Source organism: Uloborus diversus, chromosome 2 (assembly GCF_026930045.1).
Source record: "Uloborus diversus isolate 005 chromosome 2, Udiv.v.3.1, whole genome shotgun sequence".
In the NCBI taxonomy this organism is placed as follows: Eukaryota; Metazoa; Arthropoda; class Arachnida; order Araneae; family Uloboridae; genus Uloborus; species Uloborus diversus.
The window spans coordinates 52,831,176-53,119,533 of NC_072732.1; the positions used below are offsets into that span (position 1 = coordinate 52,831,176).

The following is a 288,358-nucleotide window of genomic DNA, read 5'->3' on the forward strand; positions in this document are numbered from 1 at the left end:
ATTAACTAACTTAATAGCTGCGTACATCGTCTAAAAAAGCAAGGGCAGTCCAAAATGCAACGGCGTAAAATTAGTTTCGACAAATTTTACTACTCTCTAGACATGAAATAACAAGCAATCCAATGCTAAACAGTTGCTGACTGCAGCAACCATAGATAAGAAAAAAAGAAGTTCTCGTTATTTCCGACTCATTGGCGCCTGTGTTGGAAGGATGAAATAGGTTTCGAAGCGTTGCGTCATCACTTCCGCTTCTAGTTTTCTTGAAATAACAAAAAGCTTTCTGAATATTGAGGAGTTCGCTATTGGATGAAGGATTCCTACTATTTCGGAAACGTTTCCGATATATCCAGAAACGTTTCCGAAATTTGTTACAGTGTAGTGCTGTCCACGAAACTACCGGATATGCCCCATCTCAGATGCTCTTCGGACGAGAGCTTCGGCTACCTTGTAATCTCGTCTTCGGTCGTCCTCCGGATGCGCCTGCATCGCCTGAGGAGTACATCCAGGATCTCCAGGCCCGGTTGGAAGACGTTCATAACTTCGCACGAGAGCGAATCAACATCGCGGCGGAGAAGATGAAGACCCGATACGACACAAGGTCTACTGGACATGAATTCAACGAAGGCGACAAGGTTTGGTTATGGAATCCCATCCGACGGAAAGGTCTGTCACCCAAATTGCAGTCGCATTGGGATGGACCCTACAAAGTCCTTAACCGACTAAATGACGTGGTAGTGAGGATCCAAAAATCACCTAATGCAAAACCTAGGGTTGTACATTATGATCGGTTAGCCCCCTACTATGGCCATAGTTCATGAGTATTACGTAAACAACCATGGTTGATAACATAAAAGTTGTAGATAATTTTTTTTTGCTTTAAATGTTTAGTAATATTTCTTGTTATTATTGTGTCTCCTATGCATTATTGGTTATTATTTAATGTGTGTAATTGTGAACTTGTGATAGACTTGTGTTTGCACCCTTTCTGGGGATTGTACTGCCCGGGACGTGCAGTCCTTGGGAAGGGGGCAATGTTACAAATTCTGTAAATAGTAATTATTGTAGCAACGTAACCTGTAAATAGTTTCCCGTAATGAATATACAACCCCTTTTCACTCGGCTAAAGTATACGACCCCCCCCCCCCCTATTTCTTTTTTGTTCATTGATAAAATTCGATAACGGTCTACTATTTTCTAGAAGCGTGTGGAATATTTGAGAGATTTCTTTCGATGTTTATAAAAGGGTCCCGCGTGATAAGTAGAGTTTCGCTTGAGCTTTCGAACGGAGAGCGTATTTGCTCTGTTTATAGCGAGGCATTTCGCTGTGTTGTTTTCGTATTTGGAAGTAAATACGTGTGTAACCGTTGAGTTTACGGTGTTGTGTGATAATTGCTTAATTGCTGATGAATAATTTAGCAGTTGTTAACGATTTCTCCTGTACATAGTGTAAATAAAGCTCCTGTGTTTTTATCAAGAACTGTGTCTTCATTTCAAGAAAGTGGAAGTCGCACCGAATCCGTTGCAATATGTAGCCTAATTTTTTCAGTTCAATGTATTTTTTAACCTTCCTCCTCATACGTATGAAGTTTGGGGGAGGGGGTTCGAGCACCCTCTTTCAATTGAAATTCAGGAAGCTTAAATTCTTCCAGTATCTTACTATCCGCAAGTCTAAAAATATTGAGGGGTGACCCGTTATATAGTAGAAACTTTTTTTTTTAAATGTATGTTTGAACCACCGTAGTCTGCAATCTACATCATACATTATTGTTTTGTAATTTGATACTTCTTGTTCAATACTATCATGCTACAAGGCAATTTAGTACAAATACCTCCCTCTGTAGAAAACCGCTGCCAAAAACTGATTTTATTTCAAAATCATATTAGTCCATAGTAAAAAAGTAAGAAAAAACAACATCGAAAAGCGAAACTTATTTTTTCTGCATTGACATTGAAATCAGCTCACATTTTTTATTTAACTGACCTATACATAGTAGAGTCGGACACCGATTTAACGAACCTCTATTTAATGAATTTCGCGATTTAACGTATTTTTCTTTTTCCCCGACTAAAATGAAGGCAAAAACCCGATACTACGAACAATAAACTCCGAACTAACAGATTATTTTAACAGCCGAAATTGTTTTTTTGAGCAATCACGATTGCTTATTACTTTCATTTGACTGTTTTGATGTCCTATCATTTTATTTTCTCGCCAACGCGCTCTGCAGCATCACCTTCGACCGGCTCCTCACGATGCTGCTCCTATAGCGAAAACCGTCTCCAAGTTGCGTCAATATGCTACACACACGCGCATACATACACAACTACACACGCACACACAAATACATACACCTACACACATACACAAAAACAAACACATACACACACTCAAACACATACATACACACACGCATACATACAGACAATTACACATACACACACCTGCACACAACTACCCACACACTCATCACACTCATGCCTACACACAACTACCCACACACTCATCACACTCATGCCTGCACACAGACACAAACACATATGCCTACACACACATACACATTCCCACCACAGCAAACTCATACACACAACTACCCACACACTCATACCTACACACAGACACAAACACACATGCCTTCACACACATACACATACCCCCACACACATAAACACACATGCCTACACACACACACACACACTCGTGATTGCGAAAAACATAATTTGAATTCAAGAGGTCAAAATTCAATTTTTTTTTTTTTTTTTGAGAAAGGAAGTATTGGATTGTTTTCCAAATGTTATATCCATATTGTCCGAAACAGAAAAAGAGTTTTCTTTTAATCAATCAGCAATTTTTGATGGGCGAGAGGGCAACCATCGATTATTGATTTTGATGCAGAAAGCGATAATGAAACTACCATTAAAACTTTCTTTTTTAAGAGCTTTACATTGCCTGGAAACTATAAAAACATATCTCATTAAAGCAGGCTTCAAATGATACTTTACTTTCTTCTCTCCACAAAGTCGAAAGAGAACTATTTCGAGTCAAGTCTTAAGGAAATTGTCAAACATCTATTACTCAGTAGTTTTAAATTTCAAATTAACAAGTGTGTAATAAGTCGTGAAATGCTGAATAAAAAGTTTCTAATTCAGTTTCACTCTCTAATTATGGATATATTTGCGTAGTTGCTTGTTAGGAGTTTTATATAAGGTAAGTCTATTTTTTTAAATTTTTTATCTCACCCCGATATAACGAATAACCGAGATTTAAAGTATAAAAGTCTCAATCCCGATGAATTGGTTAAATCGGGTCCAACTGTATAAAATTAAGATATCACAAAATTTTAATCGAAATTTTAATTGATAAAAAAGGTCGATTTATTTCAAAACATGCTCAATCCAATTTTTTTCTGAAAATACTTAAACAATATAGATAAATTTAAAAAGAAAAACAAAACTGTAGTTGTTTATTCTAGGTTATTCAAACGAAAATTAATTCATTTGTAAAAATTAAGTAGACAAAGCGAGAAATGTTATTTTGTTTTTGTCTTTATCGTAAAATTCCCTCTCTTAACGACGAATTGAGCTGTTTTTAAAACTATACCCCTCATATATTTACTAGAATGATCACACTTTCTTAAACATGACATTTTTAATCACTTTTCTCTTTTATTTACACAGAGAATGAAAATTGGAAATACACTTTGACTTTCATAAAGTATGGAAAAACATTTCTCCAATCTGAATTTACAGTAAACCACTCACAGATAGCAAGTATACCGTGTCAAGAAAATCTGGGACGAAAAATCAGCTTTGCATTTTTCGAGAATTCAAATAAAAAATCCAAATAAGATTTCCCATTTCTCTAACTCAAATCAAATCGATCTATAAAAATATTCAATTTGGGTCAGGATATACTTACTATTCCACGCTGTTTATATTTCTCAAAAAAAAAAAAAAAAAGCTTTAGAAAATCAAAATCTTGATAAATTCTTTTGCATTCATAATGTTTCTTGAAAACTATCTTTACATATTTTTTCATTTTAAAAAATAAATTGGATGATAAATTTTAAAATAATTGTTACTCTATATTTTGTGAACTCATTAGTAAAAGTTTAAACTACTTCAAAATGTGCATCAGAAGTATATTTTTCCTTAAGTAATTATGTTAATAGTTCATAACTTTATACAGTTCTACAGGATCAAGTGAATTGCTATTTTTACGTGACGAGTTTATTTATCTGCCCTTTATTTTTAAGCATAAAATTTTGAAATAATTTTATTTAGGATTCAACTTTCTGCACAAGCAACGTCATTGCAAAATAAATGCGATCAATCTTATTTCATCTTGCTCGTTACGAACTCACTTCGAATTGATTTGAATAAGAGATAACTTTTTCATGCAAAAGATTTCAATGAATTATTTAAGCATCAAATTACAGCATTAGTTTGATTTATCGTTTTTCTGTATAAAATTTCTCTTCTTACGATAACAGGTAAAAAGATCATTCTTTCGCTCATCTCATTATTTATTCAGAGAAAAGTAAAGAAAATACCTCAAAATATGGTTTCAAATTCTTGTAAATTCTTATGTATTTGGAAACTCTTCCTTTCTCTTTGTAACAAAAAGTAAAATAACCGCTTCGTATTATTTCAGTTTTCGCATTAAAATAATTGATTAAAAATCAAAAAACGAGCACTGAAATCGTTTCTACTTGCATACAAGCATCGATAAAATTAAAAATTTTTAAATCCTCCGATTGAGTCGCAATTTTAGAATCAAGAAGGAAAATTGAGAATCCTTTTAAAGGCCTTATATTATTAAAAATCAATGTCAAGTATTTTAATTGCTATTAAATAGAAACTGGCAACAGATAAAAATTTTTAATCATTGCTTTTAACCATAGACTAATATTAAGAGTAGACCGAGCTATGGCAACCCTTTTGCTGCTCATAAACCAAACCATGTGACTGGTGGATATCCTAGCAACAGCGGGCGTTGATCGTAGCAGACGATCAACGCGCTGAAAAATGGATAAGCGAGAAATAAAATAAATAGAATTGATGGAACACGGAAGAATAATCTTTTATGGAGTCCGATTTGTAAATTTGTTATTCTAAGTTGTAAATATTTTTTAATATAGTGAGTTTTTCGTTTAGATAGTATTGTTCATTTTCTTTAGTCAATTTCAACAACTCTCTAAGCAATTAAAGATGCAAGCGTCCAAAGAGAATCAACAAACGGTAAGATTTTACCTACAATTTCAATTTAAGATACCGATTAGTACATTTTTGCGTTAACGCAAAACGTTTACGCCATTACGTTCACGCCAACGCTGACGTAGCAGTTCCAAATGAAGTAAAAGTTACTGAAAACTGTGATCAAAAACTAATTACAAATGTCAAAATAATGCAGAACTAAAAGAAAAACAGTTCAATCTCTGCACCTGGGGGGGGGGGGGGGAATTATAATGAAAACACATTACGTCTTAAAATACATGTCCAGTGCCAAAATATAGATAATGTTGCCATCTAGCAACCATGCTGCCAAAGTTTTCGCCAAGCCTTCCACCAGTCACATGATGTATCCATGAACCAATTTTTTCATCAGCAAGTCTGAGAAAGCTCGGTCTACTCTTATTATTAGTCTATGCTTTTAACCGACTTCCTTGACGGCCAGCAATGAATTTGGTTATCAATCGCGTGAACAAAGGCTTAGCCGTTACTAAAATCTGCTTTGAAAAAACGTTATAATTCGAAATCTATGAAACATGGAAGTTTCAAACGAATTCTATCAGACGCGGAAAATTTTTTCTTTATTTTGGTATTAAATTTTAAAATTTTTAACTATGTTTTCACTGCAAAAACGCAAAAAAACTTTTAGAGGTTTTTAATTAATATCTTCGTTAATTATAATGTCATTCAAAGATTCAATCTCGCTTAAGAACACTCTTAATCAACTCTCCTTTCGAACATTTTTTTTTTTTTTTCAAAATCGGTCGATCCGTTTAGGCGCTATAGTGCCACGGACAGATACACATACACGTTAATCTTATAACACCCTTCCTTTGTGTATCAGGGGTTAAAAAAAGATTTCCATTTAAAGCTAACTCAAGTTGAGCAGCAATTTCTGAGCAAGTTTAGTTCAACTATATCATAACAATTTACTTCTCATTACATAAAAAACATTGCTATCTTTTTCGCAATTATATAGTTTTATTATCTAACATTTTGAATTAATTTATAATATTTCTATATTTTCCATATTTATTTAGTGCGTGTGCAAATATACAACAGTTAAAGTATACACTGAATGTATTTAGGATGTTAGTTGCACATAAAGTATTTAAAATTCTTGTTATACTACCAAATTAATGTATTAACTATAAATCAATGTATAATACTATCTTATATAATTAAAAACTGAGCGTATCTATGTATGGTCCAAGCTTCTTCTCCCGAACGACAGTGAACTGACCACCGAACCAGGTATCGATGGATTCGTAATCTTTCCGTCTTCATGTTTGGCTATTTAACATAATCCTCCGATAATAATTAGCGGGGAGATCAATCAAAAACTATCAATTAGGACACTTAAATTTCGACATAAAATCCCTATTTTTCGAAGGCTTTCCTCCATTTAAATTATTTTTCAGTGCTTCACCTCAACTTTCCGCAACAATGCTTTTATTAAAATTTATAGCGGTAAAGAAAATCATTGAGACGAAAAATATGTTGCCATTTTCTTTCTCGAATACGAAGAAGTAAAATTCTTGACTTTGTTTTAAAGGCTTTTCCTGTAATCGAGGGATTTAAAATGTTTACTTTTTGGGTTTTTTTTCTGCAAACTGCCACAAAACTTTGTTGATTTTTTTTTTCTTTTATCTTCGTTCAAGTCTGAGGGTTGAACAAGCGTCACTTGACATAACTTTTATTTTCGAGGTAGTCCGTGCAAAGCCGGGCGACGAAGCTAGTAATAACAATAAAATATGAGCAAAAAAGCTGCTAACTCCAGTTTTTATAATGATGGATGATATTTTAACCATTTTATTCCATTATTTATTTCTTAGCTAAATTTTCCATTCCCGTTTCGTGCTTGAAGTAGGGAGTTTTCATAAAACCTAATAATTTGGAGATCATACAAAATTTCGTATTTACAGCAGTTTCCTCAGGAGTTATTCCAAAATAGGCATGGTTTTACTTGCCTCATGTATGTCTTATACAATACTAGCATTCCCGTACCCGGTATTGCTCGGGTAATGGGGCTCGGGTAAGCAGGGGTTAACAGTGCTTGGTGCACCTAGTTTCGAAAATCCCCTATAATACACAGTCCAGTCACATTAATGTGACCATCTGTCAAAAGCCAGAATAACCACCTTTCGCAGAGCGGACTGCTGCGAGACGTGCAGGAAGAGAGTCACTTAGGTCTCTGAAGGTGTTCTCTGGGATGTTGAGCCATGGCGACTCTAATGCCGTGGCCAGCTGCGCTAGATTACGCGGTTGAGGACCCATGGCGCGAACAACTCGATCGAGATGGTCCCACAGATGCTCGATTGGGATTAAGTCAGGTGAGTTTGCTGGCCAGGGGAGGACGGTAAACTCATCCTGGTGCTCTTCGATCCATGCACGTTCACTGGAAGCTGTATGGCACCTCGCATTGTCCTGCTGGAAGATGCCATCATCCTGAGGAAAAACAATGCGCATGTAGGGGTGGACATGGTCCGCAAGGACAGATGCGTACTTGTATTGATCCATCGTGCCTTCCAAGTGAGTCAAGTAAGTCAGGTGAGTTTGCTGGCCAGGGGAGGACGGTAAACTCATCCTGGTGCTCTTCGATCCGCGCACGTACACTGGCAGCAGTATGGCACCTCGCATTGTCCTGCTGGAAGATGCCATCATCCTGAGGAAAAACAATGCGCATGTAGGGGTGGACATGGTCCGCAAGGACAGATGCGTACTTGTATTGATCCATCGCCTTCCACAATGATCAGTGAAACCAGAGAATGCCAGGAAAACATTCCCCAGACCATAATGCTCCCGCCTCCAGCTTGGACCGTTCCGGCAATGGTTGCAGGGTAGTTCCTTTCAGAGGTTTCACGCCTTATACGCCAACGTCCATCTGTCCGATGGAGCATAAAACGCGATTCATCTGAGAACGCTACCTGTCGCCACTCAGTGGACGTCCAGCTGCTGTACTGTGTGCAAATTCTAGCCTTCGTCGTCAATGAACAGCAGTCACCATAGGTGCACGAACCAGGCGTCTGCTTCGGAGGTCCAGACGCAGCAATGTTCGCTGAATAGTAGTTTGGGAGACACTTTTGGTAGCCCCTGGGTTCATTTTGGTGGTCAGTTGCTCAACGGTAGCCCGTCTATCTGCCCGAACGCATCTCCGCAACCGTGGTTCGCCTCTGTCATCTATGGCCCGTGGTGCACCACATTTGCCACGTCGCTGATTGTGGACAGTCCCATTTTGCCATGCACGGTACACTTTTACCACGGCGGCACGCGAACAGTTCACAAACTCGGCCGTTTCGGAAATGCTTCCACCCTTGGCCCAAAAGCCAATGATGATGCCCTTTTGGACGTCGGATAAATCGCTTCGTTTCTGCATCACGCCAACGATTGAAATGTTTTCCGAAACCTTCACACACCCTTTATATACGCTCAACTGCACTGTGCTGCCACCTGCCTTCTGTGATTGGTTATTTAACTCTGACGTGGAAAGTACGTGGTGGTCACATTAATGTGACTGGACTGTGTAATTACTTATTACCTATAACTTTTTCTAATTTGGTAAGGATCCCGGGGCCCCCGGACTCTTTACATATATACCCTTGTCCTTTTAACCGATCTTTAACTGTTATTAACGATCCTTTTAAAGTACTGATTATCTTTGCAAACACAGGCCATCCACATTTTATTGATATAATACCTATGTTTAAGCAAAAACTTCTTTGTTTACAACATTTTTAGTTTTTTTTCTGGTGCTAAAATTATTAAGCTGCTTGATGAACTGACTTTGGAGCAAGCTACATAACATTGGCCGTGTGAAAAAAAAAGTCTTCTCTTAAATGGATCCCTACTTCTTTTAATGTCTGTCCTTGTGACTTATTAATGGTTATTGCAAAGCAAACTTTAACAGGAAACTGCACTCTTCTAAATTCAAAATGATAGTCCGCCTATGATGATGTTCTTAAAAACTTCGTTTTTAGTTTTGAAAAAATGAAAGCAATAGACAGAAACATTATGATTCGACTTGAGAAAAGCCTTGAAGAATCACGTGAGAAACAAAAACAATATCAAATTTATAGTTTGCTATCGACCAAAAGTTGAGATGAAGTATTGAATAATGATTTGAATGGAGGAAAGCCTTCGAAAATAAGGGATTTGAATTTCAATGACAGGTTTTAATTTCGCAGAAATTAATGGGTTTTAATTAATTTCTCCCGAACTAATTGAGATTTCGAAAAATCCTTTCTTAGTGGTTACTTTCGTAATCATGCGGACATGCTTGCCAAATTTCAAGTCTGAAGCTTCAGTGGTTTTGGCTGTGCGTTGATATATATATATATATATATATATATATATATATATATATATATATATATATATATATATATATATATATATATATATATATATATATATATATATATATATATATATATATATATATATATATGTATATGTATATATATATATATATATATATATATATATATATATATATATATATATGTATATATATATGTTATCTCAGGACATTGATTTTTATATATTAAGATTTTTTGGTTTACACGGCAGATGTACTTATGTAGTACTCTTTTAAAAAGGAACTCGCATAAATATGTACTCATTTAAAAAGTCACTCATTTAAACTGTAGGCACTGATTTAAAAAGATGCACCTGTAGGCACTCATTTAAAATGTAGGAACTCATTTGAAAAGATAAACCTGTTGGCACTCAGTTAAATTTAGGCACTCATTTTAAAGTATTCATCTGTTGGCACGGATTTAAAATGTAGGTTCTCATTTAAAAAGATACAACTGCTTTTACAGTAGTTTTTTAATTCAATGCCAAAGGCTTACTTGATTTATTAATGTTTGTATTATGTACTAGCAGTACTCGCACAGGGATGCCCGTGCTAAAAATTTCATGGAAGTCCATTGAATTAAAAAAAAATTGACGCCCCCTCCCCCTCTAATGTGAAATAATCTTTTTTTTCTATAAAATGTGTACACAACTCTTCAAAAAAAAACTATTAAAGTTTCTTTGGAATTTAAAACTTTTTGTCAAATCATCAAATTAGATTTACAGTTGCTTTAAAACTCTATTTAGCGAGTAAAGCGGTTTTTACTGCAATTTAAAATATTTCGCCAAATAAACCAAAAAAGACATCAAATAATATCTTTCAAATGTAAAAATAGTTCCGCAACTCTATTGTTTATCGCCAAACTCGCCCAGCAACCACGCTATCATAATCCATCCGTCCAACGAAAAAAAAAAAAGTGGAACATTCAAAAATCATCATCAGAAAAAATGTCGTACATTTCACTCGGATAAAAACAAATCAAAACTTTCTTTTCTTTCAAAACAAATCGCCAAAACAATGAATTAAATTTACGGTTGCTTTAAAACAATAACTGTTCAGCGCCTAACGCGCCAAGCGACCATGCTACCGGAACGCGGAACCCAGCCCTTTTGCGAGTGAAGCGGGTGTTTTTTCTTTGGCAATAATCAATGTTTCGCCAAACAAACAAAAAAGTATAAAATCACATTACCAGCAGCTTTCAAATCTTTATATATTAGGAGCTGCGTTGCCCGGCGTTGCCCGGTCTACCTTGAGAATTAAAATTGTGTCAAGTGACATATATTCAACGATTAGGCTTAAATAAAAGAAAAAAAAACACCATGCAAAATTACCCTTCTAAACAATGAGGACAGATATTAAAATACTTTTAATAAATTAAAATGCGAAAGATGGATTTTAAAAGTGTAACCATGGAAGCACGAAATAAAATAAGTTTAAGAAATTAAATTCAAAATAAGGAAAGAAACAATGGATTCAAAAAGTTTAACGGTGGAAACGCGAAAATAAAATGGTTGACAACCTGAATGAAAATGACGAAATTTGAAATTTTCGAATTTGATTTAAAAACGCTTGTGATTTTTTTTCCTTTGAGGATAGAAGCTAAGTTTTTCGACAATAGGTCGAGAAAGATCTGGAGGTAAAAATGTCGCTTTTTCCAATGGTGTCAAAAGAAAACTGTGGGACAATTCCTTCAGTTTTTATTGATAGATTTAATGAAGAAAGTAGTACCTAAATTTATTCTAAGCCTAAAAAAAATCGAGCTAAAAACGCAAATTACTCCCACCGCAATTAAATTAGAGCATTGAAACAAATTGTTTATAACGCGGAAAATTCTACCTTTTTCAACGATATATAATATTGATATGTGCAAGTAATTTTTCACTCCCATATTCGGGAATTAATGTGAAATTTGGACCTAAATTGGAATTTAAAAAAAAGAACTATTTATCGAATTTTTTCGAATTATAGCCTATGTCACTCAGTAAGAAAGCACCTTTTATATATGGAAGGAATTTTTCAAATAGGTGCAGTGGTGTCAGAGATTACCTCGAACATATAAATACACAAAAGTCCGCCCTCTCTCTCTTTATAATATTAGTATAGATTTCATTTTACCGTTATACTTTTTCCCCTTTTTATTTTGTTTATACATTTGTTTATTTCTCACAGTTTTTACAAAATATAAATTAATAATGCTCTCTGACATATCTAAACAATATCAGTGTTTAAAATTTTATTTTGCTTACACGATCAATACGCAGTAACTGGACCCACTAATCACTTTGCTGGATCGTACTCATCACTTTCTTTGATCTACTAATTACTTAAGCAATTACTTTGAACTACTTTTCACAATGGTAAAGCTTTTGAGCTACCTTTTACGTTCTGAAGACATTCATCTTTTAACTATTCTTTTCTCTCCTGTGTTTTAAATAACTCCTAAATATTTGGAGATTTTATGCAGCAGGTTACTACAACAAATATTTTAATATCGCTTTAGAAGAAACATGAACATTCTAAAAGGTTCATTGTCTCCTTGAAATTTATTATTCATGCTTATAATGTTTTGCAGGGAAGAATACGAGAAAAAGAAATGATGTAAGATTTGTGATTGTTTTATAGTAAATAAGCAAGGGTGCCGAGGTGGGAGATCACTGTGGCCTCCAAAATATTTCCTTATTGGGCAATTTTTGTCTGGGGATTCAGCAAATTTGGAGATATGTTGCCGTTTTACAATTTTTAAATGACCAAATTTCCCTTTCTATTAAATTTACTAATGCGTACCCATATTTTATTGTTTGACATAATCTGAAGTTCCATAACAAATTGGGAAATTTCTTTCCTCCGAAAAGTTTTGCTTTGGGGTACACCCGTAATCAAGTTTGCACGAAATCAGCCACAGCATTCAACAAAAGGCACAAAAGCATTTAAAGGACTATTGTAGTGAACAGTTAATTACACTTCCAAAGTAGTTTTTTCATAACAAACAAATCATACAGTTCTGAAGTTAAATCAGTAAAACTGCTGACATAATTCGAAATCTATAAACGGTTGTTACTATTTGCATAAAAAAATGTAAGAAATTTACCAAAATTTAAAATTGACAGTATTTTATAACTACTGACTTAGACGAAACTTTACAAAATTTAGTGTCTGAGGATTAGTCATTTTTACTTGATGATATAGTGTCCTCTTCAGACCCGAAGAAAAACAATTGTTAAAAAACAATCACTTCTCTGCTGTATATAGTCGTTTTGCTTCTCTAATAACATATAAGAGCCATTTTGGACAAATATTTCATTTTTTGGCTGTAAAAAATAGTGTATCGTAACTTGAACTTCAAAACAGATCACTAAAGTAGAAAACTCTAGATGAAATCCTTTTAGATTACGCTTTCCAAGCTTGAGATACTTACTTAACAAAATAAAATTTATCTGATATTTCTGATTGAGCATATCCTTTCAGAAAATGAAACTTATGCTGCCATTTATATGCTGATAGGGAAGTTAGAATTATCTACTCGAATTTAAAACTATAAAAGCACTTTCAACCTCAAAAAAATATTCGTTCTTATTGTATATAAAAAAAACTTTAAGAAAAAGTCGTAGAAATTATGCTAATTTTTCTTAGAAATGATTTCTTTGAAAGGAAAATCTAAGAATTTAAAACTCGGTAAAATTTAAAATGGGTAAAGCTTGCAATTTTTTTCAGTCCTTTTTTTGTAAGTGGGAATAAAATACCCAATTCAATTTTTTATGTTCCGTAAAAACCCTCTTAATCAGATCAATTATTCTTAATTAAAGGAAGTATCCATTACGCTTTCACTCGGCACACACACAAACGGATTGCATTTCTATTTCCTCTACTCTGAATCTGTAATTAATTCATGTAACTATAGGGCTTTTCATGTATTTTCATTTCCTTATGTTCGTAGATTAGTTTCTATTTGTTTCTGACAAATGTTTAAAAGCTCAAAGAGCAAAAGAGAATAGCGAATCTCGAATAGAGAATCTAAAGTTCTTTTTTACCAATTAAAACTCTTTGCTTCGTTGTTTTGAAACAGTCATTTGTTTTAAACACTGACTAAAGCTCTTATACTTGACCCTCAATATTTATGAGATTGACTTTTGAATTTTAAAAACTAGTAGAATCATTTAGAGACCACTGATTTCTAACTCAATCTAAATTTTATTGTATTTTTTATTTCCGTTTCGTCCAAGAAACACTTTTGAAAACTTTTGCAAAAAAAAAAAAAAAAACACAAGTCATTCAGAGAAAGTATAAGACATTTTTTACCAAAAATGTAACCGTAATATTCGCGATATAAAATGGTTTTTAATAAAAAGGATAATATTAAGATCTGAGGAAATCTATAATGAATTTCTCTTTTTTTAAAATAACCTTTTCGGAACTTATAAAAATTTCAGTATTTTTTTCTATGTTAGAAGAAATTGACTCCCAAAAAGTGGTTGAGAAAAATGTAAAGAAACTTTAGGCACTTAGCTCTGTATGACAAACTTGATTCCTAGTTCCATCGCCACCCCTGAATAGGCATGTTTTCAACAGATGGTAGAAATGCTTTCATCATAAATTTCGATGAGTTCTCGTTTTTAATTTGGAAAACCTTCGACGTGGTGGATTGCGCATTTATCGTTTAACGTTTAACGTCATTCGACTCGAAGATGGGCCACTCAGTAAAATATCGAATAAATTGCTCTTTGAACTTGTAAATTAGAAAGAAATTCTGTGTTCACACTCAGACAACAGAGAAGTTTAGCGGTAAAGTGTTACCGTCTTATGCCCAAAGGCGCAGATTCGCACCTGATTCCCGTCGGTGAATTTTCAAGGCGTAGAAAATCGACAGCGACCATTTCGTATGATTATACAGAATGCATAATCATACGAGCTCTTGTTTGGTTTTTAGTACTGATGGAAAAATAATATTCCTATTGCAGTTTCGCGTCGAAGAGAGTCCAGGTGTCCCCATCTGGTGCGGAAACAGTCGAAATCCCGTGTCAATGGCATTCGCCGATAATGGTACCGAATGAAAGAATGGATGCTTTATTGGGGGACCGCACTAGGTCGCCTTAAGGCTGTCAGTTTTGTAGCCTTGCTCCGCGTGCTCCCCCCCCCCTTCCCCCAAAAAAGGAAAAATAAAGAGTAAATAAAAGGGAGGAAAGAAAAGAAAAGGGAAAAAGGGGAGGGGACAAAAAATAAAAACTGTTTACTAGAAAACAATAAACTTTATTTTAAGTGACACAATAGTAAGTACTAAAAGAGAAAATTTTGCTTAATCTTTACATTTTCTCTTATTCGGAGTTTTCCCCCCCCATTTTCTTTCTTCCTTTCTTTTTTTTTCTTTGTTTTTTTCTTTCTTTTTTCTTTCTTTATTTTCTTCTTTCTTTCTTTTCCTTCTTTCTTTTTTTTGCGTCAGTGTCGCCCCCCCCTCCCCCAAGACTCGGACCCCTAGTTTCCGACTAGGCTGACATGGCCTCTCGTCGGGCCTGCCTAAAAGTAAAGTCTTTAATGCAGCCCCATTTTTAAAAAAAAAAGCTCTCATTTATTCCGTAGAATCTTCTTAATGTTTCGAATTAGCAAACATTTTAAAGGGAAGGAAAATCATGATAGCTGCATCCTTCTTTTTTATAAAACCGAAAGAGTTGCATATAAATTAACGTACTTTGCATTCAAAACGTATCTTGCGCGTTTTGAAAACTTTCCCCCTTAATTATAATTTTAAGCGATAAAATAGGCAAGTATATTCACAAGGTAGATAAGTCGGTTAGTCTAGTGTCACTTCTTGATTAACTCATCACTTATTTTCGTATTCATGTTTTTATTTTTTGCGAAAAATGTTCCTAAAATCATACTAGTTTCAAAATCAAACCACAATTTTGTGGATTTCAAGCACCACAACGTGTGCCCGTAGGATGTTCCTGTGATACATAAGTTTGGTTTAAAAAAAAAAAAACCTACGAGAAGTAACATAAACTTATACTAATACATTAGTAAAACCAGCTTCCCATAGCTTTCTGTCCCTTTTGATTACATTAGAAAATGATTGGTACTGTCTGTTTTCGAACTCCTCGACTGGCAGCTGCGAACGGTTCCAATTGAAAAAGGGGTGATGGTTTAAGGAAGCGCACTTTCCGATGCATTCAGTTTTTGCTTGCTCGTTACTTCCTTCTAGCTATCACCCCTGTTTTGATGAAATCAGAAGAAACGTGACGCATGCGCAAATTCGAGTAAGGTTTCGCGTTAAAATATCGGACATTGTAGGCCTACATTATTTTTTTTTTTTTTTTTTTTTTCAATGAGAGTGTTCAGGGAAATGTTTAAAATTTACTTCTATGAATGTATAATCAAATAAATCTCTTAAATTGCATGTCTGTTTCTCCCCGTTCCTTTTCCTTCATATTATTTTAGTTTAAGGTGTGACATATAAAACCTGAGTTCTTCAGCTCCAGCAAACTTAAGTTCACAAGCGGTTTATTCTCGGGCACTCGATGTAAAGAGGTTTTTGTAAGAATTCTTTATCTTAGTCAATATAAGTCATAAGAACCATTTTGAAGCAAAAAAGATGGTACTTTTGCAGCATAAATCTCATTTATTCGTTTACAAATAAAACATTTTAGTATCATCCTTAACAAAATATCTAAGTTTTTCATTCTATTGAGACTGCATAAAATAAAATCTAAATTAATAAATTTCATCAAAAATGTTAAAACTAGAATTAGTTTCCACTCCTTCAAAAAAATTATTTTGCTTTTAAATGTAATTCAATTCTTAAAATAGTATTTTGTGAATGTATTATACAAGTGCACTTCAATATTTTGTTCAAGTAAAATTCTATCTAATTTGATAATCTTTATCAGAATAATACTTCATATGTTTCGAGTTAGATTATTAACTACGTAACAAGTTTCGAAAAGAGTTGAACTAATAATGCACTTTTCTAAATACAAGCAATATTCACAGGAAAACTCTACACATTTAATCAATATTTCAACTGATTAATTTTATGTTCCGTTACTTATTTCTGTTTCATATAAACTCAAAAGTATTCGAATAAATAATGAAAGAACAAGAAGGTGCTTCTGAATCTAATGTAGAACGTAATACACATTTTCTAATTTTAGTCAGTGCTAATACAAATTGTTGGAACAAACGAAGAAATTAAAATTCATTCGATTTCAAACTGAAATACTTTATGAAATAGGTTGAACAAGCCAAAGAAAATGTTTGTGTGTTTTTTCACTTATTTTAAAAAATCCACTCTACTGGTTCAATTTCGAAATGTCGTACAACTTTTAAAAAATCTTTCGAATGATTATTGTAAACGGTATTTTCACTAAACTACTTGTAAGCCATTGCTTAAAGCAAAGATATGCAAGAGAAATATATTTTCCTGTCGGCTTTGAAGCTCAAAACTTAGTACTGCTTAAAAAAGAGATATATCACACTTGATTAGAACACTGCAACTATTGAAAAAAACAGTATCTTAGATAATAGATACAAAAAGCAACGTGAAGTTTTTAGGCAAAGGCATTGAGAAATGGTGAAAAGTTTTACTCTGTTTGCGGTGTCATCTCATGGAAATAATTATGTTATTTTCAAAATTTAATACTGATGTTGTAATAATTTGAAATACATCAAAAACAATTTTTGTTATTTTTAAATGATAAACTTTATGTTAGCATTTTACGTATTAGGCATCTTTTAGGCTAACATTTGCAGTGCGATTTGCCAAGTGCATGCGGGCACATTTATTCATTCATTCATTCATTCTCTCATTTATTCATTCACACATTCATTAACGCAGTCATTCACTAATTTTTTCGCACATTTTTTAAATCATCCTGGAGGTCAATTATTTCATTTTAGTTTATGCATTATTTTTTTTCATTTATTTGTTCGTTCATTCATTTTTTTTATTCATTCAAAAAAAAAAATTTTAATAAAATCGAAAATATTTCATGAAAAATTGAAATAAAAATGTTTTTCATTAACCATGTCTTTAAAACGGACTAAAAAGGAGAAACTAATTTTTCAAAGTTATAGTCAATTGTGGTTTTAAAGCCCCATACACAGTCAGAACTTCTTACAGGTTGTTTGAAAATTCATGATTGTGATTTTTCAATAGCCATCAAAATACATGTAAAAACTTAAAAAGAAAATTGAGGCGCACACTTCAGATAATTGTTTAGTTAATAATTTAACTAAAAATTTTATTGTTTTGCAAATTACGTAAATTTATGTGTAAGTACTTTGATGGATAACTAATCCTCACTTTTCTAACGGTTATGTAGTACTTGCGCCCTATGTTTTTCCTTTTAAACTCTACACGTGTTTTGATAGCTTGTAAAAATTCACAATCACGAATTTTCCAAACAGTCTGCAAGAAGTTTGAATCTACTCGCATATGAGACTTTAAATCTACACGAGGCTTTAATATATTTTTTCTACTTTTTAGCTCGTTTTAAAAACATGGTTACTTGAAAATATGTTGTATTTCAATAATTAGTTTTCTGTTTTTTAGCATTATAATTCGAACCTTTTGCACTTGATACTTATCTGTGATCTAATTATTGCTACGATCTGTTATTATATCTGATAGTATTAGCATTGCATACATATTTGTCCTTATTCTATGGCGTCAAAAAACCGGGCGACAATTGGGAAAGTCGCCAAAACACTTAGTTCTGGAAATCTTCTCTGTTCCAACATTTACGTTGAAAATTGACCAATATGCAATATTGTACATACTAATTTTAAATTTTTTTTTAAATGCTTTTTGCCTTGTTTTGGAATTTTTATTTTCAGCATAAGTTTATGAGCATGAGCATGATTTGGTACTTATCTTGTAAAGTTCTAACCATGCCAGGCTCGCCAAGAGAGACTTACAGCACCATATGAATTGAAAACAAAACAGTTTTATTAACTTTAAATCTGTACCTCAGAGCCAGACTGACGTAAATCCAAAGAATGCGACTTTCCGTTTATTAGTACATTATATGTAGGAGTCTATTCCGCATCGAGAGTAGTGAACGTAATTCTTTTTCAAAAAATCCTTTTAAATTTTTTACCAGGGTTGAAAGAGCGCGCGTTCCATCCTTTGCCTGTGCTAGAAAAAAAGTTTTTTCCCCTCTCCTGTAAAGTTACCTTAGTGTGACGTCCTACGTCCTTCTGGCTCTGAGGTACACAAATAGTTGGTGCTTTTTTTGTTACATTAAAAATTCACTATTGACGACAATTATTCAATACAACTAAAGGTGTTCCTACAATTTTGCGACGTGAAATTTTCGTCTCCCCAGTTTTTCAGTTTCAATCTTACCTTTTGATATATGTAAGGGGGGGGTGAGATTTTTTAATGTCGGCGGAACTGGGGGTAAACCGAATTAATTGTATTGGATAAAGTACATCCTTTAAATAATTTCGTTTAGAGTTTTTTAAAAACAATTATTCCAAGTGCTCACACATTGCTCGAACAAACATTGTCTGGGGTAATTTTTTACGGGATTGCTAAACGATAAAATATTTCTTTTGCATAAAAAAGAGCTTTTTTTATGAAGGTTTTTTGACTTTTAAATTAAATTTCGAACAATTTGGAGCATTTGAAATTTATTTTATTGCAATGTCATGCGAATCTGAACCATTTTAAAAAATTCAAGTATCTACCTCATAGAGAAGTTAGCTAAAAATACATCTTAAGATTTAGCCAGAACAGACACACAGCAAACTTAGAATAAAAACACGGTCATAATAAAATACCGTGTTCTTCCATTCTGTACTGTAATTTTTTTAATAAATTTCCACTTGTTCATTTTGGAAAATGATTTATCCTAACTATTTCACTCCGCCTCACGTTCAAAATAAATACTGATTTTACTAAACTTATATTCTACTAGCAAAAATACCCGGCGTTGCCTGGGTCAGAAATAAATGTAAGAAACAATCGCTACTTCTTTTCGTTTTCTGTTTTAACTGAAAGAACTCAAAACATATCACTTTGACGTGATTAAAAATCGAGCTTCTTCCTTACCCATTAAAGTAAAATAGCAATAAGTATAAAGAACGAACGAATATTCATTTAGAAACGAAAGCACGAATTTAAGCATATAAAAATTTGAAGAATTTCCAAAATATGAATTAACAAAAACAAAGAGCACTGAAAAAACCGTGCGCTTTATTTAATTAAATAGTACACACTAAAAAGAAAAAAAAAATGCTCTCTACTATGTTTCTTTAAGGATGCAAAAAGTAGAGTTTCCAAATGTTTAAACGACTTTAAACTCATGTCTGCTCCTGAGAAGCCTTGATTCAAAAATTTCATTATGATTACTTTTATTATTGCTGTTGTTAGTAAACGAATTTTTGTAACAATGGGTTTTATATTCGCAACTTCAAAGCTCGAATACGCTACCTTGCGGTGATTACCAATACTAAAGAAAAAGGTAAAACATTCCATTCCACGAGTTTTCTTTGGGGTAAATTTCCGGCTTCAAGCAGTTTGTGGTGTAATGTAATTTCAGAAAAATAAAAAAGAAAGCCTCGCACAAATACGATGAAAAAGTACTGTCATTCACTAAACGTCAAAGCAAGTTATAAGTTATGGCATTTGTTTGTTTCACCTTTTTTCATCCGCCATTAGACAGTCATAACTTATTGGAGTTACGAATTTAATTATTTAATGGGGAAATGATATGAAATTTACTGTTTTCCACCATAACTTTTTACAACTAAGTTTTTAAGGAATAAATTACAGCCTAAGTTGCTCCCTCATAATGTATCTATCTATGGTGAAAAAATGGTTAAAATCCGTCCAGTAGTTTTGAAGTTTACCCTGGACATCCGGAGAGATTAGCCCTTTATGTATAAAGATGAGGATGCAATTCCTAAGAAAGCAATGTCATGCTTGCTCTAGAGAGGCCTTGTTTCAAAATTTACATTATGATTACTTTTAATATTGCTGTTGTTAGGCAACGAATTTTCGAAACAATGGGTTTAATCTTTTATCATTTGATGTGGAAATTACATGACATTTACTGTTTTCGATCACGACGTTCTTAAACTAATTTTTTAGCGATAAATTATAGCCTAAGTTGTTCCATGATTATGTAGCTATCTATGGTGAAAAAATGGTTGAAATCCCTCCAGTAGTTTTGAAGTTTACCTCGGACATCCGGACAGAGATTAGCCCTTTATGTATAAAGATTAGTGTGATAGCAAAGAATGAAGAAATTCAGAATTTGAAGAGGAGAAAGTCTCACTTATCTGTGCACAGAAATTCTGATCGTAAATTTTATGCTGTCGGTAGGGTGGTATTAAGCTTTTGAAACAGTGATAAATAGCATACAGTGAAGTGTTGCCAGAAGTTATTATCAACAAAATAAATTCATCTTGTAATCCTAAGCCGCAGAGACATTTTGAATTAACTGTACGTCATGAAAATAACCCAAAGGGAGATATATACCGAAAGGTTACAATAACAAACCTACTAAAATGTAAAAGTTTAACTGCTTTAAAAGAACGGATATTTGTTCTCTGAGGAGTTTTTAAGGGAATAAATCTGTCATATTTATCATTTTTGTCTTTGGAAATAATAAACAAGAAAATTGTATTCTAAAAACCTTCGAAAGTCTATTTATGAGACAAAATTAATTTATGTTTTCTAACAAATTTGATATTTCAAACATTAAAAAGCTTAGCAAAGAATATAAAACTGATTTATATTTGAATTTTATTGCATATCTTTGTTTTATTTGTTACTCAAGAAACTATTCAAGTGAGTCTATCTGTACCATGAGCTTGCTTATAGTCATGAAATATTTACTTATTGTTCAAGTGCTATAATCTTTCAAGTTGAAACCCGTATACTTTGAGCATTTGTTTTTTAATGAGATAACTTTTGCTGAACTATTTCATAGCTTTATATTGATTCAATTAATTAAATAACTTAGAAAAACAAAGCATTTTATTTATTGCATTTATGTGTAAAATCTAGTTAAAAAACTGACGGCAACGGTGCAAATTCTAACTTTATCATGGCTCTCTTCGAATTTACATGAGTCGATTTAGGTTTTTACTATTTTGTTTTTCATTTGTTTAGACTTTCCCAGAATCAAATGCGTTCAATAAAAAATCATGCCAAGGCCGGATACAAGATAGGGGTATTAGTGGCGAACGCCCCTCCCACGAGGGACCCCGTATTTGCATGTTTTCCAAATTGAGGTCCTGAAGCGCAAGTATGGAGACCATCTTTGATGACGTTAAGGAGAAGAATAGGGTTCGAATCTCTCCCCCGGAAACTTTTAGGAATTGAACTTTCAAAAACGCAACTTTAGACAATATTTGGCGATTTTGAGAGAAGGAGTCTGGACACCACATTTTGCATAATGTAAGTCTTAAAAGAAAAAGTCCCCTGGGCAGCTGATAGGTGTGTTAGTAAATAATTTATCGCTCCCACGTTCATCAAGGGTTGAGAATTAAGTAGAGTTGCCGTGTTTTGTGATTTGAGCAAAACCTAAAAGCCACGAAGATAATCCACTATATATTTATTTATAACTAAATGTCGTTTCAGAAATGTACATCATAAAATGAAAATGGTAAAGACAAAAGACGTGTAAATTCCGTAGGAAAATTCTTAGGTAGCACTAGTTTGCAAAATGATATGTGTGTTTAATATTTGATGCTATTTTGGTTTTTATATGTACCCCCCCCCCCCTCAAACATTGTTATCACCATTTTAATTTTAATTCATTACAACGACTGAAGAGATCACCTTTAAGAATAATAACTTTAATAATCTCTCAAAGATATCTATTGAATGCATTCAATTTATTCAAGCGTGTGTTTAATAAACGTGTGTATGGTTTAGAAAACAAAATACCATTTTTAAATTAAAATCGAGGGTAACTTACACAGTAGATAAATCTATTATGAGTATAATGTACTCGATACTTCTCTAAACGATAGAAAAACGTTTTACGTTTAATGTCAAATATAATTTCACAGTAATTTTTCTTTTAATAACTTTTCCAATTCAACTTTCAATAAGGATAATATCAATGCATTAGTGTCAGCAACTTTCGAAGACTGAATAATATATTACAATATTTATGAAACATAACTTCAATTTACCGACTCAAAGCATATGGGGAACATCTGTGGAAAATGCTATTAAGTTCTCTAATGATTATGTGAGCTTCACAATAACTGCATATTACCATTCTTTGGCTTACATTATCATAAATTACTCGAAGTACTGAAATCGTGAGTAAAAGTTTATGAAAAATAATCCTTTGAAGAAGTTCAAAGATTGTTGTGGAAACACGCATCACAAAGAAAAAAGGAATTGCATAATCGAGCACGAACCTCGCACAGATTAAATCTTGAAAAAATATAAGTGATACAGGAAAAGATGTTTCGTGTGTGTGTGCGCGCAAGCCTACAACTGTGCCCACTGAATTAATTTTATTGAGAGAGCTAAGTTTGAAAGGATAATGGGTGTGGCCATAGTCCATATATTTATCATTTCGTTTTTCTCTTGCATTTTTTTCCGTTTTTGTTCCGTGCTAAATTGACATCCAAGCCCAATTTCATTTTCAAACATTTATAACAATGTGAAACGCTTTGGCATTTGACCCATGACGGGAAAAAACATTTTAATTGATGTACATAATTAATTTTTAGAACTTGAAAGAGCATTTTAGGTTCTGCATCGCTTCTTTCCCCCCCCCCCCTTTTTTTCAAAGAGGGGGCAGGAAGTGAAAAAGAAGTTACAGCAACTTGGGTGAACTTGTAATTTTGATAAATGTTCAATAATCTATCACAGTCACCAATTTTAGTGGTGACTATGTATAATAACTGTGAATTATGCATAATCATCGGATTATTCATATATTTACTGTAACACTCATAATTTTATAACTATCAAATGTTTAACATTGAAATCTGAAGATCTAACGCAATTTCTTCTTACGCAATCTAACTTCTTCGATTGCATGCGATGAAGGAAAGGAAAAAATATATCTGATTATCTGTATCGTCACCACTTTCTAAGTGACACGAAATGTTTGCGTGACTACATAAGATGGATTCAATGATAGCCTAAGAGCAGGAATTAGTAATGGGAGGGAACAAATCTAATACTTCGGTAATTAGGACAAATACCTAAAGTCTCGTGATTCGTAACGAATTCGTCGACAACGTATAGTTGACACGCTTTGAGGAACTCCGTGTGCGGAACCTAAACCTAACACGGGAAACTAACAAAATAAACTTGTTTGCATCTAGTACTGCATTTTGCACGATATCACGTGACTTGGGATAGTATCTTCAAATATCATCCTCCCCCTTATACCTTTTTTCCTTTCTTACAGTCCTGAAGAAATATATCCAAGCAATAACTGATTAATGACCACAAAAAAGGAGGAAACAGCTCGTTTTAAACCCTTTATTGCAACCAAAAATGAAAGAGCCCAACTATGCGCTGTATATGTTCTAAAATTAACTATCTATAATAAACCGATTTTGAGTTATGCAAGATAAATACACAATCATATGTGCGTGCATAAAGAACTACAACCTTAAAAGGAGATGGACCACTCTCAAAAATTGTTATAATTCGAAAATTCGATACTTGAAATATATACATACAGTGAACTTCCCATTATCCGCGGAATTGGGGGAGCACAAGTACCACGATTAATAAAAATCGCGGATAGACCGCAAAAATCCTAAAATGAGGGGCAAACAAGGTAAAAATTGACCTTCCTCAAAAACTTAGCTGTATTGATGCTAAATACTTTTTTCAAACAGTGAAAATATACACAGTATGTATTTTTGCACAACGGAACTTAATATCAATAAAGAACAAGTGTATATACGATGGAAGAAAGCACAATAAATGAATAAATAAATAAAACACATGCAACTGAATTGGATAAATTGGATTCAATTTTCAATTCAACATGCAACTGAGTTTATTTACACTTTTTCGACAAAAAAGAACAGCCATTCGTATTTGCTTTTTACTGCGAAAATTCATGTTCCTGATTGTTAAAGGATTTGCTTATAATCCGGTGCTTGCTGTTTCTTATTTTCTACAACTTCCTATTATGTTTAGCAAAATAACTGTTAAAGTGAAAAACCAACGTAAATAAAGCGCGAATTTTGAAGAAAATACAGCATATAGCTAATTCAAGGCTACAATGGAGCCTCTTTATCAGTGCAAAAAGCTCACCAACGCAACCGAAAGTCGCGAAAGGACTGACTTTTTTGCACTGATGAAGAGGAGGCTCCATTGTAGCCTTGAAATAGCTATGTGCTGTATTTTCTTCAAAATTTGTGCTTTATTTACGTTGGTTTTTCAATTTAATCATACAGCAGCACAAAGCTTATATAATTATTTTAGGGGATATTTCGATATTTGGGAATCTGACGATCTTTCTTCATTGGCGTCAATTTTCGGATCCAGCGCCAGCGCGAGAGGTATTTTTCTTTGCAAATCAAAAAAAGAGATCTGAAACATCTATTCACATAGGGTTACTATATACAGCAATGTTACCAAAATAAAAATTTTTACGCCAAAAATGAGACGACAGCTCCAGATTCCCAATTATCGAAATATTCCCTTATTTTTCATTTAAAGTAACTGTTCTTCTAAAATCTTACATAGCTTTAAAGTGATAAATGACTAAATTTAATTAATTGCTTATAAAAAGGAGAAAAATGCTCAATCCGTTACCACTGGTCAATTTTTGCAAGTGTGTCTGTATATATCCTCTAAAATACCATCATCTATGTTATCATTGTGCTTTGTCGTTGTCAGTTAATAGATTTCTCCCTGATTCAATCAAAACAGCAGCGAAACACTCTCGTTGCCGTAGGATCTCATTGTTTATCTTACTATTCAGTTTTCTCAGTCTAGCTTAAAATCAACAGAGAAGAGTCGAAAATGTAAATGTTGATGGATGCGAAATGGAATTCCTTTCATTTCCTACGACGGCAGAGGTACAATGTTAAAAGACTTTTTATAGTTCATTCCAACGAGGTGTTGTTATTCAGTACTTTTTAAATGGTTTTGCATCAAATTTAGTCTCGGTTAATCTCGAAATTTTTTAACTGGTTTGTTTTATAACCTCCGCCGAACTTAACATCAAATGAATAACGATATTTTCAATTCCGGATAAAATTAAATTCTCCCCACTGCCTGCATTTCTTATTTTGATCAGAAATGTTAAACTTGGATTTTCTCCCCTTCTTAGGAATATTGGAAGGGAAGAAAAATATTGGAAAGTGGTATTTCATTTTTGGAAAGTCGTTAACAAAACAGAAAAAGTGAAAATTATCTTCGATAAACTCGATAAGAAATAATATTGTGCATCAGTGTTTATCAGTTGTTTATCAGTGTCGATATATCAGGTTATCAGATGCACACTAAAAAAGCATACTAATAGGAAATAATAGAAATTACTTTCCGTACATTCGCATATAAGTTGATTATTTTATTTTTGAAGAAAACATTGCGGAAAACCTGAAACCCGAGTTTAAATCAATCCCTTTTTTTTTTTTTTTGTAGAAAACAAAATCGGGACCGTTTTGAAACATAAAACTTTTTCTTTTCTTTTTTTTTATTTTCTTTTCCAAATAAACTCTTAATAAAGACAGATAATGAAACATTTTAAACAAGTTTATGATGAACTTGTAATTTGTGCAAGAAAATGTTTTGTTTTCACGGTTGCATTTTTTTGTAAAGGGATTGTTTGCACATGGAATAAAATTATAAATGCATTGCACGATTTTTCTTCAGGAGTCCTTGAAGAGGATGGGTAATTTCTAAAAGTATCATACCACATAAACGCTAGTTCAACAAAATTGTTTTAAACTTTATAAAAACAAAAAAAAATTCTCGTTTTGTTGCACTTTTTGTTATTAAACTTAGGTTGTCAACGAGAACTTCTGATATCTTCTTGTTTGATATAATTATGCATATTAAAAGAAAACACTAAGTAAATTAAAAAGGAAAACAACATTTTAATTTGGAGAGATTCACAACCAGACCACACTCGGAATCTACTTACAAAATTTTAACCTTCTACGGCATATCATGTTTAAGTTATGCGAGATACATACGCACATACGCATGTACATACAGACGTCACGAGAAAGCTCGTGATAATTAACTCGGGTATCGTTAAAATTATCATTTCGATTGTGTTAGGTTAAGTTCGATAGGTTCTTAGATACATATGCAAGTGCAATCGTGCCGAGAAAACCACTCAAAATTCATTCGGGGGTGAGCAAAATGGAAATTTAGGCCGATAACTGAGGGAAAATAATTTCGCGAATACAATACTTCCTTCACTTATGTAGTGAGAAATAATCTATACATATAATAAAATAAGATGTTTGTGTGTGTGTGTGTGGCGCGCATCCCGGGAAAACGGTAAGGCCTAGGAGGATGAAATTTGGTATACAGGTGTAGTTTTTGCTGAAGTTGTGCACCTCGGGCTTCGATTTTTGATATTTTAATTAGAAAAAAAGTTATTTAATGTTTTATGTGATTTTTAGCACTTTTTAGTACTTTTAACCTCACAGACCCCGAACCAATCGCGCCAGACAAATATTTTTGGTACTATAGTGTCGGAAATTTAATTTTAAATATGATGAACAAAAAAATTTTGAAGATAGAGCAATTTTTGTATTTTTTATGAATTTTTGAAAAAAACCTTTAATTTGCATGTTTTTCTGGGTTTTATTTTTTTTCTAATATCATCCTGCGAGAAGTATCAAAGCCTCATTTCTGAAATTTAAGTTGGTAATAGTAAAAACATTTCGCCCTCATCAGAAGAAAAAAGTTCTTAAAAATACGCAATAGGTTTTTTTTTACAATTTTTTTAATGCTGAACACATCATGTCCTTTCACGCATCAGTCGAAAAAAGCGTTCTTCAATCTTTTATGCCTGTGACGTCACTACTTAGGTTTCGATTCGATATTTACGATGGAATCTTAATCGCAAGCAATGTTAATATTTTTTTTTTACTATATAGCTTACTTCTACATTTTCTGACGTGATGACCACGTGTTTTTTCGGCAGCGCTTGCTTTTTTTCTTTCCCTTTTTTTTTGCTTTATTTAGGGATTGCATTTATTTCTTTTTCCATCCCCTCCCCCCAAGCTGGACCTTCCGCTGTATCTATATTACGTTACATTTCATAGTTGTGCGCATTAATTCAATAAAAAGAGCGAGATTTTTTTTATCTTTGTCAAACGCTACTTTTTGCACAATACGGGGAATTTGAGCTTTTTTTTTTTTTTTTGCTCTACTTAAATAAAAAAGCGGTTTTTTTTTTGAGTGTTCTTTGTTTTTATTAGGAAATGGGTGAGGAGGTCAAAATAAATAGAGATGGATAAGAAATTGTAGAGATAGATTGTAAAGGTAGATAGCCGCCGAAGGCGGCAATCTTGGCGTAAAAATGTGAATGGCACAAAAAATGATAGAGATGGATTGATTAATACTGCTGCCAAATTTATTGAAATAACCGCCGAAGGCGGCAAACTTGAAGTAAAAAGGTAAATGAAAAGTTAGCCAAACAGCCGCCGTAGGTGGCTGCTTGCACATTGGATGTCAATGCTCCCCTCCCTCCCCCACATACACCATGACTTTGAAAAAACAATGCTTTCACATAAAAGTGGAAGTGCATTTTGTTATTTTTCGACCAAATTTGCATGAAGAGTACGTCGTTTGTGTCTCCCCTCCCCCTCCTTTAAAAATATTCCAAACGATGAAACTGGAGACAGATCTAGAAAATATTTTATTCAAATTATTAATGATATAGATAGATATAGATTGATTGACACCGCCACGAAATTTATTTAAGCAGCCGCCGAAGGCGGCACCCCTGGCGTAAAAAGGCGAATGGCGTAAAAAGGCGGACCAGCTGGTCGCCGCAGGCGGCTAGTAAGTAAATAACTAAAAATATATTTTGTTGGAGAAGCATGTAAAAATCTATGTCCTTATAATTTCGCAATAAATTAGTACATAATTTTTCACATCATAATGCAGAACTTCTGTTTATACAACATAATTTATGAATTCCTTAAGAGAAATGAATTGTTCAATAGTCATAAATGAATAACTTGAGTATTCTTTAAAAACTAACATATACAATGAATATAATGTAATATTTGCGGAGGAAAAAACCTCAAGGCGTAAAAAGATACTAAGTTACAAGAAATGATGGATCACGAAATTGCCGTCCTTCTAACGCAAATTGCAAAATAACATTGATAAACTCAACGTAAATGACATCCCATAAATTTGGAATCTTTAATAGTACACCGTAACAAAATTTAATACGCCTCATTAACTATATCGTCTAATACAGTATCTCGTTAGTCTGAAACATTAATGTAAACTCGATATTTGTTTATTTTAAAGTGTTTTTCTTCCTGTAAACTCGATATTTGTTTATTTTAAAGTGTTTTTCTTCCTGTAAACTCGATATTTGTTTATTTTAAAGTGTTTTTCTTCGTGTGTGTGTCTTTGTTTGAAATTTTATTAGTTTCATAGTATTTTCTTACACAGCTACTTTATAATTAAAGAATGTTCTAGAAGTAAATCGGTTTTAATATTTTAATTTCACTCTTTTTCGTTATGTCAGGTTTAGCTGCTTTCTTAGAAAATTTTCTTATTAGAATAATTCTTCAAGAACAATTTTATTCTTCGTCATGCGATTAGGTGGTACTAACATTAAATTTAAAGAAAATGAGTTTTATCATCTGTGACTTCTTATTTGACGTTACGGATTTTTGAACCTCTGCTTTATTGCAGCCCCTGATAAAATGCAAAACATAATAAAGAAAGATTGCGAAGGCTAGCTGCGAACGTTTTCTTCATTGTCGGTTCCTCATTTCGGCTTGACATAGCATTTAAAACCCGTGAAGAGACGGGAAGTTCAACCAGCAATTCAAGATCTAAAGCATGACGGTCATTTGTCTAAGTTATTTCAAAGTCACATACATTGTTACGTATGCAACGTTAAACTAAATGTTTGAACCATTAGATGTTGAGCACTTTTGTTTTCAGTCGAGACAGAATATAGCTGTAAAACAGTAATGCCCTGCCTTTCTTTACCCGAGGAGTGATCCTTGTAATAAAATAAATCGCGCGGGTCATAATCCATTTAAAAGTTAAATGTATTTAAATGTTTTCTATATGACATTGGAAAACATGGAAGAGGAAAGAGAACTACAAACCAAAGTCTATTCTGCCGTGGGCAGAAAAAAGCAAAAAGGGCTTTTTTTTGAGCAATCTTATTGCTTATTGTTCTCATTTGACTGTTTTGAATTCCTACGATTTTATTTCCCCTCCCCCCCCCCCCCCGCCTCCCTCTGCAGCACTACCGTCGACCGGCCTCACGATGCGCTCCTCTAGCGAAAAGCGTCCATATCCTACACACGCACACATACATACACACCTACACACACATACACACACACATACACACACCTACACCTACCTACACACACATACACACACATACACCCCCCCACACACACACATACACACACATATATACATACCCACACACTCGTGATTGAGAAAAACAAAATTTGAATTTAAGAAACCGAAAAATTCTTTTTTTTTTTTTTTTTTTTTTTTTTTGTCATCTATTGTACGTTGGTTTTATTGTGCAAGATTGTTTCTTCGGTTTACGATGAAAAAAAAGCCAGAAAAAAACTTTTAATTCCAACGTTTTCCTATTATTAATAGTGAATATAAAACGCGTTTCTTCAAACATCTTGAAAACACATATCTGTAGATATTGCCGTTCACCTGCCCACGGCAGCATTGCTATTATATCTTGTTGCCAATTTTAATAACACGAAATTTCCATGTGTTTTCCAAACACCAATTTCTGAATATGTGCCTAGGACGTTTTCGTGTTTGCTGTGGGCGACTCTAAAATGTAGTTTTCATTTCATAATGTTAAACATAACAACGGGCCACACAAGTCAACTTCGCGGACCGTAGGTTGAGTTTTACTGTTTTAAAATATAGGAAATAAAACGCAGATACAGTAGAAAATCAGCTGCAACAAATATTGTGATCAACTAAATCAAGCAGAAACAAAAAACAGTTGACAGGCTTTTGCATTCAATTTTATATTATAAACGAAATATTTTCAGATGTAGATCTCTTGTACAGGTGTATCAAGAGAACTCACTGAACAAACACAAAACAGCAACTATTCAAATTAAATTGTTACATTCACAATGGAGTCAATTCCAAAATTTAAAAATTTTTTTTTTTTGAAAGAGCATGCTTAAAAACATAGGATCTAACCATTTTTTAAATAATTTATTTAAATTTAATATTTTAAAAAAATTACTTAAATCGGTGTGCTTTCATTGTTTACACTTCTGTCGTGTGACATCACAAATGATGAAATGCCATTCAATGTTGCCATTCACAGAACAAAATATTTAGTTCGCATCTTTACTCACGTGTATTGGCAGCAATATGGTTGATAGCAAGCGTAGAGCGCAATTTTAATTCGCTGCTTGATTATCATAACATGGAAACGTAGTAGAAAGATGCGCCAAATTGCATCATTTGTGACGTAAAAAGACCACGCCTTGTTTGAAAAATCGGACATTTTAAAACATTAATTGAAAAAAAAACTGTTAGGAAAATAAAAGTATTTTCTGGGTCCATGTATTTTTTTTTTTTTTTTTTTTTTTTTTTGCTCATTCTATCCATTTCAATGACTAAAAGTAGTACTTTTGAGTGAAGGAAACCACCCCATTCACTATACATCAACACTCTAGTTTTGATTTTTCTCACTTCTACTTAAATACCACACAGACAAAATATTTATTAATTTCAAGAATTTCATTTTTAGAGATGCGAATTTAAGAATTAAATTCTCATCTGTCATTAATGTTTAAATAAGAAGTTTTGGTGTAGAAAAAATATTTATACGAGACTAAATAAACTATGACAGTTCGAACAGCAGTCAACGTTCTTAAAAAAATTTCCCGTCAAAGCAAAAATGACTTCTAGATGTGACAAAGTAGAACTAAAATAAAAATAATATTTATTTTTATGTCTGTTGAAGCTTTAAAGTTTTGCAATATGCTGCGATTTCGAACTTGATTTCTGTTTGCAGCTTGCGAAGGGAAGAGTTCGGCAAATAAAAGGAAATGCAACTTTCCCTGGTTTTGAATTAAATCTTTCACGTTTATTTTCAGCAACATTTTAAAGTTTTTATTTCTGACGGTTTAACTCACTGAAATACGATAACTGCCGCTGAACGGCTTATACAAACAATATTTGGGGAACTTTTGCTGAAGTTTTTTTATTGGATTAATACGATCGATTTTTTTCCCTTCTCAAAATATTTAACTGGACTTCGTCGGCATTGTCGTGACGTCATTTATAAATAACTAGCAAAAATACCCCGCGTTGCCTGAGTCAGTAATAATTGTGAAAACAAACGCTATTTTTATTCGTTTTCTCTTTTAGCTGAAAGAATTCGAAACACAACGCTTTATCGTAATTGATTCGAGCTTCTTCCTTACCCATAATAGTAAAATAGCAATAAGTATGAAGAACAAAATAACATTCTTTTAGAAACGAAAAAACGGCATTTAAGCATATAAAAATTTGAAGAATTTCCAAAATATGAACTAACAAGAACAAAGATCACTGAAAAAACCGTGCGCTTTACTTAATTAATTAGTACACAAAAAAAAGCTCTCTACAATGTTTCCCTAAGTGTGCAAAAAGTAGAGTTTCCAAATGTTTAAATGACTTTAAATTCATGTTTGCTCCGGAAAAGCCTTGATTCAATTATGATTACTATTAATATTGCAGCTGTAATGCAACAAATTTTTGTACCAATGGGTTTTATATTTAATCATTTACGGGGAAATTACATGAAATTTACTGTTTTCCATCATAACTTTTTTTAACTAAGTTTTTAGTAATAAATTATAGCCTATGTTGCTTCCTGATAATGTAGCTATCTGTGGTGAAAAAATGGTTAAAATCGGTCCAGTAGTTTTAAAGTTTACCCCGGACATACTTGCATACAGAAGTAGCCATTTATGTATACTGCTTGACAGTTGCTAAGGAACAATTACGTTTTTTGGAATTAATTAAGAATAGGTAATGATTAAAGAAGCAGAACGAAGTGTATAGTTAGCACTGATGATGTGCCTTTATTATAAGTACAAAATAATACAGATATTACTGCATCAATGAAGTAAAAATTTAAAAATAAAAAAATAATCCTACTTAGATGATTTTCAAACAACCACAAAAAAATGATCTAGGTCAGAATGATGGAGACATGAGTACCTTAATATGATGTATGATTACGAGGGACACTAATGTACATTTTATATCTGTTTTCCATACTCCCCACTAATCATTGAGAAGAGCTTGGAGGATGTTTTCTCACTCCTCTCTCAAGGCAGATTTGAGTTCTTGTACTGTTCTGGGAGGGACGGTTCTTCACGCAACACGTCTGCCAAGAGCCTCACAGGCAAATTCAATTGGATTTTTAAGTCGGGAAAGTAAGCAGGCTATTGCATACGGAGAATGTTTTAACTTTGCAGTGTGTGTCTGACACTTCAATGCTCCTGAGTGGCCATGTATTGTTGTCCGTAAAGAGAATGGACCTACAGTCCCCCTAAAAAGACGAACATGGTCCAGCATAACTTCTCTGCAATACATTTGCGGCGTAACGCTTTCTTGTTCAAAAATGTGAAGCGGTGTTCTGCCATTGTGCATGATGCCTGCCCACACCATCACGCCTAGGCCTTACCGATCACGTTCACAAACAAATTTTGGTGCATAACGTGTTCTACGCTCTCTCCACAGTAGTTGGTGACCAGAATCACTTGTCACACTGAAACGAGATTCGTCAGAGAACATCACTCTAGACCGATTTTGACGATCCCAACGAACATGTTCCTTACATTAGCGTAATCTCGATCGACGACGGCGTGGTTGAGCTTGGATGCAACGTACGGGCTTCCGTGCATACAAACCAACATTATTTACTCACCGTGAGATGGTTCTTGCAGAAACATGCGTAACGGTAGCGGTTGTAAGATTTGCAGCTATCTGTCCAAGAGCGAAATTTCTGTTCCTTTTTACCACAAGGGCTTCATAGCGATCCTCTGAAGGTGTGATGTTCCTACCACGACCCCCGGCATGCTTTTGCAAAGCATTTTTATCTTCAGTGGCCTTCTTTAATCCGGAGATGGCACTTTTTGATTCACCCATTGCAACAGCCACAGTGGTGACACTTTGATCTGCTTCCAGTCGTCCAACCGCTCGTCCACGATCGTAGGTACTCAAATGGTGTCTTGCTGACATTTTACTCTTAAATATTTTAAAAACCAAACAGAATTTGAGAGAAAAACCTTTTTTTAACATCCAGCACTATTTTTGTTAAAAACCAAATAGCGTGAATTTTCGTACGAATCTTGAGCGTGTATGCACTGTCTTTTATACAGAAAACGAGTCTTGATCTACCACGCCATCTGAACTTGAATTTGTTTCCATTCGCCAGCTGGTTGAGGTACAAATTTTCATAAATCACTTGTTCCTTAGCAATTGACAAGCAGTGTATATAGATATCTCGCATTGTGTTAACAGTGTCACTGCCAGATTTTGTTAAAAATGTGTTAAAATCTGTTTAAATATCTCTAGATTCTAAGTTGTTAGTGTAAGAAGTGCCAAGGTCCAGTTCAAATTAGTAAGTTAGATGTGAGACTTTTTTTTTTGCTGAAAATTATAAAGGAGTAAATGCTTTATCTCTCTTTTCAACTTACACAATATTAGAAACATTAACAACTAGAAAAACGCCCGTCAAGGTATGACGGGTGAAAAATTGCTTCTACATTTGAACACAGCATTTGCCTGTTTGGTGATATTTTGAAAGTTGAAATTTTAATCCTCCATAAACTCCAGTGGAATAACCTTAAACTCCAGTAGATAGTGTTCATTGTTGCCCATCTTTACTTTTCTTCATTATCTTAAAATGATAGTATTACCAGTAAAACAGTCAGGTTACCGTATCCAGTTCAGCCCTATCAAAATGAAGCATTTCTCTGTATGTCAAATATTACCAAAAAATATTATCGAATAATCTTGCCGTGGCGCGAGTTTCATTGTTGAGGACGTCAGCGTTACTCGATCATTCCCTATTATATATATGAGGATCTTCTATTGCCAAGCCGTAGATACATTTCACGATCTCAACAACGGAAAGATTGCGGCAATAAGTTCCTTGGAGAATCGTCTAAAATTAATGTGAAATAATTGTTTGAAACTTTTATACCACATGGTCAATATGAATAATGTTCTTAAATGATCAAGAAACTGGTGTTAAGATTGTAATAGCAAATGTAACCAGAATGTGTGTATGGTAGTGAGAATATATGTATGTATGGTGTGAGAGCACAAGAAATACTGCCATTTAACACTAAAGGCAAAGTTTTTTTTTTTTTTTTTTTTGTAAAAATTGTCAAAAAATATCCATGTTTTTTTTTTTTTTTTTTTTTTTTTTTTTTTTAAATGGAAAATAAGTAAATAGATGCAGAGTAAATTATGTTTTACAATTTCAGTAACGGAGTGAGAGTAACGAGTGACTTTGGAACGGGTGGGAGGTTAAAGTTAGTTTAAAAGGTTACTATACACAAAGTGTAAACGATTTGATTACATGCGTTTTTTGTTTTTGTTTTTTACTTCAAAATATTTCAATCAAATTGTCCTACTTTACAAGCATAAGAATGGCTAAAAGTTTTTAAAAAATGAAGTATTACCTCAATAAGCAACTGTTTTAGAACAAGAATTCTAAACAAGCTTATGGCATGGGCAAATTTTCAGGTAGTACTCGTCTGTGTCAGACACGGGAAAATGCGTTTAGTGATTTTAGACTATTTAGTAAACGCCGTGCTTATTGTTATCTTTCGAAATCACAAATAAAAATTTCAGGAAAGATTGGAATTTCTCAGCTTAACAGAATATGCGTCACCTGTTAATATTGGATCTTGAATAAAAATCCTCCTCTTCAGCGAACTTTCTAGTAAAAGTTTTTGAAAAGGGGGAAAGAGATGAAAGATGGTTTACTATATTTCATAGATATCGATAAAAACTGTCACAAGTAAATTGAATAATTATTTAACTTAAATTTAAATCTAGTATTTAGTTCCATTAATTTGTTACGTTTTTGAAAAGTACTTTTCAAGTCCTCAGTCTCTTTTAAGAAAAAATTCTGGCTAAGCCAGAATGTCATGAAATTTTCAGCGTGAAATGTTTTTACTTTCTATCCAATATATAGAAGAAAGTATTGGATTCGTGCAAATTTTCGGATTTCGAATTTTGACGGATTCGAACGTTTTGAGGTGTGCTGAGTCCATTTCGACCATTTTTGGAAAATGTCCGTCTGTGTGTGTGTGTGTCTGTAAGTCATTCCAGTGTTTTGTGGCCGCTCTACAGCAAAAACTACCGCATGAAATCGATCGAAATTTGGTACACATATGTGCCCCTATGTGAACTTGTGCCTGTTGATTTTTGGCGCGAATTCCTCCAAGGGGGGGGGAGTAAGGGGATGTTTTTTGAGTTATGCGTGCCTGCTATTCCAAAGGAAGTAACTCGCGGAATCAAACAAAATTTGATCCATACTACCTACACAGGTGCTGATTCAATTTGCTGTCAATAGCTCAAACAGGGGTTAAGCTATAGAACGTTTTTTTTTTTTTTTTTTTTTTTTTAATTTGTCCTCAATTGTGATTGCTGTATCTCAAGAAATAATGAATGGAATCAAACAAAAATCTATCGACAAGTAGCTCTTAGAGGGTATAAGAGCTGATTCTATTTTGGTGTCAACAGCTGAAAAGGGGGTGGCGCGATTGAACGTTCTTTTTTTTTTCATCGTGAGTGCCATATCTCAAGAAGTGATGCTACGTTCTGGAATAAATGTGAATCCATATGTAAACAGGCGTTGGTTTATTTTTAGCGCCAATGGCTCCAAGCGGTGATAATTTTTTTTGAGCAATCACGATTGCTTATTGTTCTCATTTGACGGTCCTTGGCGTTCCGGTTCTTTTTTCAGCTTGGACCAGGGGCCTCTGCAGCACCACCGCCCACCGGCCTCTACAGGTGCGACTGTCCCCCGGTAGCCGCTTTTCCTGGTCGGTGGCATCCATATCCTACATACCACGCACGCTCACACACAAACACATTGTTACGCACATACACATTCCCACACACAAGTCGTTACAGACATACACACACGCCTAAGTGCATACACACAGGTCTACGCACACACACAAGCCTACACATGAACACACGTGCGGCTGCACACACATAGCCAAATATACACAGGTAACCCCCAGAAGGAAGTGCAGGCTTGGGGGGACAGGAGTCGTTTCTGGTAGCAATAAGTCCAATGAGTAAGGTCCTGTCGTGATTGCGAAAAACATAATTTGAATTCAAAATTTCAGAATTCAAATTAATTTCTTTCTTTTTTTTGCGAATGAAAATAGCTTTATTAATGCAACAAACAGAAAGATATATCATAATAGACTGTCGTCTGCGTATTTCTCGTGATTTTAATTGAATGGAAATGATCGGGAATATTATCTCAATGATTTTAAATTTTTAACTGTTGCCATCTTATGTTTGCTAACAAATAAAATATTTGTAATTAGTTCATGCAAAGCTTCTAAAATAACTTTTAATTTTCGCTCTTTGCTTTGATTTTGCGATAATTCAGACATTGGGATGGTCGTCAAGTTTTTGCTTGTGTAATTTTGTTTTTGTTGGGAATATTGCTACCTCGTCAAGCATGGGGAGGGATCAGAATATAAGAAAGATATAGAAAAAATTTTGTGATGGCCACAACATACTAGGTAAATTTCGTCCTCATAATTTCACAAGATAATTATAAACAGCAGTTTCATCTTTATCTTCGTTAACACCTGTCATCCTTTTGTAAAATATGCTTCAAATTATACTTGTTACGATAAAAAGAAGACAGTTTGAAATTCAGTAAGTACTTTTTGTTAATTTTTCTTTTTCACACATTGTTAGAATTATAATCCATAAAAGGTCTTGGTCAAAAAGTAGTCCGAAGTAGTTAAGTTAATCGGCTAAGCTGTGAAAATTACGTGCCTTTTTAAATATAGGCTTATGTTCATTAATGTTAAGTAAAAATCTTTGCTCATTTTCGGATTATGTAGAGCCTTGTCATCGGCTAAAAACTGCTCGAGATGTTATTGGCAAGTGAAGAAAATAGTCATGTCGTTATCTACTTTAGCATCACAACAGCCTCTTTCTTTCCGTTGTTAAAAGTAATCCTCAATAATCCGAAATGAAACAGTAGAATCCTTTTCATGCTATTTTCAGCAGAAAACATATATTGAATCATATTAGAAGAAAAACAACAAAAAAAAACATATATGTAAAACTCGTATCTAGTTCAAGCCGTTGTCAAATATCTAAGCAAAAAATATGCAAAATGTGAAACAAAACCTTATATCAAAGAAGACGGTATAAATGTCACAAACCCTAAGATGAAAACTGAGAGAAATAAAAATGACGCTTTCCGAACGCTTGGTGTGTTTTTGATTCGTGGTCACATTTGCTTTTTTTTTTTTTTTTTTTTTTCTTAATTTTTTCTGTATTTGGATTTCTACCGTTTTATGTAAAATTGATGCTGTCATTTTAGACTGGTAACAAGCTTTGTGCTTATTTTATTGTTCGTAACCATTTTTTTGTCTTGTTCGTTCTGTTTATTGTTTGTCCCCTGGCATTCTAAACTGCCAATGTTCTTAATTAACATCATTTTACCCCAATGATTCATATAATCCTATCATAGAGTTAAATGGGTCAAAACATTTTTAGCTGTTTTTTGCTTATTTAAAATTTAAAACTTTAATAAAATGACGTATGTTCAAGATGAATCCAGTATAGACATGTAATTAAAACTAACTGCATAAGTTGACTAGGTTCGCCAACTTCAGCACGTCTAGCAGCCTGTGGCACTTCACACAGCGGAGCTTCACATTGTAATGGCGTCATCAAGGTCACGGGACACCCAACAACCAATCAGAAGCGGCCTTTAGTCGGACATACATACATACATTCATAGATACGGTCGGATTTCAATGGTGTAGATTAAACTGCAAAACAGCAATTTTGTTGCTATAAAATTAAGGTTAAAAATATGACCCATTTTACCGCACCCTACCCTATTCAAAACCGTCATATTTCTACACTTACGTGAAAGTATTGATTAACACTGACATAAATAATGTGTATGTATTTCAAATTGGTTGAAAACAGTAATTTGTTTAAATTTCCAAATTATTTCATTACTTTGTGATACTTAATGATTTTAATATAAGGTTGACCTCACTTTTGTCTATCTTAAATACTAAGTTTAGAAATAAATAACTTTAAGTTTACTTAATTGAAATCTGGGTTGCGTATATTCCCATTATGTACTGTAATACGATTATACTTTTAAGCATTCAAAAATGTTTTAACTTAACTAAGAATAACAAAACCCATTCCTTCAAAATAAAATAAGAAATAATATTTACAAGAACACTAAATTAAAGACATTAAAATAAGCATGTAAATATAAGCTTACTTGAAAGTCAATACGTAAAAATCCTAACCTTTTGATATTCTAAGGAGTATCTGCATTTGCGGGAGACATTGCTTAACGATGCATTAGTTTTATGACAGAAATATTAATGGAGCGTGAAAAAAATCAACAAAACTGTCCTGTAGTTGAACAACATTGTGTCGTGACGTACTATTTCCTTTATTCACAGTGCTTTAAAAATGAAGCAAATATGATGTTTTCTTCCGTTATTTACTTCCTTCTCACTTTTGAGAAATATGTCTTGACAAAAGAATATGCTTCGAAGGAAGTATTTGAGGAAAGAAGATTCAATGTATTTCTTCAAGACGTATTTTGTGCGTAGCAATGAATTCAAAATGTATAAATTTCCCTGCTTGGGATAAAGTTTGAATCAGAAGCTCTAAACTTGAAGCTTTTCCATTTGCACCAGAAAGTTATTTTTCTGTTTCAAAAATAAACACAACTGTTCGAAGTTTAGTGTAGTAGAATATCTATAAACACGTAAAAGTCCTAGGTTTTTTCATTTTTTGGAAAGTTTTTTTCTGAATGACATATTTAAACACTTAAAGCGAAAATTTAAAATTTTACATTTTTAGAATTGAAGAGTTCTATAAATGATGACATTTACACAATTCGTCTGGGAAATATTAAATTTATTTACATTTCTATGATTTTAAAAACTCAGTTTGTATATTCGATTAGTTTAAAACTCAACTTATAAATCACTACCAGCCTTTCTTATTTCAGGAGCAGATCATCTGCATTTGTGAAACATTTTCCTATAGATACCCGGATATATATTTTGTTTTCTTTTTTTTTTTTTTTTTGTAAGCAATCGACGAATTGCTTATTGCTCTCACTTGACCGAAGTTGATGTTCCTTTGATTGTTTGACCCGTGCCTCAGTGAATACCACCGTCTGCCGGCCCCTTCCAGGTGCTGCTCCTCTGGTCCTGGGCCTCCACCAGCCATTGGAATCCGATCCTACAGGGCGGTGACGTTCATTTACTACACACATACACATACAGGCCTACGCACACACACATACACGCCTATACACATGGCACCGCTCTGGAGGAAACATGCTCGAGGGTCAGAGGACATGGATGCCACCTACCAGAAGAAGGCTCATGCTTGTGGACGTTTCTTGTGTGTGCTGGATTCTGTTTTTGTCTGAAGTGGATTGTGTATAGTCAAGAGGGTCGGGTTTAAATAATGTCGATTCCGGGCTGCAGAAACCGTTTTGCAGAAAGAATGAACCCAATGAGTAGTGTCCGATCGCAACTCGTGATTGCAAAAAAAAACATGATTTGAATTCAAAATGTCAAATGCCAAAGCTATTTTTTTTTTTTTTTGCAATTACGATTGTCTATTGTCTTTACTTTACCTTTGAATAGCGTCCTATCCTTTTTGAAGTCCGATGACCACCGCGCGAGGGTGATCCTCTCGGGCAGTGGCGTGCTCTTCCAACTAACTCCTCGTCCATGTCCCCCCCCAGGACTTTATTTATACCCAACCCACTCAAGTTTACGCAATCCTCTTTCGAAAAAAACAGCATCCAGCATACAACATCTAGCATCCAGTACACAACATCTAGCATCCAGTACGCAACATCTGGCATACAGCACTCAACATCTAACATCCAGCATTCAGCCCTTTGCAATCATTTGAATTTTTATCTATTGAATTCAATTTATGTTTTTCGAAATTATGATTGCAATAGGACTCATTTGTAGATGTAAGAAACCCAACGATTAGACTCTCGCAATCCGTGATTGCTAAAAACATAATTTGGACTCAAGATGTCAAAATTCAAATTAATGCCAGGGTCTGGGTATTAGATATTTTGTGCTGAACGTTTTTATTTATTTATGTTTCATTTTTTATCTTTTAGGGTGTGTGTGTTGAGGAGCACAAATATGGATATTTCTTCCTTCTTATTTAAAGATATAAGAACTATAATCAGTTTTTTTAAGGGTCGTTGGAAGTTTTTTTTTTTTTTTTTTTCTTTTGTGGAAGGTGACAGCTTTTTATTGGTATTTGTATTCCATTGGCACACAATAGAGTGTATATTTCTTTCATTTATGTTTCATACTTAGACACTATTATTCTTTGAATGAGAAATATCATTCGATATAAGTATTTTCTAATTTTATTTTCAATAATCAGAAATCTTTATTGCTTTGGAAGATATTCAAAGGTATACTTTTTTTTTCTTGTGGGAGATACCAACCTGCATTAATTTCTCCTTAACGAGTACAAATTTATTTCTTTCATTGAGCATCAGTTTAACGCATAACAAAGAATCAATGTTCGATTTGGAATGTTATTCTAAACGCACCCCTAAAAATTGTATCTTGAATTTTTCTAGAGAGTGCACTAATCTTTACAGTAAAAATAAAGCCTCTTAACTTATCTATTCTAACGTGACATAAAGACATAAATCCAGAAATGAAAAGAAACATTAGCAAATAATATAAACGTGAAAAGAATAAAAAAAATTCATCTTCATGAAATAGCAATGACAAAGATTAAAAAGAATCCTTTCTCAAAAAAAATCTTTTTTTTTCTCCTAGCATTTCCAGTCAGTTACCTTTATACGTTCTTCAAATACTTATCTTCTAATAAGGAATTTGGCTTTAATGCTTCTTAGCTTTCTAGAGAACTAAAACTTTTGAAATCTTAAAAAACAAAAACAAAAAAATGCTTCACTATTTAGCTGTATATTTTCTTTCTTTCACCTTTAAAAAAAACGCACAACAAAACTTCGAAGCTCTAAAAAAAAAAAGAAAAAATGACTAAGAACATTTAAAAAAGTAAATCTGTTCATCTAATTTTTCTATTTGCATTCATTCTATGTTGCTTTGTTTTATGTTCTTAACGAGAAATAATTCCTTCCACCGGATAAAAAACTTTTATCTTGTTTTCTTACTTTTTTCGTAGCAGGTTGTAAAATCTAAATTCTACTTTTTATTCCTGTTTTTGCTCTTGTTCATGACAACGAAATTATTTTCACATAAACTAACTCTTGCTGCTTGTTAAATCAATTTTAATTTTTAGTGCCATGATCGTGTAGCATTAAGGTGTAGACTTCGTTACAGAGAGCTAATTTTTATTAGAGCTAAATAAGGGCGCAGCGGGCTTGGGTTGTTGGCCTTCCTCAGAACATTGATTTTAGCACTAGAGAAAAAGGTGAAAATATGGGCACCCTCTTTTGTTTTTGATTTGAAGTTGCTTTGATTTTGAAAAACTCGTTAAGAACTTTCATTAACAGCTACAGAATGTATCCTATATGCGATAAGGCATACCAATGGTTAATACCAAGGATTTCGATTCAAAAACGATGATTTAAGAAAAGCTATAAAAACAGCACCAGAAAAAATGGGGAGTAAATGCGGGCGCCCTTCAAAAAAGTGACCTAAACAGGATAAAACTATTCAAAATTGTAGAGAACTTATTTGTTACACGGGAAAAAAATGTGTACTGAAATCGCAAACATAACCGGTTTCTTCAGCTAAGTCACAGTCTAAGTGTGCCCATATTTGGCACACTCAGATTACGCCGGATGTTAGGCACACATTTTACCCATATCTCTTCCCGAATGTTTTCAAAGAACTTTCCATCCCGAAAGATGTGAGAAATGGTTTTTGTTGTTTCAAAAAATGATGTGGTATACTTATAAGCTGTTTTTAAATGGGGCCTATATTTACACTAACTACCTCTAAGAAAGTTGACCACTCTCACATTGAACATAAAAGCGTGTGTGACTAAAGGCGTGCTTCAAAACGTAGCTTCAGATCTCCGCTTTCCGGATGTCACTGTGAAGAACATGAGAAGAACACGATTTCGTGTGAAATCGTCTGAAAAATTTGCAATCTAAAAAATACCAATTTGCATAATAACTCATGCTGCATACACAACACTTGAAATAATGTTTCCAACTGCCCTCTGCTATCCTAAATTAGTAAATGGCACCATATGCAGTCCTCACCGCCAGTCTTCAATACCCCCCTTAGCTACTAGGGAGGGGTGCCCCTATTTACACCTGGGCCCATTTTTTTACACCTTTCCTCTGTTACCAATACAAATATGGTAATTCATACACATGAAAGGACTACCATTGTTTATCACAATATTAAAAAATGACAAAAATGCAGAAAAAAAAGGATCGCTTTTGATGATTTTTTATTTCAAAGGGGAATACCGCCCACGAGTCTCCCTCTTAGCTGCAAATGTTCATGCTTTTGAACGTTTCACCTCTCTATCCCTGAGAAGCATGTTAACGGTTAATACATAATGCTCCCTTCCCTTTCAATTAATATAATGACTATGAAACTGAAAAACTTTTTTAAAAAAAATGGAGGAGATACGCTATCTCGAAAACGGGACGAGTCCTAGGAAACCTGGTGGTCATATTTGGATTCAGAAGGTCATTTTACACAACCAGCAAGAGTGTTGACTAAAGGCTTTTTTTTTTTTTTTTTTTGCCGTTCAGTGTAAGTGACGCAATGTAGTTTAAATAGTTACAATGCGACGTACCAACGTTATTTGCTGTTTTCATTACTTTTGCAAAATATAAATTTCTTTGTTTCTCATTCACAAAGATTTAAAATCTAACTTTTAGGTACTGATGATCGATACAATGATCTTGTACCTAAAGCTATTTGATTTTTTTTTTTTTTTTTTTAACTTTCCCTTTGATATAAGTAAGCATTTTCAGTTTTAGTACTAATTTAATAGAATTAGGATTAGTTTAACAATGCGTGTGCATGTTAAAAATATGTTAGCGGCTCTATTTTTGTGCAATGCAAAAATTGCAATTCAAGATGCAAAGGTCTCCCAGATTTTTTTTTCCTATTTTCGCTGCGTAGCTTTGTTTCTGAGCGGCACAAAAAGAGTTCCTTGTAACGCTCAAGACCAATCTAGGTTAAGAAATAAATACCTTTGTGCAGAGAAATAACTGAAAATATACACTAAGTGTCCAAAAAAAAGTTGCGGTCGAATTTTAAACGTTCCAGTTTTGGAAGAAGGAGATTTGATGAGTATTACAGATATTTGCATAAATCTTCGCTCGATGCAAGCTTAAAATGCGGGCGTTGCACTAGAAGACTGTTTAGTTCGAAGTAAGCATGGCTGAAATCGGTAGTTGTGTTCGAGGAAGTGATGTAACAGAGTTCAAAAAGGGGCAAATTGTTGGCCTGTACCAAAGTGGGACAAAATGCAAAGACATAGTTGAAATTAGTGGTATAGGATTGCGAACTGTTCAATGCATATTAAAAGGTGGAAAGATGGCGGAGAAGCTACCTGTTCGCGATATCTTTGTGGTCGTAAATCCATTCTGGATGAACGTGACTGGCGTTCTCTGAAGCGATTAGTGAAGAAAAATCGCAAGAAACCGACCATTCAACTCACAGCACTCTTCAACGAGAGAAGTAAAACAATTTCCCAGCGCACAATGCGACGAGAACTTCAAAAATCGGGACTAAGAAGCTGTGTTGCAATAAGGAAGCCACGCGTAAGTGCCATTAATCGAAGAAAGAGGCTGCATTTGCAAAAGATCATAAAAATTGAACTGTTAATGATTGGGGAAAGGTCATGTAGTCCGATGAGTCAAGATTTTCGCTCTTTCAAAATGACGGACGCGTCAGGGTTCGAAGAGAACCACACGAAGCAATGGACGCTACATGTCTCGTTCTCACTATGCACTCTTTCGGAGGCAGTGCAATGATCTGGGGTTGTTTCTGTTCATCTGGACTAGGCACCAACCAAATGAAATCTGCACAGCACCTAAACATCTTGGATGATCATGTTGTGCCATCTATGGACTTTTATTCTCCTGACGGTAGTGGTGTATTACAAGGCGATAACGCCAGAGTACACCGGGCTACAATTGTTAAATCTTGGTTCGATGAGCACGATGCATCATTTCAACACATGATTTGGCTACCACAAGTCCAGACCTCAATCCAATCGAAGATCTGTGGGACGTACTCGAAAAGGGGTTCAAGATCACACACCAGACTTCTTTCATCTATCGAACGTTTAGGAGACCTCTTGATGGAATTGTGGACAAGAAAAAACCCGGATACTCTACAAAATCTCATTAAAGCAATGCCAGCGTATGAAGGCTGTAATACGTGCAAAAGGTGGTCCAACCAAATATTAAGGCATGCGCCTTTTTTTTTTTTTGGACACGTAGTGTATGTATAAATAGCGTTTCTTAGCACAATTAAACAATTACTTAATACACATGTTTCGAGGTTTTGAAAGAACCTGTTTATGGGTCCACAACTTTGAATTTAAACACGGGTTCCTGGAAACTCCGAAACATGTGTATTCAGTAATTGCTTTTCGTGCTTGAAAAACGGGTTCTTGGAAACCCCGAAACGCGTGTATTCAGTAATATGTTTGTTCTTGTTGTCTTGTACCAGCTAGACTGGTCTTTCATTTGGAGTGCGCTGCTTCACTTTTCCAAATGTGCCGTAATTTGGTGTGAAGTCCGACTTCTACAGAACGCACATGCCATAAGGACCCGTTTATAGGATAGGCAACCTTTCACAGCACAATACATTCACACAAAGAAAGGCCAAAGACAGGAGAGAGAAAGTACATAGAGAAAATACGAGCGGGATTCGAACCAGGGACCTCCCCAGAGCAGTCAGACTTCTCTGACCACTAAACAAGGCGGCCGGAGGTTATTATCATATTAAATTTGTGCCACTCCCCCCCCCCCTTTTTTTATTGAAAAATGTAAAAATAAAATTAAAGGAGAAAAAATGAAATAAAGAACACATAAAGAATTTTCTCGTTAACCATCTGCATAAACTTTATACATTATGTTTCATGCGTTTACTTTGTGTTCCGTGGGTTATTTTTCTCTCATCTTTATTCGCCATAAATTTGCTTCATTCTTTTAGGAAAGCGGAAAACAAAATTATCTTTAAAGAGCACAAGGAGGTAGTTATCGCGTCATTTTCATAAATGGATATCGTTATCTTGAGATAATGATCCCTTCCTAATGTTCAGAATTCGCAAAGTGGGTATTCAACATTTACTCAAAGGTGAGAAATGAGTTTTCATGACTGTGCTCAGAAAACTCTCTCGGAAAAGATTAAAGTTTTGAAACATTGTCAGAGTTTTAACATAAAAAGCCTTTTATCCTTTTTTTTAAATGCGAGCCAGTATTGCTTTGTCAATATGTTTTCCGTTAATGTTTTTTTGCGTTGAATAAAAAATGCTGTTTATGTTGGGTGATTATTTAAAAAACACGACTCGCCATTTGCGATACTTACTTTGTAAAAGTAGTGAGTAGCAATGAGAAAATTTTAATAATTTCCTCTTGAAACTTTTCTTTTCATATCGAATTATCCTAATTTCTTTTTTCCGACTGGTACTCTGTCACAATTGAAGCAGCTAATAGATGATGCGAGTGCCAAATTTAAAAACTTCAAGATAACTAATAAAACTGGTAGCAGAAACTCTCATCTGTTTTGGTGCAAGAAGTGGTAATAGTTGCTCTGGTAGGTACTGCCATATAATAGATTTTAGAAAAAAATCAATAAAAGCCTATTTGCGATTGTAAGCGTTTAACAATTTAACATTGTAAGCGTTTAATTCAAAACTTAAAACTGTCCAATTACATATTTTACTTCTTATACCACAAATTTTTTTTTCTACGAGCCAGATTTAAAATTTAAAGAGAGAAAGCACCTTTAGCAAATGTTGGTTGAACCTTTTGCTAATGTAGTTAAACCAGAAACTTGTAAAAATGTAAAGGATTGCTTGTATAGCATTTTTCGAAGAATAGATTTCTGGTTACACTCTTAAAACTACTTAACTCTACCTCGTAACATTTACTCTTGCTGAATTTTAACCTTTATGAGCAACTCGTGCTGAATACCTTATAATGAAGTACATGCATCATGTCTGCATTTTCGAATTCATGTTAAAATATATCTAAGAATTCTTAAAGCGAGCGGGGATTTGAAGGCTAGAGAACCGATTGATTGCTTCAAAAACTGACCAGTTGTAGTGGGTTTGCCTTGTAGTGGGTTCCGTCTCACTGTGGGATAGAAGGAAACGAGATAAGAGAGTTTTCTAAATATGATGATCCTCAGCGTTTTTGGCACTCACAAGTAACCCTACCCAAGTGTGGACCCATTGGAATACAACTTTGCACATCGATAGCAAACACTTTTAAAAGGATGAAATTTACCTCAAAATAATGGGTAATTAGGATATGTAGAAGTTAGAGCGTATAATATATTCTTTTATTTTAAATTTTAATGACAAAAATTCAAATATTGACTGAAAATTTGAAACAACTAAACAAACTAAAGTTGGTGTGTTTCAGTATTTTTCTGAAAATACTGTTCATAGGGGTAAACCATCCCTCGCAATCTAGTTGCCGATTAGCAATTCCATGTCAGATAAATCACCTTCTTAACCTCAACATTTCCGATTTTAATAAAACTTGGCATGAAGGACGCATATGATAAGACTCCAGTCTATTTTTAGATTTCTATTCTGAAAATTGTTCGAAATACAGGCCTGTAAAAAACTCAAAATGCGCTAAAAAAATGAAAAGTGTGTTTTTAAAAATGACTGTAACCTTTCTCTTAATTATAGTAGAATGGAAATTCAAAACAAATTGTCAAGCTAAAAAATAGAGCTTTTTTATTGATATATCGACTTTCTTACGATAGGGTTGATTTTCGGGGTTATTCACCGTGACGGGGTAATATTGCAAAGAATAGTTTACCCCTATAAACAGTATTTTCAGAAAAATCCTTAAACACGTCAACTTTAGTTTGCTTAGTTTCTCCAAACTTTCAATCATTATTTGAATTTTTGGAATTAAAATTTTAAACAAAATAATATATTGTACCCTGTAATATCCCAATTATCCATTACTTAGGGGTAAATTTCGCCCCGTTAAAAGTGTTTGTTGCCAATTTTTTAAAAATGCGTGTTCAGAATTTTTTAATTGTTCTATTGATGTGCAAAGTCTTATTCAAATCAGTGATTCACTCTTGCGTAGGGTTACTTGTAAGTGGAAGAGTCAAAAGAATGAAATTGGTAGGTAACGGGGTATGCAGTGGACGTGATAAGCAGATCAATTCTTCCACAATGTGTTAATTATTGAAGAGTTTCGAAATGAAATTTATGTTTGTTTTGAACAAATAGTGACGCTTTACGAAAAACACCATTGTTTCGCAAATGCTTAGTTCTAGAAACCTTCACTTATTCCTCCGGTTTTGAAGTGTGCTCATTCAAGTACCAATCCGACGATTCTGAGGTCAACTGTACCACCATTCTTCAAAAATAAAATCTTTAATAACCTTTCATACAGGTCATTCCATGTCAAATTAAAAAAAGCCACTCAACCTGATCATCTTAGACCTTAAGAAACTTTCGGTAATCATTCTCTTTGTGATCGCAAATTTATGTACAATTTTCATCGTTCACAATTGAGGAGAAATTAAATTTAAGTCTGTTACTAGAACTTATTCACTGCTGAAAATGATTCTGTACAGTTTTCATAAAATCCATGTTACATTTCATTACGTAAAAAGTTTTAAAGTTTTAAAACAAATACAAAGTGCAACTTTTAGCGCAAAGCAGCAAATTACGCAAAAGAGTTACTCGTTATAGTTTTCCAGTTTTCATTGAGTGAGAAACTACAGAACTGTTAAAAAATAGTTTTTGCGAAAATGCAAAAGAAAATCAATCTCAAACAGCAATAAAAGTATTTTGACCAAAAAGGTAGAAAACGGCCTTAACGTAACTGATGATTGATGATTCCGTCATTTTTACTTCACATTTAAATATTTAAAGAAAGACACAAAGATTGGTTCGAAGTTTTAGAGAAAAATTTTCCGGAGCTAAAAATTTTGACATGGGATCATTAGTATTAGTATCTGTCAAATCCTTCCCATCGATGACAGTAAATAATGATCCTAAAGCTAGTTTAAATTTTAAAGTAAGGTTTCTAAATGAAAAAGCACTCAAAAATAGATCCAAATCAAATCAGTAAATCATGCATAGAAGGTTTAAGTCTTTTAACATGACAGTACCTCCTAATATGGATAAGAGCCATATTATGAGGTGATCAAATGTATGAAGGCCAAATGAACATTTTATTGAAGTAACAATTCTAGTTCCGCTAATGATTCCTCTCAGTGAAAAATCACCAGATATTTTACCAGAAAGAACAACCACGCAATCCAATCCAGGATGGCTATCTTCACTTGTGACGTCTCACAGTGAAACATCTTTTTGATTTTTCTATTCGTATCCTTTGTGCACTGGATAATATCAGAACTATTTTGTCTTCGAGTTGATGTTTTACGTTGTTACTGGAAACAGTGGTACGAACAGCAGTTATGGAAGTGAAGTTGTAGGTATTTTCCTGTTTAATTGGGTTGTTTCCCATTTTTCAATTTTGTTTCTGAAAGAACATGGTCAAAAATATGGGGTGAGTTATTCTTTATCTTCTTCAAAAAAATAATAATTTTAAAAGACGTTCAGTCGCCGTTTTCTTTTTCGCTGCTGACGTCTCAAGTGAAAAAGTTGTTAGGATTACAAGAACAAAGTTTCAGGACATTGCCAAACTTCGCCAAATGAATATTCTATTTAACTAGCAATTCTCGTTCCGTAGATAATTCCTCGCAGTGAAAAATCACCCCATATCTTGCGAGAAAGAACAACCACGTGACATGATCCAAGATACTATCTTCACTTGTGACGTCACACGTTGAAACATCTTGTTTTAGAAATCTAACATTTTAAAAACGGCTGAAGAAGTCATATTACCTATTTTATTTCATACTATTTAAATCAACCTTACAGAAATAAAAATAGCCTTTAGAATTTAAAAAAAAAAAAAAAAAAAACTTTTTTTTTTTAAATTATTTCATTAATGTACTAGTTACAATAACTATTTCCCGTAATAAGCGTTGCCGATTAAATGTGCATTTGTGTGCATACTCTAGTTTAAAACATTGTGCACGATTGAAGTTTTCTATCTTTGCACTACGAATAAAGAAGTTTTTAGCCTACTTTCCCAGTAAAAGTCAGAAAAAGAAGAAAAAAAAAATAATTTGAATTTTTGGCATCTTGAATTCAAATTATGTTTTTCGCAATCACGAGCGTGTGTGTGTATGTATGCGCGTGTGTGTTTGTGTAGGCGCATGTGTGTGGGTGCGTGTGTATGTAAGCATGTGTGTGCATGTTGTGTACGCAGTGCTGTGTGTGTAGGCGTTCGTGTGTGTGTATGTATGCATGTGTGTGCATGTTGTGTATTCAGTGCTGTGTGTGTATGTGTGTGTAGGAGTGTGTGTGTAAGTGGGGTGAGTTTGTATGCCTATGTGTGTATGCGTGTGTGTGTAGGATATGGGCGCAACCTGGAGACGGTTTTCGCTATAGGAGCAGCATCGTGAGGAGCCGGTCGACGATGGTGCTGGCAGAGGATGCTGGTGGAAAAATAAAATGATAGCACGCCAAAACAGTCAAATGAGAACAATAAGCAATCGTGATTGCTCAAAAAGCATGAAAGAAGGCTTAATGCATCTTAAACGAATATCGCGAAAAACCAATAAACGTCAAAAATAAATAAAATAATTAAATAAATATCGAAAAATTAAAAATTGGAAAGTGGGATATTGAGATGGGAAAAAATGTCTGTCGGTCCGTCGGTCTGTCTGCCTGTCCCCCTCCCCCCCCCCCCCCCAATAACTTTTGAATGAATAGTCCGATTCCAACAAACTTTATTTTGTTCGAAAGATCTCGGCATTCTCATTCCCATATTTCACTTTTTGATTTGAACTACTGTTTGTTCAATTTTGAACAGTTCAAAAAAACTTAACATTAACGCCTACGGGGAAATTCAAGGCAATTCCGAACTGTGAGGTGAATTTGCTTCAAACAAACTTTGTAGGAAAAAGCGTTTGATGAAAAACTTGTCTATAAAATATCTTTTTGATTTGAGCAATTTTCCGTTCAATTTTGAACAGTTCAAATCCCTTAACATTAGTGCCTACGGGGAAACTGAAAGTCAATGTAGATTCCGTACTTGAAGGCGGATTTATTTCAAACAAATGTTGTTGGAAATAGCCCTTGACGCCAAACTCCAGACTCCGATTCCGAGAATTTAGGGGCACCTGACTCCGAATCCGACTTCTGTGCCCGACAATTAATCGAACTCCGACTCCCCGACTTTGACTCTGACTTTGTAACTTTGGCAAAAATTTATACACGGAGGACAAATGACTGACTCCGATTCTTGGATATTCGTCTCCGACACCTTTATCCTAAAACGAGATTGGCTCCGACTCCGCAGCTATGGTTTTAACTGTGAATAATTTTTGTTGCTATGACTTGCTTTTATTTTCACGCTAAAGTTTTAATTTAGGTATTCAGATTACGGAGGATAAACTCGAAGTCATTTATGTTTCTACATAAAAATATGAGCAGACATTTTTTTTTTTTTTTTTTTGAGCAATCATGATTGCTTATTGTTCTCATTTGACCGTTTTTGATGTTCCGTGCCTTTTTCAGCTTAGACGAGAAGCTCTGCAGTACCACCGCCCACTGTTCTCTGCAGGCGGAGCGGCGCGGCTGCTCCGATCCTGTTATCCGCTTCTCCTGGTCGGAGGCGTCCATGTCCTACACACACGCACTCTCACACACTCGCACACATACACACCTACGTGCATACACACAGGTCTGCGCACACACACAAGCCTACACACTTACACACACAACTATGCACACGTAACCGCCCAGGAGGAGAGGCAGGCTGGGGGGGGGACAGGAGCTAAAAACAATAACTCCAATGAACCCCAATGAGTAGGGTCCTGTCTCAGTTCGTGATTGCGAAAAAAATAATTTGAATTCAAAATTTCAGAATTTTTTTTTTTTTTTTTTTTTTTTTTTTTTTTTTTTTTGACAATGAAAAGTATTTTTTTAAGTTGACATTTTATTGTTTTTATTTATTTTGGTAAGTGCATTAATTCATTTAAAAAATTATTTTTGGCAACAGGGGAAAAAGAAACTTTTTTTTTGATGTGATGTATTTATTTTAATAAGCTTATTAATTTTAATTATTATTTTTTCGTTTTGAAAGCTGTTGAAAAAAAAAATTTAATGGAAAAAAGTGTATTAGCTGCTTTGTTTAAAAGGTCCTGCATTTTTTTTATGCATCTAATTTTTTTAGATGAGTGAGGAATTTTTTAATCCTAGAAATTAGCTTAAAATATTTTAAAAAGTATGTTTGAAAAAATTTGCGATTTTAGCTATTTTTGAGGATATTGATCAGGTACTAAGAAAGCAGTATGGGTATACGGGAAAGTAGGCTCGTATAGTTCTAGACGGAACTTCTTGTTGAGCTTAGAAATTACCTAATTGAAGAAAATGTCACAATGCCTGATAAATAAATAAAATATATTTTTAAATATTATAAATTTCTACAAATGTAGCATCGTTTCCCGAATTAATTCCTACAATTTAACCTAACACCAACTTAAATCGTTTGACATTAAAATAAATTTGCGTTTTACGGAAACTGAAATGAAGATGCTGAAAATTAATCTTTCGTGTGCTTAAGAAGACATGAAAGTGAATTGTTACTGTGTTGAAATTCTAATTTCCCATGAGTTATTCAAAGTCTGTCTTATAATTCAAACGCTCATTTCTGTTGATTAAACTGTAGCAAATGATTTATTAATCTTTTAATAGTAAAAATGCAAGAGGGAATAAATTAATGTTTTTTTATACTGCTTATTTTTACTTATCTTTCACTTTCAGTTCACCAAAAAAAAAAGTCCAATTTGTTTGCTACAAACTAATTTACTGCAATAACTTGTCTTGTTTTAAAAGCATTATATTACTTAGTATATTTGTCGCTGAACTTATAGATACTACATTAAAAATACTCTTTTGAAAAGATTGATCTATGTTGGGGAATGTGGGACAAAGTAAATGGTAAAATATTTACTCTGCTTCTAGCGGCCCCTACCTGGTAATACTTTTAACTATGTATTAAAACGTATCGACTATTCCAGTCAAAAAAAGTTTCTTCTGAAAATCATAGCATATGATAACACAAGGAATCTTCAAAAATTGATACTTGTATTGTAATATTTTTTTGTATGTCAAAAATTATTTTGTTGTTATTAAATGATAAAATTGTTGTTATTAACATTTTAAATAATAATTGATAATTAGTTGTAAAATAATAATTTTACTACTAATATTAGGTGCAGTATTAATTTGATTAATATTTAGCGTATTTGTATTTTAAATGCTTTGCACAGTTAGCAAAATATATGGTGGGCAAAGTGGGTGGCGTAAAGTGAAATAGCTCAGTTCATTTACGTATTTAATCCTCTATCAAATCACTTACGTATTCACTTATTAATTATTTCATATACATTATTTCATTCAACCCCTCATATATTTATTCATTCATTTTTTTTTTCAAACTTTAAATATGCTTTAATTTGGACAACAAAAAGAAATCAGCAAATATTATACTACTAGCTGCGTGCCCGGCGTTGCACGGGCTACCTAAAAAATGTAAGAGCAGTCCAGTTGATGCTTTTGTAGTACACTGACACAAGTTTCTAACGCGTTAAGGAATAAATAAATGCGCGTAAAGCAAGGTTTGCAAAACACCAGTAAAACATATTTTTGCCAAAACACCTCATCAACGTTATTGTAATTGAATTATGTTTAAGTATGATAGCTGCGTCGCCCGGCTTTGCACGGTCCACCTCGAAAATAAAAGTTATATCAAGTGACGCGAGTTCAACACTCAGGCTTGAACCAAAAAAAAAAAAAAAGTCACTGAAATTTTGCGGCAGATTGCGGAAAACCCCAAAAAGTAAACATTTTAAATCCCCTGATTACAGGAAAAGCCTCAAAATAAAAACAAGAATTTTACCTGTTCATATTCGAGAAAAAAAATGGCAACAGATCTTTCATCTCAATGATTTTGTTCACCCGCTATACATTTTAATAAAAGCATTGTTATGGAAAGTTGAGATGAAGCACTGAATAATAATTTGAATGGAGGAAAGCCTTCGAAAAATAGGGATTTGATTTTGAAATCTAAGAGTCATAATTAATAGTTTTTAATTGATATCTCCGCTAATTATTATCGGAGGATTATGTTAAATAGCCAAACATGAAGACGGGAAGATGACGAATCCATCGATACCTGGTTCGATGGTCAGTTCACTGTCGTTCGGGAGAAGAAGCTTGGACATAGATAGATAGATAGATACTCAGATTTTATATGTATAAGATGATTGTTTTGCATGTATTGTAATATTTCATATTTACATAGGAGTTTTATTCAGTTCAACACTTCAACTCTGCATGTCAACGGACAAAGGTCGATGTTCCGACATGGAACGGAACACTTCCTTCCGTTGACCAGCTGTGATGGTGCTGACGCGACTTTACAATTCAATTCAATTCATTTTATTTCAATCAGGGAAATATTTTTTTTTTACAAATATGCATTTCACATATAAAATACCAGAAAAAATAAATTACAAACAGAAATATATTTCACCCTGTCTATTTGAAAATCCCTGACTGAGTAGATAACAATAGCTGACTCCCACTGACATTCACTTATTTTCTTATTTAATTGCTATTTTATTCACTCATTTATGTTTTCTCATATATTATTTTACGTCCGTTTATTCGTTCGTGGTTTCATTTTTTTATTTATTCATTCATTCTTTTATTTACTAATTCATTTCATCAAAAATCTCTTTAATAATCGGATGAAAATATTTTAATATTAAATTAATTTTCTTTCCACTTCGCCCCATGAAAAACAATTTTCCACCTTCATTTGGAGGTTCAGCCAAAAATGAAAAATTAAGTTTCAGTGCAAGTTTTACTATAAAATATGTTGTTCTTTCTTTATGTCTAGTAATTTTTCAGATCAAATTTCCAGTTTGTTTATTTTGAAAAAAGGAAGTTATCTTAACTATTTCACTTTGCCACACATTCCCGTACGTAAAGATAAACGTTGATTGATCATGTTTTCCTAAATTGTTATAACAAATCAAAACTGCCGTGCTAAGCGCAGAAGCTGTATCTGCAACCGAGTTGAAAATGAGATATTGCCGTTCAAAGTTATGAGCCTCCGTGTATTTGATTCAGATACAATTTTTTCAGAATGTTTTTAAAAATACTTCCTATTGACAAACGACCACAAAACATTGTGTTTAGGTGATATGTGTGACAAAGAACCACCTAGTGACTGTAACTCCATTTCGATTTTTAAAAAAAAGTGAAGATACGACTTGTGTGCTTAGCACGGCAGAATAAATATTATATTTTTCTCTTAAGAAGTGCAGTAATTAGGCATTTTGATTTGTATAAATGATTTAAAATATACAGGGCGTCTGAAAAGTCTTTGATGCATTTAAAATAATCATAGAAAAGCAGCAAATGGGGTTGTTTCCTTCAGTCAATAGTATTACTTTTCGTCACTGAATTTGATAGAATAAGCAAAATAATAATAATAATAATAATAATAACAATATGGAGCGAGAAAAAACTTTTATTTTCCCAACGCTTAATTTGTAATTAATGTTTTAAACAGTCCGCATTTGAAAACAAATCGTGGTTTTTATGATGTCACAAATGATGAACTTTGGCGCATCTGTCTACCGCGCTTCCACGTTATGATAATTACGTAGCGATTTAAATATTGCACTCTACGCTTGCTATCAACCGTATCCTTGCCACTACATATGAGTAAATAAGTGAATTGAATATTGCATTCTGCGTTAATGGCAACAGTGAATGGCAGTTCGTCATTTGTGATGCCATGCGCAGAAGCGTAAACAATGAAGGTGCACCGTTTAAAATAATTGTTAGAAAATATTAAACTTTGTTAAATTATTTAAAAAATAGTTAAATCCTATGTTTTTAACGTTAAATCCTTTCAGAAGAGAATACTTTTTAAAATTTCGGAAACGACCCGCGGTTTTCACAAGAATACTTAACATAGATTTACGAATTTGTTATGACATCGTGATAAAAAACATTAAAAAACTTACAAAATGAGCTTAAATGTAGTGCTGTACCGTCACAGTAAGAAAGGAAAGCGTAATGTGAGGAGTTTAATCATTTTGTTGAATGAAAAACAATACCATGCATCGCTAGAGTTGAATATTTGAAGTTTGCCGCTCAAAACACATCCAAACAGTACTCAAGTTCATCCCACGTTTCATCCAGCATGGACTACGGACGCAGATAAGCCTACTTAGTTCATTCACATTTTCAGATCTTTATTCACAGCAATGCAACACAATTTGACGCAAATGTTCACAAAAAAAAATCGAAATCATGTGAAGTTTTACGGCGCACACCGAATATTTATACGACAATTTGTTGTTTTCCTATGAAGTTTTAAAATGCGTCAAGGACTTTTCGGACACCCTGTATTACAAACAGCTGAACTTTGAACTTCTTGAACGTAGGAGTTTATGAAATTTAAATATAAAACATATCATAACATTGGTGATTGTTTAAATCGTTTTGCCGCATGCGACCTACGCATTTATTTTTGTTTGACATAACCCTTTTTCAAATCGTTTACCATTCTTACTGCTAGAAGTAATGCTACTTAAGGTTTCGTTGAAGCAGAATCTTACAATCTTTATTACTCCCGTAGCGGACATTAATGTAATTAGAGTGAACATAAATGCACTGGTATCAGGAAAGCAATTCATTTTTCTTGGCTGTAAAACTAACTGGTTTTAAACAGCAACATTAAACTTCTTTTAATATAAATTTCAACAAAGGTTTTTAAGTGAATTATGGAATTCTTTCTTTTTCTGACATATCGTCGACATCCTATACTAAAGTATGATTGGCTTTTGAGTAACTAAAGGTTGGGGTGCCCTGGTTTAGATAGCACAGGAAACATCTTAAATGGAAAAAAATAATTTTGATTTTATAGACGCATGAAACAGTTGAGATACTTCTTTTTTCGACCCATTTGAACGGTAGTGCGTACACCGTATAAAAAACTATAGGACACTATGGTAAGTAATAAATTATGTCAAATCAACAAAGGCTTTTATAAAGTAGAAAAAATGGCATTGAAATTTTAATCTTATACATATAAAATCTGAGTATCTATCTATCTATCTATGTCCAAGCTTCTTCTCCCGAACGACAGTGAACTGACCATCGAACCAGGTATCGATGGATTCGTCATCTTCCCGTCTTCATGTTTGGCTATTTAACATAATCCTCCGATAATAATTAGCGGAGATATCAATTAAAAACTATTAATTATGACTCTTAGATTTCAAAATCAAATCCCTATTTTTCGAAGGCTTTCCTCCATTCAAATTATTATTCAGTGCTTCATCTCAACTTTCCATAACAATGCTTTTATTAAAATGTATAGCGGGTGAAGAAAATCATTGAGATGAAAGATCTGTTGCCATTTTTTTTTTCTCGAATATGAACAGGTAAAATTCTTGTTTCTGTTTTGAGGCTTTTCCTGTAATCACAGGGGATTTAAAATGTTTACTTTTTGGGAGTTTTCCGCAATCTGCCGCAAAATTTCGCTGGCCCTTTTTTTTTTTTGGTTCAAGTCTGAGTATTGAACTCGCGTCACTTGACATAACTTACATTTTTTAGGTAGCCCGTGCAACGCCGGGCACGCAGCTAGTCTTATACATATAAAATCTGAGTATCTATCTATCTATCTATCTATGTCCAAGCTTCTTCTCCCAAATGACAGTGAACTGACCATCGAACCAGGTATCGATGGATTCGTCATCTTCCCGTCTTCATGTTTGGCTATTTAACATAATCCTCCGATAATAATTAGCGGAGATATCAATTAAAAATTATTAATTATGACTCTTAGATTTCAAAATAAAATCCATATTTTTCGAAGGCTTTCCTCCATTCAAATTATTATTCAGTGCTTCAACTCAACTTTCCGGATGAACGCTTTTATTAAAATTTACAGCGTGAAGAAAATCATTGAAAAGAAACATCTGTTGCAATTTTTTTTCTCGAATATAAAGAAATAAAATTAGGCTTTTGTTTTAAGGCTTTTCCTGTAATCAGGGTGTTTAAGTTGTTTACTTTTCGATTATTTTGCCGTAATCTGCAGCAAAATTTTGCTTTTTTTTTTTTTTTTTTTTTGTTCAAGCCTGATTGTTAAATACGCGTCACATGACATAACTTTCATTTTCGAGGAGGACCGTGCACGTCGTAAAGTAAATGAGTGATTTACAAGTTATTTGAGTTCTTTGAGGGTTTGTACCTGGAAAACGGATTGATGTAATTCTTGTACGACCATGTGGATAGAATCCATCCAAATAATTATCTGAGTGGTATGTTTCATTAATAAACACCCGGGCAACGCCGGGTAGTAGACTATTTTATGTAAAAAGCGGATTGTTATTGTGCATAAATATCTCTGACATAGTCTATCAGATGTAATTCAGTTTAACGTGAGTAAAGATTATAGTTGATAATGCATATATTTTCCCCTTTTGTGCTGACTGAAAATGTACTCATAACTTGTATCATTGATAACGATTATTAACGTTGATGAGGTGTTTTGGCAAAAATATGTTTTACTGGTGTTTTGCAAACCTTGCTTTACGCGCATTTATTTATTCCTTAACGCGTTAGAAACTAGTGTCAGTGTACTACAAAAGCATCAACTGGACTGCTCTTACATTTTTTAGGTAGCCCGTGCAACGCCGGGCACGCAGCTAGTCTTATACATATAAAATCTGAGTATCTATCTATCTATCTATCTATGTCCAAGCTTCTTCTCCCGAACGACAGTGATCTGACCATCGAACCAGGTATCGATGGATTCGTCATCTTCCCGTCTTCATGTTTGGCTATATAACATAATCCTCCGATAATAATTAGCGGAGATATCAATTAAAAATTATTAATTATGACTCTTAGATTTCAAAATAAAATCCATATTTTTCGAAGGCTTTCCTCCATTCAAATTATTATTCAGTGCTTCAACTCAACTTTCCGGATGAACGCTTTTATTAAAATTTACAGCGTGAAGAAAATCATTGAGATGAAAGATCTGTTGCCATTTCTTTTTCTCGAATATGAACAGGTAAAATTCTTGTTTTTGTTTTGAGGCTTTTCCTGTAATCAGGGTGTTTAAGTTGTTTACTTTTCGATTATTTTGCCGTAATCTGCAGCAAAATTTTGCTGGTTTTTTTTTTTTTTTTTTGTTCAAGCCTGATTGTTAAATACGCGTCACATGACATAACTTTCATTTTCGAGGAGGACCGTGCACGTCGTAAAGTAAATGAGTGATTTACAAGTTATTTGAGTTCTTTGAGGGTTTGTACCTGGAAAACGGATTGATGTAATTCTTGTACGACCATGTGGATAGAATCCATCCAAATATTTATCTGAGTGGTATGTTGCATTAATAAACACCCGGGCAACGGCGGGTAGTAGACTATTTTATGTAAAAAGCGGATTGTTATTGTGCATAAATATTTCCGATATAGTCTATCAGATGTAATTCAGTTTAACGTGAGTAAAGATTATAGTTGATAATGCATATATTTTCCCCTTTTGTGCTGACTGAAAATGTACTCATAACTTGTATCATTGATAACGATTATTAACGTTGATGAGGTGTTTTGGCAAAAATATGTTTTACTGGTGTTTTGCAAACCTTGCTTTACGCGCATTTATTTATTCCTTAACGCGTTAGAAACTAGTGTCAGTGTACTACAAAAGCATCAACTGGACTGCTCTTACATTTTTTAGGTAGCCCGTGCAACGCCGGGCACGCAGCTAGTATGTTGATAAAGTCTGACCGCGAAGAGTTGACCCTTGGCTCCGCTTTTTTCAGAATTGTCATTTTCGAGTAGGGGCGATATGGAGAGGAAAATTTTAACTGAACTTGCAACTGTGTCATTGGTTTTAGAATTTCAATACGTCATATTGGAATTTAATAAATTACCCAGAGGTGAAACATTTTAATTTTGTGCAGTCAATGAAGATGTCTCAATGGACAGGTCACATCCTACGTGGGTGGGTGGGTCTTGGGTTTACTTCTTTCAGCAGCGATTGGTCAGAGATAACAACGCTTCCTGTAATTAATTTCTATTTAAACTTGGCGTGAGTAGGGTTGCAACGAAGAATGCATAGCTTGTCATTTTTATTTTTTCGCCAACTCAATGCAGTTACTGCTGCAACTTAAACCTTTCAGGTCTAGATAATAGCGTAACAGAAACACAGTAACAGTACTTTTTTTTTCATATAGCCAAAATGTTGCAATAACCAAAAGTCCAAGATATGGAACGCTTCCTTTCTTCCTTCTCTACGACTCGTTTTCTCAAATGATTGACAAGAGTCATTCGTTCGCGGTCGAACTATATTTTTCAAATTAAACCATTCGGTCATAAATCAAAATAAAGTACCATAACGTTACCGTTTTCACATATTTGAATTAATTTTATTTCTGACTATGTGTGCAATATCCAAGTGAGTTTTTTAAAGCTTTTTCACCTTTTTAATTTAATAACAAACACATGCTATCAAGTATTCTACAATCATTATTATACGAACAAATTATGAAAACTGTTAAAATATTGAAATTAAAACCATGATAAGCAATGTCAAGTCATACGATCTTCGATCTTCAAGGTTTTAGAATTACCTACTTAGCTTGACTTAGCTGATATTATTAAAAGTAGATTTACTTGAAAAAGTGGTTACAAAAATCTTAAGTAAGTAGTTTTTAAGGTGTCAACCGTTTATTCAGAAGATGCCATCATAAAACGATGGTAGTTGCTGCAAATTCTGTAAAAATATATAGTTTAGGGAATTAAAATATCTATGCAGTAGATAAAAATTTCATACCGATAGTAAGAGATACTCCTGCTTTAGAAACTAAAATTTACTGTACAATATTTTATTGATAGTATTTCCTTCATAAGAGTGTTATCGGAATTAGCAGATATACTAAGCAATTCATTATGTTTAGGGTAAATGAGTAGTTATAGACACTCAATCAGTAATGGGTAGGTTTGTCTTGTATTGTAAATATCAATTATGTAATCGATGTTGCAGGAAAGTCATCAGTGGGTTCTCAAAAACGAATCTTTTCTTTCTTAATGAACAAACATTGCTGTTTTTTTTCCCCTGCAATCATGTTGATTGGTAGTTAAACAAAGCTGTTGGAATCATATTTGTACGTGAGAAAGTGGTGATTTTGCAAGTGTGTTCAAATGTGTTCCCAATCTGCTCTCAAAAGTGTTAACTAGTTTAATTTAAAAAAAATACCCTGAGCGGAACACATTCGGAACCGATTTAGAACAACCGAAACACGTCTTAGTGCACATTCAGGCAATTGGAACACTTTTCTTGAATTAAAGTGTCCAAACGTGTTTCCAATAGAAATTTACAGCGTAATAGAATGAAAATTTAAAACACATATATAAAATCGATGAATTACATCAAATGAAATGTTAAAAGAAATTATCTAAACGAATACTTAATAAAAATTCCTCAAGAGAAAAACTACACAATATCACCCTGTTTGTTAGACATAAGAACAAATCGAGAAACCTGACAGACTTTTTTCTAACTGTCAGCAAAATGAACATTGATTATTTCCAATATGCATATGCGTAGGGAACAACAATCACTGACATGATAACAAAATAGCTTTGACGAAAATATTAAAATAGTTTGATCCGAAAGAATAACTTCATGAAAAAAACAAAACAATAAGTAGAGGGAAATTCTGATTTGAATTTTTGGACTTTATGAAGAACAAAGCAGAAAAAAATTAAGTAAAATAAAAAAGTCATCAGAAACTGGAGAAAAATTAATGTTTTATTTTATTTAATTTTTTTTAATGTCAGTGTAATATCGTTACACGTTCACACATACACAATAACAGATTTCACAATTTTAATTTTTTTTCTGTGGAAAGCACTCAAAATTCGTAGTTTAGGCAAATTAAAAAATTTGAGCTGGTTTAGATGCTTTGATAATCGGAGGTCAAAAATGGCTAAATAAATATAAATTACTAAAACCGAAGCAGTTGTATGGAAAGATCGCGCCCAAGCAATTTGTTCTCGTGTTAGAAGAAAGACGCTATCCTAAGCTTAATGATTTCATATAGTTAACACTTATTTCTCCTTCAGAAAAGTCTTGTTCTTATAGTGTAATGCACAAGCAGAGCGCACAACAAAAAGAAATGACGTCAGCAAAAACTCGCATTAGGAGATGACGTTCCGAAAGAGACATTAATTCAAAAGCTGTGCAGTTTTCACTAGAAGCAAAAAGACTGTATCCTCAATATGCACCACTGAAAAGCATAAAATGATACTTTCCCCCCAACTAGTCAAAGTTGAAGAAATTTTAAAAAAAATCAAATTTCCGTTAAAATAATTCTTAATAATGTTGTTCTTTAGCTTCAAATGCTGTGATAAATTGCTTGTCACGTTTCGAGTGGGAGGCGTTTCGATAATATGTGACTATAGGAGGAAGGTGGTAACAATAAGAGTAATATCTTATATTTTTTATAAGAATATGTTTGTGTAAAATAACTCAAAGGGCTGAAGGGGTTGAGATGAATTTAACATGTTGTGACAATGAGAGGATAGGGGTCAAAAACGTTGAAAAAGGGTGTGACATCATTTATGGAAAAACCCCTCATCAGTCCCTCCAGAAAACCTTCTCTTTTTCTGCCATATGTTTCAATCTTGCTCAAACAGCAATTAAAACAACAAAACAAAACAAAACAAAAACATCAAGTAAACACTATGCGCTTCGTGTGGGCGAAAAATATGACAACTGCCCTTACAGTTCTTGTAAATGACCTGTAAGAAATTTTCAAAAGATCTATGTGATAGCTTTATAAATTTTTAATCCCACAGTTCCTGATTTTAGTTTCTAAATACTCCAGTTGATGGCGCTGCAGATATTCAGCCTGTAAAACGAAAAAAAGGAACTGAAAACAGCATCACAATTTTTTGAAATATTTAATAAAAAAAATTCACATATTTCCAAAATGTGCACCGCATCTCTATGCCAACTTTTTAAGAATATATACATCTCTTGTAATTTTCAGCTTAAATTTTTCTAATATTTACTTTATTTTTTCTAAAACAATATAGAAATTCCTAAAAAGTTTTTTTTTTCCAAAAACGACGCAGTGAATTCTTAACAAATATGCTATTTTTCTTCATTTTTTTTAAGTAAATAGCACTTTCCCCTCCCCAGATTTTAAATAGAAACCTTAATTAATATTAATTAGAATATTTAAATTAAAAAATTAAGGGTTCCTCGAAATTTTAAATATTCAATATTAAGAAGAATAATAAATATTCAATATTCTTCTTAATATTGAATATTTAAAAGAAATATAAACTACACTATTTTTACCTAACACATTGGACAGTATATTGCATATCAGATATTTTAATGTATTTTATAACATTAAATTACAAGTAATCCTTAATGGTTCGGAGAAGGAAAAGTTAAGAAAACTGTTACGAAAAAAGCACTTAGTGAAAGAATACATCTGTGCTCTTACATTATGTCTTTAATCTAGAATCAAATAGACTGAACTCTATCCGGGATTACCGCGAAACTTTCTTGTGCAAGCCTAAGATCTGACTTCTTTCCAGTGTGTGTTTGTGTGTGTGCGTATGTGCTTGTTTGCCTTTTTGTTTTTGTTTTTTTCGATCTAAAGAACAAGTAAGAATCAAAAATAAGAATAAAACATATTTCCTTTGGAAACATTTGTCAAAAGCGAAGTACGTTAACTGCTTCGAGTGTCGGTTCAAAACAAAATATACTAAGAGCTTTCCTTAATCTGAAAATTAAAATATATTCAAAAATGCTCATACGAGTATAAGTTTTTTATTCTTAGTTTTTTATGAAGAGGCGAGATAGTATTTATTCAAATAAAAGTAACAGCAACTTAACGTATGGTTGAATTCCAACCTGTAAGGAAGACAAAACAGAGCCGAAAAGTGTGTTTAGAATAAAAATTGAACAAGTAACCGCTTGTATCGTCAACTCTTGAATTAGATTAAAGTATTTGCTGTATGCAACTTTTCAGTGAAAAGAAGAGTGATTTGTTATTTCTTCTGCAGGCAGACATTTCGTAAACATCACCTAATGCATCGCATGTTGTGAAAATATCGTATGACCTTCTCGTTCACCTGACCTAACCCTAAAAGACTTTTTCTTTTTGAGAGCAAATGAACATTTAAAGAGTCGATTAAAGAGCTGTCGTTCATTGGCTTTCTCAAAGTTCAAGTATAAGTTCATATAAGAATACTCATCTTTTTTTCCGCATCCCACAGTAGAATGCGACTCTATGGTAATCATTGTCCGCCTTAGTGGGTTCATCACATTTCGTAAATTCACCCGTCTTATTTCATAAAATGAATTTTGACTTCCACAATGACATACACCCTGTTAATAGAATGTTTCGGAGATGAACTTCATTGCAAATAGCGGATAGTTCTTTTAATAAATTGATAGACGAGTGAGGTAGACGCCTAATCATCCGAACCCCTACTAACCGCATCCGACGAGGTAATAGAAAAATGGACGCCTTCTAAAAACTGACTGACTTCTGAGGACACATTCTTCTAAAATCTAATTAAATCACTTAAAGTTTCTGTTCTGATTTCTCACTTTTGAAAACTGAATGTAGATACACCTAGATTTTAAGGAAAATATAAAGTTCTGTGGAAAATAAAGCAGGTTGCGTAAGTTTGATATTAGTACAGTAAAATTAGGCCAAAAAATGGCCAAACCCAAACATCCAAAAAAAAAAGTGAAACCTGTTGCAAATTACTTCTTACCCTTCCAGCAAGAAGGGGTAAAAAGTCCCAGCACTTTGCGCGTCGGGTTTTGGGGGGAAGGGGGGGGGACGAAATAATCCTCTATTTAAATAAAAATAATTTCTATTACTTAAAAATAATTCTCAAACCTCGCAGAAACCACTCTATAATAGTAAAATAATAAACTCTTACAGAAAAAAATTCCAATTAACAGTGGTGCACAGGCGGGGGGTGGGAAATGGGGGAGGGGTTATGGAGTAGCTTTGCGTCATTGGAATTTTTAAGGCAGTTTTTTCAAGGTCTATTTCCTTCTTTTTTGAGGGTTTTTATTCTGGGTGGATACTCCGTCACACTTAAGGGGTGCGCCATCGCTTGGGGGGGGTGACCCTGAATTTACATTCTAAAATCAACTGATGCAGTGAAGTTCGCGAAAAAAATTTCCCTGATTTAAACTTTTCCGAAGTACAAAATGCCACACAATGATATGGTAGTGTCAGAATGATAATTCTAAAAGATCTAAGCGAGCTCAGTAACCACATTATTTGTCTTTGAAGTTATTAAACTGTTTAGAGCGCTGGAAAACAAAATTCCTCTGCAGCATAAAAAAAGTCCAAACTGACCAAAGTTTCCCTATTTCTTCTTGATTAACTTACTTCAACTTTTCTAAAATCTTTTGCCATCATCGTAAGGGGGGACAAACCAAAATTGCCAACAGTGAGACGGGCAATGCTGCAATTCTGCATCCTCTAAGTCGGTGGGGGTTCTCATTTGCAAACACCGAGCTACCTCTCTTTTACGCAGCTGGTTATGTGAATTATGCTAAATATGCAGACATATACTTGCAACACTATCTCAAACTTTTGAGTATATTATGCAATAAAAAAAATTGATCATATCAAACATCAGCTAAAATATCAGCTATCCAACGATGCAACGCAGTGACAAATTCAGGTGGTCTAGAACCTGTAGTGATTCAACGATAGAACAAGTCTTGATGAGAGCAATGAGCAATACAACAATAGAATGCTAAATATTTACAGCTTTTAGTCTCCCAGTTTGGAAATCACAATCCGTTTCTAAAGCCCCCAGAAGTTTCCTACCTCTCAAGTTGGTAGTGGTATTGGTCGCTGATTATAAGGTGAGTTGCGATGAGAACTTTAACGTTCGGGTAGTAGCATCAAAGGATATTGAAGGCAAACAATTTTGTGGCATTTCTTTGTAAAGGAGGTAAGCAGTTATGTCTTTAGCTTCTGTTACGAGAGTAGTTACTATCTGTAAAGATGGAATAACAAATTGTTAAAAACTTCTGGTGCGAGTTATGCGCTGATCCTCCATCAGTATTCGATGAATCTGGTTTCAGAAGGGAAGAAATCTTGTATCGTTAAAGTGCTATTATCTGAAGCAAAAGGTTCATCCACCATCACAGAACGAACAGCTGGTGTCATGTATGAGGCAGTGAGAAGCAAAGGGATGTAAGTGGACATTTTCAAGTTTTGAATAAAACGCGTTTAAAGATAAAATCCTAGATAGGCTTTCATTGATTTTCTTTTCTAAATCATGCTGTATAGAAGCAACTACCAGGTCTACTAGAAACATCTCTTGCCCCAAGATAGAGGAGGGGTTCACCAACCATTTAATACTGTTTATCTCCAAATTTTTAATTTGTCACTTACATCCCTTTTGCTTCTCACTGCCTCATATGTAATAGATAGGAGATACCTGCTTGATCATTTTTTTGGTAATAATCTGTAAGCTTCAAGGAAATATGCCAGCAATGCAGGGTTAGGTAACTTGTAAGTATGGTAAGCTAATGTCATTTTTGATGGATGCAAAGAAAGCACCACAGAAATATAATGTGCGTCCTATTACAACAGCCAAGCCTTCTGCTCTAGAAGACTTTCTGCGTCTCAAATCTTGTGCTTGCACTGAGAGGTACATTGGATATAGTGAATGTTTGAAAAGTCTGAAAGTGCACTGAAGTGCTCAATTATATGCACAAACTGTGTTAGACATATCTGCAACAATAACGATTTTGCTGAGGATCTAGATTCCAAAAAACATTTTGATAACGAAGACTTTTTGTTACAAGCTTAGAAGAAGTCATTTGAAAGTAAAACACAGTTCAGCGTAATTTTTCTGGCCATTTAGTTAAATGTGCACCATCAGAGGGGGCGGGGGGGGGAGGGATAGTATTTTAGTATATAATTTCGTTTTGGGAGGTGAGCTACTGTTCTTATGAGGTGAACAGTCCTGATTTAATGCATTTTAGATTTGATTGAAATAATACTTCTAATTGAAATAAAAGGGGGGGTGAGGATTTATTTTATTTTGCGGAGGGGGGATGCTGTAGCTTTGAGAGGAGGTGCACCATCGATCTTGGAGGATGGACACACTCGATTTCTAACTTTAACTTAGCATAACATAAAGTTTCCATATGAAATTTATGGAGGGGGTTTCGGGGGTACTGCTTCGTTTTACCGGGATAGGGGGGCTCTGTAGCATTGGCGAGTTATATCATCCCTCTTGGGGGTCAAACACCTTTAATTTCATGCTTTTAAATTTAGTATAACATATTATTCCCACTTTAAATTTGCTCTAAAAATTCTGGAAAAATACCCAAAACGGCAATTTTTAGATGCCCCCCATTCCAAAACCCGACGCCTAATGGGGTGGGACTTTTTACCTGTTCTTATTGGGAGGGTAATAAACAATTTGCACCAGGTTTAGCTTTTTTTTTTTTTTTTTTGGATGTTTGGGTCCGACCCCTATTTTTACTGTACTAATACGCAGCTTTACGAAATACTGTTTTTGCTTTAAAAAAGCACACAAAGAACTAAAAAAATGCAATGTCTCAAGCAAAGAAAGAATATTAAAATATAGTCCAATGTTTAGTCAAAAAGATAAGCATAAGAGTACGGCTTACGAAATTTTTCAAGTGAAAATGGGAATAATTTATTTTAAAAAATCTTGACGTTGATCCAATTGCAAAAAGATTTGATTTCTCAAGGGTATATTATTAAAAACTTCTTCGCTTTTATGCAAGTGCAGCTTGTACGAAAAACGACAAGACGGTTCGACGCTTTTTTTGTCTAAGAAAAAAGAAGTAACCAGACCATTTTGTTCAAAATGTTCCATCCGACTGAATACCAGTCATGTTTTATTCAATTATATGTGTGGAGAAAAATTTGAATTCTATTTTCATGGTTGAAATCCATGTTTCTTTCTCTTTTTTTTTTTTTCTTTTACTTTCCTCGACATGAGCAATAATTCTATTTAAAAGACTTCATCTTGAGTTTATATTTCTTCCTCATATCTTTTTAAGGTGGTTTTTTTTTTTTTTTTTTAAGACAAGCTTCTCAAATTATTCGATTCGTAAATTGTCGATTATTAATTCATGAACTTCGATCTGTTTCAGCATTTGTCCTGTTATAGTTGGAATTAAGACTGGGCGATATACCGATATATCGTCATATATCGATATATATCTATTACCGCGGTAACGATACTTAGATTTCTATCCGTCCGATATATCATTTGAAACGGAAATACGGGACATAATTACGGAGAAATTGAAATACTAACTCAAAAATATACAATCTGTGTGATGGGTGAGTGTTTGAAATTTCAAGAAATTAATTTGTATTCTTCAATCAGTAATTTAATATTTAATTATAGTAAAGGGGAAAATTAACAGGGCCGCCGAAGGTCAAGGCGATCAGTTTCAGTTTTAGCTTGCGGCAGGGACGGAGTACATCTTTTATAGCAGAGATTCTCAAACTTTAGACCTCCACGGACCCCTCCGGAAAAATTACGAACTTCGCGGACCCCCCCCCCCCCCCCTTCCCGCGCGAGCAAAAATAACTGATCTGACACACTTAAATTATTTTTTTCTAATACGTTTTTACGGTTTTTTCTTCCTTTAAATTTTCTTATTCATTGTTCTGTATATTTTTCAGAGCTCTTATCTGGTTTTCATTTCTTACATTATTATCTTGAGTTATCATGGAAATAAAATTCTATTTGAAATTCAATTAGGAAAGAAAAGGTTTTATTTGAAATATAATATCTCAGTTGTAAAAATGTGCCTCAATGTTTGCATTTTACTTAATATAGTTTTGTAACACGTAGTCATGTACACAAAATTAATTAATGTGTAGTGTGTTTACTCCAGAGAGTTTCCGGGAAATGGGGGAGGCTGCTGCTTTCTGCATGTACTTAAGCAATAACTCTTTTATTCCTCATAAATGTGCTTTCTTTTTGAATTGAAATATCGTTACTCGTTGTTCAATCTCAATTATATTTAACGTTTTAGCTGGATAGCACCACGGACCCCCTGGCATGAACTCGCGGACCCCTTGAGGTCCGCAGACCACAGTTTGGGAAACTCTCTTCTATAGAAAGCATGTACTTTGATCTATATCTTCCAAGAATTTCTTTCCCTTTAACTCAAAGAAGGTCCTTCCGGAGCGCATCAAGAAGAGAGCTTCAGGCGTTTAAAAAAGAGCATTTTATTCCTTTATACCCTTAGGAGTGTTCATCACGAAACATTACTTGAATGTTTAAAGAATTGGAAAGTAATTTGGGATTATTACTTCCGCGCAGTAGGTGAGTTAACCTATTATTTGTAGAACGAATTAAAATACTTTTTTAATTTTTCATATGTATTGTTTATTTACGAAAGATAACACTTTAAAACGCCACAATTTGATAGTTATTTGAATATTTTTTTTTAAGTAAATGAACCGAATGTTTTGAAATTACGGTGTTTTTTATTGCTCAGTTAATTTCGTGCAGTTACTTTTTAAACGAAAAAATGAACTAAATTCTGTTTTTGTCAATTTAAATGCCGTTGTCGCTGTCTTATGAAAGTGTTTAAAATCGAATGCAAAATTTCAAACACACAAATACTGCAAGGCAGAATATAATTGTAATAATTAGTTTTTGAAATCATCACGCTTTTGAAACGAACTAAAAATAATATTAAAAAAAACTCTAAGCCTTGTGTATAAAGCCCCATAGAAATTCAACATGCCTTACAGATTGCCTGAAAAGTTTGTGATTGCGAATTTTAATAGCAATCAAAATACTTGTAATATTTAAAAGGAAAAACATGGGGTGCATGCACTACATGACTATAAGAAGTATCTTTACTAATAATAAAGCTGAAAGTCTCTCTGTCTGGATATCTGGGTCTCTGCCTGGATATCTGGATCTTCGTGACGCGCATAGCGCCTAGACCGTTCGGGCAATTTTCTTGAAATTTGGCCAAAGTTAGTTTGTAGCTTAAGGTTGTGCACCTCGAAGCGATTTTTCGAAAATTTGATTTTGTTCTTTCTCTATTCCAATTTTAAGAACATTTTACCCAGCAAATTATCATAACGTGGAAGAGTAGAAAGCGAAGTTATCATAACGTGGAACCGTAGCATGGGCGAGCAAATGAACACAGCCAATTGGCGAGAAATTTATCATCCATTATTTGTAAATATACAGGCGAACCAAACGACCTCTTAATTTTCTACTACGGGCAAAGCCGTGCGGATACCACTAGTAAAGAATAAAACATGTATGTTTTCACGAAAAGTAAAGCTATCGGTGATTTCGCGTTTCGAATATTTTGTGAATTTATCATTAACAGAATCAAAATTTGATTATAATACAAAAAGTTGAAATATTTCGCGAGTCTTAAATTTTCCCTATTACTACGGGCTCGTGAAAATTAAAGCCTCGTCAAAATAATTGCTTTTCAGTATTAAAATTTACCTTGGATAAATCACTTAAGTGGAAGAGGGCGACAGATTTCAAATCTGCCTAGGGGCGGCTTGAAGGTAGATTCGGCCCTAGGTGTACCTGGTAGTACGGCAGAGTTAGAGATCAGTCTTGATGTTTGCAGCTACTTTGATAAATGATCAGTAACGGAACTCGTTGAGGGACTTTTTTGTTGCTAGAGCACCATACCATGAGAGACACATATGACTCCAGCAGCCTCAATGGATTCAGGGGAAGAAGAACTGTTGATATATCTTTGATACATGTTTTATAATTTTAGATTTCTGGTACATTTTGGCAGCAGAGTGTAGTGATCAGTGGGGGATTTGGCTATTAAGAGAACGACCAGAAGAACTTCCTCCCAAATGATAGCTACCGAAGAATTTTGCCATCTGATGATAGCCGTCTTCGCAATATCAACGTCAACATTACCTAAAGATCGGAGCGTATATATATTTGTCTCGTTTTCCAACAACTTCATTATTAGCGGATTTGTCAGCTAACTGTTATTATGAAAGTTGGACAAAAACCTTCTTGTTTGACCGTCGTTTCAATTTTCTAACTGACATTGATGTCCATATGGTTTATACAGTCGTCTCTTGCCTAACAGTCTTCTTCTGTATACTTCTATATACTTCTATATACTTCAGCTATTATTATTAGAATAAATTACTGAAATATTTATGGATCAAGATTAAGGACGATTTTTCTCTACTGCAGATCATGCAGCTAGGCGCGCCAATAAATCCAAGTGCGTTGCCCCCCCCCCCCCTTCAATTTTCCCAAACTCCCCCTCCCCCAAGAAAAACAAGATCCTCAAAAAAAAGGGCTAAATCCTTTGGAAATAACATCTCTGATTCTTTCAGTTACATAGCCTGTCTCATGCCCCCCCCCCCTCCCATGAGCATATCCCTGCTTTAACAATTATTATTTGGATAAAACTACTTTAATATTTAGCTTTCCTCTATTGCAGATCTCAATATACAAATAATATAGTTAGGGAAGCGCATTCCCCCAACTGCGACGACACCACTCACTTGTACTGGGCGTCAACAATAATCCCCCTCCCCTCCTCAAATTTATCACGCTTCCCCCAAAACGCGACCTTTTATTGAAAAGACTAAACTCCTTTTAAAATAACTTCTCTGATAATTTCAATTGTATACTAAGCATCAAGACCCCCCTCCCCCAATGGGCACGCCTGCTTTGTTATTATTCGAATAACTTGATGGAATATTTTCTTTTTCCAAGATGTCCAATGGCGTTTCTCTGTAGCATATCTTAATATGCAGATGATGTAACTAGAGGTGCCCATTCCCCTCGACTGCGATGGGCACTCCTCAATTTCACCAAGTCCCCTTTTCCCTCAAGAATTGCGACCCACTAATAAAAAGACTTAAATTCTTCTAAAGTAATTTCTCCAAACGTTTCTGTGGTATAATCTGTCTCATGATCCCCCCCCCCTTATCCTCTGATACAAACACATGAGAATCCTTCCTGTAGCAATATTATTAGAATAAATTGCTAAAATATTTATTCACTAAGATGACCTATAGCTTTTCTCTGTTGCAGATACTTAAGTAATAGGTTTTGCAGTCCCCCCCCCCCTCATAAAATGTTGAATTTAACGACCTAAATATATCGATACATCGAAAATATCGATATTTTGAGAGAGATATATCGCGGTATTAAAATTCTGATATCGCCCAGCCCTAAATGGAATAAATCTTTGAGCCCCTGCTGGATCTTCGCGCACATTTATAGAATAGATCTAACAGGGTGGTGCCAACGCTTGTTAATAATTGTCACATTTTACAAAGAACAGCGCGGGAAAAAACACGAACCAAAGTGAAATCTCGTAGCATTAGCTTAACAAAATTTTTTCCAAAAAGGTGCAAAAAATGAGGGGTTTAACTTGTTTTTAAATGCTTTGACGAGTCGACTACAGGATCAAAATATATCACTGAAAATCAAATTTCATTCTGTTACCGTACATAAATACTACTTTGAATTCCCCTATTTAGAAAGCATAAACTCCATGAACGAAGGAAATGTGAAAACTTCTGAGTTAAGAAATTAAGGATGTTTCGGAGATAACTTTACGAATTTTTGACCATTTGTTTCCTTTTCCAGTATTCTAATGAAGATGGAAGTTGATGATGATGCATATTTAATTAATGAAATATGAAATAACTAATGATGACCTTACAGTGGATTATCGTTTTGCTTTGTTTTTTTTTTTTAGTTACTAAATTTTCTCAAAAAAATATTTAAGTTCAATATGTACTAAATATTCTGAATCCCTAGAGCAGGGAATATTCAACCTTTTACTCTTTGGGAAGCATCCGTTGTGTACAGTTTTCTTAATGGATGGAACCTCTTGATCAAAAAACAGAAAATTAGGATAGCAAAGCTTGATGATACTGAAACTTACAAAATTGTTCTTTAAACTTGTATATTTTACCCAATAATATTATCTTAATTAAATAATGAATGATTTTTTTTTTTTTTTTTGCTGGTTTTCAAAAAAATATTACATCAATAATAAACAAAGGCAAAAAATAAAATATTCACTTAATTCATTTTTGCAAACATACCGTATTTAAGAATATGATCGTTTTCTTTTTTAAAAAAAAATAGAATTTTACCAAAAATTTGGTTTTTAGTTTAAGCAAATAGTGATTTTATGTGGATGTCCAAGTTCCAGGAAACCCAAGGATTCGACGGAACCCAAGCTGAAGACTTGTGCTTCAGAATGTATTTAACTCTCCCAGACACAGTTTGTTAAAGTCAAAAAAATTCCTCTAAGCTAAAATAATCAAATCTTATTTGTAGATGTCAAATTGCTAAGGGAAATTCACGGAGTCAGGAAAAAATTGTCAGAGACACATTTACATTAGGGGTACGTTTACATTTAACAGAATCGATCAATGTACAAAAGAAAGAAAACGAGAGTATAAATTATTACTTTATTTTTGTGTGAAAATAATTAAGATGGTCTCACTGTGTACCATACCAAGTACCCGGTCAGACCTATTTTTTAAATTAAAAAAGTATTATTTCAGTTTTAAACACAAACAATCTTTCACTACACAAAAGGTTTTGTGGAGCAATCATTTGTCAACCTTTTAAAAGCCACCGGACGTTGGTAAGGTCAAGCAGCTTTGCAAAACGGAAACATCTTGACAGTCGTTTTGCTTTTAATGGATATTGGCTGAGACAGAACCATGAAAAAATCTAATTTATTTCAGAAAAAAACAACACAATGGGGTTGTTTCCTTTAGTCAAAAGTAGTACTTTTTGTCACTGTAATCGATAGAATAAGCAAAAAAAAAATAACATGGACCCAGAAAATGCTTTTATTTTTTCCTAACAGTTAATTTTTAAATATTTTTTAAAATGTCTAATTTTTCAAACAAGGCGTGGTCTTGATGACGTCACAAATGATGCTCTTTGGCGCATCTTTCTTTCGCTTTTCCACGTTATGATAATCAAGAAGCGAATTAAAATTGCGCTCTACGCTTGCTATCAACCATATCGTTGCCAATACACGTGAGTAAAGATGCGAATTAAATATTTTGCTCTGTGAATGGCATTTCATCATTTGCGATGTCATAGACAGAAGCGTAAATACTGAAAGTGAAGCGATTTAAGTAGTTTTTTTAAAATATTAAACTTGAACAAATTATTTAAAAAATAGTCAGATCCTATGTTTTTAAACATGCTCTTTCAGAAAAAAAGTACTTTTAAAACTTTGGAAACGACCCCATTAACATTTGAAATTTACAATCGCATCTCATTGGAGTCTTATTATGTCATTTTTGCCCCTTTTTTAGAATAGAATATTCCATATTGTCTTGAGAAGTGTTTTGTCTCATTTCTTCTAAAATCGAATCTTCCGATTATTTGTTTGCTTTGCGATTGTAAAAGAACTATTAAATCTACAGACTTCATTTTTGGCTTAAATGAAAACCAATTAAATGTACTGTAACAGTACGTCCAGTTTTTTTCCCCCCAAGTATAGCGGGAATTCATGTCCATATTTGGCGTGGAATGTGATCGAAGCATTTTTTTTTCCGCTAAAAATGGCCAATGTTTGAAGTACGATATCTCCTAAACTATTGGTCGTTCAGAACGCGATTTGGGCTTAAATTGTTCAAAATTTAATGTGCTTTAAAACAGGTATGCACATTTAGTATCAAAAGTTGGATAGTTTAGGAGGTATAAATTACAAATTAAAAAAAGTCCGAAAATTTCGCAGTTTTTTGCGAATTACGCAGCGAGAACAGGGTTATGAAAACTGCAAATTTAGATTTTCACTACACTAACTCACCGAAACAACATATTAAACAATCAGAACTACATCGCGTTTTGCGAGTATAGACCCTTTTTTTGTATAATATGTACTATATGAGGCAGTGAGAAGCAGAGGAATGTAAGTGGCAAAATTAAAAATTTAGAGATAACCAGTACACATGGTAGGTGAACATCTCCTCTTTCTTGGGGCAAAAGATGGTACTAGTAGCCCTGGTAGGTGCTGCTATACAGCATGATTTTTAAAAAAATCAATGAAAGCCTACCTAGGACGTTATCTTTAAACGCGTTTTATTCAAAACTTGAAAATGTCCACTTACATCCCTTTGCTTCTCACTGCCTCATATATACAGGTATCAATAGGCGAGTCGTTTTCTTTCGGGACCGATTTCTCCTCTGTTTGTGAACCGATTTCCTTCATTCTTTCATTCAGTAGCTGTTGCCGAGTTTTAGTGTCAATAAAAATACTTGAAATCAAACGCTAATTAACGGAGATATTAATTTAAAACGCATTTTCGTCCTAAATGGCTCTTTCTACGCGAACGGATAATCGAATTTTTTCGAATTTGATATGGTTGGACTGCTCTTTTAAAAATACTCCTAACGAAGAAATTGTCAGGGCGCCCAAGGTCCAATAACCTAAATCCACTAGAAAAAGAAGTTATAAGCGTTTTTTAGTAAGCGAAACTCAAAAATGTTAATTTTATCTCCTTTCCATTATTGAAATTCATTGTGTGAAGCGTGAAACATCAAGTTTTAATTCATTTTTTAAACCGCTTTTTCTATACGAAAAATGCATTTTAGTGCTTCGAGCTTGGTATGATTGGAAAGCTCGTGAAATCAATTTCTAAAAACTTTGGCCCTCCGTTTTACAGATCAAAAACGGAAACCCACTAACATGACTAGAAAAGGAGCTAGAAGCATTTATAAGTTAGCGGTAATTCCTTTTTATTTGCATTTTCACGCGACATAGTTAGCGTGAAGAAATTGCTGGATAATATTATGTGTTCCCATTTCTCGCTTGAGCGTAAAGAAATGAAATTCTTGCATCTGTTTTTAGTATTGAGGCTTGTTGAGTAAGTACGGGTATTTATTTTATTTTATTTTATTTATTTATTTTTTTTATTATTATTATTTTTCGCGATTTTAATATTTAAATAAATCATTTTACGGAATGAGAGAGGACTTAGAAAAAAAAAACACAGCTCCCAATAATACCTGCATTTGCTATCACAACATTAATCAAGGGGAAACTTTTGATAAAATTGGCTTATTATTACCACGTCCAGTGCTTTCTCTTGGACAAATATATGTTGAAACGAGTAGAGTTCGTTCATTTGACTGTTGGAAATTTTATATTTCTAACAGCAAAGGTCATGCCTACTTTTACAAAGAATATTGTTTGTACAGAAGTTTTACATACTAAAGGAGTTTTGAAGTATCATTTCATTCAAAGCGACTTCCATAATTGTGAAATTGGCGAACTTTATCTATTGGAGTCAAATTTTTGGCACCATTGCCAAGGCGAGAAATATTTTTCTTATGCATTCGTACAAAAATTGAAGAGAAATGTCTATTTGCAAAGAGTTGACTACGAATGAAGTCTCTCTTTAAGGTGCGGTTCATTAAATAGTAACCGTTCGTGACAAGGGGGAGGAAATAAATGACAAGAGGAACATACAATGGGGAGAATGTGACATCAAGCCTTTTTTTGATGAGAACGTTAATGAAAACAGTGTGATATGTGGCAAAGGGAAGATAGGGTATTCTGAAGTGTGAAACTTTCTGACAAAGGTGAGAGGGATCAAAAAATTTGAAAAGTACATTAGTCAGTTATCCCCTAAACCGTAAACAAATCACAAACACGATTTTTTGTTTTATAAAATTGCACGAGGTCCAGTGTTTTTGAATGGACAATTTTTAATGTAGCAAGTAGGATTCGTTCATTTGACTGTTTGAAATTTTATATTTCTAATCGCAGAGGTCAAGGCAACTTTCTCAATAATATTAAACTTTTTAGAAGAAATATTGTTCATGCAGAAGTTTTACGTATAATCTGAGTTTTGCAGCATCATTTCAGTCGGGAATATTTCAATAATTGGAGAATTAGCACTCTTCATCTATTGGCGTCATATTTTTGGCACCAATTGCAGCGCGAGATTTTTATTTTATTTTATTTTATTTTATTTTATTTTATTTGCATATTTAAACAAAGAGTAAGGAAGTATATATTTGCATACGGTTACCACAAAACAAGAGCAGCCCACGAATGAAGTCCCGCTTTAAGGTGGGGTTCACGAAATAGTTTCAGTTTGTGACAAGGGAGAGGAACGAAATGACAAGAGGGACATACAATGGGTAGTACGGTAGAATATTACAGCGAGCCTTTTTTAAACAGGAACGTTTATGAAAAACAGCGTGGCATGTGACAAAGGGAAGATGGGGTATGGTGAAGTGCGAAACTTTGTGACAAAGGGGAGAGAGGGTTGAAAATTTTGAAAAGTGTGACATCAGTTATGCACCGCCCTTAACCATAAACAAATCACAAATATAAAACACAAATAAAACACAACAATCATAATTTTTTTTAAATTATACTATCATTGCGACGTCCAGTGTTTTCGAATGGACAGTTATATGTTGCCACGAGTAGAGTTCGTTCATTTGATACTTGGAAATTTATGTTTCTAATGACGAAGAAGCAACTTACTCATTACTTAATAATAGTAGACGTTTTACAAGTAATATTGTTCACACAGAAGTTTTACGTATAAACTGAGTTTTGATGCTTCATTTCATACTGAAGATTTTGAAAATTGGATAATTGGCGATATTTATCCATTGGCGTCAATTTTTTTGTTTCCAATACCAGCGCGAAAAATGTTTTTACTTTGCATACGTAAACAAAGAGTGGGGAAATATCTATTTGCATGGGGAAGCAACATGGTATCCAAAACAAAATTATTCAAGCCAAGAATTTGACGACCGCACCAATTTCTCAATGGGATTGTTTTCTTCAGTCAAAAGTACTACTTTTATTCACTGAAATTGATAAAATAAGCAAGAAAAAAATATCGCGAAGCCAGAATTTTTTTTTATTTTCCCGATAGTTATTTTTTATTATTTTTTTTAAATGTTCGATTTTGGAAATGAAGCGTGTTCTTTATGACGTAACAAGTGATGTACTTTGGCGCGCTACTCCATTGCCGCACTAAATGTTTACGTTTTGCAGTCAACCGCGTTTCCAGGTTATGATATTTTGCGCTGTACGTGAATGGCATCAGTGAATAGCATTTCATCGCTTTTGATGCCATATGCAGAAGCGTAAAAAAGGAATTTCAATCTGCGCACCAACTAAAATAATTACCAAAAAAATTATTGTGTGTTTTTTTTTTTTTTTTTCAAATTATTTTTTAAAAAAATTTAAAACCTATTATTTTTAAGCATGCTCTTTCAAAAAAAAATACTTTTAAAATTTCGGAAACGACCCCATTACCGAAATATCCCCTTTCATCCATTTATTTTGAGATTAACAGACAAAAAGCAAAATTTAAAAAAAAATGTTGCTGTTTGTTATTGTGTGTACATATAAAAATTGTATGCTTCCAGGTATGCAGTAAACATGAGTAAGAGTCACATAAAAATTTTGGAAAAAGTTAAATTCATACACGTTTTCTCAAATATTCATTTATGAATGTGGTTGAATTTCGACCACTGGGCGATCACTAGTATATTATTAACATGTTAAACATATTCCCAGCCTATTTTATTTAATTTTAGCACAAATTGTTATTATCGGAGCCCGCCACATTTAGGAGCATTTTTACTTTACAGGGGGTTACCAGAGGGGCTAAGTTACTGAGTTATAATACAAATAAATGGAATATCTACCACAAACCGCACAGAATTAATTCATTCATTTAACTTTAAAATTCTTGAATCAATAGTCCTTAAAGCAAGTTTTTAGTTCTAGTGATGTATCCATTCCTTAAAACATGTTTTTAATGCTGTGTATTATTGATGCTAAAAACTATTTTGAGCCGACTCACAAACGTTTTTATCGGCAGCACGATAGTCCAGCTAGAAGGCTGTCTACCTCTTTTTCGAACATATATAATGTTTTTTGACTGGTCCTATACTATTTTGACCTGCTGATTCCAAATCCGTTGAGTGCCAGACGCTGAATCTTGAGCGTTTTTGTCAAAATGGCAAAATTCAATATGGCGGCTATAAAAGGTAAATAGCAAAAATATGAAACATAGGTGCGATGAAATACATTAGAAATTTAAAAATTATGGTAATTTTTAGCCAGGACAAAATATGTAGTAATCCCTCATTCATCAACCCCATAAAGATTATCAGAAACAGAAATAAACATTGTCAAGGTCAAACTTCCACCAATGAGAACCGCTCTATGTAATGGAATTTGATGCTCTCATATCCTGTATTTTAAAAGCTGGTGATATTATGGAAAACATAAGAGTAGTTGAAATACCAGTAAGTTTAAAATCATTCCGTTCTTTGATAAACTTAAATTCGTCACGCGGGCTTTTACTGTAAAATTTGTCCGAAAATTACAACAAATATTTTGAAGTAAGATGAAAAATGTGTGTGCAACATTAATATTTATTGTATATTAACCTCATATATATATAACCATTATAAATCTCCAACCCATTACTTTATTTACGTTACTTTTAATGTCAACTAAAAAGACAATCTCCAGTTTTTAGATGTACTATGGCTTTTAAGCTATGAAAGCCTTTATGGAAAAAACAAAACTCTTCCATTTTCTTTCCCGGAAATATTGTTTAGAACAATCTCATAAAAATATCTATCACCGATAAAAGAGATCTTTGATTTCTGGTAAACTTTGCGCAAATGCATCATAAACATGTTTTCCGAAAATTTATTATCAAGACACTGTCGTAAAATTTTATCGGTGTCATCCTTCGAGATAAGTTTTCAGAATAAGATATAAATATATAAGAGCACAATGTAAAGGATAATATTTATTCAACGTATCAGAAGAAAAATGTTGATAGTTGAAAAAGCATGAAAAATTTATTGGGTGCATAGAAATAAAAGTGCGGGGTATTTTATATATATTGTAGAACAAATGGAAAACTTTAAATTTTTAAGCATAAAATAAATTTATATTTATATCGTATGTTTGTGAAACATGAAGTAGGGTAATGTGGAGCAAAGAAAATAGTTGAGATAAATAAGCTTTTTCAAAATGAAAAAATTGAAACATTGTTTTGAAAATTACAGTAAATAAAGAAAGAACATTGTATTTTACGAGTATAATAACACTTGCACTAAAACAGTATTTTTTTATTTTTGGCAGTAAATTTGCTTCTTCCAAAAAAATGGAAATTTTTCGCTTTTTTTATGGGGTAAAGTAGAAATTAAAATATTTTTCTAATGAAATATTTTATATTGGGTTGTAAAAAGTTTTTTTGATCAAATGAATCAGTAAATAAAAGGTTCAATGAATAAATGAAAAGATAATAAAATAATTAACGAATAATTAAATAAATTAATTTATATGTGAAAAAAATAATAAAGACTGAGTAAAAGAGTGAATGAATAAAAAAATAACTGAATGAAGGAATAAATAATTGAATTACTAAATGAAGGAATACAAATGAATTAGCTAATAAATAAATACGTAAGTGATTTAGAAAATGATTGAGTGAGTAAACGAAATAAGCACTTTTACTTTGCTCCATCCACTTTGCCTCGCATGTACTTAACTTATTGTACAAAATATTTAAAATGCAAATGAAATGAGTATTAACTAAATAAATATTGCACCATACATTAAAAGTTTTCATTTAATATTTAAAATGTTAATAACAAGAACTTTATCATTTTATTATACCAAAAGATTTTTTGACTTACAACAAAATTCTACAATAAGAGTATCCATTTTAGAAAATTGCCTGTGTATCGTATGCTTTAATCTTCGCTGGTATTTTTGTAATAGACTACATATGCTGCCACATACTTAGATTATTACCAGATATATGGTGCTAAAAGCAGAGTAAATATTTCGCCATTTCACTTTGCCCGCTATTTTACTTTGCCCCACATTTTATAACTAAGTTCTTCTCGACAGTAAGCATCACTTAGTGCCGTCTAGTGAACCAAAATTTAAATATTTGAATTTATAATTTATAACCTAGCTATCATTTATGCCTTTTCTTGGTTTAATTTCTCAAATTTCGAAGCTAACAACTTTGATTAATGGGTTCCTTGTAATGACAAAACACGTATGTGCCATTAATTCAGGGGTCCCCCAAGAGGGCACCAACCTTGACTCCCAAAGGTTTCACAGAGGACACAAAAACAACCGAAGCGCATAGGTTCGAGGAAGCAAAAAAAAAAAGATGGCGCACAGGGTAGAGGACGCAAAATAAAATTTATAAAAAAGCGAAGGCGCATATCTTCGAGGGTGTAAAAAAAGCGAAAGCGGACAGGTTAGAGGGCACAAAAAAAGCGAAGGCTAACTGGTTAGAGGGCACAAAAAAAAAATAAAAAAGCGAAGGCGCATATTTTTGAGGGTGCAAAAAAAAAAAAAAAAAGAATGCGAAGGCGCACAGGTTTGAGAAGGCAAAAAAAAAGAGGCGCTCACGTGCATAAGTTCAACGGGTGGGGAAAAAAACGAAGGCGCATAAGTTCAAGGGCGTGAAAAAAAAAAGAAAAAAACGAAGGTACACTAGTTTGAGGGCGCACAGGGCGGAAGAGCACAACGTTCTACGGGCCAAATTTATTTTGCAATGTTCATCAACGAAAACTAACTTATTAAGTTTTAAAAAAAGTGTAACCTTTCCCACATTTTAACTAAATAATCTAAAAATAACTGAACATTTTCTCCGATTAATACCACTTTTTTTTTTTTTTTTTAACAAAATCAAAAGCATTGGTACATTTCACTAAAAATTGTTGCATGGCAATAGTTTTTAAGCGTTGTAAATAAGCAAATTTATATTTTATTACAAATCATCTTCTTACCAAAGTATTTTAAAAGAATATTTATCCTCTACAGGCAAAAGCAGTTTTTAAATTAGGCTTTCAATTTCAACAAAGAAAATTCAATCGAATATTTTCAAAAGAAAAGGGGAAACAAATCGTAATTTTGAACAAATTTAAGGTTAGGGTAGCTGCCTATTTGAATTCAATTTAAAATCCATTAGCCATAAGATATCAGTCAAATGGATGTCAACGGATACCATTAAATAAACTCTTAAACTCTTGTTTTTTTTTTTTTTTTTTTTTTTTTTTTTTTTTTTTTTTTTTTTTTTTTTTTTTTTTTTTTTTTTTTTTTCCATCTTAGGTCTCAGAATGTAGTTTTAAAAACCAAGCACTTCAATTGTTTCTTTATTGACTTAGAAAATTCAATAAATGTTTTGAGCGGTAGTGGCTCAAAATATTTATTGTGCATTGTTAAGAAATTGAAACACTGTTGGTTCGAATATTCGAGGTAGATTTCTATGAAAGTTAGTTTAATACAGGTCAATATTGAAATTAAACATGGGAGATACTGACAACTGTGTAAAATCTTTTAGAGCTGATAAAAATGTGAGTTATGAGACTTACTAACTGTTGGTAAAATGAAATACAATTCATGACTGTGCTCATGACGCGAGTTAGGAATCATGACTCATAAATTCAACATTTTTTCTTAAACTTTTTATCATCAAAAAAAAAAAAAAAGATTAACCAACAGAGAAAAATCATGAAAAAAAATTAATAATCACAATGAAAAAACTCGTTTCGGCAATCACTGCATGAAATGAAATATAATTTACTGCATGTGTATTTATCAATTATTTTCTTTTTTCATTATGATTTGTATCCTAATTTATAAATGATTTCAAAACATAAATGTATTACTTTGTTAAATTCGGGACGTTCTTTAATAACATTAAAAACATTGTCTAAATTACTCTTCATTTATGCACTACCTATGCCAAAATTAGTATAGAAAGAAAATCTATCCTCAATTTGAATCCGTTTTACAAATTTATTCTGCTAAAGACACAAACGATCGAAAAATGAATGGCCAAAATCTATACGTTACGAATCCGTTCATCTGCCTCAATTATTTATCAATTGCAGCAAAAGGAAACAGAAGAATCATATCGATTTTTCCTGTCTTTTGCTTGTAACATTCTCCAAAAGAGAAACGTTTGAACTGTCGTTTGATGGATATAAAATGTATTTCGGAATTGAAATAGGGAAAATTTCATATTGGTTATAAAAATTTTGTTAGCAAGTGAAATTCCTTGAAATTTACCAGTCTTTAATTCTTTTCATGTGATTCACCATTTGAAGCAATTTTAACAGTATTTATTTAGTCAGATAGAGCAGGGGTCTCAAACTGCGTGCCGTGGCACGCTGGGGTGCAGTAGGAAGTGGCAAGGGTTGCCGCGAAGTGTCCATGATATCCATCTATATGTTAGGTGGGTATGCCAAATAAAGCCATGTAGACAAATGAAGCCTTTTCCCAATTTTTGTATTCGGCATAATAAAAGTTCACTATATCGTGTCTTCATCGTCATCCTAAAGCCTGGCTGAGGATTAAGCCTTTTCAGGAAGCAGTTTTTGATTACCAGGCAACAATCTGGCAAAAGTTATTACAGATGAGAGATGCTAAAAAAATCTTACCTCATTGAACTGTAGGCTTTGTTTTTATATAGGTACTGTAGTTTACTAGCATAAAAAAAAAGTTGTTTATTGTTCTCGAAGCCTACTTTATGGTATTTGACGAATTCAAAGAGAAAAATGCCTTTGTGTACAGTCATTTTTTTCCTATGATTTCATATCCTGGAAAAGTAGATTGTAGCTCAATAGAGCCATCTGCTGAATATTCAACAGCTGGTGCCGATTCATTCATAAATGAGAGTGACATTTGGTTATGAACATTAGGATTGCCTTGGTTAGCTCATTTACCTTATAACAGAGATGGACTAGAGTGTAGAGAGAAAATTCTATTTTGTCAAAGTGTGTCTTGAGTCGAATAAGTTTGAGAACCACTGAGTTATTGTTGTTTTAGTTAGATCACTAAATTTGAAGAAACTATAATTACCAGATTTTATAGGTTTTATGTCTACTGTCTGGCTATCGATTACATGGAAAGGCTAATATCCGGTTTATAGGCGGAAATGGACATATCTATTAGTTTATAGGGATGTTAGTTGGTTTGTTACAGATGTGCACTTTTGCCTCTCTATTATTTAGCCTTAGTTTTGTAAAAATGAAAATTGCTCTCTCAGCAACATTTTTTTAATCTAAAGTATATTCGATCTATATTCTTACGGCAAAAATTAATTGATTTATTTATTCACAACAAAGTTTTAAGCTTACCATTTTGCTTTTAGGTTCCTGAACGAAATGAAAACATTTTCTTTCCTTTTTGTTGTTTCCTTGGTAACTATTTTCGTTTTCCCTTATTTTATTTTAGAGAATGCAGTAAATGAATAAGGCACTAGTGACATTATTAAACGCGTGCATCAAAATCCCATCGTTATTTTCCCTTCTCCCCTGCTAGATTCATTCAGGTGGAATCGTCTTTACTTGGCACATTGCCGAATTACATACAATCCGCGATCAAACAATACGCATATGTGCTGAATTCTTGGGCCGACGCAAGCCGTTGATTGGAAAATAAAAAAGTATGCATAAAAATTGCACAAATAAGTACTCGTGTTGGAGCAAAAAATAGAACACACTTCCAACTTAAAACAGCGTCAATTTGATAACATTACTCGGAATAAAATTTATGTGTGAATTACAGAGAAAATATGTGCACATTTTTTTTCTGCTACACTAAAACAAAAACTGCAGTACTGCTAAAAAAATCTCTAGTGAACTGGACTTTCATAAAGGTTTCTACACTCAAAAGAACTGCAGTACTATAAAATCTCTAGAAAACTGGACTTCCATCAATTTTTCTAGTAGTGGCACAACTTCTTCTTCTAGTAGTGGCACAACTTCTTCTTAAGCAACACTAACATTTTTACAAAAAAGGATGCTGTATTGTTCGTCAATTTCATAACACTGTTCGGAAAAAAATTATGCGTACATTTCAAAGAAATCAGATGTACTTTTTTTTAATTTTTTTTTTTTTTTTTTTTGCTATACTGTAAAACAAAAACTGCAGTACTATAAAATCTCTAGAAAACTGGACTTCCATAAGTTTTTCTAGTATTGGCACAGTTTCCTCTTAAGCAACACCAACATTTTTACTAAAAAAAAAGGCTGTATTGTTCGTCAATTTCATAACATTGCTCGGAAAAAAAAATTATGCGTACATTTCAAAGAAATTAGATGCACATTTTTTTTTTTTTTCTGCTACACTGTAAAATAAAAACTGCAGTTCTGCTAAAAATATTTAGTAGGGGAAGGTCGGGTAGTATCGGACACCTAAGCCATTTCAATCATAACACTTTCTGTTTTATTTGTAAAGAATTAGTTTTTGCACTAAATTATGCTGTACTAAGTTACTTAACATAAACTGTAAACTTTGGTTAAGAAAACATGGAATCATATTTTTAAAAAAAAAAAATTGTCAAACTCTATTTTTTGCCAATTTTAAATTTTGGAGGGTTGTATCGGACAAAACATTAAAGTGTTGAAATAAAAACAAATATTTCAGAAATAACATTTTAATGTGCAAAAAATGAAACGAACAAAGTAGTTGGTTACTTAGAATAGTATACAAGTCTAAAAATGAAAATAAGTAATAATTTTTTGTAAAAGTTGAAAAATATAGCCTATGGTTGGTTTATCTTTCACTAGCTTCTCCTAATTGTCATTTTATTAAGTCCAACTTTTTCAATGGCTTCTTTCCTATTTGTTTCATTCCATTTATGTCGTGATTTTTCCATTTCAACCTGTTGGACAAAGAAAAACACCGTCAGTATCTAATTTTGGTGACAGTAACGTTGTCCGATACAACCCGAAATTGGTTTGTCCGATACAACCCGACTGTAAAGCTACAGTTGTTTAACCACCACTAGGTTATTACTTAAGCTAGACACTTTTATAGTTCGTTAATACTTAGATTAATATACTATCAGTCTAAAGGTATAACAGTGAAACAATATAACTTACTCTATGTGTAAATATATGCCCTAGAAGTTAAGTTCGTGCACTGCAATTCTCTCAACAAACAAACAAGTAGCTTTGCACACCAGAACGAACGGTTGATTTGAACAAATATGGCGTCTGTGGCTTTCTTCCGCAATACCGCACACTATGTTGAACCAGTACGTGCTGCCTCTGGCTACGGAATTAAGCAGCAGCCCTTGTCCTACACTACGCGCTGTCCGATACTAAACGACCTTCCCCTAAACTGAACTTTCATAAAGGTTTCTACACTTTAAAGAACTACAGAACTAGAAATTGTCTAGAAAACTGGATTTCCATGAAATTTCCTTGCATTGGTACTGCTTCTTTTTAAGCAACGCTTACATTTTTACTAAAAAAGAAGCTGCATTGTTACTAAAAACGTTTATGGAATTCAAGTTTCCTAGAGATTTTCTAATTATACTAGAGTATTTTCCTATACTGCAGTAATTATACAGGTTTTTCTTAAGTAACGTTCTATCGATACAGCTTCTTCGAAAGTAATGCTACTTAAGAAGGAATTGTAGCGTTACTAGAAAATCCCACTTTCCTAGACATAATCTAGTAGTACTGCAATTCTTTTACAGTGTACAAATGCAAACTGAGAAATCTTTTTTTAAATTTAGAGATTTTCAACTTCGCTGCTAATGGCAAAATTTACCTACGCAATTTGTCTTTACTAGTTAAAGCTTAAATTCGGGGATTAAGTCGCAAAAATAAGTGGCTGTTTTTTTTTTTCAGCAATCACGATTGCTTATTGCTTTCATTTGACTGTTTTGGTGTCCTATCATTTTATTTTCTCACCAGCACCCTCTGCAGCTCCACTGTCGACCGGCTCCTCACGATGCTGCTCCTCTAGCGAAAACCGTCTCCAGGTTGCACCCATATCCTACACGCACACGCATACATATACACACCTGCACACACCTGCAAACACACATACATGCACACACCTGCACACACACACCTACACACACACATGCACACACTCATGCCTGCACACAATCACAAACACACACGCATACATACAAATTCCTATACACACAAACACACACACACACTCACACTCATGCCTGGGCACAAACATACACCCCTACATACACACACACACACACACTCGTGATTGCGAAAAACATAATTTGAATTCAAGAATTCAAAATTCAAATTATTATTTTTTTTTTTTTTAATCCAGTAATCTTGTTTTCTAACAATAAAAACAATCCATTATAGCTGCCATTCCACATTTAAGCCCAGGTTATTTGACTACTTTGATTTGAAAAGAAACTGAGGAAGAAAGACGTTCTTTACATCTTTCTTTTACCTTTTTTTTTTAGATGTTTGTTTAATTTTCGGCAGATTTATTAAAGAGACTAAATTTTTAGTTACTTATCAAACTGCATTAATAAAACCAATATGGTATTTTAATTCTGCTGAAAAAAAAGTCATGAATATTATTCAACTCTGAATTTGTGTGAGGATACGAATTTGCAGTTTGTTCAATCCAATGGTTTATAATGGGGTCATTTCCAAAATTTTAAAAGCATTTTTTCTGAAAGAGAATGCTTAAAAACATGTAGGATTTAGCCATTTTTTAAAATAATTTGACAAAGTTTAATATTTTTTAACAGTTATTTTAAATGGTGCAACTCATTGTTTACGCTTCTGCACATGACATCCCAAATGATGAAATGCCATTCACTGATGCCATTCACAGAGCGCAATAATTAATTTGTATCTTTACTCACGTGTACTGGCAAAGATATGGTTGATAGCAAACGTAGAGTACAATTTTTAATTCGCTTCTTGATTATCATAAAGTGGAAACGCGTTAGACAGATACGCCAAAGTACATCATTTGTGACGTCATGAAGACCACGCCTTATTTTCTTCAAAATTTGACATTTTAAAAAATTAATTAAATATTAAGCGTTGGGACAATTTTTTTTTTGCTTATTCTATCAATTTCAGTGACTAAAAGTAATACTTTTGACTGAACTAAACAACCCCATTCAATGAAATTAGTTGGTGAACATTAAGTCGTCTCATGAGAAGCGTATAAGTTAACTTTGGTTGAGTCGTTCTGATATCAAAGTGTTAACTTTTAAAGCCTGGGCTGATGCAGCATTTGTACTAGAAGTGCTTAATCCCCAGAAGTCAAGATTTTGAAATGTGCTTTCGAGTCCTAGAATTTGGGAAGTTTTCTATCATTTTAAGGACATAAATTTCTAAAATATTTTCTTCTGACTGAGAGTCGCAAGTCTACAGGAATTGTTGCCTTAATTTTCTTCAGAGGAAAGCTACTTCAGATATTAAAGATAAGGATCAAAATTTAGTTAAATAATTATATATATATATGGAGCAAGAATGGCAGAGTGCCTATGCTTAACCATTATTTACCCTTAAATAACATTATATTTTATTAAAATATCATTGGAATTGACTCCTTAGACACGAATTCTAACGTAATATTAAACATAAAAACCAAATTTTCTAAAAGGATTTTTTAAACCGTTTTTTGCGATTTCTAAAAGTTTTCATAAAAGGGAGCTGTCACTTTTTTTTTTTCTTTTTTTTTTTTTTTTTGCACCAAGAGCTTCGGTCATTTCCAAAATACTTTTCTTACTTCAAACAGAATAAAAAGCAAAATATTTCACTATAATTAAGAATACATAATTAATAAAAATACGATATCAAATTCATTCTCTTAAACTGAGAAAATGAGAGAGAAAAGATATAGAGTATTAACATATTTAGTTCTTTGTTCTTTTATGCTGGCAAATTATTTTTCTGTTGCATCATCCCAATGTTTGTAGAAAATGCCCTTCGCCTGTAATTCTATTTCCGTACTTTTATTGTCTATCCTACCAAAAAAAAAAAAAAACGATTGTTGCATCTAGTTAGCAACTAAATTTCTGAGCATTCACCAAGTGCAATCAAATCTTTTATTTCAGTTGCGTGAAGATTCCCCGGAAGTCCTGCTGCGGAATTCTAATTTTCCCCAACGCCCTAGTCACGACTTATTTGCTTACAGAGCTCCTTCAAGTAGCCCATAAACTCATCCCCATTGCAAACTTTACTCCCATCACCGCCATAAATTCAGTTCTTGTCCTCATAATCTCTATATATGGTCATAAAACCACAACAGCAAAAATTGTTCAAAAAAATAATAATAATTATCTGGCGTCGTTGGTCATGTACCTCCGAAAACATAGCTATCTTGTTTGCTTTATAGCTTTGCTCAAATATTAATACATTAATGTTCCATGGTTTGTTTGTTTACATGCAATCAATAAACGTAAATTATAGTTAAATAAAAGTTATCCGATTTTTCTGGTAGAAGTAGTATTAGAATTTCAATAAATTTCCAACTTTTTAACTTTGTTCTTTATTATTTTTACTCTTTATTAATCTGAGCAAATTATCTTAAGGCCCTAGAGCCGTATACAAAATGTTTATTGCGAAGAATTAAATACAGGGTGACAAAAGTAACTTGGACGCACGTAATACGTTATAATTTTAATGCTAATGAATTATTAAAACCAAACTTCAAAATTAATACGAATACATTATTTGGTCTAATATATTTACAAATTTTCAAAGTGGCTACCTTTAGCCTTAACACGCAGCTTTAAACGTGTCACAAAATTTTCGGCTACGAACCACAACTCACTTCATGATATTTTATCCCATTCCTTGTATAAGGATTTCTTTAGGGATGCCAAAGTTTTATGAGTTTTATCGCACATCCTTGTCTCCAAGATCTTCTTGCATTGTTAAACGGCGTCAACGACCTCAAACTAATAGTTTGGGGTGCGATATGTGCTAGTGGGAAAATATCACTTGTTTTTGTTGGTCAAGGGATAAAGATTAATCATGGAACTTACCGCAGAAGCATTTTGGAAAATTTTGTCTTGCCAAAGTTCTTGCAAAAGTTCTTTGGAAACAAAGGATGGACCTTCCAACAAGATTCCGTACCTGTACACAGAGCAAAAGGCACTCAAGATTGGTGCAAGAAACATTTTCCGGACTTCATTGGAGCTCAAGAATGGCCAACGTATTCCCCAGATTGGAACCCAATGGATTATTTTGTTTGGTTTATCATGGATACAAGAGTGTGTGCTAAACCTCGTAAAACTTTGGCATCTCTAAAGGAATCCTTATGAAAAGCATGGGATAAAATATCGGTAAGTTAGTTGCGGCCCATAGTAAAAATTGTGTGACACGTTTAAAGCTATGTATTAAGGCTAAAGTTAGCCACTTTGAAAATTTGTAAATACATTAAACGAAATAGTGCATTCGAATTTATTTTGAAGTTTGGTCGTAATATTTTCATTAGAATTAAAGTTATGAAGCATTACGTGTGTCCATGTTATTTCTTAACACCCTGTAAAATATTAAATTTGAAAATGATGATTTCAGGCAGTGGCGTAGCTAGGGAGGGGCGGAGGGGGCGGTCTGCCCCGGGCGGCACATTTCGAGGGGCGGCAAATTAACCCTTTTGATAAAAAACGTATTTTTCAAATATAAATTATGGTTTTAATCTGTTACTGCAGGCAAAAAGAAAATCTTCGAATTTTAAGCCTTTTGTGTCACTACCAGATTAAAATTACATACAATACTGTCTGATTTCTTTAAAAAAACTTTCAAAAGTCTTCCTTCATAGCATATCAGTACAATTCCTTGCTTTGCTTCTGAGTGGGCGGCAGTGGACAGTCATGGGACCATGTTTTTTTAGACTGTGGAAGTTAACTCCAGGAGGAAGAAAACAATGAAGTTTTACATTTTTCACTGTAAGAAAGAGTTATAACACTGAATTTTAAGAGAGATTTTGAAAACCTCCTAGTGGAAAATAACGTTTTTTTTAACTTTAAGAAAATGGTGACAAGAATAAGAAAGGGGGGGGGGGGGTTGAAAAATGGTACACGAAACAATTTATTGGTTTGGTCCCTCAACTTGACCAAGCATATTCTAAAATTGTTTTTTAGCATATTCAGTTTCAAATAATTCCGGTTGGGAACCTCTCCCAGCTCCACTCTGTTGTCTAACTGCTTGAAAGATAGCTTCAAAATGTTTTTAGGAAAGAGTGCTCTCTAATGTTTCATCTCTTTTCCTGATGTCACCAAAGATAGCTTAGAAATACGGTTTTGGACCTCAATGTTGAAAAATTTCTGGGTAGAACCCCGAATCCTGTCTTTTCCTCTAACGTAGCAAACACCACCGAAAAGTGCATGTTTAGGACTTTAATTCTGAAAATTTTCCTTGAGAAAACTCCTCTCTTCTAAGGTCTCAACATATAGCCTAAAATTACGTTTTTAAATCTTTGATTCTTTAGTATCATTTTTTGTTGAACCTTGACTATGCTTTATCTCCTAACGTGGTCAAAAATAGCTTAAAATACGTTTTTAGGCCTTCAGTTTCGGAATTTTTTCGAGAAAGATACCTTAATCACCCCCCCCCCTTTATTTAACGTCTCCAGAGATTAAAGCTGCGTTTTGGAAACTTCAATTTTAAAAATTTTCCGAAGAAGGAAAGCCGAACTCCTCAGAACTTTTCCTAACGTCCCGAAAGGTAGCCTAAAATTTCGCACATAAAAATGTGCGTGACTGGGAGAGCTCGCTGATTCCTCCTTTTCAAAGATAGCCTAAAATGAACTTCAGCTCGAAGAAAGTTTTTGGGGGGAAGCCTCTCTCTGCCCCCTTTTGCTCCAAACATTATCAATATCAAACAAAGCCTTAAGTTGGGCGTCAATCACGGAAAGTTTCCATTAGAGAGTCGCCTGGCTTCACAACATTTTTAAAGCCATTATTCCTTTAACGTCACGAAAGATAGCCTAGAATTGCGTTTTTGAGACTTTGGTGCTGAACAAATTTGAAAGGAAGATGAATCTTTCCCAATCCAGTAAGTCACCAAAGATGCCGTTAAAATTGATTTCAATTAAAAAAAAAATATTTCAGTAAGAGCCTAAGCGCCTCTTCCTCCCCTAACGCTTACAACTGTCTTAGAATATTCATGCAATTGCGTTGCCAAAGAAAGCGTAAAATTGCATTTTTCAGAGCTGGAAGTTTTTGAATTGAGTATCAGACCATTCCCAATTTTCTTAACTTCTCCACAAAGTAGCATAAGCTGCATTTTAAAACATTCATTTTCGTACATTTCCTTGCGGTGCCCACCGATCCCCTAACGTCAACAAAGAAACACTAAAGAGACTTCAGTTTTGAAAAAAATCGAAAGCAAACCCAACTCGCCCATGCCCTTCCCTTACAGCAAAACTGCCTCAATATTCGAAATTTTTTACGTAACTTTAGCAATTTTCTCCAAGTCTGGTCCCCTTCCCCCTTCTTTTTTTTCTTTAATAAGTATGTGAAAAAACTTACGCCTTTTTTTCTTTAATTAAACTTCTAGTTTTAATTTCAACAGTCTTGACAGTTTGAAGTGTTAGCTATTTACAACAAAAGGGCAGTAAATTGAGAAACCGCCCCAGGCGGCAAACACTGTAGCTACGCCACTGATTTCAGGTACAGAAAATATCATTACTTTTTCCAAGTATTAAAACGAATTACTATAACGTATTTACTTATCTTACTTTCTCTTCATCTCTTCAAGGGATGGCAGACGATGAGGATCGAGCTCACGACGGGCAGCTTATTGTGAGGCTCTGAGAAGTTGAGCTCTGTTTCGGAAAATAGGGAGGGGTAATTGGCGCTAAATTGAGTTGAGAAACTTTCTTAGTAATTCTTCAAAAATATTCCAATTAAAATCCGAGCCAATAACACGTCTACGGTTTTTTACAGGTGAACATAGTCAAGGTCACAGCTCAACTAACCAGAACTACACTATACTCGATTCTTCAGACTGACGCGCTGCCAATCGTGCCACTGAGCCTCGTAAGCTCAACGAAAAAATCGCAAAAAGGAGCAGCGAGAAGCCGCGCATGCGCTGTGTTCCACGGGTTGGTAAGGTGACGGTTTTTCGGTGTCGTGAAATGGATGGTTTTTCCCCACCTCAAAAGTGCTCAACACTCCTAAAAAAGTTTTCACTTCAAAAAACTAAAATAACAACAATAATAATAATAGGTAATAATAATTAAATTCATGTTAGTTATGTACGGAATATGTGTCACACCGTATAAAAATAGCTCATTGACAGACATTATCCTATCATGTAGAAAAACAGCATTCAATGGATAATAGTAAACATCATGTAATATTTTTTCATTGAGAAATTAGTGAAGCAAGCTTTAATTACATGTGTGATTGCCTAAGAAATAAGCATTATTATTGGCGTTAAAATTTACTTGTAACATAAAAATCGATTGAGCTACATTAATTACACCTTAAGGCAGGGTCGTTACCGCACATTCTCTTAACCAATTTTGCTGCCTTAGTACAATTACGTCCTATTTACGTCGACAATATCTTGATGCTTTAATTATACTCGAGTCTAGTATGTTCTTTTTATTAAATACCTTGTAGACATCAACTTCGTGGAAAAAAAGTATTTCAATTGCAAATTTATGCGAGCCAGGAAAATTGGTATGAAATTATACATCCAAAGGAGTACGTTAAATGAATTTGTCCCTGCATGATAAAGAGCTTTAAAGAAGGCTTGTTTTTAAAATTAAATTTGTGTTATTTTCATGGGAAAATTAAGCAAATCAGTTCATTGGAAATAATAAACGGAAGAAAAGTCAAAGAAAACAACTCGGTTGAAAATGAAAAAATGAACGTACATAAAATAAATGGAGGTAATCAAAGAAATGAAGCATTACAGGTAATTTGGAATAAACTACTGAATGAGAATATATTTTTATTTATGTGGAGGAACGAAACGCAACTTGGGGGGGGGGGGGGTGCTACACCTTGACTCTAAACCATTTTGCCAGTGCGTACCTTTTGAACTGAAATCGTTTTTTTTTTTTACTGAATGCATGGACTGCCCATAAAATCACTTATTTTAAACATCTTTGCACCCTCTCCTCCCACCTTTTTCTCAAAGTGTCACACTTCGCCTTACCCCCTACCCTCTCCTTGTCACATGACACGCTATCTTTATCTTCTTTATCTTTAATAATAATAAAGCTGAAAGTCTCCCTGTCTGAATGTCTGGATCTCTGTGACGCGCATGGAGCCGTTATGCCGATTTTCATTAAATTTGGCACAATATTAACTTGTAGCATGGAAATGTGCACCTCGAAGCGATTTTTCGAAAATTTGATTTTGTTCTTTTTCTACTCCAATTTTAAGAACATTTTACAGAGCAGATTATCATAACATGGACGAGTAAATTACCATAATATGGACGAACAAATTACCATAACGTAGACGAGCAAATTAATGTAACGTGGACGAGCAAATTACCACAACATGGGTGAGCAAATGAACATAGCAAATTGGCGAGAAATTCATCATCCATTATTTGTATACAGGCGAACCAAATGACCTTTTATTTTTATACTCCCGGATAAAGCCGTGTGGGTACCACTAGTAATACATAAACACAGTATTTTTTTATTATTTTTTTATTTCAACCTAAATCCCACACTTCTTGTTATCCCCCCCCCCCCCTTTGTCACAATTTCAAGAACCCACTCAAAGCCTGGCATCACTTGTAGACGGCCCCTGGGAAACTTCTTAGTGATCGTTAGAGTGTCTAAAATAAAGTATCTCAATACGAAACTCACATTTACAAGAAAAATTGCATCCAACGTATTTTTTGAACTCCTCCCAAAAGTTTTCAACAAGTCATTTCTCAAAATGCATTTGTTTGAGAACATGTGTTATATTATTTCTTGAGGCAATTCAGTGGATATAATCATACCTTATCGTCCGCGACAAAAGTTGTTTCTGACAATTTGAAAGATTTTTAGCTTGTAAAGCTATGTATCCCATTTAGTAGACTTTTCTATCTTTTAGGAGCAAGTCGATATTTGTGTTAACACATTAACTGAAGGAACTTTGGATTTGTTAAAGTTATCTACGTCAATAAATTTGAGCCGGAAGCTCTATTCAAAAAGCGATTACATATTTTTATTTTTCTGCCCCCTTTTACAGCTACATTTTTGCCAAGACAAGATTTCTATAAATACAGTGTCGAATAGTTCAGTGTTTCGATTTTCAAATCTTCTTTCAATTTAAATGTAAATACTCTTTTCATCTTTATTTAGAGCTTTCAATGAAGCAAAGAACTAAAGCGCTCGATTTTAAACCGCTCAAAGAAATTCCGTCCAAAACTAAACGAGCCTACTTTCCCGTATACCACTATCGGCTTCTTAGCCTCTGATCAATTAGCTATTAATTAGCTAAGATTGAAAAATATGTAAAGTATCCCTCTTCAACATTTAAAGTTGGTTTCCATCACTTAAAAAAACTAATGAAATATATACGAACAAATTCATAAACAAGCAAAATAGCAGCACTTTTAAACAATGCAAAAAAAATTTCAATCGTTTAAAAAGAAAGAAAAAGTATTAAAAATAACTAGTACATAAAAATAAATACATTTTATCAAAGGAACAAAAATAATTTGCAGCTCTTTCTTTTGGGTAAAATAAAGCACCTCGGATTTTAGCTTCCTTTTATTGCCATAAAATTAAATTAATAGATAAATAAACTTTAGAGTATAAAAAGCAAATAAGAAAAAGTCCTCTGAAATAAACAAATTTCATTAAAGAATGAAATCGATTGCAGCTCATTCTTTCCCTTAAAAAATAAAGCAATCCGAATTTCCTTCTAATTTTCGTTGTCAAAAATAAAATTAATTAATTAAAATTTTAAAATGAAAATAAAAACAAATATTTCAGCAATCATTACTTCATAGTAAACACATTTGCGCCTTGATAATTCCTTTCATTTTGAAAAGTGAGTTGTGTCAATTCTAGAGATACGTCGTTGGGTAATGCGGGGCAAAGTGAAATGGTGAAATATTTACTCCGCTTTTACTGCCACTTACTTAGTAATATTTTAACTATGTAAGTTACATGTGTAGTCTATTCCAGTCAAGAAACGAGCTGATGTGGGCATCACATGACTTCCTTTTACTCCAATTTAATGTCATTTTTTCATTATTGGCAGTTTTAATTAGAATATGATTCAATAGTTTACTCACTAAATATCACCAACAATGGCCAAATTGAAACCAAATTAAAAAAAAATAAAATCGCCAAATTTGTCGCCAATTTGGCGAAAAAACTTGGGGACCAAAAGACTGGCGATATATCGCCAAGTGTCCGTCAAATTATAACACCACTTGATTTTACATCGAAATTAACAACGATTTCCCCCCAAAAAGGGGCAAAAGACCCCCTTTGAAGAATACGAATGCAACCAAAAAAAGAAGGGGCACAACTAGACCTCACTAGGAGTCTACGTACCATATTTCAATTTTCTAGGACATTCCATTCTTCAGTTATGTGACATACATACGCACATACATACGTACATACAGACGTCACGAGAAAACTCGTTGTAAATAACTCGGTGATCGTCAAAATGGATATTTCGGGTGTCTGTACGTTCCTATGCACATATCCACGTGTGGTCGAGTTGAAAAAAAAAACTCAACATTCATTTAGTGGCGAGCAAAATGGAAATTAAGGCCCATTTTTGGGTGAAAATTTTTTCGCGAATACAATACTTCCTTTTTTGTAAAAGGAAGTAAAAATTACGTCTGAAAATCAAAGCATATGATAATACAGTGAAACCTGTGTAAGTTGACTACTTGCGGTGCACTACTTTAGTGGTCAACTTATAGAGGTTGAATTATATGATAAGATCTAATTCTGTGCCTGAAAATAGATGTCAACATAGACAGGTAGTCAACTTTACAGGTTTTACTGTGCAAGCAATATTCAAAAATTGATGTTCAAACAGTAATATTTTGTTGCAAGTTAAAAATTATTTTCATATTATCAAATGATAAAGTTATTGTTATTAAAATTTTAAATATTAATTGGGACCTTCTAATATTCGGGGCGGTATTTATTAAGTTAATATTTAGCTCATTTGTATTTTTATATTTTTCATAATTAATCAAGTGCATGCGGGACAAGGTGAAATAGTTAATTTTGTTCATTCATCAATCATTGGCTAAATCACTTGCGTATTCATTACTGAACTAATTTATTTTGCATTCTTTCATTAATTCATTTTTTCACTTATTTTCTTCTTCACTCACTATTTTATTCACTTCTCTATTTTTCCTCAAGTAGGAATAAATAAATTTATTTATTTATTAGTTTATTATTTCATTATCTTTTTATTTATTAAATTAACTTTTTATTTGCTCATTATTTTTTTCAAAAATATTTTTTATAATCGAAAAAAATATATTTTATTCGAGGAATATTTCATTTTTCACTTGCCACATGAAAACAAAAGTGATTTTTTTTTTTTTACGGTCAACAGTAAAAAAAAAATAGTGCTTCAAATCAAGTTTTATAACAAAACTAGAAAGCCGACCGTCTCGGTATGACAGGTGAAAATTGCTTTTACTCTTCTACATTTGAACGAAGCCATTGTCTGTTTGATGATATTTTTATAGTTGAAATTGTAACCCCAACTCCAGTGGATTAACCCTAAACTCCAGTAGGTAGCGTTCATTGTTGACCGTTTTTTCGTTCCAAAACATCATAAAAGCATTAATGCCCAGTGCGGCTAAAATGAATTGCCAATTCATCTCTGTACACACTCCCAAGGTCATACAAAGATGTACCTTGGGTTTCCCAACTTCGATCGATATCATCTTCCTCCTCAGAAACATCATTTGGATCTGGACTGTTATCATACCAGAGGTCGTTCTGTGTTATACACATATTGTGCAAAACTGCACAAGCCATAATAATGCGACACACTTTTACAGGAGTATACAGTAAAATTCCTCCCGATGAGTGCAGGCATCTGAATCAATTTTTCAAAAAACCAAATGCCCGCTCCACGACATTTCTGGCCTTTTTGTGCTTTTTGTTATACAGTTGCTCTCGGGCAACATTTGGGGGGCATATGGGATCATTAGCCAAGGCTCTAACGGGTGGCCGCTGTCACCCAAAAGAAAAGGCCGGCTAGGAATTGTGTTTCCAGTAAATATGTTTCTCAAATTGCTCATCTTCCAGATGAAATAGTCGTGGCTGCTGCCCGGCCACCTTGACACCACATCCAAAAATTTCATCTTGAAATTTGCAACCTGTAACATGCAATTTCGTTTAAAAGAAATTGAATATTTATACCTATAATTGCATTTTACACTGCTAAATCCATGCCTAGGGCAAGTGCTAGGGATTTCAAGCTGTTGGTCAGTAAATTATCCAAATTTCAAAAACCTTAGCCAAATGTATTAAAGTTTTTGACAAGTATTAATTCTAAAAAAATTTAATGGTGAATGTTTTGCTTTCAAAAATTTTAATTGGCAAAGTAATAATGTAAATAAATATACAATGCAATGTTACTTACTCTTGAAAAATGCAGTTTTTTTTTTTTTTTTTTGGAGTAGTAACGTTTCGAAACTAGTAATTCATTTTCAAAAAATTACAAAAATTGAAGGAAAAAAAAAATTTTGTGATTAAAGAGACAGTATATGGGTGTCATCTTCTCAAAGAACTTGACGTTTTTGGAAATGTTCCTATTGAATAAGAAACAAAACATATTGCATTTAATTTTCATTCCACAAGGTGCATTTTGCACGGCAGGCAGCATCTCCAAATCAATTCTCGATTTGTCGGCATTTTTTTTTTCTTTTGCAGAATTTTTAACTATCTGTTCTTCATTTTGCAGATGGGGCAAAAAATGCTTTTCTGAAAAATGTTGAGATTTTTTGTTGGTCAATACTTGCAAAAAGTCAGAATTTGTTTCGCTGATTTTACTGCATCCGGCAGGGTGGCAACTGGCCCTCCACACCGTTTTTTTCAATATGTAGTAACTTCATAGGATATTTTTTGAACCAGAATAACATCAAACCAATACATCTACACAAATGTACAAAAAGAGAGAAAGAGAGTGGATTTTGTGTATGTTCCAAGTAATTTTCGGAAGCACTGCACCTATTTGAAAAATTCTTTTGATATTTGCGATTAAATCTATATAACTACAGAGTGACATAGGCTATATATTATCTGTGTTGAATACCATGCTTCCAAAGTGTTGCTGCTGATGACGTGCTTGCCGAAATATTTTAAAATAAACTTGTTTTAAAATAAACAGTACATGCATAATATTAATTTAAGATTTTCAATCTGAACAAGGTCTGGGTCTGCTGGTTCATTATAAAAGCATGCAAGAATAAATTCAAAGCAAAGTTAATTGAAGAGAAAAATGTTTTAACACATCTTATATATACCATCTGAACATTAATCGTGAAGTGCGCATGCCTGTTGAGGTACACAAACCAGTCATTAGTTGGTGGACGCTCAATACGGACATGTGTACAGTCAATCGCTCCTACTGTATTAGGGAACGAAAGGTCAGCATAGAAGGCTGCAGTCGCCAATGGAATTTCATTCCCAGCTGGAAAGGTGATGTGCGTTCTCCTCAAATCAGTGATGCAATCCAAAATTCTCTTCATATGCCGGGATACAATCGACTGATCTATTTCGGCGAGGACACCATCAGCAGTAGCAGTTTGAAAACTTCCACTTCCAAGGATGCAAAGAGTATTCAGAACCTAAAATTGAAAAAAAAAAACAAAAAAACATCAGTTTATTTTGCTGCTTAAAATCTAGAATATAAACAAAATTGTTTATATGACTTATTTGGAAGAAGAGTTCCACAATACGAAGAAGTGAAATTTTACAGAAGTGCTTGAAGTTGAACAATTCAGGCAATTTGTGTTAAGAAAAGTAAGTTTGCTCAGCTCTCCAGTGGTTAATATTGGACAAAAAAATCTATCATTTTTTTCCAAAGATAATAATTTCCTTTAAAGGCCTTTAAGCGAATAAAAAAGACAACTAAGAATTTCGTATTGTGGCCCTCTTATTCCAAACGAGCGAGATAATGTGTTTTGTAAGTATTTCTTTCACTGCTAAGACTGTCAAACTATTTTCTTACATAAAGTTTTTGTATAAAAAGCAAATACATTTAAAACCAAAAAAGATTTTAGCATTTCAGTTGGTAAGGTTTTTTTTTTTTTTTTTTTTTTTTTTTTTTTTTTTTTTTTTTTTTTTTTTTTGAGCAATCACGATTGCTTATTGCTCTCATTTGACCGTCTTTGATGTTCCGTGCCTTTTTCAACCACCACCGTCACCTGCAGGCGTGGCTTCGTCCTCCGGTAGCTGCTCCTGGTCGATGGCGTCCATGTCCTAGACACACGCACGCTCATACACATACGCACTCACACACATACACACACGCCAACGCACAGGTCATACACACAGGTCTACACACACACAAAAGCCTACACATACACAACTAATGCACACGTCTCCGTTCAACAGGAGGGTAGACTTGGAGGGACAGGAGCCCTGTCTAGAAACAAGTGAGTAGAGTGGTAACCAATGAGTGGGGTCCTGTCGCAACTCGTGAATACCAATACCGTGAAATGTCCATTTAAACAAATTAAACTTTCATTACAAAGCTTGAAGTGCAATTGTAACCCCTAGAAGTTAATCATGATGGGATTTCAATATCAGATGCTGTATTTGTATGCCAGTGCTATAGATCGTGATGAGATATACTGATTTTAAAGAAGCTCTAGACAAATTTAAGTAACAATGCATTGGAATTAGATAAATAGTGCATGTTCAAGCTTAGAACCTTCTCGGAAGGTGAGACATGCGAAGTAAGATATTTTAACACTGTATGTAAAATTGAGATGGCACAGTTTTCCAGCAGTGAAGACGGAAATAGAATGGAGCACATCATTCAGCCAACAACAGCTCGAACGATCTTCATCAGTACCGTTTGTTGACATTTTACAAATTTGTTGCAAATAACAATTTTTGATCTAGTTTTTGATGCTGACTTTGCTTGGTGACAAGTGATCGGTATCGCGATCGCTGGCAATATATAGAGCAATTCATAGGTCAGAACAAAAGAGTTGAATTATAGACATTGGTAATGCTAAAGGAAAACAGAATTGAACTTACTTGTAGCTCCAAGGGATACCCATTCGGATGCAAGAGGTTCCTTCTTGGAAGTACAACCCATAGTTCTCCGCACAGATCCCACGCTGTTTGTTTTGACAGGTGAAATCTCCTAACAAAAGCTTTACTTCTCATTCGAAATGGAACACTCACATCTTTTAGACTCCAATAACGGTTCAATCGAATCATTTGACGTCGACGCCATCTTATTAGCAGCAACGCGTCCGCCATTAATACCGCTCGCAAATGTTTGTGGCGAGATTTTTCTTTCCACAGAGTTGAGTTGCAACTTGCGGCGGCGCAGGCTGAATTTGTTACAGCTTGCATGGCACAAATCGCAGATGACGTCAACTGCGGCCTCGCAACCCGCAAACGTTTTACTTGCATGAGCCCATAGTCTTACCAGTACATTTTTTACTTCCTTTTACAAAAAAAGAAGTATTGTATTCGCAAAAAAAATTTCACTCAAAAATCGGCCTTAATTTCCATTTTTCTCACCCCCGAATGAATGTTGAGTTTTTTTTCCCCGACCCGACCACACGTGGATATATGCCTAGGAACGTACAGACACCAAAAATATCCATTTTGACGACCCTCGAGTTAATTACAACGAATTTTCTCGTGACGTCCGTATGTACGTATGTATGTGTGTATGTATCTCACATAACTCAAAAACGGTATGTCGTAGGAAGTTGAAATTTAGTACTTGGACTCCTAGTGGAGTCTAGTTGTGCACCTTTCCTTTTGGTTGTATTTGGATGTTCCTAAGGGGGTCTTTTGCCCCTTTTTGGGGGGAAATCATTGTTGATTTCGATGTAAACTCAAGTTGTGTTATAATTTGTCGAGCACTTGGCGATATATCGCCAGTCTGTTGGTTTCCAAGTTTTGTCACCAAAATGGCGACAAATTTGGCGATTTATTTTTTTTTTTTTAATTTGGTTTCAATTTGGCCATTGTTGGTAATATTTAGTGAGTAAACTATTGAATCATATTCAAATTAAAACTGCCAATAACGAAAAAATGACATTAAATTGGTGTAATTGGAGTCATTTTAACTATTTTACTTTGCCTCACATTCCTCTACTTCTATTTTTTCCCCTCTTTCTTAATCCAAATATTAAGAGCATGTTCAGAATCTGCATATTTTTTTCAAATATTTGGCAAGAAAATACAATCTTTAGTATTGTTGGCTTCTTGATAAAATTAACTATTTGAAATATTCCCGTAGGTGTTCATGTATGATATATTTGAATACCCTTACCTTCAAAAAATGCCCTTAAAATATAATCAAAAATATGATCTATACATGCTTTCCGTCAAGAAGTCTTTTACTACACAGTTTGTTTGAAGCAAATCCGTCTTTAATTTAGGGATCTATTTTTGTTTAATCGTAGACGCTAATGAACGGTAATTTTTTGAACTGTTCAAAATTGAATAAAAAAATTGCTCAAATGCGGGGGTGAAATGCGACAGTGAGGTGTCGTCGCTGAGATCTTTTGAACAAAAAAAGTTTGTTCGAATTAGGCTATTTACTAAAAAGGTAGGGCCGCATAAAGTCAAGGTGGGCCCTTGTCAGTTTGGTAGTCGGATCCCCAATTCCTATTAAAACCAGACCTTCCCAACAGCCGGTCCTCTACGCTTCCGACTAGACTAACATGGCCTCTTGTTGGTCCAGTGAAGTCTTTTTTGAACTATTCAAAATTGAAAAAAAATTGTTCAAATCAAAAAGTTAAACATGGGCGTGAGGTGTTCTTGAAAAACTTTCGAACAAAAAAAATTGTTTAAATGGGAGAACTTGCTCAAAAATTATTTGGGAATAGACAAATAGACCGTCTGACTCAAATTGTCTCCATCTCAAAACCCTACTATCCAATTTTTAATTTTTTCTATCTCTAATTTTTTATCTCTATCAATTAAGAAAAAATAACGCTAAAGGAATTGTGAAAGGATGTCTTTGGCGCGCTAATTGCCTTTTTAAAGGATGACAGTGTGCCCACACCCCTTGCTATTCTACGTCACCCGAAATGGCTTCTTTTTCTGCATCAGATTCAGAATTTCCACATTTTCTGAATCAACTAGAACAGCTGATATAAGTGTTCCTATTTTAATGAAAGTCCTATACTGAACTCAAGGGCGCGCACAGGAGGGGAGGGGGAGAAGGAACACGTGTTGGCAAGGGCCGGAGCCTGAAAGGGGCCTGAAATTTTTAAAATGAAGGGTGAAATATATGCAGGGACATAAGGGCAAACAATATGCAAGGGGCCCGTAAAAGTCATTTGTTGACGGGCCCCAAAATTTCTTTGCACACCCCTGGCTGAACTCAATTTAAGTATGGAACTAAAGCGCAAATGTCATTAGAGATAATAAAATTGAAAACTATTTTTGAAACGTATTCAGTTTTGCATGTTTGGCTCCTAAACGTTTTGCTATTTTCAGGAGCCCCATACCTGTGTAAGTTGGAAGAAGTTATCTTGGAACTTGCGGAAGGGGTGTTCTTCAAAGCGGTTTTAAAAAAATAATAGCTTAAATATGCGTATTCCATTTTCTACAGGAGGAGGATTTTCATTTTGTTCTAAAGGTAATGCTATTTTAATCTGACTCTTCCTAACACACGATTTAAATCTTCGTTAATCAAATAAGATTGCGAAGAAATCTTGCCCCCAGATGGAAGGTCAAGAGAGATCACTGGGACCTCTCTAAAGTTCATTGTTCTGCAAATTTTGCTGGCGATTCAGAAAATTTGAAAACAATATTCCTTCATCGAGATTCCTTTCTCTTTTTCTTTCATTTTTAAAAATTGTTTTTGATGGTGCCTAATGTTTTTCACATTAGATTATGTGTGCATGATGTGTGTGCATGCTGGTATTTTATCATTCGGTAAAATTTTAATTTCATTCAGCAAATTGAGAATTTTCCTTCTCCCAAGAATTTTAGTTTCTAGCGCCTCCGAGAGCGATATTTACAATGGGGTTGTTTCCTTCAATCAAAAGTAGTACTTTTAGTCACTGAAATGGATAGAATGAGCAAAAAAAAAAAAAACATGGACCAAGAAAATTCTTTTATTTTCCCAACAGTTATTTTTTAATTAATTTTTTTAAATGTCCGATTTTTCAAACTAGGCGTGGTCTTTATGACGTCACAAATGATGCACTTTGCCGCACCTTTGTACCACGTTTCCACGTTATGATAATCAAGAAGTGAATTAAAATTGCGCTCTACGCTTGCTATCAACCATATCGTTACCAATACATATAAGTAAAGATGCGAATTAAATATTTTGCTCTGTGAATGGCAACATAGAATGGCATTTCCTCATTTGTGATGTCATCGACAAAAAATGTAAACAAAGAAAGCCCATCGATTTAAGTAATTTTTTAAAACTATCAAACTTAAAGAAATTATTTAAAAAATGTTTAGATCCTATGTTTTTAAGCATGTTCTTTCAGAAAAAAATACTTTTAAAATTTTGGGAACGACCCAATTGGTCTTTAAAATATTTCTGTTTGCAAGCTTTAACGTTACCTAAAAAATAATTACATTTTGTATTCCTATTATATATCTTCATCCCCCCCCCCCCTCTTTCCTATACTATCATTCTGCACCTGCAACTTACGTCGATCTGTATTCATATGGGCAATTTCATGAAACTAGAGACATCATAGTAAAAAAAAAACTTCATTGTATCAATACATTTTTTCTTTTATATGAGGAGAAAAATACTGTATTTTTATAAACCTATTCAAAAAAAGTTATAAACACATTTTTTGTAAGTTTCATAGGCATATTTGAACAACACTACTCAGTGCTCATGTGTCGTTGTATGAGCGGCTCTAAAAGTTAATCCTTGTTTTAACTTAGGAAATTAATTGTTATGTCTACAATCTTACTTTTTATTGAAATTTTGTTTACACAGGAAGAGATTAGATCAACAAAGAAACTTTTAACTGTTATAATTGTCTTGTAACTTTTTTCTTTTTTAACTCGGCCTCATACTAATGAAACATCAGTCACAAAATTGTATAAAAGTTTGCATCGCCTAAACAAAAACAAACCCAAGTTAATAAAAAGTCATATTCTCTTTATTTATGATAATATCTGCAATATTAATCCCTTAAATATTTAGAAATAGTTGAATTTTTTTTATTTAAAACTTATTTAAAATATGTAACATCAGTCACAGTAACATCAGTCACATTTCTCTTTTCGGTAATAAACCTCAAACAAATTGCACAAATGCCATTGATTGCTGCAGAAAGGCTGTAAAGGAGGCGAGATAGTTAAGAAACAAAGGAAAACATGAAAATTACAAAAAAATAAAACAACGTAGAAGCTAAAAAGAGCGGACGATAAAAAATAAATAAAATAATTTTAAAAAACCTAGCATTATTACCAAAGTTAGTTCAGAATGGAACTAAAAAGAGAAATTAGATAATTAAGTAGAACAAGAGTAGAACAAATTTAAACTGTTAAAGTCTCAGGTTTAAATTGTAAGTTGCATTACCCCTCTTCAAAATAATGAAACCTTGGTAAAATCTGTTAGTTATTAAAAGCGCTCTTTGTTATATCTTCACAAAAGAAAAATGCAGCCGTAAAAGAAAAATCCAACATGAAATTTGACAAACATTTGCAACTAATTCAAAATGTAATACATTTAAAAAAAATGTACATCATCGATACAGAAATATTTCTAAATGTCACAGCTTCATGCAAATTTCAGAACTATCACGACTTGGAGCCATGTTATAAAGAGTTATATTTGAGATAATACTTTTTAGCTGCAGCAGGTGTTTAGCAACAACACTTTTTTGCAGTAAAGGAGGGAATCACTTCCAGCGAAATTGTTGACTGCAACTGGAGAACGGGTTCTTGAAGGATATCACTAATAATTGATTCACGAGAAGTTAGATACATTGAAATTAAGAACTAAGAGTGTTTAGTGACTGTCAGGATTCAAGCAGAAAGACATTGGAAATAGTCTGTCAATGTGAATGAAATTTTTCATTTACATGAGAAAGGAATAAACTATTTAGCGCACTAGACGTAATAAATGCAAGAGGACATTTTATTTTATGAAATACATAAAAATATATCTTTCAAAACTTTATAAATGTACTTTTCTTGTAATTTAAATACAATTTTAAACAAAAGATGTTTAAATTTCATTTTTAAGGAGAAATAATTTATAATTGCAGCAATTTATTGTAAATGTAACATCAGTCACAAAATCTTTGTATCATCAGTCACTGGTGTTAAATAATTTTTATTCTCTCCGTTTTTAAGTTTTTCCAGTAAAACAAAGTGTTTTCATCAAGCCTAAAATCTCTACTTTAAGGGGGAAAAAATCTGTTTACATTTTGCGTTATTAGTTTGAAGAGAATTTCAAATTGTACATAAGTCAATTTTCTCAATATCTCTTCTGCGTAACATCAGTCACGTTTTTTTATTCCCTTTTATTTCACACAAAAAAATTTCCTCAAGTCTGAAAACAAGTGTGGGGGCAGTGATGTACCATATCATGATATTTCAGATCAATTTCAGAAGAAACAAAATTTAATTTCAAGATAGTGCTGAATTTGTAAGTTAAAAATGGAGTCAAATTGTAACATCAGTCACCGTGGACAGACCCATATACAGTTTGTTTTTCCTTATCAAAGAATTATTACTTCTTCAGAATAGCAACAGATGGCGGTATCCTGCAAAATCTGAAAAACTTATATTTCGAAATAAAAAAAATAACAAAGTTAAACTGCAGTTTTAGAGCTGTTACTTATTTGATATCAATCACAGAAGTAGTTTAAATTTACTTATTTGTTTGTTTCTTTTTCTTTTTTTTTTTTTTTTATTTTTTATTTTTCCCTGTTATCTGGAACGCTCGAGTCCACAATACTATACAAACGAGAATACGCGTTTCCAGAAGAAATATTTTTTTCGCTAGTTCAACTAATATTTTTAAGTGTTCATTACTAATTAATTAAACAAAATATTGCCATCCTTCTCCCACAAAAGGGCTTTCTTCCCCACGAAAACTAATCACCTAGGGCCCCTCAAAAACTAGCTCTTAGCTTTTTCCTGAGAAATTTCATATTCATCTCACATACATATACAAACATTTTATTTTATAGGTGTAAATAGAAATATTATGTTATGATTTTTAAATGTGTAGTACAATTTGCCGACTTCAGGTGATGCAAAGTAAAGCAGTATTATGCATTTTTTATTAATTCAACAATTAATTCACTTGTTCATTCATTAATATTCATTTAAATACTATTAATTCTTTTTAAGCATGCTTTTCTTTATTCATTATTAAATAAGATATTTTTACCTTTTTTAAATAAATTAATTTGTTTATTTATTCATTAGTTTACTTATAAACTCAAAGGAAAATGCTTTTAAAAATAAAATAGAAAAAATTTCAATAGAAGTTTATTGTAATTATAAATTTACCCCATGTTTGGAGCAAATTGTAATCCTACACTAGGTACAAATTTGCTGCTGAAAACGAAAAACAACATGTAAATACACGTTTTATAGTAACATGCATTATTCTTTCTTTGTGTACTGCAAATTTAAATAATAAGTTTTCAATTTCTTCATTCTGAAAAATGTAATTTATCTTAAATATTTCCTTTTGCCTCGCGTTATCCATTTAATTTTTTGTAATAGTTACAACATGTTGTATAATAATTTTCAGACTCTCTTGATTTTTTTTTCTTTTGAGCAATCACGATTACTTATTGTTCTCATTTGACTGTCCTTGACGTTACGCTGATTTTATTTTCCATCCGCCTTTCTCTGCAGCACCACTGTCGACCGACCCCTCCCGATGCTGCTCCTCCAGAGAAAACCGTCTCCATATCCTGCGTCCATATCCTACACACATATCCATGCATACACACACCCACACTCATGCCTGCACACAGACAAAAACTCACACACACATACATACTCATGCCTGCACACAGACACAAACACCCACGCATACATACACACACTTACATACACACACACTCATGCCTGCATTACAGACACAAGCACACACTCACATACATACACATACCTATACACACACATACTCACACATTCATGCCTCGACACAAACACACACGCCTACATACACGCACACACTCGTGATTGCGAAAAACATAGTTTGAATTCAAAAAGCCATAATTCTAATTAATTTATCTTTTTTTTTCTTTTTTCTCGGGGATGGGAACTTTTATTTATTGCTTGTTTATCTTTCCAAAATACTCCATTACCAACGCACATTAGAAAACGCAACGGAAAGAAAATATTTCTAATGACCTTTTATATCATAACATCTGATTGTTTTCTCAAGGCTCATTAGAGTTTGGGATCCTATCTCTTTGAAACATGAAGTCTATTAAATCCTTCAAAGTGTTTCTCTAGATTTCCGGGAAGTGCAACTATAATTTACTATTAACCCAATCTTCTACGAACAAGTAAACAGTTCCACAATGTGAGCTGACAAACTAGCTCCATACTGACGGCTAAAGCGGAACTGCGTTGATTACAACGACCTTCAAAAAAGAACATATATGTGGTGAAACTTTTGGATGAAACCTATAGTGAAACTACTTAAAAAAATAGAGAAGTTTTCCAGTTTTGTGTTGTTCTGTTATCAAATTTTAGTGCTTTGCTTTGGATGATGAGTTTTCTTGAACTGTTCGTCATTTTTTCTTTGCTTTTTTTCGCTGGAGAGGCGAAGCTCTGGAGGAAATTCAAAAATGCCGCGAAGGTAAGAAAACATTTTTGAAACGATACTTCACATAACGGCCGTTGTTAAGCGAAGTTTAGGAAAAAATGTATTTGTTTGTATGCATTTGAAAGTAACATTTAGGGAATCAAACATCAGTGTCATTTATAACAGTGGTGCCCATCCTACGACCCGAAGTTCACATCCTACTCGCGAAGTTGATCCGTGTGTCCTGTTGTTTTGTTTAATGTTAAAAATCAAAAAGCACGATTAGTGGCAATGCCCCAAATTTGGAAACAAATATTTTCTGAAGAACAGAACAAAATAAGCATCAGGTGATTCATAACAACAATTATTGCTTTTTTTTTTTTTCTTTCCCATCTTTTTTTTTTTTTTTTTTTTTGTGCGTGTGTGTGTTTGCGAGAATCGTCTTAATATGAGGATGAAAAAATTGGATATTGGCTGATTTATATTAAAAACATTCAACTAATCATTCTACTTTTTCTTTCATCTTAATCATTTTAACATATTTGCATGATAGTTTTCATATCCAAAAATTGTGGAATGCACTGTTAAAATAATTTACCGCAGAGAAAACATTATGACAGATAATTTCCGCGTTTCTTAATATAATTATTGATGTCCTCCTTCCATGCAAATAACTTAAAAAAAAAAAAAAAAGAATACTTGGTTACAGCTGTGAAAAATAAAGCATCTCATTGTATCCAATTATATGACGATCAATATAAATGTGTAATAAAAAATCCGTTTCTTGTAAAGATTGAGTTCATGTTGTTATTGCGATGATTAATTAAAATATTGAAACCAATGTGTTCTCAGTACTTGGCTCCATCTTTGGCAATGTTTCATCTCCTTTACCTAGAAGATGTTATTTTTACTTTCTGATAATATAGAGCGAACTTAAAGTTAGTGCTTTTTCTACCAACACAATTAATGTTAAGGATATTCGCTTCATTTATCCTTTTATTGGAAAATTCGTTCATGCTTGGGATGACACATCGTTTTAACAGCAAATGCTTTGCCGTATATTTTTCATACTCATGTGTTATTTGTTGATGCGATGTGGACAATATTCGGTATCACAGATAAAACAGAACAATGAAATCTTTTCTATTTTTGATTTTTTTATTTTTATTTATTTGTGTATTAATTTATTTATTTTACACTTGTGACTGTTAGGCGTCAAAAATTTTCGAAATTATTCCAGCTTTTGAAAGTTATTCCTCCGTTAATGCAACATAAAAACGATATATTTAACTAATAGGTCTCATTCCTCTTTAATTTACCATTTACATCCCAAAATGTTGTTGAATGTGATTATTACATTTGAGATGCAATTTTCAAAATTATGAACTTTCTATAGTTGGGGCAAACCTAACCTGGCTGCGACGAAATACTGTGATTAGTGTCTGCGTAATCCCAATGCTGCCAGGTTAGGTTCATCTCACTATAGCATCGCTTTGTCTTGTTCTTACGCCTTATGAAATATTATAAAAGCAAATATTTTCCCGAACAGTATTTTTGGGAAAAAGAACATATCGGCGGCCTCGCGAGCTGAAAATTTCGAGAATTTTACATGAACAAAACCAAAAGTTCCTTATATACTAAATTGCCTTATAAAATAAAATGTTATTAAACACCTTATATAATAAATATTTCACGAGGATTAAATTTTCGCGACTCCGACTAGCTCGCGAAATTAGTGAAAATTAAAGCATAGGGAGAATAATTGATTAAACGGTAAATGATTGCATCCTGAATAAATTATGCTTCATAAGAAAAGCCCTTGCTGTGCAATGAATAAAGATAAGTTTGAATAACTTATTATATTCATCAATTTGGCTTTAAATTTTTACTTTCGGATGAATTTCAACTTTTTTCGTTTCTTGTTTTCTTTTTCGTTCGGTTTTGTACTTGATATTGATTTGAACACCAATTGAATGATATGCAATTTTTTAATAACTGAAAAATATTGGCGAAGTGGCACCAAATGTTCACTTGACCTCTAAGAGTTTTTTTAAGTGTTGCTTTCGGAGAAAATAACTTCGAAAAAGTGATTTGATACAAAATTCCTGGAAACACGTGAGTGAATCCTTGGAGGCACCAGCGTGGAGCCTCCAAGCAGCTACTTGCAGAAAATGTTAAAAGATGGCGAATCTTCGTTAAAATGAGCTAAAATCCCGCTAAAATTGGAAGGTATCGAATAATAATAATTCGACGTTAATTTTAGTTTAAAAAAACTGCTGCCAACCCCCTTTCCCAAAGAGCCTCAGTCCTAATCCCACCCTTGCGTAATTTCAGAACATTCGGTTGCAATCAAAAACCAAGTGAAGTTTTAAAGCCAAAATACGTTCCAAAAATGCTTGCTTGACTTTTTATTTGAAACTACTGGCACCCGCACGCTTTATCTGTAGTAGAAAATTAAAAGGTCTTTTGGTTCGCACTGTATATTTACAAATAATAAATGATGAATTTCTCGCCAATTGGCTTGCCCATGTTAAGGTTCCACGTTATGATAACTTGGTAATTTACTCGTCCATCTTATGATAATTTTGCTCGGTAAAATGTTCTTAAAATTGGAGTAAAAAAGGAACAAAATCGAATTTTTGAAAAATCGCTTCGAGGTGCACACCCCCATGCTAAAAACTAATTCTGTGCTAAATTTCATGAAAATCGGCCGAACGGTCTATTCGCTATGCGCGTCACAGAGATCCTGACAGACAGAGATCCGGACAGAGATCCAGACAGAGAGACTTTCAGCTTTATTATAAGTAAAGAAGTATTGAAAACTTGCTAAATAAGAACATTTTTTATCTTTCGAGCTCAAATTATTAATAAAAACATTATAGGCGCTGAATATGTAATTCAAAATAAAAATAATTATTTACTAACTGCAAAAAAGAATAATCATCACTTTCTTGCGAAATAATTTGTATAAACTATTTCAAACTCTTTTTATTTACTGTAAAATAAAGAGAAATACTTTTCAAAAGCGGGACGCTTGATTCATGATCCGTTCCATAACAGCAACATCAAAATAGTGAAGAAAATGGAAATTGTTGCTGACTAAAGCATTTGCATATTTTATTTTTTTTTTATAAATCAAAATGATTTTAATAATCCTTAAGTGCTGAAATTGCAATTTTTGTTTGAAAAGAAAATACATCCATGAATGAATGCGTTTGCATCCAAGAATTTTACATCTTTCTCATAAAGCAAATGTTTCAGTTTTGGAGAAAAAATATTCGAATAAGATAGAAACAGTATAGCGATGATAGATTAAAAACTATTTTCAAAGAACGAATTTAAAGTAGTCTCTATTTTTATGCAAATGAAAACATGAGTTAATGATTTTTTCCTCTTTTTTTAATGTTTTCATCTAAAAAAGTTAAATATCATATAACTTATGCTATGAAGGTAAAATTCGAAATGTACTCCTGAGAGGCATTAAATTTGGTAACATATCGCGAATATTGTTTTTTAATCTTAATTTCTCATCACACATTAATTAACTAACTAGTGGTACCCCGCATGGCTTTGCCCGTAGTAAAAATTAAAAGGTCATTTGATTCGCCTGTATATTTACAAATAATGGATGATGAATTTCTCGCCAATTTGCTAAGCTCATTTGCTCCCATATGTTGCGTTTCCACGTTAGGATAACTTGGTAATTTATTCGTCCATCTTATGATAATTTTGCTCGGGAAAATGTCCTTAAAATTGGAGTAGAAAAAGAACAAAATCGAATTTTCGAAAAATCGCTTCGAGGTGCAACCCCAATGCTACAAACTAATTCTTTACCAAATACCTATGCGCGTTACAGACATACAGAGATCCAGAGACACAGACATCCAGAGGCACAGACTTTCAGTTTTATTATTAGGAAAGGTAAGGAAAAAGTTAATTGTGCAGATTAAAATCAGCATTCTTTACATTTTATTCAAGAAAGAAATCTTGCTCTACGCAAAAATAGCGCAGGGGACGCCGGTTAATTGGATCAGTGGTTAATTGAATCAACCGCTTTGATGAATCAAATTGTCAAAAGCAGAACACAATCCAGCTTTATGGAACCAGCCGTTTATTGTATCAGCCGCTTTGTGGAATCAAAACGTTTAGAACAAACGTGATTCGTAAAGGGTGTTTTTGTTAGAGGTAGAGAACTTTACGTTCAAATAAAACACAGTTAAATGTTGTTAATAACCATGAATGTTGCTTTATTCGAAAAATGATTCTTAACCATTATTATTTAAATATGATTTCTAGCATATAGCCACCTCGGCTGGCTCGGAGAAAGTCCAATTGGCAAGTCCAAATTTCTCACTTTTTGCAGCAATAGAGGCCGTTTGTCAGTAATAAGGTGGCGAATGCTCTTTTCCAAGGCGTCAATCGTCTGTGGCTTATCGGTGCAGACCAGAGACTCCACATAGCCCCACAAAAAGTAGTCCAGCGGTGTTAAATTGCATGAGCTCGCAGGCCAATTCACGGGGTCATTACGCGAAATTATTCGTTCACCGAACGTTTCTTTCAATAAATCAATTGTGACACGCGCTGTGTGGCATGTTGCACTGCCTTGTTGTCTAATCATGATGAAATGGCAAACCGAACTGAACATGAAACATGTGACAGCTATCAAAATGGCACACATATCAAACAGTGTTGCCAACTTAAAGTTCTATACCTCTAAAAAAAACACCCTTTATAAGCAGCGGCCACTGTATAAGCTTTGACATTAACCACACGGTTGTCGGTGTGGTAGTGTATTAAATTTTCTCTCTTCTATTGATATTAATTATTTTTTGATATTTATTATTTATTAAGTTTACACTGATTCCTTGCGTTGACTTTTTTATTACATATTTGTATTTTTGAATCATTAATCCAGTTTTAATTAGCTGAGCCAGCAATGATGTTTACTAATAATTCCACTTAGGACTAAGCTGTTATTTCCGTCATTAATTACTGTTCGTGATTTTTTGGAGATCTGATTGGTAAAGTATTTTGTTGCTACACTAAGTAATTTTTCAACCACCTGAATTAAATGATCAATTTGGATAGAACACTCCCTGACACATCTAATTAAACTAGACACCTTTTAATGGTTTCACTAAGTAAGATACATTATTTTGAAAATTTATGACTGTGCACTGCTAAATTGCTATTTTACACAGTTAAGTTAGCAGTTCAGCCCTAACTAATAGTTGATATCTACTGAATCTCTCAAGAGAATTTTCGTAAAATTTCATCGAGCACTTAAAACAGCTTTCTCCGTCGTTTCGTTTTTCTTAAATAGTTTCTGCAGCATCTATGTTTATTGTTCGTTTCAGTTGTGTTTAACACTATCTGTTCTAAAACGCGCTCTTTCAAACATTGAAAAGTTTTTTTTTTCCTTGGTCACTTCCAAGTATTTCTGAGGGAAAACTACTTAGAAATGTATGAGTTCAACCAAGGGTGCCCCTCCCTCCAAGGGCGATGGTGCATTCCTCTAAAATACTGCAAAGCACCCTGCCACAGAACGAGAGAACCCCTCCCCCCCCCCCCCAAAAAAAGGGAAAACGAGATCAAAAACCCTGTATAAAATCATGATATTCATCATCGCTGCATGTAATCATCCCCCCCCCCCCTGTTTAAATGATGCAGTCTGCGCCATTAATCCCCAATCTTGGTGGGAAGATCCTTGAGTTCAACTGTTACACGGTATCAACCTGATCCAAGAGCGATATATGAACTGGACCCTGATGACGAAATTACGTTAATTGAAAAACGGTTAAACAAATCAGCTTCGAATGTATGCAACTTATGTTAGGCAAAATCTTGTCTCCCATTCAAGAAACATAGTCTTAATTTATACGATACTAGCAGTACCCGCACGGCATTGTCCATAGTAGAAAATTCCAACCAAGGCGAACCAAGGTGATTTGGTTCGCCTGTATATGTACAAATAATGGATGATGAATTTCTCGCCAACTGGCTATGTTAATTTGGTCGCCCCTGTTATGGTTGTTTGCTCGTCCACGTTATGGTAATTTGCTGCTCCATGTTATGGTAGTTTACTCGTCCATGTTATAATAATTTGCCCGGTAAAATGTTCTTAAAATTGGAATAGAAAAAGAACAAAATCGAATTTTCGAAAAATTGCTTTGAGGTGCTCAACCCTATGCTACGAACTAATTTTGTGCCAAATTTCATAAAAATTGGCAGAAGGCGCTATGCGCGTGGCAGACATCCAGAGATCCAGACATACAGATTTTCAGCTTTATTATTAATAAAGAAGATAAGTACTAAAATACCGTATACCACCAGTGACGAAGTTACAGGTTTTGAAACTAGTTGAATTGCATTTTTAGGTCCCCCTCAGAGATGAAACAGAACTATGTAAAATATTTCTCGTGTGACATGTCGGATCCCCTTCGGGGTTCCTATTTCGTGGGATCCTTAGAAATTGCGAACTGATAAATCCGGCACTGTACTGCATGTGACAATTGAGAGAAAAACATAAAAATTTACTTTCGTGTACAAAAATCGATTTCTTATGAACAGTTTTGTCAGGAACGACAGTTTCTCCCGCTTACGTAGGACAAATCAACATAAATAGATTGCTTCTTAATAAACTGTTCAGTTCTTGGAACACAAGCTAGCGGAAATTAAAACCCTTGCATTAACTTGACCCTGTATCAACTGTACTCTGTCTTCCCTATACTTTTCCCCGTATGATTAAGACAGCAGAACTTTAAATTGGCAAAATAACAAGATTATACTGTAATTTCTTTTGAGAACATCGCAAAGAAAAAAATATCTGCATTCATACTGCCAGGTTTCTACTTTAATTCAAGATTGCCTTTTAATTGAAGATTCAATGCAGTTAATGTCATTTATAATTGGGTTGTTTCTCATTTCTAAAAAATATTTTTTTTCTGAAAGAGCAATGTCAAAAACAAGGGGCAAGTTACTTTTTTTTCATAATTTTGACTTATTTTCTCTCTTAAAAAGAAACTTAAACGACGTTCAGACGCTGTTTTCATTTTCGCTGCTGACGTCACAAGTGAACAAGTCGCTAAAGTTACCAGAACAAAGTTTCAAGACATTGCCAAACTTCGCCAAATGAATATTTTATATAACTAACAATTCTCGCTCCGCTAAGAATTTCTCGCAGTAAAAAATCACCTAAAGGCGAATCATGCCAGAAAAGACAACCAGGCACTCCTATCCAAGAGGGCTTTTTTCACTTGTAATAGCACATAAAGAAACGTCTTGTTTTAGAAACCTGACATTTTGAAAATTAACTAATAATTAAAATGTGTAAAAATAAAAGTATTCTCTGGTTCTATGATTTTTTCTTCCGCTTGTTCTATCAATTTCAGTGACTTTTGACAGAAGGAAAGACCCCCATTTGAAATATTTCTGAGTTGAATAATAAATTTCTGTCCAACCACGGATTGCATGGAATTTTCAAACGTCCAGATAAGACGAATCTATGTGAATAAGGGGGAAAAGTAAAAATTTGCTGCGCGTATTCCGCTCATTTGAATGAGACTCTGCTTCTGCAAAAGCTGACTTCGGTAAAAAAAAAATAATAAATAAATTCGTCCATTTCCGGCTGTAAAACGGATGTTCGTCTTTCCATACAATCCATGGTCAGACATTAATCAAATAATGAAAAATAGCTGTAGCTTTGCTTCTCTTATGGACCATAGACACTCATATCCTGTCCATTTACACAAAATCTAATGAGCCAATTTTTACAAAACTTGACGTAGTACATATTGTTTGCCTCGCCATTTGATGGTTTTATGTATAGAAAATTCCACCCTCCACCGCAAAGCTTATGACACTCAAACAGTTAAGACAGTTTCAACACCTCTCCGTATGCACATAATATTTAGCTCCTTTTCGCTAGCTTTAAGCCTATAAAATGCTCAAAAATCTACCACTGGATAAAATCAAAAGACGAACAATGTTAAGAACATTTTCATAATTGTATATTCTTTTCCGCAAACCCAAGACGCTTGTTCATAATTATTTGTCGCTATGCTTGTTAAAAATTCAGCGCCTTTCGCATCAAAGTCTTTAGAGATCCAATTTGTCACGTCTTTCTTTTCCCCTTGAGTCCTTCCTTTCAGCAGGAAATTGATGAGTATATTTTGAGCAATATTTGATCGAAAAGGCTTTTAAGCTCAAATCCTTTCTCGGGAGGATATGAAAATTTTACATTTTTGCCTTATTAAGTCAACATTTTCATGCACTTATTTTAGAAGTTTAAGTTAATTTTCTTTGATCTAGAAATAAAAATTGAGTGCATTTTATTCTCAGTCGATTTTGAAGTATACAGTCTTAATCATTACTAAAAAGAAAGAAAACATCTCATATTTACTAAATGGGGTCGTACCCAAAATTTTAAAAGTATTTTTTTCTGAAAGAGCATGCTTAGAAACATAGTGCTGGGCCGAAACCCCATAGTGGAGTTCGTACAATGCGTTGTGTTATGATTTGGTGGACTTTTGGACTGTAGGAATAATAGTTGGATTCATTTTTGCACCATGAAAGTTTATTAAATAAAATAGTACATATACAGTTCTAAACTAAGCTTAGATATTTAGTTAGGAGTTAAATATTTATATTCAAAACATTAAAGATTTCAATAATTAAGTACATCATGATTCTGCTCTCCAAAGGAATTAAACTTTAATCTACTGGTTTAAATTAAATTGTGGGAAGTGGGAGCTAGTATTGTACGTACCAAGATTTCGGTCCTTTCTCCATTAAGTCATCCAAAGGCGCAGCGCGTTTCTATCATGACTCCGGACAAACGTCTCGGAGAAACGCCGAGCTCTCGAAAGATCGTCTCCTCTACCTTCCAAAACTATCTCTTCTCCTCTCGAAAAATCTTAACTCCTTGTTTTATACTGGGGGATAAAGTTCCCTGATCGGGGCACATTCTCTGGGGATCATAGTTCAACATCTGGAGATCCAGCTTCCAGGAAAACCCTATGCTTTATGGGGTACGGAGTGTCGCAAAGTGTCAGAATGGAATTTTGTTATTCCCAAGTCTTCTATTTTATGGGCTCGAAAATGTCAGAACTTCAGAAGTTATATCCTACAGCTATGACTCGGAAAGGGGGAAAATGTTTGAAATGTCCGAAAGAAGCTAACCCCTTTTGACCCACTGCGGGTGTCACAGAAAATTCCAAGTGTCGCTTACTCAAAACAAGCGGAGGGAAACTTTCCCGCCAAAATGTGTTTATTTCTAACTCTCTATTTTATGAGATGCAACTGCTCGGGGGTCTGAACTTATTTCCTGCACGGGAAAAATGTACCGCCGCGCCGCGACAAAAAGGTCAACTCTTCTTAACCTAAAAGACGTTTAAAAATGCGAGGGAGGCTATTTGTAGCGGAATGAAGGTTCAGGGGATAGATATCCCTTTCCAGGCATGTGGGGCAGAAGGTCAAAATCGGCCCCACAATCCTGCCCCTCCTCCGGGAAAAGAAAAACTGGAGAGCAGATGTAAAGGTAAACTTATTAATTGAATAAATATGCATAAAATATAATTTTTCAAAAAAATTTCAAGTTCAAAGTGTAAACCAGAGAAAAGAAAAAAAAATGTTAGAATGAGTGAAGTATTTTTTTCTCTCTTTGGTAACATATATACACAAACTACAGTAATGTAAAAAAAAAATAAAATAAAATATACAGTGAATTGTAATGGAATAATAATCATAACAAGAGCGACGTATCATACATTCAAATTTTCATCAAATTTAGCCATAATTAAAAAAAATCTTGCATGTAATCTGAAATATGCATTAATACATGTATAGAATACATTTGGGATCTTAATCACGTTGGTTTCTTCTGGATGTCCGTAATCGACTGATATTCACATATCACAAGAAAAAAAATTTAAAGTTTTTTTTTTTTTAATTGCAGAAAGAGTACATGTACAGAAAAAAAAAAATTGTAAGTGAAGAAAAAGATGTAATAGTTTTTTTTTCCATGTTGATAGGCACACACACCACAGAGTTTGTTTTACACTTCCTGTAAAGTGTATGGAGTGAACATAGTCTCTGAAGGTTAATAAAAAGGTTATAGTTTTTTTCCATATTAATTAAAGGCACGCACACATAACACCGTATTTGTAGGAACTAGTTCGTGAGAGAACTTTGTATCTCGTGAAGTGAGAAAACGTATTCCTCACGTATACACACAATACGCACTTTGCTTCGAATATCCGACACGTAAAGCACTTTTCTCTTTATGTTTATGTAAACAGCACTGTTTTCCTTTGTATTGTGAAACACACACAACGTTACGTTGCATACGTGGAAAACATTTTTTTTTCTTTTGCATTGTGGAAAAATCGCAGTTTCTCCTCCATGTTGACGAACAATTAAATAACACTATATGTTGTAGATTCTGATATCCTTCATCTTGATAAGTGAACTTACAAGAGCATAATATTTTATGGAATGGCACACGCGGAGGATTGTAGTAAACGGCACAGAGTCATAAACGGAAATATTGGAGACTCGAAATTCGCGCATCTTGATATGCTCTGGTTCACGTTCAGAAACCACCAAACAAGATATTGGGTTTGAGCAGTTCAGGCTCATGTAAATGTCATAAAACGCAGAACACACGAGCGCGAAGAACTCAGGGACCCTGAGGGGGATGGCAGCGATGAGGAGAACTCGGGATTCCTAGAAGAAGGAGGGGTCCTCAGCAGCCGGGGGGGTCTTTGGCTTGATATGTCCCAGGATTGCCGCTTTGCTCTTCACTCCCGCATATGAGTTGAGGCTGGTAAAATGGACGTCATGATGCGGGAATGGCGATTCGCTGTCATGATTTTCTTTCCAGTTTCACGAGAAATGCGTTGCTCGTTGTAGAGGCGCTGACTTTGCAGATGCACAGATATCAAATGGAATCTTGCAACGATTTCTTTGAAAGTTGGAGCCATTAAAATTTGTTGGAAAGTCTCTGTAGCGGTTCAATTTTCCTTTTGTAGTGACGTCAAATCATGTACGCAATTTGTGTCTCATAAGTGGCTTTCTATAGCCACCAGCTTATAAACAGCATAATGACTGAAATGCTTGGCGTCGTCGACGGAAAACCAAATAAAATACTTCAGGGACACAGAAAACATTGATACATACAAATACCAATAGCTCCCAAAACACATAAAAGTAATTAAATAAAATTTCTAGTTTCTAGAAAATTTTAAATTATAATTCCATATAAATTCATAAAATATCAAAATATTAGACTATAATATTTTTGGTTCTTTTATCATTCTGCATAATATCTAGATTTGGAGAACAGAAATTTTAAACGTAAAGAAACAAATGTAGGAAAAAAAACTGTACGTGGTGTCTATACCTCTAAGAGCCTTATCTTTTTTTTTTTTTTTTTTCATAGCACAGTTATGACTGTTCAAGTTCAGAGGAAAACTACAAAGTGATAGGAGGGAAGGGAAATGTCGGAGTAACATAAAATTAACTAATTAGGGAAAGAAAAAAAAAATTTCATTTTTTTTTTCTCCTTTCCTTAAATTTTTCTGCTAAGCCCCACAAAACTTTGTGATACGCAGAATAAATATATTTAAAAAAAGTAAACAAAACTTCAATGAAAGAACGTTACCGAAAATATGAGGCAATTAACAACATACCAAAAGTGATCAGTTTTTGGTTAACAACACAGCCGAATAATTCAGAAACTTAACGGGGGGGGGGGAGGAAAGAATGAAGGGTGGGGAAAACACAAAGGGAAAAATAAATTGGACGACATCTAGAATGATCGTCATATTTTCCCATTTTCTTTGTGGCTATACCTTTCTTTTAAAGGTTCCCTTATTTGCCTGCATTCCTCTGTCCTTTTTTCTCGTTATTTTTTTTCTACGTTTTACTCCTTTCACATTATTCATTATTTATCTTCACAGTTTCCTGTACTTTTTAACTGTCCTATTCCTTTTCTTTTTTATTCTCTCCTTCATGTCAATCTTTTCTTTCTTTTTTTTTTTTTTTTTAAGATTCTTTCTCTCTTTATTTTTTTTGAAAGTTTATTTATTTATAAACCCTTTCTCTTCCTTCCTTTATCTCAATACTTTTACTACACTTAACTTCTATAATTTTTCTGATTCTTTCCTTATTCCTACATTTCTCATACTGTATAAACTTTTTTTTCCTTCAATTCATTACCTCTTTTATCTATTCTTTATTCCTATAGCATTCCTTCATCTTATTCCTAACACTTTCAGATCGTTTCTTATTCCTTTTCTTTTCGTTCCTATTACACTCAGATTTTCTGTATTCCTATACTTTTCCTGCACATTATTAACTTTTTTGTTCGAATTCCTTTCTAACCTCTTTTTTTCCACCTTATTTGCATACTTTCCTACTCTTTATTCTCTTTTTTTTTTTTTTTTCATTCATTATCCTTTTTTTTTCTATACATTCATTTACCCATAATTTGTTTTATTCTCTTATTAACCTCTTTTATAAAAAAAATCCCAGAATTTTTTTTCTCTCAAATTTTCTTTTCTTTTTTTTTTTTTTCGTTCTCATTTGAATTAGATTTTTTTCCTTTCCTTTTTTTTCGAGAGAAAAGATGCGTAATAGGAGCTTTCGTTTCTTAGCTACGCGGGGTCAGTGTTCTCCCGAACAGCTGATCGCAGATAGTACCTATGCGTTTGCTGGAGGGGTTCCGATTCGACTCTCGCTTGGGGGTGGGGGAGGTCAGAAATTTCTGTGCTGTCGGAAAAGGAGCCGCTTTCTGAACTTTCGGATCGTAAAGGAATTTCTTTTGAAGACGTTTGATTCCAAAGTTGAAGTAAAACAGCTAGCGGAACATTTTCATCATTATTTTCTTCGTCTTCAAAAATTGCACGCGATTTTTCAAAATTTGTATTTGCATTAGGCATTGTTTGTTGGTCTTCCGGCATGACCTGTTTTAGATATTCCAATTCTGGTCTTCGGTCTACGTAAGGTATAAGTCTATCGACATGTACTTTTTGGGGCTTTGATCTGACGTTGTTCGGGTCGAGTATGGTGTAATTGACGGCGTTATGTTTTATTTGTATGCGAAAAGGCCCTGAGTAGTTTCGGCGTTTAGGCGTGCTTTGTTTTCGATCAAGGTCTTTTGAATAAAGGTACACCAATTGCCCTGGATAAAATTCGCGTGATTTTGCAAATTTCAGTCTGTAATTTTCCTGCGTCTCAGCGGCGGAAGTAAGATTTTGGGAAACTTTAGAGAATGCTAGTTGGAGGTTTCGGGTCTTATTAGCGACAAAATCTTCGTAAGATGCATAGGAGGGTCTCCCTGGGGTATCAAAGACAAAGCTGGGAAAATCTAGATCGTATCCTAACAACAGGAAGCTGGGTTTCTCCTTTGTGACACTGTGATAGCTAGAATTGTATGCAAGCTCATAATAGTTTATATAGTCGTCCCATTGGGAATTTTCCCTGGAAAGAATGCTTAGTGTTTTTTTGAGATTTTTATTCAGGACTTCTGTCATTCCGTTACTGGCAGGGTGTTGCGCGGTTGTGAACAGTTTAGTTACTCCTAATCGGGAGCAGATATTTTTGAAAAGATTACTGGTGAAATTAGGGCCCTTATCGGTGAGAAAAAATTGGGGAAAACCAAACAAACAGGCAAAATCTAAAAATTTCTCCGCTGTTGTTGTTGCAAGTTGGTCGGGTACGGCATATAATTTAACAAATTTAGTGAAGTGGTCTAAGAATGTTACAATATAAATATTGCCTTTCCTTGTCCTTGCAAACGGGCCTAAAAAATCACAAGAAACATATCCCATTACGCGAGAACAAGTTTTACCTCTTTCTAAAGGGACGGGAGGGTAGCGAGCTGGGGATTTAAATGGAAAACACTCTTTACAAGTTTGTACAAAATGTTCGCAGTTTGTACAAAATATTCATGCCTTTCCAAAAAAATTTATCCTGTAGACGAGCATAAGTCTTTTTATGTGCGAAATGGGGGCCATGGGCGACGGACAAAACGTGCGGCTTATATATTGCTGGAATTACTATTTGGTTGGTTTGGGTTTGATTACCTGACCGTGGAATGTGTCTAATGTGCATTAGTGTCTTGTCTTGAATGAAATATTTATCTACTAGCTCTCCTTTTTCTAGCTTTTCAAAAATGGGGGCAAGGTCTTGATCAGCTCGTTGAGCAATTGAAATTTGCTCTTTAGTAGGGAAATCAACGGAGACACTATTAACATGAAAGTCTCGGGAGAATATATCTGCTACTTGATTGTCTATTCCTTTAATGGGTTCAAAGCGGTAGATAAATTCTGACAGATATAGAAGCCAACGTGTAACGCGGTTACCAGGTGATTCTAATTTAGAGACTTTTGTAACTGATTCATTGTCGCAGCGTATTATAAATGGACTGCCGAAAAGGTAGTACTTGAATGATTTAACTGATTCTTTGACAGCGAAGAATTCTTTTTCAAAAATGGGATACTTCTGTTGAGCAGGCGTAAGTTTACGAGAAAAATATGCTATCGGGTGGATGATGTTACTATTATCTCTCTGACCTAGCATGGCAGATATGCAGTTATCCGACGCATCAGTAGAAAGCACGAAAGTTTTGCTGTAGTCAGGGTGAATCAAAATTGGTGGTTGTGACAATTTTAATTTTAATTTGTCAAAGGCGGATTGTGCTTCTTCAGTCCATTTCAGTTTGGATCCTTTTCGAATTAAATTAGTTAAAGGAGCTGTAAGAGCACTAAAATGTGGAATGAATTTCCGATAATAATTTACTAATCCAATCCATCTGCGTACTTTGCGAACAGTGTTTGGAACAGGAAAATCTTGTATTTTCCGTAGATTTTCATCGGTTGGGGAAATGCTATATTGGTCCAGTTGATGTCCCAAAAATTTGATTGAAGGTAAAATCCACTGACATTTTTGAGGATTAAGGGTCAATCCGAATTCTCGAAGTCGGGAGAACAATTTATCTAATTTGAAAAGCATTTGATCAACAGAATCGGCGCCTAAGCAAAAATCATCAATGTAATTAGCAATATTGAGGTCAGAAATTGGAGATAGTAATTTGTCGGAATAGCTTTGGAAAATTTCTGGTGCGGCATTAATACCTTGCGGTAGAGAGCGATGACGATATGTGCCATAAATTGTGCTAAAAGAAGTCATGTCCCTATCTTCGGGTTTTAAAGGTATTTGCCAAAAACTGTTTGAGAGATCGAGTGATGTGTATAGTTGTGAACCTTTCAAATTTTCCAAAAGTGTGTGAATAAGAGGTAAATTATGTTTTTGGTATCGCAAATTTTTGTTCAGTTCCCTAAAATCTACAACCAATCGCCATTTTTGTTTTGCAGGGTCATTCGGTCATTACTCTCATTTTTTTTCTTTATCATTATCAGGGGGAAACTTATATGGGAAGATGAACGTTCAATTACCCCACATTCTTCTAATTCATTCAATTGCCGTTTTAATTCCGATCGAAGAGATTCAGGTACGGAATAAGGGCGTGTGGAAGGTAATTTGCATGGGTCTACGTGTAGATTTGGAGTTTCTATATTTGATCTGCCCATAGTGTAGATTCTGGTACTAAAAATATCTGCATATTTGTACAGCAGTTGGAGAAGTTTGGTTTTTGTTTCGTTATCTAAATGCGAAAGATTAAAATCCGATTCCTTAAACTCATCCTTCCTTAGTTGTTTAATTTTTTTCATATCCCGTATTTCAATGTCCGAATTAATGTTTGCCATTTTTGTATTTTTGTTGAGGGATATTTCCTCCGAAGAAAGGTTTGAAATAACAACCGAAACAGTTTTATCCTTTGAAATTTTCGCAACCGCTGAATGTAACTCTAAAAACGGATTACGTAAAATTGGAGTTAACAAAATGTCGTCTCCTACTTTAGCGGGGATATCGACAGATAAATCAATAATTTTGGTTTCATGTGGTTGCAGCGTGTGCTTTTTCCTGAGAGTGGCTGTGGACGAAGGCAAATTATTAAATGAAGTGGAATTAGCATCATAAAGTCTCGTTGAAACAGTATTGGATGCAAGCGTGTCATTGTGAAAATTAAAGTGAAACTTGTGTAATTTTAGAAAATCATAGCCCAAAATAGCCCTGTATTGGGACGGAAAATTTTTTGTAACAAAAAAATTGTGTCGAAAATGCTTATCACCTATTGTTATTGGTACGGAAACACAACACTCAAATTTTAAAGATTCGCCTGAAATGGTTTTTATCAAAATGTCCTTACTAACAGGTTTAATTAAAGGATCATTTTTAATTTTCTTGTACACGAAATCATCAAGGAGGCTGACACTAGCCCCACTATCAGCAAGACAAACAGTGTCGAGGCCTGCAAATTTCATTAGTAATACGGGTAAATAAAAATTTGAAATATTTGGGTCAATTTTCTGGGTATTCAAGACGCATGGAAACGGCTTATATTTCTCGGTTTGGGGATCGCTAACCGTTTCATTTTTTTCTCTTGTTCCTGCGAGCCCCACTTCTAGTTTAAAGGACGATGATTTGTAGAGGGGTGAAATGGAGGAAAAGCGCACTGCTGATCTCTGTTATTCTCGGTCTGGGACTGAAAGTGAGGATGGAAACTTTGGCGCGGGAGATAAGAGTTGTTGTAAGGGGATCTGCTGGAGAACTGATTCTGCGGGGGGAGGACGGGGATGTCATTTCTTGTGCGATTTCGGAAATAACATTCGCTAGTGTAATGATTCGTCCTATTGCAAATTTCGCAATGTCGCGCATAGTTTTGTTCGTATGTGGGTGGAGGTCTGAAGTTTCGGGAATTATTTTGCCCGTGTGTATTTTCTGATCTGTAATTGCCTGAAAAATTTTGCCTATAATTAGGTGGAGTTCTAAAGTTATTTGTTCTGGGTTGATATTGATTTCGATATTCACGAAAGTTTGAAGAGATTTTTAAATCCTGGATATCTTTAGTTAAGGATGAGATCATTTCGTGCGTGGCACGCGCATGTTCGGACAGGATGGTAGCAAAATCGCTGTTAGTCGGCGAGGTTGTTGTCTGAGTTTTTGTGTTATTTACTGCGTGTTCATTTTCAATTCTGTTCAACTGTAGTAATTCCACGAAGTCGACCGCTTCCTGGAATTCCGTGGGATTTTTCATTAAGACTGATTGTTTGAATTCTGGGCGTAAGCCGTCAATGAATTTGGACAATTTTGTGTTATTATAAATTTTCTTAACGTCATCGTTTTCTAACGCGATGTCGCCAAAAAATTTCAATGTGGCGGTTGCTACCCTAGCAGCAAAGTGCTTAGCTGGCTCCTTTTCGTACATTTTACACGATGAAAATAGCTGTTGTCGTGATGTTAAACTGGATTTAATTTCAAAAAAATCTAAGAATTTAGTTTTGAAATTATCATAATTAAGCTCAGAAGATAGATCCGGGCAGTTTATCAAGTGGTTTAATGCGTCACCTCGGATTCGTGATTTTATAACAAACAATTTCTCTTCATCGGAACAATTGGATGCGGTGGTAAGACTATCAACTAATTGTACAAAATATCGGGGTGTGACAGCAGAAGAGTTATCGAATTGTGGGATAAGGGACTGAAAGGTGGCTAGTTTTGAAATAATGGGGAGGGAATTAGCACCAGTGGGAGGATTTTCGGAGTTTGTATTTTGCATGATTACAATTTTTTTTTTTTTTTTTGGCAAAATATTTCAATAAACAAATAATAACGCTCTAAATTTTCTCAAAAGAACAAAAATAAAATACATTTTCAATATCGATCCGTCATAATAGAGAAAAATTAAAGCGATAAATAATAATTTCATTTCACAAAAAAATCAGCAAGTATAAATTCAAACAAAAAAAATTTCAAGAGCCTTAAATTGTTTTTAGACATGACTACGTAAAGAAATAGACACCATTTAAAATCCGAGAAAATAATTGAGTCTTATTTAAAAGTGATATAATATTACAAGTATAAAGTGATAAGATGAATCCAACTATAATGAATGCAAACAAAGTAATTTCTCTAGCAAAATAGAAAAAGTCACGGTATCATTTAATGTTGCCTTTGACTAAATTAAAAATCGCGTAATCAATAAACATTCAAATTTGCACGGCATCATTTACTGTTGCCGTTCACTAACATAAATTTCGCGTCGTCAATAACCGTTCGGAATGGTCACGGCATCATTTACTGCTGGGCCGAAACCCCATAGTGGAGTTCGTACAATGCGTTGTGTTATGATTTGGTGGACTTTTGGACTGTAGGAATAATAGTTGGATTCATTTTTGCACCATGAAAGTTTATTAAATAAAATAGTACATATACAGTTCTAAACTAAGCTTAGATATTTAGTTAGGAGTTAAATATTTATATTCAAAACATTAAAGATTTCAATAATTAAGTACATCATGATTCTGCTCTCCAAAGGAATTAAACTTTAATCTACTGGTTTAAATTAAATTGTGGGAAGTGGGAGCTAGTATTGTACGTACCAAGATTTCGGTCCTTTCTCCATTAAGTCATCCAAAGGCGCAGCGCGTTTCTATCATGACTCCGGACAAACGTCTCGGAGAAACGCCGAGCTCTCGAAAGATCGTCTCCTCTACCTTCCAAAACTATCTCTTCTCCTCTCGAAAAATCTTAACTCCTTGTTTTATACTGGGGGATAAAGTTCCCTGATCGGGGCACATTCTCTGGGGATCATAGTTCAACATCTGGAGATCCAGCTTCCAGGAAAACCCTATGCTTTATGGGGTACGGAGTGTCGCAAAGTGTCAGAATGGAATTTTGTTATTCCCAAGTCTTCTATTTTATGGGCTCGAAAATGTCAGAACTTCAGAAGTTATATCCTACAGCTATGACTCGGAAAGGGGGAAAATGTTTGAAATGTCCGAAAGAAGCTAACCCCTTTTGACCCACTGCGGGTGTCACAGAAAATTCCAAGTGTCGCTTACTCAAAACAAGCGGAGGGAAACTTTCCCGCCAAAATGTGTTTATTTCTAACTCTCTATTTTATGAGATGCAACTGCTCGGGGGTCTGAACTTATTTCCTGCACGGGAAAAATGTACCGCCGCGCCGCGACAAAAAGGTCAACTCTTCTTAACCTAAAAGACGTTTAAAAATGCGAGGGAGGCTATTTGTAGCGGAATGAAGGTTCAGGGGATAGATATCCCTTTCCAGGCATGTGGGGCAGAAGGTCAAAATCGGCCCCACAATAGGATCTGACCATTTTTTAAATAATTTGTTGAAGTTTAATATTTTAAAAAAATTTCTTTAATCGGTGCGCTTTCATTCTTTACTCTTCTGCCGGTGACATCACAAATGATGAAATGCCATTCATAGAGCAAAATATTTAATTCGCATCTTTAGTGACGTGTATTGGCAACGATATGGCTGATAGCTAGCGTAGAGCGCAATATTCAGTTCACTCCTTGATTATCATAACGTGGAAACGCTGTTTAATGATGCGCCAAGTGCATCATTTGTGACGTCATCAAGACCACGCCTTGTTTGAAAAATCGGACATTTTAAAAAATTTGAAAAATAACTGTTGGGAAAATGAAAGTATTTTCTGGGTTTTCCTGAGTTTCTCCAGTTTCACCAGCAGACTTTCAAAGCCCTGGCATAAAAAATTTCACTTCAAAAATTCCAGTTTCGGACATGATTTGTACCATTTTCATAAGAACGACCCGATCATCAATTCTGAAATATGAGAAATTACATCCATAAATATCGTTTTGTTTGATGTCACTATCAAATACACCCTGGTGGAGGGCTAGCGTGTGAATGGAAATAATTACTGCGCTTTGTCAACTTCAGACGTGGACTGGAAGATTCTTTATTCCTCAGGAGTTCAGCAGTCCATTCGACAAAGGAGATAAAATATTCTTCCAGTTCTATGTACACTGCATTGATCCGCTGATGAATGTTGGTGCTGTGAAGTAGAATAATCAATTAAGAAAACTCTCATGCGGCAAGAATTGGGAGTTTGGAGCCCAGGAAGAAAGATTATAAACCAAAAAAAAAAAAAGCTCCTCAAAGGGTGATTTATTTCACTTCCATTGTTCAGAACGAATGATATTTAAATTCGATACAAATTGAGGAATGGTATACTTGAAGTGTTTAAACTAAAATCATTAAACCTGTTGATCTGGAAATTAATTCACTGACACCCAGGACTAGCTCGTTCAAAGAAAGTTTTTGCTATAATAATAGTTAATTAATTAAATCCAGATTTCGTTTCCATTATTTTAAAAGGTTGATCTTTTGAAATCTTTTATCTTCGAAAAGATTTTTAAAAATATTTTACCCCCTGTTTTTCATATTTCTTTTCAAATAAAACTTGGTATTGAAGCTAAAATCAATTAAAACTTCAATAAAGTTGAATAAATAACTTTTTGTGCATGAAAAGTAAAATAAGAAATAACGCTTCATTGGGTTGTTTCGGAAATTTTAAAAGTATTTTTCTTCTGAAAGGGCATGTTTAAAAACATGGGAGTTAACCATTTTTTATATAGATTGACAAAGTTTAATTTTACAGTGGCTTTAACACTTTAACACTTTAACAGTGATTTTAATCGGTGCGCAGATTCAATTTCATTTTTTACGCTTCTGCTCAAGACATCACTAGTGAGGAAAGGCCATTTATTGACGCCATTATTCTCATGAACTGGCAACACGGTTAATAGCAAGCGTAGAGCGTAACATTTAATTCGCTTCTTAATTAAAATTTACTGGCTACGCGGTTGACAGCAAAGCGTAAACATTCAGCTAACCAATTGAGTAGTGCGCCAAAGTACATCACTTATGACGCCATAAAGGCTACGCCTGTTTTCCCGATTTCCAAAGTAGGACGCTAAAAAAAATTAAAAAAAAACTGTTTGAAAGATAAACGTTTTTTCTGGTTTTTTTTTTTTTTGCTTATTCTATCACTTTCAATGACTAAAAGTAGTAGTTTTGACTAGAGGAAACAACCCAATTGCACAAAATTGTTTTTTGGCAGTAATCGCTAATATTCCTTATGGATAACAAGACGATGCCATTTCACTCATAAGCTCACTTATTTTACATTGAAAAAAGGGTTCCTTGTAACCCCGAAACACATTTATGCAGTAATCTGCAATTTTGTGCAATTAATGCGTTGTTATTTCCCAATTTACTAAAACATGAATGTTGCAAAGATGTTTGATCTTCACTAGCTCACACGGGTAAAATGTTGAAGAAAAAATGGAACAGGTCGTTTCAGAAAGAACTCCTTCACTTTCAAATGACGTAGCTATGAAACAATGAGAGTTAGAAATGTAAAATAAAAAGTTTCTTTAGCCGGACAGATGTGGAATTCTTTACACACTGGTTGCAAAATGCTCGAGGCATAAGCATCCGTCTCAGTTGGAACTAAGACCTTAGGAGCCATTCACTAATTACGCAAGGATGATTTTGCCAATTTTTGACTCCCCTTCCCCCATGTAAGGGTACGTAAAGTTTTTCACACCCCTCCACCCTATTCTTACGCATAGGTGTCCATCCATAACAAATCCAATAGCGCAAATCCCCCTCCCCCCCCCCAAGAAAAAAAGAAATTCTTGACCCTGTTTCTCTTTTTTATTTTTTATATTTCTTTTTTTATTTCATTTATTTATTTTTTTTAGTTTTTTTTATTTACTTATTTATTTATTTATTTTTAAGTATTATTATTCTTGTTATTTTATTAGAAAAGTTCTGTGCTTCATTAATGATATACCACACACACACACACACACAAACTAAATAAACAAATGAAATGAAATATAAACAGAATAAAAGAAAATAAAATAATAGTTTAAATTAAGAATAAACCAATAAATATATTTAAATAAATAAATTTTTAAAAAATTTAAATATCCTCCCCTGTGGACACCCCTTGCGTAAGATTCCATTTCGTTTTTCAAAATAATAAAATAACTAATCTTACATTACTGGAATCATTATTAAATTCACTATTATTAAGTTAAACCTTTTTGTGTAAAGAAATATTTACTAAAAATATGGAATTCAGATTGAATGTTTTTACGACAATTTTTTTTTTTTGGATATGATACCATACTAGTTAAAAATAAAACATGCCAAGCATAGTGCAATTCTTTTATTATATTTTAAACTATTCATTCTTTGTAAAACAGCTAAAAAGAGCTCATCCTTATACGTTTTTTACCTTCCAGACACAAATGGAATTATGATCCCTGCCAAACAACTTGACTGCGCGATTTCTAATGTAAAATATCAACTTGGAAAATATAACGTAAGAATGGGTTTGACATCCCTCCCCCCCCCCCAAAAGTAAGGGTATGTAAAGATTTTTCTAACCCCTTCCCCCTCGGGACCCTTACGTTATTAATGAATGGCCCCTTAGATTGCATAATGTTACTCCTGTGAAAGGTGGCCATATCGAACCTATTGCAATGAAATTTGACATCTGTTCAACCCGAGGTTACATTTTTGGTAGAGGGGAAATTCTCAATTTGCCGCATGAAACTCCAAGTTCTCTCGAAAACGAAGACTACCACTCAAGACAGATTCCATTTCAAAAAGGGGCGGTAGGTTGAGGATGGGCACTTACCGCTCGCACTTGCTGTCTTTGAACACATTATTTTGCACCTTTTACTTCCGGGTTTCTTTCGCTATTTTTATAAAATCACAGCAGACCTGACGCATGCGCGAATTGGCGCTAAGTCTCGACTTAGGAAAACGAACAGTACGAGTATGCCCACATACGTACATCTAATGAAAAATAACATTCGGACATTTACAAATTGCAGTATTGCAATTGTGTCCTTAAATTTAACGAATCGTCTGACAAAATGTGTCGAATGAGCACATTTTTTGGGAGGTCACAGTGACCCCCTGTGCCCTCCCATTGGGGGATAATGTGCCCCCACATACACGCCCCCACTACAAAAAGACATTTGTGACACTACAGTGACTGACAAAGACTAATGTCAAATCTTTGAATAATTTTTGAAAACCGTTGTTTAAAAAACTCCAGACTGGTCAAAGTTCAACATATCACTTGTTTCAGGGGCATTCCAAGGTATTTTTGACATTATGTAGAGTCCGTAACGTGACCTTTTTTTGCCATAACATTTTAATTTACCGTTTGATTTGCACATTATTTCAATTTGAGCTGGCGTGTTGGTAGGAAAAGATCAGAATGAAATAATATGCTAATCAAACAGTAAATTAAAAAATTATGGCAAAAAAGGTCACGTTACGGACTCTACATAAATGTCAAAAATACCTTGGAATGACCCTTCACCTTTCTATCGCCGATTGTTTTTTTGTTCTGTCATTTCAAAGTAGAGAAGTCCTTTCTGAAACAACCTGTATATTTTAGATATTGTAAAAGTTGCTTTCGTGTTTCCTTATTTTAATCAAATAGTTTGTTGTCTCTTATTGGAAGCATACTTTTAACAACACTTAATGAACATTTTAAATAACGAAATATTCCTGAATACTCAGCATTAATGCGCACTAAAAAAATAAGTAAGGGGCTTTCTACAAATGATCTCACGCTTTGGGAGGGGCGATGTCGTGAAAGTGTGATAATTTGTGAGAAGGGAGAGGGGGCAACAAGAAAGTGTGTCATCATGCCTTTTTTATACAAATTTATCAAATTTGAATTTTTTTTTAAGTGCGTGGCAGCATTTGAGAACAGTCCCTGGTGCCAATTCACTGATTTACCTTTTCTTTTCTTTTTTTTCAATATATATGACTGTTGGATGTTTTAAATTTTTTAAGTGTTGAGTTCAAAAATTTTGAATAATGTCATTTTCCTTTCTTTATTTGTTGTGCTAAATTTATGAGTAACATTTTATTTCCTCTTTTAAAAAAATATTTGACTGTAAAACGTTTTTCACATAAAAAAAACTCTAGTAAATACCAATTCGTCGTAATGTTTAAAGCCTAAAAATTTGATTGCCTAAAAACACGTTACACAACTGTTGCAAGAACTTTTAACTCTAAACTAAACCTAGACTTGATATGAAGCAAAATATCTGGAAAAGTTTCTAGAAATTGAATATCAAAATCGCTAATATTTTTCGCAAAAAAAAATTGTTTAAGTGTTATATTGACACAAATTTAATGTTGTTAACGTTTTCTACAATTTAAACTACTTAAATTACATTAAAATACATTAAAAGAGCATTTTTCCAAAAAACTGAAGTTTTTTAGCTTTTGAAAGGAAATAAAAATAACCCTGATAAATACGGGTTTTTGTATCGCACGCTTTTATTTTATTTTTTCCCCCTTAGTTTGAAGATGCTGCCTTCCTATTTATATCAGAATATTAGAAAGTAACGTTAATTGGAAGTAAGAAGTGTCAGTTTTATTATTGCTCTAAACAAAACGATGGCTTCCGTTTCAATGTTTCATGTGGCCATAAATTCTTATGAAGGAAACTTTCAAAGAATATTTAATAGTATAAAAAACACACATTTAAACATTAAACGCCCCAAAAACCTTCAAATCTTATGAGTCTCATATTTTTACTGTCTTGTTATAAGTATAAAAAGAGGGATATTAAAGGAATGCTCTTAAAAAACAGAATTTTTAACTTTGTTTTTATTTTTCGTCGTTATTATTTTTCTCCTTTTCTTCGCTTTATAAATTTATTTCAGAAGCATTCTAGATGCATAAAATATTCATTAAATACACCGACGTATTAGGATCAGAAGTTTCCGCCACAATGACTTTTACTAATACGTATTTCATCTTTTATATGCGATTGTTTCTACGATCTTTTTTACACGTGATTGTTTCTACGTTTCTTTTCACATGTGATTACTTTATTTCGATAAAACTGGGAAGAACGAGACGCTGAAATGTGTATCATCTGTAAATCTGTTTACCTATGGGTCGATGCTTCCCCTAAAATAGTCTGATGCTCGAACAGAACATTGCATTTCTGTGTTTCATTTGACTGTGTGTGTGTGTGTGTGTGTGTGTTTTTTTTTTTTTTTTTTTTTTTTTTGAGCAATTACGATTGCTTATTGTTCTCACTTGACTGTTTTTGGCGTTCTTATGATTCTATTTTTCCACCGCCATCCTCCTCAGCATCACCGTCGACCGGCTCCTCACGATGCTGCACCTCTAGCGAAAACCGTCTACAGGTTTCGCCAATATCTTACACTTACAAGCATACACGCACCTACACACACATACATACACCTACACACATACACAAACACATACACACACAAACACACACACACCTACACAAACACATACACACACAAACACACACACACACCTACACACTCACATACACACACAAACACACACTCACATACACACAACTACCCACACACTCATGCCTGCACACAGACACAAACACATATGCCTACACACACATACACATACCCTCCCCCACACACATACACACAACTGCTCACACACTCATGCCTCCACACAGACACAAACACACATGCCTACACACATACACATATCCCCTACACACAAACACACATACCCCCCACACACACACAAACACACACGCCTACATGTACACACACACTCGTGATTGTGAAAAACATAATTTGAATTCAAGATAACAAAATTCAAATTAATTTTTTTTCTAACTTAATTTACAAGAGCTCTGGGCTCTAGACATAAAACGTACTCAAAAACGGGTTTTTTGTTTTGAATCTCTACTAATAATAAAGTCTGTCTGGATTTCTGTTCGGATCTCTGTGACGCGCATAGCGCCTAGACCGTTCTACCGATTTTCATGAAATTTGGTACAAAGTTAGGTTGTATCATAGGGGTGTGCACCTCGAAGAGATTTTTCAAAAATTCGATTTTTTTCTCTTTCTATTTCAATTTTAAGAACATTTTCCGTAGCAAAACTATCATAAGAGGGACGAGTAAATTACGAAATTATCATGACGTGAAACCGTAACATGGGAAGAGCGAATAAACATAGCCAATTGGCGAGAAATTCATCATCCATTATTTGTAAATATACAGGCGAACCAAATGACCTTTTGATTTTCTACTACGGGCAAAGCCGCGCGGGTGCCGCTAGTTGGCCATAAAATGGTATTTTCAGAACAAGATAAAGTAATATGAAGAGCTACTAATTAATGTATTTCGTTCTAGAACGTAGTTATAATTGCACTGAACATGGCAGGCAGTGTCGGACCGGTCGGACTGTCCCGTCGGTCCATCGGCCAGCGGGCTGGTGTGCCCTCTCGCCTGTGCGTTTTCAGTTTTTTTTTTTTTTTTTTTTTTCCGGTCTTTAAACCTATGCGGCTTCATTTTTTCCCCTTTTTTATGCACTCTTAAACCTATGCGTCTTTGTTTTTTTTGAGCAATCACGATTGCTTATTGTTCTTATTTGACTGTTTTTGAGGTCCTTTGATTTTTCCCCCCGCCACCCTCCGCACCATCACCGTCGACGGGCTCCTCACGATGCTGCTCCTATAGCGAAAGACGTCTCCAGGTTGCATCCATGTCCTACACACACGCGCATACCGTACACAACTACACACACGCACGCACACACACACAAACACACATACATACAGACACCTACACATACACACACACAAAAACATACACACACACATACACACAACTACCCACACATTCATGCTTGCACACAGACAAAAACACATATGCCTACACACACATACACATACCCCCCCCCCCCCCCACACATTCATACACACAACTACCCACACACTTATGCCAGCACGCAGACACAAACACACATACACATAATCCGTACACACAAACACACACGCCTACAAACTCACACTCGTGATTGCGAAAAACATAATTTGAATTCAAGATGTCAAAATTCAAATTATTTTATTTATTTATTTATTTATTTTCTTTATTACGGGACGCGGGAGCGTCCCGCCCCGCCAAGGAAACCAAACGTCAGCAGCCAACAAAAGCAAATCCACCGCCAAAGACGAAAGAAAATAAAGCGACCAAGAACAAGATTACGCGACAGAACGAATTGGGGTTTTTTTGGGTTTTTCACACCTCTGTATCTCAGCCCCATGAATACCCCCGGAGTTGATTTTTGATACACTCAATTTCTAGTGGTCCCTGACGCCGTAAACCAAAATACAATCCCCTAGACCATCAGGGGGAGGAGGTATTAAAGTTATAAAATCGCTGTTCCAAAAAGTTTTCGCTTTCTTTGACAGGGCTACAGAGCAGACGAAAAAAGGAATCGCACTGAAATTTCGCACACACATTCCTTGAGCCCTACTGATGTGCCTTTTGTGCCATTTGAACCCCCTCCCCTTTCACCCTCGTTTTTACCCCCCAAATTTTACCTTCCCGGGGTTCTATCACAACCCCCCGGGGGGCTACGGTAATGATTTTTTGTATACATATTCTTGGGGGGCCATTGAGTACATATACAAAAATTCAAACCCCAGGGACATCATGGGCCGGAGTAATTAAAGTTTGAAAATCACTAATTTTCCCTAAATTCTTATGTACTTACTCTCAGCTCATAGGGTTTGTTTATCTCGGACTGCAATTGCAAGGTTAGAACAGATCTAACAGTTATTCCAAAGTTGTCTTAGGAAATGAAATTCAATCAAGCCTAAAACATATCCAATAGTTGCAACTAGACGTTAAATCGCGGATATCACAAAGTTGCCACAGCGACTGCGTATGCGCGCAGCTTATTGGGCTTTCTGTTTTCAGATTCTATGTTGTTTGTTTATACTTAAGCGGAGAAACAAATTAATGAATGAGATTACAATGCTGTCCCCCCCCCCCCCCAGTTTCGCCGATACAAAATTTCATTTCTTCCTGTTTTTCAGTTTTGATATATTTATGGAGGAAAGAAATTTTAAATGTCGGCAATATTTTACGTGACAAATTATATGAAACTGTACGCATATCAATACGGCACATATAACTTTTTAATTGAAAGCGAAAAATAGCACTTTTTTATTGGTTTGCTTATTTTCTAAATTAATGGAATTTTCACAAACAATACATAATGAATTGAAAATATATTCAATATTCTTTTCAAAGTGAAGTGGTTGCTTGGTGAGCAAAAAGCTTCCCGCCAAACAAGATAAACAATTTAAAAGAGCTATCCATATTTCTGAGGAGTTGAAGGTGGGAGGAGGTTCTAATGGAAGTAGCTGTGATGAAAAAGGAGAAGAGGGAGGATGATAGTTTGGCAGATACTTGGCGAGCAAACTAGATATCATAACTTTTTATGGCTGAGGGTTTTTGGGTTTAGGATGCAGGTTTTCTTTTTTGTGCGGAAAAGTTAAAGGTTTTCTTGGCGGGGAAATTTTTACAACAGGGTTGTTTTTGATGAGATTTATTTATATTTTGTTTCTTGCACCCTGTAACCTGTGCGCCTTCGGCTTATTGGAGAGGCTGTTAAGGAATAACGATTTGATGGAATAGAATTAATGAATGAGAAAAAGTTCGCTCTTTTGAACGACCTCCTATTACTGCGACCCTTCTGTTATAGCGACCGATGCAAAGAAGTCCCATTTCCTATTCCATAGATGCAATGTTATTCTTCTGTTCATTAGAGCATCCGAACTGAACTGTTCATTCCAATACAGCGTCCAAAACTAGGTTTCAATTTTTGTATTATCCCCTGGACTAACTATTCGAAAACTAATTTTTGAACATTTTTTGTTTCTAAAGGTGAAATATTTACATTGAAAAGAATTATTTGTTGGCTTTGGGTCAAAAAAGTGGTGAATACTGCACAAATTGTAGACATTACTAATTATATATATATATATATTTTTTTTTTTTTTTTTTTTTTGAAAAAGTCAAAAAAGCGGAAAGCTTCTACAACTGCAGCACATTTTTTAAAACTCTTTTTGTTAATTTCTTGATTCTCTTTTAAAACAAAGCATAACTAAGAGAAATCATTCGAGCATTTAAAAAAAAATGACTAAATAACATGCGATACGTTATAATGACCTCTCGGTACAGTGACCGATTTTGTTTGGACGACAGAGGTCGTTATAACGAGCGTCGACTGTAGTAGCAACGTTTAACTTCTAGCAAAAGAAGTACTTGAGTCCTATAAACCTCAGATCTTATTTTTGCACGTAAATAGGCTGAATTTAGTCTAAAATGCTAAAAATTGCAGGAAATTGAAAAGAAGTCAAGGAGTTCAGCTCCTGTGAGCTCTTATACAAATCAAGCTCTGCTTCCTCGGAAGTTTTAAGTAGGAGGGGAGGGGGCAGACAATCGACAGACCGACACAGTTTTGATCTATTTCAAAAGATTTCATTCAGTTTTTCCTATTTATTTTTTGCTTGTGATATCCATTTTTAGCGATAGTTTTATGTGATATCAAACATTTTTCATAATTTGATTTTATTTTGCCGTTTTCCTTTTTTATGAAAAGCAGATTCTTTGAAGCCCATTGCCCAAAATAAGTTTTGACTTTTAGAAGAACCAACGTTTTAAGCGATTGGAGGTTGGTAACATTGTAACTATATTAAAAAATGTATTGTTTCTTAGTTTCTATCCCCCCCTTCCTCCCCCCATGGCCTGAAAACCAACTTTTTTTAGCTTTCTCATCTTTTTGGAAGTAATAACCTATCTTAACATATGCATCTGTTTTTCCATAAAACACTCATCAACATTCATTACTTTTTCCATTATACCTTTTACTAGTAAATATTTTCATCTCGGGAATAGATTAGCTTAATTCATTCTTTGAAAATGATTGTTAAGTTTTTAATGATCTTTGTCATATTTATGATAAGAAAAAAAAACGAGCTGATGTGTGCATCACATGACTTCCTTTTACTCCAATTTAATGTCAATTCCTAATGATTGGCAATTTTAATGTGATTCAATTGTTTACTCTCTAAATATCACTAACAGTGGCCAAATTGAAATCAAATTTAAAATTTAAAAAAAAAAATCGCTAAACTTGTCGCCAAGTTGGCGACAAAACTTGGTGACCAAAATACTGGCGATATATCGCCAAGCGTCCGACAAATTATAACACCACTTGAGTTTACATCGAAATTAACAATGATTTCAGGGGCGGCATTTCAGCATTTCGTTTGGGAGGTCGAGTTTCTTGAACATGAATTCCCTCAGAACGGTATAAAATACATATTGGTTAACAAGAACTGATAATTAAATGGTTTTAATGTTAAGAATAATATTAGGTTTGTAAAGAACAATTATAATTTTTTCGACCGAAGCTTTAAATTTATTTTATTATCTCACAAAATATCTCGGTACTAGTGTTTATTTTTTAGTAAAGTTTTAATCTGCTATTTTTGGAGTCGGGAAGAACAGAAAATTTTGTAACTATAGTTAATCAATATCCAATGACTTAATTTATTGCCAGTATAGCTAAAGAGGAAGGTCTTGCTTTGCCTCATTGCGCTTCGAAGGCAATTCTCTAATCTCCTGAGACACGAAAGTCAAAATTGGTTGACGGTCAGTTCTCCTACAACTTTCTGGTTGTGTCCATAGTTTTTTACACCGATGAAGAGGCTCCATTATTGTAGCCTTGAAATAGCTATATGCTGTATTTTCGTATAAATTTGTGCTTTATTTACGTCGGTTTTTCAATTTAATCACGAAAGTCATCTTTCAAATGACTGACCTGATTGAAACAGTCAAAAAACAATGGAAGCAAGAAAGTTATGTCAAAAAAAGCACATTTCCTTTAGATTCCTCTCTTTAAAATAACCAAGAAAGCTTTTTAAATAGGCTAGTAATTATTTTGTGTCATTAAAAAGTATAGTCACAATTCACAAAAAAATTCCTCTTCCCTCATGCTATTATTTATAAGTGTAATATTTTCTTTTTCGCTTTCTATAACCGACCTACATAATATAGAAGTTAAGACCAATAATAAATGTATCTCATTAAATCCTGTCTCAATTTCTTGAGAAACTGAATTGATCAGTTTATTCAAAATATTGATTTAATATTTTGACTAAAACTTCATCTGGGGTTTTGTCACCTCTTCCACATTGGCATACATTAAAAACTGTTACGAAAAGTTCTGTCACAAAGTTCCACACCTGGTTCAAGTATGCATTAATGCGAAAATTACTAAGAGTTTCAATTGTCAATCCAAGAATTAAGATTAGCGAATTAAATTTTTTATGATAGAGTGTAGCATTTATCAAAAAAACGCTTCGCAGTATAAATAAAGTAAACAAAAAATTCAGACAAAGGCATACATATTAAAATGACATCAAATTTTTTATCAATGAAAAGGTCGCTTTCCAATAATTCTTCCAGGGGGCTTTTATAACTCTTGAAAATCATCTTGTGTCACTCAGAGATTGTCAAGTAAAGAGCCTCAAGATACATTTGTTGATGTGAAAGTATTTTTTGATGTGAGATGTTTTTCAAAAATAGCATATCCTTACAAAAAGGTTCCATGATACACTGAGTTGCTAAAATGTGTTTCTAGTACATGGCATCAATGAACACTTACTAGCTGAACATTAAGTTATAATATGAGCGTAAAAATTTATGTAAAATGACATGGAATTTACGCGTAAAAATTGCAGTCTCTACATTGTACGGGTATCTCATACAAGATGCACCATCATAACATAGATTACTCAATTTTGAAATATTTAACCCATATGAAGAGATTACTTCTTTAGTTAAGAAGGCAAACACTTATCCTCCATCAGTTTTTTCTGTTCTGAAAATTCAGGCAAATGATTTTCTGAGTTATCTAAATTGAATTTTACCATTTTATATTATTCATAGTGAAAAATTGGGGGTGCAACCACCCCCTCTCGCACCCCCTATTTGCCGACCCTGAATGATTTCCCCCAAAAAGGGGCAAAAGACCCCCATAGGAACATCCTAATGCAACCAAAAGGGGAGGTGCACAACTAGACTCCACTAGGAGTCTACGTACCAAATTTCAACTTTCTAGAATACCGTTTTTGAGTTATGCGAGTTACATACACACATACGCACATACATGCGTACATACGAACATCACGAGAAAATTCGTTGTAATTAACTCGGGGGTCGTCAAAATGGATATTTCGGGTGTTTGTACGTTCCTAGGCACATATCCACGTGTGGTCAGATTGAAAAAAAAACTCAATATTCATTCGGTGGTGAGCAAAATGGAAATTAAGGATGATTTTTGGGTGAAAATTTCTTCGCGAATACAATACTTCCTTTTTTGTAAAAGGAAGTAAAAAACGATCATCTGAGAAGCGGAATGAAATTCACCTATAGCAGTTGGCTGTGCAGCGATTGAGAACTTAGGCCAACTTGCTCTCGGAGTATCCCATTGTGAACAGGTTATAGTTATTGTCACGAAATTTAATCAAAGTTGTAATTATTCGTAAATGAGACAAAGAGATTTTGCTAATCTGATGACTTTTGGATCGTTTTGAGTGCATTTCAGTCATTTCACACACACTCACCTAAAGAAACGTTAAGTTTCAGAAGTCACTGTAATAGTTATTCGAATTTCTATGTATTATTTGCTTGAAATAAGTTTTGAGATTTGTTCAAAAATATTTGGGTTACATTTTTAGAGTTAAATTACATTATAGTTTAAAATTAAACTAGATTAAAGTTTAGAGTTAAATTACATTAAATGTACATCAGACGAGTAGCGAGGGGGTGGTTAAAGAACAACTCTCCCCGTGGTTCTAAGCCATTTTGCCAATTATAGTACTATATTTTATATAAATTAGTTGGCCCACGCGAAGCATTCGGGCTTGATAGCTGTATTTGAAAATATCGATTTTTTTAGCGGAAATTAAAAGAAAAAAAATAGCAATGTAAATTGTTTGCTTGTTTTTCGCCGATGACGGTGAAAAAAAAATGATACTTTTCTTTTGTAGTTTTACGAATTATTAAGTAAGAACCCCTCCCCTCTCAAAAAAATGCCTTAAAGAAATATTATTCACGATAATGCTAATTATGCTAAAATAAACGTTTTTCCCTGATTTTCATGCAACAGTACAACAGCAATTCAAAATCGAGCAATAACTTTAGATCATATATTTTTGGAAATTTGGATCAAAATTATTCCTAGGAAAGAAGGTCATTCATAAAGAACAAAACCCGTAGTAGGGCCAAACGCCTCGGAATATAGAAATGCGGAACAAAATTCTGAGAATAAAATGCAAATATACGCGTAAAAATGTCATACGCGTGCAAATGTATTGAGAAACTACTGAGTGTGCATATAGAAATTCAGGAAATTATATTTATTTCAATCGTAAAGAACACTTTTTGAAGCTCAAATGGTACAGTCTTAGAACAGGAATTAAAATGGAGGGAGCAAGTCGAATCATTGGCTTAGCAAAAGCTGGCCCAAAGACCCCAAGTCACGTGACTCAACAACGACGAATGGTTGGCACGTTTTGCGTGAAACAAGCGAAATAAACCTGATTTCTTCCAATGCTTTGTTTTTTCAATCTGTCACGTGACTTAGGGTCTTGGTTTCTTGAATGAAAGTCTTCACTCCCTCCATTTAATCTTTTCTGAATGGGTACAGTAAAGTGCTATAACAATAGTTACAAAGCAGCAGAATACCCTTTCCCTAACACCAGGGTACCAAGAACGCAGATGTTGACTGGAAAAATGCCATAGAAAACCTTCTTACTAATCGGTACGTGTCGATTTTTTAATCTTCCTTAAATATTTATCAATCGGCTATCAGTTTTTTCATTCTTCGCTATCGTTACCCATTGTTGTCGTTGGAAAAAATATCAGCGCACCCTCTTCTCGATATATGATCTCAAATGTAGAACCAATTTTATCTTCCAAAGCAATACCTTATGAAGAATTGATATCAGATTCCAGATGTCATTCTTGCAAATCACTATGATGGACGTTTTCGTGAAAAGGTAGCTGATGTCATCAGATCGATTTGCGTACCAATTGACTGTATTAATAATTTAAAAGGGAAATTATGATTTGTGTTCAGCAACAATTCTTGAAACTGTAAATATGAGACATTTGCTTTCATCACCAAAAATCGTTAAGTGTATTTTACTTGGATGTATTATTTTGACAATAGCATTTTTTGCTTCCACGTTACATACTCTCTATTTGTCACAGGTATGTTTAAATTTTCTATCGCAATTTGAGATAACTTTTCAAGTTTTGTATAGATGTATCAACAATTCACTTTGAGCACATGTAAACATTATGTAGGGTAGGACAGGGTATCTAAGTAGTATTACCGAGCTGTATACTCAGCGACGTACAGTAACAACCAATCGCAATGTACCCTGCGATTGTTTGTGACACAAATGTATGTATTTGAGATCAATTGGTTTATAATATATTACAAAAAAAAATCAAATACGAACATTTCTAACATGTGAATAATATCAAAACTTCATATGTATGAGCTCTATTTATCTACAAATAATTAAAAGCATGCAATGCAACACATTGGCACACAATACAACAATGTACAGTACGCTTGATTGTTTTTATGGGGGTGGGTATCAGCACAGCATTACTATTCACATATGAGCATTCTATGTTTTGCTAACATTGTGTATTTAGAAGAAAATTCTTTAAAAAAATATTCACAGGATGACAGTACTAAACCTGTCTATCAGCAAAACCTTCCCAGCAAGATCACTTTTGTTATGCTGTAAAACAAATTCTTTGCTTTGTTAGGTACTGTGTATATTTTTAGCATTGACTCTTTCAAGTGCAAATATAGTTTAAACTTACAAATAAGTTAAAGTAGTTGCAGAAAATTATGTGAACATTCGGGTAAAAAAATTACAACTTTTTGAGCAATCACGAATGCTTATTGTTCTCACTTGACCGCCTTTGATGTCCGTGCCTTTTTCAGATTGAATCGGGGCCTCTGCAGCGCCACTGCAGGCGCGCCTCCCCCGGTCCTGACTAACCAGGGCTTCGGTCCTGACTAACCAGGGCTTCGGTCCTGACTAACCAGGGCTTCAGTCCTGACCATTGTCCCCCGGAATCCAATGGCCTGCATGTCCTTATACACACTCTCACACACCCGCTTTTACACACATACACTCACGCCTTTGTGCATACACCCAGATCTGCGCACAAGCCTAGCGCACGCACGCCTACGCACACACACGCTTGCACACACACACACACACCACTATACACACATAATCGCCCCAGGAGGAGGGGCAGACTTGAGGGGAGAGAAGCCGTTTCTAGAAACAATGACTCCAATAAGTAGGGTGCTGCCGAAACTCGTGATTGCGAAAAACATAATTTGAAATCAAAATTTCAGAATTCAAATTAGTTTTTATTACTGTTTATTTTTATTTATTTTACTCAATTGAAAATATAGCGCGCTTCTGCATTGTTGGCAAACGATAGAAGTGTCAAAAACGTCTAATCCACAGGAAATGGGGAGGGCAGTAAACTCGATCTCATCAAAAACAACCCTGTTGTAAAAATTTCCCGCCAAGAAAATCCTTAACTTTTCCGCACAAAAAAGAAGGCCTTCACTCATCCTAAACCCAGAAACCCTCAACCTTAAAAAGTTATGATATCTAGTTTCCCCGCCAAGTATCTCTGCCAAACTATCATCCTCCCTCTTCTCCTCTTTCATCACACTTACTTTTATTAGAACCTCCTCCCACCTTCAACTCCTCAGAAATATTAATAGATCCTTTAAGTTGTTTATCTTGTTTGGCGGGAAGCTTTTTGCTCACCAAGCTACCACTTCACTTGGAAAAGCTACCCGCCAAACAGGATAAACAATTTAAAGGATCTATTAATATTTCTGAGGAGTTGAAGGTGGGAGGAGGTTCTAATGAAAGTAGGTGTGATGAAAGAGGAGAAGAGGGAGGATGATAGTTTGGCAGAGATACTTGTCGGGGAAACTAGATATCATAACTTTTTAAGGCTGAGGGTTTCTGGGTTTAGGATGTGTGAAGGCCTTCTTTTTTGTGCGGAAAAGTTAAGGGTTTTCTTGGCGGGAAATTTTTACAATAGGGTTGTTTTTGATGAGATATCACATCTTTTTGCACGGATATTATGTACACGTAACTATTTAAAAAATAACACAGTTCGTAACTTTAAGCAGATGAGAAATAAAAGCAAAGGTTTCCTATTATACTGTTTGTATTAAGCACGTTATGGGGGGAACGTGACCTTATAACTGTGTTAACCACATATGAGGGGGGGTGACCTTATGCCAGTCTTCAAAGGGGTGCAGAGCCTGAAAGTTTGAGAAGTCCTGTTCTACACCACTAACTAAAATGATATCACATCTGCGAAAGTAGAAATTTGATAAATGGAAAAGACCAGGGTTAAACCAGATTTTTTTTTGGGGGGGGGGAGTTTGAAAATTTTCAAAACATGAGAATTTTGACTCTTCCCCTTTCCCCCTTGGTTCAAAACGGTTTCTGTATCAACTGTTTTTGTTGCCATAAAGACTGAACAAAACAGTTAATAAAATTTATGACCGATAAAGATAGCGACTTATTGATCGATATGATTAATACTTGACTGGTCTATGTTCATTAGAATGAAACTTCAACATACGGACAACATACGGAGCATAAAATTAAGATTGTAGTTTTGGAAGTAACTTCATCACAAAACAATGTAAATAAAAGTCCGTTAATGTAAAAGATTAACAATCAAAGTCGCATCTAAAAAAAATTTATCATAAAAAAACTATGGTACTTCGTTGTGAACGAACTAGAGAGATGAATTACGTTAACTGGTCCGTATTTTCAAAGTTTTTCGGTGGGAGAAGGGCATAGGATTCGAAATTCAATGCATTTTATAGGAAAAAAGCGTTAAAATCTATAATTGCATTATTTTTTAAAGAAAACCTGAGAGGTCAATTGCCCCCCCCCCTCCCGTGATTGCCCAAATGACGGGTCTGTATGTAGGTATATTGAAATTGTGAAATGAAAGGTGTCATGAAGATAATATTACAGCTTTCAGCAAGAATATTAGTAAACGATGAATAAACTGAAATGGAATTTGTAGCTACACTGTAACAAATTTCGGAGACGTTTCTAGATATATCGGAAACGTTTCCGAAATAGTAGGAATCCTTCATCCAATAGCGAACTCCTCAATATTCAGAAAGCTTTTTGTTATTTCAAGAAATCTAGAAGCGGAAGTGATGACGCAACGCTTCGAAACCTATTTCATCCTTCCAACGCGGGCGCCAATGAGTCGGAAATAACGAGAACTTATTTTTTTTCTTATCTATGGTTGCTGCAGTCAGCAACTGTTTAGCATTGGACTGCTTGTTATTTCATGTCTAGAGAGTAGTAAAATGTGTCGAAACTAAATTTACGCCTTTGCATTTTGGACTGCCCTTGATTTTTTAGACGATGTACGCAGCTATTAAGTTAATTAATAACCATTTGTTTCTTTACAATTTCCAATGCGACCATAATTAGATATATATTGTGTGTTCAAGCGTGAATAGTTTCAACACCCGTGTTTATTCTTAATGAAACGAAACCCTTTGGATTACTTATTCAGTTGTAATGGAGGTACTTAGATTTTCTTCCGCTCATGTTCACTTGTAAGTATTAATGAATATTTTAAAACATGTTTTTATATACATTTATATTTTTGTTGATTTGCATTTGATGAGGCTCCAATTGTAACTGTTTTTGAGTTTATCGAATTAATTTAAAGTTATCCTACATACCTATGTGCGCGGTGTACTATTTGTTGTAACTAACTGAAACTGATTAATTATGCAAAAGAAATAAGATTTATATTTGAGAAGCAATCACAGAAAAGTTATTTCGAAATACTTGGATGTACATACATTTTGGTTCAAAAAGAAAAAAAAAACAATTGTTTAATTCATTAAAAATATGGTAATGCAAATATTTTCTAGTATTGTAATATGCTTCACAAAAAATGTGCCAGTATTATTTATCTTTTTTTATTATAATTTATTCATTCATTTAAAAAAATTTTATACCATTAGAAAATGACAATGTTATCTGTTAGTAAGAACATAGTTATGCAATTAATTCATCTGCTTATTCATTTTGTTAAATGTGGTTAACAATAAAAAAAATTCCTTGACATTAGTTGTTCCGAAAATAACATTTCCTTCGTGGATATACTAGTTTAATGTAGGACAGTCAGGAGGAATGAGTCAGTGGCAAAAATGGAACAGCTGTATTTACATGCCGAAATAAAAAGTAATATTATTTCATGTCATCGTTTTAAAAGTGATCATTTTTTAAATACTATGTTATTAATATGCAATGCACATATGGGGAGAAGACGAGGGGCGTTCACCACGCAGACTGTGCCATTGACATTTTCAAGGGGTTGCTTTTTTAAGGGGGGGGGGGCGCTTTATATCATTTTATGGGTGCACCATCACTCTTATGGTGTGGGGGGGGGACTCTCGTATATATATGAAATAGAATAATCATGTAATAGAGTTCAATGTTTTAATAAATAAAATATATAATGCATTTTGCGCACACTCTAAAAATAAAATCAGTAACCTATTTTGATTACGTATCTATATTTGTCATAAACTAGGAAAAGGGCAAGAACAGAAGAATAAACCCGAATGGTTCCAGCAGGGGGACTTTGGTGTCATATTTAAATTCATCAATTTCTCTGTTGGTACTTTTCGGTACACTTTGTTCGTCAAAGAAATTGACTTGACGTGAACGAATTTCGGAACGCAAAGTGTAGGTAAGTTCTGTCAAATTATATCCGAAAATAAAAGCTATCAAGTTTGATACAAGATATGTTTTTAAGTTCTGCATTAAAAATGCAATATGTTGATAATTTTGTCTTGAAAATATTGAGAGAAAAACTGAAGTTTAATATTGTTTAACAAACAATCCCACTTTTGAGAAAGTACTCCCCTTCCCTCCCCCGACGATTTTATGATTATGAATGAAACTACTGTATTATTTCATAAATTTTCAAAAATTTATAACTGTGCATATGTTATGCTGTTAACCATGCTATTTGTCATTAGAAATTCAGAAAAAAAAAATTCACGAATGATTCTAAAATTGCTTGTTTCATTGCTCTTAGATATGAAATAATTGAAACTGATATGGCATGCAATACTATAGTAAAGAATTATTTTTTAGAAAAAATCACGGAAAAAGGATTGCGAAATTCTCAGAAACGTTTTTGAAAATTGTTTGGAGAATTCCGAAATACTCGGAAACGTTTTTGAAACTTTCATGAACCACAGCTGCACAGAATACTCAGAAACATTTCTGGAAATTACGGAAAGAGGATTCCGAAATACTCAGAAACATTTCTGGAAATTATAGAAAGAGGAATCCGAAATACTCAGACACGTTTCTGGACATTACAGAAAGAGGATTCCGAAATACTCAGACACGTTTCCGGACATTACAGAAAGAGGATTCCGAAATACTCAGACACGTTTCCGGACATTACAGAAAGAGAATTCCGAAATACTCAGAAACGTTTTTGAAAATTTCATGAACCGCAGCTGCACGATATACTCAGAAACGTTTCCGAATTTTTTTTACAGTGTACGTAATGCAATTTTGAAAAGAGTCAGCATCACTTTAAACAAGCAATAAATATTGATTTCCTAGAATAGAAAACCCAAGAAATTTAATTTTTCGTTATAGAAGCAGTAATAAGAAGCGGTACCAACATTTGAAATAATTAACCTTAGTAAAATACAGGCTTCTTGAACCTTTGGTGAAGCAAAAAGTTTAGCATATTGAGCAACAGAAAGAAAAACCACGGGTTTAACTCATTAAAATAACTTGAGCTAACAGAACTATTGTAGTATCGTATCTTAATACCTTACAATTAGAATGTTTATTGCCGAATGAATACTATTTGAAATCAAATCATTTGTTTTATCAATTTCATTAACGTATGATAGTTTGATAAGAAAAACGATAAATTGCCATTAGGTAATGACATGTTGACTGTTATAACTTATTTTTCTAAACGCAACGATGTACTGAATTTACAGCACCTGTTTTCGAGAATTCTAAATTAAAATCAGCGTTAGAAGCAATAAAATGACGAAATGACTATATTTGTCGAAAAAACGATAAGGCAGAAAATTTAAACATTTTTTTTAGAAAAGATAGCACATGTTAGAAAGGAATTTTTACTCAACACTGCTAAGTTGTCGCTGTATTTCGATACTTTATTTTAATTACTATTTGATTAACTTAACTGTTATTGAATGGTAATTGGGAGTAAGTAAATGAATGTGTGGGAATGCATCAAATCTGATTTTGAGTTATACATATACCATTTATAAGTAGTTTTATTTCCTTGTGGTCAAATACCGGAGACTAGCCGACTGCTGAAGCACTTACCCTGCTTTAAATTCCCTATTTTAAATGTATCAGAAGATCATCTATGCATGGCTACATTTGATTCGCTTACGCTTCAGCGTTAGGGGAAATTAGTGATTTTCAAACTTTATTTACTTCAGTTCATGATGTCCCTGGGGGTTGAAATTTTTTAGATGTCCTGGGGGGCTGTTACAGGGGGGAAGGGGTATGTATGCAACTGTACTCGACGTCAAATCGTAGATATCATAAATTTGCCACATCGCGGATATCACAAATTTGCCACAGCGACTGCGAATGAACGCGAACTTAGATCATTTCAAAAGTCTTGCTTAAATTAATTGTACAAATTTTGTCTGTTAACAAATTACTGCAAAACACGGACATCCACACACGTATTTCATATATTTTCAATTCATAATGTGTTATGTTTGTGAAAAAGGCATTAATTTAGAAAATAAGCAAACCAATAAATAAGTGCTATTTTTCGCTTTCAATTATAAAGTTAAGATATATCATATTCATATGAGTACAGTTTCATATAATATGCAACGCAAAATATTCTCCCAGTTTCACTGACATTTAAAATTTCTTCCCCCTGAAATATATCAAAACTGAAAAACAGGAAGGAAAGAAATTTTGCATCAACAAAACTGGGGGGGGGGGGGACTGTATTCTAATCTCATTCATTAATTTGTTTATATGCTTAAATATAAACAAACATAGAATCTTAAATCAGAAAGCCCAATGATCTAAGTCCGCGCGCATGCGCAGTCGCTGTGACAAATTTGTGATATCCGCGATTCAACGTCTACTTACAACTGTTGGATCTGTTTTATTAGTCTTTATTGGAATTTCATTTCCAAAGAGAACTTTTGAATAACTGTTAGATCTTAGATCTGTTCTAGCCTTGCAATTGCAGTCAGAGATTAGCAAACCCTATGAATTGAGAGTCAGTACATAGGAATTTAGGGGAAATTAGTGATTTTCAAACTTTAATTACTCCAGCCCATGATGTCCCTGATGGTTGAATTTTTGAATATGTACTCAATGGCCCCCCAAAAATATGTATACAAAAATTCATTGCCATAGCCGCCTGGGGGGCTGTGACAAAACCCCGGGAAGGTACAATTTGGGGGATAAAAACGAGGGGGGAGGGGGGTCAAATGGCACAAAAGGCACATCAGTAGGGCACACGAAATGTGTGTGCGAAATTTCAGCTTGATTCCTTTTTTCGTCTGGGCTGTAGCCCTGTCAAAGAAAGCGAAAACTTTTTTGAACAGCGATTTTATAACTTAAATTCCTCCTCCCCCTGATGTTCCAGGGGATTGTATTTTGGTTTACGTCGTCAGGGGCCACTAGAGATTGAGTGTACCAAAAATCAACTCCCGGGGTCTTCATGGAGCTGAGATACAGAGGAGTGACAAACCCAGAAAACCCCAACTTGTTCCGTCGTGTCATCTGTCCTTGGTCGCTTTTATTTTCTTTCGTCTTTGGCGGTGGATTTGCTTTTGCTGGCTGCTGACGTTTGGTTTCCTTAGCGGCCGGGACGCTCCCGCGTCCCGTGACCAGCAAATCAAGACTACAAGAATGTGCTCATTAACCATGGAATAATTTCGCAAGTTTTCAGTTAAAATTAATTTCTCGTAGTTTGTTAACAACGATTTTGAAGTGGAATCAGTGGCGAATAACAACCTTGAGCTTAATATTGTAGGGGAATGTGGGGCAAAGTAAAATGGTTAAGATGACTGAGTTCTTTCAAAATGAACAAATCGAAAATTTGTTTTGAACAATAACAGTACATAAAGAAAGAACATTGTATTTTATAATAAAACTTGCGTTGAAACAGTATTTTTCATTTTTGGCAGTAAATTTGACTTTAAAAAAAAAAGTAGAAAATTTTCACCTTTTTTTTATGGTGCAAAGTGAAAAATAAAATAAAGTTACAAATTCTGTAAATAGTAATTATTTTTATGATTAATTTGTCGTAATCTAGCTAAATTTGACGTTTATTAAATTAACTTTTTTCAAAAATTATTGTAGTAACGTAACCTGTAAATAGTTTCTTGTAATGAATATACAACCCCCGTACATTCGGCTGAAGTATACGGTTCCCTCATTTCTGAATGATAAAATTTGTGAATGGAAAGAAATAAGAAAGTGTAGAACGGTGCAGCATTTTCTGGAATAGTTGAGAGGTCTCTTTCGATGTGTATAAAAAGCCGTTACTCATAATAAAAAGCACAGTCTCGATTGAGAATTTGTACTAAGAGTTTATTAGCTCTGTTTATTGCGAGGCATTTTGCTGTTTTGTTTTGCGTATTTGAATGTAAATACGTGTGTTACCGTTGAGTTTACGGTGTTGATTGATATTTGCTTAATTGCTGATGATTAATTTAGCAGTTGTTAACGATCTTTTCTGCACATAGTGTAAATAAATCACCTGTGTTTTTCTCAAGAACTGTGTCGTCCTTTCAAGAAAGTTGGAAGTCGCACCGGATCCGTTACAATATTTTTCTAATGAAATATTTTCTATTCAATTATAAAACATATTTCTGATCAAAAGAATCAGTAAATAAAAGGTTGTTGCCTGTATTACCAAATGCTTTGATCTTCAGCGGTATTTTTTTCCTGACTGGAATAGACTAGATATGGTACTACATAGTCAAAATAATACCAGATAGGTGGAGCTAAAAGCAGGTTAAATATTTCACCATTTCACTTTGCCCCATGTTCTACTACTTGTATTCTTCATGTTGAGCTAAACGTTGGGTACTTGTCAACGAAACATCTATAGGCATGAATATACGGTATATGAATTTTTTGCGTTCCCAAAAAAAAAAATTTCCGTTTACTTTAACTGTTGTTATTTTTGTGTTTGCAAAGATGAAAGCCAAATGAGGTTTGAACTTTTTTGAGCTTTATAGGCACCAGGGGAGAAGATGGCTTCAGGAGGCTACACTATTGGCATTAAAAAACTGCCACAGGGTGAAGCCAGGGAAGTGGCATATTTACACATTAAAAAAAAAAAAATCAAGCGTTATTTTTACCCGAACTTAAACGTAATCTATGATGCCTAAACACAATAAACATTGGATTGTACAAACGTTCAATTAGGTATCGATAAAATTTTAAAGTATATACTCATCAGGGGAAATACAGAACGACTGGCACAAGCACGCTTTGTAGCAGTTTGAATTTAGCTCAACCCCATTAGCTTGCTTTTAACTTTAGGCTGTATTACGCTGGTTATTCGTGGTCAAAGACATCTTTTAGCAATTTTAATGCAAAATTGGTCTTTTAATTTCACCAGGTGAAGGTAATATAACTATTACGTCACGTGAAAATGAAATTTTTTTATTATGTTAAATAAATATTTTTACAATTTGTTTTGATAAAATATGTTTTGATGTTTATTTTAGTGCATGATTATGATAAAAAACACTGTACCAGGTTATTTTAAAAGGAACGTTGAACGTGTTTGTATAGAAAGTAGAAGGAAAAAAAACAAGCCAATCTAGTATACATTTATAACTATTTTCAACTATTAATTTTAAAAGGAAACAGTTACCGAGAATTTACTGTGTGGGCCAAATAAAATACAATATTCTTTATTAATTGAGAATACGATAACATTAGTTTAATCTGAAAATGTCTATGCGCCATTGGAATTCAAATAGCATATTACCTATAGCGTATTACCTACCTGTTGCGTTTACCTATCAAGCATATGCGAACAGTTCACATGCGTGCATAACCAATAGTGTTAAGAATGCTTTCCTTATAAAAAAAATTTAAAAATGTAAATGTAAAACTCGCATATGAGGTAGTGAGAAGCAGAGGAATGTAAGTGACGAAATTAAAAATTTGGAGGTAACCAGTACAAATGGTGGGTGGACCTCTCCTCTGTCTTGGGGCAAGAGATAATATTAGCAGCTCTGGTAGATGCTGCTTTACAGCATGATTTATAAATATATTCTATGAAAGCCTACCTAAGACCTAATCTTTATACGCGTATTACTCAAAACTTGAAAATGTCCTCTTACAACCCTTTGCTTCTCACTGCCCTATATGTAGTAAGACCATAGAATAACAATACAACTAGAGCGCGCGTTAGGGTTATTTTCTGGTGTACAGATGGAAGCGATTTTGACCACTGCTGTTTAGGCGAGCGGTACAGTCTAACTATCCGCCAAATGCGGAAATTTAGTTAAACGCGTAGTGGTAGTTCAACTTCACCATGATGTGGCAAGAAAGATGCCAAATTTCAACCCTCATTTTATCCACGTGTTGAGAACCTGTTTTGTACCTTGAGGATAAAAGAACACGCACATAGTGTTTATATCAACTCCATTGGCAATACTGACTAAATACAAACAATCTAAATGCCAAATTTCCAGGAATAAAAGTTCTGCCAGACAAGTTCTTTTTTTTTTTTTTTTCAGTCAAAGAATTATACATTTTTTTTTTCTTAAACTTATAATTGTAAAGAGCTTCCTTTGCAAGTTTTGCTATTTTTAGAACTTCAATAAATCCTCTCAACAGCTCTTGCAATCCGAAATTGGAAAAAGAACAGAAATTGAAAAAAATAAAGACTGATAAATGACTGTACAAGTTTTGAATGTACCTTGGATTCCCGAGGGAAGCAACGGGCCACACCCGTTTAGAAACCAAAACAGAAAATCTTGTGTGAAAATGGTAGGTGTGTGTGGAACATCCTTTGCCTTTCGGAAGGAAGTTCGATTTCCCCCTCCCCTACGCGACTCCAATAATTTCGATATTCTCTATCAGAAGGCGATGGAACCTATTGAGTTGGCAATTTTTATGGGTTGTCTCGCATTTTGCTGCAAACCTTTTGCTTGTAATAGTGCACGTTGTGTGGCATTCGAAAAGTTGGTTCTCGCACATTGGTTTCAGTGCTACTTGATGTTGGATCTGATTGAAGATTCTTATTCTTATGAGAAGACTAAATTTAGGATTAATTGTCAGTACAAAATGGATTATTACCATGCTTTTAAGTGCAAGCACCATTTTTGTGGTTTGTTTACGGAATTACAGGACATTGGATGATGATTTCGATTGGGTGAGTTGGAATTCTTATTTGAATTGCTCAATGCTTCTTACTATTTTGGAATACAAAAAATAATGACACAGATTTGCGAACGGAACTATATTTCTTCATTTTAAGTGAAGTAATAAAAAATACATGAGAAAAAATTTAATAAATGAAGGGTTGTAAGTATAAACATATAAATACAAACTAAGGTGCAGCAATTTGTACTTACTTGTTCTAACTAATAAATGTAAGGAACATTTTCATTGTTCTATACATACAATTCGCTAAAAAAATTAAAGCCATGCTTAAATTATTTTTATATTTTTCAAATATTATGGCAGTTTTTTTTTTTTTTTTAAATTCTTGTCAATACCATTTACTGGATTCTACATTTAATTTACGTTTTATTAGTGATGTATTCATTGTTTATATTAATGTCTAAATTCTATGCTGTAGATTTTGTTTTATTTCGGTTTTAGTAATTTGCTTAAAAATATATAAATATGCAAATTTTATAAGAATAACTTATATAAATATTATTGAGCAACATTTGAATTAAACTGTGTTCCAGAGCCATAGCTAATTTTTGCTTTAAAAAAGAAATATATATATATATATATATATATATATATATATATATATATATATTAAGCTGAAATTGAAGATAGGTTTCAAATGGCATTAAAGCTATGCAAGCGAAACTTGTGCACATTTTCATAAGTTTATAAACATTAAAAACAAAACACAAGCTTAAAACCGCATTTTAAAGGTTTTTTTCTTTTCTGTAAGAGCTTTTTTATCAGTAAATACTGGACTTAACTTTCCTCACTCAATATGCCTGCAATAAGGTAAGATTAATTCAACCCATTTCAATTTCTCACTTATTATGCTGCTTATCAAACAAAATAGTTTAGTATTTTTCATATTAATAGACTCTCCGTCAGGGCCGGATTTAAGGGAGGGCAGGCGGGGCTACTACCCCGGGCCTCCACAACAAAGGGGCCCCCACAATAAAATTGTTATAAAATATCCTAACTTTCACGGGTCAGCAAATTTTACGTTTTTTCTTCCAGACATCTTTTTTTTTTTTTTCCTTTTTGTATTTCTACACAGAGCGACTGCACAAAAATAGTGTTATTATCGATATATCAGAAAGCCCTGATTGCAAAGTAATATATAAAAGGTCAAAGGTCAAAAATATCGGATATATACATATATATCAAAACCTTCGGATATATATCGGATATTTTCAAAAATATGATGATCTTTTCGAACCTTGATTAGGGGCCTCCACTCCTTCGTTGCCCCGGGGCCTCCACACTTCCAAATCCGGTCCTGCTCTCCGTACCTCATTTTCGCCTAAACAGTCAGATCTAGTTCAAGATGGTTAAAGTACATTTTATTTCTAAAGCTCATTTTAGAAAAAATAAAGGAATATATTCAGGAAAATCTTATAGAATTATTTCGACTTTAGCGAAACTCTCTTCTCTTGAAAAGATGAACAAAGGAAATTCTTTAAAAAATAGTTTTTAGGGTCATGTGTTCATCTTTAAGCGCTGGGTTAGTATAATCCAGCGAACTATTGTATATAAAAATACGTGTAAAAGCTAAAAAAGGATCGCTCATTATCACAAAAAAAAAAAAAAGAAACAGATACGCGAGCAAATCGTGTAAGCAAATTAACTGCAACAGGTCAAGCTAGGTAACATAAAAAATGCATAGGGCAGATGCTTCTTTCAATGCTGATCCGGTAACTCGTTTACGTACTTTAGTGCAGATCTAAAAATCAGTAAGGGGAAATTCATTAATTACGTAAGGGTTCCGTATGGGAGGGGAGTTGAGAAATTCTCTACATGCCCTTACTTGGGGGGGGGGATCGGACCCATTCTTACGTAATTTTTTACAAGTCGATATTTTATGTTAGAAATCGTGCGGTCAAGTGGTTTAGCTGGAATCATATTTCATTTGCTTCTGGAAAGTTAAAAACGTATTAGGCTGAGCTGTTTTTTGCTTGATTTTCTAAGAATGAATAGTATAAAGGTATAATAAAGGAATCGCACTGTGTATCCATGTCTTATTTTTAATTAATATCGCATCATACACAAAAAAATATTTGTCGAAAAAACATTCAGTCTTAAGTCTCTTTTAGTAAATATTTCTTTACACAAAAAGGTTTTTCAAAAAAAAAATGAAAAAGTTAATTTAATAACGATTCCAGTGATGTAAGATTCGTTATTTTATTGTTTTGAAAAACTAAATGGAATTTTACGTAAAACGGGGGGGGGGGGGTGAAAAAGCTTACTTACCCTTACATGGGGGGAGGGGTGTCAAAAATTGCCAAAATCATCCTTACGTAATTAATGAATGACCCCTAAGTAAAGCAAATCTAAAAATAAGTTGTGTATATCTAAAAATCAGGTTTCAACTAGTCAGATTTTTGGTAACCTCGAAAGGTTTGATGTCATTGGAAGGGAAGGAGAATAGAAAAATAAGAGTGGTGTAAAAATAGATTGGAATGTGTGTGCACCCAAATTTGTTTTTGTGCTTGGGACGGACCGCATAAAAAAAATCGTTCGTTTTAAAGATAACTTCATTCTTTTTAAAGATAACTTAGTCCGTTTTATGAATAATTTCGTCAATTGAGTCCCAGTCTGATTGAAATTTTCATATACCGCACAAAAAAATCGCAGAAAAAAAGACATCACAAAAACAAGTTTGGGTGTATTCATCAGCATTCAATTTATCATCGCCGAAATTTTATTTTATTTATTTATTTATTTAATTATTTATTTTTTGAAAGTGAATGGCCACGGATACGCCGCTCGCGAATGATCGAGAGTTTACTGTATCATGTTTTAGGGCCCCTAAGGTCATGGGGTCCCCTCGCAGTTGCGAGATTTACCGATAAAGTAAAACCGCCGCTTAGTTGTTTTTACCAGTTCTGGACATAAGACAGTTGTTCTTAGGTCCGGAATTTCCAAATAAACGGTGATCATACATATAAATTACTTTTAAATAAAAAAAAAAAACGCCTTCAAAAAATAACTGATAACACTTATTCTATTTCCTACCCAAACATAGAAATGAAATTTATTTTACAATTCCAGTACAAAAATCAACTAAACTAAATACCGAATTATAAAATAAACACTGATTTAAATTACTATACGATGAATTATTTTAAATACCTAACTAATTATATACGATCTCTTAATTTTTAATAACCTTTTGAAGTCGGGGCCTCCTATAAACAACTACATAACGTAACTGACAACCCACCGAATCCTAAATTAAACACTAATTTAACTATACGCGAAATTAGTCTTTAAAATAAATCTACTCAGTTACGTTAGGTAATAGTTTATAGGAGGCCCCGACTTCAAAAGGTTATTAAAAATTAAGAGATCGTATATAATTATTTAGGTATTTAAAATAATTCATCGTATAGTAATTTAAATCAGTGTTTATTTTATAATTCGGTGTTTAGTTGATTTTTGTACTGGAATTGTAAAATAAATTTCATTTCTATGTTTGGATAGGAAATAGAATGCAAGTGTAATCAGTTCTTTTTTGCTTTTTAGTTCCTGGGTATTTTTTGAAGGCGGTTTTTTTTATTTAAAAGTAATTTATTTTTTGCTTTTTAGTGCTGTAAATAACACGGCGAGCGTCTCGGAGACTTCCGACGACTATGAAGAAAGGCTTTTTCAAATGCGTAACCATGTACAAAAAAAAATTGTCTTCATCATTTGTTCAACTTTATCAAAGTTCGCTTTCCGAAAGCAAATGCACGAGTCACTAAAAAAAAAAACGAAATCGCTTTAAGTTTAAAACCAACAGGTGTCCCTTTCCCCCCTCCCTGTCCACGCCCCTGGGTACAGGTGTCTTCGAGTATTTATGGAACATTGTACAAAGGAAAAACAAATCCGACGAGTTCAGAACCTCCTCCTTTTTTTGAAGCCTGCTAATTAATATAACCTTAATTTCAAATTGAACTGGCGGCATCGTGAAATAGTAAATCTAGAATATTGGTCAAACTTCAGAAATCATACACAGTTATAATGTATATTATTTAAGAATATAAATTAAATCGTGGGGGAGGGGTGTTCTGTATTCAATTCCCCCTCAATTGAACAATAAATATATTTAAAAAATTGGAATATTAAATAAAGAACTTTATATTTTAGTGCCTAAATAAAGTTATTTATAAGTAAATAAAATATTAAGGTAAATTGATTCAACTATTAAAGTAACAAAATATATTTAATTTACTGCTTTGCTACGCAGTAATAAATACATTAGTAACACCTATAATAAAAAATTATCATGCTGCGCAACGTTGAGAAAGTTAATCATCCATGTGCCGCGAGAATTAAATATCGTTCAAGAGAATGCAAAAACCTTTTAGGTGTGAAAATACACCGATCACAGCAACACCACATTACCATGACGTATGAAATTTAAAGTTTCTTGGATTTCTCCGGGACCCCTTACCAAATCCAGACTAAATTACAGTGGGACCATCTGGGAAGTATACCCTTTCAAACAATTTTTTTTTTTTTCAAATCGGTCCAGTAGTGTTGGAATAATTCGAAAACACGCATAAAAAGCCGCAGTACGAAATCATAACCTCCCTTTTTGAAGTCGGTTAAAAATACACCGCCAGCTCAGTCATTCCATCCGAGGACTGCAGTTTCGTGCTTTTTAGCACTCGTCAGCCCGGAATAGGAAGTAACTGAGCTGGAGGAGGAAAACCTCTTAAGGAAGCCAAGAGTGCCCAACAAACTGTTAGCTAATGTAGAATTAGCACACCAGATTAGTGACCGCAACAATGGTGCGAACTCGAAGATTGAAGGCAAAGAAGGCAGCAGTGATCATGCTTCTGATCTTACTTCGACATCAAAAATGAATGAAACACGAATCCTGTGAAATTTTGTGAGCAAGTGAACTTTGAAATCACTTTTCTTCATACTTCTACTACCGAGCTAGTATTTAGGTAAATCAGGATGAAACATTGCATTTTTACCACTTGTGGGTATAATTGGGGCTTTATTTCTAACAAAACATGAGCAGGATCAGTGTTGCCAGATTGGGGGAAATTTCCCCTTTTTGGGGAAATCTGGTGCTCTCTGGGGAAATTTTTGGGAAATGGGTTCTGAGGGGAATTCTTTGGGGATTTTTTTTTCTTGGGGAAAACCTGGGGAAAAAAATTGTGATTAAATTTGCGTCTTGACATCTGGTAGTTACATTCAAACAGCTTTGGTTTAGCTTTGCTCAACTTTATGGAATTCGCATTTCGTATTATGTGGAATATTATGCTGCGGAATTTGCATTAATAGTTTTGCGTGAGTTACTAGTTGATACGTGAAACAGGCAAAAATAAGTATATGAAGAATGTTCTTGGATAAATATATTCAAAAATCATAGTATAATTGCACATACAGAAGCAGAGTAGTAAATGCGAGTAGAACAAAAATATTTGGCTATTTCTTATCTCTTGGTCAGGCGCTTGTATTTATGACTCGTGGCACCCGCACGGTTTTGCCCGTAGTAGAAAATTAAAAGGTATTTTGGTTCCCCTGTATGTTTACAAATAATGCATGATGAATTTCTCGCCAATTGGCTTACCCACGTTACGGTTCCACATTATGATAACTTGGTAGTTTAGTCGTCCATCTTATGATAATTTTGCTCGGGAAAATGCTCTTAAAATTGGAATACAAAAAGAACAAAATCGAATTTCTGAAAAATCGCTTAAAGGTGCACACCCCCAATCTACAAACTGATTTTTTGCCAAATTTCATGAAAATCAGTCGAACTGTCTAGGTGCTATGCGCGTCACTGAGATCCTGACAGAGAGAGAGAGAGAGAGATTCGGAGAGAGAGACTTTCAGCTTTACTATTAGTAAAGATTAAAAAAGATTAAGATAAAGACAAAAAAAAAAGCGAAAATGGGAAGAAAAAAAGTTGGGGAATTTTATAAGAAAATTTAGCTATTTGGGGGAAAAAAAATTTCAAGAGAAAAAAATATCAGGAAAAGTCGATTCATTTTATAAAAATATTAGTGGAAAAAAAATTTTTATATTTGGGGAATTTTGATAGAAAACATCGCTTTTTGAGGAAAAGCTGGGAGGGAATTGGGGAAATCTGGATTTGACCATCTGGCAACACTGAGCAGGATCCCTTTTTTCACCCGAACCTACCCTTATACATAAATAATCTGAAATTTCGCTTATCTACAGACAGTTAACAAAAAAAAGTGTAAGATGTGTCCCTGAGCTCCCACGCAAATTAAGCTCTTTATCTTAATGTGCCCATAGCGACAATTTTATCTACTGTGATTTCTATCATCGCATTACGTGCTGGATAAATGTGTTGTGTTAGTTCGAGCCACTAACTTGCAATTTAATGAAATCAGTTCCATTATTATTCTTATGAATTTTCATCAAATACTTTTTTTTAGCTCTGGTAAACTAATAGTTTTGCTCCAGTTTTATCCCGATTTTACTAAACAGTACGGATTTCATCTCTACAATTAGATTAAGTGATCTTTGTCAAAAATATTAAAATTTTCTGTTTATAAACTGGCAGGGACGTTCACGGGGAGGGGGGAGTCTGTTCTTCATTTATGTATCAAAACCTACTAATCGGTTTAGCTGATTTTCTATTTTAAAACCCTGGGGGAAAAAAACTTTAAAATGATGCCGTACTTTTGCAGTTTTATGAATTACTAATGGCATCTGCACGGCTTTGCCCGTAGTAGAAAATTAAAAGGTCTTTTGGTTCGCCAGTATATTTACAAATAATGGATGTTGAATTTCTCGCCAAATGGCTATGTTCATTCGCTCTTCCCATGTTACGGTTCCACGTCATGATAATTTCGTAATTTATTCGTCCATCTCATCATAATTTTGCTCCGGAAAATATTCTTAAAATTGAAATAGAACAAGAACAAAATCGAATTTCCGAAAAATCGCTTCGAGATGCACACCCCCATGCTACAAACCAATTCTATACCAAATTTCATGAAAATCGGCCTAACGGTCTAGGCGCTATGCGCATCACAGAGATCCAGACAGAAATCCAGGCAGACTTTCAGCTTTATTATTAGTAGAGATGATAGCACCCACAAAAAAAAAAAATTAAAAACCCTCAGAAATATTCATGATAATGCGGTTTACCATGTTAAAATTGAAGCTCCCCCCCCCCCCCGTTTCTGATTTTGATACTACAGCACAACTGAGGTTGAAAATCCTGCACAGAGTTTAGATTATATAGTCTAGGTAATTTACATCAGAATTCACCCGCGGAGAAAAAGTCATTGATAAAAGGTCTTTGGGGAGTCGAGCCCACGACCTTTCGCGTTATTAGCACACCGCCCTAACCAACAGGCTAATATGGCGTAGCTCGCGTGACACTATACTCTTAAGCAATGCTTAATTTAAAAAAAATAAATAATCGATTTTTTCGGAAAATCGTGTCAATGTGCCTTTTTAGTTTAGTTTTCGCTGAAAGCGATTAAAAAACATGTTTAAAATGATGTCTTAATTATGAAGGTTGATGAAATATTGGGAAAGTTATAAGCCGCCTTATTTCAAGTTGCAAAACATTTTTTTTTTAAATACCTATCAATTTGTATTAAAGTTGATTTCTTTTTTAATTTTAAATACGCAAATTTTTAAAGTTATTTATTCCTTTGCCTTACTTAATCAAAAACATTAACTATCATTAGTGTTATTAACTTTTCTTTGACAGTTCTAAAACTTTAGTTCTCAATAAATAAATACAAGCTGTGAATTTGAACTGTTATTAGATATGTAAGAATAAATTTAAAAGTTATGTTTTAAAACATCGATGTTTTTGGGTCAATGCATCGATATCATCAATGTTTTATTTTTGTATACATGTCACACCACTACTCTACATGCAAAAGCATTAAGCTAATCACAAAAGTTCTCATGATGCCATAGGGAGCAATTCTAGCATCGTGAATCTGCTTTTCCTGGTATAAAAGAAATGTCGGAGGATCTCATTCCTTTGATTGGGTATTTAAACATTATCAAAGGATGGGGATGCACTTTGAATAATTCACAAATGAAACTGTATCTGAAAAAACTTGCACACAATTTCGTTTCACTAACATTTATTTCTGTTTTTAGGAGGAAGATGATATATCATTTTATATGTACCCGAGGAAGGAATTCAGTAATGTTTCCTACGACGTTATCTCAGATGATTTCTTCAAATGTTTCAGCAAATTATCCTACGATGTTTCCATGAGAGAAAATGTAAAGAAATCTACTGAATCATCTGCCATAAATAAGGCAAGTACTTTTGTTGCAGTTTATAATATTTGCAGTTTCGTACCTTAGCATAAGTGATAATCGGAGGGGTAATTTGTGGTGCCCCCCCCCCTCTATAGACACAAAAAAAAAGAAAGTTTTTAATTTTCATGTAAATATAAAAACGTCAAATTCATACAATATTTAGAAACTACATTTGTGATATAGTGGAATTTCAAGTTGGCTTAAACACAAAAGACAGTTTTTCGAAATTGTAGCTCTTAAATCGCAGTTTCAGACAAAATTTGTAACGTTATAGGGAAGAAAGATTCGATGGCCCATCTCCGGAATGAGAAAAGAAAGTTAATGTAAAGTTGGAAAGAAGGGAAATTGGTTTCTGAAGATGAAATTGATTAGACTCAAGACAGTAGTATTAATAAACAAGGAAGTTGCTTTAAAAAATATTTAAAATTTAAAAATATAATAAAAAACATATCTAAAAAGGTGTTCAGCGCATCGGCCTGCTGGCCGGCGGAACTGCCCACCCCTGCTTTTAGTCCCAAAAATTCGCAACTCCAAAATTAACGCTCCAAAGCCTAGAGCGGAGAAATGCCTTCGACACAAAGTCTCTCCGTCTCCGCCTCACTGATTTTGTTGAGCTTTTTCTTGAGCCAACTTCTTATTCAGCTTTCTTTTTTTATGACATTTTATGGTATCAACAAGAAGTTCTGTCCAGAACTAGACGAGCCTACTTTCCCGTCTACCCATACTACTTTCTAGTACCTGATCAATATTCTCAAAAATAGCTAAAATCGCAAATTTTTTCAAACATATTTTTTTAATATTTTAAGCTGATTTCTAGGAATAAAATATTCCTTACTTTTCTTTTTAAAAAAACGAACAAATAAAATAGCAGCACCTTTTAAACAAAGCAGCTAATACACTTCTTTCCATTAAAAAAAAAATCTTTAACAGCTTTCAAAACGAAAAAAAATAAATAAGTTCATTAAAATAAATACATCATATAAAAAAAATCGTCTCTTTTTCCCCTGTTGCCAAAAATAATTTTTTAAACGAATTAATACACTTACTAAAATAATAAAAAAAAAATGTCAACTTAAAGAAATAATTTTCAGTGTCAAAAAAAAAAAAAAAAGTCGTCTGCGCATATCTTTAACATAAATGACTTCGAGTTTATTCGCCGAAAACTGAATACCTAAATTAAAACTTTAGCGTGAAAATAAAAACAAATCATATCAACAATAATTATTTCACTGTTAAAACCACAGCAGCGGAGTCGGAGTCAATCTCATTTTGGGATAAAAGAGTCGGAGTCGAATATTCAAGAATCGGAGTCAGTCATTTGTCCTCCGTGTATAAATGTTTGCCAAAGCTACGAAGTTAGAGCCGAAGTCGGGGAGTAGGAGTCCGATTAATTGTCGGGCACAGGAGTCAGAGTCGGAGTCAGGTGCCCCTAAATTCTCGGAGTCGGAGTCGGGAGTAGGTCGTCAAGAGCTATTTCCAACAAAGTTTGTTTGAAGTAAATCCGCCTTTAAGTTCGGAATCTATATTGACTTTCAGTTTTCCCTTAGTCGCTAATGTTAAGTGATTTGAACTGTTCAAAATTGAACGAAAACTTGTTCAAATCAAAAAGATATTCTCAATACATGTTTTTCATCAAAAGCTTTTCCTTACAAAGTTTGTTTGGAGCCACTTCGCTTCTAAGTTCAAGATTTATTTTTGATTTGAATTTCCCCGTAGGCGCTAATGTTAAGTTTTTTTGAACTGTTCAAAATTGAACGAAAAATTGTTCAAATCAAAAAATGAATTATGGGAAGGAGATGTCCTCGCCGAGATCTTTCTAACAAAAAAAAATTTGTTCGAATCGGACTATTCATTCAAAAGTTATTAGGGGGGGGGGGACAGACAGACAGACAAACCGACAGACAAACATTTTTCCCCATCTCAATACCCTACTTTCCAATTTTTAATTTTTCAATATTTATCTAACTATTTTATTTATTTTTGACTTTTTTTTGTTTTTCGGGATATTTTAAAGATGTATTAAGCCTTCTTCCATGCTTTTTTCTTCTTTCTCTGATTTTTACTGGGAAAGTAGGCTAAAAAGCATGGTTAAAAGTAAAGACCCCCCCCCCCCTCACTGACTCTACGTCCTTTGTTGATTTCGAAAAATTAATTGAGAGCTTGCTCTCGTCAACTCTCCGCTCTTTTCTGTTGATGATATCGATGTTGACAATTCTGCCCTAATAAAGAAGGCGGATCGGCCTCAGTTTTTCCATTAAAATGCAAGCAAAGTGTTTTATAATCCTTCTGTGTTTCATTGTTTTATAATTAATAATTTAACTATTAAGTGTTATTGTAAAAGAGGTAAGAGTTTATTGTTCAACTTTTTTAAACAGCCGGGTGATCAGTGACCAGAATTCTGGCCCGTGGGCTCTTTGCACTTGGACAGCCCTAAGCTATTCATTTAACAAATATTACTTCTAACGCTCGTATATCAGTATACGCACCCATTATTTTAAGTTTTTCAAAACATTGATTGTTTCATAGACGTAAAAGGAAATACTAGTGTGAAGTCCACATCAGATTTTTTTTTTTTTTTTCCAACAATGAATTGAAACAAAATTGATTTTTTTTCCACGCGTTATATCAAAATAGTGTGACATTAAATCCATCTTTTATTCCGTGTAACATCTAAACCATGCTATAACAATCGCAAGTTTTGTTCCGTGTAATATTGAAACCCTGCTGTACAACTACCGTGTTATACGAGAGATATTAGTATTTAGTCTCGATAGGACGAACGATGAGAACAAAAACTAGTATGTTGTGGCCATCACGAAACTTTCTTCTATATTTTTCTTTTTTTTTTCTGATCCCTCCCCATGCTTGACGAGGAAGCAATATTCCCAACAAAAACAAAATTACACATGCAAAAACTTGACGACCATCCCAATGTCTGAATTCTCGCAAAAGCAAAGCATAGAGCGAAAATTGAAAGTTATTTTAAAAGCCTTGCTTGAATTAATTACAAATATTTTATTTGTTAACAAACATAAGATGGCAACAGTTAAAAATTTTAAATCACATTAAAATTTCTCCGATAATATTTCCGATCATTTCCATACAATTAAAATCACGAGAAATACGAAGACGGCAATCTATTACGATTTATCTTTCTTATTGTTGCATTAATAAAGCTATTTTTATTCAAAAAAAAAATCAACACCTCTTGGAGCGATTGGCGTCAAAATTGAACCAAAGCCTGTTTACATATGGATTCACATATATTCCAAATTTGAACCAGAACGTAGCATTACTTCTTGAGATAAGGCACTCACAATGGAAAAAAAGAACGGGCGATTGCGCTACCCCCTTTTTAGCTGTTGACACCAAAATAAAATCAGCTCTTATACCCACTAAGGACTACTTACCAATAAATTTTTCTTTCATTCCGTTCATTATTTCTTGAGATACAGGAGTCACAATTGACGACAAAAAACGTTCTATAGCTCAACCCCCATTTGAGTTATTAACACCAAAATTGAATCAGCACCTGTTCCTGTTAATGGCAACATATGGACCAAATTTTGTTTGATTCCGCCAGTTACTTCCTGAGGAATAGCAAGCACGCGTAACTCAAAAAACGTCCCATTGCTTCACCCCCCTTGGAGAAGTTTGAGCCAAAAACCAATGGGCACAAGTTCACATAAGGGCACATATGTGTAAAAAATTTCGTTCGATTTCATGCGGTAGTTTTTGCTGTAGAGCGGCCACAAAAAACTGGTCACACACAGACGTGACACACACACATACACACACACAGACAGACAGACATTTTCCAAAAATAGTCGAAATGGACTCAGCACACCTCAAAACGTTCGAATCCTTCGAAATTCGAAAATTTGCACGAATCCAATACTTTCTTCTATATATTATATATAGAAGAAAGTAATAAGGATCGAAATCGTGGCTCATGGAATTTATTGGCAGGAGCTCAGAATACGGGATAGGAAAACTCTTGTAAATGTGCTCTTGCTATTCCTATTCAGAGTCACAACTGACTACAACTGTATTTATGTCGAGGACTGCATACTAAGTGTCTTGCCTCCATTATTTTATATACCGATAGATGGCAGCACCATCACCGGATCGAACAGTTAATGAGAATTTAGAACTAGTCCAGGAGCTAATAGCTACCTGGTGCTAGCACCCTCAGAGGTATCGTTTCACTTGGAGGACATTGAGACCACGAAATGTGCTCTTGTATGCAATCGAAGCTGTTGATGATTTCGCTCTATAATCTTGAGTAGAAGTCTAACCTTGTTATACAACCCAAATTCAAAAAAATAGAATATCAGAACTGTTTGAACAAAACTTGTCAATGAGTCGGGTAAAATGAATGTATGCTAATTAAACAAAGTAAAACATGCTATTTATGAATGAGTAAAGGGTCATTCCATGTCAAGTGATCCAAAGTTTTTTCCCTCACCTTTTTGTATTTCTTTGAAATTTGGCTCATCGATTGTACCCTTTGAGATAATCAAAAGTCCAAATTTTTAGATTTTTATCTCTATTATTTTTTATTTATGACACTTTGATTTTTCGAAAAACCCGCTTTTTTTCATGGATGCTTGAACATAAAATGGACGATAACTCAGCACCAAATATAGATAGAAAGATTTCGTAAAAAGCATTTTAAAGTACATTAGTTGCTGTTTAATGCAATATGCAACATGATTAATTTCAAAAAAAATTTAATTGTAAAACAATGAAATTTAAATTTTAAATTTATATTTCTCAAAAAAGGTGTAATGAATTTTTTTTAAAAAATTCTCAAAAATTTGTGTGTATTTTGTCTTCATTTGTGCAAAGTTTCAAGTTGGGATCTCAATGGGATCATATTTTTATGAATTTTTAAATAAAATTTGACTTATGAAATAATGACATTTTTCAGATTCTAACTAGTTAAATATGGGGTTCCCTTACTGGGGATGGTCTAGTAATTAGTAATTAATCATGACTATGCTTGAAATGAACTGACATGACTTTTTAGATTAGAACCCCCCCCCCCCCTCCGCCACACAACCACTTTTTATTTATTTATTTATTATTATTTTTATTTTTATTTTTTTCAAAACTGTATTTAAAAAAGCCGGCACGTAAGAGTTATAACCATAATAAACTGGGACGCACGCTGCTAAACATCAGTAGTGACTAAAGCTTATAAATGGGGGGGTGGAGTCATAAAAGCTAAAAGTCAGAAAAACTGAAGAGAACCACTCATTTGCAGCTTTATTTTCTTTCGGAAAGTGGGACGATAGGGGGAGGGGGGGCAACCTGGAATGAAACATAACAACATGGAAGGTTATGCTCAAATTAGCAAAAGTTGTTTGATCTATAACTGCTTTTAATATATGTATAAATAGATCTCGCTGCATTGCTCTCGTTTACAAGTGAAATTAAAAGAAAACTAGCATTAAAGAAAAGAAAAAACAGCTGCACTCCAAATGTTGTAGAAAGGCAGTTTTATGCGGACAGACATATGACCTGATACTTAGATTTATTTTTAGTTTAGTGTAAAAAGAATGAAACAACACGGGGGGAAACACTCCTATTTTGCTGTGATCTTGGGGCAAACTATTTCTTTCCTCCATCCAAAATTGAAAGTTGGTGCAGAGGTAAGGGACAAAATGAATCATAACTTTCCTTATCAGATAGTGAAATAATCAAGTACACTTTGTGAAGTTCGGATTGAAAAAGAAACACTTGGTCTGAAAAAAAAAGCATCAGGTGAGGCGTGATACTAGTATAGTGTTAATCGTATGTGTGAGTGAGTGGGGGGGGGGGGGCGTAATATACTTTGTCTTGCTTTAAAGAAGAACATTTACCAGCTTTTAATATGTTTTCTATTAATTTTGTTTTATTTAATTCATTTATTTATTTTTTACATTTTGAAAATAGTTTTGAAAAAATAAAATAATAAAAGTGGTAGTGCGGGGGGGGGGCGCTTGCCAATTTACAAATTCACGTCAGCTCATTTCAAGCATAGTTATGATCAATTACTACTTACTAGACCATCCCCAGTGAGAGAACCCCATTTTTAACTAGTTAGAATCTGAAAAATGTCATTATTTCATAAGTCAAATTTTATTTAAAAATTCATAAAAATAGGATCCTATTGAGATCCCAACTTGAAAATAAAGATAAAATACACAAAAATTTTTAAGAATTTTTAAAAAAAAATTAATTATACCTTTTTTAGAAATTTAAAATTTAAATTTCATTTTTTAAAAATTAAAATTTTTTTGAAATTAATCATGTTGCATATTGCATTAAACAGCAACTAATGTACTTTAAAATGCTTTTTACCAAATCTTTCTATCTATATTTGGTGCTGAGTTATCGTCCATTTTATGTTCAAGCATTCCATGAAAAAAAGCGGGTTTTTCGAAAAATAAAAGTGTCATAAATAAAAAAATAATAGAGATAAAAATCTAAAAATTTGTACTTTTGATTACCTCAAAGGGTACAATGGATGAGTCAAATTTCAAAGAAATACAAAAGGGTGAGCGAAAAAATTTCCCAAATTTTGGACCACTTGACATGGAATTACCCTAAAACAATTTCAACATTTTAAAGCTATTATTTTAACAATTTAAGGGTCATTAACACATTTGAAAATTACGTGAATTTTTTTTATATGAGTCAAAAAATTAGAATAATCAATTCATTAAATAAGAATTTGAAAAGTAGCGAAGGTATTTGCATACCTGTTAATTGCGTAGGTTGCGATAAGTATAAAGCTTGGTGTCCGGAAAATTTTACGTTATTCCTTTGCTGAAAATGGGTTTTCAACGTGACAAAATTGGAAACAAGGAAGTTGCTTATTGTATGAAGTTTAAAGTTTAAAAAAAAGACGGTTAATCTTAGATTAAAAGCGCTATTGACTATCTACGTTCTCGAAGATTTCAAAAGAATACCGATGAACCGTCCAATTAAAAAATTAACCGAAATAAATGAGGTAGAAGCTTGCAACAACTGATAAAAAATGAACTCAAAGTGAGTCGTCCAAAATAATCGTTTTAAAACTGCCACTTACATCCATTAGTGTTGGAAAGAATCTAGTTATCGTGTCCAAGCCAACTACACTTAGACGACTGCATAAACTGTAGTTGCAATTGCATGTGGGGATGCACGAGAGTGAGAGTTTCTGGAACTAGGTAACTGTATGTATCTCAAAACAATGCGTGAATTCCGCTGTTTATCAAGATATACTGAATTACTGCATGATCCTCTTTTCTGAGGCATAGCAGAGACACATTTATCTTTCAGCAAGATTCCGCTTCGTGTCACATCTCTAAATCGACTCGTAGATTTTAAGCAGAAAAGGGATTTCTGTATTAAACTAGCTTAGCGACTTTACCAATCTCGATACCATCGGAAATTAGTGGCATCGTCAAATCTAAAGAAAAATGTTCAAGACCAGGGTTGCCAGAGGTCCCGGATTTCAAGGGACAGTCCCGTATTTTGAAAAATTGTCCCGCGTCCCGAGGAACTTCTATACAGGACGGCTAAAGTCCCGTATTCTAGCTGATAACTATTTTACAGAACGAGACATTTTTTTAAGGGGGAAAAGTAAAACAAAACATGTGAAATAATGATATAAGAAAATTATGTGGCAGCCAACGCAAAAATTATTTTCCTTTCAATTTGGTTTGCATGTTTTTGTTTTGGGGGCAGACCATGAGGAACCGGATGGTTGCTTCCAGGGGAGGGTACAGAAATAATTTTTGGAGGGACCCGGAAATTGCAAAGCCCCCGTACAACGATTCAAAATAAAGTTTTCATGACTTTATTTTTAAATATTTTTTAGGATTCCTTGAGGCCAAGTAATCTCTTTAAGTACATAAACATTATGTACTAATATACTTTGAATGTTGACGTAAAATATGTTTAATTTATATTTTAACTATAAAATATTAAGTAATTAAGAACATCATAGCTTCATAACCTATAAATTTTATTTAACAATTCGGAAAAAAAATTCTTTTGCGAATTTCAAAGCAGCTGCTGATTTATTTTTAAAGCCATGATACAGTTGAGGTAACATTTTGATACTACATGACACTTCCATTAATAATATGGTTTTGCCAAGAAACTACTATATGGTTTCCTTTCATTTTATATTTTTATTAGCTGAAAAAGAAATCTATTATTTCACAAATTGCTCCTGGATCGAAGTGACTCTTCTAGGTACTACACATTTTTATTTTTTTTCGAAATGTTAGTAATTATTGATTAAAAGAAGAATTAATGGACGAATCGCGATATTATATTTCCTTAAGTTCGAAACCAATGAGTTAAATGTGTTCTGCTGCTCTGACCTCTGACTCCAATATTACTTCTTTAGCGCAAACAGATATGTTTTTATTGAAATGAGCTTCGTGTTCTTTTTAAAAAAATTAAAAAAAATTCTTAATGTTACAGAGAAGTCAACTAAAAATAATGAAATTAATTGATCCCTTTGGGAGGGGCATGCCCCCCCCCCTAAAATCCGCTAGTGGTTGCTTCTTCTTTGCTCATTGACTAATGTTGGAAATAAATCTCTGCGCATGCGTCGTCAATCGCAATGAAAATGATTTTTATACTTTAAAAGGCGACATTTTGTGAGGTTTAATGCTTTCTTGCGAATGAATTTTTCAGATTTATCAAGAATAGATGTCACCCCGCCCCCCCCCCCCTTTTCATTCATAGAATGCCTGTCCCGTATTTACTGTTCCTAATTCTGGCAGCCCTGTTCAAGACCTAGGGCCCGCTAACAAAATTCAACTCATTGCCACATTGAACAGGGTATGGAAACAGTATTTGTAGCCTTGAATGTAAACAGCTGGTGGAATTTTCATCTGAAAGGATTAAAGATGAGATTCCTGAAAGAAAAAATGACGCAACAAAATATTACTTAATATATATATATATATATATATATATATATATATATATATATATATATATATATATATATATATATATATATATATATATATATATATATATATTGACTCATTGTAAAGTTTCATCACTTTTAACTTTTGAATAATTCTGTCTAAGATAATTTTTAATTATGTTTATATGAAATGTTATGTGCACTTAAAGTCTAAGAACGGCGGTACGTTCATTTAAATATCTACTTCGAATTTATATTTTGTTAGATTTAGCATTTTCTTCGAACAAAAAAAGTATTCTATTTTTTTGAATTTGAGTTGAACATCAACACTGCTACTCGTATGTTTTCAATGTCATTTTAAGGAGATTCGTGCAATATCCGTGAGATATCTCCTTATAAATATTCATTATCGTTTATCACCAAGCTCGAGTCTACCTTCTGTCTCTTTAACACTTTAGGTGGCTGAGAACAATGCGCTCTTCATCGGACTGCGATTTTTTTCTGTTCTTTTCGTGTCCTTTTTAGTTTTATAAATAAATGAGGAACAGCTAGGATGATTTTCCGCCATGCGTTGAAGATCAGAAGGAAATTTGGAAATTTTGTATCAGTTATTGGTTTTTTAATTTTTTCAATTGTTTCTACTGTACTATTACTACTATATTACATCAGACTGACATGGGTAAGTAATCATGTATTATATAATGTAGGGTAAATAATATGGAGGGGGCCCGTAAAAGTCATTTGTGACGAGCCCCAAAATTTCTGTGCGCGCCTCTGGCCTTTACTCCCATGTACTCGGTTAGAAATCAAAGAAAAGTATATAGAGGGCGCCGAATGCTCCAGATTCCGATGTTCGTTGTAGACTGGAATTATGCGTTGTGTAGTATAAATGTGTAAAGTTGTCTTGTGTAATACCTATATGTGTTATGGAGATGTTCAGATATTCATTTATAAAGTGAACAGGTAATTTCGTAGTGGATTATCAAATAAATGGATTATTGGTACCTTTTTATTTTATCAACCCAGGAGTTTCTAATAGATAGGGGGAAAACTTATTTTTATGTGCCTGTAATCTATTTTCTTGTTTTCTTTCGTATTCCGTTTTAATTGATTTTCTGTTAAATGCCTTGGTTGAAGCAAAGTGAATTGAATTATATTTCTGAAACTGCTATTTGTACAATACGCGAAGCTTTACTTGTGCTGTTGCAAAAGGTACCCCCTAATTTTCACCGAACTAAATTTCCTCTCCTCTTGTTTTTTTTTACCTTTTGAGATATTTAAAGATTTCATCTCGGAGAAACGACTTGAACTAGGAAGTAATGGAGAAATGAAGTCTTGTGTTGGCAAAACAGCTAAAAAAAAATTTTCTTAGGTGTGTCTTTCACTTTTTTTTTTCTTTTTCTTTTCGCGGTTAAAAATACCATCGTTTTAGACACACAACTACGAAATATTTAACCACATGCATCTTTAACCACCTTTTTTGGTATTAAGGGGGCGTTGATAAGAAATCGATGGCAAAGTTGCCAGATTTTGAAACAGAAAAATACTGAACTTACTCTGAAAAAATGCTAAAATATTACATTTGCAAAATACTGCTCCGTCTAGTAGGAACCAAATACACCCAAACCTGTTTTAGTGCAGTCTTTTTTTGGTGAGATTTTTTTTTTTTTTTTTAAATCTTTGAAACGAATGATTTTTTTTTTTTTTTTTTTTTTTTGTCATGCGGTCCCTATCTACCGCACAAAAACAGGTTTGAGTGTAGAATAAAATATATCAGTGCTCTAGCAAGTAAGAAAAATTTGTTTTCGTATTTACATTATATACTACTAAAAATCATCAAATACGTACATAATTATCTTTCTAAAAATAAATTTATTCAACTATTCATTTAGTTTTTTACTTTCGGAAAATAGCGTCGGCGGAACGGGAGAGTAAGCCATTACCCGTTTTGGGGAATTTCTTCGCGAGAAAAGGAAGGAAATTTTAGTGTCGGCGAAATGGGGGGTGGTGGGTCGGGGGTTAACCGATGCAAAATGTTATTTTTGATTTCAAGCTCGAGGAAAATTACTCTTGAAGAGCGGATACCTTTTCTCACTAAAATTATCGAAATCTATTTTCATTTGAAATGTTAAATGGTTCAAAATACAGTTTGCATCGCGTTTTTTTTAAATTCCTTTTACATAGTAAAGGAAGTATTGCATTCCCGGAAAAAAAATTTTTCACTCAAACATCGGTCTAAATGTTTGAGGTGAGAAAATTTCCACTTTTCTCACCCCCGAATGAATGTTGAGTTTTTTTTCCCGGCCCAACTACACGTGACTGTAATATGATCAGGTCTTTGGCGATATGATCTTTGATACGATTACATAATTTCATGTGTTGTACCAAAAATAGGAACTCCGTCTGTAACAAATAACATAGAAAAATCCTCATATAAATAATAGCCAATGATCGAGTAACCCGCGAATTTCAACAATGAAACTCGCGCCACGGCATGATAATTTTGATAATATGTTTCGGTAAGGTTTAACATGCAAGGAAAGGCTTTATCGTGACAAAGGCTGAACTTGATCCGGCAACTTAACAGTTTTACTGGTAAGGGGAATGAAGAAACGAAAAAAGGGTCAACAACGAAAGTTACCTACTGGAGATTAGGGTTAATCCACTGAAGTTAGTGTTGCAATTTCAACCGTCAAAATATTACCGAACAGGCAATCGCTTCGTTCAAATGTAGAAGCAATTTTCACATAAGATCTTGACGGGCGACTTTCTAGGAAAAAAAATAAAAGACAATTAAGAACGAATAATTGTTATCAATTGAGGCCCCTAGTTTCAAAACCGGACACTTGAAAAAAATTCAATTTTCTTTTTTTTTTTTTTTTTTTGTTAATCTTGTAGAGAATCATAAGGCCTATTTGCCTGCTCAATATTAGGTTCAAAAACCGCTTCTTTCCCCCTTGAAATGGGGCGGGAAGGTCTGCCTCAGTTTCAAAACCGGACTTTTACGTCTCCTGTAAAATTTGGTTTTCTACAAGTATCCGGTTTTGAAACTAGGGGCCTCAATTACTGTGCTTAATTTACTGAAGGCTTCTGTTTTGCAGAAGCAAATTTCTGAATATCTGGCTCCAAATTTGTAACATTGTCATTAATCGCGCTCTTCGATTTGTAACATTAATAAGCAAAGCAACGGTCCACACGGATCATCTTCGCGGGTTGGATATGCATGCCCGACGAGAGGCCATGTCAGCCTATAGTCGGAAACGTGGGACCCGGGCTTTGTGTGGACCCGGATTGGAGTCTGAGTAGAATATTTATTTTGAAGTTCGATGGGGTTTGGTGGCCCGGCGACCAAACTGACAAGGGCCCACCTTGCCTCTCGGCGGCCCTGAGGATGTGAACCGCGGGCCGTAAACTGGGCATCACTGCTGTAAATGATCGATAAGGGTGAATATACGCTCTTTGAATTTCAACGGAGCATAGATTTTTTTTAGATAAAATTAACAATATTATTGTTAGCGCGCATGCTTGATTTATAAAGAATAGTATCTTTTATTTGAACCACACCGTCAATTCTCGATAACTGTTTCATTTTAGTATTAATAAGCTGAAAATAGTTAAAAATGTAGACTCCCATTGCTTCTCTTTTTTCGACTTTTTGTACAAACACTTTCAGCGTTCTTTTTCAAATAATCTTACATGAAGTATTTTACTATAATCATACTCCTGAATAAACATCAAAACGTATTTTGTCAAAACACATTGAAAAAATATTTGTTAATATGCTAAAAAATAGTGATTTTTTTACGTCACAGAAGAACAGTGTCACCCTCACCTGGCAAAATTGAAAGACTGAAATTCAACATTAAAACTGCTGAAAGATTTTCTTAACCGCAAATAATCCGCGTAATACAGACTAAAGTTAAAAGCAAGCTAATAACTGTTTGGATCAAAATTCAAACAATATTACACCAGTTCTCGTTATAACTGTCACAAAGCGTGCTTGCTCCAATCGTTGCAGTATTTCCCCTGGTATGTATTTTTTTTTAATTTTATCGTTACATAAATGTAAGTTTGTACAATGCAATGTTTATTGTGTGCAGACATCATGGATTATGCTTAAGTTCTAGTAATAAAAAATAAATATTAAATAAAAACGAAAAACCCGAACCCCCGTAAAAACCGAAAAAACTAAAAAGAAAAATCTATAAGCCCAGTAGGTTAGATTGTTATTAAGTACTACTGAATAACTACACCATTGAAATAGTTTTGTAATCGATACACATATAGGACAAATCGTAAATTCAAACGCGGAATAGAAGGATCAACAGTCGGGGCCCATTCAAATTTTACGGGCATCCTTGATTGGTCAAAAAGGAATGGGCCCCGACTGTTGATCGTTCTATTTTGCTTTTGAATTTATGATTTGTCCTATGTGTGTATCGATTACAAAACTATTTCAATGGTGTAGTTATTCAGTAGTACTTAATAACAATCTAACCTACTGAACTTATAGATTTTTCTTTTTAGTTTTTTTCGGTTTTTACGCAGTTGGGTTTTTCGTTTTTATTTAATAATTATTTTCTATTTTACACTTTTCAGTGAATTTTCATTGGCTTAGTTATGATTATAAGACGGTAAATTTCGCATTCTTCTCAATTTTATAGAGAGAGTCAATCGTAAGGATTATTAAGTAACTTACGGGGTGGTCTAAACTACTGATTTTTAGTCCCTCTAGGGACCTAATTCGGCTTTAAAATACATATGCTTGACCTTTAGTGAAAATGCTCGAACTTTAGTCAACCACAGCCTGTGTAACTCATGATGACGAAAGCTCGGAAACATCGTTTGTCAGATCTTTCTAGCAAAACTAAAAAAGCCCGTCAATAAAATACACGTCGTGAAATTTAGTCCCCTGAATCATGACAAAAACAAATGCAACATTTTCGAGATGAAAATCGAATTAGTAGACGTGAACAAAAAATTCTCAGGCAGCGAAAACGCTATCTGCATTTGCCGCACGCTGTGTCGCACGCAGGTAGGGTGCGACACGATCCCGACTGACAATATGGCGACTGGTTCTTGATATGGTAAGTTTTTATTACTGTCATGTGTTTAGTGACACTCCCAAGGTTAAGATAAATCGATTGATGTAAGAATCATCAAAATTGGCCAAGGCGTTTAGCCTCTACAACACCACATAGGAACAAACATACATACATAGACTCATAAACATATTACCCACTTTGCGTCGCGCACGAGCAGTTGGATAAAAAGTTTGCGTGATATTGTTTTGACAGATTATGTGTGATTTTGTCACTTCTCTGACGTCACTCCTCTGGCGTTTTTTTGTGCCACTGAGAATACATATTCATCTTACGGGTTTTTTTTTTTTTTTTTTTTTTGTATAGTTGTACAGTACACCAATAAAGAGTTATTTTTTTATATTTAAGCATGTCCAGTAAAGAGTAAAGTGAGAACTATTAGGATGTTTTTTTCTCTTTTACGACGATACCTTTCCACACCTTGAGTCTTCATACTGAGTTAATATTTGTACACCCGCTTTTGACGTCACACGAGTATTACGTTCATATGCGTGAACTAGATAACTGCGATAAATATTAAATTTCCTTTCATCTCCAAGTTTGAGTTCCATTTTTTTTCTTTATTGCATTAAGATGTCACAAACCCGGTCGCACTGTTGTGAATTTTGTTTCCCGGCATTGTTTACTAATCATTAAATGTCTTAATTTTCGTAACAAAACTAAAATTAATTTCGGTCCAGAACTAGAATGCTTTTGCATCATGCCTTAAGGACTAGAACAAAATTCGGAAGTTTTCCCCTTATATTCGGGTTAGTCATTTTTGTAGTAATTTCGACTACTTGCATCAAGCTGGTATGGGTGAGTATGCATGAATATTTCTTTTTATTATTATTATGTTCTGTAACGATGCACTTAAAAAAAAAATGAAAAAAACTTTTTTCCGTTGTCATAGCTTTCCTATGAATAAATTCAACGAAATGTCTTGACTCTTGATGCCAGTGACGTAGGTAAGATTAATTTGGAGGACAAACCTCACTCCCCTCACTCCCCCCCCCCCCCCAGGGTTTGACCGTTTGGCATTAACATACATTTCAATTTTTGATACGGTAATTCATATAAAGGGTGTCGAAGTTTTGCCGAATAATGATAATTTTGCAAAATGGAGCTCCAAATTTCACCGATGATCATAATTTTGAGAATATAGCTCCGAATTTAGACGAATGATGATAATATTTAAGAATCGCCAGGGAAAATTTGCCGAATGAAGAAATTTTTGGAACGCTACAGTGACCTCTCGTGATCTCCCATCAAGGCTCCCCTGACTGTTAGTACCAAAAAATCTCCCTCTTCATCATTAGAAGGTAAACCCGGGTTGCGCTAGAGGTTTAAGCTGACATAAAATAGACATCATGGCTGAAAAAGTTACTTACAGATTCCATAGAAATTAAAACGCAATTGCATGTAATATTAAAATATAATTATGTCTAAAGCAGCTACCAGCTTTCTCCAATGAATTTTCTTCGGTAGCCAACCCCAAATGGCTAATAGCAACTCAATTAGTTCTTTATAACCACCTGCAATGATTATCTATATATTTAAACGAGAAGTTATGTCCAGAACTAAACGAGCCTACATTCCCGTGTACCATTATGACTTTCTACTGTCTGATCAATTTTCTCAAAATTAGCTAAAATCACAAATTATTTCAAACATAACTTTTTAACATTTTAACCGGATTTCTAGAAATAAATTATGCCTCGCTCATCTGAAGAAAGAGATGTGTAAAAAATAAATAAACAAATAAATAAAGTAGTAGCACCTTTTAAACGAAGCGGCTAATACATTTTTTCCATTAAAAAAAATCTTTAATCGCTTTCAAAAAAAAAAATGAATGAAAAATAATAAGCTCATTAAAATAAATACGTAAACACATTATGTCAAAAATACGAATCGTTTGTTTCTCTCCTGTTTCCAAAGAATAATTTCAAAAAATGAATAAATGTATTTTCAAAATAAATAAAAAACAACAAAATGAAAATTTAAAAAAGAAATAATTTTCATTATCAAAAAAAAATTGTCTGGGCATATCTTTATATAAAGGACACCGAATTTTTCCGCCAAACACTGAATACATAAATTAAAATTTTAGCGTGAAAATAAAAACAATTCATATCAACAATAATTAATTCAAAGTAAAAACTATGGCTGCGGAGTCGGAGTCAATCTCATTTTGGGGTAAGTCAGAACTGGGTGTCGAAGGCTTTTAATTCAAAGACTCTTAGTCGGAATCGGTGATTTTCCTTTAAACTCCGCAACTCTGCTAATGTTTGCGGAGTCGGAGTTGGACTTATTTTGGGAAAAAGAAGTCGGAGTGGGAGACTTTAAAATTCCAAGAGTTTGAGTCAGTCATTCCCCCTCCGTGTCTAAGCTTTCGCCAAATCAACGGAGTCGTGAAGTCGGAGTCAGACTAATTTTCGGGTACAGGAGTCGGATTCGGAGTCAACTGCTCTAAAATTCTAAGTGTCGGAGTCAGGAGTTGGTCATCAAAAGCTATTTCCAACAAAATTTGTTTGAAGTAAATCCGCCTTTCAGTTCGGTATCTACATTGACTTTTAGTTTCTCCGTAGGCATTTTGTTAGGTGATTTGAACTGCTCAAAATTGAACTAAAAATCGTTCGATTCCAAAAAGGCATTTTCTACACATGGTCTTCTTTAAAAAAAATTTCCTTCAAAGTTTGTTTCAAGCAAATTCGCCTCTAAGTTCGGGATTGCCTTAAATCCCCGTAGGCGCTAATTTGCAGTTTTTTTTTTTTTTTTTTTTTTTTTTTTTTTTTTTTTTTTTAACTGTTCAAAATTAAACGAAAAATTGTTTAAATCAAAAAGTGAAATATGGGAATGAGGAGACCTCGCCACGATCTTCCGAACAAAAAATTAATAAAAAATGTTTGAATCGGACTATTCACACAAAAGTTATTAGAGTGGGTGGGGGATAGACCGACAGACATTTTCCCCCATCTTATCACCCTATTTTCCATTTTTTAATTTTTCGGTATTTATATCATTATTGAGCAATCACGATTGCTTATTGCTTTCATTTGACTGTTTTTGGCGTGCTATCATTTTATTTTCCCACCGCCACCCTCCGCACCATCACCGTCAACCGGCTCCTCACGATGCTGCACCTCTAGCGAAAACCGTCTCCAGGTTTCGTCAATATCCTACACTTACAAGCATACATACACAACTGCACACACACAGGCACACATACACACACATACACCTACACAAACATACACATTCACCTACACATATACACATACACCTACACACATACACCTACACACATACACATACACACACGCATACATACAGACACCTACACACACACACACACACACGCACACAAAAACATACACACACATACACACAACTACCCACACACTTATGCCAGCACACAGACACAAACACACATACACATACCCCCTACACACAAACACACACTCGTGATTGCGAAAAACATAATTTGAATTCAAGATGTCAAAATTAAACTTAATTTTTTTATTTATTTTTGAATTTTTTCTGTTTTTCGCGATATTTCTATGATGCATTAATCCTTCTTCATGCTTCTTTTTTCTTATTTCTCTGACTTTTACTGAGAAAGAAGGTTTAAAAAGTTTTCACTTCTATGCCCAGGAAGTTAAATTCCTTTTATTTTTTTCTCGGTATAATGATAAACCAAATCATTCACAAAATAAATACTTCTGTGACTATCTACGAGGGGTTTGGGAGAGGACACGGGGGGTTCATGACATTTTGTGACAAGGAGGAGGGAGGATGTTACAATCAGTGGGACATCATGCATTTTTTAAAAGATGTTTATGAAAAATAGTAAGACATGTAGCGAAGGTGGGGAAGTGAAGTTTTTTGTATAGCAAAGTGAGACACTTTGTGATAATGGGAGAAGCGAGGTCACAAATGTTGAAAAAAAGTGTCACTTCATTTACTTTGCCAAGGTTACAGATTAGTAACATAAAATGGTGACGGCAGGCTAGGTACAATAGTTTATTTTGACCTGTTAGATTTTGTAATTTGATGACCTTGTGGCAATATTCTCACTGTTAGTACCAACGTTTAAAGAGTGCAATTTTTCCCCTACATCCAAGGTTGCCAACTGCTCCGCATTTTGGGGAGTTGCTCCGCAAAAATAGCGAAACTCCGCAAAGAAGTTATTTTGCTCAGCATTTCCTGTTTCGTCTTAAATCTGATCACGTTTACCAAAGATTTTAATAAAGTTAAATATATTTTGATAATATTTTGCCAGTTTATTATGACAGACGTGCAAATATGAAGAGTTAAAGATGCTTATACTCAAAGCGTGACATAGTGTTTGCAGCTGTTTTATTAATTTTAAAATAATTATTTTTATGCCAGTGCTTAAAATGATTAGCTCAAAAGCAATTTTAGATATGAGGTTTAAATTTCTTATGTTTACTTATATACAAAATACCGAGCTGCTCCGCAAAATTTCAAAATGCCCCTCAAAATCACCACGGATGCTCCTCAAATAGTTCCTACAAGGTTAGCAACTCTGCCTACATCCCATTTCTTAAAAAAATACAAAAACAGATTTTGCTACATTTTGAACAGTTTCTCTACTACTCTGCTTTAAAGTGGCTAGAATAAGTTGCAAACCACCGTCCAAAAGTTCAAAAAAAAAAAAAAATCCATTTCCTGTCAGTTTTTCTGGGAAAAAAAGAAAAAAAATCGGATCTTAAGGAGTCAAACAATTTCTAAGAAAGTGATTTTGTGTAGAATAAAATACTTTTTCTTCACGTATATTAATCATCTATTCTCTTTAGATTTCAGAGTCCCACTCCCTTTTTTACATGATGGGAGCCCTGAGCCAACTTATTTCTTCCATCAACATCGACCTGTCAATCATCGAGCCATCCATTCTCTTTTGTCTCCTGCCTCGAGCACGGAAGGAGTTACTTCTCAGGAGGAAATTCAATTTCACGCATTTCTCTGCTCATGACAACCTAATCTCACTGGGCATCTTTGCGAAGGATGCTCCACTTCTGGAAAAGGTATTGCACATCTTGTTATATATCATTCCGTGATTTTCGGCCTGATTAGATTTCCGACCATATACTTAGTTACTTTCCCCATCCGTAAAGTGAACGGCCCGTTTTCTTGAAATAGCTTTTTATTTAGTTTTTTCTTACCCCACGTCAAATAGATTTTTTTCGTCCAGATGGCGGATTATGTTTTAGGTAAAATAGGTGATTTTCTCGATGCCACCCTTCTCTCTCTCTCTCTTACGTCGTTTGTTCATATCTTGTGCAAGTTGAATACTTTTCGGTAGAACATCATAATCCAGTAATGGAGGACTTTAAACTGACGTTTTTTTAATATTATTACAGTATTATTTAATTATTTAATTTAACGCAAATTATTATTATAAAATTGCAAAAAGATAATCTAAAAACTTAAAAATGCAAATATACTTTCTCTCTCCAATGTTCTTCCAGTTTATCTGTTTGCATATTATAACCAGGGCTGTGGAGTCAGGAGTCAAAGTCAGAACCTGACTTGTTTTTGGGTAAAATAGTAGGAGTTGAGAGTAAAAGGCTTAAAATTTCAAGAGTTTGAGTCGGTCACTGCTTGCGGTGTCGGACTAATTTTAGGAGAAAGAAATCAGAGTCGAAGGCTCTAAAATTACAGGAGTCTGTCTTTTTTCCTTCGACTCCGCAGCCCTGATTATGTTTGTTGGAATTACAAATAAATAAATGCAGTTTGTGATTAGTTGTAAACATAGCTAGATAATATAGACGCACGCGTGCACGGATACATTTGATGCTGTGCTGATACATTTGCTGTAGGTATGTGGATTGGCTGAAAATCCTCATATAAATAATAGCCAGTGATCGACTAACCTGCCAGTTTCAACAACGAAACTCGCGCCACGACATGATAATTTGGGGGTTTGTTTTGGTAATGTTTAACGGGGCGCAGGGAAAGGCTTTAGTGTGACAAGGCTGAACTCGACCGGTAACTTTTACTGGTAATTAACTGTTTTACTGGCAAGACAGTCATTTTAGGGGAATGAAAGATCAAAAAAAATGGTTGAAAATTAACGCTATCCACTGGAGTTTAGGGTTAATCCACTGGAGTTAGGGTTGAAATATCAAAATATCGCCAAACAGGCAATTGCTTCGTTCAAATGTAGAAGAGTAGAAGCAATTTCACCCCTCATACCTTGACGGGCGACTTTCTAGTTGTTAATAATATCCATATTAAGCACTGATTATCTTCAAAATTTGAAGATAAATAAATGAAAAGTATTTATTATTTTTTTCACGAATACATGGAGAGCAAAAGGCATTTTCTCTCTAAAAATTTTACCTACCCACTGCATGTTGATTTTCCTTCCTGCAGATAGTATTGAGCTATGTGCGCAGATACTTTATATTTTTATCTTACTACGGTTGTAAAGCTCAGTTTTGCAGCTCACCTGTTTTCTTTACGTAATATATTTGTATAATTGATTGATTTATTTATTTCTGATTGACACAGGCAGGGAAGAAACTGGAATGTTGCATAATGATATAAGATCGTTAACTATATTGAGGTTTTAACACTAAACTTACGAACACTTAATAATTTTTCTGCTATAATAACTTTTTTTTTTTTTTTTTTTTTTTTTTTTTTTTTTTTTTTTTTTTTGACTGTTAATGGTATGTTTAGTGTTACATGTCGAAAAGATTTCCCTTTCATTGTTACTATCTGTTTCTAAGCTCGTAAACGAGGCTTCTACTCTTTATTACAAAAAAAAAAAGGAAAAAGAGAAGTACCAAATAACGTATTCAAAATCCTCCAAAAATAAAGAAAATAAAAACAATGAACAGAAATTTGGATGGAATTTGATGTTTCAAAGCACAATTTGTTGTATTTAATGTAAAATTAGCCTATTAATGTTTGAAAATGCTCAAAATACTTGTTAATTTATTTTTTATTAAATAGGTTATATGATTCAGTTAGTAATACTCTGCATATGAAACATTTTTTCAACCTGACAATAAGATGTTATCATACAATATTATTCGTGATTTCACCTTTTTTTTTATCAATAATGTATGATGTTCTTATAATGTCCTATGAAACTGAAAAATGAAAACTGAATAATACTGAAAGCAAAAAAAAATTGAAAAATAAGTTGATTTCGAATCAGCAAGTTTATTCAGCACAAATATTAATTTCTCTTTCAATCAAACGCAAATTATGAGTACTGAAAAACACTTATTTTCGTGATCAGTAATTTTAGTGAAAAAAAAAGATAGTGGTGGTTTCGAGAGCTGAAATTTTTGCGACTTTAAGTGACCAGAACTGAAAGTTGATTTAATATGTAAATTTAAAATATTTCACAAGGAATAAATTTTCGCGATTTCGATGGGCTTGGAAAAACTATAGCTTTGCGAAAATAAGTGATTTTACAGAATTACAAAAAAAATTTAAATATAAATTTTCAAACAGGGGACATAAAGATAAATTTACTACATAGTAAAATTTAAATGAACTGCAACAAAATGTAGATTGACTTAATGTTTGGTTTACGTGTTCGTTTTGTGGTTGAAGTTGAAATCTTACCTCTAGCAACTGACGCAAACAGTACGAGAAAAAAAGGTTCTTCTCTTTCAAACATATCTAAACAAGGTAAAGACTTATATTTTAAAATAAGCCTTCAAATATTTATGAGGATAGACAAAATGATCTTCATATTTTTATTATTTTGATATGTGTCTCACTGTATCCCATCTTTGGTAGAATTACGGTAACCGGGTCGCGTTGGCGTATTTTTTTTAAAAACTGCCAAATTTGGCCCCTACGACTCAAGTAAACAAAGTACTACAATGTAAACAAAGGAAATCATCCAATGAGAGTTGACCCAAAGAAAAGGGACGGATCTTCGAATTGCTTAAACTATCACATTGGTAACTACAACTGTTTTTCTTTCTCTGATCGCAACCGTAAAGAAAAAAAAAAGCATTAAAATTCTTTTTTCCTTTTTAAAATATTGCAAAATATGGAAAGAAACAAATGATTAAGCCTATTTTCTTTATAGAACTTCATTTTTCTTATTTTGAAATTAAGTTTGCAGAAAATATACAACTGAGAGATAACGTTTTTCAAGATGTTAGCATAAACGTGGGAATATAAAGCTCAGATCTACAGAGATGAATTTTTGAGACATTAAAATAAACGTGTTTAGAATTCGATACTAACAATAGCGAAATGATGGAATTTGACTTTTTTTTCCCAAAGGGAAAGCAAATAAGCAAGCTTGTACAAGAAAGCTAAAGTACAACGCATGACAAAAATGCGAAAAATATTTTAAAATAAAAATTTGCCGATAACACTCTTTACGTCCCCATTGCAATAATATTAAACTTATTTTTTCCTTTAATTTGATACATTTTTTAAATAAAAAAAGTATTTAAAAGCGGAAGTGTAGGGAAAGAAATAAAGTATCATGATGTATTCGAACGCATAGGTTCATGACGTGTATGGTGTTACACTTTTTATCAACATGTTTAATTTCCTATGAAACATTGAAATGACACATAAATTTCTACCAAAATTTAATAACAGTAAAATTTGGATAGAACACGACATTAGTGTGAAATAATCTGAGAAAAAGCCGTTAAAAATACCTATTTAATAAAGACTTAAAATGATCTACTAAATAAGTTAAATCACATCAAAAGATCCATTCAGAGAACGTTATCATAACTAAAATTGAAATTCTAACTTACTGAATTAGTTATTACGATAATAAATAAATTTTAACTTTTAAGTTAGAACAATAAAACATGAAGGAAATAACTTACTGCGGACACATTCCAAAAAAGTATCCAAAAGGTATGAATAACTAATTTTTAATTCTAAAACTTAAAAAAGTTAAAAGTGACAAACATTTCGTGATGTAAAATTTCATAAAATGTTTCGAAGATCTAAAAATTGACAAAGCACAGTACGTTGCCAATTTTCAGAAAAAAAAACCTTTGAGAAAATTTAAAATATTATTCTATGGAATTAAATATAAAAAAATGGACAAATAAATTACAATTTTGTAAGAGTGTGTTCTGAAATGGTTGATTGGCCAAACGAATAGGAAATCAGCTTTGGTGTAGGGTTACCAAAATTGCTCCGTAACCAAAATTGCCAGAATGAAATATTTATCCCCACGACCCGGTTACCGTAATTCTACCCCATCGCTGGTCGATTCACTATTGTGAAAAAATCCTAAGTAACACCACTGTCACTAAATTTTTGCCTTTTTTTTTTGGACTCTTCAATAATATCCGTGTTTATTGATGTTACAGTCTTCACACGGATGATATGGAATTGGCAAACGTCCAGTTAAGACGGGTCTATCTCAAAGAGGGGGGGGGATTAAAATTTGATGCGCATTCCTCGTCAGTTTAATGTGACTCTGCTTAATTTAAAGGCTTAAACACATCTGTCAAAGCTGTTATCCCTGCAAACTAATAGATGCGTCCAATACCTGTAAGCCGGATATTTGTCTTTCTATCTCATCGATGGTCAGACTGTACCAAAATGTTTTAACTAACGCACATGCATAACATTTATATTCGCAACTCCGAAAAACTATAGGGGGCGCTCCAGCTACTCTATAATGGCGGATGAAAAAGGTAAAACAAACACATGCCGTAACTTATAACTTGCTTTGACGCTTAGTGAATGACAGTAATTTTTCATCGTGCTTGTGGGAAACTTTCTTTTCTATTTTTCTGAAATTACATTATACCACAAACTGGCTGAAGCCTGTAATTTACCCCAAAGAAAACACGTGGAATGGAATGTTTTACCTTTTTCGGTAGTAGTGTTAATCACCGCAAGGTAGCGTATTCGAGCTCTTTAGTTGCGAATTACCCTGAATTTTTCACGCTAAAATATAAGACATTTAGACAAATGAAAGGCTATGCTAAAATTACAAAAGTAAAAATTAAAAGTCTGAGAAGAGAAGAAAACTCATTTTAAACTGGTTGAATTCAACTTGCCTCGAAGAAATAAATCAAATAAAAAAATTCTACACTATATGAAAAAATTCAAAATGTTACCACCAAATGACATTTAGAAGGGAGATTATATTTTTATTTTTTAAGGCCTCGATTTTAAATTTATTGCATCTGTAAAAGTTCCTGCTAAAAGAAATCAACAAATGTATCTATACGTATAAATAACCTGTGCATTAAAAAGCAGAAAAAAAAAGTGGGTCATGAGTGTCCGTGAGTGAAAAATTGCTTCTTTTCCGACGAAGAAAAGTTTTGAATCCATACAAAAATTCTGAAAGCTTTTAAACAAATGCTTAAATACTTTGCTTCCTGTCATACATAAAGTTCAGATGAAATATTAGTCTTCATAAGTTTTCAGGTTCTGGCAAAACAAGACATACGTCATCTCATAGGTTGCGGGTTTTTTTTTTTTTTTTTTTTTTTTTTTTTTGTACTTTTTTACTTATTTTTAAATTTGGATAAAATAAATGTAGCTTCTTTGCGATCTTTAAATACATAAACTTAATTATTACAATTATCGTTATACGAGGGCGTTATGTAAAGAAACAGCGAGAATATTTTATACCTCTTTATGATTGCATCTGCAAACCATTATACCTTTTCAAACAAAATTTTCATTTCAGATTATATACACTTGTTGCAACTGTTTGTTCTCTGTCCATACATGTGTTACATTATTTTAAACCAATGTTACTAAAGAGCTATTTTTCTTAATCTTTTTATTATTATTAAGCGCTTTTCTTATACTTGGCCTGATTGTCACGGAGTAATCTGAGGCTTGCTTTTACTTATATTTCAGCAACTAGATCACTTAGAGACTTCTGGATTTCACTAAATGATTTGCTTAATCTTAAGGTACAACTTAACGCTGAAATATGAAAATTCTGAAATATATGTATATTTTTTTTTTCGGTTAGGATGGAAAATAGCAAATTTCATGTAATTTCCCCATCAAATGTTTAAATATAAAAGCCATTGTTACAAATTTCGTTGCCTTGCAAATGTAATGCTAATAGTAATCGTGATGAAAATTTTCAATCAAGACTTCTCTTGAGCAAGAATGAAATTTATTTGCTGACGTTGCTTTCTTGGGGTTTTTATCCTCATCTATGCCAATAATCGATAACCAGCAATGCTAATTCACTAGCCTACAGAAAATAAATGTTGGTTTTTTTAAGGCAAAAGTTTCCTTTATGATAACTAATAGTACAAGGTAAAACATATTGTCTTTAAAAAATGGATAAATTAAGTCATACTTATTACCATACTTTCAGGAAGAAACCAAAGAAAATTTTCGTGCAGCTGGGTTCCAACCCTTCTTTGCCAAAAGTCCCATAGCAGACTGGATGGTTCCCAAGAATGCGACCGCAAAAAGCAGCGAATTCATTAGTCATATTTTTTACAGTTATGAAAAATTCCTCATCCACATCGTTGTGTTTTATAACAGAAGCAATTATTTGTGGCATCAATCGTTACCATCAAGCTCAGACATTCCATCCATTCAAGACATCGTCTTTTTCAAGGACGCTTCTGCCTATGACAAGTGAGATTTTTACTCTACACTTTAGCAATCCTCATATATATAATAGCCAATGATCGGGTAACGCTACTGACGTCATCAACAATGAAACTCGCGCCGCGGCATAATAAATTGATAATATGTTTTGGTCAAAATGCAATGAAAGGCTTTATTGTGATAAGGCTGGACTGGATCCGGTAACTTGACTGTTTTAGTGGTAAGACTACGTCACGTCAGGGGAATGAAGAAACGAAAAAGTGGTCAACAACGAACGCTACCTACTGGAGTTTAGGGTTAAGCTGCTGGAGTGAGGGTTAAAATTTCAACTTCCAAAATATCACCTAACAGGCAATTGCTTCATTCAAATGTAGAAGCAATTTTCACCCGTCATGACTTGAGGGGCGATTTTCTGGTATTTAAATAATCTCCCATGGAAAAGTTGTTGCCATTGCCTCCGAGAAGGTTGCAGATGTGTGAAATAAAAATGCAAATAGAGACCTTACCAAAACTTACCCGCCTTTGAACTGCAGTCTTTTGAGGTAAGACGATCCAAACCTACCGTCTCTGCAGTAACCGTAATAATGTCCCACTTACACCAATCATATTTTCGAGTGCCCCACCATTTTAAGCAGGAATACCAGATTTAAGAACAGTAAATATGGGACTGGAATCTAGGAGTGAAAGGGGAGGGGGGATATTTTTGAGGTTGAGGGCAGTTACTGGATATGGTGTATTTTTAAGGGGTGCTTTCCGACGTAGAACGTCTCTTCGTATGTCAAATCTGAAAAATTCAATCGTAACAAAGCATTAAACCTTACAAAATGTCGCCAATCAAAGTATAAAAATTCCTTTAAATGCAATTGACGACGCGTGCGCAGAGATATATTTTATTTAGATTAGTCAATGCGTCAAGAGGAAGCAATCATTCGGCTCCGTCTGCCGCCAAAACAAAAACCAAATTTAAACGAATAATTTTTGCGCTTGCTGCCACGTGATTTTCAAATTGTTCTTTATTTCATTTTTCGTTTTACTTTATTTTTCTCCCTTAAAATAATGTCTCGTTTTGTAAAATATTGTTATTAGCTAGTATAGGGGACCTGGGCCGTGCCATATGGAAGTTCCCCGGGACGCGGGACAATTGTTCGAAATACGGGACTGTCCCTTGAAATCTGGGACGTCTGACAACCCTGGTTTTAAGATCTCTGGCTCGGCTTGGGGAATTCTCTCCTACTGACATCGGTCTGTACTCCAGCAAAATCAAAGTGCTGGCTGCCTGTGTTTTGCACACAAATGGATAGATATAGTTCTTCCCATGGACACCACACCACCACCAACAACATTTTAATTTTTCTCTTTATTTTAGGATCACATTTCATTCTATATTCAAAGTATAATTTTAATATAGAAGAAAGTAAGTCACCTATACAATGGCTTTTCTTCATTAGTCGATTAATTATCTTTTCCCGCTTATTTAGATAATCTCTTCTAATTGTGTTTATGATCAACTAGTAGTACCCGCACGGCTTTGCCCGTAATAGAAAATTAAAAGGTCTTTTGGTTCGCCTGTATATTTACAAACAATGTATGGTGAATTTTCTCGCCAATTCGCTTGTGCCAATGTTACGGTTCCACGTAATGATAATTTCGTAATTTACTCGTCCATCTTATGAGAACTTTGTTCTTAAAATTGGAATAGAAAAAGAATCACATCGAATTTTCGAAAAATCGCTTCGAGGTGCACACCCTCATGCTAACTAACTTTGTGCCAAATTTCACGAAAATCGGTCGAACGGTCTAGGCGCTATGCGCGTAACAGAGATCCTGACAGACAGAGGGACTTTCAGCTTTATTATTAGTAAAGATAGTAATGTAGTGTGATGCTATATGTTTTATCGAGTGCTGTGGAGTCGAAGGGTCGGAGTCGGACTGATTTTAGGGTAGAGGAGTCGGGAAACTCGAGGCTTAAAATTTCAAGAGTCAGAGTCTGTTAGTTTCCCCCAAAGTCCGCAATTCTGGTCGTGCCTGCGGAGTCGGAGTCGTACTGAATTTGGGGTAAAGGAGTCGGAGTTAAATCGAAGGTTCTAAAATTCCTGTAATCGGTGTCGGAGCCCGAGGCGGTCATTTTTCCTCCGAATCCGCAACCCTGGTTTTATCTATCGATTTAAAACTTTTGTGAACGTATTCTCACTGAAATATCAACGTTATCTATTACAACTATATTACAACATTATCTATTACTCAACATTATTTATTATACTGTATTTATAAAACTTTTTACAAACAACTACCATTGCCAAGTTATATATTTTACAATTCGGTCTCAATTTCCCTATTGGTCGCAAAAAAATGTACTGTATATGAATATCAAAAGTTAATTCGTTGCTTCAGGCCAACGGACATAAATTTTATCCTTCGCAAAATAATTCGTTGGTCTGAAGGTGGCGCAAAATTTTAATTGGATGCATTAATGAGCAAGAAATTTTCTCCGATCCCCTAAAATAACAATGCACAAGCATTACATGCTCTCTCAATGGAATATAATTACGTCCCAGCTTTTAACGCATAATTAACGCTACTTTAGCAACATATCTGCTTGGCGATTTGACAACAGTTTCGAACTAACTTAGCCTGGAACTTGTTTTTGCTGCATTAAAATATTTATTGACACTATTTGGCAAGACTTTCTAGTGTATCAATTAATATTGTACTTATATGTGAAAGAAAAAATTAAAATAGTTTTTTTTTTTTTTAAATCTATGTATGTACATCAAAAAGGTTATAATTAAATGTTTTCAATTATCTCCATCTCTTTCGTTTAGTGTTTATCAAAACTTCTTCATCGCTGTACTTATAAACTTCCGTTATTAATACAGTATTGCTACAACGCTAGTGAAACAAATCGAAAGGTTTCCAAAGGAAAATTTATGTACTGTCCAACCACGGATTGCATGGAATTTTCAAATGTCCAGATAAGACGAATCTATGTGAATAATGGGGAAAAGTAAAAATTTGATGCGCGTATTCCGCTCATTTGAATGAAACTCTGCTTCTGCAAAAACTGACATCGATAAAAAAAAAAATAATAGATTCGTCCATTTCCGGCTGTAAAACGGATGTTTGTCTTTCCATACAATCCGTGGTCAGACAGTACCTCGCTAAAATACCTTATTTTATACTTTCAATAGAGATGATGAGTACTGGTTGTTGTTTTTCTGAATCCTCGTCTTATCGCTGAAATCTTATTTTCGGGACTTTAATTTTTGACCTCATCTTATCTCTAAACCGAAACTATAACACAAAAAACAAATTCTCTAACAGTATTGATTCGCTAGATCTTATGTTTTACAATTCGTTTTTCTTGTTCTCGGCTGTAGAAACGAACTTTATGCTTTTGTATACTGCGTGCACGTTCACATGACATCTTCTCTGAATTCATATTTTCTAAAAAAAATAATGCTGCATAGTTGAATTAGTTGAGTTATAATCATAAGAAAGTTTTTTTAACTTCTAACCAGATCAGGCTTTTTCCCCCAAAAAAAGTTCATACAAACGAAAATTCCAAAATAAAACTACTGAATTCATGAAGTTTAAGGGAAGTTGGTACCCTAAAACCTTTTTGGCAAAAAAATCTTTTTCTGTTTTTATGTGTTCAAGATATTCAAAGTATTAGATTAGGGCATTCATGGCTCTATGGTAGAAGCTTCGTTTCATAGCCGGAGGTTACGGATTCGATTATCGCCTGTGCCCGGGTGTTATTTCCTCTCTGTGTGCTGTAAATCTTTCTTGTGTTGTCTTATCTGTTAATGAAGAAGTCAACCTTTGAAGGCAATGGCACCAATCTTTCCGTAGTAGTTTGTTACGGATATGCCGACAACAACAACAACAAGGCATTAGCTTTCAAACGACACCAAATTCTTGTTTCTATGTAGATTAAAAGTAACTCAACTTACATATAAATGAGGCAGAAATGCATAAAAATGAACGTACAATTTTAGGTTGTACGTAATGCTGGTGACTATATTGAAGGGAATTAAAATTTAGCAGCATATATCATTTTTATATTGGATGTAAATAAATAGCTGACACTAAATTAGAAGTTCCAATCCTCGTATGTACGCTCGAGGCGATTACGTGACCAGTAAACCACTTTTCTATTCTTTGTGTTTAGTTTATTGCAACATTATATAATTATTTTTCTTTTCCAGTTTTGAGTTCATTCCCGCGAACTTGGACTTACTCTTCCCCCACTCGGAGTTCAGTATTCCAACCCGTCCAGATTACTTCCTCTTCCAGATCCAACATTCTCGTTTCCTGGAATGCAACAAGTCGATAGTTGCAGAATTTAAAAACAAAACTTCGGAGAAAGATCGTGGGGATCGTGCCTCGGAGTCAGCAGAAAAGTTTGTCAAGAGGACTGTCATCGCGATTCGCCAACTAAAATACGATCTCAGTTCCCTCCTTATGAATCATTGGATATGGTCTGGAACAATGCTAGGTAAGGAGATGTCTTAGCGTCTTCCATTTAGCATCTAGCAATGGCGATCCAAAATCCTGATTAGATAATTAAGTTAAGATTTTCATGTCTTTGTTTTTGTTTTTCTGATGTAGATTTTACCTAAAAGCGCCTTTATAGGTGATTGCAAAAATCGGGTAAATTGGGGAAAAAAATGATCATAACGAGGGACCGACAAAAACTGCAAATCTTATGCAAAAGAAAAACATTGTAAGCAATTGACAAATTGTTTCTCAGAGTTGATAAGAAAATTCAGAGTAACTTGGCTTTTGAAAGATTCATGTTTTGAGAGAATCAGTCGCTAGGGTATTTTTTAGTCGTCTAGGATTTATAACTATTAACATAACTATGAGCCAAGTACAACCATGGGAAAAAAATACACCATCAAATACACTAGAGACACATAACAAACATACCAATTAGTCAGGAATAATGCACGCTATATAATATCATTTGGAAAAAAATGTTAAGGATTCTTGTTTATAAAAAAACTAGTTGCATTGCCCGGCTTTGCCCGGTCTACCTTGAAAAAAACCATTGTGTCAAGTGAAGTATCTTCAATAACCAGGATTAAATGAAAGAAAAAAAAACCATCATGCAAAATTTTCTCGCCAAACAATGACGACAGATACTAAAATACTTTTAAGAAATTAAAATAAAATGAGAAAGATGGATTTAAGGGGAGTCAGTACCCTAAATACTTTCAAAAAATTGATTTTTTGATTTTTATATATTTTGAAACTCCATTTCAATACCTTTTTAATGATACAAATTTCTTGATCGTGCTCATATTAGAAGTTAAAAAGTGCTTCAAAAAAAGGTAAACATATGTTGATAAGGTATGATTTTCCCCTTTAAATTGCAATATCTCGAAATGGTATTTTTGAAACTAAATGTTCCTTTTTCTCAGAAACTAAATTGTGTTAGGATTTGAAATTTTTATCACCTATTCCATACATCTAGTTGCATATACTGAAGTAAAATTTTTCTCATATTCCAAAAATAATTTTTTATACAGCTGATTTCGTGTTGCAAAATGGCATTTTTGGAAAAAAATACAGTGACTTACGCGTTAGAATTTTTTAAATAAAAACTAAGCTTCCTTTCTGTAAAATTTTACTTCAGTATAGAGAAAAGAGTCTACTTAAGGTACAGAAAAAATTTCATTATCGTATCTTTAATAGATTTTCAGAAAAAGGTACATGAACCTGTGCAAATTAACATTGATGGTATAGGGGGTACTGACTATCTTTAAAATGCGTAACCATGGAAACACAAAATAAAATAAGTTTAAGAATTGAAAATGAGAAAGATGGAAATAAGCAATGAATTCAAAAAGCGTTACCGTGGAAACGCAAAATAAAATGCTTAAAAACTTGAATAGAGAACAGATTTTTGAACTTCATTTAATTCGCTTGTAACTTTTTTTTCTAATGGAGATAGAGGGTTAAACTTTCGACCTTAGGTCGAGTTAGATCTGGAGTAAAAAAAAACAGCTCTTTCCAATGCTGTCAAAAAAAACTGTGGGACAATTCCTTCACTTTTTATTGATGGATTTAATGAGGAAAGTAGTACCTAAATTTCAGCTAAGCCTAAAAAAATTCGAGCTAAAAACGTAAAAAACTCCTGCCGCAATTAAGTTAGAGCATTGGAACAAATTGCGTAGAACGCGGGAAATTCTTCCCTTTCCAACGATATGTAATATTACTATTTGCGAGTAATTTTTCACCCCCATATTCGGGAATTTATGTGAAAATTGGGCCTAAATTGGAATAAAAAAAGAACTATTCATCGAATTGTTTTCGAACTGGTCTGCAGACCTTCTCAGGACTTAAAGGAACAAACTGTGAAAATTTCAGCAAAATCGGCCGGGTAGTTCTCGAGTTTTGCGAGTTCAAACAAACAGACGCTTTTTGGAGACTTCATTTTATACTATGTAGAGACGAACATCAGCTTTAAAACTTCAACTTGCAATCAACCATTTTTACTGGAGGCACCGAGTAAAACGCCTATTAACTGACTCTAGTTTGTTAAAGAAGGCCTCTGCACTCAGGTACGCTGTAAGAAAATGACAGACCCAGACAGATTTACTAACGATGTACCTTTAGCATGTCCGAATTCACTCACATATGAAGTGGACCAATGAATACAAAACTAAACCAAAAAGTAGTTGTGAAAGAGAAGCAAAATTTGAAACAAAAAATCACTGTAAAAAGATCGTAAAAATTGCAGTAAAAAAAATCACAGTACTGATTTTGAATATCTCCTTATTGTTCAAAACAAAACATGATCCACCTTCTTACATTAAGTGAACTTTTGGCTAATGGAAAACGGGATGAAATTACGTAATCATACTTGCGAAGCTGCAAAATACATGTGAAAAAAAACTATTTTTCAAATGCATCATACAGGTTTCACCTGGTATCAAGCTCTAGATCAGCGGTCACCAGTTGCTAACTGGCAATCATTTCATTGAAAATGAATACCAAAGAATCAAGTCCCAGTCGCCATAAGTGGCGTTCGTGTGCTTATTTTTCGTTAAAAATAATATCGCGCTATGAAAGCTCGCTTCCAATCCTAATTGAACCTTTCTCTTGGGTCTCTGGTAAGCGTTACCTCGAGTTAGTACAAATATTTTTATTCATTTATTTAGTTTCTTTTCTTTTATTTATTTTAATTTATTTATTTGTCTAGTTATTTATTTTGGTTTTTTTTTTCTTTTCATTTCAAACCGAATATCTTTAATTAAGTTAGCGAAATCAATGATTCCTGGTGTTTTTATATCTACTGGTATTTAATGGTCCGTTTTTACGATCGCAGTTTTGGTGATGGGTGGAGGGCGATAAAGGGTACGTTTTTGTGTTTAAGGCACTTTACAATTCCAAAATACCTGAAAAATAACCTTGTCAGTTGAATGACATTTTCTAACTAATAACTTAACTGAAGCCTGTGTGAGTTCTTACATGTTTTCATTTGGTTATAATTGCCTACATTTGTATTATATTTCAAAATTTGTAATCTATTTCCTTTTGTTGTATGTTTACTAGGGTGGCCCTTTAGCTATAGGGTATTTTTTGAAGGTTAGAATTTCATTGCTCCCACCCTCTTATCATGTTCCAATGAACAAAAAAAAACAGGCTGTGCAAAATTTCCCTTCTTTTGGACAATTTTTAGGGGTGCCTCAAATGCCTTGAAATTCAATCAGTCCTAGAAATCTCGTGAAATTTTTAAAATATTTAATTTTTCTTTAGTAACACAACAGCTTCCATATAATATATATTTTTTATTATGACAAACAATTTCTATGGAATCAAAACGCAGTGGAAATAAGTGAACATTTAACATTTTTTTTCCTAAGTGATTGTTTGTGTGATTGTTTCCTAAGTGATTGTTTTACTGATTGTTGATTGTTGTTGGTCGCAGTAGGATATCTTTTACGGTCTTTACCAACGTTTTGTAAAACACTTTTTTACTTTCATCTTTTGTGACAATATTATTGTATTCCTGATTTTGTTTCACGACCCTTTTTGCAGCATCATTCACAACAATTATTTTATCAAGTTTTTCCTTTCCGCTTATGTAACCAGGAGGTGTTACAAAAGTTCTAAACTTAGAAAAAATTATTAAATGTATCTCTTTTGATGGTTTTCTGCTTCTTCCTGTTCTTCATTTTTACCTGCTTCTAACGTAATACTTGCAATGTTTCTCTTAACCGTGGTTGGAATGAAAAATTATCAACAAATAAAGATAAAGCCATACTTTCGAAAGCTAAGTACCAGAAATGTTTCAAAAAATTTTTGGGAGCAGCCTTGCTGATTTCTGAATTAATATATTGGTAATCGATCAGTTGACGTATAAATATAAAATTGTCATATGGAGCTATAACTGTTTCAAGGAAGAGAAACAAACCCAGCTCGAACGCTGACTTGTGAGCAAGAAAAATACATAGTCTTCTTAAAGAGGTCTTCTCCCTTTCAGATAAGTGAAACTGATCCTGAAATAAGTAACTCTTGAGTGCATAAATGGATTTTGACATCCACCTAGCACGACTTGCAGCTCCTATCTTACGAAATGCCACGGAAATATAAGTTCGTTGCTTGAGGCACCTGAGGCCCTGCCCCTTATCCTCTGGTGTGGTATGTTGAAAGTTCCCCGGTTGGGGACATGGCTTTATTTTGGCGCAGATGATGGTTGCGTGGATGTACGAGAGATGTGGCTTCCTCTAACGGGAGTACCATAATGGTTAGCCGAAGGCTCTTCAAAGTAAATTTCAACTGAAGTTCTTCTTTATTTAAATAAGTTTAAGTTTTTTTTTCGCTTAGCTTACGAAATGATATACCACTCTTTGAAATCCCACCAAAAAATATCATTCTTAATTCCAACAGTTCTCGGTAACCGTCGCTCTGTTGTTTCTGAGCTGAAAGGTGTTGATCAAGAAACCCGGGCATGATTGAGCGTATATCACCAGGTACTTCCTTGCTACCAGTTATCAGGTTTTTTCCAGGCTCCTCCTAATCTTTTGAAAAAAATGCCACTTCTGGTCAAGAAGTTAAGTATAATTAGAGATTCAAAACATCCCTTTGAAGTTAACTCAAAAATATGATGAAAACAAGGAAGGTACAGCAGATTAGGATCGCACAACTTTTCTGGATAGATAGAAACACCATTTATTTGACCTTTGTGGCCAGCTGTTGTATCGCAGCAAAGTGTTTGAATATTGTTGTTTAATCCCCACCTTTCAACTGCTAGATGAAAAGCCAGGCTTGTTCTTCTCCTGATAATGTGATGATTTCAGGGACTTCTAACATTTGCTCCTTGGCTTGGAAAGTTATTATTATTGCCAATCCATCTGTCTTATTAACTCCTGCGAGTGCTGGGAGCAATTTTCCAACCCAGTGTAACACTAGTTATTTCCAATCGTTTAAGTTAAATTTTTATTGAATTTAAGCTTGTCTTTACATTTGTTTTCGGAGGCTTTGTAGAGAAGTTTTATTTATGATCAGGTCTTCAGTATCACGTCCAAGTGCTTCTACCAGTATATAAATTCTATTTCTAATAGTGATTTTACATCTATCAAAACTTTCATATCGACGAGGAGTAAAAAACTGCAATGTAATTTGTGTTTCTGTGCGAGTCGTAATGTCAGAATTCTTAAGTGTCGCTGCTTCTGGGTCAGTTTCTGGTACTTGCTAATTGCTTATCAATGACAGAAGAAGAGCTGTCACTGTCGTCAAAACCTTCACTGCTTGGGTTGCTTGAAGCTATGCCACATGCTGTTGCGACTAATTATCGTTCCGTTCGTTTCTTTCGAGTAACGTCCATTGTTTTTTCTTAAATGTTTGTTCTTTCTTCCTTTTGTGTTTGGGGTCAACACCACCCATGGAGTCTGGTCGTTCTTTTTGGAGCTGAAGAATTTCTTGTCCTCTTCATTTTTGATATTTTCCAAAACATCTGCATGAGTAATGTCGAAGAGAGCTTCCATAATTTACTCAAAGGAATACCTTCTCGCTTTTTCTTTGTCTGAAGTTTTAGAAAAAAAAATTCTGCAAATGTTTTCATCGGTCGTGGAGTTTTACTAATTTGTTAATGTGCAGTGATCCGTTCTTCTAGTAGGAATTCATGCTTTTTGCCGGAAAAACATAAACATTTAGAATCACTAATGTTGCACTTTCTTTTTTTTTTCTCTTTTTTTTCCTTTTGTCACATTTACAACTTTTAGATTGTAAAAAAAAGACGCTAAAGCTTGCCTGTTCGATGTTAATCTAATCGTATGAATAAAAATAGGATTTACTAAAAATATAAATAATACATTATCTATCATCATCCAAACGGGGAACATGAAGTGATTTTTCATATTCACTTTACGAAAGCAAATGTCATGTTATGGAAAATACTAATATTGATAATTCTCAAATTTAATCATATTTCTAATTAGTGGTAAAATCACTCATAAACTTATGTGTACCAACAAAAATAACTCGACTAAAAACAGACTGAGAAACTTTCATAAGATTGTTGTTGAAATAATTGCAGAGGCAAAAATTGCGTGAATGGTGTCTTAGTCAAAAAGCTTTGATGCTCCAAAAGACCCCAGAGTAAATAGCGGGAAAGGCGTAGAAAGTAGCAGAAAAAGCATTTTGAGTACAACAACAGCTGTAACAAAAAACATAACACCGTTAAAAATGCAAATTTGCTAGATGTTGTTTTTTTTTTTAACTTGGGGGGGGGGAAGCTGAAAAATCTATTTTTCGGAGAAAATTCGATAATTTCATACTTGTTGCGGGAACCCTTAGAGTTTTCCGAGTGAGCTAATATTTTGCACAAATCATTTTTTTTTTTAGTCTATTGAAACAAAATAGGGGGGGGAGCTAACTTTTTACAAAATTGAAAAATAAGGGCCACCCTAATGCTTACATTCTTATATTTAAAAACATATCCGGAGAAATTTTATTCGTTGTTTTAATAGAGTATCATAATCTTTTGATATGATGCTAGTTTTTAACCCCCGACACACAAAGGAAGAGGGCTATAAGTTTGACGTGTATGTGTATGTCATGTCTGTGTGTGGCACTTTAGCGCCTAAACGAATGGACCGATTTTGAAAAAAATAAGCTGATGTGTGCATCACATGACTTCCTTTTACTCCAATTTAATGTCATTTTCTCATTATAGGCAGTTTCGATGTGATTCAATAGTTTACTTTCTAAATGTCACCAACAGTGGCCAAATTAAAACCAGATTTTTTTAAAAAAATCGCCAAATTTGTCGCTAAGTTCGCGACAAAACTTGGCGACCAAAACACTGGCGATATATCGCCAAGTGTTTCCTCCAAATTATAACATCACTTGAATTTACATCGAAGTTAACAATAATCCCCCCCAAAAAATCGCAAAAGACCCCTTCAGAAACACCGAATGCAACCAAAAGGGAGATGCACAACTAGACCAAACTAGGAGTCTACGTACAAAATTTCAACTTTCTAGGACATTCCGTTCTCGAGTTATGCGACATACATACGTACATACAGACGTCACGAGAAAACTCTTTGTAATTAACTCGAGAATCGTCAAAATGGTTATTTCGCGGGTCTTTACGTTCTTATATACTTATCCACGAGTGGTTGAGTCGAAAAAAAAAACTCAACATTCATTCGAGGGTGAGAAAAATGGAAATTAAGCTCGATTTTTGAGTGAAAATATTTTCGCGAATACAATAATTCCTTTTTTGTGAAAGGAAGTAAATAGTTTGTTCGAAATGAGAACTGATCGAGAGTGTTCTTACCTAGGTTGCATCTTTGAACGACATTAATTAACGAAGATATTAATTAAAAACTTCTAAAAGGTTTTTCATGATTTTTGCATTGAAAATATAGTTAAAAATTTTAAAAATTTAATACCAAAATAAGAATTTTTTTCCGCGTCTGATAGAATGGGTTTGGAACTTCCATGTTTCATAGAATTCGAATTATAACGTTTTTTTAAAGCAGATTTTAATAACGGCTAAGCCTTTATTCACGCGACTGTTAGCCGAATTCATTGTTAGCCGAAATTAAAAGCAATGATTTAAAATTTTTATCTGTTGCCAGTTTCTATTTAATAGCAAATAAAATACTTGGGATTTAAAAAAATTTAATTTTATCGTTGCTTGTTTAATTATAGTAATAGTGAGTAAGGTATTTACATTTTGTGCTGCGTGCATACTTACAAAAAATAATTTTAAAAAATGGCTACCAAAAGTGCAAATGTGGCTACCATTCAGAATTCCTAGTCTAGAGCTTTAACCTGATAATTGTATATTTTTGTCCCTATGAATGCGGATATACAGTAAACTCCCAATTATCCCCGGAACAGGGTGGCACGGTAACCGCGGATAAGCGAAAACCGCGGATAATCCGAATAATAATTTTAAAAAACGATATAACTCGAGTCCCGACTTACGCGAGGGATACTTTCCAAGACCCCTCGCGTAAGTCGAAATTTCGCGTTGTGGAAAAAGGTTTGTGTAAAAACTTTTATAAACATACCCAATTATTTTAGACACTTGTAAACACCACCTCAAAGTGTTAAAAACCATTTCTTAACTATACAAAACTGTTTCTTACACACAAAAAAAAATGAATTTTTATTTGTATTTTAAATTTAAAAAAAAACGTTTATTTTATTCAACATAAAATACTGCTACGATGCACAAAATCAAATATCAGTAGGAAAGAAAAACATAAATAAACCAGTACGGTATATAGTAAGAAAAACAAATGCACTATAGTTGTACTGTACAGTAGATCCAGTAATTATTTTTGTAGCTTAAAAAAGTTAGGATGATGATGATTTATGCTGCGTGATCTCAAATTTTGTAATATTTCCTGGTTTTTTTCATTCACAATACAAGAGCAACTTCATTTTCATAATTTTTGCATTTTGCTTAGGTAGAACTCGGTGAACTTTGACGGATTTCCTTTTCTTAAATGTTAATTGTACGTATGGAAGATTCACTCATACCTAGTTGTCGTGCTACCTATGACGCACTTTTTAGTTGAGTTTCAGATTTTCGAGAAGCTTTAGCTTTTCTTTAATTGTCAGAAACTTTCTCTCTTTCTTTCAATATTCACAAACTTTAGATGAGACAGCGCTGTTAGGTGTCATTATATTTCATCAACTTTCGCATTTAGAACGAAAAAAAAAATGGAAAATGTGGAGTACAGAGAGTTATTTGTGTAAGCGGTGTGGGAATTCCCACTCTCAGTAATGCAAAAGGGATGAAGGTCCATTAACGAAAAAAAAGTGTTTAGTAACAAATAACAAAACCGATACTTACGCACCACTATTCCCTTTCGAAAAGTTTCGGTTGAGGGCGAGAAATTTGCGTTCAAACTAAAATTCTTTACTGGGGGAAAAATCGCGTTATAGCCATTTCGCGTAAGTCGGATCGCGTTGTAGCGGCAGTCGACTGTAATGGCTAAGAAATATGAATAACACTCACACATACATTTAAATTATAGCTAAAAACGATAACATTGAATTGTAAAATACATATGTAGAAGCTAAAACCGACAATAACAGAATCATAAGTTTAAAAAAAAACATTTAATGACCATAATGTTAGAACATACCTTAAATTTTGACAAAAAATTCGGTTAGTTGTAAAAATTCGGTTAGTATAAGTCATCACCATTCAAAAAACAATGTGAACGAATAATCCGACCGCCGATAATCGGTAGTTTACTGTACGTAGTCAGAAAAAGGCTAACTTGGCAACATTTTGAAGACTACGAAGTGCCTGATTACATCATTTCTTACGCAGTCTGGTTAGCCTCTCACCATCTATAGTAAAGGGTGTTTTTTAGAGGTATATAATTTTAAGTTGGCAACACTGTTTGATATGTGTGCCATTTTGTTAGCTTTCACTTGTTTTGTGTTCAGTTCGGTTTGCCATTTCATCATGAATAGACAACAAGGTGGTGCAACATGCCACACAGCGCGTGTCACAATTGATTTATTGAAAGAGACGCTCGGTGAACGAATAATTTCCCGTAATGGACCCGTGAATTGGCCTGCAAGATCATGCGATTTAACACCGCTAGACTACTTTTTGTGGGGCTATGTGGAGTCTCTGGTCTGCACCGATAAGCCACAGACGATTGACTCCTTGGAAGAGAACATTCGCCACCTTATTACTGACATACGGTCGCTATTGTTGCAAAAAGTGAGAAAATTTGACTTTCCAATTGGACTTTCTCCGAGCCAGCCGAGGTGGCCATATGCCAGAAATCATATTTAAATGAAAATGGCAAAGAATCATCTTTCGAATAAAGCAACATTCATGACAATTAACAACATTTAACTGTGTTTTATTTGAACCTAAAGTTATCTACTTATAAAAAAAAAACACCCTTTAAATGGCATTGTAAAATGCATTAGTTGCTTATGTCTTCACTTAGGATGGCATCGGCAGTGTGATATTATTCCATATACATCAGATGTAGATTTTGGTGCGTGGGCAGATGAAGTGGATGACGTAGACGAATTGCTTAAAATGTTCTCGAGCGACAATAAGCCCTACAAGATTAGAGAGCGTTATGGAATTGTAAGTACCATAAACAAATATATTCAGAGTATTTGCCAAATTGCTGCAGTTTTCACAAATAGGTATTAGGGTAACGGCACCAGTAACAGACAAGGGTCCAGTAACAGACGGTCTTAAGTTTAAATTTTAATAATAAGAATTTTAGGTGGGTAAAACTTATGTTGCTGTAGCTCATGAAAACAGTGAAACCATCTATTGTTATCAGATATTGTTATATTGTTTTTATGAGCCAGTTGGTTTTTACAAGGCAGTGGTGGAAGGTTATGAACAACTACCAAGAGATCAGAGGATGTTTCATGTTCATTTAAATTTAATAAGGCTTAGTTCGAAAACTAAAGAATTTTCGCAAGTTTAGAAGAGAAAAAGGGAATTTCGTCCAATACTCATCCTTTCCTCATCCCACCTATTACTAGGTATCATCAGACCTTTATTCCAAATTAAGCAAATAAAAATAGAATTAACTAATTCAGAGGATCGAGAAGCAGCTAAACGTTAGATGAAATGTTGTTGCATGAGAGAAAAATCGTTTAAAAAGTCTAAATACATCGAAAGGCACAAAAAATCGAGTTAATCTGAGACTGATGTCTTACGCATGTCTGTTACTGGTGCCATTACCCTACTGCTTTTACAGCTGATAGTGATATTCTTAAAATTTTACATTTTCGTTTTTATAGAATAATTTTCGGAAAAACATGGCCGCATCGAAATTCATTGACATTCAGTAACTTCGGGAAAGGAAGATTTCCCAAAAATAGCTTTTTTATGCCTCAAATTTCGTTTGTGCGTTTTAATTAACATTTAAAGTTTTTTTTAACCTTTTCACGTTGATTACATTTAAAAACATCGAAATTAATGAATCACTGGTATCTAACGAAAAACCTTTTCGATGCTAACAGAATTTGTTTGACTCATTTACTAAAATGTTTGTAGTTATGTACCTGGGAGGTAAAGGGTAGTATACATTTTTCCAAATTGCGATCTAAATGCTATTTTAATCAACTTTTTGTACTCTCTTCAGAAGCATAAAGCACTATGAGTAATTCCTAATAGTAAACAAGACATGCAATGGCAAACATTGCTACCGTCTGGCTCTGATTTAAAAAAAATGTTTAACCTTGGGCAAACGCATTTATGCTTTAATTAAAGTAAGAAATTCTTAGTTTGACACATCGCCAATAATTCTTATTGGTAACGCAAAACGAATTTCCTCAACCCTATTTTAACAAACGGATTCGTTTAAACTTCTGTTTATCGGAAGTCTACTTATCAGTGATACTCTGCAACTCCAAGCTATGCTAGTTTTGAGGTAAGAGGACTTTTAAGACCTCTTTCCTCAAACATATTTTCTAGAAAGTTTCGTCTTTGTAGCACAGGACGTTTTACCTGCCAGGTGCAGAACAAATTTTTCTAATGGTGAAATGGATATCCTTTGAATACAAGCTTTTTCAAAAAGTATTCAGAAAAAATATAGTTAGATTTTCGGAATCTGAAAAAAATAATAATGATAGTAATATTGATAGGTAAATTTATTTGATACAAAAAGGACAGTTATGAGTTGAAAATTGTAAACAATATCGCGTTAACCAGTGTCTGCATTTTTTTAATGATTGTCGTCTGTTAAGTTATGATAAACTTTTTTTTCATTTTTAGCCTGAGAGAGGTTTGGAATTCAACCTCAACTGCCATGGTCTAAGAGTCGATGTTTTCTTCCTGTATCCAGAAAGTAATGGGACCTGGTACGCAGGTCACAGACCTAGTAAAGGCTATTATTTCAAGTAACTATGTTTCCATTATTTAACTGAAATAACCAAAATTATTTACAGCTTTTAAAAGTGTTTTTAATCATTTATTTTTTTTTTCAATCAACTTTTATCAAAAAATTCTAAGTAATATTATATAATTATAACTGAAGGGTTTTTTTCATTGAAGGATTTGGTAAGTTTATTGAACAGTTTCAGAACGTTATTGAAGATTCGAACAGGAAAATTTCTATAATGTACGAGGGTTGTAATTTAAGTAATAATAGCATAGGTATAAATCATTTTTTAATGAACTTACAAGTACAATTGCATTGCATATCTTCTATTTAATCTCCCGGAAAAAGTAAAGTGATAATTTTAGTGAATAACATGCTTAAATAGGATTCAGTCACGGAGCCCCTACTTAAACCTCATGTACCATTTTTTTTTTTTTTTCACTGATATGGGGCACTTGCAAGTCTGAATGGAACTCTGCGGATCTATGTGAACCATTTTGGGAATCACTAGTTTAAATGCTATACCTTGCTCTATGAATGTGCTTTTGATTTTGTTAGCATTTATATAGTAGTTTCCAAATCATTCCTTTTGTATTGTTTAATGGAATCTTATCCTTTATGATAAAAAATTCATAACTTCCTGAAATGAAAACAAACCAAAGAACTTCAATTCTAAAGCTTGATCATGGGGAGATGGTGGATGACCTTGAAGCTGAAGCATTATTTGTTCATATGTAATGGGAGAATCAGCCAGAAAGCGCCGAGTAGTCAATATAAGAGACGCGTTCTCGCTAATCCTATGTATTACAAAATAATACTCAACAACCAATTACAAATGATACAAATAATGTTTCTGCTTCAAGGTCAACCGCACTTTCTCTTTCTCCGTGGTCAAGCTTTAACTAGCTGTTAACACAATTTCTGATCTCACAAAAAAAAAATCCTTTTTTTCCAGATATCATCACCCGAGCTTCACGCTATGCTCTTGCGATTTGTTAGGTGAAAAGGTAACAGTTCCTTGCGAAACAGAAAAATGTATTTCTGCTGAATATGGTCCAGAGTGGATGAAGCCAGTCTCAAGCTGGAATTATGAATCTTCCATCAAGAACAGAGGCCCTAACATATATTGGCCAAAAGAACTAGAAGGAAAAACCTACACTGGCTACTAACTACTGTGATATTAGACTGTTGTTGAAGTGATACGAGACTTTCAAAACAAGACAGAACTTTCGGAATTTATTTTGAAACGAAGAAAAATGTATAACCTGCGAATAAAGATTTATCTTTGTAAAACCTGACGTGCTATGTAAGTTTTAGGTTCTGTTAAAGAGTTTTATCGCCGATTTGTAGCTGCTCTATAGAAGAATCAAACAGGAAATTTCGATATATTTCTATGCAGCATATTCAAACTTTTACATGCATGGTTAAAGCCGGAAAATATTTATCTTATTTAAAATCCTATATAACAAAACGTTTAATAAGATGAAGAATAATTTTGTTTAAAAGCATTTTTTTAATTCATTTTTTAGTTCCTATTCGAAGGTTATCACTTTATCCCATTTTTATCTGCTCTCAGCGTATATAGGCTGTTAAAATTAAATTTCTTCTGTAGCTCAAAAATATTCAGACCATGATCAAAGCATCAGTAGTTGCTAAAACAACAGTTTACTATCGTACCTAAGAAATTTAACTGTTACTGCTTCATATGACATTAGATTTAGATTCTTAGGGCTTAGTTTGACGTAGTTTTATGACTTTTTCCCCCACTTTTAACAAACACAGTCGTTTCAACGCATATGTGCAATTTCACGGGTGATAACCTGTCGAACTGCCTGACATTTTCGAAGCAAAACGATACGTAATTTGTAACGTATACTTATATGTTGTGCGAACTATCTTTTCCCCTGAATATTATATTTTTAAACTGAATTTAATGGCATGATTGAATTCCCGAAATACATTTTGAACGATTTTTAAAAAAATTGTTAAAAACATGGAAATTGACTGGCATACTTGTTTTCAAAATGCCAGTCAGTTACCATGTTTTCAATAAATGTTTAAAAATCATCCAAAATGTATTTCGGAATTCAATTGTGAACCATTAAATTCAGTGTAAAAAAAAATTGGAGATAACCAGTACAAATGGTAGGTGAAAAGGCCCGACGAGAGGCCACATCAGCCTAATCGAAAACTAGAAGGACCCGGCGACACTGACGCAGAAAAAAAGGAAAGAAAAAGGGGGAGACACAAACTCTAAATAAGAGAAAACGTAAAGATTCAGTAAAATTTATTCTTTTCATATTTACTGTTGTGGCACTTCAAATAGAGTCAATTGTTTCCTAATGAGGATTATTGATTCCCCCCCCCCCTTTTTTTTTCTTTTTCCCCCTTTTTCTTTTTATTTTTTTGGGGGGGAGGGGCAGGAAGGGGTCCGGCGACGTAACTGACAAGGAGCCCGCCTCGGTACTCTGCGGCCCTGAGGTGAACCTTTTCTATGTCTTGGGGCAAGAGATAGTACTAGTAAACCTGGTAACTGGTTAACTGCTGTACAGCATGTTTTTGAAAAACTTTTTAATGAAAACCTACCTAATACCGCAACTTTAAACGCGTTTTACTCGAAACTTGAAAATGTCAACTTCCATCCCTTTGCTTATCACTGCCTCAAATTGCAACGGTTTTTACTTTTCATTCCACGAATTAAATGCCAGGTTGAAAACTTAATTAAAAGGGAAATTTTCAGACTATTATTATTTTTAAAACGCAAAACACAGACATATTAAAAGTTTTGATTGAAAAAATAGCAACGTAATGCGTGACTTAGTGAAAATTAATATTCCAAGTGTAATATCTAATAAGCAAAAATTTTCTTTGGTGACGTGCGGTTGATACACAGGTTAATGTATTGCAGCTGCGCTGATAATAAAATAAAACCCAGCACTCCGAATCTTGATATTAAATGAAAACATTGAGAAAAATGAAACAATCAAAACTCTTTTTTAACATATATGTTTGACAGTAATTGAATCTTCTTGTTATTTTTCCTTTTTTTTTTTTTTCTTTCTTTGACTTTAGTTTGATAGTCTTTAAGGTTTTCTTTTATTTACGTTTTTTTGAACTATTATTTTATTCGTAAGATATTTATTTTAAGAGTAAATACATTTCTAACGTTGAATTCCTGTTAATATTTTGCTGCCACAATAATAGTTTTCGTAAACATTCTATACGCATATAATTCGAAGAAAATAAACGCTAGTTAACTGTTCATATTCTTCATCAAAAAAAGTGCTTTTATTTCCGTGGTACAAAACGCCAGGGGCGGAAAATAGGGGGGTCAAGAGGGGGCGGTTGCACCCCCAGATCTTTTGAGCAGAATGATAGACAATATGTGAATTTAATTTATTTAAGTCGGAAATCCATGTTCATTAAAAAAAAGTCTCGCTGGTTCTCAGTAGCTATTTGATAAAACTCGACACATTCCTTGACTAGAAAAAGTGTTTTTCGTTATTGGGATGATGACTTAGAAATTCATGAAATATTTTCCGGCCTTTTCTGAACATAAAAAATTGATAGAGAATCATTGTTAATTTTAACTAAAGAAGACATTTCTTCAAATAGGCTAAATATTTCATACTTGTGTGCCCAGTGTAACGATGGTATGTCCAATATGAGAGGCCCGTGCAAAGTGGTGTTGCTGCATGATTTTCAGAAGAAAATTCTCTGATATTTTACAATCACTTTTACGCTCATTTTTTAAGTGTATATTTATTTAATGAGTGTTCATCGCTTTCTTCTGCTAGAAACACGTTTCAGCTGCTCAATGCATTATATGTTTTCATAGAACCTAATTAAAAATGCATGTGATTATTGAATTTAAAAAAAACATATCAACAAATACCTTTTTTGGGGCCCTATGCAATCTCGGAGTGACACAATTTGGTCTTCAAAAGTTAAAACCATAAATACATTTCTCTATAACTTCAAAGCAGCGATTTGACGACTGGAAGAATTATTGCAAAACAGTTATTTCATTGGTGAAAAAGCTCATGCCCTTTAGTATGTTTGACCTCGTTTGAGTTTTTATTCAATTTTTTTGTACTGAGGAAAGTTTTTGAAAAATACTTTACTCTATTAAAACATCTTCAATCCGTTACCAATTTTCGGACTATTCAAGTCACAGTTCAATCTAACAATTAATCTGTGCACCATACTACCATACTTCAATCGACAATTGAAACTGAAAATAAGATTTTACATATAGATATATATTTCAACCAAGCGTGAAACTTTTCAAAAAAATTCTTCCTCAGAGGCAATTTTAAAAAGGTGAAAAAAAAAAAATCCACATGATGATGTCAAGTCAAACATTGATTTTTTAATATTTTGTATGAAGTAATAGATTCAGTTTCGAATGAAATTAACACAAGATTTGATGATAATTATTTTTCTGTATGGTTGGCTCTATATTATCTGGATTGGATTTTGAAGACGAAAAAAAAAATGTTTAATTATGAGTATTCAATTTTTAGCATAAGGCAAGAAAAATTACAAGCACTATACCGACAGACCGGTTATCACATCCAGAGACTGCAGTTTGGTCCTTGTTATGGACTCATCATTCTGGAATAGTGAATAACAGAGCTGGGGAGGCAGCTGACATCTCCTTGAAGCTGAGAGCGCCGATGAGACTAGATTATTCAATGATGAAAAATTAAGCCCCTTACAATTTTTGAAGTTGCCTGGGTGGTTTTGAAGAGCTAGATGTAAAAAATGTTTTCATAAATAACTTTGTTACTTCAATTATTTTTTAACTATTCCTATCAGCTCAGCCAGTGGAGAAAGATTTTTTTTTTATCTCTCAGGAGGTTAGAGTATTTTCGAAGCATAATGGGCAAAAAATTCAAGCGAAGTCATATATGCTAAAAGGCATGAGCTTTTTCACCATCTTTTCTATTTAGCTGTACTGGCAAAACAGCACGACACTGGGCACTGATTAGTAACACGATTCCCTGTTCTTCCGAATTTCAAAAATCATACATTAAAACTTTTCCAAAAGGTATAAAAACTTTAGTATCGAGATGTTTTGTATGATAACTTATTAGAAAGTTAATCAAAATTTTTAATTTTTATTCATATTAAACCGATTTTATGACTACTTCCTGTTAGCTAATTTTGCGTTTGGGACCGCACTGTGGTAATACCTATTTAAGAAACTCGACCCCCCAAATGAAATGCTGAAATGCCGCCCCTGCAAAACGCTACTCCAAATTTAAGGCATAAGATCTTCTGTTACTAAATGAGCCACTTAATTCATATTATGTTGTTGTTATTACTTATCCTAACCGGTCTAGCAAATAAGCTAGAACACCGCTATTAGTTCAAAAACCTTTAAAAATTATGAAGTATTAGGAAGAAGAATTAGACTTCTAATTCCTCCTTCGCACGATGTGATTACTTGATTCAACATTTAGAATAAAAGTTGGAATATAGCCCCTAAAATGGCAGCGTCGTAATGGTGTGATTAGGATCTGCATATCCTTCACAATGCTGCCAGGTTAGGTTTGACCCAACTATAATTGACTCTCAACAAGGTGTGAAGTGTGAAGGCTCAGTCTTTAAACGTTGGCTTCATGTGAAAGGGTTCAGACGATCCTTTCACGTTTGCTCCTTCCAGACAGCAAGCTCTGCTCTGTATCGAAATGGGAACATAGGGCGCCTGGAATATTGAGCACCCAGGTTTTGGGCAGTGTTCAACATTTTCGGTGCCTATAAACTATTGTATTTCTACAAACGCAACAAGTGAGTGGCTCACGTCGAACTGGGCATGAGACTCATTCAATCAATCTAACAATCGAATTACACCATCAACCATCGACCCTATGCTGTGCTGCATGGTAGCTCTATCGAATTGTTGTCAAATTGTAGTATTTAGTCAAAGTTAATTGTTTTCTATGTGTGCTAAATGTTAGTAATAAACGTGTTTCTTGTGCTACCTCGGAATTATCTAATCGATACTCGGAACTCGGACACTTACGTCACAACAAAACTGTGCGTCCAATCGACGGCGCCCAAATTTCCCACCGCCCAATGTTCCAGGCGCCCAATATGTTCGGCGCCAAATCTTCCTAGACCGGCTCTGTATAACCATCGAGAAGAGATAAAATGGAAGAAGTGAAGACTTTCTTTCGTGAACCAAAGACCCCAAGTCATGCGATAGAATTTAAAGCAAAGCATTGGAAGAAATCGGGTTTCTTTCGCTAGTCTCACGCAAAACATGTCAACCATTCGCCATTATTGAGTCACGTGACTTGGAGGCTCGGCCTCAGCTTTTGCTCTGACAATGATTGGGCTTGATCCCTCCATTTACTAATTCTTGCTTTAAGTGCATAACCAACATACTTTTACCAACATTTGGTAAATAACGAAACTCTCCTGTTTATCCAGCAAATGCGCCCTAGACAAACAAGTAAAGCCTTGGTTTCCTAGGAGCGAACACGCCAATCGTCGGCGTCGCTTTTCGCCGAGGGGAAAATTTGATTCTTCTGCGCATGCGCACCCGAGCTAAATTGACGTCGTAAATGGCCACGCCGGAATCTAATTGAATTTGGTTTTAGCGTCACGCCGAGGAGTGACGTCGAAAAACAGCGATTCGTTCCTAGGAAACCAGCGCTTAAGGGGCTGTTCACAATTGAGTTCAATGAAATATTTTCTATTTGATTACTGGATATATTTTTCTTTTGAATGAATAAAACAAAAATTAATGAATATATGAATAAATAAATGAAATAATGAATAAACAAAGAAATTAATTATTCAATAAATGTGTTTAAATAAATTAGGGAATTATGAATGAATGTATATGAAATCTATGTCGAATTCGTTTCGTTAAATTGTTAAAAGGTCAAGTGTTTTATTTTAATAAATCCCAATTATCAAGGTTTCAAAGAGGAATTTTTCAGTATTCTCAACTAAAAAATTGCCCATCCAGGTATGACGGGTCAAAATTGCTTCTACATTTGAACGAAGACATTGCCTGTTTGGTGATATTTTGATATTGGTTGAAGGTGGATTAACCCTAAACTCCAGAAGATAACGAACATTGTTGACCAATTTTTCGTTTCTTCAATCCGCTGAAATGAGTCTTACCAGTAAAACAGTTATCGGATCCAGTTCAGCCTTTTCAAAATAAAGCATTTCACTTCATGTCAAACATTTTAAAAAAATATTATCAAATCATCATGCCGTGGAGCGAGTTTCATTGTTGGTGACGTCAGGAGCGTTACTCCATCATTTGCTATTATATTTATGAGGATGTTTGTCACAGTATCTATGTTCCCATTAAGAAAAATGAAAAACAAATTAATGAAACTTTAATGAAAGATTGCACTGAAAAAAAAAACTTTTCCGAGCAGAAAAAATGCAGTCATTTTAAAAATAATCAGTTTGTTCAAAAATAAGCAAGCCTACTTTCACGTATTCAAACATCGGTTGTCAAACATCTCTATCTTTAACCGGAGGCTCCTGATTATATTTGTACGCCAGTTGGCAAGACAACACACACAAACGTCTTAATGTTGCAAAATGCATTTTTATTTATTCAACTAGCGGTACCCGCACAGCTTTGCCAGTAATAGAAAAATTAAAAGGTCTTTTGGTTCGCCTGTATATTTACAAATAATGTATGGTGAATTTTCTCGCCAGTTGGCTTGTACCCATCTTACAGTTCCACATTATGATAATTTCGTATCTCGCCAATTGGCTTGTGTCAATGTTGCGGTTCCACGTTATGATAATTTCGTAAACTATTCGTCCATCTTATGATTTTTTTTTTTAAAATTGGAATAGAAAAAGAACCACATCGAATTTTCGAAAAATCTCTTTAAGGTGCACACCCCCATGCTACATACGAACTTTGTGCCAAATTTCATGAAAATCGGCCGAACGGTCTAGGCGCTATGCGCGTCACAGACATCCTACAGACATACAGACATCCTCCGGACAGAGAGACTTTCAGCTTTATTATTAGTGAAGAAGATAAAGAAGATTACTGACAATGATGGTGAGAAATAAATACAATATGCATTGAAAAAAGTTCTTTAAAAGCATCTTCATAATAAGACATTGTTGATGAGACTTTGATTTGTGACGATATTTATAATCTCCAAATGGATTAGCGAAGGTCAACTTGACTACCCAGCCCCCGGTCATCCGTCACCAGCTGGTTTTGGTAACTCGGTGGATTTCACTAAGGACGTTCATAATGGACAGTCCGTTCATAAAGGAAAGTCCCACAACTGTTTGATTAGAAAAGTTTATGCACTTTATCTTGTACGCTTTTCTCCCAATAAATGTTTGGACCTTTGTTCTTTATTGACCAGTCGAACCACCAGTCGGACACTGGCATTGTCCACTCCGGACCGTACTCGGATATGATGCACTTCTCGGACTCACAAGGAACCAGAACTTTCTCGCCAAGGAGCTCTCCAGAGCACAAAGTGAAATTAGGATGATGATATCTGTTGAAATAAAAACAATAAACAAAAAGAAAAATATCTGTATTTAGATGAAGTTTAATTTATACTAGGTGTTTTTTCCCCAGAAAAAACACAATGTTATACAAAAAAAAAACTTTTTTTTAATGCGAAGTCTGCTTAAGTTAAGCCTTGAAAAAAATTAATGAATAAATGAATAGGAACAAAATCAAACAGCAGAAGATTTGTAACTATGAAAGCCAAAATTTCGCTCTCTAAAGAAATATCTGCACTTCAAAGTCAGAAGGACGTAAGTCACATTATGGTAATTTTACAGGAGGGAGGAAAAACTTTTTCCCTGCGCACGCAAAGGATGGAACGCGTCCTATTTTAACCCTGGTAAAAAGTTGCACAGGATTTTTTTTTTCTTTTTTTTTGAAGAATTACGTTCAAATGGCTACATGCGGAATAGGCTTCTACATACGATGCACTAATAAACGGAAAATCGCAATATTTGAACTTAAGTCAGACTGGCTGTGAAGTACAGATATAAATTAAAACAACCGTCGTCATGGTAATCTGAAAAATCAGAGCAAAATTAACTTTGGTTCAATGAAGAAAATAAGCAATTCGTGATTATTCGATAAGATATGAAGGGCCACGGGGAAGAATGATCATAGTCCACCATGCTCAAATTTCCCTCATTACGTTTTTGAGCCTAAAATCTCGAATCGTTTCCAAGTTATCCTCATTCTTCCCTGTTAAAACTCACTCACTATGATGATTCTTGCCTGAATAATATTTCTCTTGAATACTGTCTGTAATAATCTACGTATTCCAATAGGTTAACCAGAGTTTTTTAGAGAAATGGACTTTGACCGTTCTTCCCCGGAGCCCTTCATATAGTAAAATAAAACATTGGAGCATAATTATTTATTTTAATTGGAATATAATGCTGATATTGAACTCAGACAAACATTATGAGAAAGTTTGAACTTTGGAAAATAAATTGATAAAAGTTACGGGGATTTGTTACTCAAGAATTAAAGTCAAATACTTGAAGTAATATTTTCTTGTGGATCTGTGGCCTCCATACCAAGTGCCATTTTTCTCCTGATAAAGAAAGAACAAATCCACTCGCAGACGTTTTGTTTCCAAGTGAAACTCCAAAGCACGATCAATCTGGAATCAATTTCAATATCAGATGTATTTTCAATATTCTTTTTTATGAAATTAAATACTTAAAGTGACTGTTTAGTAAAGTACTATAGCTAGGTCAAACCGAACCTGGCAGCCTTGTGAAGGCTACGCATTTTCTGATCACGCTCTAAATTACAACGCTGCCAAGTTAGGTTTGCCTCAACTTTAATTATCTACGACTAGCAGTACCCGCACGGCGATGCCCGTGCTAAGAAGTTAAGGGAAGTCCGTTGAACAAAAAAAAATCCACGCCATCGCCCCGCTTCTGATGCGCAATGATCATTTTTCTTCAACTAAAATGCATACACATCTTTTCAAAAGACCTACTCAAGTCTTTTTGTTATTTAAAACTATTTGCCAGACAAATGAAAATATTAACAGTAGCTCTAAAACTCAAAACAATCCTTCAACTACATAGTTCATCGCTTAACGCGCCAAGCAACCACGCTACCGTAACCCTGCCCTTTAGCGATTGAAGCGGTTTTTCCTTCTGCAATTTAAAGTTTTTCTCAAAATAAGCAATGGTACAATAAAAACGTTATAGAGAACAATCACAATTGAATAATACGACAAATCAAATTATTTACTCAGATAAGAAACTATCTTCAACTGTAAAAACATAAACAAACGTTGAAGAAATAAGGAAAATAAAACCAACTTGGAAAAATACTACAAAATCAAATTATGACCTGAACATCGAAAAAAAAAACGCAATCAAAAATCTGTTCGCTGATCACAACAGCGTAGCAGGGGCATGGTTCCTCGCAGCTATCGACACTGTCGGCCAGCGCCCTGTCGATAACTTACCCCACCATCTATTAGGAATTTATAGAACAAAACTTACCCGACATCTTAGGAATTCATAGAACTAAACAATTAGTTAAACATTTAATTTGCAATTTAAAATATTTCGGTAAATCTGATTTTAAAAAAAAGCCTATAGCATTTCTCAATAAATTGACTATTCAACACAAAAAGAATTTTTCAATTCGAACCAGTAGTTCCTGAGATTAGCGCGTTCAAGCAAACAAACTCTTCAGCATTATATTTTTAGTTAATTAATAAGACAACTTTAAGTAAGTTACCGCCCTATAGCCAAGGCTAAGGCAGAATTACATGCAAGCTCAGTAATTCCTGCCGAGGACTGCAGTTTCGTGGTTATTAGTACTCATCAGCCCGCCTAAGAAGTAACTGAGCTGGAGGTAGAAAACCTCTTAAGGAAGCCAAGAGTGCAAGACAAACTGGTAGCTAATATAGAATTAGCACCGACTGTTATAGGGCGGTAACTGACTGAAAATACCATGCCTTGCCTTCAATCTTCGAGTTGAGCCGAACCATTGCTTCGGTCACTCATCTGGTCAGTGTCCTCGACTTTAATGCAGTCCTCGGCTTAAATGACTGAGCTGGCGGTGTTTTTCATGTAATTCTGCCTTAGCCCTGGCTATAGGGCGGTAACTTACTGAAAATACCACGCCTTGCCTTCAATCTTCGAGTTGAACCGAACCATTGCTTCGGTTACTCGTCTGGTCAGTGCTAATTCTATATTAGCTACCAGTTTGTTTAGCACTCTTGACTTCCTTAAGAGGTTTTCCACCTCCAGCTCAGTCACTTCCTAAGCCGGGCTGATCAGTGATAAAAAGCACGAAACTGCAGTCCTCGGCTGGAATGACTGAGCTGGCGGTGTATTTCATGTAATAAGACAATGTTACGTATCTATATTTTTCTTACAAATCTTTTTTAGCATCGTTTAGCATTTTCTCTGAAAAGTACTCTCGAACCTATTCCCACTGGATCGCGAAGCCCGCACTTGCAGGTCGAGCCACCGTGACTACGCATATTCTGCGTTCCAAGCATTTTATCTTATAACATAAATTTTCCCGCTTTCATAATATTTTTTATTGCTGCTCCACTCCTATTAGTCATAGCGTGATGTGATATAGCCTATAGCCTTCCTCAATAAATGGACTATTAACGCAAAAAGAATTTTTCAATTCGAACCAGTACCTGAAATTAGCGTGTTCAAACTAACAAACTCTACAGCTTTATATTATTAGTATAGATGATAATCTTCTGAATGAAAAAAGAGTTTCGAAAAGAAAAAGGAACATTAATACTGACAGGAGATAAAGCTTATAAAAGCTTAATAAATTCGTCATTTTATTAGCCGCAACATAAACTTGTATTTTAAGTAATGAGAATAAATTTGAAAATCAAAATGTTTTACATGTATCGCTGCAAAACTCTAGTGGTCTTCAAAGTATGTTTGCTCCTTGAGTATCAACACACATTCCTATTCCTATTCAGAGTCACAACTGACTACAACTGTATTTATGTCGAGGACTGCATACTAAGTGCCTTGCCTCCATTATTTTATATACCGATAGATGGCAGCACCATCACCGGATCGAACAGTTAATGAGAATTTAGAACTAGTCCAGGAGCTAATAGCTACCTAGTACTAGCGTCCCCAGAGGTATCGTTTCACTTGGAGGACATTGAGACCACGAGCATATTTAACGTCGCCCAGTCCCCTTTAATGGCGACGGTGGGTCTTCGACCATCGAGGTTCGAACCCAGGACCCTCAGGCCCCGAATCCGACACTCTACCAATCGGGCTACCACGGCCCTTCAGCACACATCTGCAGGCGAAATTTTCACTCTGTGTGCGCTTCTTGAAAAAGTCATCAAATGAAACATTCTTCACAGCACGCGTGCAAACTCAAAATGCAGCAAATAATTGAATAGAGTTGAGAGGGACATGTCCTTTGAGAAAGAATGAAAAGTCTGAAAAGCAGCTTCGAGTGTGTAGGAAGCTGAGGAATCGTTGTGATGCCATTTTTGGTCAGTTACTCTGTAACCACGAAGCAGATATGACACGGCGCATTGTCATGATGAAGCTTTCCACCGGCGGCAAATTCGGGCAGCACTTGGTTGAGCTGTCTGTTCAATTTTTGAACAAAATTTTTGATTACTTAACTCTGTTCATCGCTTTGCTACATTTTGAGCTTGCACGCGAGCTCTAAAAGATGTTTCATTTGCTGGCTTTCAGGGAGCGTACACAGAGTAGAAAAATTGCCTACAGAAGTGTGTTGATACTCATGGAGCATACTTTAAAGATAATTAAAGTTTTGCATCAATATCTGAAAAACATTTTGATTTGTGGATTTACTCTCATCACTTAAAATACGGACCCTGTAAAAGCTCAGTAACACTGTTATCAATGAGCACTTTACAAAGAATTTTTATTCACCACCTAAATTCCTTTCAAGTTTTATTGAAGTGAAAACTTTAGGCTCGTCGAGCATTTTTTGAGATGTAATGGGAGAAAACAATTGAACTTGCGACATTGTTACCGACAACCGGAATGCAGCGTCTTCGTGCGTTTTGAAGTGAACACTTCTATAGGCGCATCGGACATGTTTAAGCGAGCGCCCGACTGGCCGAAAGGCTTAGGCTTTGAACTGTGGACCCAGAGATTGCAAATTCGGACTTCAGGTTCGAATATTAAATAGAGAATTCGGTTTTTCGTAAATAAATAGCTGATTATGAATGTTTTGGTCATCGAATCAACATACACATAGAATGTTCCCGGGACCAATCCAAAATGTAAAATGGCTTCTTAATCAATGAAAGGAGGGCTTTACTGCACATAGGTGGATTTGGAGACACTAAGATGAAATATGAAGTCAGATTACTGTACTTAAAAAAGAAAATGTTCGTTTTTACTGCATTTTTTTTTACTTACCATACCTAGACTTTCTTTAATTTTTAAATTCTTGTTGTTAATGAAAAGTTCTTTCAATTCCTCAACATTCAGAACTTCATCAGCCCATGCACCGAAATCAACGTCTGTCGTATAAGGTATGATATCACATTGCCTGTACCATCCTGAAATGTGAAAAAAAAACGAATTGTGTTCATGGTTAAAACGATTTTTCTTTTTTCTTTTTTTTTTCATTGCTAATATACTCAAATACTCATCCAAGGATTTATTTGTATAGGAGCTCACGGGAGCTAAGCTTCTGCACTAAATGAAAAATGCATGTATGAGTACATACTGTCCAACAACGGATTGCGTGGAATTTTCAAATGTCCAGATAAGATGAATCTATGTGAATAAGGTGGAGAAGTAAAAATTTGATGTGCGTTTTCCACTCATTTAAATGAGACTCTGCTTCTGCAAAAGCTGAAATCAGTAAAAGATAATAGATTCGTTCATTTCCGGCTGTAGAACGGATGTTTGTCTTTCCATACAATCCGTGGTCAGACAGTACATAAATTATTTTCAAATAAAAAAAGAACCGACTTCAAAAAACAAAGAGGAACTAAAAAGTAAAAAATAATGGGTCATACTTACATACGATTTCCTACTCAAACGCATAAATCAAATTTATTTTACAATTCTAGTACAAAAATCAACTAAACTAAACACCCAATTATAAAATAAACACTAATTTTAATTGCTATACGATGAATCATTTTAATATCTAACTAATTATGATACGATCTCTTAATTTTTAATAACCATTTGAAGTTGGGGCCTATTATAAACTACTACCTAACGTAACTGAAAACCCACCTGAGTTGAACACTAATTTAACTAAACGCGAAGTTAGTCTTTAAATCTAAACCTACTCAGTTGCGTTAGGAGGCCCCGACTTCGAAAAGTTATTAAAAATTAAGAGATCGTATATAATTAGTTAGGTATTAAATCGTATACCTTAGGTATTAAATCGTATAGCAATTAAAATCAGTGTTTATTTTATAACTAGCTGTACCCGACGCGCGTTGCTACGCCAACAAAAAATACATCATTATACTGATTTTCAAGACAATCGGTAGAACGGGGCAGAAGTTGCTACTTTGCAGTGCCACCTGGTGGCGAGTGGCTTCAATTAGCATATTATGCACCTTCTCCGTGGAAAAATACATATATATAGCAATTTTCATAATAATCGGTCCAGGTATCAAGTGAAGCCGTGATTATACTCAAATTTTGTCGATCAATCAATCGCTAAAAATATCAAATAGAAAAAGTTTTAAATCCCCCCGTTGCATGAAAAGCCATAAAACAATAAAGAAAGAATTTATTTGTTCAAACTCAAGAAAAATGGCAACAGCTAACTTCTAATCAATTAATCTTTCACGCGAATTAATTTCTGCAGCCGATAATTTTATTCGTATTTATCCAATGGATTGTGACTTAAATTGGAATAAAAAAGGAACTATCGATCGGATTTTTTTCGAACTGGGCGGTCATTCCGAGCTCGTCAGCTTGCGAGATCGAGATTCTCGCACACGTGAACGGTTGTGACGTAGAAATGTCGCAAAGTAGCATTCTAATCTACTCGAACCTAGCCGCAAGATAAGTTCGAATAGATAGAATGCTACTTTGCGACATATTTACGTCACAACCAATCACGTGAGCGAGAATCTCGATCTCGCAAGCTGACGAGCTTGGAATGACCGCCCTGGTCTATAAACATTCCCAGTACCAGAAATAACAAATGGTGAAAGTTTCAGTCAAATCTGCCGGGTAGTTTTTGAGTTCATGGATGACATACAGACAAACATTCATTTATATACAGTGACTCCCAAAAGTCTTCGTACACCTACGACTTCCAACGAAATGAGCCCCAATCCATTGTTTAGAATTAATATTTCGGAATGGGTATTTAATTATAAGATCTATGATCAATTTTTAACAAAACTGCATGAAAAGTTTTTAAAAAATATTAAAACTTAATTTTTAAAAAATCAAAAACCAAAAAGTGCCGGAAATTTTATCTCACAAAAGTCTTCGTACACTTTATAAAATGTCTACTATATATAGATTGGGTGTTTAGTTTAGTTGATTTTTGTACTGGAATTGTAGCATGAATTTTGTTTATACGTTTGGGTAGGAAATCGTATGTAAGTATGACTCATTATTTTTTACTTTTTAGTTCCTCTTTGTTTTTTGAAGTCGGTTCTTTTTTTTATTTGAAAATAATTTATTTTTTGCTTTTTAGTGATGTAAATATAAAATAAGTTCATAGGGTAGAGTATGTGGTGCACTCAGCACTTCTTACGTGGATCTCAAATGAGAAAGCGTCGAACACAGGAGTCTGGAAACAGCTAAGATGAGCAGTATAGAGAAAGATATACAGCACAGCGTCTCGGAGACTTCCGAAGACTGAAGAAATGCTTTTTCAAGTGCGCAATTATTTACAAAGAAAATTGTCTTCATCATCTGTTTGACTTTATTAAAGTATGCTTTCCGAAAAAATTTACGAGTCACTAAGAAAACAACAGAAATCGCTTAAACTTTGCAGATAGAATTTGAAGAGTTTTCTTGATTTTTCAAGGATCCCATCTTCAGATACTGACCTGATGACTATGGGATCACCTGGGAAGTATATACCTTTTCAAACGAGGGAAAAAAAAAGAATTTTCCAAATTGGCGCTAAAGTGCTCCTATAGCGAAAGCCGTCTCCAGGTTGCATCCATGTCCTACACACACGCTCACACATACACAACTACACACACACACACAAACACATGCACACACATACACTTACACATATACACCTACACACACATACACACACGCATACATACAGACACCTACACACACACAAAAACCTACACACTTATATACACACAACTACCCACACATTCATGCCTGCACACAGTCACAAACACATATGCCTACACACACATACCCCCCACACACACATTCATACACACAACTCCCCACACACTTATGCCAGCACACAGACACAAACACACATGCCTACTCACACATACACATACCCTCTACACACAAACACACATACCCCCCACACACAAACACACATACCCCCACACACAAACACACATACCCCCACACACACAAACACACACACCTACATTCACATACTCGTGATTGCGAAAAACATAATTTGAATTCAAGGTGTCAAAATTCAAATTAATTTTTATTTTTTTGACCAATCACGATTGCTTATTGCTTTCATTTGACTGTTTTTGGCGTGCTATCATTTTATTTTCCCACCGCCACCATCCGCACCATCACCGTCGACCGGGTCCTCACGATGCTGCTCTTATAGAGAAAGCCGTCTCCAGGTTGCATCCATGTCCTACACACACGCGCATACATACACACACACACAAACGCACACATACACCTACACACATACACAAATTTGCCACACATACATACACACACACACATACACACACGCACACATACAGACACCTACACACATACACACAACTACCCACACATTCATGCCTGCACACAGACACAAACACATATGCCTACACACACATACACATACCCCCCCCCACACACACATTCATACACACAACTACCCACACACTTATGCCAGCACACAGACACAAACACACATGCCCTACACACACATACACATATCCCCTACACACAAACACACACGCCTACATACACACACTCGTGATTGTGAAAAACATAATTTGAATTCAAGATGTCAAAATTCAAATTAGCTTTTTTTTTTTTTTCACAGTGAAAATTAGTTCTTTAAGTTGGGGGATATTTGATTGTTTTTATTTATTTTGGTAAGTGCATTAATTCATTTAAAAAATTATTTTTGTCAACAAGGGAAAAAGAAACGATTTTTTTTTTTTTTTTTTTTGATATGATGTATTTATTTTAATAAGCTTATTAATTTTAATTATTATTTTTTCGTTTTGAAAGCTGTTAAAGAATTTTTTTTAATGGAAAAAAGTGTATTAGCTGCTTTATTTAAAAGGTGCTGCTATTTTATTTGTTAGTTTATTTATTAATTTTTTTACGCATCTAATTTTTTAGATGAGTGAGAAATATTTTATTCCTAGAAATCAGCTTAAAATATTAAAAAAATATGTTTGAAACAATTTGCGATTTTAGCTATTTTTGAGAATATTGATCAGGTACTAAAAAGTAGTATGGGTATACGGGAAAGTAGGCTCGTTTAGTTCTAGACGGAGCTTCATGTTATTACCAGTAAAAATATAACCAGTTACACGATATTCTTTTAAAAAGGCACAATCAAACTCTAGCTTTGGCTCATACACTATTTGCTCTCTCCCTTCCGCTCACGGGATATTCTTTTTTTCATGAGTGCAATAACTTTCCTAATTCTATAATCTATCGTATATTTGCTCTACAAAGTTTTTTAGTTTTAAAGACAAAAATTCTTCCATACCAAGCATTGTTCCTGACCATATCCAAAAATGCATGAGAAGAGGATTCAGCAGGACTTTCAATTCCCTCAATGCAATAAGTGTTCTTTCGTTGAAAGCTTCGAAGGAGAAAAGGCCGTCGTGGGGCTTGTTTCGAGGTCCTTTAGTTATGTTGACCGCCCTGGAGAGATTGCATTCCATAAAACTTGAGGTCGGTATCTGGAACAAGAAGTACTGAAGATCCGACGGGATATTCACACTTTGGTTCGTAGTTCCGTTAAAGTTTACTTCTAAGAACGCAAACCTGAGAGTAAAAGAGCAGTTAATTGCAAGTTAACCACTAAATTGAAAGGAGGGGCAGAAAAGGAAAACATTCAAACATTTAATCGTAGTTAGAATGATTTTGGATAGCAAGCACAACTGGTTAAAATAATTAACGCAATCTTTTTACCCGACTGCGCGTGCACGACACAAAGGAGGGTAATGCGTTTATCAGTCTATGTATGTTTTTACCCTATGTGGCGTTGTAGGAGCTAAACGCCTTGGCCAATTTTGATAATTCTTACGTCAAATTATTTAACTTAACAGAAGGAAAGTGTCACTAAACACATGACAGTAATCAAAATTCACCATATCAACAATCAGTCGCAATTTTGTGATTGGGATCGTGTCGCATGCTACCTGCGTGCGACCACAGAGCGACAAATGCAGGTAGCGTTTTTCACTGCCTGAATTTTTTGTTTTCTAAGTCTACAAATTCGATTTTAATCTTTAACATGTTGCATTTGTTTTTGCCTTGATTTAAGGGACTGAGTTTCGCAACGTGTACTTTCTTGATGGGCTTTTAGTTTTGCGAGAAAGATTTGGCTGACGACGTTTCCGTTTATATAGCTGTGATGTGGTTGACTTAAGTTCACGCATTTTTTTTATAAAGGTCAAGTGCATGTAGCGTCAAGCCGAATTAAAATGATCAGTAGTTTAGAGCACTGCAAGTTAGTTGATAAACCTCACGACATAAACTCTCTTAATGAAATGACAAGATTTCGAAATTTACCATCTTATAATCATAATAACTAAGTCAATGAATATTAACTAAAAAGTGTAAAATAAAAATAATTATTAAATAAAAACAAAAACCCTGACTGCGTAAAAACCAAAAAAAAAACACAAAGAAGAAAAAAATATAAGCCCAGAAGTTTAGATTTTTATTACGTACTACTGAATAACTACCCCATTCAAATAGTTTTATAATCGATACACACATAAGACAAATCATAAATTCAAAAGCAGAATAGAAGGATCAACAGTCGCAGCCCAGTCAAATTTTACGGGGTTCCTTGATTTAAAATTCTAAATTGCTGCGCTTAAATTTTTTTTCGGTTTTTGCGCAGTCGGGTTTTTTGTTTTTATTTAATAATTATTTCCTATTAAAATTGTTCATTTGAGATGAATGTTTGAAATGATAAGTGCAGATTCAAATTACGAACGCTTCTGAGGCACTTTTGTGTATGATACACTTTTGAAGAGCTCAAAATTCCAGAATTATTTTTCCGCTTGTGTGTTTGAAATATTATTATTATTATCATATTTATTATCTCATGATGAGAAATCTTAAACCTTTTGTCATAAACGAAGTACTTCCTCTGTTTAGAGTGATTGTCCCTTGCTCCACTTTCAAAGGCTCATGGCTTCCCAATATTTTTCTTTGTTTCGGTGACCTCATAGATTTTTTCCTTTCCTCCATAAAGGAACGAGTTGTGAAACTGTGTTTTTAACTCTATGCGTAAAACAAGCTTTCAGTAACATACCGATTCCTTTCATCGCTTGATTTGACCAGAACAGAGTTACAGTCCCCGTTCATCTCACAATTACAAAGCGTGTCGGTGGTACTCCCCTTATTGTTACCAGGGTCGCCCTGATGGGGGAGGTCATTGTGACCTCCCAAAAAAATTCCTTATTCCGCAAATTTGGTCTGACGATTTGGAGACGTAATGACTATGTTTCAATTTTTAAATACCCGAATGTCTCTCCGTTAGATGTACCTATGTGTACATATCCGTATTTTATCATTCGGCGAAATTTGAAGTTTATTTGGCAAATTAAGAACTTCCAACCTCTCAAAAATGTACGTTCGGGGGTACCCCAGATTGACACTCGCATATTCATTACAAACCTTTACAAAAACAATACCTTTCACTATTTTCAATTCATTTTAATCATGTTGCTTTGTACATATTTCATACACAGTTTCCTACACTGTCATTCTTGTATCGAAATTTGAATGTAATCTCTTTCAAAAGTGCTATGAATCATTCAGTTTATTCCTCACAATAATAACTGAAATGTTTCCTCAATGCCTAAAACACATTTTATTAGCCTAAAAAAAACCACTTAACAGGCTCAAATGCCGCCTTTTCACGGTAACATATGACAAAAAGATTAGAATATTTGCTCGTAAAAGGAAATAATACATCATCAGAACGTTACTTCTTTATCAATTTGAAAATATCTTATTTTTTCATGCAGAAAGGGTAAGCAGCCCAGCATTAGGTGTGAAATAATTGAAAAAAATAGTTATAAGAGTTTGTAACCGTATCAATATGTTTAAAAAAGTAGAAATGAGGCAGTAAGAAGCAAAAGGATGTAAAAGGATTTCTTTTTTAAGTTAGGAGTAAACTGCACGCGAAGTTCAAATCTTAGGCTGACTTTCATTAAAACATTTTCACAAAACATGCTGCACAGCAGTACTAACCACGGGTACTAGTACCATCTCTTGCCCCAAGACAGTTCCTCTTACCATTTATGCTATATTTCCCCAAAATTTTAATTTTGGGACTTTCAATCTTTTGTTCCAAGGCGCTTCAAGTGAGGAAATGCTTTCCTTATGAAGAAGCTAGGCTGATCGAAATCTTTATCAGCAACAAGAATTATCATAGTTAAAATTTTTCAACAGCACACATTGTAAAACTCGCATATCTAATGTCATTAGTAACTTTCAACCATGCACTATTGCTTTGGCTTGAAGGAAACGTTCTTTGTAACTTGGAAACAAGTGCATATAATTTTTTATCGGAAATTTGCATTTTATGACGTTGTACTTTCTCAAATGTGAAACTCAATCGTTCACAACCAAATCACGTCATCTTCACCAAATACATCATTTAAAACGGATTTTTAATAGGAATGTAAGACAATAAGAGAAAATTGGACATTAAGAAAAACTGCAAGGTAGGGATTGAAATTAACACAAACTAATTAATATCACCAAAAAAAAAATTGTAACTAAATTTTTGCCAAACATCAGATACTTTGCTGTACTAATACAGCTGATGCACTGTTGAAAATACAGCCGTTTATTAAAACGGCTGTATTTTTTACTAATATAATGTCTTGATATATTTCATCAAAAAAAGTTTGCGTTGAAGCTTTTTTTACCCCCTTGAGTGAAGCTAGGCCGGCAAAATTAAATTTGTAAACTTGATTTTTTATGGAAACGAAAGTGCACATCATAGGAGATGGTATTGCGCATTCAACTTCTAAAATATGTCAAAAAACATGTTTATTTTTCCCACTTTTTAAAAAACAAAATGTATTTGAGCAAAAAAAAAAAACTTGTTTTTTTTTTTTTTTTTTTTTTTTTTTTTTTTTTTTTTTGTGGTTTGCGTTTGTGAAATAAGGTTTTTGCTTATTCATGTGGGATTTCTAAACTGAAGTGATCATAAAAAGGGGCTTCAAAAATAATATTTTTTTATAAAAATACCATTCAATGCATACAGATCATTGAAATATAAATACAGTGGACGCCAGTTAATTGAATCAGTGGTTAATTAAATCAATCGCTTTAATGAATCAAACTACCTAAAACAGAACAAAATCTAGCTTTATTGAGTTAGCTGCTTTATTGAATCAGTCGTTTATGGAGTCGAAACTGTTTAGATTAAACGTGATTCATATAAGTGGCGTTCACTGTATTAGGAACCGTTTCAAAAAAAAACTTTAACTCATACTTATCATAAGCTCCGTCTCGTCTAGCAAATAGCAAATCATCCATACTTGGAACATCTTTAACGCCTGGATTATTGAAAGCAGCATGCCAAAAATACTTTTTTCTTTTATAGAAAATTACAACGTGAATTGTCCATTCTTGACGTTGAAAAAACATGTGAAAAACTGCTGATGGAAAGTCTTTTTTATCTGGAGAGTTTTGCCACATCCAGAACGGAAGGGTATCGTTAACGAAAAGAACCTTATAACCAGCAGTGCTCATTGTCTTTAAATGTTCTTCCTGAAATTAAATATAGATTTTAATACTTTAAAATGTATTAATTTTTTAAAACAGTAAATTAAATATAAAGTTCATTAAAATACAATTTTTAGCTAGCAGTAAATTACATTACAAGTAATACATTTTGAATTTAAATGACCTCATCGAATATAATCATAATTGAATCCTGGAAAATAGAAAACAAACTTTTTTTTAAATAATATTCTGGAAAAAGCATTAAAAAGTTTGAAAAATGTAATTTTATTTATTCAACTTTTTCTGATCTTATTGGTGTAGCAGGTTTATTCAGCGTAGTAGTATTGCTTATCAATATTTCCTTTAAATTAAAAAAAAGTGCTTTCAAATGTCTTGAAATGCAGCAAAATATGATCGAATAGCACAAGCTTTCTCTTATAATCAGTGGCATATTTCACAAACATAGACTTTAATCTGTCACCTAGCTTTTGAGGTAGAAACTTAGCAAAAGTTTTGCTAAAAGCAACCATGAGGGAAATATGAAGCGATCGTATAAGGTTTTGTCATTTACCATTTTCATTTCCCCAGTAATTTCAGATAGCTATGATGAATATTTGATTATTTATCTCAAATCTTAACTTTTACGCTTTACCTTTCGCAATTTTTGTACATCTTCTTCTTGAATCATAAAAGTAAGTATATTCTTTGAACCTAGATAGTTTTTAGCATCAAATTTTCGTTTCTGTAGTAACTTCTGCTGATTTTCAGATAACATGCTATACAAGATTGCCGGTTCTAACAAAACTGTTTTAACCTCCATTGTCTTCATCAGGTTACTGAAGTTCATCATCTGAACAAAAACTGAATGCGCATGATCAGAAGATACCTGTAGGAAAAAAAAACATTATTTTGTTGTAAAAATTTAGCAACAACTGATTTTGTTTCTACACAGTTAAAATGATTTCCAGCAAAAAGACATCTTTTTAACTAAATATGTTTCTCTTTACAATCAAATGTTGGAAGTTTATAGTGAACATAAGAGTAGTCGAAAAACTTTCTTTTTGCAGTTCATTTCGTTAAGAGTGCGGAAAAAGTAATATTTTTGCATACGCAATTCACACATTTTTTTAAAAAAGCTTCATTGTTTCCTCCAACCCCTAATGGTGTCAAGGGGCGGTCTAGATCCCCTAATAGGGTGCCAACCTTGACTTCCTGGAAGATGCACTAAAGGAATTCAGGGGTACGATTCCCCAACCTCCTAAAACATCGAGCAAGAGGAGATATTCGGATGCAGGCCCTGAAAAATATTTAAAACTAACCCTTTAAGTGAAAATTTCGCGACTATTCCTGTAGTTCAACAAAAATTTCTCTAAATGAATTTCGGTAACGATGTTTCGATATATCTCTGATTAAAGTGAATTCATTACGCGAACCTATTCTGAAGTGCTATACGTAAAACTAAAACATATTTTTACATCCCTTAATATACTGTAAATATAAAGGCAAAAAGTCTGATGGCTGGAATCAGCTTTAGACAGACTGTGTAAATTGATGACTACCATTTTGCTATGCGTTTTAGTATGAAGTTTCGTCAAAAACTAAACTAGCCTACTTCCCGTACACCAGAATTTTCTTTTTTCTTTTCTTTTTTTTTTTTCCTTTTCTAGCATCATATGCAGATTCTCTCAGTTAGCCAAAATTGCAAATTATATCAAACATAGTTTTTAAACATTTGAAACTAATTTCAAACAATAAACAAGAAAATGAACCGCAAAGGGTGCAAGAAGCGCACTTGTGCGAGGCGCATAGGCGCACCGACCCACGAGTCATTCTTTTATATGAATTTCTTCGGTGTGCAGGGATTTCATTTTCTGGTGGTGTACCTTATGTTCTTTAAAAAATATCATAATTATAATTTCTATCGTTTCATCGAATTGTATGAAAAATTGTAACAGGGTTGACCAAACTATCATTTGTTGATTTATTAACAAAATTTTTAAGCCAAATTTTAAAGAAAGAAAAAAAGGTACTATCCTGAATTTCTGGGAACCACTCTTAACACATATCGAGAATTAGCAGTGAATCTATTTAGTGCTACTACTACTAGGTCTTAGCGAGGGACAAATCGCTAACTATGACTAATGGTAGCGTTGCCGCATGATTAGCGATTTACAGCGTTGAAAAAAACATTTCTTAGGATACACAAAATGCGAAAAAAATTCAGAATGTAAAATAAGTAAAAGAATGGATAAAACTTACGTTTTTTGAATGTTGATATAGACTTGAAAGTGCTCTTACTACGTCAGACCTATTGTACGTTCCGATGGCGGTGCTTCTGTACGATTCGGCAAGCTGTTTCTCCCCAACATTGCGAGGTAGCACATCCTGCATTTCAAATGTGGGTCCATGTTGTTGTTCCTCGTCCTGAAATAATTAAATACTTTAATATCTGTTCCGTTCAAAAAGCAACAAGAGAATTAAAGCAGTTTCTATAACTTTTCTGTATGTCTGCAAATAACCTTTCGACTTGCGTCAAATGAAACTTCAATGAAATAAGATGTAGTTCTTGCTAATAGTGCCAAAAAATTTAATCTCCGATTCCATTGGAACCAGATGTGTAACACTGCGCGGCATAAAAGAAAAACCTTCAAATTGCTTCTGACATCACCCATTCTTGCTGATCCCAGTGTAAAATGTCAAACTGAATCCAAATACGACCACCGTTTTCTTCCATCGCGTCCCACTTTTTGGAAATAGTGCCCTCCCCCTTTTTTTTCGGCTTTCGACAGTTTTATTGGCATTATTTTTATTTGGAGGGGAAACAAATATTACGTTAACCATTAAAATTCTTCTGAGGTGCTAGAGAGGTAAAAAGTTCAAAAGCATGAATATTTGGAGCAAGATCGAAGATTCATGGGAGTACTCTCCTCTAAAATACTTTCAAAAGCATCAAAATTGATCTTTTTTTTTTTCCTTGGGGTTTTTTTTAAGACATTTCCTCTCATTTTTCCTCGTAAAATCAGAGCATTGGACGCCCCCCTAAGAACCTCAACTCCGAAAAGATTTTCACGGAGCAAAAAGTAATTTTAAAAAAATATTTGAACTATGCCATGTTGTATAGTCAGAGTCGCATCGCGCACATCATCAGCAAGGATAGTGTTAGAAGCATTTTAAAGGCTTTTTTTTTTTTTTTTTTTTTTTTTTTTGCAGCGCAGTGATAAAATCAATCGAACTTATTACAATTCAGAAACTAAATAATCTATAAAATGGCACGAACATGCTTCTTAGCAGTTCGACATTTTTTCTCTACTAGAATTTTTCTCTAATATCTATCGTTGAAATGAAACACATCCAAAATTTATGAAAAATGTATGGTGGAGGAAATATAGTAGGGGAATGTGGGATAAAGTGAAATGGTGAAATATTTACTCCGCTTTTAGTGCTGTTTACCAAGTAATATTTAAACTATGTAGTAACATATGTAGTCTATTCCAGTCAAGAAAAATTACCTCTGAAAGTCAAAGCATTGGTAATACAAGTAATTTTCAAAAATAGATACTCAAATTGTAATATTTTGTTGTAAGTCAACAATTATTTTGATATTATGAAATGATAAAGTTCTTGTTATTAACATTTCAAATATTAATTGGAACCTTCTAATATTCGGCGCAGTATTTACTTAGTTACCTAATATTTAGCTTGTTTGTATTTTTAATATTTTTCAAAACTAGTCAAGTGCATGCGGGTCAAAGTGGATGAGGCAAAGTGAAGTAGTTCATTTCTTTCACTTATTGAATCATTTACAAAATCACTTACGTATTCATTAATTAACTAATTTATTTACATTCCTTCATTTAATAATTCACCTATTTTCTTATTCATTCACAATTTTTTTATTCACTCATTTATTTTTCCTCGTGTATTAATTAATAAATTAATTTATTAATTAGTTTAGTTTCATTATGTTTTTACTTATGAAATTATCCTTTTATTTGCTCATTATTTTATTCAGAAATCTTTTTGCCAATCGAATAGAGAATATTTCATTCGAAAAATATTTCATTTTTCACTTTGCCCATTGAAAAAAAAGTGAATTTTCTCTTTTTTTTTTTTTTTTTTTGAAGGCACAATTTTACTGCCAAAAACAATAAAGAATGTTTCAATGCAATTTTTATTGTAAAATACAATGTTCTTTCTCTATATACTTTAATTTTCAAAGCAAATTTCCAATTTGTTCATTTTGAAAATGCTGAGTCATCTTATCTATTTCACTTTGCCTCATATTCCCTTACAATGGGTGCAATAATTTTTATGCAATCTCTCTAAATTAATAGGAAAAAAAAGAAAAAGTTAAATCAAAATACTAAAAAATATATCGTTTCCTAAAGCGCACGCAAATTACATGTCTTGATAATCCACAACAAAAATTAATTTCTACTAGCATGAAACTCTGTACCCGGAGAAATGAAGAATGCTTCCGTTCATGTTTCTAAGCAGTTTCCAAAACAAAAGTTGCTTCCAGAAATCACACAAACGAAACAAAACAGGTATTTTTCAGCTAAACGCATATAGTAAAAAATGATACTTCGATATTTTTAATTATTATTATTGATGTTTAAATTTTCATTTCACTATAGTTTAGCTCTAAATATTTCAAAAGATTATGCTACGTAAAAAGTGATGACAAATCGCCTCCACATATTGCCCTGAAATTTTCTCAATAATTTCAAACATCTTCTCACCTTAATTATGCTCATATCTCTACTAATAACAAAGCTGAATGTCTGGATATATGTCTGAATGTCTGGATCTATGTGACGCGCATAGCTCGTTTGTAGTTAGAAGTTTCAATAGTTGAAACTTCGAATTGTGACAACCCTATGATTGGATCACTGTTGCTTGGGCCACCGGTTTTGTAATATACCATCGGTTTTGTAATATAATTTACCTACATTTTGTCATTTAACTTATGTGGGAAATTCGATGAAGGTAAATTACTCATTTTCGGGCAACTTTACACCCCTGGCAATCCTGTTTAGTTCACGCGCAATAGGTAGGCAACCATGCTTAATCGTTTTCTTTACAGTTTTTACTCTTTATTTAGGGCAACAATTTTTGGAAACTTGATGAAGATAACTTACTCATTTTTGACCGTTTTTTAGCCTCTGGCAGCCTTCATTAGGGACCGGAAAAAGGTAAGCAACCTTAACTAGTGTTTCGTTTACAACTTTTACTCTTTATTTATGATAACAATTTTTGGAAACTCAATGAGGGCAAATTACTCGTTTTGGGCCACTTTTTAGACTCTGGCAACCTTGCTTAGGGACCTAAAAAGGGTAGACAACTTTACTTTAGCGTTTTATTTACAGCTTTTACTCTTCATCAATGACAACAATTTCCGGAAACTCGATAAGGAGTAAATTATCTCCCTCTTTGAAAACCTTTTATCCCCTGACAACCCTGATTACACTGTTAAAATTGTCCTGAAAATGTACGGTAAAAGTTACTGGCATCCATGTTGCCAGTAACTTTTACTATAAAATCCTATTATACTGTAAAATTTTACGGTAGAAAAAACGAGAACGCTGTGGATATTTGTATTGAGTAAAAAGAACAAATTGCACGCAGTTGTGTCCGTATTACCTGCGTCGTTGTGATTCGAGACCACTTCGTTATCTACCGTACCAAGTGAGCACGGAAAGTGAACGAGGATGGAGAAATATAAGCCTCGCACTATAAGTTACGTGGTGTGGAAATTGGCACTGCTATAGCTTACTTTTTCCCGTACAATTTACTATAAATTTTTTCTGTACTGCAAATACTCCATTTTACCGTAATAGTTACCCTAAAATGTTTCCTGAGTTCTTAACAGTGTATTGACCCATAAAAGGTAGGCAACCTTACTTAAGCGTTTTGGGTAAATTGCTCATTTTTAGGCACTTTTCAACGCCTGGCAACCCTGATTAGTTCACGTGAAAGAGGTAGAAATTCTTACTTTCGCGTTTTATTTACAACATTTATTTTCATCTATGGTAACAATTTCTGGAAACTCGATGACGGAGAGCATGGAACGCACCGGCAAGTTTGAAAAGTGGCCGACAATTTAGAATCCTTTGTTTTTCGAATGGTGTTCTGTTAGTAAAATTATTCAACCTCCAAAAATAATGAAAGGAATGCACATACTTTTTTTTTAAAAAAATAGTAATTTTCCTTAAAACAAATGTGTGTGACTCAAATTTCTTTTAAAATGTATCTTTTAAATAAATAGTTTTTCGCCTCAACACACGTCTTTCTTTGATTCTAGTTAGTTCTACAATGATTTTAAATCAGGAAAACCATTTTGGGCCAAAGTAACCCAAATGCAAGTTGGGTAACATCGGCCCAGATAAAAAAGTAATAAACTGATACAGTACTTGGAAATAAACTGTTCACTATTCAAAAATTAAATCTCTAGATGTGAAAAAAAAAGTTTCCATATTTTGCAAATATGAATAGTTTCAAAATTATTGAGGAAAGATGAGAAAAGTTCTAAAATGTGGGCCAAATAGCCAAAGAAAGTAACGATTTCTGTTTAGGTCGATTATTATTACTGCTTTGAGCACACGGCACGAAAAGTGATTTGAATTCATTTCACGCTTCAACAGCAGGAATAAAAAACCATTCCGATCGTTCAGTGAAACAAGAACAAGCAAATTTTACTTTTTGAAAGCGCGAAAAATCTCATTTTTCCTTTGAGGTCAGTGGCGGCTCGTGAAAGGGCCCGAGGGGGCCCAGGCCCCCTCACTTTTTTCAGACAATAATTTATAACGTTTTTTTTCTTTTTTCTTTGTGCGTGCATGCTTGGAATTTAAAAAAAAAATGGATTGCATGTGTGGGAGGGGAAGGGAAAGGGAGTCAGGAAATATTTCTTAAAATTTACTTTGTTACACTTTTCCTTGAAATCTGTATCCTAAGATTTTCAAATTTTCCTTCAAGAAAGATCAGCGCGAAGCTGTTTGACGAGACATTGGTCCCAGGGCCTCTCCGTTTTCCTTTTTCTCCAGAACATTGTTAGGAAGTATTCGCCCAACAGAACTTCCTCGATAGATTGGAGACGATATTGGATTTTAATTCGAAAAATATATTAATGTTAGGATAAATCTTAATTTCTTTTAAAAAGAAATCTTTGAATATTCAATAGTTACAGCTAAGTTGGTCAGCTAGTTGCCCCCGCCATATTTCTTTGCTTCTGTTTTCAAGTTCGTCTAAAAATAAAAGTCTTTCCTCCGAATCCCCCCCCCCTCCTCCCGCCATACGAAAAATCTCAACTTTCATTTCCAGATCTTCAATTTCGCAAAATTTCCAGGGAAAGTCTCCAAATACCTTACAACATCTCTTAAAATTGCGTTTCAAAATCGCTTAAAATTACGTTTTGGGAGCTTCAATTTCGAAAGATTGCTGTCCCTAATATTGCAAAAAAATATAGTCCTACAATCGGGTTTTTAACAGGGCTGCGGAGTCGGAAGGAAAATGGCCGACTCCGACCCCGACTCCTGGATTTTGAAACGCCCGACTCCGACTCCAACTCCGACTCCGACTCCGGATTTTTTTAATTGTATTTTTCAATTCCCTCTCTCCCTTCAGGAGAAGGGGGGAAACCTTTAAACAGAGATTAAAATATTAATTCCTTTTTATGAAAATTTCGCATTTTTTTTTTGTAAACCCAAGATGCATACAACGTTAGAAATTAAATTTAAAAATCAAATTTTCCAACAGTTACGAGTTTAAAAATGAAATGACTTAAAAATTCCTTTAAAAAAATTGAAAAGGATTACCTTGCCCCCTTTAATATCAAATAGTGTGTTTTCAATTTTTGAAAGCTGTAATTTGAGAGGAAAAAAGCTTTTTTTTTTCTAAGTCCAAGTTCTTGAGAAGGTGTGGTTTGCCCCGGGTGACACCCATGTGGTAGGTGACACCTAAAGTTAATTTCAGAGTTTATAAAAGGTATAAATACTTCAATTCAGAAAATTCTCCCGATTATATTTTAAATTATATTTCATCAATAAAATTCAACGAAAATAGGGCACATATACGTCAGGAGCAAATTTTACACAAAATGCAGCGGTATACAGATTTATACGAATAGTTTTTACTATACGTATATTTCTTCTTCGCTAAATTTTTAATTTTAATTTTATTGGCTGCTTTAAAATTAACCTTAATGTGAAGATTTTAAGATTAACTGCAATTATTTAGTATTGTAATCAAGAAATCATTTATACTTATTTTGCTCCAAATTTTTTAGTGAGAACCAAACTTATAGAAATAGTCTTAATAAAGAAAAAAAACATTAGATTATTTCATCGGATCTTTTGTATTCGTATTTTCGCGCCAGAACTTATTTGAATTTGTCGATCACTCTCAAAAGTTTCCACCTGAGGTACGGTCTCCGACTTGCTAAATTGTTACGTCCCTTTTACTATTTTATAACTGAGATCGAACAAAACACTATATTTTTATTTTTATTTGAAATTGATTACTTAAAATGTTAGGCGATAAAACTGTTTGCTGACAGTTGCTATATATTAGTTAAGTTAAAAAACAAGCAAAGTAGGGGACGGCTACAGAAAGTTCGATAAGCACTCAAGCTAGCTGATTGCCATTGTAGCAGTTATTTTTTCATTAGTAACTTTTTGTACATGTAATCGAACCAATTGCTAGTAGTCAGTTTTTAAAAAATGCAATGAGAGTCAGTAAAAATGAAAGACAAAAAGAAGCCCGGAGTCGGAGTCGGAGTCGACATGTTTTCTAACGACTCCGACTCCGACTCCTTTACCCCAAAACTAGTCCGACTCCGACTCTTCGACTCCGACTCCGACTCCACAGCCCTGGTTTTTAAGACTTTATTTTCAGAAAGGATTCGGGAAAGGGGCCCCGAACTGCATTCCTTTAATATCATCCAAAAAAAAAAAAAAGTTTTTTAGACCGCCACTTACGAAAAATTTAAGTGGAATATTCTCTGAACCCCTCCTCTTAACCCCTCATTGAATATTGTGCTTAAGTTTTTAGGACTTCAAGTTTGAAAAACATTCCAGGGGAGAGCGCAAGAACCCATTCTTGTAAAAATCTTCAAAGTTTGTGTACAATTGCATTTTTGGAACTATAATTTCAAAAAAATGGAGGGGGGATTGATTTCTATTTATTTTTCAAAAAAAGGGGGGGAAAAGCCATCGAGGAGTCCCGGAGCTCCATCCCTTACCGTAACGTCAATAAATATGGCCTATCCCTTAAAAAATATTTTTTAGTTGCGCCACTGTTGTATGTTGTGTTGTAGGTACGTGTGTGCATATATCGCTACAAGACCTTTTTTTTTTTTATCGTTTGCATAAAAATTCTGAATTTGGCCAACGGAGGCTGGCAGATTCATATGCAGAAGAGTGAACCATCGTAACTAAGATTTTTTTTTTTAACTAGGTTTTTTTTTTTCATTTATTTTTTTTTTTTCGTTTATTTTTTTTTAAATTTAGTTTATTTTTAATACTGAGATGTATTTTCTCCTTTGTTACAGCTATTTAATTTATAATTTTTAGATATTTCTCTGATCACAATATTTTTGCACTTTTATGATTCGGTCTTGCTTAAAATAAAATTAATTTTACTCATTCAAAATAGCTAGTTATTGAAAAATTAAAAATGATATTACTATTGAAAATATTAGATTAATATTGCTTTTTAAAATTTATTTATTAATTTTGAAAAGTCAGCGGCTGAAAGTGCCTCCCTTGCAGCCCATTACCATAATGCAAGGAGGCGTACTGCAGCGCCGGAAAGAGTACTGGACATAAACGTGAGATAAAAAAAATTTTCGTGATATATTTTGCAGCTTTTCCCTTTCTGATTAATTAAATTTTATTTTGTAAAGTTAGGGGGTGAAAGTGCACCAAGCTGCCGGCAATCATGGACATAAACATTAGATTAATATCTTTCGTTATTTAATTAGTATTTTGTAGCGTGTCCTTTGTTTAAAATAAATTTTATTTTATTTATTTAACACAGAAAATTATTTTAAGAAAATTCAAATATTAAAAAAATATTTAAAAAAAAAATATTTAAAAAAAAAAGTATTTTTTCAAAAAATATTTTTTTCTCTCAAAAATCAGGGATGAGGAGGGGTTCCGAGCGCATCCCTGATCCGGCTCCCTCACTTTTTCAAAGCAGGAGACGCCACTGTTTGAGGTAAAGCATTTCTTTTTCTGTTCGTATGAATTAAAAGACCGCTTTTCACGATGATGTGATTTAAAGCAATTTTGACGCAACGTAAGGAAACAATAGCAACCTTGACAGTCACAGAATCATAACCTACTGCCATGCACATGGTGTCCCCTTCCTCCTCCTCTTCGACTTTTATGACAAGCGTGACCGAATGGAATGAAATATCATGCCTATTGTGCCGAAATCGTCTGTGTTCATGGATCTTCTCATAATGGTCAATTGCGCACACAGCAACAAAGCACTATATTTACAAACAATGTGCGCAGTAAAAGAGGCAGTGGGACAGAGGGGAGAGCAGCAATTCCGGGGGGGTGAAAAGGAGGGATACTGACGAAAGTACACACTGTACAAAAGCGGTGATAATTAGACATCAATATTTCGGTACATACAGACACGTTATAACAGTGTCAAGCAATACCAACTTTCCACATTGTCACGACAATACTTACACACTACTTAAACAATACTAACACACACACAAACGTGTTTGTGGATGTTAGTTACGTGCACACATGTGTTTGTAATCTGTTAGAACTGCGGATTGCTTGTGGCACCTTTTAAGGCGAAATGTTGTAGCATCAACTGCAACTCCGCAAGAGTGACAATTGAATTCTTATGGCACCCCTATATGATTCTTAAAGCTGCATTTTGTCCGTATGGCACCCTGTGGCTCCTCTAAGCGAGTTATAGAGAGCCAAATAGCACCCTAAAGGAGGTGCCGCTGGTGCTACAACGTTTCACCCTTGGTGCCATATACAACCAGCAGTTTTAATAGTGTAAGTGTTCAAGGGCGCCCATATAGGGGGGAATGAGGGGGCTCACCCTCCCCCCTTAGAGTTTGGAACTTCCTTGCTTTTAGTACTTTTTTCTTTGCAAAAATGTAAAAACATTTCTTCTTGAGCCATTAATGAATAATTTATTAAAAATGTCAAACTTGAATAACTCTAATCTGTACTGAAATCGGTTTCTATGGGGAAAATATCCTACTAAACCATGGGGAAAATATCTGAGCCTCCCCCTTAAAATTTTGCATATGGGCGCCCTTGTAAGTGTTAATAGTGTGTGTGTGTGCGTTAGCCACTGGAGATGAGTTTAAATTTTTTCTTCTGTATTGATTCATAATACTGGATTGTCATTTGCTGGTATATAAAGTGAAAATTTGCTTATCAAAAACTTAGTGTTTTATACCCCAATAGAGAAAAAAAAAGTTGTGTATAATGGTTTTTAAATGCCGATTTTGCAAAAAAAAGAAGAAGAAAGGACATAGTGCCCTTTATCTCCCCAGTACAGATCTATACTAATATTATAAAGAGAGAGGGCGGATTTTTGTGTGTTTATATGTTCGAGGTAATCTCAGGAACCATTGCAGACGTTTGAAAAATTCTTTCACTATATAAAAGGTGCATTCTTACTGAGTGACATAGGCTATAAGTTATGCATGTATGTACTTATACTAATTTTTGAAACCAATAGTTTTCCTTTGCTACCAGTTTATGTTTCGTACTGATCTATTGTTATATATGTAAACCCAAGCGCTGATTGTCTAGCACTTGCATTGATAAAATAGTTGAAGGTTCCCTATGAACTGAATGCTAAGGAATAGAAACAGGTGAAAAAAATAACGATGATGGCATAAGAAGCGCCATAACCTGTTCATGTATCTGAGGCTGCAGAAGATAAGGTATATAGCACTTTATTAGCCCTGAACATCGCGAAACATTTAGACTCGCAGAATATTAATGCCTTAAAATTTATTCAAATGAATTATAACTGGGATTTGCTTTGAGCAAATTAATTTTTGAATTCAAGTAGCGCAGATAGATGATATTAATCCGTGATTCTAAAAGCTGTAATTTCGCATGCATTTCGGGCTAACCTTTGAGGTTCTTTTTATCTATACTAATATTATAGAGAGAGAAGGTTTGTTTTGTATGTTTATATGTTCCAGACAAGATTAATACGTGACTGCAACCTAAGGAACTAGTACGTTTCCAACCAAGCGATTAAATTAGTAACCGATCAGCGACTCGCCTATGATACCAGAACGCAAATTAATGTTTATCGGCATACCCGGTAGAACTGAAAAAAGTTAAATAAATTTAACCAAAATCAACAGGCAGACTGAGGATGTGTTTGTAGTTTTTTTTAAACTTAATTGCTGCAATTCTTCTTAGTGGTCGAAAAACTGACCATTCCAGGTTTAAACTACTTTGAATGGCTCCCTTCAGAAAGACTCCTTACGTTTCATAAGGAAAAAAATTGGGTTATTTGGATAGCGTCTTCAAAAGGTCTGTCGCATAATGTATTTCGGATGTTCGATGAGCCACTGTTTGTATATAGAAGCCGTGGATTCTAAACGTACTAAAAGTTTAAGACAACATTGAGAGAGGTGTCATCTTCGCATTTGCCGGTGACTCTTAACAAACTATTCCTGTGGTTCCCTTGACAAACGCGCGCAGATATACTTTTAGCTTGTTGAAAGTCGTCTAATTTTAGGGACTCTGTACGATCTCTGTACCTTAAGAATACTTTTAAGAGCCCATATTCATTCTATTAAAATTAAAGGCGCTGTTCCAATAATTTCGATACGAAACTTTAATTTGTCTTATGTATGCAATGGAACTGGAACCCATATAAAATCAATATGGAGTAATATGATTTACCGTATTATTCTTACTGGATCAGCAGCAGGTGAGTCAGGAATATTTCTCGAAATCCCATGATCCTGGCACATTTCCATTTCTAATATAAGTTATTGCAATTTTCAATGAAAATTTCTTATGCCATCACCATCATCAAAACTGAAGGTTCATACGTACAACATTACATATGAGAAGATTATATTGTTCACGGGGAAGTAAAGGTTGGTCTCTCTTGATTAGGAAATGAAGTGAATCAATTTCTTTCAAAACGTCATAAAAACGAAACAAAAAGCGTATGTACGAGTATACCATGATAACATGTTAATTATGATATTTTAAAACAAAAAAATCTGCAGAGTACTTATTTAAGACAGATAATTTTTTCAACCCGAACAAGTTCTGGACGGGCCCCTAGTGAATCATAAATTCGTAATATCTAAGGAAAATACTTTAGGACTGTTACCGAAAATAACACTAAAAACACAAAAAAGTTATCGTAAATGTAATGAAGCAACAGTGAAATAGACAAGTAAAATAAGAAACACTACACCTTATTTCTATAACCAGGAAATCATGGTTATAATTATAAATAATAACTGCGTATATATACTAATATATTATGAAAAACCCATCTTACCAATAGTGGCGTAATCAAGTTCGTTGTAGTAATCAGGAAAAGAAGACAAACTATGACAATAGCAAAAAAGATGAATTTGATGCAGCGACCGTAAGTACGAATTGAATTCATTTCCTTAATCGTAGTACTAGCAAAAATATCATAACATTTTTGTCCATCTTGACGAAAAGGCTGAAATTTTTTTTTTCTGCATTTAAAACACTCTCAGAATTACTGCAAAAAAACTTCGATGAATCATAACTGCAGCTCTGTTTTGTGTTTAACTATGCTTTCACTTTACCACCCTTGCAATGAAAACTTTTGAAAGATAATAGACTGATATTTTACCTGCTGTATCGTTTTTTTTTTAGATAAGGTTTTGATCAAAGTGCTCCATTTGTTACTCATAGAAAAAACTTTAGATAAGAATGAAAAGTGTTCCAATGGATTATAGGTGACAACGTCAGTTAACCGGTCAGACGGAACATTTTGTTTTTTTTTTTTTAACTCTCCGTGACTGAGATTAGTAACAGTTTTCTCTGCAATAATTTGCAAACTGAATTACTAATTTTTAGGAAATTTTGTCCGGGCTAGTTTTAAAAACAAATGAAATTCAAGAGTGAAAATATTTAAAATACATTTTGACATTTTCTTATAGTATTCAAGTCAACTAAAATTTCAGAAAGCGCACCATCTATGACAGCTAACTCTAAACTGTATCTCCCGAAGAAACGGATGTGCTGTCCCAGGGGTTTTAGGCACAGAAATAGTCCGTTTTTAAATTACGATTTGAATGCACGTGCCGTTCGAACAAACTACTGAAATGCTTTTTTTATACTTGTTTTGTCTTGGGTGGATTAGTCGGTTGGTATTAGGCAGCCTTTTTTATCTATGCAAAACAGCAAAAACTAATATTTGCAATTCTTAGTTCTAGAGCTTAAATACGCCACCTTGCGGCGATTTAATAAATTAGCCAACGTGATAAAACATTTCAATTTTTCGCAGACAAGGCAGATGTCTCATTGGACAGGTCATGTCCTACGTAAGCGGGTCGGTCTTTGTTTTACCTCATTCATACCTCATTCCTCATTCTTCTATAATTTTTCTGAATTGCGACTGAGAAAGTTTTTGAATTATAAAGTTAATTGTTCATAAAGTAAACAAATTAATTTCAATGCTTAACTCATGCTAGCATAGAATTGTACGTAACGGACTTTGGACATTTTGAAAGTAAATTCAGTTTGCGAAGCGCTCTTTGATTCAAGTCCTCACTTTACAAGCATTTTGAAAAGCATTTTTTCACTATATACTACTCGTTATTCTCGATTCTACAGTTATTTTTTTTAGAATAAAACTCTACTTTTGTAAAATAACTAATTTTTATTGAAGGCCTGTTAATATTAATTCTTTAAAAAATTTTCTTCTTAAAATCATCAATAATTGCTCTGCATTAAGTGAATAGATGGAAAAAAGAAGCACTATGAATGTTTTATGTGTGGATTATTTGTATACTTTCATTTTTGACAGAAAACACACTGTAAAACTCTATCATTTAGAAGGCACTTTGAGCTAATGTGATATGTAATAACTACATGACACTATGTAACGGTGCAAATGCAACACTATGAGCACATGCGCCAAATAATATGCAAAGCATTAGAGCAGACTGTTGACCGAATGCACTGAGGCTATGCAAATAATGCAAAATGAGTTACCGTTACATTCATCAGCAAGGAAAACGAGATATAATCGACCCTCGTTAATTCGAACACGCCTAAAACGAATTACTGTTAAGACGAACTATATTTGCCATTCCCTTAGGATTGCACTCACACATAACGCTATTTATTTTTCTTTGGATTAGACAAACTATGGTTAAGACGAATTAATTTTAAAGGTCCCCTTGAGTTTGTTTCAATGAGGCTCGATTGTATAAGCAAATAGGTCTGCAGAATCAGAATCGACAATTGTTACGCTGTTCCAATATAAGGTTGTTTTTCCCACTTTTATATTTTTTTCTGAAAGAACACAGTTGGAAAAAATTGGTTGAGATACATTTTTCAATTTTTAAAGTTTAGTTTATTTTCTTTTTTAAAAACTAGTTCTAAACGATGCGCAGCTCCTGTCTCATTTTCGCCGCTACTGAGCTTTACCTCATAAAAGACAATCGCTGTTTTATTAGCCGTGGAGTGTCTTATGATAGCTTTGCTTTTTCATTACATATTTTTTCCATACTTAGCTACGGATTTGCGTATTAAAGGCAAGCAAAGGCTCATAAATCATTCACATCTTGTTTTGTGAGGTATGAAGCAATTATTTTAAAATGATTTGAAAAGTGTTATTTTGATAAAGAGTTAATGAATTTCGATTATATTCGCTATGAGATACGTTTATTACAATAATGAAATTTATTGGAAAAAAAAAATTTCACCATTTAAACAGATAATTTAGCGTTTAGACGTTCTAGGTCATCATTTGTTACAAAATTCATATTGAAGTTCAGCAGTTTTGGAATCAATACCATAACATACACTAACTGCCGATGTTAACGCAAAAAATAGTATTAAATGACACCTAGCGAAAATATTTACCAATGAGATCCAATCATGAGTGGAAGAATAATCAATTCATTTTCAATAAATTCGTACCATTCAGGAAAGACTTTTTTTAATTCATATTAAAAGTAAAATAAGTGCTCAGGTACGCGTTAGATCTTTCAGAAAACATATTTAGATAAGTACTGTTGCTTTGTTATGCTTTTTGTGAACTGTTTCTTCAAACTTGGGGATTAGTCAAGTCCATTACCAGACATATTCAATTTATTTTAGATACACGAAGAAGGAAAAAAATTAAAAATGAGTTGCAATGTTTAGTTTTTGTGTCCCTTTAACTAGGAGTATAATCTTTTAAAACTTAATGATGGTTTGAATTCGAACAAAAGCAAATTACCCTAAGATATTAGGAAAGTTGTCAAATTCCATTACAAGTAACATGATAAGCCTTTACTGGTAACGCATTTGAGTTACAAAAAAAATATCTTCCAAAGCTTATATGCTAATTAATAACACTAAGAAAAAAAGGAAACTCAAAAAATATATAAAAAAACTAACATATTATACTGAAGCAAAAGAAATTATATTTTAAACATAACAATTTGGGTAACAGACTTAAATTGAAAACAGTCGTCTTTAACAGAAGTTCTCATCTAGTAGGGGATCATGGCGCAGATTGCGCCATTGAAATTTTTAGGAGGTTTGTTTTAAGGGGTATTTTTCTCTGTTTCGTGGGGTGCTCCCAATTTGGAGGGGTTTTCGTGTTATTGGAGGGGGAGTGCACTCTTGCTCTTGGGGCGATGGACACCCCTGCCTTTAAGGAATTTGCTTATGCTACTACACTTTACTTCTCAACTAAAAAAAAATTGCTACAGTTACCACTTGTTTTTCATGCCTCTTATAATTGTATTTCACGCATTGAAAATCGGAAACTTGCCCCAAAAATATGGTTCGGTCAAATGTATTTTCACGCCTCGCATTTTAAGTGAAAGTTTAGTATAGTGGATAAAGAAACATACGAACAGACAGAGAAACAATTGAAATTTTAAACTATTACATTTTAATGTTTTGTGATTTTTAAAGTACGACATGTAACAATTGTAACTTTTAAGAATCAAATTAGCACACACATTTCTGCCTTCCCTGCTATATTCCATTTCATCCTCAGAAAGTTAGAAGCTTTTCTTAATGGAATGGATCTTTATTACAGTTATTCACTATTTTCGCATGTTTTTCAATTCTATAAAATGAATTTCGCTTCTCTAAAAAATGCCAAGGAGTATTTTAACGCCTTGATAATCCCATGTAACATCTTTGGTAAGTTGAAGCAAAGCTAACCTGTTAGCATTTTTAAGGCTACGAAGAGCGTAATCACAACCATTCAATGTGCTGACAGGTTAGGTTTAACTTAGCAGCAGGCGCGTGCACAGAATTTTTGGGTCCAGTCACAAATGACTTTTACGTCCCCCCCCCTCCATATTGTTTACCCCTACGTCTCAACATATTCACCTCTCATTTTAAAAGTCTCAGGCCCGGGCAACAGGTATATAGTATGAAAGCCCCAAAGCAGAATACTACTAAATTTGCGACGTACGCCACAGAACAGCGAGTACGTCACCCTGAGCTGCAGAACAATTCTGTTCAAATGTTAGGGGAAAACTCAGACAAATTTTCTGCAGAAATTCTACAGATTTCTGTGAAATTTCTGCAGACAATTTGCCGAAACTGCAGATTGTCTGCTAATATTTCCCAACTCAACACAGAATTTTTCACAAATTCTGCAGATTTCTTTAAATTATAAGAAAATTTCAAATTCTCGGAAATTAAGATAATTCGGCGGAAAGCGAGCGAAAAACGTTGATTTCGATAAGCCATCTGCAGGAACTTTAGATTTACTTTGAACTTAAAGAAATCTGCAGAATTAGTGCAAAATTTCATCTTGAGTTTGGAGATATTTGTAGAAAATCGCCAGTTTCTGCAAATATTTCATATTCTAAATCTGAAAAAAATCTGATTTTTCCAGCGTTTTAGGTTCCTCTTTTCCTTTTTTTTTTTTTTAATCTATCTTCATCCACTGCACTTTCTTCCACAAAGATATGTTTTGGAAACATGTCAACATTGAAACACGTCCATCGCCAAAAATTGCGTGCCTTGTTTGAGATTTCAATCCTTTTGCATCCTGAAATTATTGCAATTACTTAGAAAGTTTTGAATTATTCTATCATATGCTACACTAACTCGACTCATTTTATTTATTATTTTAGAAATTTATTTATTCAACATTATTTTAATTGCTCCTTCATGCCATGTGAAATTAACAAAAAAAAACTGGTTTGGCACCAAGGTTCGGATTTTTATAAAATTTTGTAGCTTTCTTTGCATTTTAGAAAGCATGTAAAATATTTTTGGAGAATCTCAATCAGTTTAGGTTCCACAGAAAGGCATAGCAACAGTGAAGTTTTAAAAAGTGACAGGAAAAAAAACCTGTATGTAACGGTTTTGATTTAGGGCTCCCGATTAGTGGAAAAGGTCACGTTGGTTGCTTGTACGTACAATGCTTGAAGCATTTGCAGAACAATTTTGGTCAAATAATTTTACGTTGTAGAACATCGTCAAGTATTCTGCTTTGGGGTATGAAGGTATCTTTGTATGCATGTATGTTCCCAAAACAAATCCACAGTTCACGTCGGATCTCGATTAAATTTGGCAGGGAGGTACTTGGGCACTGAAAAGAAACGTAAAGAGGGGGGGGGGGTGAACGCAAAATAGTACCGAACCGTTCGAGTTTCAACTCTTGGATCCGAAGATGGTATTGAATAGCTCTTTCCACCCGAAATAATAATTCGATTGTCTTGATTACAGTGTCAGTCGAAATCCTGCGAAAAAAACTCTGAAGTAAGTTTACTTCCTTTCATTTCAAAACACCAAGGCTGTAAAATTATCAGGAGAAAAGTTTTAAGCATTTTTAAGTAAAGAAAAATTAATATTAAATCGGAAATTTATCGTCTGCCGTGAGCTCAGTTTTAATTAGCGTGAATAAAACCATTGAGAAGAAAGACGTGTTGCCCTTTTTTCTCGACTGTAACCAAATAGTATTCTTGTTTTTGTTTTGAGGCTTTTCCTGTAATCTTAAAATGTTGCTTTTTGGTTATTTTTGGTTATTTTTCCGCGATCTGTCGGGAAATTCTCAGTTTTTTTTTTTTTTAGTTTAAGCCTGATTGTTGAACACGCGTCACTTGACATAACTTTTATTTTCAAGGTAAACCGTGCAAAGCCGTGCGGCAGCTAGTGCAAAATAAATGAGCTTATGGATGAAACGACATTCGACAAAAGCAAGCTTTTGTCGAAAGTCTTTTCATCCATAAGCTCACTCATTTTGCATTGAAAAAAGGGATTCCTTGTAAATGACTTAAAAATTGGGGGTGAAATGACTTAAAAATTCCTTTAAAAAAATTGAAAAGGATTACCTTGCCCCCTTTAATATCAAATAGTGTGTTTTCAATTTTTGAAAGCTGTAATTTGAGAGGAAAAAAGCTTTTTTTTTTCTAAGTCCAAGTTCTTGAGAAGGTGTGGTTTGCCCCGGGTGACACCCATGTGGTAGGTGACACCTAAAGTTAATTTCAGAGTTTATAAAAGGTATAAATACTTCAATTCAGAAAATTCTCCCGATTATATTTTAAATTATATTTCATCAATAAAATTCAACGAAAATAGGGCACATATACGTCAGGAGCAAATTTTACACAAAATGCAGCGGTATACAGATTTATACGAATAGTTTTTACTATACGTATATTTCTTCTTCGCTAAATTTTTAATTTTAATTTTATTGGCTGCTTTAAAATTAACCTTAATGTGAAGATTTTAAGATTAACTGCAATTATTTAGTATTGTAATCAAGAAATCATTTATACTTATTTTGCTCCAAATTTTTTAGTGAGAACCAAACTTATAGAAATAGTCTTAATAAAGAAAAAAAACATTAGATTATTTCATCGGATCTTTTGTATTCGTATTTTCGCGCCAGAACTTATTTGAATTTGTCGATCACTCTCAAAAGTTTCCACCTGAGGTACGGTCTCCGACTTGCTAAATTGTTACGTCCCTTTTACTATTTTATAACTGAGATCGAACAAAACACTATATTTTTATTTTTATTTGAAATTGATTACTTAAAATGTTAGGCGATAAAACTGTTTGCTGACAGTTGCTATATATTAGTTAAGTTAAAAAACAAGCAAAGTAGGGGACGGCTACAGAAAGTTCGATAAGCACTCAAGCTAGCTGATTGCCATTGTAGCAGTTATTTTTTCATTAGTAACTTTTTGTACATGTAATCGAACCAATTGCTAGTAGTCAGTTTTTAAAAAATGCAATGAGAGTCAGTAAAAATGAAAGACAAAAAGAAGCCCGGAGTCGGAGTCGGAGTCGACATGTTTTCTAACGACTCCGACTCCGACTCCTTTACCCCAAAACTAGTCCGACTCCGACTCTTCGACTCCGACTCCGACTCCACAGCCCTGGTTTTTAAGACTTTATTTTCAGAAAGGATTCGGGAAAGGGGCCCCGAACTGCATTCCTTTAATATCATCCAAAAAAAAAAAAAAGTTTTTTAGACCGCCACTTACGAAAAATTTAAGTGGAATATTCTCTGAACCCCTCCTCTTAACCCCTCATTGAATATTGTGCTTAAGTTTTTAGGACTTCAAGTTTGAAAAACATTCCAGGGGAGAGCGCAAGAACCCATTCTTGTAAAAATCTTCAAAGTTTGTGTACAATTGCATTTTTGGAACTATAATTTCAAAAAAATGGAGGGGGGATTGATTTCTATTTATTTTTCAAAAAAAGGGGGGGAAAAGCCATCGAGGAGTCCCGGAGCTCCATCCCTTACCGTAACGTCAATAAATATGGCCTATCCCTTAAAAAATATTTTTTAGTTGCGCCACTGTTGTATGTTGTGTTGTAGGTACGTGTGTGCATATATCGCTACAAGACCTTTTTTTTTTTTATCGTTTGCATAAAAATTCTGAATTTGGCCAACGGAGGCTGGCAGATTCATATGCAGAAGAGTGAACCATCGTAACTAAGATTTTTTTTTTTAACTAGGTTTTTTTTTTTCATTTATTTTTTTTTTTTCGTTTATTTTTTTTTAAATTTAGTTTATTTTTAATACTGAGATGTATTTTCTCCTTTGTTACAGCTATTTAATTTATAATTTTTAGATATTTCTCTGATCACAATATTTTTGCACTTTTATGATTCGGTCTTGCTTAAAATAAAATTAATTTTACTCATTCAAAATAGCTAGTTATTGAAAAATTAAAAATGATATTACTATTGAAAATATTAGATTAATATTGCTTTTTAAAATTTATTTATTAATTTTGAAAAGTCAGCGGCTGAAAGTGCCTCCCTTGCAGCCCATTACCATAATGCAAGGAGGCGTACTGCAGCGCCGGAAAGAGTACTGGACATAAACGTGAGATAAAAAAAATTTTCGTGATATATTTTGCAGCTTTTCCCTTTCTGATTAATTAAATTTTATTTTGTAAAGTTAGGGGGTGAAAGTGCACCAAGCTGCCGGCAATCATGGACATAAACATTAGATTAATATCTTTCGTTATTTAATTAGTATTTTGTAGCGTGTCCTTTGTTTAAAATAAATTTTATTTTATTTATTTAACACAGAAAATTATTTTAAGAAAATTCAAATATTAAAAAAATATTTAAAAAAAAAATATTTAAAAAAAAAGTATTTTTTCAAAAAATATTTTTTTCTCTCAAAAATCAGGGATGAGGAGGGGTTCCGAGCGCATCCCTGATCCGGCTCCCTCACTTTTTCAAAGCAGGAGACGCCACTGTTTGAGGTAAAGCATTTCTTTTTCTGTTCGTATGAATTAAAAGACCGCTTTTCACGATGATGTGATTTAAAGCAATTTTGACGCAACGTAAGGAAACAATAGCAACCTTGACAGTCACAGAATCATAACCTACTGCCATGCACATGGTGTCCCCTTCCTCCTCCTCTTCGACTTTTATGACAAGCGTGACCGAATGGAATGAAATATCATGCCTATTGTGCCGAAATCGTCTGTGTTCATGGATCTTCTCATAATGGTCAATTGCGCACACAGCAACAAAGCACTATATTTACAAACAATGTGCGCAGTAAAAGAGGCAGTGGGACAGAGGGGAGAGCAGCAATTCCGGGGGGGTGAAAAGGAGGGATACTGACGAAAGTACACACTGTACAAAAGCGGTGATAATTAGACATCAATATTTCGGTACATACAGACACGTTATAACAGTGTCAAGCAATACCAACTTTCCACATTGTCACGACAATACTTACACACTACTTAAACAATACTAACACACACACAAACGTGTTTGTGGATGTTAGTTACGTGCACACATGTGTTTGTAATCTGTTAGAACTGCGGATTGCTTGTGGCACCTTTTAAGGCGAAATGTTGTAGCATCAACTGCAACTCCGCAAGAGTGACAATTGAATTCTTATGGCACCCCTATATGATTCTTAAAGCTGCATTTTGTCCGTATGGCACCCTGTGGCTCCTCTAAGCGAGTTATAGAGAGCCAAATAGCACCCTAAAGGAGGTGCCGCTGGTGCTACAACGTTTCACCCTTGGTGCCATATACAACCAGCAGTTTTAATAGTGTAAGTGTTCAAGGGCGCCCATATAGGGGGGAATGAGGGGGCTCACCCTCCCCCCTTAGAGTTTGGAACTTCCTTGCTTTTAGTACTTTTTTCTTTGCAAAAATGTAAAAACATTTCTTCTTGAGCCATTAATGAATAATTTATTAAAAATGTCAAACTTGAATAACTCTAATCTGTACTGAAATCGGTTTCTATGGGGAAAATATCCTACTAAACCATGGGGAAAATATCTGAGCCTCCCCCTTAAAATTTTGCATATGGGCGCCCTTGTAAGTGTTAATAGTGTGTGTGTGTGCGTTAGCCACTGGAGATGAGTTTAAATTTTTTCTTCTGTATTGATTCATAATACTGGATTGTCATTTGCTGGTATATAAAGTGAAAATTTGCTTATCAAAAACTTAGTGTTTTATACCCCAATAGAGAAAAAAAAAGTTGTGTATAATGGTTTTTAAATGCCGATTTTGCAAAAAAAAGAAGAAGAAAGGACATAGTGCCCTTTATCTCCCCAGTACAGATCTATACTAATATTATAAAGAGAGAGGGCGGATTTTTGTGTGTTTATATGTTCGAGGTAATCTCAGGAACCATTGCAGACGTTTGAAAAATTCTTTCACTATATAAAAGGTGCATTCTTACTGAGTGACATAGGCTATAAGTTATGCATGTATGTACTTATACTAATTTTTGAAACCAATAGTTTTCCTTTGCTACCAGTTTATGTTTCGTACTGATCTATTGTTATATATGTAAACCCAAGCGCTGATTGTCTAGCACTTGCATTGATAAAATAGTTGAAGGTTCCCTATGAACTGAATGCTAAGGAATAGAAACAGGTGAAAAAAATAACGATGATGGCATAAGAAGCGCCATAACCTGTTCATGTATCTGAGGCTGCAGAAGATAAGGTATATAGCACTTTATTAGCCCTGAACATCGCGAAACATTTAGACTCGCAGAATATTAATGCCTTAAAATTTATTCAAATGAATTATAACTGGGATTTGCTTTGAGCAAATTAATTTTTGAATTCAAGTAGCGCAGATAGATGATATTAATCCGTGATTCTAAAAGCTGTAATTTCGCATGCATTTCGGGCTAACCTTTGAGGTTCTTTTTATCTATACTAATATTATAGAGAGAGAAGGTTTGTTTTGTATGTTTATATGTTCCAGACAAGATTAATACGTGACTGCAACCTAAGGAACTAGTACGTTTCCAACCAAGCGATTAAATTAGTAACCGATCAGCGACTCGCCTATGATACCAGAACGCAAATTAATGTTTATCGGCATACCCGGTAGAACTGAAAAAAGTTAAATAAATTTAACCAAAATCAACAGGCAGACTGAGGATGTGTTTGTAGTTTTTTTTAAACTTAATTGCTGCAATTCTTCTTAGTGGTCGAAAAACTGACCATTCCAGGTTTAAACTACTTTGAATGGCTCCCTTCAGAAAGACTCCTTACGTTTCATAAGGAAAAAAATTGGGTTATTTGGATAGCGTCTTCAAAAGGTCTGTCGCATAATGTATTTCGGATGTTCGATGAGCCACTGTTTGTATATAGAAGCCGTGGATTCTAAACGTACTAAAAGTTTAAGACAACATTGAGAGAGGTGTCATCTTCGCATTTGCCGGTGACTCTTAACAAACTATTCCTGTGGTTCCCTTGACAAACGCGCGCAGATATACTTTTAGCTTGTTGAAAGTCGTCTAATTTTAGGGACTCTGTACGATCTCTGTACCTTAAGAATACTTTTAAGAGCCCATATTCATTCTATTAAAATTAAAGGCGCTGTTCCAATAATTTCGATACGAAACTTTAATTTGTCTTATGTATGCAATGGAACTGGAACCCATATAAAATCAATATGGAGTAATATGATTTACCGTATTATTCTTACTGGATCAGCAGCAGGTGAGTCAGGAATATTTCTCGAAATCCCATGATCCTGGCACATTTCCATTTCTAATATAAGTTATTGCAATTTTCAATGAAAATTTCTTATGCCATCACCATCATCAAAACTGAAGGTTCATACGTACAACATTACATATGAGAAGATTATATTGTTCACGGGGAAGTAAAGGTTGGTCTCTCTTGATTAGGAAATGAAGTGAATCAATTTCTTTCAAAACGTCATAAAAACGAAACAAAAAGCGTATGTACGAGTATACCATGATAACATGTTAATTATGATATTTTAAAACAAAAAAATCTGCAGAGTACTTATTTAAGACAGATAATTTTTTCAACCCGAACAAGTTCTGGACGGGCCCCTAGTGAATCATAAATTCGTAATATCTAAGGAAAATACTTTAGGACTGTTACCGAAAATAACACTAAAAACACAAAAAAGTTATCGTAAATGTAATGAAGCAACAGTGAAATAGACAAGTAAAATAAGAAACACTACACCTTATTTCTATAACCAGGAAATCATGGTTATAATTATAAATAATAACTGCGTATATATACTAATATATTATGAAAAACCCATCTTACCAATAGTGGCGTAATCAAGTTCGTTGTAGTAATCAGGAAAAGAAGACAAACTATGACAATAGCAAAAAAGATGAATTTGATGCAGCGACCGTAAGTACGAATTGAATTCATTTCCTTAATCGTAGTACTAGCAAAAATATCATAACATTTTTGTCCATCTTGACGAAAAGGCTGAAATTTTTTTTTTCTGCATTTAAAACACTCTCAGAATTACTGCAAAAAAACTTCGATGAATCATAACTGCAGCTCTGTTTTGTGTTTAACTATGCTTTCACTTTACCACCCTTGCAATGAAAACTTTTGAAAGATAATAGACTGATATTTTACCTGCTGTATCGTTTTTTTTTTAGATAAGGTTTTGATCAAAGTGCTCCATTTGTTACTCATAGAAAAAACTTTAGATAAGAATGAAAAGTGTTCCAATGGATTATAGGTGACAACGTCAGTTAACCGGTCAGACGGAACATTTTGTTTTGTTTTTTTTAACTCTCCGTGACTGAGATTAGTAACAGTTTTCTCTGCAATAATTTGCAAACTGAATTACTAATTTTTAGGAAATTTTGTCCGGGCTAGTTTTAAAAACAAATGAAATTCAAGAGTGAAAATATTTAAAATACATTTTGACATTTTCTTATAGTATTCAAGTCAACTAAAATTTCAGAAAGCGCACCATCTATGACAGCTAACTCTAAACTGTATCTCCCGAAGAAACGGATGTGCTGTCCCAGGGGTTTTAGGCACAGAAATAGTCCGTTTTTAAATTACGATTTGAATGCACGTGCCGTTCGAACAAACTACTGAAATGCTTTTTTTATACTTGTTTTGTCTTGGGTGGATTAGTCGGTTGGTATTAGGCAGCCTTTTTTATCTATGCAAAACAGCAAAAACTAATATTTGCAATTCTTAGTTCTAGAGCTTAAATACGCCACCTTGCGGCGATTTAATAAATTAGCCAACGTGATAAAACATTTCAATTTTTCGCAGACAAGGCAGATGTCTCATTGGACAGGTCATGTCCTACGTAAGCGGGTCGGTCTTTGTTTTACCTCATTCATACCTCATTCCTCATTCTTCTATAATTTTTCTGAATTGCGACTGAGAAAGTTTTTGAATTATAAAGTTAATTGTTCATAAAGTAAACAAATTAATTTCAATGCTTAACTCATGCTAGCATAGAATTGTACGTAACGGACTTTGGACATTTTGAAAGTAAATTCAGTTTGCGAAGCGCTCTTTGATTCAAGTCCTCACTTTACAAGCATTTTGAAAAGCATTTTTTCACTATATACTACTCGTTATTCTCGATTCTACAGTTATTTTTTTTAGAATAAAACTCTACTTTTGTAAAATAACTAATTTTTATTGAAGGCCTGTTAATATTAATTCTTTAAAAAATTTTCTTCTTAAAATCATCAATAATTGCTCTGCATTAAGTGAATAGATGGAAAAAAGAAGCACTATGAATGTTTTATGTGTGGATTATTTGTATACTTTCATTTTTGACAGAAAACACACTGTAAAACTCTATCATTTAGAAGGCACTTTGAGCTAATGTGATATGTAATAACTACATGACACTATGTAACGGTGCAAATGCAACACTATGAGCACATGCGCCAAATAATATGCAAAGCATTAGAGCAGACTGTTGACCGAATGCACTGAGGCTATGCAAATAATGCAAAATGAGTTACCGTTACATTCATCAGCAAGGAAAACGAGATATAATCGACCCTCGTTAATTCGAACACGCCTAAAACGAATTACTGTTAAGACGAACTATATTTGCCATTCCCTTAGGATTGCACTCACACATAACGCTATTTATTTTTCTTTGGATTAGACAAACTATGGTTAAGACGAATTAATTTTAAAGGTCCCCTTGAGTTTGTTTCAATGAGGCTCGATTGTATAAGCAAATAGGTCTGCAGAATCAGAATCGACAATTGTTACGCTGTTCCAATATAAGGTTGTTTTTCCCACTTTTATATTTTTTTCTGAAAGAACACAGTTGGAAAAAATTGGTTGAGATACATTTTTCAATTTTTAAAGTTTAGTTTATTTTCTTTTTTAAAAACTAGTTCTAAACGATGCGCAGCTCCTGTCTCATTTTCGCCGCTACTGAGCTTTACCTCATAAAAGACAATCGCTGTTTTATTAGCCGTGGAGTGTCTTATGATAGCTTTGCTTTTTCATTACATATTTTTTCCATACTTAGCTACGGATTTGCGTATTAAAGGCAAGCAAAGGCTCATAAATCATTCACATCTTGTTTTGTGAGGTATGAAGCAATTATTTTAAAATGATTTGAAAAGTGTTATTTTGATAAAGAGTTAATGAATTTCGATTATATTCGCTATGAGATACGTTTATTACAATAATGAAATTTATTGGAAAAAAAAAATTTCACCATTTAAACAGATAATTTAGCGTTTAGACGTTCTAGGTCATCATTTGTTACAAAATTCATATTGAAGTTCAGCAGTTTTGGAATCAATACCATAACATACACTAACTGCCGATGTTAACGCAAAAAATAGTATTAAATGACACCTAGCGAAAATATTTACCAATGAGATCCAATCATGAGTGGAAGAATAATCAATTCATTTTCAATAAATTCGTACCATTCAGGAAAGACTTTTTTTAATTCATATTAAAAGTAAAATAAGTGCTCAGGTACGCGTTAGATCTTTCAGAAAACATATTTAGATAAGTACTGTTGCTTTGTTATGCTTTTTGTGAACTGTTTCTTCAAACTTGGGGATTAGTCAAGTCCATTACCAGACATATTCAATTTATTTTAGATACACGAAGAAGGAAAAAAATTAAAAATGAGTTGCAATGTTTAGTTTTTGTGTCCCTTTAACTAGGAGTATAATCTTTTAAAACTTAATGATGGTTTGAATTCGAACAAAAGCAAATTACCCTAAGATATTAGGAAAGTTGTCAAATTCCATTACAAGTAACATGATAAGCCTTTACTGGTAACGCATTTGAGTTACAAAAAAAATATCTTCCAAAGCTTATATGCTAATTAATAACACTAAGAAAAAAAGGAAACTCAAAAAATATATAAAAAAACTAACATATTATACTGAAGCAAAAGAAATTATATTTTAAACATAACAATTTGGGTAACAGACTTAAATTGAAAACAGTCGTCTTTAACAGAAGTTCTCATCTAGTAGGGGATCATGGCGCAGATTGCGCCATTGAAATTTTTAGGAGGTTTGTTTTAAGGGGTATTTTTCTCTGTTTCGTGGGGTGCTCCCAATTTGGAGGGGTTTTCGTGTTATTGGAGGGGGAGTGCACTCTTGCTCTTGGGGCGATGGACACCCCTGCCTTTAAGGAATTTGCTTATGCTACTACACTTTACTTCTCAACTAAAAAAAAATTGCTACAGTTACCACTTGTTTTTCATGCCTCTTATAATTGTATTTCACGCATTGAAAATCGGAAACTTGCCCCAAAAATATGGTTCGGTCAAATGTATTTTCACGCCTCGCATTTTAAGTGAAAGTTTAGTATAGTGGATAAAGAAACATACGAACAGACAGAGAAACAATTGAAATTTTAAACTATTACATTTTAATGTTTTGTGATTTTTAAAGTACGACATGTAACAATTGTAACTTTTAAGAATCAAATTAGCACACACATTTCTGCCTTCCCTGCTATATTCCATTTCATCCTCAGAAAGTTAGAAGCTTTTCTTAATGGAATGGATCTTTATTACAGTTATTCACTATTTTCGCATGTTTTTCAATTCTATAAAATGAATTTCGCTTCTCTAAAAAATGCCAAGGAGTATTTTAACGCCTTGATAATCCCATGTAACATCTTTGGTAAGTTGAAGCAAAGCTAACCTGTTAGCATTTTTAAGGCTACGAAGAGCGTAATCACAACCATTCAATGTGCTGACAGGTTAGGTTTAACTTAGCAGCAGGCGCGTGCACAGAATTTTTGGGTCCAGTCACAAATGACTTTTACGTCCCCCCCCCCCTCCATATTGTTTACCCCTACGTCTCAACATATTCACCTCTCATTTTAAAAGTCTCAGGCCCGGGCAACAGGTATATAGTATGAAAGCCCCAAAGCAGAATACTACTAAATTTGCGACGTACGCCACAGAACAGCGAGTACGTCACCCTGAGCTGCAGAACAATTCTGTTCAAATGTTAGGGGAAAACTCAGACAAATTTTCTGCAGAAATTCTACAGATTTCTGTGAAATTTCTGCAGACAATTTGCCGAAACTGCAGATTGTCTGCTAATATTTCCCAACTCAACACAGAATTTTTCACAAATTCTGCAGATTTCTTTAAATTATAAGAAAATTTCAAATTCTCGGAAATTAAGATAATTCGGCGGAAAGCGAGCGAAAAACGTTGATTTCGATAAGCCATCTGCAGGAACTTTAGATTTACTTTGAACTTAAAGAAATCTGCAGAATTAGTGCAAAATTTCATCTTGAGTTTGGAGATATTTGTAGAAAATCGCCAGTTTCTGCAAATATTTCATATTCTAAATCTGAAAAAAATCTGATTTTTCCAGCGTTTTAGGTTCCTCTTTTCCTTTTTTTTTTTTTTAATCTATCTTCATCCACTGCACTTTCTTCCACAAAGATATGTTTTGGAAACATGTCAACATTGAAACACGTCCATCGCCAAAAATTGCGTGCCTTGTTTGAGATTTCAATCCTTTTGCATCCTGAAATTATTGCAATTACTTAGAAAGTTTTGAATTATTCTATCATATGCTACACTAACTCGACTCATTTTATTTATTATTTTAGAAATTTATTTATTCAACATTATTTTAATTGCTCCTTCATGCCATGTGAAATTAACAAAAAAAAACTGGTTTGGCACCAAGGTTCGGATTTTTATAAAATTTTGTAGCTTTCTTTGCATTTTAGAAAGCATGTAAAATATTTTTGGAGAATCTCAATCAGTTTAGGTTCCACAGAAAGGCATAGCAACAGTGAAGTTTTAAAAAGTGACAGGAAAAAAAACCTGTATGTAACGGTTTTGATTTAGGGCTCCCGATTAGTGGAAAAGGTCACGTTGGTTGCTTGTACGTACAATGCTTGAAGCATTTGCAGAACAATTTTGGTCAAATAATTTTACGTTGTAGAACATCGTCAAGTATTCTGCTTTGGGGTATGAAGGTATCTTTGTATGCATGTATGTTCCCAAAACAAATCCACAGTTCACGTCGGATCTCGATTAAATTTGGCAGGGAGGTACTTGGGCACTGAAAAGAAACGTAAAGAGGGGGGGGGTGAACGCAAAATAGTACCGAACCGTTCGAGTTTCAACTCTTGGATCCGAAGATGGTATTGAATAGCTCTTTCCACCCGAAATAATAATTCGATTGTCTTGATTACAGTGTCAGTCGAAATCCTGCGAAAAAAACTCTGAAGTAAGTTTACTTCCTTTCATTTCAAAACACCAAGGCTGTAAAATTATCAGGAGAAAAGTTTTAAGCATTTTTAAGTAAAGAAAAATTAATATTAAATCGGAAATTTATCGTCTGCCGTGAGCTCAGTTTTAATTAGCGTGAATAAAACCATTGAGAAGAAAGACGTGTTGCCCTTTTTTCTCGACTGTAACCAAATAGTATTCTTGTTTTTGTTTTGAGGCTTTTCCTGTAATCTTAAAATGTTGCTTTTTGGTTATTTTTGGTTATTTTTCCGCGATCTGTCGGGAAATTCTCAGTTTTTTTTTTTTTTAGTTTAAGCCTGATTGTTGAACACGCGTCACTTGACATAACTTTTATTTTCAAGGTAAACCGTGCAAAGCCGTGCGGCAGCTAGTGCAAAATAAATGAGCTTATGGATGAAACGACATTCGACAAAAGCAAGCTTTTGTCGAAAGTCTTTTCATCCATAAGCTCACTCATTTTGCATTGAAAAAAGGGATTCCTTGTAAATCCGAAACACGTGTCTGCAGTAATCTGCAACTTGTGCTATTATACCTTGTTATTTTTTATTTTACTTGAACTATAAGTGTTTTTAATGAAAATGTATTCCCTTTTTTTTGGTAAAATTGTCGACCGTTCTTTAAAGAAATCATTACTTTGGTAACAGAATTGACAAAGTAGGAGGGACAAACGGCTTTTGTGGGTATCTTTGCACGAACATTTTATTTTAATTAATAATCTCAGAAATTTTATACCGGTGATTCGCCTTTTGAATTGTCCCAATTAGTATCATCCTCATCTATATTAACTAGAAAATTGCCCATCAAGATATGACGGTTGAAAATTGCTTCTACACCTGAACGAAGTAATTGCTTGTTTGGTGATATTTTGATAGTTGACATTTTAACCCTAACTTCAGTGGAGTCATCCTAAACTCCTTGTATGATGACCCCTTTTTCGTTTCTTCATTCCCCCGAAATGACCCAGTCTTACCAGTAAAACAGTTTAGTTACCGGATCCCGTTCAGCCTTGCCACAATAAAGCCTTTCCCTGTATGTGAAACATTACCAAAACATGATAAGATAATTAAAATGATGCGGAATATTTCCGAGCTGTAAAATACAAGTAGTCAGACTTTTTTTTTTATTCTGCTTGATACAAAAGTCGTTATCTTTAAAGTAAAAATATGCTGCGATGGATTTTTTTAATTGATTATTTTTTATTATTTATTTTTCGTATTAGTAGTATACTCAAAAAAAGAAATGTAATCAGTTCAAAATAATATATTCTGAGCACAATCATTTTTTCACTGTGATACAGTGTGCAATGCATAAATATTTTGAAATTGACCCAACCGACTTATAGGGGAAGAAAGAATACTTCCTAGTTCTTGGGGTCCAATGCGTGAAATTAGTTGGTTATTAATCCAACACAACACTAGAAACAGTAACTAGTAACTTGTGTGGTGTTCATTAATCACGAAATGTGCCATTACCACACTAGTGTGGTGGTGACTGTGCTCGAAGTTTAATAAATTTTCGGGAAAATAAATTGTATTGGGGTTGATAAAAGAGAGAGGCAAGCCCTGCAGATTTATAATGAAGAAGGCAACATTTTTTCAAAACGCGCTTGACTTCTCGTTCGCCTTTTCGTTTAAACTTCTCACTCAAGCCAAATATTTCTTCACAATACCATTTCGCTACAAAATTTGTTTAAACCGTTCCTTGAAATTTTCGATAACCATTTGTTCGTTTCCGCGATGGATTCATCAAAAATCTCCAAGATGGAAAAGAAAACACGTTCCAGTGCTAATGTGAAAAAACAGGTAAGTTACCCCAAAAATATCGGACGCCTTGTGATGAATGCAGTCCGGAAATTGCAAGGCAGAAATGGGACGACTCTCCTTGAAGTCAAGAAGTATCTGCGAACGAACAAAAACCTGGATGTCAACATGTTCAGCACAGAGCTGAAAATGTTCGTGAAAAATGCAATGGAACGGGGACTTCTGACCAGGGAGGGAGGCCAGTACAAAGTAGGCGAAAGAGCCAGGAGGAGACGCAGATCTTCAGCCAGAACCTCGCGTAGAAGGAGACGATCTGGAAGCCGCAAGCGATCCGGGGGTCGCAGACGATCCAGGAGATCCAGTGGTAGGAGGAAAAGATCATCAGGCAGACGACGTTCCAGGCGCAGAAGGAGGAGAACCGCTCCCGTTGAAGAAGCGTGATCCCTTTCCTTCAACTGTGTTCAGACACCACGAAAATGTGTAGCAGATGCGTTTCAATATAGAAGTATTTCAGTCAAATTTGAACAAAAGGTTAAATCAAGAAAAAATATTAATACTCCGCAAAAACCTTCAAAAGCTGATGAAATTCGAAACCATTCTAAAAAAAAAGACTATCTCTTACCCTTGAAAAGAAGATTAATTTTCAGCCTCAAATGAGAACTATCTCGATAATTATAATTTGAACTATAATATAAGGAATGTGTAAAGATAATAAAATTATTTTAAACTTAATAAATGTGTCTGATTTTGGCCAACTTTCAAGCTTGAATCCTCGCCAAATTTAGTGATAGCCAATCACTGAAAATTGCAAAACCCGAAAATACGATTCTTCATACAATAATAGCAATATTTTAGTATAATGTTACTGATGTTTCGATAATTAAGATTTTGGGATCGTTGCCAAAGTCTTGGACAGTAATAACAGTCATTTAGGGAAGATTTCGATAATTGGGAATATCCCCGTCATTTTGTCAACATCGGTAACTATTTTGAAAAACTTTGCGTCGAAAAAAATTTAGCTGCAATTAGAAAAACTCAAATGTTTTAATAAAATCTCACCCTTTTTCCTCTTTAGAGAGAATTAAAAATAACGTAGAACATGCCAAATTGATGAAAAAATGTTCTTTGTCGAAATTACTAGACTACTGCTAATTTTGTTCTTAATGCTTTAGTTTTAAATTTCAATGAAATTCTTATTGTTTTTGAAACTTGATATGTTTATTTAGCAAAATCATTTGGTATAACTTTGATATACCCCCCCCCCCAAATTACGCGCCAAATCTGGCACTCCCTACGGACTTCTTAGGGTTGCTGTTTCTTATTTTTGTGTTGCCAATTTAGGTTTTTTCAGCTTTTAGGTTTTTGCTGTTGCCAAATTTAGTATTTTCTTGTATTTTGTAAAATGAGTGAGGAAAAAAAAGTCGCCAAATTTCCTATTTGGGGGGGGGGGGTATATCAAAGTAGTTCCAATCATTTAAATGTTAATGGAGCTTTTAATGTTTTGTTTAGTTGGTGTTTTATTTGTTGGTGGTATATTTTAGTTTAATAGCTTAATTTAACTGTTTGACCACTTGTTTCTTATTTTAATGGAACTTATAGTATTTTTTGATGAGGGTTCTTTTAAGCAATCACGAATTGCTAATTGTCCTCGTTTGATTGAAATCAGCGTTCTGGGTCACATTTGAGATCCACCGACCTCCGCGTGCAGGTGCTCCTCCTGAACGGTGGCGTCCATACTCCTCCTAATTGGTGGTGGTGTCCATGTCCTCCGGTATAGACAAAAACAGCGTTAATTTTTTTTGGCGTTAATTTAAATTTTGAAGCTTTGAATTCAAATTATGTTTTTCCCAATTAGGCCTGCGTTAGAAACCATTTGTAGAAACAAGAAACCGAACGAGCAGGATCCCATCGCAATTCATAATTGCGGAAGATGTCAAAATTCAAATTAATGCCAGGGGCTATATGGTTAAAGCTGTTTTTTTTTTTTTTTTTTTTTTTTTTTTTTTTTTTTTTTTTTTTTTTTTTTTTTTTTTTTGAGCAATTACATTGCTTATTGTTCTCACTTGACAGTTTTGGTGTTCTTATGATTTTATTTCCCCTCACCTCCCTCTGCTTTACCACCGTCGATCGGCCCCTCCCGATGCTGCTCTTCTAGCGAAAACAGTATCCAGGCTGCTCCGATATCCTACACACACACCTGCAAACATGCATACATACACACACCTACACACACAGGCATACATACACACTTACACACACGTTTACGGTCAAACGCCTACACACACACACGTTTACACAAACGCCTACACACACACATGTTTACACAAACGCCTACACACACATACACGTCTACACACACGCGCACGCACACACACTCGTGAATGCGAAAAACACAATTTGAATTCAAAATGTCAAAAATTTCAATTTTTTTTTCCCTTAGATCTTTGGTTGGGTAATTCACATCTAGAAGACTTTCAACAACAGTTTAGCGCAGTCCTTTTATTCTACACGGAGATAAATACATTCCAGTCTGCAGATGCCATTCGAAATCGATATAGCTACCACGAAACTCGTCTTGTGGTTCTATATTTCAAATTATCGAGCAATAAATCAAGAAAATATAAAAAACAACCAGAAAAGCCATTAGCCATACTTGCTGCTTGATGTAGAGCTATCCTACCGTACATTAAGCAGTAAGAAATATGTGAATAGCTTCTAATAAAACAACTGATATAAGACGATATTTCACGAAAGTCATTAATAGAAAAACGACAGTTTGAGAACAAAAACAAATAGTTTTAGCGACTTCTGAACTTTAACTAAAAGCTGCCCGTTCTTAATATTTCAAGGGGAAGTTTGAACTACTTTCTAGCAAAATCCTTTACATTTCCGAAAAACTCCTGAAATTTAATTCCCAAAGTGAGAAAAATTAATTGCCAGTTTTCAAATGTCAGGATTTCATCTCCTTATTCGGCCGAAACAAAGGTATTGTTCAAATTAGTTTTCTTGTGCAAGTGGCATAGGACGCAGAAATTCGTTCAAAACAAAGCGAGTTTACTTTCTTGTACATCAACATTAATGGGATCGTTTCCGAAATTTTAAAACTATTTTTTTCTGAAAGAGCATGCTTAAAAACAGGGCTGTGGAGTCGGAGTCGGACTGATTTAGGGGTAAAGGTGTTGGAGTCGGAGTCATTCGAAAACATGCCGACTCCGTTTTTTTTTTTTTTTTTTTTAAATTTTCACTGACTCTCCTTGCATTTTTATAAAAAAAAATGACTACCAATTAATTTGATTACATGTATTAAAGCCTACTAATAAGAAAATAACTGTCATTGTGACAACCATCCGACTTGATTGTTAATCGAACTTTCTGTAACAGCTACTTACGCTGTCTACTAGTTTGCTTATTTTCTAACTTTATTTAACTGATAGCAAGTGTCAGCAAACAGTTTTGTTGCTTAACATTTTCTAGTCACTTTCAAATAAAAATAATAGTGTATTTTTACCTCGTTCTCAGTCATAAAATAGTAAAAGGAATATGCATGTATCGCTTGAGCAAGTCGGGAAACTTTGAGGGTGCTTGGTAAAGTCAAATAAGTGTTGGCACGAAAGCGCGAATCCAAAAGATTCGATAAAATATAAATGTTTTTTTTTTAATCAAAAGACTTTGCCTAAGAAAGCTCAGTTATCACTGAAAAGTACAAAATAAAATTAGTACATGATTTATTTGTTACAACACTCAATAATTGTAGTTAATCCTAAAATCTTCATATTAAGGTTAATTCTGAAGCTGCCAACAAAATTAAAATTAAAATTGAGCCAAGAAATGTAGGTAAAAGCTATTCGTACAAAGCTGTATGCCGCCGCATTTTGTGTAAAATTTATTCCAGACGTACATTAACCCAACCTCTCTCCTTAATATAGTGCAATATTTTTGTTGAAATTTTTAAGATGAATTTTAAGATTTATTATTGGGGATTTTTTTTAGAATTAAAGTATTTAAATTTTAATAACCTCTGAAATTGAGTTGAGGTGTCATCCACCAGATGGGTGTCCCCCACGACGGGGGGGGACCGCCCCTCAAGAAACGCTTTTTGACTTAGCAAAAAAGTTTTTTTTTTTTTTTTTCAAAACTCTTTCTCTCGCTCTTCTCTGTGTTTTCAAAAATTGAAAGCACAGGATTTGATCAACATCTATTTGTTAAACATTAAAGGGGAGCAAAATATTCCTTTTCAATTCTTTAAAAATGGGATTTTTAAGTAATCTCACTTTAGAAATCGCAACTTATTGGATAATTTGATTTTCAAATTGAATTTCTAACGTCTCGGTTTACAATAAAATACAACGCGAAAATGTCACAAAAAGGAATAAATATTTCAATCTCTGTGTTTCCCCCTTCCCATCTGGAGGGCATGATTTGAAAAAAATAAATTAAAAAAAAAAACAAAAAAGACGGAGTCGGAGTTGGAGTCAGAGTAGCATGTTTCAAAATCATGGAGTCGGAGTCAGAGGCAGCCATTTTTCTTCCGACTCCGCAGCCCTGTAAAAACATAAGTTTTAACCACTTTTTAACTAATTTGACGAAGTTTAATATTTTTTAACAATTATTCAAAACGTTGTAATTTCATTGTTTACGCTTCTGCACATGACATCACAAATGATGAAATGTCATTTACTGATGCCATTAGCAGAGCGCAATATTTAATTCGCATCTTTAATCACGTGTAATGGCAACGATATGGTTGATAGCAAGTGTAGAGTGAAATATTTAATTTGCTTCTTGATTATCATAACGTGGAAGCACGGTAGACAGATGCACCAAAGTACATCATTTGTGACGTCATAGAGACCACGCCTTATTTTTAAAATTTATTATAAATGAAGTGTTGGGAAATTAAAGTTTTTTCTCGGTCCATGTTTTTTTTTTTTTTTTTTGCTTATTTTATCAATTTTAGAGACTAAAAGTAGTACTTTTGACTGAAGGAAACAACCCCATTCTTTAACGGTAAAAGCTCTTTCTCTCTTCATCGGCTTAGGTGAAAGTTATTTCAAATATACCTTGATAAATTTAAAAAAAAAAAAGACTTCTGGAGATAAACTTGTTTAATATAAAAATGTTACAAAATCCATTTTTGCACTTTATTATGCTCAAATAACCTATAACTACTGTTTTGGGGGGATATCGGCGTGAATTTTACAATTTCACCGTTTTTTCTCCATTTATTTGTTAAGAACGAGGAGCAAAAATGTCGTAGAACTGAAGTACAACAATTTTTTTTCGACAGTATAAAATTTCGAATACGAAAAGGTAAAAGAAGCAAATAAACCAAGAAAGAAAGAGAAGTTTTATGCAATGCTATAATACAAGAGCGTATATTACTAAAAAAATCAATCAACCTTGATTTTTATAAAAAATTCATCGGAAATTAAGCACTTTTTTTTCACATAAAAAAATTCAAATTCTATCAAAAAAAGGGTTTGTCGGGTTTTTAAAAAATTAAATATGTTTCGAACTTTAAACAAAAAAAACCGCTTTTTCCACCACACCATTATAGTAAAGATAAACTTCAATCGAAAATGTCTAGTCACCGCAAAACCAACCAAAAATCTAAGATAACTCCAAAAACACAGCAAAATTTTGATTTATCAGCGGTTTTTTTCTGTAGTTATTTTTAAATGATAAGGGGGGGGGGGGCACCCCTGACTATAGTCGGTGTATACCGTACCTGGCAACACTTTGAAGACTACGCAGATCCCAATCACACGATTATGACGCTGCCAGGTTAAGTTTATGGTTTCCAATCCCGCGCTGAATTCCGCCTAGCTGGTTTTTGAGACTGTATGAAGCCAATCCCGCAGGACCCCGGTCAATTATTTAGAAGAATAATTGAGATTATTCTTCTAAAAATAGAAAAAAATGTGCGTTTTAGGAAGGACTGCTTTTGTTAGTTAAATTAGTAGTAGTTTTCCCGAATTCCGTACACTAATTGCGATCTACAAAATCAGATCCCCAGTAGCAATTATCATTTGGTACACAAAAGTGTACCCTAAAAAGTCCTACGCGTTATAAAATAGCATTGTTCTTATGAAATGAAAAAGGATTTTTTCTCAAAAAGTAATGCGATTAAAAAAAAAACACTTGTTGTGACTCCAGTGCAGTTGGTTTTACTGAGATTAAATAACTGTGGACATTTAGCAAAATATCCCCATTAGCTTCATCACCTTCTGATGTTTCTTTTCTTATGCTTGGTTTTTGCTCAAGAACTGCAAATTTCGGACAAAAACGATGTCTTTTGGATATGCGTTTTGCTGTATCGAAATTCCATCTGGCTCCATTAACATTTGTCATAGTATCAATGCATCTGATTCATTACAGCGAGGAGTGAGTGCTTGGTTTCATCAAGTTTTGGATAACTTCGCTTAATTTTACATCTCACTTCAAAGAAACATTCAAAATCTTGAGCAACTTAATTTACTGCACTGTCATACAAGTCATCCGGTGTTTCATCCAAGTTTCTGTCGCCTTTTTTAGAGTCGTGCCAAATGCATAAATAATGTCAGGTTTTTCATTGCTTTCTTCTTTGGAGAAAAATACTGTGCACTTTTTGTAAGTTAAAGGATTTGAGTGTATTCGAGTGCTTCAACATTACATTATTCAGACTACTCCAGGGGATTTGTAATCAGTAATGCACTTTCCCCATTTTTTCTAAAGCGTAATTTTCCGGATTTCGAACTTGAGTGATGGTTTTCAAAAATGATTTTAAAGTATGCGTATTTTTTCAATCCGCATTCGTTTCCCGCGGGATTTTTCTCTCAATCCCGCGGGATTACTCCCGATAAAATTACTTCCCGGAATACCGCGGGATTTGGGATCGGGATTTCTGGATTATAAACTTTAGTTAGCTTTGCCCCAACTATATATATATATATATATATACTAGTAAAAATACCCAGCGTTGCCTAGGTCAGTAATGATTATGAGAAACAATTACTATTTTCCTTCGTTTTCTGCTTTAACTGAAAGAACTCATAACACACCGCTTTGACGTGATTAAAAATCGAGCTTTTACCTTACCCATGAAAGTAAAATGGCAATTCGTATGAAGAACAAAGTAGTATTTATTTAGAAACGGAAAAAAGACGCTTAAGCATATGAAAATTCGATAAATGTGAATTGCAATAAGAGATATATGATATGAAATCTTGCTAAAAATTTATTCTTATTCGAAATCAACACTAAATGTCCTCAATTTGTTCATTAAAAAACATAACATAAAGTCTTCTTTCTTAGATGTTCATTTCTATTATTTTCTAAAGTAAGCATGAACTACTAAAAAATATGCTTTTTTATTTGCTTATTCTTTTTTAATTTTGAAATACATTTAGAGGTTCTGAAAACATTTAAATGTCTCTTATGAAATAGTAAATGATTGGTCACCTTAGTTCTACCCAACGAAACTGACACCAGGAAAGATCAAGTATGATAAAAGCGTTCAAAAACTTATCTTCTATTCAAAAGTAATGTGGGTTCTTATGCCTCAATGTCAAGAAAATGTGTAAAACTCATTTCGCTACTATACGATCCTTTTTTTTTCTCATGCCTTTAAAGTTTGGAAAAACATTCTACACTTCCTGAGAACATCCTTTCGAAACGATACACTCGAATTTATGCCCTATTTCTCCACAGGAAGCGTCTTTTTTTTTTCACAAATCAAGTCGAGAAATTCAATACGATAAATTTTCAACTGCGAAAAGGTGACGAATTTTTAAACATTTTACTTAGCTGCGTAGAACGAGATATGGTAACATAACAATGAGGTTGTTTGCTTCAGTCAAAAGTGCTACTTTTAGGCAATAAAATTGATAGCATGAGCAAAAAATAATAATAATAATAATAATAATAATAATAACATGAAAAAAGAAAAAACTTTTATTTTCCCAACAGTTATTTTTTTTAATTAATTTTTTCAACTGTCCGATTTTTCAAATTAGGAGGGGTCCTTATGGCGTCACAAGTGAACTGTCGCGCGTTATTCCACTGGAGCACTGAATGCTTACGCTTACGGTCTACCACATTTCCAAGTTATGTCAGAAGCGAATTAAATACTGTGCTTTACGCTTGCTACCAACTATATTGTTGGCAGTACATGTGAGTAAAGAAGCGAATTCACTGTTGCTATTGCTCTCTGCGCTAAAAGCAACAGTCAGAAATCTCTTCTCTACATAGTATAAAACTAGCTGCGTCGCCCGGCTTTGCCCGGTCCACCTTGAAAATAAAAATTGTGTCAAGTGACGTATATTCAACAACCAGGCGTAAAATATAAATAAGAAAAACATCATGATTTCCCTTCCTAACAATGACGACGGCTATTGAAATACTTTTAAGAAATTAAATCGAGAAAGATGGATTTAAAATGCGTAACCATGGAAACAAAATAAAATAAGCTTAAGGAATTAAAATGCGAAAGAAAATGGTTCACAATTTGAATGAAATCGAGATTTTTTAAACTTGATTTAAAAAGGCTTGTAACTTTTTTTCCTTTCGAGATAAAAGCTTATTTTTTCGACCATAGGTCGAGTTAGATCTGGAGTAAAAAAGGTCGCTTTTTCCAATGGCGTTAAAAAGAAAGCTGTGGAACAATTCCTTCACTTTTTATTGATTTATTTAATGAAGAAAGTAGTGCCTAAATTTCAGCTAAGCCTAAACAAATTCGAGCTAAAAACGTAAATAACTCCCGCCGCAATTAAGTTAGAGCGTTGGAACAAATTGCAAAAGAAACGCGGAAAATTCTACCCTTTCCAACGATATGTAATATTACTAATTGCGAGTAATTTTTTACCCTCATATTCGGGAATTTATGTGAAAATTGGGCCTAAATTGGAATAAAAAAAGAACTATTCATCGAATTTTTTTCGAACTGGTCTGCAAACCTTCTCAGGACTTAAAGGAACAAATTGTGAAAATTTCAGCGAAATCGGCCGGGTAGTTCTCGAGTTTTGCGAGTTCAAACAAACAAACGTTTTTTGGACACTTCATTTTATACTATGTAGAGATGAAGTCCCCAAAAAGCGTCTGTTTGTTTGAACTCGCAAAACTCGAGAACTACACGGCCGATTTCGCTGAAATTTTCACAATTTGTTCCTTGAAGTCCTGAGAAGGTTTGCAGACCTGTTCGAAAAAAATTCGACGAGTAGTTCTTATTTTATTCCAATTTAGGCCCAATTTTCACATAAATTCCCGAGTATGAGGGTGAAAAATTACTTGCAAATAATAATATTATATATCGTTGGAAAGGGAAGAATTTTCCGCGTTCTACGCAATTTGTTCCAATGCTCTAACTTAATTGCGGCGGGAGTTTTTTACGTTTTTAGATCGAATTTTTTTAGGCTTAGCTAAAATTTATTCACTACTTTCTTCACTAAATCCATCAATAAAAGTGAAGGAATTGTCCCACAGTTTTCTTTTTGACAGCATTGGATAGAGCTGCTTTTTTTACTCCAGATCTAACTTGACCTAAGGTCGAAAGTTTAACCCTGTATCTCCATTAGAAAAAAAGTTACAAGCGAATTAAATGAAGTTCAAAAATCTTTTCTCTATTCAAGTTTTTAACCATTTTAATTTGCGTTTCCACGGTAACGCTTTTTGAATCCATTGTTTATTTTCATCTTTCTCATTTTCAATTCTTGAACTTATTTTATTTTGTGTTTCCATGGTTACGCCTTTAAAATCCATCTTTCTCATTTTATTTTAATTCCTTAAAAGTATTTTAGTATCTGTCGTCATTGTTTGGCGAGAAAATTTCGCATGATGGCTTTTTTTCTTTCATTTAATCCTGGTTATTGAAGATACTTCACTTGACGCAATGATTTTTTTTCAAGGTCGACCGGGCAAAGCCGGGCAACGTAGCTAGTCAAAAATAAAAGCGAAATTGACTTTGAAGTAAAGCATGTGAAAATACATTTTCCAGGACATAATTTTGCTTTTTGATGATGAGACAACATATGTAGCTGTCCTCCCGGCACTGAAATAAAATTACCGAAACCTATAGCTTGTGGAGGTTCAAAAGAACACAGAAATGAATATCATTTCTTGAAGACTTCCGATGTTTTTGCATGTTAAAATGAACTTTTTATTATCCTTTACAATCGATCTTTCCTGCTTTGTGATCCTTTAATCTTTAATTTAATGCTACTTAATACTTTCAATGTATAGAACATTATTTTGCAAAGAATATTTCAGCTGACAAATGTTTCTTATCATCATCACTAATTTAAGTCTTGTCGGTTGTGTACTTTCATATAGTACGTATATCTCAAACAAATTGTACATGTTTTCATAAAATATCTCGTTTTGATCTTTTGAAAAATATTTTTTAGGAAGAATATTTACGAAAGATAAATTTTGGAAACAATTACAACGAAAACTAAATATCGCCAAAATAATGTACTGTATCTAAATTTTTCTTCTCAACTAAGCCGCAAAATATTATTATCAAACAAATGAAAGATGTCACACTCTGCCCTCCTCTCCCCAATCCAAAAAAAAAAAAATGTTTGGCTCTTGGGGCAACACTTATACACTCATACACTCTTCTTTATTTGCAAAAATTTAGAATTTTGAAGTTGTTATCAATATAAACACAAAATACATCATTAAACACAAACTTTTTACGCTTGAAACTGTGCTTAAAATAAAAACTAATAATGAAAATTTTTCGCAAAAATTCGTCTTGCATAAATATCTTTGCTGATAAATTTTTTTTCAATGCTATTACAGGAATGGTGTTGTTTACTTCAGCCAAAAGTATTACTTTTAGTCATTGTAATTGATTGAATAAACGAAAAAAAAAAAAAAAAACATGGAGCCAGAAAAAACTTTTATTTCCCCAACAGTTATTTTTTATTTAATTGTTTTAACTGTCCGATTTTGGAAAAAAGGAGTGGTTTTTATGACGTCACAAGTGATGTACTTTGGCGCCCTACTCCATTGCCACGCTAAATGTTACCTCTTTGCTCTCAACCGCGTTGCCAGGTTGTGATAATTTGGGCTGTGCGCTAATGTCATCAGTGAATGGTATTTTCACCACTTGTGATGTCATGTGCAGAAGCGTAAAAAATGAATTTCAATCAGCGCACCGGTTAAAGTAATAGATAAAAAAATATTAAACTTTGTCAAATTATTTAAAAGCTGGTTAAATTCTATGTTTTTACGCATGCTCTTTCACAAAAAAAAAAAATACTTTTAAAATTGTTTATTTCAATTAAAGTTTTTATATGTGTAGAAAAATGAATTTCAATCTGCGCACTGGTTAAAACAATTGTTAAAAAATATTAAACTTTGTCAAATTATTTTTAAAATGGTTATTCCTATGTTTTCACACATGCTCCGTCACAAAAAAAATTTAAAATTGTTTCTTTCCATTAAAGTTTTAATATGTTTGGAAAATTTAAATTCACCATGCATAGATCCGGCTGTAGTTGCTGTATAAAATTTCCATCTTCGAACTAAATTTTCCAGAAAGCTTCTAAATACCAAAAGTTCATTAATCTCGGTGCAGAATTTTCTCAATAATATTCCAAATTCTTCTTTCTACAAGAATTGAGAACTCTGCAAATAATTACTTTTCTACGACAAACTTCGCCCGGACGATGTAATTACCAGCACAAAGGCGACGAGTTTTCGCTGCTCTGTGCACAAAACGAACAAAAGTTGAAATATGTCCAATCCCCTCATAAAGGCAATTAACTAAAGAAATAGTTTTCTCGGAGTTTTAAAGCGTTTAATTGCTGGGAGAATATCGCTTGGGCAGTATTTCACGGAGTGAAAAATTACTCATTGTTAAACAACAGGAGAGAAAGAATGCTAAAGACGTTCTTATTGTACGCTTCCGAGTGCGCAAAAGGCAAAACTTAAGTGATTAACTTTTAAAATTTGAGGTTAATTTGTGTCGGAATACTCATGTCACAAAACCCGAAAAATTGTCTCCATTTGCTTGCAATTCGACAGAGCACAGAATAATGAGGCAGTTACGCGTGTTAATGAAATTTTTTTAGGTTTTCCATCCCCTTTGTGGCTAAATCATGTACATTTTTCTCGTTTCAAAATACAACAAAATATTAGTTAAAACAGGAAAATATTTTTGAGTTAAAAAATGTTTTGAGCTTTTCTGATTCTTATGAAGCCTTTTTAGAATTTCTTAAAATCTTAAATTCATTATGAGAAAAAAAACGCTTCCAACAAATCTTATCAAAGCAAACAGAGTCAGGGGCGACATTTCAACCTTTCATTTAGGGGGTCGAGTTTCTTAAAAATGAGTTACCTCAATGTGGGGCAAAACACATATTGGCTAGCAGGAAGGGATCATAAAATGGGATAAGAACAGTTTAAACTTTTATGAAAAATGTTTTATTTATTTCAATATAAGTTATCATTCTAAAATATCTTGATACTACATATTTTACCTTTTACTTCTTAGTTAAGTTTTAATTGATGATTTTTGGAATTCGGAAGAACACGAAATCTTGTTACTAATCCATGAATGCCTAGCGTCGTGTTTTTTTGCCAGTACAGCTATAGTTGAAAGCTTTTTTCTTCTCTCTCTCTAACCTCCTAAAATATGAAAAGGACCTTTCTTTGCTACCCGAACTGATTGGAACAGTTAAAAAATAATTGAAGCAACAAAGTCATGCAAGAAAATATTTCAGATTCTGCTCTTCAAAATCACCCAAGAAAAAATTTTTATGAACAAATCGTGTGTTAATTTCATTTCAAACTGATCTATCTATATATATAAAAATGGAGTTTGGTAAATTTGTTCCCTAAGATCTCAGAAACTGCCCGGCAGATTTGGCTGAAACTTTCACCGTTTGTTCTTTTTGGCACTGGCGAGGTTTGTAGACCAGTTCGAAAAAAATCCGACTGATAGTTCCTTTTTATTCTAATTTGTCCAAATTTTCGCATAAATGCCCCAATATGACGGTGAAAAAATATGTGCACATATTAAAATTATGTGTCCATTGAAAGCGCTTATTTTTCTGCTGAAGATGGCATCTGTTAGAAAGTTCTAAGTTGTATGAAAAACGAGTTATGGACTTTTTTATTCCATGTTCGAAAGTTTTCCTCAATACAATTCATTTTTTAGTGTATCATCTCAACTCCCAGTTCAAAGCTAGAATTGTTGAATATTTTTGTGTTTCGTCTGACTGTTTGAGGCTTTTCTCAAGTCAAATCTTAAATTAACGTTTTTCCCCCAAGATTGGCTAATAATAACTAGATTTGGCTGATTATTTTCCATTTAAACGGAACTTCAATTGTAATTACTGGGTTTTTTATATTTATTTGTGCTGATTGGGCACTTCATCATTATCCAATCTAACAGCAGAAACCTCGCCAAAATTTATGTAGAAAGATTTCAGTAGCGGATGCATTTGGCATTTTTTTCAACTGTCGCGGTTTTTGAAGCCAAAGACTATGTAATAATGTTTGTCAGCTTTCAGAATGTAAACAAAATATCGCCAATCAAAGAATCTTTAAAAAACTTTTTTTACTGTAAAATAATCCAGCAACTAAATTAGGCAAATCCATAAAGAGCACAAAAACTTCCATTAATGTGACTTTGTGCACAAATTCAAACCAACGTCAAATTTTACTACTTATTTTCGAAACATTACGGATGAAATTGTCTAGCGCCATTTTATGGTGACCAAAAGTATTTTAGCATATGGCGACAATATCTCTTTAACAAAAATTAGTAACATACCGTTTTACAAAGTAAGGAGGGGGAGCATTATCCAAGGTATCCCAAAACGTAAATTCGGTAATATGTTAAATCGCACCAAGAACCCACAATAATTGAAATTTTCCAAAATAACTAAAGCAAGTTTAAGGGGATCACGGGCGCGCGGCTACATTTTTTTAAACAGTTCGTTCTTCAATAGACATGCAGAAAAGGTAAGACTCAATGTAAAAAAAAAAAAACAGTATTAACTGATAAATCTTTTTAAACATGTGAAGTTTAATTTCATATTTCGGAAATTCTTCACATTTGTATACGCTTAAATTTCGTGTTTTCGTTTCTAAATGACTACTATTTTGCTCTTTTTACTTACTGCTACTTTAGTTTTATGAGTAAGGAAGAAGCTAGATTTTAAATCACGTCAAAAAGGTGTGTTTTAAGTTCTTTCACTTAAAACAGAAAACAAATGCAAGTAACGATTGTTTCGCATAATTATTGCTAACCCAGGCAACGCCGGGTATTTTTGCTATTAGTTTACATTTTTCTTTGCCAAAGAAAAAACATCCGCTTCACTTGCAAAAGGGCTGGGTTCCGGTAGTGTGGTTGCTTGGCGAGTTAGGCGCTGAGCAGTTCAGTCTAGGATTATATCTTTAAAGCAACCGTAAATGTAATTCATTGCTTTGGCGATTTATTTTGGAAGAAAAGAAACTTTTGATTTGTTTTTATCAGAGTGAAATGTACGACATTTTCTTCTTTTTTTCTAACGATGATTTTTAAATGTTCCACTGGATGTTTTTTTTTTTTCGTTAGACGGATGGATTATGAGAGCGTGGTTGCTGGGCGAGTTTGGCGATAAACAATAGAGTTGCGGAACTATTTTTACATTTGAAAGATATTATTTGATATCTTTTTTTTTTTTTTTTTTTTTTTTTGTTTATTTGCGAAATATTTTAAATTGTAGTAAAAACCGCTTCACTCGCTAAATAGAGTTTTTAAGCAACTTTAAATTTAATTCAATGATTTGACGAAAAGTTTTGAATTCCAAAGAAACCTTAATAGGTTTTTTTTTCTTTGAAAAAATGTGTACGCATTTTATACAAAGAAAAATGATCATTTTACATCAGAGGGGGAGAGGGCGTCAATTTTTTTTTTCATTCAACGGACTTCCATTAAGTTTTTAGCACGGGCATCGCTGTGCGGGTACTGCTAGTCTTATCTATATATATATAAATGGATGTTGGAAAATTCGTTCCCTAAGATCTCAGAAACTACCCGGCAGATTTGGCTGAAACTTTCACCGTTTGTTCATTTTGGTACTGGGAAGGTTTATAGACCAGTTCGAAAAAATTCCGATTGATAGTTCCTTTTTTATTCCAATTTTAGTTCCAATTTTCGCACAAATGCCCCAATATGGGAGAGGAAAGAAACGTGCACATGTCAACATTATGTGTCTATCGAAAGTGCTAATTTTTCTGCTGAAGATAGCATGTGTTCGTAGTTTCTAAGTTGTATAAAAAACGAGTTATGAGCTTTTTTGTTCCCTGTTCGAAGGCTTTCATCAATCCAATTAATTATTTAGTGTATCATCTCAACTCCCAGTCGATAGCTAGAATTGTTGTATTGTTGAATATTTTTGTGCTTCGTCTGACTTTTTGAGGCTTTTCTCAAATCAAATCTTAAAGTAACGTTTTTCCACAAGATTGGCTAAAAATAAATGGATTTGGCTGATCATTTTCCATTTAAACGGAACTTAAATGCAATTAACGGTTTTTTTTATTATTATTCATGCGGATTGGACACTTACTCACTATCTAATCAATCATCAGAAATATCGCCAAAATTTTTGCAGAAAGATTCCGTAGCTGATGCATTTGGTAGTTTTTCAACTGTCGCTGTTTTTAAAGTCAAAGGCTACGTAATAATGTTTTTCAGCTTACATCATGTAAACAAAAAATCGCCAAACAAAGAATCTTTTAAAAAAAACTTCTTTTACTGTGTAAAATATTTCAGCAACTAAATAAGGCAAATCCATAAAGAGCAAAAGAAACTTCCATAAATTTTTATTTTTGCGCAATTTCAAACAATCGCCAAATTTTACTACTTATTTTGGAAACATTTCGGATGAAACCGTTTAGCGCCATTTTATTTTGACCAAAAGTATCTCAGCATCTGGCGGCAATATTTCTATAATAAAAATTAGTAAGAGGGGGGAGTATTATCGAAGGTGTCCCAAAATGATTCTCGCAAACTTGGTAACATTTTAAACCGCACAAAGTGCTCACAATAATTGAAATTTCCCAAAAAAACTAAAGCAAGTGTAAGGGGAACACGGGCGGCTACATTTTTAAAAACAGTTCGTACATCAATAGCCATACAGAGAAGGTTTTAGATGTAAAAAAAAGTACTAACTGATAAATCTTTTTATACATGTAAAGTTTAATTTCATATTTCGGAAATTCTTCAAATTTGTATACGCTTAAATGTCGTGCTTTCGTTTCTAAATGAATACTGTTTTGTTCTTTATACTTATTGCCATTTTAGTTTTATGAGTAAAGAAGAAGTTCGATTTTCAATCACGTCAAAAAGGTTTGTTTTGAATTCTTTCGCTTAAAACAGAAAACAAGGGCAAGTAACGATTGTTTCTCATAACTATTACTGACCCGGGCAGCGCCAAGTATTTTTGCTAGTTTTATACAAAATAATAAATCAGTGTTATGACTTAACATTATCATAAGGATTGATATCACATCTTCTAAATTCATTTGATTTTTTTTCCTTTGCGCCTTTATAAAATTGTCTAGCAGGACTTTTTTTTTTTTGAAAAGTTGCACTCTGTGATGGTACAAAAATTATTTATAGTTTCAGTTGTAAATTGAACTAAAGCTTAAAAAATTAATGTTAGCGGATTGAAGATGTTTCGATCGAGCAAAGCATTGTTCAAAAACTCTCTGCAAAACACACAAAGCAAATAAAAATTTAAACACAGTCTTACATGTTTCATGTTAAACAGCATTAGCCTTTTCACCATTGAAAGAGTTGTTTCCTAATAATTCTTTTAAGCGTCAAATCTCTACCCTGAAATTTCAAGTATGGTATTTATGATTTTAACTCTTGAAGAACATCTTGTGCCACTCCGAGATTGCATAATTGAATTGCTCCAGAAAAAGAGAAGGTTTGTTGATGTGCGATATTTTTTTTTTGAGCAATCACGATTACTTATTGCTTTTATTTGACTGTTTTGATGTCCTTTGATTTTATTTTCCCACCGCCACCCTCTGCAGCATCACCGTCGACCGGGTCCTCACGATGCTGCTCCTATAGCGAAAGCCGTCTCTAGGTTGCATCCATGTCCTACACACATGCGCATACATACACAACTACACACGCACACAAACACATACAATCACATACACAAACACATACACACAACTACCCACACATTCATGCCTGCACACAGACACAAACACATATGCCTACACACACATACACATAGCCCCCCCCCCCGCACACACACACATTCATATACACAACTACCCACACACTTATGCCAGCACACAGACACAAACACACATGCCTACACACACATACACATACCCCCTACACACAAACACACATACCCCCCACACAAACACACACGCCTACATACACACACTCGTGATTGCGAAAAACATAATTTGAATTCAAGATGTCAAAATTCAAATTATTTTTTTTTTTTTTTTTTTTTTTTTTTAAGCGTTATAGGTTTTTATGAAAGCATAGTATGCATTGACTAACTGAAATATGTTTCCAGCAGAAAAAAGCGGTTGAACATATCATTAAATTAACATACATTAAAAATATGAGAATAACAATGAATTAAAAATAGCAAGGAATTTTCTTGTGAAAAATTATGCAGCCACACCACTGCACAGGACTCCAATATTGGATGCGCCACCGTTATGCTAAGGACACAAGTATGAAATATTTAGCCTATATGAGAAGATCACTTCTTTAGTTAGAATAAAACATGATTCTCCATTAGTGTTTTCTGTTCTGAAAAGATCGGCATTTGGCAAACGCTTCATGAATACCCAACCCATTATTCAAATAGCCGAAAACACTTGTGCTCATGTCTGGAAATGTATCATAGGCGTCGGAACCGGGGGAGCTGGGGGAGCTTGAGCTCCCCCTGGAATATATCAAACCGGCTCAGCTCCCCCGGAAAATTCTAGCACTGCAGCTTATTGCCGTACATTGATTTCCTCAAACCTGATTTCAAAAATGTGATCTGCCTTTTCTAGGAATTTCGGAATTTCCACCCAATAAGCAACAAAAGTAGGGGGCAGACGGAGTGGTCAGTGCACTTGAATTCACCTTCACCCATTTTTTACTGTTAAAACATCTCTTGATTCCACAAATGCGGAAAAGTGGGCTCAACCCCGCGGCCTGCGAAAATCAGTACCAGTACCAATATGGATTTGCTCCCCACCTTGAGCTCGTGTTTCGGCTTTCGAGAGCGGCATTGCAGTTCAGTTCATATTCTTATTAGTTTTGCATGCGGTTTTTTTGTCCAATGCGGTGGCGAATCCAGAATTTTGTTCTGGGGGCGGCTGAGGTAGTTAAAATTCTTGCTGAGGTCTCCTCGTCATTACCAAAGTTTATCGATGTAAACGAAAGTGTTCTGTATCATTATCTGCTATCTAGGGGTGTTAATGACTAATGAATCTTTCTGAGTTACATTTGAAATTATCTAAAATTTGGTATTCAGTGTTAAAACTCTAAATTTTAAATGTATATTCAAAGTTTTTTCATTCGTTTAGACACATTTGTTATGCAATTTGAAGGCAAAATTTTCAATTCTTGTTAAGGATGCAAAACAATTACGTTGACAAGGTGATGTAAATGAAACAGAAGAAAAAAAAGCTGAAAGATGTTAAACAAATAGTGAAAAACAGTCAGAAAGAAGACAAAATTTTAAGAATTGATATTAAACACGAAACTTAAAGAGAGAAAGAAAGAAAAACAAGTAGCTATTATATCTACACTTTTTTCTCCTTTCCTTCTTTCAGTGAGTAAATGTATAAATATTTGGAACAGGTAGGGAAAAAGTTCAGAAATTTGAAGGGAAATTTCGGGAAACTAACACTCCTGTTATTATCGCAAATTTGTGTATCAACCTTAAGAAGAGCGAAAAAAAATTAATTGATAAAGATAGAATGGATGTAGGAAATTATATATATATATATATTTTTAACATTAAGATGCATAGACAGAGTATGAAAGAATTTATTTCTGGTATGGGGGTGGCTGCAGCCTCATAGCCCCCCCCCCCCCCCCGGATTCGCCATTAGTCCAATGATCACAAAAAGAGATAATGAGCCAGTTTGGCATTTAAATATGAATAACATGGAAGGTGCTCCAGACATGACTGAAAAAAGGTTATTAAGGTTGTTTGTACTTGTTAAAATAATGTTGAACTTGTTCAAATAATTTCAACTTTCCAAATACTTACAGTGGCTCCCAAAAGTATTCGTACACTCACGATTTTTGATGAAATACGCCATTATCGATTCGTTAAAATTAATATTTTGGAACGGGTATTTAATTATAAGATCTATGGTTTATTTTTTAACAAAACTACATGAAAATTGTTCATAACATAATAAAACTTGATTTTTAAGAAATCAATAATCAAAAAGTGCCAGAAACTTGATCTCACAAAAGTCTTCGTACACTTTGAAAAAATGTCAAAAAACTAGTGAATAATCTAACTTTTTACTAAGTTATTATTTAGTAGAATATCATGCAGTATCAGCAACAGCTTTTAAACGCCTGGGAATAGATTTCATTGTTTTTTTTTTTTTTGTTTTTTTTTCGTTCTTTCTTTTTTTTTTTTTTTTTTTGAACAATTTCTGAGTAAGTGTTCAGCCGCACTTCGAGTCTTACTGTTTGTAATTCGTTTTCCGTTTCGATAGTGTATTTTCGTAATATATCCACCAGATATCTCCAAATATGTTCTATTAAGTTTAAATCTGGCGATTGAGGAGATATTTCTAAGCTTAATGACAATATTTGAGGCACCAAACGCAAACGTGTGCTTCTTGTCGTTATCTTGATTTAAAAAAACGAAGTTGTTTCCGATTGCCAAATTTTGGGCTAATAATTTGAAATTGTTTTTAAAAATATTTCACTGAACAGCATGATTCATCGAAAATTTTCAAACTTCCAAGTCCTGCACCCTCACACAAGAATACCTTCACCGTCCTGATTAACTGATCCCAACTAAGTTCTTTAGATTTAATTTCTCTCTTTTTTTTTCTATTTACAATTATGCAACAATTTAACCCAAAATGTTGAATTAATTTTTATCTTTAAGTAAGACGTTGTTCCAAAATGTTTTAAGCTTATTTATCATTGATTTTACGGCGGAAAACGTAAGCTTTCTGTTTTTCGCACGAACAAGAAAATTTCTGCAGGAAGAGATCCCATTTAATCCAGGTAATCAGAGAACTTGGCGAATAATTTTAGGGGGAAATTAAACGTAAATGCTTCATTCAATTCTGCAGAAAATTTTTCATCACTCAAAGGTGTATTTTTCATAATTTTTTTAACTGTAAATCTCCGATCACGCTTTGTTAACTTTGCATTTGACATTTTCTTATACCTTGTTTTCGATCCGATTCTTGTCTTTAAAGCATTTTATCAAGCACTTCACTATAGAATGGTATAAATTAACTAATTTAGAGACATTTCAAACCAATTTACGGCTATTGAGAGAGAAAAAACATCAAATTTCGAATTGTGTTTTTGGTTTATGCGCATAGCATAAATTTCCGGAAGAGAGTCCTTAAATGCCTTGCCCTCCAACAACATGGGAGATTATGTAATATTCCGTTTTTGGGACTTCAATTTCAAAAAAAATTACTGGACCCCTAACGCCAACAATATGATCCACAGTCGCGTTTTTCAGCGACTACAATTTCGAAAAAATTAAGAAGAAACCTCTGAACCTTTTCTGATTACATCATTGAAAAACGCTCTCTATTAGGACTTCAATTTTAAAAAATTTCCAGAGTAGAGTCCTAGTACAGCCTTTTCCCGTGCCATCATTGAAGGTTGAATACAATTACGTTTTTAGGACTTCCAATTCGAAATATTGGGACGGAGATGTAAATAGTTCGAAAAATCGATCGAGGACAATCCTTCGGGTCATATTTTCACTAAAGGCAACAAATATGGTATATAATCGCGTTTTAAGACATTAATTTCGAAAAATTTTCAGGGAGGGTATTCGAACCTTTTCTCCCCTTAACATTATTAAAAATCACCTATAAGTTCGATTTTAGAACAAGAATTTTGAAAATTTTCCGGGAGAGACCCCGAAACACCTCTATTTCTACGTGCTCATCTTCGAGTACTAACCGACTCCTTTTCAAAACCAGAAGTTTAATCACCTCATTCTCTCCATAAACAACTGTATATATACAATATTCAATAAGAGATGGAAGCTTCGAAGTCAATTTTTTATGGGGAAAAACGTATAAAAGCCCCCCCCCCCCAAAAAAAAAAAAATATTTTCTGGTTGCGCCTCTGCTTCTGCCCCTTAGATTCAAGACACTTCTTATACTGTGTCCCAGCTCCCCCTACTTCTACAAAGTTCCTACGCCTCTGAAATGTATCGAGTTTCCTCAACTTTTTCTGAGAATCAGCGAGAATTTCTCTAATGGACATTGATCTGCGATTTACATAAATTGAATTTATTCATTTTTTACCATTCTGGTCGAAAAATTTGGGGGTGTGACCGCCCCCTCTCGTTCCCCCTATTTGCCGCCCCAGAACAGAGTGAAAAAGATAAATTTAAAAATTTAGAGATAACTAGTTCAAATGGTCGAAGAAACTCTTATCTGCATTGGAGTAATAGCTGGTACTAGTAGCCCTAGTAGGTGCTATAATACAGCATGATTTAAGAAAACTTTTCGATAAAAGCAAACCTGTGGATTTGACTCTGCACGTGTGTTAATTGGAACTTACCCACTTTGCTTCTCACAGCCTCTGTGCAAAGAATCTTTGCTCTGTGTATGTATGAAAAAATTTCAATTTTATAATGTAGGCAGTGGCGGCTAGTGGGAGGGGCCAGAGGAGGCCCGGGCCCTCTCACTTTTTACAGAAGACAATGATTTGCAACTTTTATTTATTATCCTTTTTTTGCGTACGTGCTTGAAACTAAAAAAAAGGATTTGTACCTTATTATCCTGTATATATTCCACAGATTATCTGTTAAAAAGTGTAAAATTGACGAGGTGTGGATTATCTGCGCGTGTGTGTGTTTTCCCCCTTCACTACCAACGCATTGAACCTCAATATTTACAGCAGGATTCGCAGAGGCCGTTACCCTACCTGCATGCTGTTTATTTTACATAGCCTAAATATTCTTACGTGATTCAGGCTATGTAAAATAAACAACATACAATAAAGGAAGCAGCCTTCATTTGCACAAGATTAAACCGTTTGCTCCTTTCTTGACTCTTTGTCTTCAAGGAATTAGCGTACTATAACGACAATTTAGAGAAGCAATCATTATTTTTAGATTATCTTTATATTAAGTTTGAATATACCTTATTACTTCTTCACGTTTTTAATTTAGTTGCTAAAATGAATTTAATTTTATTACTTTAACCGAAAAAAAATTAAGAAAGTTTAAATATTAAAAATATATATTTTTTATTTATTTATTTATTCATTTTTCCAAAAATAGGGGGGGAGGGGCCAGTGTACCCATGATCTTTCCCCCTCACTTTTTCAAGGCACGAGCCGCCACTGAATGTAGGCTTTAATTATTTTGTAAGCATATAAATTATTTTTTTTTAATCAGTAGCACTTGAACAGGGGATTCATTGAATAGAGTGCACATAGATAGTGCACTCAGCACTAACACATGAAGAGAGAGTAAAATATAAAAATGCTGCAAGGCAAAATACAGAAGGTAAACTATAAAAATATAAAATGTAACAAGTAAAAAATGACAATGTAAAATGTACAAATATAAAATGTTAAATTGAAAAATTGTAAAAATATAAAATGCAAAAGGATAAAATAAAAGTTAGAAGTTAAAAAGGTCAATCAGTTTGTATGTCCCTGTAACTTTTCTCCCACCTTCCAGTGTCTGTCATACATGTTTCCAGACAATTCCGGGCTTTCCCTGAGATACAACGCGTCCATAACAGTGTCGTGGCCTCAACAGTGGAATAGTAAACGTAGAATATAAGCAGAATAGTGAAAAAATTAGGAGCATCAAACTATAGACTGAGTGTTTATGTTCAAACTAATTCATACTTGTCCATTTGCACCCGTTGTCTGTTCTGCTTCATTTTGTGGTGGTAAGATCAAAATTGAAAGATTGAATGTAAGGTCATGGCAATTAATAGGCTTCTCCAACTCTGATTGTAGTACCATTCTTCAGTTTTTGCATCAAAATGCTTGCTTTGCTGAAAATTTTACGCTAGCTCAATATTCTGTTAGTCCTTGAATGACCAGAAATACGTAGAATAGTTTGCAAAATGTATAACGTTCCTTGAAAGAGCTCGAAAACATTGGTCAGGCTCCAATTAAACCGATTTTAGTATTATTATTGCGCCTGTTTTGTTGTAAGCCGTGATCTAACTTATCAATCAATATCAGAAAAAGCTTAGAACACCTTCTTTCATTAAACTAGGCTTTTGCTTAGTAGGAGTCTATAATATCTCTTAATGCATCTTCCAGGAGTTAAAAAGTGATTTAAAATTTGTGCTGGAATACAACAATAATATAAAATATCAGATAAATTATGTATTTCGCATAAAAATAGTTATAGAAATACAACTTCAAGAAGCAGAAACTTCCCCGAAGAAAAGCTGTATTTATGTTTCAAATATTTTCGATGGTTCATACTGCCCACTTGATTACAGCCACTTAGAAAATGAAATAAGAAAAAATACTGAAGGCACAGTAGTATAGTTGTGTCATGTAGAAATGGTATATGAACTAGAAGCGGAAACAGAACACTTCATTACGTAATTGGTAAAGTCTATTTATTTTATTTAATAATTCATTCTTGTTTGCTAGCTACAGGAACTGCTTAAACCTGTAAGTACTTGAAGGGAACTAATGGCTTGAATGTTGACACACTGTAATGTCAAAAAAAAAAAAAAAAAAACTTTAGTAATACGTATGGTTAGTAAAAACGCGGCAGCAATAAAGTTTTTCCTGCTTGCGCGTTCTCGCTAATCCTACAAAATGACGTGTTCTGTGACCGTTTCTAGTTCATCCGCCGTTTCTCCGTGGCACAACTATATAACTTAAGTGCTAACCGCTTTAATTCTACGTTCAAGAAACAAGATGGGTCTTACTCTTTCTTTTTTTTTCTTCTGATAGTTTGAAATTTTGAATGTTTACTCTGTTACACTTGTTGTAATAATAAGCAAAAAAATGGTGTGCTTTTTTTTTTTTTTTTTTGAGCAATCGCGAATTGCTTATTGTTTTCACTCGGCCGCTAGGTGACGTCAGTCTTCTGTTTCTTGGAGCAGGGCCTCTGCAGCACCGCCGTCGACCGATCCCTGCAGGTGCTGCTTCTCCAGCGAGCACCGTCTCCACCAACAGTATTGTCCACCGGAATCCACTCCTCCTGAGCGGTTGCATCCATACCCCAACACACACACACATACATACACGCGCGTGAGGGCGCTTACGCATACACGTACACACGTCTGCACACACATACACACACTCGTGATTACGAAAAATATAATACGAGTTCAAGGGTTTTTCTTTATGATTGGAACAATTTTTAAAAGGCTTATTTGTTCGTTCAGTTACTTGTCTACTCTATTACACGGAATGATAAAATTATTTTTAAAACCTTCGTTAATTATTTATATAAAACTGATTGAGACTTTATTATGCACAAATAAATGGAAAATCAATAAAAAAATAAGATTACATAATTGGTAGAAATTATTAAAATTGAAAAAGAAAAATCGAAAGTGAATTGCCATGATTTCGCAAGAATGACCCAAAAAGTTGGATTTTTACTCGAGACAATTTACTCAAATTACTCTTGATTATGATTAAATTACTAAGATTTTGCAAACAATTTTCCTTCATTTCTGAATTTTAGCCTTAAGAGCTAGATTGTAAGTTAGGAATCAGTAATTGAGGCAGTTTTCGTGAATAAAATGCAAATGTAATGATAGAAAAGCTCTTTTTTTTTATCGTAGTTCAAGCAGGAAATAACTGATGCGTAAAAGTTTTTATTTTACAGTATGACATTAGTGTAAAAAGAGAAAAAAAATCTCATTCACATTTGAGTAAACAGTCTGAGTTCGGTTAATTTCAAATGTCTGTAAAGCAAAACTTCCGCATGGGAAAGAAATGTTAATTTGAAATTCAACAAGGGAAGAATAAAAGCTGCATGTTTTAAATTAGATTCCCAGTGAAAAAATCTTGAAGTCGGAAAATATTTGCATTTCTAGAGTTAGCCATCATTGTAAAAAAAGGGGGGGGGAAGGAGGAGGAAAACCTTTATTTGAAAATTACGGCAAAATGTATGGGTTGTTTCGTGCCTCGGAAATGTGGTCTGTTTGTTGAAGGATTTTTCAACTAGTCCCGATCAGTGGCTCTAAAGAGCAGCGTTTCTTAAATTGTGTTCCACGGAACCCCAGGGTTCCACGGAGCTCTCTCGGGGGTTCCATGAGATTTGTATATTTTCTTTTCACACCTTTCAAATTTGTCACTTATAAAATCTACAAAAATAACGCCTTTTCAAAAATACATTTACTGTCACTTTCGCATCTAATCTATCATTATTACCCTTCTAGAATAGCCACAATGGGAACGATTTTATTTCTCGCCTAAAACAATGCAAATTGTTGGCTGTCAAAATTAGCATAAAATGGTGCCTTTAAGGTTTTAACTTCGGAATTCTTTCGAGATATATCCCAAAACGCCTATTTTTCACCTAATGTGTCCAAAGATAACATAAAATTGGGTTTTAAAATCTTCAATTTTGAAAACGTTTCGGAAGAAGCTATTGACTCCCTAATATCGCCAAAAATAGTTTAAAAATAGCTTCAATGTTGAACAAATTCCTCTCCTACAACATTTCCAAACATTGCCATAAATTACGATTTTTACATCAATTTTAAATATTTTGCTCTTGATACTAGACACTCTGCCAGTATCTATGGCAAGACCGTGGTGGCCTGATCGGTAAGGCATCGGACTTATGACCGGTGTTTCCCGGGTTCGAACCTCGCTAGTCGAAGATCCACCGTCTTCATCAATGGTGACTGGGGGACGGTAAATATGCTTGTGGTCACAAAGCCCTCCAAATGAAACGATACCTCTGGGAGTGCTGGACCAGGGATTGCTCTGTTACTGGTCTGATTGAAAAAATCAGAGCTATCTTCAGTGTTCCATCCAACTGGTTAAGCCACAAATAAAGGCAGGTACGGGGGACTCTGAAGTGAAAAGTATCTATGGCAGCAGTTGAATGACAATTTAAGCATTTAACGAGTGATGACCAATTTAAGGAGGAGTACTGGTTACGAGGGTCTAAATGGTTTAGTTCTGTCTAAGGCCCCTATATATACAGCGACTCTAGTTCTGTCTGAGGGGACACACAGTGTCATCAAAAACTCTGATTTGCAAAAAAATAAAAAATGTTGAAAAAAAAGGACATATTTGAAAAATTTTAATTTTAGTGGTTTAAAAACTTTTTCTACGTAAATTTAAGTGAATTATTAGCACTTTTGTAGGTAAAGCACATCAGTATTTCTTTTCCTAAGAAAGAAGATATTTTAATCATATAACTCATGCATAAATTCTGAGGTTATTTATCCCTTTTAAAAATCCTGAGTATTTCTCAGAATCACAAATAGGAGTGTACTGGTATTTTACAATAAGAAATAATAGTTAGCAATCATCAATTATTAAAATGGTCTATGATTATGTGTATTTAATAAGCGATTTAATGACAAATAGTTAATGTGATACTCTCTTTGAGGTAAGAACCTGGGCATTTTCTGAAACAGAATACTGGCTACGCCACTGCAAATTATTGGAACACCAGCGGTTCCACGAAAAAAGTGAGCATTAAAAAGGGTTCCACTAATCAAAGAAATTAAGAAACTCTGCTCTAAAGGGTGGTAGGGGAAACTGGGGAGACTTGGCCCCTTTTTTTTTTTTTTTTTTTTTTTTGTAGAATAGTTACAACGAAATAAAAAATGTGCACACATAGTTTGCCATTTTGCGCATTATTATGGTTAAAAATAATAGCATAATTCTAAGTAAAAATGGCACAAAAAATTATATTCATGGAAGTCTGCCAAATGGGTCAAGTATCAATAGAGCTAGGGTGACTTGACCCAACACCTAGGGAGACATGAGCCCTCATGAATGTTAGAAGCCTCATAGATATTGAAATCAAAAACTCGGGTCTGATGGTGTTTTTTGCTTTAATAAGTGATACTTGAAGAGAATGAACAAATGCTCATTCCTTAGTTGAAGTGTTGGACTTTTTTTTTTTTAATTAATCTTATTGCACATCAGCAGAAAAGCAGAAGACTAGCTCAAAACTTTTTCAGCTAAGACCTTAACAATATTTCAGTTATTTTATTAAGAAACAAATCATTGGGCTTAAAGATCATTAGTATTTGAATTATTTGTCAAATAAAAACAGTTTATTAGGCCATAATATTTAAGTTATTCCTTAAATAAAATGAAATTCCCCCTTCATATTCACAATATTAAAGTTATTGCTTAAATAAAAAGCAAATCATTAAGGTCTAAATCACAATATTTAAGCTATTCATAAACAAAAATTCATTGAAAAAACATTAAATTATTCTTTGGGTCAAATCTCCCGAGTTAGCTTGAATCAAAGCACCTTGGGTCAAAGCTCCTATAAACTAACGTAACTGACAACCCACCGAATCCTGAGTTAAACATTAATTTAACTAAAAGCAAAAGTAGTTTTTAAAACTAAGCCTACTCAGTCTACGTTAGGAGGCCCCGACTTCAAAACGTTATTAAAAAATAAGACATCGTATATAATTAGTTAGGTATTAAAATAGTTCATCGTATAGTAATTAAAATCAGTTTCTTTTATAATTGGATCACAGCTTAGTTGCTTTTTGTACTGGAATTGTAAAATAAATTTGATTTGTAGGTTTTGGGTAGGAAATTGTATGTTCGTATATGACTAATTATTTTCTTCTTTTAAGCTCGTTTTTGTTTTTTGAAGTCTTTTTTTATTCAAAAATAATTTATTTCCTAGGAATTAGTTTTAAAACTGCGTAATATTGTATACTTTTTGGAAGTAGGAATAATGTCGCGACCCTATAAGAAATGCTTCGCCACCCCATTCGGGGTAGCGAACCACGGGTTGGGAACCCCTGCCTTAAATTAAGAAAATAGGTGGTTATTATTTGCTCCGTTTTAAAGAATAAACCAGTAAATTAAAATGTATATACATACTAATTGCAAAATTTAATTTCAGTAAATTAGTAAACTTTCCAAGAAATGTAAAAACTTAGCATCATGCGAATTCAATAAAAATAAGAAATCTTTCTCAAGTTATGTTTAATTGTACCCGAGTGAGAACCGTGTTAAAATGGAGCAGCTAAAATGCAGTATAATTTACGTTCCACTCTAAGAGCGTCGTCTTGAAAAATACGTCACTTTGCCACCTTATCTTAGACACACTCTGTCAAACTGAAGTGATTGATACATTTGAGCTATTCGCCATCTGCCTAAATCAAATAACATTCTGGGCTCTCAGTAGGGCACGAAACTACGCTTTCGACATTGATCTCTGTACTTCATCTGGGTTTATTTTTTTATTTTGAGTAACAAGGAGCTTTAGCCGAAAGAAAAATGAAAAAAACTCTCCCGAATTCTGTGTCAAATTCAGATGAAAAACAAATATTTTTGAAACGAGTGTGTAATTTCGAAATAAGTGTGAAAGTACGAAAAATATTTCAATTCTTGTAAATGTATTTCTTGACAAATTGAAAACAGGGGTGCCTCGAGGGGAAGACATGAGAGGACACTGTGACCTCCCAAGCATTTTCTTATTCTGGAAAATTTTGTACGATGATTCGGCAAATTTGGGAAAGTTATTCAATATTGCAATTTTTGAATGCCCGACTGTTCCTTTTCATTAAATTTACTTATGTGTGCATACCCATATTTAATCATTCGGTAAAATTTGGAGTTCCATTCGGCCAGTTGAGAATTTCCTCCCTCCCAAAAATTTAGGTTCAGGGCACCCCTGATTGAAAATGCTTTTTTCCGTCGCTGAAAGAACTTTTGGCGCCACCTGGA

At 34.0% G+C, this 288,358-nt stretch overlaps 2 protein-coding genes across 5 annotated transcripts; one reads left to right on the forward strand and one right to left on the reverse strand.

The window, feature by feature from the left end:
* Nucleotides 1–108,962: 108,962 nt before the first annotated feature.
* On the forward strand, nucleotides 108,963–206,035 carry LOC129217035 (ribitol-5-phosphate transferase FKTN-like). 4 transcript variants are annotated; one of them, XM_054851270.1, is made up of 8 exons: nucleotides 108,963–109,179; nucleotides 162,640–162,804; nucleotides 181,632–181,859; nucleotides 188,144–188,412; nucleotides 192,594–192,883; nucleotides 202,839–202,984; nucleotides 204,635–204,759; nucleotides 205,696–206,035. In XM_054851270.1, exons 1-8 carry the CDS (start codon nucleotides 109,087–109,089, stop codon nucleotides 205,907–205,909), a joined length of 1,530 nt encoding a protein of 509 aa, XP_054707245.1. In that variant the 5' UTR covers nucleotides 108,963–109,086; the 3' UTR covers nucleotides 205,910–206,035. The 4 variants fall into 4 exon arrangements, with proteins under 4 accessions (XP_054707245.1, XP_054707244.1, XP_054707246.1 ...); XM_054851269.1 differs by lacking the exon at nucleotides 108,963–109,179 and adding an exon at nucleotides 143,068–143,218; XM_054851271.1 differs by lacking the exons at nucleotides 108,963–109,179; nucleotides 162,640–162,804 and adding an exon at nucleotides 172,257–172,409.
* A 6,705-nt stretch (nucleotides 206,036–212,740) lies between these two features.
* On the reverse strand, nucleotides 212,741–240,627 carry LOC129217037 (ribitol-5-phosphate transferase FKTN-like). Its single transcript, XM_054851273.1, has 8 exons — nucleotides 240,360–240,627; nucleotides 229,089–229,253; nucleotides 227,482–227,715; nucleotides 226,597–226,874; nucleotides 222,613–222,893; nucleotides 218,154–218,296; nucleotides 214,266–214,390; nucleotides 212,741–213,253 (listed from the first exon to the last, which is right to left on the reverse strand). Exons 1-8 carry the CDS (start codon nucleotides 240,468–240,470, stop codon nucleotides 213,040–213,042), a joined length of 1,551 nt encoding a protein of 516 aa, XP_054707248.1. The 5' UTR covers nucleotides 240,471–240,627; the 3' UTR covers nucleotides 212,741–213,039.
* Nucleotides 240,628–288,358: the final 47,731 nt, after the last annotated feature.

Bases quoted from the DNA above. Each gene is read 5' to 3' on its own strand.
- LOC129217035 (XM_054851269.1), top strand. From the start codon at position 143,108: ATGAGACATTTGCTTTCATCACCAAAAATCGTTAAGTGTATTTTACTT. The intron at 143,219-162,639 runs GTATGTTTAAAT...TTCTGTTTTTAG, and splicing joins ATACTCTCTATTTGTCACAG to GAGGAAGATGATATATCATT. The intron at 188,413-192,593 runs GTGAGATTTTTA...TTTCTTTTCCAG, and splicing joins GACGCTTCTGCCTATGACAA to TTTTGAGTTCATTCCCGCGA.
- LOC129217037 (XM_054851273.1), bottom strand. From the start codon at position 240,470: ATGAATTCAATTCGTACTTACGGTCGCTGCATCAAATTCATCTTTTTT. The intron at 222,894-226,596 runs GTATGAGTTAAA...TTTTACTCTCAG, and splicing joins CGAGACGGAGCTTATGATAA to GTTTGCGTTCTTAGAAGTAA. The intron at 213,254-214,265 runs GTATTTGACTTT...TTATTTCAACAG, and splicing joins ACAAGAAAATATTACTTCAA to ATATCATCATCCTAATTTCA.